This window comes from Mustela nivalis (genome assembly GCF_964662115.1).
Source record: "Mustela nivalis genome assembly, chromosome: 1".
Lineage (NCBI taxonomy): Eukaryota > Metazoa > Chordata > Mammalia > Carnivora > Mustelidae > Mustela > Mustela nivalis.
Genome location: NC_139020.1, coordinates 92,281,810 through 92,570,167, shown reverse-complemented (window position 1 = coordinate 92,570,167; position 288,358 = coordinate 92,281,810). Strand labels below are relative to the sequence as shown.

General features: G+C 41.3%; 4 protein-coding genes and 1 long non-coding RNA gene across 12 annotated transcripts; 1 reads left to right on the top strand and 4 right to left on the bottom strand.

Moving 5' to 3' along the window:
• Positions 1-40,431: 40,431 nt before the first annotated feature.
• LOC309845434 lies at positions 40,432-42,125 on the bottom strand. The gene is made up of 2 exons (XR_014301292.1): positions 41,953-42,125; positions 40,432-40,588 (listed from the first exon to the last, which is right to left on the bottom strand). It is a non-coding gene; the product is annotated as an uncharacterized lncRNA (long non-coding RNA).
• Positions 42,126-77,629: 35,504 nt separating this feature from the next.
• Positions 77,630-193,728, top strand: SLC7A14 (solute carrier family 7 member 14). 2 transcript variants are annotated; one of them, XM_082742164.1, is made up of 8 exons: positions 77,634-77,941; positions 137,514-137,970; positions 158,438-158,674; positions 160,367-160,584; positions 169,150-169,296; positions 171,827-172,035; positions 174,337-175,214; positions 186,984-193,728. In XM_082742164.1, the coding sequence occupies exons 2-8, from the start codon at positions 137,667-137,669 to the stop codon at positions 187,304-187,306; spliced, it is 2,316 nt and encodes a 771-aa protein (XP_082598290.1). In that variant the 5' UTR covers positions 77,634-77,941; positions 137,514-137,666; the 3' UTR covers positions 187,307-193,728. The 2 variants fall into 2 exon arrangements, with proteins under 2 accessions (XP_082598291.1, XP_082598290.1); XM_082742165.1 differs by lacking the exon at positions 158,438-158,674 and having other exon boundaries at positions 77,630-77,941.
• LOC309870095 (uncharacterized protein) lies at positions 137,984-183,981 on the bottom strand. Of its 2 annotated transcripts, none has more exons than XM_082742194.1 (4): positions 183,845-183,981; positions 145,050-145,124; positions 144,032-144,129; positions 137,984-138,846 (listed from the first exon to the last, which is right to left on the bottom strand). In XM_082742194.1, the coding sequence occupies exons 1-4, from the start codon at positions 183,956-183,958 to the stop codon at positions 138,819-138,821; spliced, it is 315 nt and encodes a 104-aa protein (XP_082598320.1). In that variant the 5' UTR covers positions 183,959-183,981; the 3' UTR covers positions 137,984-138,818. The 2 variants fall into 2 exon arrangements, with proteins under 2 accessions (XP_082598320.1, XP_082598321.1); XM_082742195.1 differs by having other exon boundaries at positions 144,032-144,126.
• Positions 193,729-218,363: 24,635 nt separating the features above from the next.
• Positions 218,364-234,078, bottom strand: CLDN11 (claudin 11). The gene is made up of 3 exons (XM_082742464.1): positions 233,633-234,078; positions 229,077-229,241; positions 218,364-219,654 (listed from the first exon to the last, which is right to left on the bottom strand). The coding sequence occupies exons 1-3, from the start codon at positions 233,856-233,858 to the stop codon at positions 219,422-219,424; spliced, it is 624 nt and encodes a 207-aa protein (XP_082598590.1). The 5' UTR covers positions 233,859-234,078; the 3' UTR covers positions 218,364-219,421.
• Positions 234,079-250,691: 16,613 nt separating this feature from the next.
• Positions 250,692-280,502, bottom strand: SKIL (SKI like proto-oncogene). Of its 6 annotated transcripts, none has more exons than XM_082742062.1 (7): positions 280,050-280,502; positions 276,665-278,443; positions 261,255-261,348; positions 259,239-259,471; positions 256,467-256,708; positions 255,962-256,186; positions 250,692-255,109 (listed from the first exon to the last, which is right to left on the bottom strand). In XM_082742062.1, the coding sequence occupies exons 2-7, from the start codon at positions 277,764-277,766 to the stop codon at positions 254,951-254,953; spliced, it is 2,055 nt and encodes a 684-aa protein (XP_082598188.1). In that variant the 5' UTR covers positions 277,767-278,443; positions 280,050-280,502; the 3' UTR covers positions 250,692-254,950. The 6 variants fall into 6 exon arrangements, with proteins under 6 accessions (XP_082598188.1, XP_082598190.1, XP_082598187.1 ...); XM_082742064.1 differs by having other exon boundaries at positions 256,031-256,186; XM_082742061.1 differs by having other exon boundaries at positions 261,255-261,352; positions 276,669-278,443.
• Positions 280,503-288,358: the final 7,856 nt, after the last annotated feature.

Below are 288,358 nucleotides of genomic sequence, written 5' to 3'. Positions count from 1 at the left end.
ATAGGTTGATGATTATGAAAATAAATTGTAAAACTAAATGTTTAAAAATATAAAAAACATTACTTAAGTATAAAGTTTTAGGATAATGATGATGATACTCAGTATTTCCAACACCCCTACTCCTTGTCAGTAATCTGTAACTACTTCTTCCCAATCATGCCATCTCTGAATTCCTGACTTGTCTTTTATTCCCCTCCTTATCTCTCAAGCTCCCAGAATCCCAGTGAGGAATTCTGCATTGCCTGGGAAAACTATTATCCAAAAAGGCCTGGGTAGCACAAGTGATGTGGGAAACAGGCAGAAGAAAATTATTAAATTTCCTTACCTACTGACAAGCCCATAAAACAGGCCAAGTGACTCTCCTCTAGGGACTCAACTACCTTCACCTTGAGGCTTTGCTAAGGGCAAAGGACAATCCTAGCCTGACTGACCCCTAGCCCCAACCAGGATCCTGCAAGTTTACTTTAACAATTCCTTTAGGAAACTTTATCTCTAAACCTCCAAGATAGTGTTGACAATCATTCCCAAGCATGTGGCCCACTGATATACATCTAAAGGGTCTCACGAGAAGGTTTTATTACTGGTAATGAATAACCTTTCCCCCAGACAATAGCTAGCCCCTCAAGGTCCGAGAAACCTTGCTTCCAAAATTCCTTAGAGACTTACATCATCCCTAATTCCCTCCCCAGTTTACAAGTATATAATAGACCACTCCTCACATCCCCGGGGCAGCAGCTCTTCCTGCCCATGGGTCCTGGACAGGGTCCCCGTGCTTTAATAAACCATCATTTTGCACCAAAGATCTCTCAAGAATTCTTTCTTGGTCATTGGCTCCGGACCTCACCCCACCGAATCTCACCTATGTTCTAGAACTTCATCACAAGGATCTTGGAATTTTATTCATGATTCTAGAGTTGGCTTTGGAACAACTTTGATAGCCGCAGTGCAGCCCCACACAGACACAAGCAGGTCTTCCTCTTGCTCCTCGCTGCTGGGGGTTGTTTACCAGACCAGTATTCCAAACAGAAGCTCCTGTTCACTTCATCTCCCTTTCAGAGGGAGGACGAAACACACCCTAGGCCATCATAGAACTCGATAGCCTTGTTAATCAAAATTTCTTTAGCTTCATCTAACAACAGGGGTGTGTTGAATAAAACTCTGAGTCAAGTGTTGGCTCTGCCTTCTTGAAAGGAAAACAATGAAACAGGAAAGGCATCCAACCGAGATAAAAGCTAAGTTAACAAATGATAGCATTTTCAAAACAAATCTTTAAGCTCTAATGCCCTGGAATGAAATAGAAGGGGAGGGAGTGTCAGAGAAGAGCACAGGCTGAACTCAGCCCTCTGGTCAACAGAAGGCAGGGGTCTGACAATAGACCTGGCCATAAGACCTGTGTCTTTCTGACAGCTTTCCCTAGAGCCCACCCTGCCAGCATCACTCTGCATTCCTGTTTTCTCCACATTTCCTGTCTTCTTCATGAGGTGCATGCTGAGATTATGTGTCAGGCTATTGTTCTGAGTTTTCAATTATTTTCACTGTTTTGTCTAAGAAAATAATCTATTGGAGAGAAACACAGAGATGATTGAGAAGAAATAGCTTCATCATTTTAGCTTGGAGAAGGAGTGGTGAGGAATGTAGACCAAATGTGATGATAGAAAGCTGTTTGATGCTGAAGCCAAAATCAAGTTCATGCCTCGAAGTTCACACACTTGCTCCTATATCCTGGTCAAGCCTCCACTACAAATCACTGGTGAGAGGGTGCACATGGATCACCTCTGAATCGGAGTTCTGAAGAAACACAGATGGGTCCCTGGGGTACGCTGTAGAGAATTATCTCAATGCATGATTTCTTGGTACTTCCTCTGTGTCAGGCATTGTGCTAAGTTGGAAGGGGCATAAAGATAAGCAAAACACCACTGTGCTCCATGAGCACAATATCCATGAGCAGAGGAAATGGAAAAGCAGGATCATGAGACTCAATCATTGAAGAATTTCAACAGGGTTTGGCAACAGTATTGCATTAAAACTCTTTCAGTTTCAAGAATGAACCTGAGCTCACCTACAAGTGAAGGTGGATTTTATTGGGACTACTGTATGGAAATCCAAGTATTGAAAAGGGCAGTGATACAGTGGGGTTGCAGAGTCAACTGGAATGAGGGACTTGGATGCTGTTATGAACTTTTTACCATTTCAAACACGTGCATCTTCCCCCCCCCCCCTTTCTCTGTAGACTACCTCTGCTTCTCTAGTTAAGTATTCAATAACATTCAGCTATTTGCATTCTTCTTGATTCTAACTCTGAAACTACTGGGAAGCATCTCATTGATCCATCTTGACTTATGTTCCCACTTCTGACCAATCCATTGAGGCAAGAGAGCAGATTTATAGAACACAGAAGCTCTAGTAAAAACCTCACAACTACCTTCCTTACCTGTGTAAATGCCTCCAAGCTTTGCCTCTCACAGTCACTGGTTTCTCTTGGCTATCTGCTTTTTCTGTTTTTTCTCATAGTCATATTCAGATTCTCCTTATCTGTCGAGATCTTTCCACAACAATCTGTATATTTTGAACCAGCTTCTCTGTAAGACGTTGTCTCAAGGATCTCCCACCTTAGCCCCATGAACATGGGCCAGAGTCTCATGATGTATATCCACCCCAGACTCCCAGATGCCTGGCACCCTTATCTAGACAGTGAGATTTTCCATTGAATAACCACATGGAGCACCTGAAGTCAGTTTGAATATGGGTTTGGAGCCCAAGGAAGCATTAGAATTGAAGGCGTTGATTTGGGGAATTAGCTGGTTGGAAATCATAGTTGAAGTTGTAGAAATATATGTAATTGCTAAAGAAAAAAATCGTGTGTGAGAAGAGAAACGGACCAAAAAGAACCTGTAGTATCCTACACAAGGAATAGGCACAGGATAAGAAGGCTTCAGGTAAAAGAAAGACAGGAGTTGAAGAGAAGGATAAAGATTTGATTGACTTAGGTGCCCAACTTAACTCGCCAATGGTCAGCACATGGTAGACTTTCTAAGTCCATGATTTCTCCCTATTTTTCTGTTTCCATTCCTTGTTTCACTTCTTAATAGCATTATCCCTTTAGAACTGAGAAAATACATGGATCAATCTTATTTTGCTTCCAAGTACTAGGCCTGATAAATGGATTGACTAGGTAGGGGAATAGCTAAGGTGCAAAGTAAAGATTTTATTTTCTCGCGTCTGGAATTTTGTTCATCCATCCAATAATGTGTTAAAATTTTTTATAATTCCATAATTAGTAGGCTTCTAAGCAACAAAGTGGCAGACTTCCAAGTTTAGGAGACCAAGGTATGTATTTAAGGTTGTTTATTATTCTCTAGAAAGGTCTTCCACTATAAGATATCCATTTTTATTGTCCTTTTTTTTTTTTAACACATACTTTGCATTTAAGCCATAGTGGGAAATGAACAATCTTCTGAGAAAAATTTAAGTCTAAGTTTGTAATAGCATTCACTGCCTAACTGCTTTGGCCAATTTCCAAGCTTCTGAGTGTATGCCTAAGATGGCCATACCTAGCAGCTGTGAAAGGATATAACCATAAATTAACATGGTGGTTAGAGGTCATCAATGATTTAGATAAGGAGTTCCTCTCTCTTTAATGATGTAAAATCTTCCCTAAGGTTTTAACTCAAGTCCTGTGGGTCAGATTATGGTTCTTTGCTGAGCAAGGTACATGCTCCATGATGTGTTTTTAAAAAACAACTCATATCATTTTTTTTCTACAAAAGACATTTATCATCAGCTTCTGAAATTAGCGATAAAGGAAAGATTCCAGTGCCTTTTAAAGATTCCCTCCTTTTTGTACCTTGAACAATGAGCCAACTGAATGATATCAGAAGGATCTTTCCAAAGAGACAACAATTAAAATAAGTGGAAGTAGCATTTGAGTAGTGGTAGCACCTCCCTGGAATATCAATATCAGGATACAGTCAGAGTATCAGTAATACCAGGACCACATTCAGAGTATCAATATTAGCACCACTCTCAGTGGGGCACTTCAAATATTTAGTGACAGGGATCATGGTAACTTCTATCATGTCTGCACTGTGCTAAACTTTACACACCCTAATATTTCCTACCTACCTATTCCCATTCCTATGTAAAGCACAGCTCCTACATTCTTCTTTATGTTAGACATTCCCCTCCTGATGTACTGAAGGGGACCCTTTTAAATGTGGAATCAAATATGAAAATTGAAGGACAGGAGTTTGGGGACTGAGATAAATTTGAAGAAATGTGTCTGTTTGAGGACCCATGGCCAAAGAGGAACTGAGTAAGAGCTACTACTTTCAAGGATTAGGGGAAGGCAAAAATTGGGTTAAGAAGTAGTAAGAACTGTGGTAAAGGAATTTGAAAGCAAGTTGGGATCACAGGTAAGATATGGGCAGAGAAGAATACAACCAAACTCAAGACCTTCAAATAGATGGGGTTCCCAAACACCCCTTTTCCATAATGGCCTGTGAGTGTTCTGGGAGTAGGAAGCATGATTTGTTAGATTAGGATAGATAAGATCTATTTAGTTAAAAATGTGGAACAAAATCAAATGAAACATTTATAAACCACCTTCATTGATGGTTTCCAAATGCTATGTAACACATTTGATCCTAAGTGGAGTAGTCATTAGTGAAGTTTATAAATTATTTCTAGCTTTCATTTTCTGAGCATTGCACTTTACTTCACCTTTGAAGTTTGATGTGGTCATGTGATTATCTTCAGCCAATAATCTTCGAGTGGAAGCCTTACAAGTCAATGTGCAGCTCACCATATTCCCTTCCCCCTCCTGAAAGGATGGTTTCTAGACAATGCCTCTGCCAGCTTGAGTCTCTGAGGGTTTACAGTGGACTAAGTCCTTTTTCTGACCTGCTTTGGACATGTAGCGTGATGAACCAGGATTCCAGAGTAAAGGGAACAAAAGACACAATTCAAAAATGCATGTTCATTTTAGCAAGTTCTAAACTTGTGTAAAACCACTGACTTAAAGGTTGTCTTTGCTGCAGCAAAGCCTATCCTATTTTGATTGATATGTCAAAGCATATGTAAACAATTAGCAATATCCCATTTCAAGAAGGCCAACAGATGAACCTCACTATAACTGCAAATTTGGTAAGGTGAGGTTAGCTATATTGATGCTGAAAAGTGATTAAATCTCTGGTATCCAGAGCTGTTGGCTTCCAAGTGAAGACTCTCCTTCTAGATCTTGAGATATTGCAAGAAAATTCTTGCTGAGGAATTGTACTAAGGTTGAAAGCAACTAACATTTAGCAAAGATCGAGTATTGCCCAGAAAGACAAGCCTCAGTCTTGTTTGTATGATCCTATATGGTTCTGTGCAAAAGTATGGCACCACGTCCCCCCACCCCTCACCCCACACCCAGACCACCTGGGAGCCAATTCAGCAAGAAAATGTTTGATCTGGCCAGCAGAATATTGTAAAGAAAAAAATTGTAATTTTCATGCCTTTAGTTTAAACAAGCACTCTCAGGTTGGCCCCTGCCTTCTGTTCCTTTCTTTATTATATCCTTTCCTTTTCTTCTCTCTTTCTTCATTTCAGTTACATTACTTGCCTGGCCCCTGAAGGTACTTGAGTTTGGACCTCTTCAGAGCAGCATGGTGCCTAGAAGGAAAGAATATATAAGGCCATTTCAAGAAGGTGTGCTTGGTGTGACATACAGAAAAGCAGACATGCATGTTACCAACTTCACCAAGGTTATCTCTCACCATTCTTCAACATCCACCATCAGCATGGCCTGTCTCTTTGCCCTCCCCTCGGCCAAGTTGATGCCCAACCCCAGAATCAAGGTGAGCCCCAACAGATTTATACGAAGACTTTCTTGCATATGACAGGAGTAGGAAAAGGGGGCATAGTCACACATTTGGGAACAGCAAGTAACATCTTACACTCTTGCTAGCATAAGCAGGATGACTTTATCTCTTCTGATGTCGTTAAATAGGAGAATGGGTAAGGGGACATAAGTTCTAAACATTACTCATAATCAAAACAGTGAATTCGAACATCCTACTTCGTAATGAAGTTCCAGTAGCCATGAGTGTTACTAGCATCCAAATCTTGGTTCTTAATACCATTCTTCAATAAAAGGGCTCCTTGGGGAAATGATTCATTCTAGGTCTAAGGCTGACAAAATATGAGATGAGCCTGGAGCATCTTCTAGTACCAGAAAGAGAATGCTCAGAAAATGAAGAATGGGGGCAAGTCAAAGATACTTGGCAGCCAACTGAAAGAACTCCCAGTGGCCAAAGCTGTAATAATTTAAGCAACAAAATAAATAACATAGTATTAGATTATAATTAAAGTATAAAATAATTATACATGAGTCCATATTGACCATAAATAAGTGATTGAATAAATAAATGGAAATGAAAAGGCAAATCTTTCTTTCAGAAGAGTTTCATTAAATATATATACAGATATATTTTAATGGAAAATGTATATATTTAATAGAACTCTAGACCACATTCTCCTAAGAGTGGGCTGGACTTAGTGACATGCTACCAAGGGTAAAGTATGGAAGGGGGAAAATGGTAATGTGACAGTGGAGAAATCTGGCAAACATTACCTTAAATAAGTTATGAAATTTAGTTGGTGTTAAGAATGATGCCATGTGGATCTTATATACTCTGTGAAATGACAAGAAGGGCAATTTACCTCTCTAGGATTCTTTCTAGAAACCCATAACCCAGTCTAATCATGAGAAAAAGAGCCGACAGACCCAGATGGGGAGACATTCCACAGGTACCTGGCTAGTTTGCCTCAAGATTGCCAACATCATTAAAAACAAGGAAAAACTGAGAAACTGTCAGAAATCACAAGAAAATGGGGATACACAATAACTAAATGCAATGTAGTACTCTGGATTAGACACTGGAACAGAAAGAGGTGGTAGATGGAAAAGACTGGTGAAATTTGGATAATGTCTGTAGTTTAGTTAATAGTTATATACCAATGATGGCTTCTTACTGGTGACAAATGTGCCCTGATAATGTAAGTTGTTAACAATAGGAGAGATTGGGTGATGAATATACAGGAACTCCCTATTGCTTACACTTGCAACTGTTGTTGTTTTTTTTTTTTTTTTAACTTTTCTATAAATCTAAAATTATTCCAAAATAAAAATTCCATTTAAAAAAATTCTGCTTTATATAGTGATCAAAAAAACCCCTTATTTGTACCTAGTTCTAGTTCCTAGTCTAAGAGAGAGATGACTAACCATATGACTAACCATGATATAACTATCATATAGTCATATGATAGTGGGAACTGCTGTCTAGTCACCAAAATTCCTTCCCTTCCTTGGCACAGGGCTAGACCACATTTGTCAGCTTCCTTTGCTGGTAAGTGTGGTCATGTTACTGAGCCTGACAAATGAAATATGAGTGAAATATGAGCTACTTCAGGTGTAGCTCGCACATGTTTCCTGCTTATACTTCTTCATGTTCTATCCCCATTTTGGCTGATGAGGGCTGAAACAATGACATCAACCTTGGAAGCCACTTCTGGAAGACTGAAGACACCAGAGCTGTCATCACCCCAGGTTCAAAATTAATGACGTAAGGCAGAGTTATCTCTGACCTAGAATCCCTACCTTGAGTCTTGCACAGCTAAGAAATAAGCTTCTATTGTGTCAAACCATTCAGTGTTTGGCTGATTGTAACACTGTCTGCCTTTCTAATCCATTAGGATAATGTAGAAAGAGCCTCATGGTAGTGGGAATGGAACAGCATGGTCACAGAGAAGAAGTGTCTTTAGTAGGCAGGGTTGGGAGTGGCAGGCAGAGAGAAAATGGAAGAGGTAGTATTTGACTTGGACTTTTGGGGACAAATTAAGAATTCCAGGCAGAGAAAATACACAAAGACAGCCACAAGGGCAGTTTTTCAATTATTTTTGCACCACATGAGGTCTGGCTGACTTCATGAGGTCATAACACCTCGTCCCTTCTAGGAGGCCTGAGGTCACCTGCAGCCATCCCAGGGTTTACTGCAGACATTTTTGCTCCATTTGATAGGCAGTTCCTCACCCTCTAGTTCCTCTGTTGAGTAACAGAGTAGTATTTGAGTTACTGTCCTGAGTTATCATATACATTGATTCAACAAACATTTATTGAACACCTATTATATGACAGATTCTGTTACAGACACAACAGTTTATGTGATGGATGAGAATCCTAGTCAGGGAGTGGGAAGTGAGGGGCCAATACGAAGAAATAAGGTATGAATAAACAAGAAAAATGATTTTGGACAAAGAAGGTGGTATAAGACATTTTTTTTTTTTAAATGAAAGGAGATATGCCAGGACAACAGGTATAAACCAGGCTATACTAGGCAAACCAAGAAATATGGCCACCTTGGCTACGGAGATAATAAAACCAGATGGTGGTAGGTAAAGCCTGTCTAAGGAGGTGACACCTGAGATTAGACCAGAAGGGTGAGAAAGAGCTACCAAAGTGTTAATCTTTTTTTTTTTAATGTTTTTATTTTTTTTTATAAACATATAATGCATTATTAGCCCCAGGAGTACAGGTCTGTGAATCACCAGGTTCACAGCACTCACCATAGCACATATCCTCCCCAGTGTCCACAATCCTGTCACCTTCTCCCTACCCTCCTCCCCCCAGCCACTCTCAGTTTGTTTTGTGACATGAAGAGTCTCTTATGGTTTGTCTTCCTTCCAATCTCATCTTATTTCACTTATTATTTTCCTACCCCCAACCCCCCCACATTGCATCTCCACTTCTTCATATCAGGGAGATCATATGGTAGTTGTCTTTCTCTGATTGATTTATTCCATTGAGCATAATACCCTCTAGTTCCATCCACATCATCACAAATGGCAAGATTTCATTTATTTTGATGGCTGCATAATATTCCATTGTATATATATATACCACATCTTCTTTATTCATTCATCTGTAAGATATCCAGATGGCCAACAGACACATGAAAATGTGCTCCACATCACTCGCCATCAGGGAAATACAAATCAAAACCACAATGAGATACCACCTCACACCAGTCAGAATGGCTAAAATTAACAAGTCGGGAAATGACAGATGCTGGTGAGGATGCGGAGAAAGGGGAGCCCTCCTATACTGTTGGTGGGTATGCAAGCTGGTGCAACCACTCTGGAAAACAGCATGGAGGTTCCTCAAAAAGTTGAAAATACAGCTACCTTACGACCCAGCAATTGCACTACTGGGTATTTACCCTAAAGATACAAATGTAGTGATCTGAAGGGGCACATGCACCCAAATGTTTATAGCAGCACTGTACACAATAGCCAAACTATGGAAAGAACTAAAGTGTTAATCTTAAGGAAGTGTGTTCCAGATAGGGGAACAGAAAATGCAAAGGGTGAAGCAGTAATGAATTTGGCATATGTAAGGAGTGGTTTTTAAAAAATACTAGCGATTTTTTAAAAAGATTTATTTATTTATTTTTGTGAGACAGAGAGAGAGAGAGAGTGTGTGTGTGTGTGTGTGTGTGTGTCCACATGGACATGAGCTTGGGTGGGGAGAGGACAGAAGAAGAGGGAGAGGGGAAAAAGGCTCCCTACTGAGCACAAAGCCCAACAAGTTAAAAATAGGGGGCTCCATCTTAACAACCCTGACTGAGATCATGACTTGAGCCAAAACCAAGAGTCACATGCCTAACCAACTGAGCCACCCAGATGCCTTTGTTGATGACTTTTTTTTAATTGGAGTGAATAATAAAGAGAGTGGCACAGAGATCAAGTCAGAAAGATACTAGGAGTCACATCATATATGGCCTTATAGGTCAAGATAAGGAATTTAGATTCTATTTTAAGGGCAAAAAGAAGTTACAGAGATTTTGAAAATGATAAAAATATATGGTCCCATTTATTCTATAAAATGATCATGCTAACTTCTAAATGGGGACTGGACTTTAGAGGGGAAGGGTAGAAAAGTAGGAGTTTGGAGACTCTTGCTGGAGCCCAGGAGAGAAGATGGGGACTAGGTTGGAAGCAGAGGTGATGGTGAGGACTGCACAGATTCAGGACATATTTCGGAGGTGGAGCTATAAGAACTTGCCAATGGAGCTAATATAGGGAAGTGGAGAAAAGGCAGGAATCAAAGTTCTAGGCTTTTAACCTCCATAACTGAGTCAAGTACCATTACCTGAGATGGGAGTTTTGAAGAAAAACAAGGAGGGAACATTGTCCTTTAGCTCAAGGAACAAACCGTAGACCTCCAATCCTCTGAGACCTCCTAGGTTTGACCTCAATTTTTCCAATATGACACCATGACTTAGTATGTAAAGGCATTACCACAAAAGGATTTAAGAATTCCTCAATTTGGCATAGCTTAGAGGAATTTTAGGTAAGGAATCTTATAACTGGAAGAAATACAAGGGTGACTGTGAGTTTACGAGTTTAGGAAATGGTGGCAGAAGACATACCAAAAACAGTGAAACTATCCCATTCCCTTCATGAGATGAGTAGTTCTGGAACACAAAGGGAAGAGAGGTCCCCCCGCCCCAGGCCCAGGTGTAGGTGGTCCGGCTTGCGCTCTCTTCCAGCCATTTCCCTCCTCAAAAGGCCTAGGAAATGGCTCACATAGAGCCCGTTATCTTCCCTTCTTTACCACATTCTAGGTATTCAAGATCCGGTGGTTTCTTCCCCACATGTTCCCTCTGCTGTGGCTCTGTCTTCCAAAGGGTGGATTATGTTAGCTTTTAAGCCCACCTAGGCCCTGGTGAGGCTGCCACAAATAATGTGGACAGAGTTTGAGTGGGCAAGTGAGGGTGCTTCCATGCAGGAGGCTCCCTGTGAGACGGAATAGAGTCAAAGGCTGGGGAAGGAAGGTGGGTGGTCTGTCAGCAGGGATTAGGAGCCAAGGCTAGCTGCCCCATGCCATCGTGTTCTAGGAACTCTGAGGAGTCCAAGGATTCTAAAGTTGAGCTTGGACCCTGCCCCAGGTCTTAATAAGGATGTATTTGTGAAAGTATGAGGATAATTCTATCATAAGAGACTCTTAAGTCTCTTATCGCAATGTAAAACTGCCAGGTATTAAGACATAAGGTGTGTGGGACTCCATAGGTGTTTTACCCTCAACCCTGAATGCACCTGAGTGGGAAACACATGGGTCTGTCGCCGTGATGGTCTTCCATCCACAAGAGGCGGTGCTAATGGCTTGCTGCTCTCTCCCCTCTGCTCTGCCGTATGTATTTCTTAATAAAGGGCTGGACCCTCAATTTAATCAGCAGAAGATGGGCTAAGCACAGCAGTCTCGGGATAGAAATCATTATCACTCTACCCCCGCAACATGTCCTGGGGCAAGAAATGTTCTGTAAGTGGGAATGAAGGATTTCCTGGCTTTCTGTGTGGCAAGTTTGCATGTCAAAATGTGTGTGGTTGGCTTTAAACATGAGGAGAAAGACACAAAATGGCAGAGTTGGAGTCTGTATGAGGAAATCGACCAAGACCAACGCTGAATTTTACAAACCAACAGGCAAATCTTTGCTCTGCTGCAACTGAAGTGTGGGTATGTGCACATTGAAAGGGGTGGGGAATGGGTGTGTCCACCAATCCACCCAGAAGTCAGACCTGAGCTCTAAGTGAGGCTGCTCAGCCTCACACGGTCAGACTAAGGCATCAGGTCTTACCCTTCTATGTGGGTACCACTCTGAGATCCAGGGAGAAACATCTAGGGTCATTGCTTGGCCTCACCTTCACCTGCCTATTTGAAACCTAGAATGTGCCCGAGCTCTTTGTGGCTGACACCTTTTTATAGATTAACATTTTCTATATTATTACAAATAATAAATATAGTTTTAAATAAATATATAAATGGAAAATATATGTAAGCATATCCTCATCCATTTATATATATATTCTACAAAGGAAGCCAGGAGAAGATTCAAGACCTACCTAACCCCCACAGAGCCCAGCCTAGAGCTCACTGCCACCAGGGAGAGCAGACACCTGTGCAGCAGTGCACGTGCATTCTCTAAGGTGGTCGAAAAGCCCCCAGTACATCCTTTTTCCACTTTTCCCATTCCCCTGCTACCCACTGAACCCAGAGCAAAGGTGACATGGAGACCTTCGGAAACTATCTTTTCTAACACAGTAGTTCCCACCCAGGTCTGACCACCCACCTTCCCCAACTATCACCTCAACCACCAGAGGTTCTGACTTACTTGGTCCCTAACCTTGGTCTAGGTTAGGGAATAATCTAGGCATGGGGAGTTTTAGAAGTCCCGCATGATTCCAATGTACAGCCAGTGTCAAGAATCTCTACTCTAACAGCAACAACACACCCCCCACCTCGCCTCCCCCACTCCCTCTCTGCAACACACACATCCCAGAAGAGGTCTTTAGTTTTAGGCCAACTTACCCCAAACTGCCCCTCCCCCTCAGACCTCACTCAGGGGAAAGATATCCTTGGGCATTGTTTTAGCAGCATTGGGTGAGTCTGTGCCTCTATTGTAGACAAAAATGGTGAACTTGGATACAGTTCGCCATAATATGTTCTTTCTTCCCTTGCTTGCTATTAATACCATTTTGGCACTGATAAAAATCAATATAAAAATAGCTTACTATGAGAACTGGAACTGAAATACCTAAACCATTTTGCTATTTGAAAAGACACAATGCCTGACAAAAATCTGAATCAAGAACAAAAGTTATTTAGGAAAAATTTTAAATTGTAAAATTATAATACTTATTCTTAATAATTAATTGTCTCTTCATTTACTTAGAAGTCTTCTGCATATGAATCTGAAGGTACTCAGCTCTTTTTTTCCAGGAAGGATATAAGGAAGCTGAAGTGTGGACTGAGCTCTCTAGAATCCCCATCCTGATCACTTGCCTCAGGCCACAGAAGGCAAAGTTCCATGCAGCCTTCTAGAACCTCTCAGAGGACCTCCTTTCTGATGCTGACAGTCTTATGTCTCAGACTGGCTGCTGGGCTCCTGTCCCATGCCCTTCCTCATCAGACCACAATTTTTCTATTTGGGGAAGATGTTGAGAACGAACCCAGAAGAGAATTTGAAAAAGAAAATGAATTGGAATGTCACTGACAATAGTCTCTGTCTTTATATATGGAACAAAGAAAGTTAATCTGAAGGTTTCAGACAGAGGGTGCATAGTACATGAAAAGCAAGAGATCAGGAGTCATTGTGATCATAATATAAGACCATCCAAAGAGCTATTTTTCAATTTACAATGGCATTTGCTCTTTGATTAACTCAAGGCTGAGAAACAAGTCAATTTCCACTTCACTGGTGATAAGTCAATATTTTTACCCCAAAGAATGACTGCTTTCATCTTTTACTTTCACCTAAATGAAATTCTTAATTGATTAGTATTTAACAATGTAAAACATTCGGACAGAGGTGTTAGAAGAACATCTCTCATTTAGCTCAGAACAATATGTTCTCAAGAATGTGCTGCCTCGATCTGGAAGTCTTTCCACTGGCACGGACTCTTTGCTTGCTGCAGTCAGAGCCTGGCCTTAGCCTACCGTGGATGACCAAAGAGGATTCTCTCAGAAACTTTCTGAAGAGAAGTGAAAAAGCAGTGCCAAACACTGTAAACACATCCTCAGAACAACTCGGGAAGCTGGAACTATATCCATTTCACAGATTAGTATAGCCAGCCAATGAACAAAGACAAGAGGAAAACAAAGGACCATGAACATTTAGTACATCACTGTCATAGGAAAAGAGATGGACTAGTTTTTTGGTAGAGCTTTAAGACATCTGTTTTAGTTTGAATTATACTTCTACATAGGGTGGCTTGGCACCATCTATCAAAATGCAACTGTACATATTCCAGGACACGACAATCCCAGGATGTGGGATTGATCCTACAGTCGCATGCACGCCTGCAGAATGTGCCCGTGCTTCATACTCATTGCAGCTGAGTTGGAATCACAAAAACTTGAAAGCGAACTAAATGTCCATTGACAAGACTGCTTAAATCAATTCATGACACATCTATCAATAGAATGCTATACAGTCACTAAAATTGAGGGCACTCTTCCTGAAGCAGAAGGATCTTCAAAGTATAATTAAGTGAAAAAAAGGAGATACAGAACATTTAATGTTGGTATGAAAAGCATTTAGTTATAGCCACATTTATTCTATATTTAGAGGCAATCTCTGGGAGGATATACAAAAACCTGGTAGTAGGGGCTGCCTCTGTGAGAAGACTTAAGTGGCTTCAATGAAGGGTAGGGAAGACTTAATTTTCATTTTGTACCTTTTGAATTTTGTGCCATATGCATGAAGTAGTTATGAAAACAATTGTTTTTAATTATCTTAAGGGAGTCTGTAACCCTCATTTGAAGTTCAAGGAAGTAAAGACATGAGCCCAAGGTCACAGAAGATCAAAAGCAATGAAGCCAGGTGTGACCCTGGATACGTGTCATTCTAAATCCACTGGTTTTCCTGCCATCAGTGTGCTCTTTGTCCTGTTCTCACTCTTCATATAATGAGATCTTGGGGCTGACCCAAAGCCCTCACCATCTGAACAAGCCTAAGTCCCACCTTCAGCATGACTGTCTTTAACCTCATGGGAAAGAGACCTGCCTATAATAAAGAGCTAAAAGGAAAGTAAGATTAGCTTTCCTGGTCCAGTATATTACAGACAATTTTATTCAGCAAAGGTTCTTTATAATGTTTTGTAACAAACCAAGCTCCTGAATAATTTATGTGAGAAAATATCATAAATCTGTGTTGCAACTTTAAGTTAGAACCCTGACTTTATTTATTTATTTCAAGAACATTTATTGAGGGCCTATTTTGTACCAGAGACTGTACAGGCTCTCAGATTACAAAAATGAGTAACACATGCCTCAGCCCTCAGAGAGTATGGACAGAGCCTGCTGGGAGTCAGTCAGGCACACAGGAATCTGCCATATGAAGCAGAATGTGATGCCAACTAGAAGTCAGATACGGAAGGGTGTGGAACAGGGAGGTAGTAGGAGGCACTTGCTGAGTTGTTCCTTCAGAGTCCTGGTTACACAGATCACAGGACTCAAGGGGAACCATGAATGAGCAGTGAGCCCAAGGGTATGGGGACATTCAGTCCCCATCTCAAGGGACAGCCACTACTTCCCTCCCTGCCTCAGCAGGAATGAGGGCCCAGTGTTGCCAGATCTTCCTATTTTATGGGAAATCTCTTGACTTTTATGTAGTGGTTTATATTTTTAAAAAAACCACCAAGCTTCTCAAACAAAATGTGTCTGTGGGCAAATTCTGCCCACAGAGCACCAATTTGAGAACCTTGTTCTTGTGTTTTCATGTGCTTCCTGCAGTTCCCCCATGGATAAATAGGTAGTTCAGTCTCTGGCTCAAAAACAAAGGCCCTTAACTTTCTTTTCTCAGAGGGAACTTCAGTGCAGTAGCCTGTCCTCTTAGCTTCCTGAACATTTACCAGTGACCTGCCCCTTTCACCATCGTAACTTTATTAGACTGCCTTGAGGACAACTTTTTAAATTCTGAATCTCCAGGGAAAATTTTTACAAAGGGTTTCTGCGGCCCACCCTGAGCACAGTATCTTTAAGAGCAGCACAGAGAGTAACTACACCCATATTACCAGTACTACTCTCCTGTGACTGCTCCCACCACACCCTCACTATTAACTTTGATGTAGGGCTTTGCTCACAGATGATCGCCTCAGTATTGGAGACATATGGGAGAAGGGACCAAGCTCTAGAGTTCTGGGAAATTTTCCAAAGTTGCTTGAATATGGCAGCAGTCTGGGCTTGAAGCCAGGAAACTTGGATTTGAGTCCTAGTTCTGTCACGTATTCACTGTGTGGTCATGGGCAAGTCATTTCCAGTTAAATATCTATTTGCTCATCTCAGCGATGCACAATCTGATGAGAATATTCCTAATGGACCTTTGGTCCTTATTGTGAGATTCTTTCATCTTGATCTGAATGGCCATATAGAAGGTCAGTCTCCATGAGAATGCTATGGGTCGACACATGGCAGACTTAAATGACTACTGGACTACTGCAGAGCAGGGGGCATCCTCCAAATGCATCCGCTTCTTTATTAGGTCATCAGAGGATTTTGCCAGAGTAAGTTCTTGTCCTCAAATGCTTGAATCAGTGTGAGGCCATGCAGCATGAGGCCCAGAAACACGAATGTTTGGGTTTTTCCTTTTCTCCCCATCTGAGCCAAGTTAGCAATTCCAGGTGATAGATGCTCTGATGCAGTAGGCCAAGAGGCCGTGGGAGTACAGAGGGCAGGCTCTAACCCAGGGTTTAGAGGAGTCCTGGAAATCTTTCAGGACAAAATTATTTTTAAGTAGAGGACTAAAATGTGAATAGGAGTTAGTGTTAACCTTAAAAATAAAAGTCAGTTAGTGTGCCAGCCAAAGTGGTTTTGTTATTTGGGGCATGCAAGCTATTGACAAAACCATAGACAAGTCTAATAAACAAAGGAGATAAATGCTATTTTCATGCCTTATCATCACAACGATAGTAAGCCATGAGCTCCTATGACCAGTTCCTTGGTGCATTCATTTATTCACCGGTCTCTGCATCCCATCCATCCAGTCACGCCCCCATTGATCTATTTATTTATTCATCTGTCTCCCATCCAAGAAATAATGCTATGGTTTCGACCTTGGCAGCTGATTAGAATTACATGAAGAAACTGTAAATATCCCAGTGCTTCAGCTGCATCTCAGACCAGCTAAATCAGAATCTCTAGGGTAGGACAGTATTTTTTAGGCAGTATTTTTTAACACCCCCCCCCAAACTGCAGTGCATAGAGAAGTTCAGGAACCACTGAAACTATGTGTTAATTTACTTACCATCAGCTTAACCAAGGTCCTGCAGACAATTGCTCTACTTTCCCCTTATTGCTCTGCATTCTGCTTTGTCTATCCCACGCTATGATTTCTGGGGGGCTGGATATTCAATCTAGACCACCTGTAGTCTATAGGACATTATTGTGCAAATTAGAACAGATACCCTTCTCTCAGAATACATTGCTTCATTCTATTTAAAATTCAAAAATATTATATACTGATTATACTAGAATAAAATCTGTCCATCTGTCATTTAAAGAGATGTTGTAATAAGTATACAAATCAATGACATTTATAATATGAATATGCGGAAGCCTTGTACAGTGTGTAATTTATACAACCATGTAGGATGATCATCTTTTGGTCAGGTGAGATGTCTGATTCTGATTCCCTAAGTTTCTGATCAGAGCCAACTCCTTTCTAGTCAAGATGATCCATAAATAAGGAGAATGTATTTCCAAAGCCTAAATATGTATCCTTGGCACTGATAAAGGCTTTTTTTTCCTGATTAGTAGATTTATTTAAATGAAGAGTCTTGTTAAAGGCATAGAAATTAAATAACAACTACTTACTTATTCAATGAACCAACTTTATTAAAAATAATTATGTTGCAAGAAATTGGAACTGTTCTAGAAAATCTGAGAAGGATAGCTTCCAAACACTGACTCCCAGTCTGAAATTCTGCAGGTCTATTCTCCAGCCCCCCGTGATGTGATATTTGCACCCACTCTGTTCTCTTTGTCTAAAGGCTCCTGGCAGTTTAGAGACCACACTTGTAACCAAGAAGATTCTGACTGGGAAAGGAGAGACGCACAGAGCACCATCCTTGCGTGCTGCTCCTCCTCCATGGCATCTCATGCTTAGAGATGGATGCTTGAGAAGGAACAACTAATCCCAGCAAGCTCTCTCTTTACTAACCCACTGTAGGCACACTGCCGTGTAGGAACCTGGGCTCCCTGATGGCCAAGAAAAAGAGAGACAAAAACTGACAAGAGTGATGATGGTCTCAGACACCCACAGGGAACATTTGTCCCACAAATGTTCTGGAGGAAGGAGATGCACCTTCAGATGAGGAGTAGCTGGGCTGGGCTGGAAAACACCATTTGTGAATGTGAGCATCTTCTACCCACCCTTCGGGGACAGAACAAGGTCAGTAGATAATATAGAAAAAAATAGTAGTGGTGCTAATTTTTCAAAGAACTATCATTTAAGTGGAGAGTGGGGAAATGAGGCTATGACTAAGTTCCCATCCTTCAAAGAATTCTTTGCCCAAATAATCTAGAGTTACAGTGAAAAAAGTCGTGTTCTAGAAGAGAGGATTCCAGCCATGGCCCTGATATTAATCAGCTATTTGATCTTAGAGGAGCCACCTCATCACTTGGTACCTGCGAGTCCACATTTGTGGATTCAGAAGAGGAACTAACTGACTTCCAAGATCCCTTCCAGATCCAGAGGCAGCAAAGCATGGAGCAGAGATTCTGGAGCTGGAACACTTGGATGCACATTGTGGCTCTACCTCCTGCTAGCTGTGTGACCTTGAGCATATTACTCATCCTTTCTGTGTCAGAATAGAATAGGATAAAAATGGTACTTATTTCAGAGTCTAGCTGTGAGGGCTAAATGTGATCACATATGCAAAAGTTACTTAGAGATAGCCAGCACAGACAACATGCTTAATAAGAACTCACATGAGATCAGGGATCTATGTCTGTTTTGATCACTGATGCGATGTGAGTACTGATAACATCATCTGGCACATAGTAGACACTCAGTAAATATTTGTCAAAAGAATGAGTGAATAACTACATACCTATTAGAAAGCCCCTAATCCAGAACACTAACAACATCAAATGAGGGTGAATATGTGGAGAACAGGAACTCTCATTCACTGCTGGTATGAACGCAAAATGGTATAGCCATGTTTAAGACAGTTTGGTGTTTGGTGAAAGACACTTTGGCATTTCTCCAGAAGAGCTGAAAGCTTATGTCCACACACAAACCTGCACATTGATGTTTATAGTCACTTTAGTCATAATTGCCAAAACTTGGAAGCATCCAAGATGTCCTTCATTGGGTGAATGGATAAATAGACTGTGGTACATCCAAACAACTGGGATATTATTTTGTATTAGGAAAAAAATGGACTATCAAGCCAGGAAAAGACACGGTGTGGTCTTAAATGCATATTGTCAAATGATAAAAAGCCAATCTGAAAGAACCTATGTACTGTATGATTCTAACTATACAACATTCTGAAAAAGGCCAAACTATGGGGATAGTTAAAAAAAAAAAAAAAATAGTGGTTGCCAGGGAGGATGGCAGAGAGCAAGGAGAAATTCTAGAGCAGTGAAACCATTCCGTGTGATACTCTAAGGTGGGTACATATCATTATACATTTGTTTAAAGCCATAGAATGAATATATGTCAAGAGTGAACCCTAGCATAAACTATGGACTTTGGGTGATAATGCTGAGTCAGTGTAGAGTCACTGAGTGTAACAAACAGAACACTTTGATGGAGGATCTTGATGGGGGGAGGCTATGCATGTGTATATGAGGCTATGCAAGGGGTATATGACAACTCTTTGTCTTCCCTGCCCAGTTTTGCTATGAATTTAAAACTGCTCTAAGAATTAAGTTCATTTTAAAAAAATGAAAAAAAGAACATAATGTATCATATAACTGTCAGAAGGAAAAATTATATACTTTTTATATACAATATACACACACACACACACATACATTCTGGTATGTATTCCTGAACTTCTAATGAAATTCTTCTAATGAAGAATTACCTGAACATGGGGAAAATGAGCTGTAGCAGTTGATACAGTATTGCCAAGAGTAGCTAATTTGGGGCAAGTTATAATTTAAAAAAAAAAAAAACACTGAAAATGGTAAACAATATTCACTGCAATTAATTAAGGAAAGCATGTTTTTCTGTTTCTTTCCTACCACCCTTAATTTAAGTTATAGGAAAAAAAAATAACATTTAGCTAAGCAGGAGTTCCTCTACAACACTCATTTTCTGCCTACGGTAATATGTAAACAAACAAAAAACAGTGCTTTTCTTTTGTGAGTGCTTATTGCTTGGTGATTATGAAAAACTCAAGGTTTCCCAGAGGCAGCATCTTTAAACAATTTGCAGTGTAATAAGATTAAACTCTTCCTTTTCAAAGTATGATTTGGGGGAGGGAAGGATGCTAAGAAATGAAGCATCTAGAAGGTGTTCTGGGAGGGAGTCAGGAGTGTGGCGAATGTGATGCTATGTGACCTTCCAAGGCTAGGATGTAGAAAGTTGTGCAGCTTCCACCAGGCTTGCTCTCTCTCTCTCTTGAAATACTCAGTTTGGGACCCTGAGCTACCCCGTAGGGAATCCAAGGCTGTCATACTGTGGGGAAGCATCATACCATGTGGTGTGATGCTACTGAAAAGCCTTGAGACCACCCGATGAAAAAGACACTGGCCAGACCACAGCTGCTCCAGCACCCTACCTCCCATTCAGTTCCACTGGGAGGTGACTGACCATTCCTGCATGAGAGATCCTGAGCCAGAACCACTTAGCTGAGTTGTCCCCCAGTTCTTGACCCACAGAAACTATGAGAAATAATAAATGTTTGCATTTTAAACCACTGTTTGGGGATTTTTTTTTTCTGTAGCAATATTGCAACTGAACAAACTCCTTGGCAAACAACCACCAAGTCTGATTTATTCTGATACACGTCTCTCAAGCCTTAAATGGCTACTTGCTTCTTGAGAATATTGGAATTATTCTGGCAAGGATTCAAACATGTCCCTCAATCCACCTGGGAACTTTCCTCCTGGAAGTATACCAAAGCCCCAAACTCCAGTTCCTGCACTTAAGACCGAAGCATCATGGGTGACTCCAGCGTTGGTCACCAACCTTGCCAACCCTTGTCAGATCACAAGGAAACTCTCATTTTTCAACGGGGACCCTGTTTTCTCTCTTTGCTTCCAATAAATGTTAGGCACCTCAAAAATCCTTTCTTATTGGCTCTTTCTGGAGAGGTTTCACATGTCCTTCCTTTTCCCATCATTTCCCATCATTTTCTTCACGTCTCAACATCCAGTGTCTTCTTTGGTCATTAACGTTTGACTGATTATGAAAGTAAACATCCATAAATCCCACATTCACAATGACAAGCATAATGAAGAAGTTGATTCCAGGAGGTCCATTCATCATGATAAGGTAGGAACTCTATCATAATGGCAATTCAGGGTGTATATTTACACATTTTTAAAAAATAACTATACTTCTGGTAATCCTTTCTAATAAAGTATCCAAGGAGCTGGTCACACAAATCTCCTCCCTTGATAAATTCAAGTCTTGGCTGCTCTTCTGGGAGAGAGACATCAAAGAGAGAACAAGTGCACATCAGACGTAACATGTCTCAGGTGCCTGAAAAGGAGTTTTTCAAAGTTGACGGCAGAGAGTAAGGAAGTATAACTCCAAGGTGACCACAGGGGACAACTTAGGCCTGACTTCTTGGGTGCAGCTCACATGCAGTAGAGCAAGCCCAGAATCTGGAGACAGAAACCAGCATTTATATGTCACCTCTGTGGCTTACTAGATACATGACCAAAGAAAGTAAGATCTCTAAGGTCTGATTTCTTCATCTGTAAAATAAGATATTAATAAATCTACTTTGAAAAGTATGTACATTATATGTTAATTAAAAATAAAATAAATAAAAAGTTTGTAAAAAGAGTTGAAAAAGGCTTGCCAACAATAACTTGTAAATAAATCTTTGTTACTATTTACAGGAACCAAAGGGTGGAAACAATCTAAAAGTTTGTCAACCATTGAATGGACAAACAAAATGTAGTATTTATGCACAATGGAATATTATGCAGCCATAAAAAGGAATGAATTATTGATGTCTGTTATAACATGGGTGAACAATGAAATCATGTTAAACAAAAGACATTTACACAAAAGGCCATTTACTGTATGATTCCATTTATACAAACTGACCAGGATAGGTGAATCCAGGGACAAAAAGCAGATCCGTGATTGCCAGAGCCTGGGAGTAGGGAAGAATAGGGAGTGACTTCTTAATGAGTACTGGGTTTCTCTTCAGAATGATGAAAATGGTTGCACAATATTGACTGTTAGGATGTAAATGTTCCAGAACTAGATAGTGGTAATGGTTGCACAATATTGAATGTTGTAAGTGCCACTGATTTATACACTATAAAATGGTGAATTTTATGTTATGTGTATTTTAACAACAACAACAACAACAAACAAACACAACAACAAAACAAAGTTTGTAAAGCCCACGTGCCCCCCACCCATGGCGTGACATTGAGAGTAAACTAGCAGCAGCCTGGAACAGGTCCCAATCACTCCAACACAAACTGAGATTCCCATAAAAAGTCAGTACAAGAGAAAGGACGATAGATACCAGAGCTTCTGAATCACTGGCTTTGGGTGGGATTGGGGCACATGTATTTTACAAAACCTCCCTTGTGATTCTTCATGTATGCTCCTTATTAGGAACTTCTTTACTAGATCAGGAAGCTTCCCACCTAAAGGCTTTGGCCCAAAACTTTGCTTCACACTGAGTCCTGTTTATCAGCTGAGTTCACCCACAGTGAAGTTCTCTACACCAAAGACATGTAACCCACAAGACATTCTACTCAGGGACACTTTCAGAAAGACAGATAAACTCCCTTGGTGACCCAATTAAATGGAGCTTCCTATTTTGAGTGGACTGAATTGCAATCAGAACTCAATCCTTGGCTTTTATCACTGTGAGAAACCACCATTTAAAGAAAAAAAAAAACCTTCTAATTATTTTGCAAAATTGCTGTTGAGTGCTTTGTATAGTGAATTGAAGGGTTTCTCCCCGAAATGGTATGTCCAAGTCTTATCCCTGGTACCTGTGAATGTGACCTTACTTGGAAATAGGGTCTTTGCAGATGTAATTAAGTTAAGGGTTTTGAGATGAGATCATCCTGGATGATGAGTGGTATTCTTACAAGAGAAAGGAGAGGGAGTCTGTTTGAGGCACTAGGAGAAGGCCATGGGAAAACAAAAGCAGAGATTGGAGTGGTGCATCTACAATCCAAGGAACGCCAAGGATTGCCAGCAACCACCAGTTGCTAGAAGAGAGGATTCTCTTTCAGACACCCCAGAAGGCGCCAACTCTGTCAACACCCTGATTTTGGACTTCTAGCCTCCAGAACTGTGAGAAAATAAATTTCTGTTGTTTTAAGCCACAAATTTAGATAAATTTGTTACAGCAGTCCCAGAAAACTAATACACTTCACATCTTATATCACACTTTATGTCAGGGATTAGACAACAAATTTCCTTCTCGAATTCAGTCCAAGGAAGCAGCGTATCTCTCCAGATGAATGTGTATGCTTGCCTTCACCCAGCAAGGAATTGGAGAGTCGCATTCTGCCGTGTTTTGCATTTCTTTCTCCGGAGAGCTCAGATGGAGGTTAGAGCTCGAGCTGCATGGTTACCCAGCCTGACTCTTGTTGTAAACAGGTCCTTGCTTTCTTCTCTCCTTATATTTGTTTTCTCTTTCATCTTCAATCTCATTGTTAATTTGCTTACTCTATATAGGTGTAGTTTTATTATAAATCTCCTAAAATCCCTTTAAAAAAGAAATGACCGTAAGCTTTTAAGTAATAGCAATGTGGATAAGGGTGGGCTCCAGAACCAAACTTCCTAGGTTCAAATCCCAGCTTTGTAACTTAGGAGCCATGTGACTCTGTGGGTACTCCATGCCTCAGCATGGAGAGGGAATAACATTAGTATGTGCCCTAGAGGGCTGCTGTAAGGATTAAATGAGTTAATACATACCTGAGAAGTACTTAGGACAACACTTGACAAAAAGGATTCATTCAGTAAATGTTACCTATCACTATTATTTGCCTATATTATTGCCTCAGTTAAAACACTCTACTGATGCTTCATTTCAGTCAGAATGAAGTTCGAGCTACAGATCACAGCAGCACACAAGACGTCCCATGACCAGCTTCCTAGGGCTGCAGCTTATCTCTGGCCGAATGTGTACTGCCTGACCCTCCAGCAACACCGACCATGTACATCCACACACTTGGCTGTCTGCTTTGCTAAGGATGCCTTGCCTAATACCTACTCATCCTTCCAGACTCAGCCTGTGTTACCCTCTCTGGGAGCCCATCCCTGGCTTCCCCACCTGTGGTAGGTAGGTGGTCCTCACCCCAGGCCCCTCAGCAGGCCTGCCTCCATCTCCAGCCCACCACTTCCACAGCCTTCTAGAGTGACTTGCGCTCTGTCTCTCTCGTCTGGGATGTATCTGAGTCTCCCGATTTCAGTTATCTCTTTGGGGGGACAATGAAAGCTCTGAAGCCCTGTGGAAGATTGAACTGTCAGGCTTTGGTGAGGGAGGGACTTGTGTGAGGTGACTGGCCAGGATGTCCCCAGAAGGGCTGGTAGCACCTGGCAAGCCAAAGTTCCATGTTCCACAAATCATGGAACTGCTAATGCTTGGGGCAAAAGTTAGCTGTTCCATCAAGGCTTTTGAGCCCCAGGGCTGTGGTTACTCAGTAAGCTAAATGCCATTCTGCATTTAGCACCACTAACCCCTGCTTTTGAGGAAGTTAAAGAATAACTTTGAGAGATACAGAGTTTCCAGATGGCTTTGTTTAATCAAGTTTGGAACTGTGATACTAAGTCCTCTGAGAGGTTTTCCCTTGTGCCTTTCATTTTTTCTAGCTTATTGAGGTATAATTGACAAAATTATAAGATCTTTAAAGTGTATTTTGTGGAGATTTAATGTACATATACATTGTGAAAAGTTTCCCACCTTTTGGCTAATTAACATATCAGCACTTCATTTATTTACTTACTTACTTATTTATTTACTTATTGTGAGAGCATTTAAGTTCTACTCTCAGCAAATTTCAGTTATATAATACAGCATTATCAATTATAGTCGCCATGTTTTATATTGGATCCTTGGAACTTATTCATCTTATAGTTGAAAGTTTAACCAACCTCTCCCTAACTTCTTACTCCCCAACCCCGGCAACCATTTTTCTACTCCCTCTTTCTATGAGTTTGATTTTTTTTTTTTTAGACTCCACATATAGATGATGCCATACAGTATTTGCCTTTTTTTGTCTGACCTTACTCAGTTAGCATAATACCCTCAAGATCCATCTGTATTGTTGCACATGGCAGGTTTTCCTTCTTTTTCATGGCTGAGTAATATTCCTCAGGTTCTTTTTGAAGACCTCAGATCTGTGGCTTGATGTGATGTGTATGTGTGTGTGTGAGAGAGACAGAGAGACAGAGAGGGAAAATTGGCCAAACATTGTCCTGTGGTATCACGGAAACATACCCATTTGAGAATCAAACTTGGGGGGAAGACCTGTGTGTGTGACCTATCTTTAGCCAGCCGGACATCCCTTCCTTACACAGCCCAGCTCTCTGGCTTCTTCCCACAAAGCCCAAGGCCTTCTCTCTTGGGTTTCCTTATTCTTACCAAGAGCAGGATACATGAGCTTGAGACCCCCAGACCTGGTGTGTACCCTGCTGGGGAGAGAGGCAGAGGAACCAGCCTAGTTTTCCAGACAACAAGTGACTTCCTGCCCCTAGGGCTCTCCCAAGGTTCACTATTTAAAAAAAAAAAAAAAAAAGACTGATTGATTTATTTGAGAGAGTGTGCAGGCACAAGAGCACAAGTGGGGGGAGAGGCAGAGGGAGAAAATCTCAAGAAGACTCTGCTGAGCAGGAAACCCAAAGTGGTACTCGATGCCACAACTCATGAGATCATGACCTGAGCCAAAACCAAGAATCAGATGCTCAACTGACTGAGCCACCCATGCGCCCTTCTCCATTCAAGGAAGGAAGCTGCACCTTTTAACACCCTCCTCTGTTCAAGGAAGCTCTTGGTGACCACTATGCCCAATATTCAGATGCAGAAAATAAAGTGTTGTTGAGTAAGCTGAAAGGGAACGTGGGGTAATATCTCACTATAGGGATGAGCCTATAGCCATCAGCCAGGGTAGAAGCAAAAGGGATCCTGCAGTCAGGCAGACTGTATTAGGTCTGGGGTGGGAAGAGGAAAGAAAATGGGAACCTGCTATTTGCAGGCTTGATTTTAAAGGCTATGGGTGGGTAGCTTGTGCCTGGCTCTTCTCCCCACACTGAAGGCTGACACAGGGCTCAATTTCTTGGACACAGAAATCCTGAAACATCAGCCTGTACCCTATCTCTACTTCCAACCTTCAGCCTTTCAATCCCAGCCTGGAAGAGTGGAAAGCTTGGTACTCCTTTGAGTCCTCTAGCATAGTCTCATCGTTCAACATGTAGGAAAATGGGCTCAGAGGTGCTTATGCTAAGATTAGGTTTATCTTGAACCTGAGTTGCAAGTGAATGCATCTCTGGCTTTAAAGCCAGCGTTAGATCATTTACAGAGAGGTCACAGGTAAGTCAAGTGCAACCCAGAGGGCAAGGCATGAAGTCAAATTCAGTTCAAGTGCAGGACAAAAGTTGCTAAGAGGAGCAACTATCTGCCTGAATTGTGGGTCTAGAGCTAATGTGAGACATTACCAGCCCTGAATAGATGCGGTCAGTCAGTCAATGGACAATTATTAACACCTAGTAAGTGTCCTGCACCCTTCTAGGTACTGAGGACAGAGAAGGAGCCTCTATTCCCTGAAAATGCTGGTGGGTCAGCCCAAGTCAAAGGTGCACTGTGGTGAGGTGAGGAGCTTGGGCTCCCAATGAGTTTGACTCTTCTCTGCCTCTTCCATCTGTGACCATGCAGTCTCCGTACCTCAGTTTCCTTACCTGCAACGCGGAGGAAATAAGGGTAACAGCCTCAGAGAGCCCCTGTGAAGGTGAAATCAGTTAAGGAAGGCACTAAGCAGGGTGAGAATTGAGTTATCATCCTCCTGAATGCTAATTTTGTTTAAACCCTGGCACTAGGCAATGCTTGCAGTGCAGAACATTTTAAAGAGGCCACCCATGGGGTCTGACAGCTTGTATTCCTTCAGTGATGACAAATTGTTGCCTGGCTTCAAACAGGTCACTCATTGTTCTCAGCCTCCATTCCATTCCCCAGTCCAGGGATGGCAGAGGAGGGATGACACCAGCTTGCTCCAGAGACCGGCTGGTGATACGAGGTCGTCTCCAGCAGAGTCATGGCAGGTGGCTCTGTGTTTACCATGGAAAGAGACGGCAAGGCAGCCTGATCACAGAAGGGCACTCAAGGCTTCATCTGGGTAGGAGCTTGAGGCTCCCAGAGGTTGTGTGCGTTCTCATGAGCAGCCTGAAGGGTAACATCTGGGATGTTATGACATGATTTATTGAAAGCCATACTCAAGTTAAATCAAGAGTGAAAAGATTAATAACTGAACTCACAGTTTTTAAAATATGTATTTGGCTTATTTCAATGAAGTTAAGATAGGAGCAAGCAAGGAGATGCTTGAATGTCCTGCAAGTAAAATTCAGGAAGTCTTTCACTATTTACTCTGGTTTGCCATCTCCAGGGCACAGTTTGAAATAATATGAGCATCCAGCAACCAAAAACAAACAAAACCAAACCCTTGGCTCTGTTTAGAACACCTATACTGTCCCAATACTGTAGAGACACGTGAGGTGTGGATATGGAGCACTTGAAATGTGGCTAGTCCATATGCTGTATGAGTATACCCTGAACTTCCCAGAGGTAGCATGGAGAAAAAGTGTAAATATATCATTAATAATTTTTTATTGATTACATATTGAAATACTAATATTTTGGATATATTTGACTAAATAAAATATATTATCAAATTAGTTCTATTTGTTTCTTTTTGCTTTATTTAATATGATTATTAGAAAATCTACTGCTACTTCTGTGGCTTTCCTGATATTTCTGTTAGGTGGTGATGTTTAGATAAAGGATGGTGGCCAGGGATTCTGCTTTTCCCAGCACTACTGGTTGATCCATAATTGATTCTTCTTGTTCAAATAGTAAGAAGACTTTGGGATGGAGAAAACACTGGATAAGGGGAATACAGATTCAAATTATCATTTTACATCAGTCATCAATTTGCTATATGGCCTTGGTAATGACAGAAATAGCAACAAACTCTTCTACAATAGTTTTTATAGTTCAGGCAATGTTCTAAGTATTTGACCCATGTCAATGTCTTACAAAATTCCACAAGATGGGAACTATTATTTGCTCTGATTTATACATAAGGACACTAAGGTGTGATGAGGTTAAGAAACAAATCCATATCTACAATAACAATAGCCAAGATATGGAAGCAACCCGAGTGTCCATCAATAAATAGATGGGTAAAGAATTGTAACACAGGGTGCCTGGGTGGCTCAGTGGGTTAAGCTGCTGCCTTCGGCTCAGGTCATGATCTCAGGGTCCTGGGATCGAGTCCTGCATCAGGCTCTCTGCTCAGCAGGGAGCCTGCTTCCCTCTCTCTCTCTCTCTGCCTGCCTCTCTGTCTACTGTGATCTCTCTGTCAAATAAATAAATAAAATCTTTAAAAAAATAAAAAGAATATGTAATACACACACACGTACACACGCACACACACACACTGGACTATTACTCAGCCATAAAAAAGAATGAGATCTTGCCATTCCTGACAATGTGGGTGGACCTAGAGGGTACTATTCTAAATGAAATAAGCCAGACAGAGAAAGCGAAATATTATATGATTTCCTTTTTATGTGAATCTAAAAAACAAAATAAATAAACAAACAATAACAACAATAAAGATAGAAACAGATTCATAAATACAGAGAACAAACTGGTGGTTGCCAAAGGGAAGGGGGGCTGAAGGAATGAGCAGAATGGGTGAAGGGGTGAAGATTAGGAGTTACAAACTTCCAGTTAGAAATTAAATAAATTACAGGGTTGAAAAACAAAACATAGGAAATACAGGCAATAATATTATACTACACTTATCATGATGAATATATTATAATGTATATAATTATTCAATCATTATGTTGTACACCTGAAACTAATTTAATATTACATGTCAACTACAATAAAGAATTTTTTAGAGAGAGAGAGAAAGTGCGCACACACAAGTGCAAGCCTGAGCAGGGATGAGGCAGGGGAAGAGGGAGAGAGATAGAGACCCTTAAGCAGGCTCCATGCCCAGCAAAGAGCCTGACATGGGGCTCAACTTCACTATCCTGAAACCATAACCTGAGTTGAAATCAAGAGTTGGTCACTTAGGGGCGCCTGGGTGGCTCAGGGGGTTAAAGCCTCTGCCTTTGGCTCAGGTCATGGTCTCAGGGTCCTGGGATCGAGCCCTGTATCAGGCTCTCTGCTCAGCAGGGAGCCTGCTTCCCCCTCTCTCTCTGCCTACTTGTGATCTCTGTCAAATAAATAAATAAAATCTTAAAAAAAAAAAAAAAGAGTTGGTTACTTAACCGACTGAGCCACACAGGCTCCCCAAGAAAAATATATTTAGTAAAAAAGAAACAAGTCCAGAAGTCACAGATCAGAAGTGTGGAGATGGGATTCAAACCTAGGCAGGCTGTTTCCAGGGTCTATACTATGAGCCACATCATTGCCTCTCAACTGATGCAGACTAGCTTGGGTTCAATTTTGGTATCTACAAAGTAGAGTTAATAACTGTTTTGTCTACCTTCTGGGACTGTGATGAGGACCAGAAAAAGACATGGCTGACCGCAGACTGCTGGTACTCATGTCAGATGGCAGAAGCTTTGGAAATGTGATGACCCTGAAAGAGCACCCCATCTGTAAAGCTATTAAAACCCAGAGCCCATTTCTTTATACAGTGTCTTCCTAAATGCCCCCAAGTGGAATTGATGTTTTCCACTTCTTGTGACCCATAGCACTCTGTCCTTACTCATCGCAATCCTTACACATCTTGTCTTTCATAGCAGGCGTGCGTCTCTTTTCCTTCCTACACGTCAGGCATCTTAAAGGCAGGCTGTTTTGAAGATCAGTGCTTCTCAGCTGAAGGTGATTTTGCCTTCAGGGACATTTGGCAACACCTGGAAACATCTTTGCTTGTCACAACTTGGCAGGGGGTGCTACTGACTTCTAGTGGATAAAGGTCAAGGTTGATGTTAAATATCCAACATTGCACAGAACAGCCCCCATGACAAAGAATTACTAGTCAAAATGTCAATAGTGCTGAGATCATTATATGACCCATTGTGCCTCAGACATGCTGGAAACAATAAGCGCTTAATAAATGATGAAATATTGATTGAATAAATGAATAACAAATACTATAATCACCTACCTGCCTTGGATCTAATTTTCTTTTAGTTACACTCAATGAACACATATTAAATACTCACAAGACATGCCAAGCCCATACTATAGCTGGAAAACAAGGGGATGCAAACATCTAAAACACAGAGACTTCTGCTCTCAGGGTCTGGCCATCTCCTACGCAAGTCAGAGTCCCAACAAGGAGCCTGTCAATAACGAGGCAAAATGATGAGTGCAGTCATCTTCGCTGGCTCTAGGCAGAAGCTCCACTCAGGAGTTTTGTAAAAGGACAGATGGCCTGGCCAATCTGGATGGAACTATTAATTTTTTTCTCAAATTTTTTTATTTTGGAAAATTTCAAATGCCAAAAAGGTAGGATAACAGTACAAGAAAGACTTAATTATACACACTTTGATAGATAGAAATACATGATAGAATAGATAGATGACAGATACATGATAGAGAAATACACACAGACACACACACACACACACACAAACCATTTCTGAACCATTGGGAAATAAGATGCAGGCATTATGACCTCAGCTAACAGTAACAAGGTGCACTGGATGGACCTAGTAATTTAATAGGTCTGGAGTAGGGCTCTAGCCTTGGACATACAGCCTGAGTTTTTCCAGAGTTCTGAGAGAAGCCATGAACTAGACCAGGCCACTCCTGGGAAAGAGGAAAGGTTTCTGGAGGAGGCAAACCGAGTTTTGAAAGGAAGAGTCATCCAGGTAAATAAGACAGAGAGGGAAGTTCTAAGCAAAGGTAACAATGTGAACACAACTTCAGAGGCTAGAAATACCATGGCATGTTTTAATACTCCTAGAACACAAATGCACGAGGTAAGGCTAAAAAGGAGGGATAGACCAGTCACTAAGGATCATACACCACTTCAGGTTGCCCTGAGGAGCCACTGAGCATTTGGGGCAGAGGAGGGATATGATTAGATCTGGCTGCCAGGTGAAAAAGTTGAGAGAGACCATAGTGGAGAAGGGGACAGTAGTTGAGCCATTGCATCAGTCCAAGAGAGAGACATGGGAGTCTGAGCAAGGGCAGTGGTAGATCTTCAGAGGGAGGAGGGAAGGATTCAGTGGGGATTTGTTTAGGAGGTAATCAGAACCACTTGGTTCCTGATTCTCTCCTCCCCAGTCAGGGCTAGAGTGTTCCCATCTGCAAGCTTACTTCCCTAAGTCTCTAGAGCTCATGTTGATCCAAGACATGGTGATACGAGGAGCTTCTGCTCAAAATCAAATTACTCTTAGTAGGAACCTAGTTCTGATAGATGTACTCTGTAATGTTCCCATGAAAGGCCTCAGTCTTAGAATCTGTGTTGTGGCCTTGTTCCTGACCTCATGCCTATGTCTGGGTCTCAACAACCTGGCCAGGCACCACAGGCCTTCTAAGAGGGGGCCCTCACAGTCCTCTTCTGTTTATCAGAGTTCACAAAGACTTTTGCCTAGATCTCTGAATTCCACCTGTTCCCCAACTAACCACTGCACTTTCTATGCACTGCTGGGCCCCTCACACATGTTGGCTGTGCTACTGTTGTTATGCCTTTCAGATAGCTTGCTGTACCAACCATGATGGGACTTTCCACTGCCCCATCAACTCACCACCCTGTCTAGCGTCTAGGTCTGCTTTCAAGACCCTTTCCTTCTCAGTTACCACAGGCCCGGTGTATTTGCCCATTTTTATTTCCCATTTCCTCATCTGCACATGACCAAGAGGCTTGCTTGAGTGATCCTAGGGCATCTTGGGAGTCAAATGTCTTGTCAGTATCTTGTCTGACTCTCAAATCTGCTTGATGATAACAATGTCAGAGCACATGCAGAAAACCCAGGACTTGGCTGTGGCTTTATTCAGACTTAGCCTAGCAGCCACATAATTCCAATATTCAGTGAGGGCAAAGCCTTCAGACAAGGTTGTTTTTAGTCAGTATACCAACAAAATATGCATTGCTTGGTTGATTGCATTGTTGAATAATCTTTATATCCTAATATCTCATTAATATTATCCTACCCCCCCCCCCAGTATTCTGGTGATACTACACTCAGTTCAACTTAAGTGTATTTATCCCTTTCCAAAAAAAAAAAAAGTTTATTCATCCCTTTCATTTCCCTCAATCTGGTAAATCAAGGCAAAATGCCTCCATGTCCCCTCTGATTTCAAAGAGAGTCTACCAAAGCAGCTACCTTTAAAGAGGCCAAAAGAGAAGAGACTTGAGGACAGATGACATCAGTCCTGGCCCTTGCACTTGTCTCTTCAAGTTCTTTCCTGCTGGTTGTGTACAGAATGAATTTTGGCTCCCAGGTGGTGGCCTAGACCCAGGGACACTGTGTCTGTGGGCAGATCACAAGAGGCACCACAGTGTCTCTTGCCAAAGTCCTCCCAGACGGGAGGTGCTGAATGCCAGGAGCTCCCAAGGTGGAAAGGACCTGTAGGTCACCGAGGCCAACCCTCCTAGTTTACTAAAAAAAAAAAAAAAAAAAAATGAAGCCCAGGAACGTCAAGTGTCTTCCCTGAGGTCACACATCTAATTAGTATGTGTTTGTCTGCTGTCTCTACTTGTCTGACCCAGAAATTCCATGTCACGGACTGTCTGCCACAGCTGTGCTCACACACGGGCATGGTGGTATGTAAGCAAGGTTATTCACTGCAGCGTGAGACACAGAAAGGATGGGGAGCTGCCCCCATGTCCACCATGGAGGACTAACTGCCCCGTGGAATGCTAAGCACCGGAAGGAAGGAAGTAGTTGTCTATGTGCTCACGTGAGAAGGCACCTGAAATATGTCAGAGGAAGACACAAGACCCTGAACTCTGCGTTGCGTATGTTGTGTTACTACTCACATGAAAATGGTGGAAAAGTGCATGAATCTAAACGTGTGTGTGCTTGCCTGTCTGGGAGATCACACCATGGCCTTGTTTGCCTATAAAGAGGGGAACTGCATGGCTAAGGATGGGAGACGCTGTAAAATTTTTAAAAATTTGAACCATATTATTATATATTCAAAAACTTAAATGAACATATGGGCCAACTATCAGCCTGGAGGCCAGTAACTTGTCCAAGGTGATAGACCTGCTAAACGGCAGAGCTGCTGCTGCTGGGACCCAGGCCTCCTTATTTTTGACCTGCACACACACATTTTTTCCCAAAACACTTCTTAACGTCTAGAAAGAGAAAAGTGTTCAATTCAGAAGAGGAAGGGGGAAAAGTTTAATGAGGGGAGGGGTTCTGATGGGATGCGGCGCAGGGAGAAGACAGAGAGGCAGGCAGGAAGGAGAGCGGAGGTGGGGGACAGCGTGGCAGGAGTCCCGCGAGCGCTGATGGCAGACTGGCAAAAAGCACCCCGCCCCCCCGTAGGCTGGGGATGCCTGGGCTTCAAGAGCTGCTGTAGCCAAGGCTCATTTGCTCAGTGGCAACAGCAAGAGTGTTGGAAAGGGGGGTGCTGCCACGACCTCCGTAAAAGGTTCACCAAACACACCAGACCACAACCGGGCCAAAAAACCATCTCCACACACCACCCAGCCTCCTTGAGCATCAACCCACCTCAACCCCATCCCCATAGCATAAACCGTTCCAGGGCGACGGCGCATCGCCATGCTGGGAGGTCGCCGGCACCGCAGCCTCACCCAACATGGCTGTGCGCCAGTCTCTCCAGCCTCTGGACAGAACGTCCCCCTCCACGTGGCACTCGTTTCTCCTCCAGAGGCCTGGCAGAAGTAGCTGAAGGTGCTGACGGGGACCAGCCTCAGGCTGCAACCAACCTGGCCCAGGGCAGGGGTTACAGCTGACTCCGCTCTTCACTCCTGTATTTTCTAAACGTGCCCCTCCCAGTGAAGAGAATGGCTTTTCACAGAACCGTTTGAAATACTCTCTGTCCTCAGCTCTGCCTTTCCCAGGGACAGGGGAGAAGAGGTGTGGGTGAGTCAGGCCCTGTGCTGTTTTCACTGTCTCCTGATGGGGAATAAAACTGTGGTTCAGGAAAATCTAAGGTCTTCACTCCACTCCAAGAACTTTGGGGTCATGGCTCCTTTGTTCAGTCTTCCTTTTTTTCAAATGTAAAGCACAAAACCAACTTTCTGATACTGCTTAGATAAGCTAATGCAAACACAACGAGAAACTTAGAGAAGACCCCTGCAGTTCCTAACTGGTGCTCAGACTGAGGGGTTGCAGGGGAACCCTGGTGGTGGGCTGTGTGGCTGCCTTGAAATCTCACTGCACTGGGCTTCTACAGGCCTGGGTGCCCCATCTCCAGCCAAAACTGTGTCACAGGTGCCCTTGGCAGCAAGGTCCCTCACCCTGGAGGGGAAACAAGTCCTAGAGGTTTCAAATGGCTCATCTTAGTCAATATATTGTTAGGTAGGTGGGGGAAAGGCATCGAAAATGGTGCCCATCTGACATAGGAAATCCCTGTGTGCAGAGAGATGCCACAGTGAAACTTGAATGAGCAAGTCCTCAGGAGCAAAAAACCTTTTACTACATCAGCTAAGCACAGAAGGGAGTGCGGTTTTGCAGACCCTGCCACTCCAGATTGGTGTGCAAGCGGCTGGGAGGGGGCAGAGGTGTGGTCTCAGTACAGGTGTGGGCCTCTAGAAGGTGGACCAGTTATGTCTGAGACGGGGAGCTCACATAGCCAACCCCAACAGTGTCTGGGGAGGATGCATTCCCTCAGGGTAGGGAGTAGAGAAGGGGACCCAGCCCAGGCCTGCGGGCAGGGAGCGCATAGCCAGGTCTCATCTCTGTACCTGTTCTATCTTCTTCTGATTGCAATTCTTTTTCCTAATAGAGATAGATCGTCACTGGACTTTTTGTGGTGAAAATTTTATTCCTGAATAAATGTGGAAAGGATCAGGAAGCACTGGCTGGTAATTTGATGCAGAGTAATTGTGAAATAGACAAAATGACATTTAGCAATGTGCAGTCATGGCACAGGATTTTCTTAACTGTAAAACCAACCCCACCCCCCACAACATCTCCACATTCTGCTTTTTACATCCTAGGACAAAGACCATTCTTGCTTCATCGTTTTTTGAGCCTTGATTGAGTCCTAAATTGTCATTACCTGGTGTGCTACTGGTCTGAGGAGAGGGGACTCACACTGTTGGGTTCTTCATGCTGCAGTTCAAGCTCAAAGGCCAGACTAGTTCTAGGAAAACTCTCTATGGGTGGGCTTCTCTGTCTCCATCAACCACCCATGTGCTTTAGGCTCACCACTTCCCCTAGGAAAATCTTTGAAATTCTCTCCAGTTCAGACCCACTGTCCCAATGTATATCTGGCTCTGGTCATCACAGCACCCCAAAGGGTACTTATTTTCCATAGATTCTGGTGTCCAGATTATAATCAAGAATTTCCACACTTCACTCCATGAAGCCAAAGGCTTTTTTATGAAAACATAAAGAAACTAGATTCTCTAAACTAAGACTGATGACAGACTGACCCCTCTCTATGCCAGCTTGCTGATAGTCATCTTTTCTGAAGCCAAGCCAAGACTTAAGCTCTTTAGGAAGAGGAGGCCCAAATCTAATTTAGCAGGGAGATAAGATGCCAGCTCGTCAACACTGCATCTCCAAGTCCTTTATTTCCCTCTGCAGACATCTGCTGCTTTTGGCTTCCACTTCATAATGGTATCCATCAATAACAGCAGTGAAGTTACTCCTGGGACTCCAGCACTGGACAGACCCGTGTATATTCATTTCGTTTCCATTCACCAGGAATGGGTTTGATTCTAATTAGTGTACTCCATGGAGTGCTATTGGGTTTCAGAATCTTTATAGATCTGCAGTAAAAATATTTCCTTTTCATACCAAGATACTTGATAAATCAGTGTTTAGTTAGCGTGTACATTCAACCTCATAAATAAATAAATACAATTTGCACACAGATGGCTCACCAAGTTCCAAACATCTTCTCAGAGTGGGAACCTGGGGCTGGTGGATGGATGATAAGTCGTCCTCTGGGCTCTTCCCTTCCTGCCGTTGGCTTGAGTTGTTACAGTTTAGTAAAGCACATCTGACCTTAGACTCATGTTCTCCCAGAGCAGCAGGAAAGCATTGCCAGCTTTTAGTTAAGAAGCTTTTCCCTGGCCTTTGGGCCATGTGCACAGTTAATCAACAGGCCATGCAAATTAGATGGTAATTAATTTCTGGTAGCAAGACTGTGTCCATTGAAACTGCTGCTTTAGCTGCATATGTGGTGTGGTGACCTCTTCAGTCTCCAGGGAAGCCCTGGGTCTTTCTCCAAAGTCTGGGTATTGGACTTGTATAAAGAAGGTGGAGTTCAAAGCCTTTGGGAACCCCAAACTTTTTATTCAGTCCCACAGGTGGCCTTGCGCCAGAGCAGAGGAGCAGTCTGGAACCGTATACTTTGGAGCACCTTCTACCCTATCTAATGAGTCCGCTTGATCCCACCCACAGTCAACCTACATGCAGCTGCAAGATCAGTCTTCCTGAAGAACAGCTCAAATCATGTCACTTGCCTGCCAAAACCCCATGACAGCTTCCTGCTTGAACTTCAAAATGGTGTCTAAACTCCTTTATGGGGGCGCCTGGGTGGCTCAGTGTGTTGAAGCCTCTGCCTTTGGCTCAGGTCATGATCCCAGGGTCCTAATATGGAGCCCCACATCCGGCTCTCTGCTCAGCAGGGAGCCTGCTCCCCAACCCCCCAACTGTCCGCCTGCCTCTGCCTACTTGTGATCTCTGTCAAATAAAGAAATGCCTTTGTGATTAACTTACTCGAAATTCTGTGTGGTATGTGAAATTTCCCCTTTTCTGATGGTTGTAAAGCCAAAATTCACCACTCAGATGGTGGCTGGGAGGTTTTTTTCATTCCTGGCAGACCACTCTCCCTGCATGTGTCCCACTACAGGCTGCTTTTTAAGGCAGGACGGGGCACCTTTATGCCGCTTCCCGACGGCACCCGGGAGAAGAATGAGGCACAAAAGGTCAGCTTCAAGAGAATGGGAACAGGGGTCCACAGTGGAGAAGACTGCAGCCCTGAACTCCTCAGTCCTATATTTATGAAGATACAACAATCAACAAAGGAGTCGAAGAAGATTATAGATAAGCAAGATATGTGTGATGGAGCAGTATAGGATTTGTGGTTGAGTAAACACATTCAAAGGAATCATCTAGTTAACCACAGGTGGTCTCTGGAGAAGGGGCGACAACAGAAAAAAGAAGCAGGTGATGTTCTACCCGGAGCGGGGCCGGCGTTCCCAGCTGCTCGGCTTCGAGGATGCATATCATCCTCTCCCCAGAGGCCTGTTGCTGGTACATGTTCAAGCATGTTTGGTCAGTACATTGTTCTGAGGGCCGATTACACCTTTAAGCCAGGATTGCTTCTTGTCTGTCAATTACCACTGGCTGCTAGGACAGTCGTAATAGTCAATTATGAAAATTTCATCTGGCGTGGGTGTGAGAAAGGAAACTGACTGATGGTACCTGTTCCTAGCATTTGCCATTCACAGTTACAGCCAAGAGAAACATTTGTGAGTGGGTGTGTGTTATACATGATCATAGACAGTACACAGCTCTACACGTCTTCACCGCTAACAGTCCACTAACCAGGAAACCTAAAAAAAGACATTAATTGCCCTCTAAGTGCAAAAAAGGTCTATGGACTGCAGGCTAGAAGCTAGAATCAGAAGGTCGCAGTACAGGCTGGGAATGCCTACTGGGAGGGGGCTGCGGGCAGGAGAGTTTAAAGGGCCTGAGGTTAAGAAGGAGCAGAGAATCAAAGCCAGCCCCCTATCAGGAAGCTGAAGTCAGGAAAGAAACCAGGGACAAGGGAGGAGGTAAGTGCAAGCTGAGCAATTAAAGGAACAGAGGCAGACAGAGGGAACTCTGAAACTGAAGAAAGCCCAGACAGAAACCTCTTCTAGCCTCCTGCTGCAGAGGCCAGGCTTGCCTGGGTGAGTGCAGCCCCAGGCCAGGCTCTGCTGTGCCGTTCAGCCTGCTCCCCACAGCTGGTCTGGCCAGGGAGGGCCACCAGCCCCTCATCAGCATCAGCAGCAACCTGTCTCCCTCCACCATGCCCAGTTCTCTGTGTTCAGAACCTCCCCACCTAACTCACATGCACCCGCTTTCTCTGTGCAGGAAGAAACCTGTATTCCTCCTAGTCTCATTTCTGTAAAGATTTTAGTCTCTGCCACTGAGTTGACCTTAACCAGAGGCTCTCAACTCCGGCAACACATCAGCATTACCCAGTGAGTTTTTATAAAATACCGATGACTTCACCCCTAAAGATTCTGATTTTATGTGGTCTTGGATGAAACCTTGTGTGGATACTTCTCAGAAAGAAGCAGCCCAGGCGACTCTGATGTGCAGCCAGGGCTAAGGATGACTGACTTCCTCAGCCAGCAGAATCTCAGCCATAGAAGACACTCCCTGCACACTTAGAACGAGCAGAATTCATGCCACCCCCTCTCCCTGGCTGTTAGAAGGACATCAAGCTCATCCCTGCCACAGGGCCTTTGCCCTCACTGTTCCCTCTGCTTGGAATGCCCTTCCACCACAATTCCATGGCCTGCTCCCTCACTTCATTCAGGACTCCTGAAATGTCACCTCCTCAGAGTGGCCCTCCCTGATGTTCTTGGCCAAAAGAACAGCTCTATGACTCTCCATCCACCTACCTTGCTTATTCACAGCTTTTCTTTCTGCTGATAATATATTAAATGTCTATTTATTTATATATTTACTTAGAGAGGAAGAGACAGAGGAATAGAGGGGGAGGAGCAGAGGGAGAGGGAGAAGGAGAATCCCAAGCAGGTTCCCAGCACAAAGTCCGGTACAGGGTGGGTGGGAGGGGGGTCAGTCCCATGACCTTGAGATCATGACCTGAGCCAAAATCAAATCTGAACACTTAATTGACTGAGCCACCCAGGGACACCAATATACTAAATTTTTATTTACAAGACCAACAACTCTCTATTAGTCACGGAGAGCATTTGAATGAAAGCTGGGAGAGAAGCACAGAGGGTAGAAAACCAAGCAACTTAATTGGCGGTTGAGACAATGGTCCCTGAGGGGCACCAGGGAGGGCTCAGGACTGACTCATTTAGCATTTAAAGACGTTGCTCTTTGTTCATTCAAAGGGGGAAAAAATCTATTTTTTGTTTGGTTTGGCTTGCTTCTTTCTGGTTTAAGATTCAGCGCATCACCCAGGTTGGTGGATTTCACTAAAACATTTTTCCCAAATGACCTACGGTTCCATTTTCTAATAGGCTGCCACCCTCCCCCTACCCAGTAGTCGGAGAAGGATACTCTGTCATTTTCAACCACCAACTGAAGCTTTCCTATTCACTTTCATTACAGTGTTGCTTATTACAGGTAAAAATAAAGGAAGTGATCACTGCACTGGTGGAAAATCAGCTGCAGCTCAAAGACAATGTAACACTATATATAACTATAGGAGGGTTGGGAATCCAGGGCTCCCTTGAACAAGTGCAGGTCAGCAATTTCAAGTTAATTGCTTATTGCAGGGTGGGGCTTGAAGATTCTGCAAAACAAATTCAATTTACCTTGGAAATAATTAGTGAGATGCAAAGCCTTGGAGATGGAAAATTTCTTTGAAATTAATGATTGCTGTTCAAACCTGGCCCATGTCTTTCAAGCAGCAAGGACAGTCTGCAGCTAGAGGTTTCATCTCTTTGAGTGCTGCTGGAAGCTTCTGTTGAATCTTGATCTAAAATCAGTTTGAGTCTAGCATTAGAGACAGTAGCCCATGCTGTAAAAGGAGCTGCATAGTCAAAGCGTCAGAGGAGCTCCAAATGCACAGGAAAGAGAACAATAGGAAGCAATAGCTGAACCCAGCAATCAAGTCAGAGTTAGAGGCCTTAGCCTGGTCTAGTAACCCAGGTAACTGTCAGTTCTTTGTGCCAAAGAGGAAAGATGACTGTCTCCATCACCCACCACACCCAGCAGACCCTCAGTCGTGGAACACATGAAAATCTAACAGAGTGACACATCCTATTTCTAAGGTGCAATTCACAGCATCTTACTTGGACCATCCAGGCACAGAGACAGAAGTAGTGAAGTGAATTAAAATCATCAGCAACAACTGGCAACAACTTGAACAATAAGGGGAGTGGTGGGAGTCTGCACACACCCAAAGAACTGGGGCTCGCATCCCACGAAGGAGAGGACATGAGATGAGGGCAGGTCATCCCCTTGCATGGAGGTCTCCTCTAGATCTGATGTCATCACCCATTACAGATGGGAATGGTGAGCTCAGGTTCTGCCAACTCTGCTCTTGGCCCTGCATCACACAGGCCTCCAGTAAGCTAGGGGAGGGCGTCCGCATGAAAACACAGCTGAAGGAACAGGTGAAAACAGCCACAAAACACCAAACAACCAGACAAATGGTGATTTTTATTGGTTTGTGGTCTTTCTGCTGCTGTAGGAACAGCCAAAGTAGTCAACATTTGGAGAGCTCTTGGAGCCACTCTTGTTACTGCTTTTGTGGCTGCAGCTGTAGGTAAAGATGACTCACTGGGCTGCAGGCGAAGCTATAATTCACAGGATTGGTTGTTGGGAGGGGAGACAGGAAAAAATGGATCTATCAGCAGAGTTTCTTCTTTAGAAAGTTGAAGCTCATATCCGTACATTCCACCCACACCCTCCAGTATGAGCATTAAGAAGGGGCACCTCCAAGTGCCTGGCTGGTTCAGTAGGAAGAGCACGTGACTTGATTTCAGGGTCTTGAGATTACTTAAAAAAAAAAAAAATCAATAAATAAACTTAAAAAATGAAAAAAAAGAGGCACCTCTTCCTCCAGAGCACACAGTGTGGTGAAGAGACTACAGGCTGCATTTTAGGAAGCAGCCACTGAACCAACATGTACTCACTCTGTGATTATCTGTGTCAGGCATAGTCCAGCAGAAATGGTGCATTCAATTAGGATAGTTAAGGAAAGTTTACTAACGAGACATTTCCTAAGGTGCGGGCAGGGTGTAGGGAAGGAAGCACCAAAGACAGCACAGAACTCCCCAGCTGAAGGGATGAGAGTCTTAGTGTCACCGGACCCTGATAAGAAAGAGTTGGTGGAGAAGGTCCCGTGCAAGGTGCTGTTGATGAGGGAGCAGGAGGCTGTCTGAGGGCAAAGCAAAAGCTGGCACCTTGCACCCTCTCTCCACCCGCTCTCCTCTGTAATATGTGACATTCCTTAGGCACCCCAGGCTGCCCTAAAAGAAAAACAAATATTTAACTTGCAGAGATCACAATCCTGCAAGGCAGGAGTCTCTCTTGGTTTACAAATGTCCTAGAGATTTACAACAAAGAAGTTACCTTACCAATAGCCCAATTTCCAGAGGCACCTATAACTCAGTTCCTCAAACCCTAACATCAGTTTCTATAAACAAAACTGAAGGAGGCTGAGGTAGAAAGAAATGTAAATAAAGTTAAATTTCTTCTAAACCCAAATCTCACTAACAAGGACGCTTGATAGCAGGAATGTGACATTCCACCAGGAAACTCCCAATTGTCTGCACGCTAATGCCTCATTAAAGGGAAAAACAGCCTTGGCTTGATAGTAACCAGGCCTTCAATATCCTGACAGTCTTCTTTACCGTGATAGCCCTTCTGAACACCCACTTTGTCCTCACCTACCCAACTCCTGTGTATATAATCAGCCACTCCTCACATCCCCGAGGCAGCAGCTCTTTCTGCCCATGGGTCCTGTGCCCGTGCTTTAATAAACCACCATTTTGCACCAAAGATGTCTCAAGAATTCTTTCTTGGTCATCGGCTCCGGACCCCACCCCACCGAACCTCACCTAGGTTCTAGAATTTCTACACTGTGACCTTGGAAAAGAAGTCAGTGGAAAGCACTCTCACAGGGAGGAAGTCAAGAGAATAAATACCCCAAACTCACTCTGCTCTGTCCCTCCAAACTTCTAGGATTCACTGGGTGACTCGCCTGGAAAGCCAGAGAAGGGAGTTCTTTGATGTGGCCTGTGCCGCTCAGCCTGTTGGGCAGAAAAGCCAGTAAAGGGTGGAGAGGACCTGGGAGTACACACAGGAGGTATCCACGCTCCAAGGCAGAGCTGCTGCAATCATTTATTTGCCATTCAAACATGTTCAGAGCTGTCTCCTAGGCACTGCCCAGGGTTCTGGGGACACTCTGATTTGTCCATTCTGGGTCCCTAACCTGAAGCAGCTTTTGTTCCAGTAAGGGAGCTAGCTTGCTTAGCTTCGTTCCTTCCTTCCTTCCTTCCTTCCTTCCTTCCTTCCTTTTACCTTTGAATCAGGATAGATCTAACGATCTTGGGAAATCAGAATTCTTTTCTCTTTATTTTAGCTATGTGGCTTAAGCTTCCGGTTAGGTGACTAGAGGGGGGCTCATGTTATCTTGAAGGCTCCTGACAGCTTGCATTTTATGAGTTTGTCTGCTTTATAAGATATTAAACAGAAAAATATTAAAATTTACAAATGCAGCAACAGACCCAGAGGGGAAATGTGATGATATCATTTTTGATATGTTTTAAAAAACATGAAGAGCATAGCTGACCACAAAAGAGGGAAAAAGCAATGTGAGTTTTTTTTCTCCCTTTGATGTAAGCAGCGTAGTATGTTTGTTTTCTGTGGACAGTGCTGATTCACCAGGATTTAAGGATTACTAATGAGTATTTTCCCTTCTCATTAACAAGTGGAATATATTAAGAAACTACTCAGCTTCTCTGTGTGGCTTTTAATTGAAACCTACCCTCTCTGTATAGACGAGTAGAATTTGTTTTTCATTGCATATGGGGGCTGCTTGACCTTTTCAGCTTTATAGGGCCTGAAATGTGCTCAGCACATTTCCACTTTTCACATTGAACAACCCATGCAATCGGTTTAAATAGAATAACCAAATTGTCTGACATTTCTTAAAATCCAGAACGCTTTGCCTTAGAATTTTCCTCTCTCGCTTCCCCCACTCCATTCCTCCTGCCCCACCTTCTGATCACCTTTTATGATGCAGCAGATGACATATTGATGAACCCACTTCTACTCTCTTTTTCAAAATATGCAGTAAACCATAGGCTGGAAGGAATTATTAGCCCAAATGTGACAGGCAAAGTCTTATTATCTTCTCATATTCAAACACTGGTAAAAACTAATAACAACCTAACACCAGTAAGTAAATAGACAAAGCACATAACTAGACAATACGTTCAGAAATCACATATATTGAAATGAGGAATAGAGCAAATATTTTTAATGATAATGCTTGACATCATAAAGCAATAGCTAATTGAGTTAACCGTGTGTCTATTTGGCTTTCTAATTCTATTTCTGGAGTTCCATGTTAAGGTAAAAATCTATCAGAAAAACTATATGCTATAAGATGTTTACACATCATATAAACCTGTTACATACTGTTACAGGTTTATACACTGTAGCAAAAAAATGCAATCATTCTAAATGCCCCACATTAACAGAAACATTAAGTGAATTGTAGTATGTCCATTTGCCTGAATAGTCTGTGTCCATTAAAATGTTAATGATATAGCAACCAAAAACAGAAAGAAAACTACGTGTATACTAAGTAATAATCTAAAAATATATCTGGAGGTTGGGGGGAACCTGGGAAGAAATATATTAAAATGCTAAGAGTGATCACATGCATGATATTTTTTCTTTTTTTTAAGTTCCAAAAAAAATTTAAAAGAGTAAAATTCAAACGTGTATAAAATGCATAATTTACAAGGAAAATGAAATCCTACCCATGTCATATCAAGAGCAATTCTCCACCAGCTTGAGTTCAAAGAGTGGGAAAAACAGTGCCACCTCTTGTAAGTCCCAGAGAGTGGTCTCATCTCTAATCACTGAGTAATTCTGGTCAAGCCCCTTATTGTTCCAATTTTGCTTTCAGAAACTAAAAGAGATGCACTGAATTATCTCTGAAGCTCCTTCTGACCCCCAAATCTATGAATCTTGACATGCTAGAAGGAAGAGTGTGTGCTTGAATTCACTGAAATCACAAACAGACCTTGAGATGCTTCCTCTCATAAATCAGGTACAAAATGTCAGGCAGACAAGGGATAGATTCAGAAAACAATGTGTGTTTGTCTCATCAGGCATTTCTCAGAAAAGATTAAACAGCGTCTTTCCCACTGAATTCATCACAACCTCTGGTTCTTGTTTTTAAAACCTGTCTTTATGGAAGAGCAAGCTTTATCAATCACTCAGTGCATGTCAGTCAATTGTTATAGAGCCAAGTAGAGATGGCACATTTTATGTAGGATTTGGGTTTCCATATGCTAATAAAAAACCTATGTCTGCAATTTATAGGTCTTTCCTGCCTTTTTTTTTTTTTTAAATGGTCATTCACGATAGAGCATTCTCAGAGCTTCTGTGGAGTCAGTGTCTCAAACTGAGGGGGCACTTGGGTCACAGAACCTACCAATTCTTCAGGCCAGGGGCAAGTGCGGCATTAGTAGGGGATTTCCTAGTGTGCTTCAGGACCTAGAAATACTCTCCACTTTTTCTCCCAGTGATACGGGTTTTGAACATTGGATTGGTCCTTTCTCATGGGCCAAAGTAGGTCAGTCAATGACCTCTTGGACTCAATGAAGGTTGATGGGCACCCCTTGATCAAAAAATTGATCAGTGGTTGGTGAAATGAAACTTGAAACACCTTCCTTTCTTTTCCTGGATGTTAGTAGGTGAGTCAGTTCCCCCATTTGTAAAATGGGAGGCTTGGGCTTTATGTTTTCAAAGCCAGCTTCTGGCTCCTTATGTTATAGCTTTGCTATAAAGGCTCCTAGAAGATGTTAAGTGAGAGTTTTGGGGTTCTGGCTCTCAGGAAAAACCCATGATAGTTACTTACATTCGTGAAAACAAATGCCGATATACTCTGGCAGCTGCGCAGACTTTCCAGTATACAGCTGCTCAAGGTAACAACCCACGTGGTCACTGAGCATGAAAAACCTTACCCGCATGCACTCTGTCTTTTCCTCACAAGAGGATTTCTAGGGTCCAGGAGGTACCAGAACTAGAAGAAATGGCAGAAAGGAAACTAAAAGATCTGAAAGGGAAATATTTCCCTGGAGAATTTCCTTGACCGCGGAGGGGTCTGGTAGTAATGAATACGGTATGAATCTCCAGAGAGCTTGGGGTTCCACCAGCTATGGATTTACTTCCCCACATGATTGAACATGGAGGAAGGTTACAGGTTCAGTGTTGAGCCCTCCCCCTTTCTTTTTAAAAGATAACCAATTTCTTTGTCTGAGAAAGAGAGAGAGAGGGGGAGAGGAGCAGACAGAGGGAGAAGCAGACTCCCTGCTGAGCAGGGAGCCTGATGCAAGACTCAATCCCAGCATGACCTGAGATGAAGGCAGATGCTTAACCATCTGAGCTACTCAGGTGTGCCCTGGGCCCCCTTCTCTTTCCCAACTCCACAACCTCCCTCAGAGTCTTACCTAGACTTCTGGCTTTAAATATAATCAGGCTGCTGACAACTCCCAAACTGATCTCAGACTCACGCCCAGCTGATGACCATACGTGGACACTTCATAAGGCATTTCCCACTTACATATCCAAAGAGAACCCCTGATTTCTGCTTTCCATGTCTATATTTGGGGCTCCCCCAAACCCTGGAGTCATTATTGGAATCTTCCTTCTTCATCCTTCGTAATCATTTCCACTAAGTTTCCAGACATTGTCACCCCTTGTGAGGGTGACGCCAATAACTTCCTAATTCCTCTCTTTACTTCCACTTCCACTTCTACTCTGTACTCCAAACTAGTTTCCACCTAGCAGCCAAAAGTTCTTCTCAAAACATGGTGTAAATTATGCCATCCACCTATTTAAGACTTAAATCTGTCTTCCCATTGTTCTTAGAAAGCAATCTGGGCTCATGCCATGAGGTCCTGGGGGCTTCAGGAGGCCCACTACAGTCTCACTGGCCAAACTAGCATGCCAAGTGTGACCATGCCTTAGAGCTTTTGCCTCTCTGTTCCCTCTTTGCCCTGCTCCTTGTGTGGCTGACTCTTCTCCTTCAAGTTTCAGTGTCAGTGTGACTTCTACAGAGACATCTTCTCTGATTCCCATCCAAAGGATGCCCCACCTTCATTTCTGTCTGTGACAGTGGCATGTTTGTTCTTTCTGGGCACTCTCTAAAACCTGTAATTATTTTATCATGTCTTTGATTACTGTTCTATACCTGGTCTAGACTGTCAACATTAGAGGAGTAGATGTTGTCTTCTTTCCCGTGTTATCTCACATCCAGCATATAACTGGTATTCAATAAACACCCACTGATGAAGTTAATTAATTAAAGAAGGCCATTGGGTATTCATACTTTATGGCTAGTTGCTAGGATATCATTCTGGTTAACCTAATCTGATTGAGGCATACTACGTTGCTCTCTCCACCTCTGTGCAAGTAGAAGTCTTGCTGCACAAAGGGAAAAAAGAATTTGCAGCCTCATTTCCTGATACCAACTCTTAAAAGAATGGGAAGATCTATTCCTTTTTCAGTAGGGCATCTGATCATTTTCCTTTTCTATAGTCTCTCCTCTAGAAAGTTTTTTTTTTCATAGGGTAAAGAGAATATTAATTCTAATTTATGTGAGCTGCTCTCCATTTTATAGTCAATTGCCTTGTAGCTCAATAACGTTTATATTTATCATTAATATGTGTCAGATTGATGTTCTTTTAAGTTGTATTTAATTACAGCTCCAGATAATACAGTTTCCCCCTTTTTTTTAAATTAGAGGAAACAATAGATCAACTGGATAGACCATTATGCAACCATATAAAATTATTATTATGTAAACATAGAAACAAACAGCAGTATTTATGATTCATTTTAAATGGCAAAGGCAGAATACATAATTGCTCTGATTTTTAACTAAAACAAACAGAGTATGTATACAAATGAACAAGTGCTAGTAGGAAACAGGAAAAAACACTTTGGTTTTCTAGTGTGCTGGATTTATGTACATTCTTTTAAAAATTATTATTATTCATTGATGCAATATTAATTGCACATTAGTCATAGGGACCATGGGCTATAAATACAGTTGTTGGTAGATACATGAAGTTCTTGTGCTGTCTAGAAACACCTGGGGCTAGCCTGAGAAAGTCCCACTGTTTCTATTCCTGCTTATTTGGACTGCCTAAAAACTGTGCCCTTCTTTTTAATGTCTATGGCTTTAGTGCTTGACTCAAAGATTCCTATGAGGAAATGACAGCAAGATGAGTCTCTTTAAAGTTCTATTTCCCATGTGTGCTTCATGAGGAAAGGATGTTGGTCAGAGTGGTGGAAGAAGGGAAGACGATGTATTTAAAATAAATGCAACAAGATAAGTTACAAGGAATGACGTGGATCTGCATGTCCTATATGTAACAAGTCCCAAGATTTATTGCTAAGTTAATTTTCTTTAAAAAGCAGAAACATGTCTGGGTGCCTGGGAGATTCCATCAGTTAAGGGTCAGACTCTTGGTTTTTATTCAGTTCATAATCTCAGGGTTGTGAGATTAAGCCCACATTGGGCTCCAGCTCAAGATTCTCTCTCTCCCTCTGCCTTTCCCCCTGCTGGACCCCCCCCCCTCTTTAAAAAAATAAATAAATCTTAAAAAAAAAAAAAAAAAAGGTAGGAACATGTCATGCTCATTTCGGCAGCACATGTGCTAAAGTTGGAATGACCCAGAGAAGATTAGCATGGCCCCTGAGCAAGAATGACATGCAAAATCATGAAGTGTTCCATATTTTTACTATAAATAAACATCTGACTATAAAAATACAGTAGAAATCTGTGTGCATTAGACCATCATTTGATAAAAACAAAATAAAACAAAAAAGAAAATCAGAGGAGGATATATATTTATACCTGTATAGTTATACCTTAATCTGTATAAAGGGAGATTTTTCTTAAAGCAGGTCTGTGCATAAATATATATGCCATATGTCTATAATATAGATGTGTATATTCTATACACACATGTGCACACATGCTTTTAAGCAAAGATTTATCTGGAAAGACAACACACTGATAATAATGGCTGCCTCTAGGGAAGAGAACTGAGAGACTGAAGTGTGAGGGAGGTTTACTTTTCACCATATGATCTTTCACACTGTTTAAATACTTACTTTGGGCATCAACTAGCAATTCAAACAAATGATTAAGTCTCTGTTAATGAAGATAGAAAGCCATTTGCTGACAAACCAAAACAACTGCCTATGAAGCAAATCATGTTACATATGTTCACGGATGGATTTCTTTAAATACATGAAGGATAAAAAGTAAAACAAATACAACTAGTTTTATTAAGTGCTGCGTAAATGGTGTGCTGAGCATTGTGCATGGCACAAAGGCGCAGATATGTCAGAGAAATAGAAGAGGTCACTATCTGTATGAGTTCACTAGGGTCTCCCATAACAAAAATATCACCAGCTATGTGGCTTAAACAACAGAAATTTATGCCCCCATGTTCTGGAAGTCTGGAAGACCAGTGTTAGCAGGTTCAGTTTCCTCTGAGGCCTCTTTCCTTGCCCTGTAGAAAGCCGCCTTTTTGTCATGTCCTCACATGACCTTTTTTCCATATTGTTCATCTCTGGCGTCTCTTTGTGTGTCCTAATCTCTTCTAATAAGAACACAGACTGCATGAGAGCCCAGCCTAACAGCCTCATTTTAACTTTACTACCTCTTTGAAAGGGCGTCCCTCCAAATACAGTCCCATTTTAAAGGTTTAAACATATGCATTTTGAGGGACCCAATTTGGTCCAAAACACTATCCTTGAAGAGTTTTCACTTGAGTCAGTGAGCTTAGCCAGATACGCTTGAGGAAAAGAAAAGAAACAATGTTAAAGGCAGCACACAGTTAAATGTTAAAGTTAATACAGAAGAGAATGGGAGAAACTTTGTAGAGATTCCTAAACACAATCTCCTAGCAAAGGAGAGGAAGAGGAAGAGGGAGAAGAAGAAGGGGGGAGAGGGGAGGGGCGAGGAGGGGGTGGGGGTGGGGAGAAGAAGGAGAAGAGCAGGAAGAGGAGGAGAGAGAGGGAGAAGGAGAGGAAGTGGACGAGGAAGAGGAAGGAGAAGGAGAAGAGAAAAGAAAACCAGGAATCCATGAAGAAGAAAACAATAGAAAGAGTCTGGAAGTTTTCCTTCTGCTTCAAGTTTTTGAAACAGCTTCAGGAGAATAGGTGTTATTTCTTCTTTGAAGGTTTGGTAGAATCACGAGAGACTATGGACTCTGAAAAACAATCTGAGGGGTTTGAAGTGGTGGGGGCTGGGAGGTTGGGGTACCAGGTGGTGGGTATTATAGAGGGCACAGATTGCATGGAGCACTGGGTGTGGTGAAAAAATAATGAATACTGTTATGCTGAAAATAAATAAATTGAAAAAATTTAATAAATAAATAAATAATAAGAAGAAAACAATAGTTAGTCCTTGCCACAGGTTACTGTGCCAGGTAGTATGTCTGTCTGCACCGAGTTTGGGAAAATGATTATTTCACTAAATTATAATGTGAGACACATGTTTCCATACGATACCAAGGCAACTCATGAATTCAATCAATTTAGTGGAAAAATATTATCCCTAATGCTATTCGAAGTTGTCCTAGGCAAGAACAAATTCGATTGTTAGGAGATTTTGTTACCAGTTTATGACAAGAACGGGTGAGTGGGACTCATACACATAAATACAGGAGTTTCTCCATCCAAGAGAAGACATTATAAATCATCCTGCTTCATCACTTCAAGCAGCAAATAGTGAAGTGGGTGCCCCTACGAGGAGCCCAGGCCTTTTCAGGGCTTGGCAATGATCAAAAAAGAAAACCACCATGTCTGGTGAGGGAGCACATAATTCAGCCAACTGAAGGTTCCAGTTGGTTAGAGGCTCTACCCATTATCCTAACACCCTGACGCATCTTCCTTACTTGCTTCTTCTTACCCAATTTCTCCTTCTCCTCTTTTTTCCCCTTTTTGTCTCATTCTCTATATTTTTTCAATAGGTAGATAGAGCATATAATCCAGAATCACACCAAAGGGACATACTCCCTAACCTCCCTGCTGCACATAATACGATGATAACAGTTATGTACGACCCACTACGTACAGGAGCTCCTAATAATATTCTGTTCAACCCACCCTTTCAGAACTGGGAGGGCTTGATTAGGCAATACAGATGAAAGCGTGTAGCAGCAGTGAAACCTTTTCAAAAGCTGGTCCTACTACCATGGAGAAGCCGAATGAAGAGCTGTAAGAAAAGCTGGGCTTTTGGAGCTGGTCAAGCAGCCCTGTAGTCATCTGGGATCTGAGAGCACCAGAGCTAAGAAGATGTCCTTGTTCCCTCCAGTGTGAAATGAGGAGCCTTGCAATGAGGGAAAGCCCCACGGGAGAAAATATAGATATTGTGGGAACAAAAGGAATTTTAGTATCTTCTTGCATTTTGAAAATCATTTATAAATCATTATTGACTATGCAGTTTCCTTCAAAATGCCTATCTTACGGGTATCCCAAGGGAATATGTTGTAAAACAGAACAAATGGTATTTCTGGTTCTCTGAATTCTAAGAAAAGGAAGAGACCCAATAACTCAAGCGCTCATCAAGTCTATATGATTAATCACTTGGGGAAGACGATGTAGTGGTTCAAAGACAGTTTAAAAACACAACAAATGATGAAGCTTGGGGGCTGCAGGTTGACCCCACAGATCTCCTTTTCCCCCAGAATGGAAGCCATGGTCACAGCATAACAGTGAACTCAGCCTGCAGTGCTCTCTGCGCCAGGCCGCCATGTCTGCTTCCTGATTGCCTGGTTTCTGTGACAAATGCCAGAAGGGATAACTCTTCGGGACAATTCTTTAAGTCATTGACCTGGGCAACACAGAATCCTGGGGGAATCCAAACTAAGAAAGTTGTTAACTGTCATCTCCTCAGTTTAAACTTCTGGAGGAAAAATGCCACAGATGTTTGAAGGGGGAAAAAGCATCAGACCACTTTTTTGGATTAGCTGAGCTCCACACACTGGTTTGTTTATCTGTTTGTTTCTCCCCACTAGCCTGACTTAACCAGTCAATCTAAATAACAAAATTTCATTTTGCTTCAAGGCCCAGCCTGGTTTTCAGTAGAACACCTATGTGTTTTGAATCAGAGGTCCTTGGACCTTCCCCTTTCCTACAGAAGAGTGTCCACATCCAATCTGGGATGAAGGACTTTCCAGTTATCTCAGGGGTGGGGAGGAAGCTGGGAACAGAAAGCTGGTACATCACATCAGTCTGTGCCTGTCTGACCACCAGATCCTTCCAGTTCCTGCTAAGCCGAGCCAGAGAGCATCTGGAAGGGCAGCATGGGACTCCTCACTGTCGTCGCTTGTCCTTTCCTCCCCCGCATTAGTGCTTCCAAGAAGGAGGGGGTCAACATGAAACTGGGGGATCAGACCTGCTCTGCTTATAAATTATATTCATGCCTAGGCGGGCTCCTCTGGGGATGGCTGTGCCTTCCTGAAACTTTCCCAAGCTTCCTTTGGACATTTGTAAAAGGAGGTGAAGGAGGGATGAGTAAGGTGTCACATTTACACAGATGTGGAGCTTAAGCCTCGGTGTCCTTCCTGCTGGGAGGTGGTATGCTATGAGAGAAAAAGCATGGGCTTTGAGGTCAGACAGGTCTGGGTTCCAACCCTCTTTCGGTTGCGGTATTAAACAGTTCTGGCTAAGTTATGGAGAAATAACCAACAAGTCCAGAATGTTGGTGGCTTGCAATAATAAAGGTTTATCTCTCACTCAGTTCACATTCCATTTGTAGGTCAGATGCTGTTCTGTTTCAAGTTCTTCGTCTCAAGACCCAGCCTCTCTCTGGGAAACTGAACTTATAGTGGAAGAAGAGGATACAATGGATACAATGAAATCATGTGCTGGCTTCTCAAGTTTCTGCTCTCATCCCTTCCATTCATATTTTACCAACCAAACTAGTCATACTGCCGAGTCTTAAACCAGCAGAGCAGGGAGAGCTAACTCATCCCCAACAAAGGATAGCAAATATATGGAACACTACTACACCTTGCCACAGTCACCTACTAACTGTGTGTCCTTTGGCAAATTACGGTGAGGTGAGAACAATGAGGTGAACCTGAAGTTGATGACAGGAATATTAAATAAAACACTGATTTTAAAAAATGAGTAAAATATAGTGGGAACTAGATAAGTTAGTTCCCTCTCACAATTCATATACCAAACTTATCGAAGAAATTCTCATCCTTTCAGAATTAGCTTTTCTGATACTCTTCTATGCAGCTGCACCAATGTTAATTACTTCTCTTGGGAAATGGCCCTACATGCCATTTTAACCTAAAGGCTTAACTCTAATGGTGGGAATTTCAGACACCAAAAGGTGTTGGTATGCTTGACAACTTGCTTCCCTGCATCGCTGACCCTCTAAGCTTTCCAGTTTGGACCACTTGTCAGAATGCAAAGGAACTATAATGCATCATGCCTTGTAAGAAAATGATAGTTGGGAAAGCCTCAGCTCAGTCCCCCAGGACTCTCAGAGGCTACGAAGGCTTCAGTAACACCATGCAAAGAAGTACAGACATCGTAGCACAAGGAGGAGGTACAGGGAAGCCACTAGGCCAGGTGAAGTGATATCCCCTTGGGAGAGGAGGGTGAAGATATGGACCACTGGCCAGGCCAAAAACACACAACTAGCTCTCTCCGAGGGATCCTCAGTACCAAGGGTGGGGCAGGGAGAGAATCAGACAAAATTTGACATCACCCTCAAAGAAGTCTTGAATAGTTATCTATAAACACACCCCATTAGCAAAGGCAACCAGCATCAATTCGAATGGGATCAAAACAGAGCTTGGCCAGGGACATCTTCTTGACACATATATATGGCCAGATATATAATATGACCCCTACCTATACCATCTCTCCTTCAGGCCCCCTACTACCTCAGAGGATGGAGCCCTACAACAGGAGGCAGCAGGATGTGTGCATCTCACCTCCTCTGCTTTCCACATCCAGAGGTCATGCTCAGGCCTGTGCTGCAGGGAGGGGATAAGGTGAGTTTTTATAGACTTTGAAATTGAACGGACTCTTCATTAGCAAAAGTGACAAGAGAATTATGGAATCGGCTGAAGATGCTGCTAAGAAACAGAAAATGGAGGACTTATCAGAGCATAGTTTAAAATGGTAATTGGAAAAAAATAAAGCTGTTATACTCCACTGAGTTAAATCTCCTCAATAAATTGTGAAACCTATTTCTGAATCATTACTTGATTGTATTTCCCTGATTAAAGACTAACTTTCTAATTCCAGAGGTAGAGTTAAAAGTGGGTTCTTCTTTTTTTTAATAGTAGGCATTAATTCAGGGAACATAGACTGGTAACCACAGGTAAAAGCCAACCAAGCTTTAATTCTGCCTTTCGATCTGCCTTGTCCCAAAGGGATCCCAAAAGGAAGTAGGTCTCCCAACCAGAAAAGAGTGAAGTGTTTTTTTTTTTTTTTTCTCATTCCAAGCAGGATTTCACACTTATGGTAAAGAGGGAATGGAATGGTTCCAACTGCCTGGTAGGTTCCTAAGAAAACTAGGTCTCCTTCCTCCAGTCAGGAGAAAGGATGGCATGGGAGTAGATCTCAGAAGGTGTACTGTGGAAGCATGGACTATGAGTCCCATTACCTGAGACTATCCTGGAGAGACTGGATAAGCCCTGAATCTTAACAAGAGTGGTAATGCCATTTCTTCACTAATTAAGCTGGTATATTCATACAGCAGATACATACTGAGCACCACAATAAGTCAGGCATTCATCTGCTTCACTGTCGGGACACGTAAGTGAACACACAAAAATATCCTTACCCCTGTAGGGCTCAGACTGCAGTTTGGGGGAGAGAGATAATAAACGATCATCATATAATATACTTTTTTAAGCTAGTAAGGAAGTGGGATGAGCAGTTATCTGCATTCTTGCATTCAACCAACCAACTGACTCAGAATTGAAAGATTACCTTTTCCTCTGCCATTCTTTTCCAGCAGGCCATATACCACATGAGCAACTTCATATAGTAGTGTCAAAAGTTATCCATCATTGCCTTGACCTTTGATGTCAAGAAGACTTACAGTGAGCAGCAGGTGCCCCTCCTTGAAAAGACTATCTGTGATAAAAATGATGTACCCTAGACCAAGCAAAACAATCAGAAAACATCGTCACTTTCATGCTGTGCTCAGAGTACGTGCACTCTTTTTTATATCTGCAGGTTGTAATAACATTTAAATTAGAAAAGAGTCTTTCAAAAAAACCTCCAGATCCCGGCCATTTCTCACCAAATCTGTCACTCTCACACTGATGTAAGTGGCCATCATTTTTTATTTTAGTATATAATCAAAGTTACAAACCAAAACAATAGTGAAAGAACTTATTATTTAGAAAATGATATTGGGAAAAAATATCAGTATGTCAAAAAATTTGAGGGAATCCCCATCTCTTACTATATATATATATATATATAGTAAGAGATGGGGATTATATATATATATATACCCTTCTTGTGATTAAATTTCTAAATGTGAAGGTAGATACAAATGAGTAAGGACAGATTTCAAATCCCGAGTTTGGAAATAGAACAAAGGTATGTGCCACCATCCCTTCAATAGAACATTGTACTGGAAGTCATAGCAATGTGAGGTGGGGGAGAAGGCAGTATGATCTTAGAAAAGAAAAATAAAACTGTCTTATTTGCTTGTGCTATGTAGCATAGACAATTCACAGACTGTAAATATAAATTTTTAGAGTTACTCATTTAATTTGGCAAAGTTACTGGATACCAAGTCAATATTAAAAAATCAATAGTATTTCTATATATAAACAAAAAATTAGAAAATAATATCTTCATAATAGTATTAAAAATATCAATTCCCTGGGAATAAACTTAACAAAAGATGCATAGAACCTCTACCAGAAAACTCTAAAGAATTGCTGAGATAAATAAAAGAAACCTGAGTAAGTGAAAACTTCCAGTTGAAATCCTAAGTAGGTTTTTCTATGGAAATGGACAAGATGATTCCAAAATTAATAAAGAAATGCAAAGGGTTATGAATGGGCAAAAATCTTAAGTAATAAGGAAAAATGGAAGTACATGAATAAATTCAAGACATATGAAGATATAACTTTAATAGAGAGCAGAGTTGATTGGCAATAGACAAATAGATCAATGAAATGAATAGTGTAGAAACAGAGCAACAACCACAAGGATCTGTGAAGTGTTTACACAGGTGGTACTGCAAAGTAGTAGGAAAAGGCCATCTTTCAATGCTGACTCCATTGGTTATTTGAATGACATTAATTGATCTCTACTTCGCCTTACACAACAATTAATGCCACGTGAATTGAGAATCTATCTGTAGAAGATAAAACATTTCGACTTAACGAAGGTAATATAGACTCATGTCTTCATATTAGAGATAGAGAAAGATTAAACAGCTACAAAAACATTAATAACAAAGGAAAAGATTGATAAATTGAAGTAAAGTCAAAAACTTCTGTTCATCAAAAGATGCTATTAAAAGACTGAAAAAGGAAGTATAAAGTAGAAAAAGGTATTTGTAATTCATGAAATGAAAATTTATAAAGATTTCCCATAAATCAATAAGAAATAAGAAAACACAATAGGAAAATGAACAAAATACCTGAAGAGACAATATATAAGAAAAGTTATCCAAATGGTCAATGAAATGAAAAGGAGTTCAATCTCATTAGAAATCAGATAAGTACAAATTAAAATTAAAATGAGATATTGCTATACATTTCCGAGAACAGTTAAAATAAAAAAGACTGATAATACCTAGTGCTAACAAAAATGTAGAGTAACTGGAACTCTCATACACTGCTGGTGAGAATGTAAATTGATAAAACCACTTAAAAAAACTCTGGCATCATTTCCCAAAGTTGCATATATAATACTCTACGACCCAGCTGTTCACTCCAAGGTACATATCCATCAGGAATGCATGCACATGTGAACCAAAAGTTATGTACAAGAATATTTATGCAATATTATTTGTAATAGTCCCAAACTGAAATCAACCCCTGCCTACAAATATATCAACTGTGAGATATTGGACTGCTATCCAGAAATTAAAACAAATAGCATACTGCTATGCTCAGAAATGAATCCTACAAATGTAATTCTGAGTGAAAGAAGCCAGATACCAAAGAATATACTCTATTTCTTTAAAGTTTTCAAAGATGTTAGAAGTAAAGGTAACTATAGTGATGATCTAAAAAGTATATCTACAAATGTTTTGATGTTGCTCGCTTTAGGAAGTGGAATCTAATTATTTTTCTTGAAGTGTGAGCTGCACTTAGAGTCCAGCCTCCAACAAATAGGTTAAAGTAAAAATGACAGTGTGTGACTTCAGACAGTAGGTCAGAAAAAGGCACTATAGATCGTCTTCCCATTCTCTCTTCTTCCCTCTACCACCTCCACTCTGGCAAAGGAGGCTAACACATTCTAAAGAGCTTGAAAGGCTCACATGGTGAGAGAATAAGGCCTCTTACAATAGCCAAGAGAACTAAGGACTCCAGTCAAGTCATATGAATGACTCTTCTTGGAAGAAGATCCTCCAGTTTTAATAAAGCCTTTAGATGACTTGTAGCCCTTGACCACATCTTGACTTCAATCTCATGAGAGTCTGAGTTCAACTCTAGAGACCTGACATTCAAAACCTGTGGGATAATAAATGTTTATTATTTTAACTCACTAAGTTTGGGGTAATCTGTTATGCAGAAATAGATGACTAAGACAGAAAGAAAGGGTAGTAAAGAGAAGAGAGCAAAAGGGAGACGTGTATTCTTAATGTTCTATTTCTTGTCTTGAAAGTGAACAGGGAAGAGTGTTCATTTAGTAGTAAACCATTAAGCTGTATACTTAGGTTGTGCGAAATTTGCATCTGTCATATTCCAGATAGAGCCCAACCTGAAAATTTTGCTAAATTCAACTACCTCTTCCAAAAGATTTTTGCTCTTTATGGAGAAGCTATAAACAAAATTTACAGTTATATAACTATTTAAGAAAAAATGTTTTATAATGTCCATGACTTACAAGATCTAAAATATGCAAAGAATTTTGTAATGCAAAGAAAGGTAAGCAAACACTAAAGTGGTCAAATAATAAAACCAATTCACAAGAAACACAATTACTTAATAACCACGTAAAGAAATGTTCAACTTCACCAGTAAGCAGAGAAATTCAAATAACACAATAGAAACATACCTCTTTGTATGCATCATGTTGGCAAAAAAAAACAAACAGATAATTTCAAGTGCTGATGAGGATGTATGAAAACAATCTCTCTTACACTGCTGGTGGAAAGGCAAATTAGAATAGCCATTCCATAAAGCAATCAAGCCTACAAAGCCTACTTGACAGCTCTGTAATTCTACTCCTGGATGTATAACCACAGAAACAAATGCACAGAGAAGCATATAAATTAATATTAATTGGAGTGTGGTTTGAAACAGTAAGGAATAAGATTCAACACCAAGGGATTTCATAAGTAAAATGCAATTGGATATACAAGAAGAAAACCTAGGCAGGTGTCTGATAGAATGAACTAGGTCTGCATATTGAAATGATAACAAAGCTCAAAACATAGTTCTGAATTTTAAATTAAAGAACAAAATGATATTTCTGACAAAATGCCATTTCTGTACACTTAAAACACCAATACTATGTATTTTATTTATACATCTATGTGTGCATAGGCATATGCATAGTAAAATGGGCCTTCATAAAATAAGCAAGAATGGGTCCTTTGAGTGAAGGAGGAAAGACAGATGGAGTTTAGAGGGATATGGGAGTTAATATTGAAATAAAGTATAAATAAAGGAAGGGTTTTCTATGAACCAATGTTGAGAGTGAGGCATGAATTTAGGAGACAGTGAGGCATGAACTTGGGAGTATATATGATGAACTAATTCTGTACTCCAGAGTAAAGAGAAGAAAAGGAAATTCATGAACAGTGGATCATCCACTCGACTACCCTGGAGAGGAAATTTAGCTTCAAAGCTCTCAAAGCCTCATTCTTCACTGCCCTAGCCTGTGCCATACACTTTACCATACAGCTTCTTCCTCAGCGAGAATAAGGGGGAAATGAATGTGCTCTGGGCCTACCTGTAGTGAGACTGCATTGGCTCCTATTGAAAGATAATATCTTCTTCTTCTCTGCCCATACACCCACCTCCAAGAGAAAAAAAATCCTTACTGTAAATAGTAATATTTAAGTTTAATAACCACCATTTATGAGGCTCCTACTATCTGTCTTGAACTCTGCTTGCACTTTACATGTAAAGCCTCACCACAATTTTGTAAGTTAAGTTTCTTACCCCATTTTATAGATTAGCAAGCCAATGTTTACAGAAATAATTTCCCCAAGTCATATATCTGACACATTAATAAACTGAGCTTCTGGGCCTCTCTGGCTTTCTACCACACTGTGCTGCCTCCACACTGGTTTTTGAAAAAGAAATAGACACAAACTCTTTGGGACAGAAAAATCTAGACATCATATGACTAAGGTATAGAAAAAAGTCCCATGTTTAAACATGTTTTAAGTGGGTCCCTGGAAAGGGTGCATTTGTAAATACAGTCTCAGCCACAACCCTGACAATAACTCTGGGGAAAGTGGTCCATGAACAGCTGCTGAACTATGTGTCCAGACACCCACAGCCCGGCTGCCTACACATACCCATGGCATTTGCTGCATCAGGACATGGGGGCAGAGAGCACCTACACTCACTGTGCTTCCCCCACACTAGTGTACTGAGCCTTTCTTGGAGTCAATGAATCACATAAGGAATTAAACAATGCACGACCTGTGCTGTCCTCAGTGATGACTGCTCATAAACACTTCATTCTCTTAGTCCAAAAGGAGTCCGCCTACCCTTTGCTCAGCTTTTCCTCTAGATAAAAGTCTTCATTTCTATCTCCCTCCCCCAATTTTAGAAGCCAGTGCCATTTTTACAATCTGTTTTACCCACACAGAAATATCTGTTCCAGCACCAAGGGCGGCGACCCCTGGCATCTTGCTTCTGTGAATGGTAGACCCTGCCACTCTAAGAACCCCAGGAAGTTTAAGGCAAAGGTCCTCAGCAGGTGAAAGGGACTTATAAATACTGTCTGATCATTACTGTCTAGCTGATCAACCCCTACTTTATTTCCAGGCCAGCTCATGAAATGAAAGCCATAAACACTAATGATTGTTTTAGGCAATCCCTGATTATCTTAGGGCTTTTCAATAGCACCCACCAGAGTGTACTATAATTTTCAGTGTACTTCTCTACCTCCTCAGCTAGAGAGTAAGCTCCTGGAAGCCCGAGATTTTATCCATTTATTCCTAAAAACTAGCATGTCACAGAGTACATACAGGCTTTATAAATGATTGCTTAAATAAATGAGATAAAGACCCTGATGATGTGTCTAAATAAAAACCTAAAGGATATACAATGTTTTAAAACTAAAACCAAGGGCTAAATTTTACTATTACTTTCTCAGTCCTTCCTTGGCTTCCTCCCCAGCCCCAAGCCTTCCCTGCCCCATTTACTCAGGCCACCATCTTAAATCAAAAGAAGAATCATTAAACAATTTATTTATCCATTCAAAAATATGGTCTAGGAATCAATTGGGTGTGGCTGGAAGGATGGTGGAAGGGAAATTCAATGGAGCTAAAGGGTGATGATTTCACTTAAGGTAATATCAACTCCCAAAATCAAAAGAGAAATTATAAAAAGAAAAAGAAGGATACAAGAGTGCTCAGCGAAAAATGAGAGGAGATTGTCCAAAGCCAAAGCAACTACAGGCAGGTACTGTTTGGAGTACAGATTAAAAGTTGGAAGCAAGAGCAAGCATCAGGGAGTGCCATTATCTCTGAACATGGAGACACGAAGGAAAGTATAAGTCATATTCCATTGAGATACTATCTATTTAGATGTTTAAGAAAAGATGTTTTAAGAAAAACTGAATGCAAATATCTCTTAATGTAATTTTTCCAGAAAAAAAAAATTCCACAAATAACCCCTGGCATAAACACAGACAACTTCTAATCAAAGCGTTTAGTCATTTCTGCCATCACTGAGTAGTTCCAGACATACTTTCACAGCAGTTCAAATTTAATATGACTTAAGATATTTTAAGAACTGTTCACTTAGTTTTACACTTAGTTCACAGAAGTACTCACAGAAGTATCTCCAAAATGATGCAATTTTCCATGAAAAATTGGTGCTGAAGTATAAATCATGAATTCTGATGCAGATTTTGCAGACTGAAGCAATATGGAAAAGAAATTCTACTCATTTTTTTCTATAAATTCACAGTCTATTGTGCATGCTCTGATTTTTCAACTACTCATCTGTGAAATGAATACAAAGCATGATAATTTAATTTGATTATAAATTTATTCCATTGGAAGAGAACAATTCTTTTTGCACAGACATATGGAAGCTTTGACAGATCATCCATCTGAGTAGCCATGACTTACCAAAGTGATGTCTACAAAAATTATTATACACTGATTATTGGAGATGATCATTTGAGTAATGTATTCTACACCAACAACAAATATTTCAAATAAGAGTGGCTTTAAAAATTTATAAGTGAATTTTTCTCATACATAAAAGAAAACTCCTTTGTAGGAAGTCTAGGACCCAGCATTCTTCTATCTTTCTGCTCTTCTGCCCCTGTACATGGTCTCCATTCTCAAATCCCCTCCTGATCCAAAATAGCTGCCTGGGCTCTAATGATTACAACCTGCTTCAAGGTAGGGTGTGAGATAAAACAGAGAAAGTCAAGAAAGTCACACATCACTTGTCAGTTCAGCTTTTAAGATTTCCCAAAAGCCTCAGAGACAGAGTAGACCAAAAAACATAGACATTAGCTGGCAATTTTCCAATCAGAACAGAAAGGCACTATTATTACTAAGGAAAGAGATAATGGATATCAAGTAGGTGAGCAGCCCCTATTATTCAGATAAGAAAAATAAAGCTTGAACTGGCTAGCTGGCTTGCCCAATCTCATACAGTTAGTGAAGAAAGATCCTAGACTAGTGTCTGGGCATTCATTCTTCTCTTTCTACTGCTTCCCTAATGGAACCCTGATTTTACTCAGATATCCAATCCTCACACACACAGTGCCCTTGTATTGACAGAAGCTGTGCACACATCTAGCCCCAAAGGTAGGCTCAATTCACTTAAGACCATCCCACCTTTCTTGCAATAACTGGCTCCAGACAGGTTATCAATTAGATCAATTAGATAGGAAAAAAATGTTTTCTCATGGCTTCTGAAAAAGTTATTCCTTGATCTTCTAGAAGGAAGTCCCTGAAAGCAATACTTTATCGGTCTACCTTTATGCTCCCTCATTGGTCGATAGGAGGTTTAATTCTAGGGCAATACCTCAATATTGGCATGAAGCTACCATGCAGGGGGAGAGAAGAACCAAGAAAACAGCAGAAAAATAAAGATGGAGTAAATGAATTTAGTTGGCATAGATAGTACCTACCTCTGGGTTATTGGTAAATTTCCTTATTCTTTATATGATTTCACTTTGGTAGTTCTTTTTGTTGTCAGGTTATCAGACAGTCAGACACACCTGGTTTAACACTGGTCCCTACTTGTTTGCCTGAACCATCTTGAAAGACTGTTTTTCTTTCTATAATGAGAGCCATAGTATTAACATGTTAGTGCTTAAGAGCACTTTGAAATTAACATACAAAAGGTCATGTGAGTAATAATAAGTGCTTTCTTCAATTTAGACTAACCCCAAGGATATATCTGTATTTAGCTATTCACCGCAGTAAGTATAATTAAAGCTTCCCTTTTTTCTGCTTTCACATAAATCCACATTTTCTTTCTCTAACAAAGCCTCATGTTATAGTATGGGTCACAACATATCTTCTTTACCTCAACAATCATGTCAGTTTTGTGGCTTGACATAGATTGAGCATCACCTGACTTCCCATTGCTTCCCATTGCTTAATACATTCTTCATTGTGTCTGATCTCTAGCTCCTCTAGCATGTCAGCTGTCTCCTTAAATTGTTATTTGCTGATGCATATATAAGGCAGCAATCTAATCAGCTGAAATTGATGTTGCTACATCTACTCCTGAGGGAGTTTCCCTCACAAATACTACTGTAGCTTGAGTGAACATGCCATGACCAAAGTCCACCAACAGGTTAACCTCTATCAACACTGGCTTTTCAGAATTGTACACAAGCTGTCTTTACTGACAGCTGTTTACACATCCAACAATGTTTGTTGATCCCAGTGATTATCATAATTGGACATTTTAAATTTTTTGTTGTGCTAAGTATTTTTATGATTAATTGTTAAATAAGGAACAGTCCATTAAAGGATGTAAGCAGATTGTCAACAAATGCACAAATACTGATTAGAGGATTATTAATGAATTTTAGCCAGTTGATGGACATTTGCTGTAATAGCATATAAAATAGTTAACAGTGTTTATAACTGAAGTTATTCACTTATATCCAGGTTGAAAAAGATAAGTTATTCACTTATATTGAGATTACATTTTATGTAATATATATTAATAATGGAAGGTTATTAGCAAATTAGCTCAAAACTGGCCTATTTATATATCAATTTTCAAGTTAGTTTGTTATAGTATACTCAATAGTATACTTATTGAGTAAAGTACTCAATAATATACTTCAATCTCAGAATAATGAATTACACACTTGCAGTTTACTCCCTGAGATCGGTACTTAATCAAGTTTTAAAAAAAATTTTATATTTTATTTATTTTTTTAAAGAATGTTCTATACCCAGCATGGGGGGTTGAACTCATGACCCTGAGATCAAGAGTTACATGCTCTACCAGCTGAGCCAGCCAAGTGCCCCAGTCCTTCCTCAAGTTTTAAACAGTGATTCTTTTTACAATGTCTTACTTAAGGTTAAAAATAATGACTTTGGGGCAGTAACTGTTAATAAATTTGCTATAGACCACTCCCAGTTTTCCAAATGTAATCTAATTTGGTTCTTTAATAAGTACAGGTGCCTGAGTGGTGCAGTTGGTTAAGTGTCGGACTCTTGGCTTCAGCTCAGGTCACGATCTCTAGGTCATGAGATCAAGCCCTGCACGTAGGCCTGTTTTTCTCTCCCTCTTGGTCAAGCTTTCTTGTTCTCTCTCTCTAAAATAAATAAACCTTTAAAAAAAAAGTACATATTACATATTAGAAGAGAAATATAAAATGGTAAGAGCTAAAGGCATCTCAGCAATCATCTAGTACACCTCCCTTATTTTCTAGATAACAAAGTTGAAGGCGGGGAGGTCAAGTGATTTCCCCAAAGTTATGAAGATGCTTAGTGTTTAGAACCTACACCTTCTAATTCTTAGTCTGTGATCTTTGTACTAGCCCACAGTATTTGGTTATTATTACTATTGATAAATGTTTAATCATTCTTAAACATGAACTTCCATTCATTTGCACAATAGCTACAGCTTTTATTAGAGTACAAAGTCTACTTAGAATTCCCAATTAGATTGCTATTTCTCTATTATTTCCAGTCTAGAAACAAAGTTCTCAGTATCAACCTATAAATATGTTTAGTGATAAGAAAGAATTTATGCCATAAATACAGATTTCAAAGAGTTTAAAATAGAACAAATGCATTTACCCCTAAGGCTGTTCTAAATGTTACTCTGCCTATGTTTGATAATTCAGAGCTACTAACAATATCTTGAGAGTCACAATTACAAATATTAACCAACACTGAACTATTAATTCACATGTATACTGATCAGCATGAAATTTTCAGTATGTAAAGATGAAAATTGATTTTCTAAATTTCAAAAGGTGAGAAGTAGATCTATAAATTGACATATTGATAATTAATGGATGGCTATCTGTATTTTATACCCAAATCCCTCTGGTAAGGGGTTTGGTAAGAAATCAACTTGGAAACATTAAGCCAAGAATGCTAAGACACTTTAAGAAGTGTGGAGATCACATTTTTAAATGTCTTAATGTCATCTCCTAATCATTTTTTAGGATGAAGTATATAAGGAATTTTATCCAAAATACTTATGGGCTTCTGAGGTTTAACAAAAAAGCTTCAAAGGCAAGGTCCTCCCATTATTACCTACTTGTAAATTTACCAGTTACAGACAGCCTGAGGAATTACCACTTAGTAAGCAGCTACTATGTGCAAGACACCATTTGGCACTATATAGTCACCAACTTACATAACGTCTCTCAAATATAATGAGGCCTGTGTCATTATCTCCTTTGTCATATGAGAAACCTAAGGATCGAAGAGCTTAATGATTGTTCCTGGTTATACCACAATACTGTGTCTATCTGTTCCAAAATTCATGTTTTTTACCTCTGGATATTCCAAGGGGAATAACTGGTACAGTACTTTACACTGCAGAGCATAATTTCTCCCCACATGACACTGTCCTAGGATACTGAACGTGTTTCTAAAAATAACTCATTTGATCATAGAGGCATCCATCTGGTCTTTCTCCAGCTATTCCAAAGTCATTGTTTCCGTGCTCAGCACCATATATCTAAAAGCCACTGCTGCTGCTTTTTTCGGCAACTGGAGGTTTAGGATAGAACATTTTCCAAAGCAAATATGCTGCTGAGTGATTGCTCTGAAATCTCTATTCCTCATTAAATGACGACAGCCGTAAAAAAATTAACAACTTTCATTTGCATTGTAAACTAGAAAATGCTACTAAATTTGTAATCTTTTCTTTGATCACAACAACCTTGTAAGGTAAATAGGGTAAATATTATTCTCATTTAACCAATGAGAGAGACCGAATTTCAGATATAAGATATGGGACTTGCCCAAGGTCACAGAGGTGGGATGTGGCATCAATGAATTCCAAATCCTATTCTCTCTCTGTTATCTTCAACCCCTTCCTATAGATGGCCCATGTCAGCTTGAAATGCTTTGTAGAATGAAGATAAATAGATAATATCTCAAAGGTAAGAAAGATTGTGTAGGGGGAGAGTATACAATAATATAATCCTACCCTAATGGGTTTTGTTTGAAGTTTCATCTCCTATATCTGACTCTCATTCCTTGATAACAACCCAGTTCACTCAGCCCACATATGATTCAGAGTAAGTGAACCCCATGTCTGACTGCAGGGACAGAATATCGATTGGCATAATCCAAATATCTGGTTAGAGCTTTTGATCAGGAAGAGGTATATGATCTATTCCAGGCCAATGAAACTGGAGAGTATATTTTCTAGAGTCTCATGGGATAGAAAGACATGCTCTCCCCTTCTTGATGGCATATGGAGCAGATGTAAAGCTTTTTTGATGCCATGTTAAGCTCTTTTTGATGACTGTGGTAAGCCACTGAGTCAAACAAATGCTGAACTCTACCCTACGTATTATCTATCTATCTACCTATACCTCTATCTATCCAGTCATCCATTCTTGTCCTAAGACCCTAAGGCAGACATAAGGTTATATGAGTCAATAAATTCCCTTTATTTTTAAGTCAATTTGAGTTGGACTTTCCTTTACTTACAACCAAATACATCCTCACTCATTCATCCCCACTCATTCAAATACATTTATACATTCTTGGTTAAAAATGAATTGCCCCAAGCTCAGTGACAACTCCAACTAGGCCATGTCAATACCACTGCTCTTAAACCTAAATACCTTGGGGCCTGGACCATTGCCTTCTATCACTTTTCAGATTGAAAAGTGGGTGCTGTTTGCCAGTCTTCTCCCTCCGAGCAGCCTTTTTTTCTGCTAATTTCTTATGGCACTAAAATAAAAGATATTTTCACTAAGGCAAAGTTAATTAGCATACCTAACATCTTCATTAAGAGTTTTTGAGTCCCGCAAGGTGACAGGTAGAGTTAAAGGGAGCTGGGAATTGGGTGTGATATTTTGACAACTAATAACAAGAAGACTGATGTCTGGTAGCTGTGGTCATTGAGTAATTAATTACATTTAATAACATCTAAGCGTTAATGAGATGGTATGTGGGGGTAAAATTTGATAAAATGTACAGTACTGAACAAATGCAGAGTGGTTCTTTTAAGAAGAAATTTAATCACAACTATCACTGTCAATACGGCCGGCCCCAGGGGTATAAAAACCACGCAAAGCATTTGTCACCTTTATTTACAGACAACTTTAATGGGGTCAGTTAAGAATTTCTAGGCATAAGACCATGATTGTTATGAGACATTTTTTAGGGATCAGATCACTTGAGATTGCATTTACCCAAGTATGTTCTACTGAATAGTAATCTCAAGAAAAAAAAAGGCTTCTATAGGCAATAAAGTGTGGAAAATTCTCCAGTGTTCTCACCTACCTATAATCTTTACTTTCTCCTGATAACTGTCTTTTCCCCACTCCAAGCCCATGTGGTTTATATGGTTCTAATCTTTTCTCCTAGAACTATAGTGGGCACTGGGCATAAATCAGCCAATTAGCACATTCTCCTTCCCTGAATTTACTGATTAGTAAAGGAATGGGCAAATGACATCAGTCAGTCCAATGAGAATCAGCCCTGGGACTTGTGCTGGAACTATTAAAAATAGTTACTCTCAGGGCACCTGAGCAACTGCCTTCAGCTCAAGTCATGATCTGGAGTCCCTGGATGGAGTTCAGCATCGGGATCCCTGTTCTGCAGGGGGTCTGCTTCTTCCTCTGACCTTCCCCTCTCATGCTCGCTCGCTCTCATTCTCTCTCTCTCTCTTAAATAAATAAATAAAATCTTTTTTAAAAAAAATAGATACTTTCCTTCCACTGGAGTTGTTAGCCTTTTTACAAAAAAAAATAAAGAAAGAAAGAAAGAAAGAAAGAAAGAAAGAAAGAAAGAAAGAAAGAAAGAAAGAAAGAAAGAAAGAAAGAAAGAAAGAAAAGAATAAGTGAGCCTGGGGCCAGTGGTGGTCATTTGCCACCTTAGAGGAGAGCTTGGCTGAGGCAGAAGCTAACTCAGAAACAAGCAGACAAACACTTTGTGATGGTCTTTCAGCACCTGAACCTGGCTGTATCTTTAGTCCCAAAATTTTCAGTTACTTGAGCCTTCCATTTAGAAAACCATTTACAAGAAAGATTGCAGAGGCCAAATCACAGCCACCTTCTCCTTACTGCTCACTATTTCAGATCACAGCAAGGTGAACTAAATTGCTGGATACCAACTGACCCTCACTTCTACCTACTCTTCATTCACATATGTCATTCTAGGGTCTATATTAAAAAAAAAATCTCGGGGCGCCTGGGTGGCTCAGTTGGTTGGACGACTGCCTTCGGCTCAGGTCATGATCCTGGAGTCCCGGGATCGAGTCCCACATTGGGCTCCCAGCTCTATGGGGAGTCTGCTTCTCCCTCTGACCTTCTCCTTGCTCATGTTCTCTCTCACTGTCTCTCTCTCAAATAAATAAATTTTAAAAAATAAAAATAAAAATAAAATAAAATTAAAAAAAATCTCAGTTCTACTAAGCAATTCAATTTTAGGAATTCTGGTTTTCCTCGTTTTCTTTTATCACAAAGGCCCATGTTAGTCCCAAATGACATCTGTCTTTCTCAAATCCCATCAAGTCAGCACCCAATATGTGTTAGCCTTTATAACTTTTTTTAAAGATTTTTATTTAATTATCTGAGAGAGAGAGAGAGAGCATGAGCATGAGCAGGGGATGGGGGGACGCAGAGGGAGAAGGGGACTCCATGCTGAGCAGGAAACAGGGTGTCTGACTCAGGGGCACAATCCTAGGACCCTGGGATCATGACCTGAGCCAAAGATAGACGCTTAAACAACTGAGCCACCCAGGTATCCCTTTCATTTTTAAAAATCTTCTAGTTTTCTCAACCAGGCTGAAATTACCCCAAAAGATGCATTTTTACTTGTATCTTCCCATTTTGCCCAAATAAACATCTCTTCCAATAACTGCGTTAAACCAGCCCAAGTCTTATCAGAGAAGGCTTCAGGTCATAGCAGTCATTTCCAAATCTCATATCACTGAAGATTATTTTACTCCCAACATAAACACAATACATAAAATTTAGGGTTTCTTTATCTTGTAATTCACTTACCCAATACAGGGAAAGGATATGATTCTCACAATCCTAGTGCTATTCCCTTAACTAGATACATACCTGTCTCAAATCCCAGAGGTCATGTGCCTTTCTTGACCTCTCTTTCATGTTGACCATTTTTCTCTTGTTTTATGAGAATTTCACACCAGCCAAAACACTGGCATGTGTGACATTGGCCCAAGTTTAATACAGAGCAAAGAATTTGGGATATTAAGCTGCTTACAGAATTCAGAAGAGATGGGCACTTGCTGGTTAAACCAGCCAATATCAGCAACTGTTCTGGACAAAACAATTACAATCTTTAAGCTTTTATAAGATGGGATTAATTTTGTCTCAGTTCCCACAATAGCTTAAAGAACCTCTTCTGATGATACATTAATTGGTACAAATGTTTTCAAGACTAAACATAGTGAAAAGGACAGCAGCTGGTTCAGCCTGGGTAGGGGGCTTGGGATACTGGCGAGTGGGAGGAAAGGTATCAATACTGTTACTGCACTGCCATCATCATCATCTTCATCACCATGTCTTCATAGCAGAAGGTGGAGATTTGAAGGAATAAGAAGAAAAGACCAAGACTAAAAACAAACATCCTGGATGAAAGAAACCTTTGCAATTACTTATCAGGACAAGGTAGGGGTAAAGGAAGCAAACCTTATTTCTCACCATTTCAATAGAGATTCAAGCCTCTATTGAACATGGATATATAAACATAGATCAAAACAAGGAACAATTCAGTATATCTCCTATACAATAATACAAGGCTTGGCTAGATCATTAAAAGGGAGGCCTGTAGGGTCAGAACCTAGAAAGCAGTGAATTTGAGTCTGGTTCAAGACTTGGTCCCAAAAAGAGATGAATAGAGCACAGAAAATTTTTAGAGCTGTAAAAATACTCTGTATGCTATTACAGTTATGGATATATGTCATCATACATTTATCCAAATCCACAGAATGTATACCAGGAGTGAATCCCATGGTAAACTATGGACTTTAGGTGATAATGATATGTAGTGTAGCTTCATCCTTGATTAAAAAAAGAAAAAGTACCACTCTGGTGAGTGAGGAAGGCTATGCATATGTAGGGGCAGAGGTTATAAGGGGAATCTCTGTATTTCCTTCTCAATTTTGTTGTAAATGTAAAATTGTTCTAAAAGAATTCAGTCAAAAAATAAAAATAAAAAAGACTTGGTCCAAGGGCTAAGTCATATTTCAGGATCTGAAAGTTCATCAGTAGTTCCCCCAAGCCACATGGAGAAGGTGTCCCAAACGGATCTGAACACAGAATGAAGGGCCAGTGCCTAGGGGGTTCACCCAATCTGAAGACAGAGGGCTGCAGTCCTCCAAGCACTTGAACATACTGACTCTTGCTTGAATCAACTTATAGGCACCCCTATACCTGATATGATGGACATAGAAAGCCTTAATGCAAGGATAACTGAATACTATAACATTTTGTTGAAGGAGAAGGAGTGGGGCAGCCAGGCTATAAATTCTCCCTCCCTGGGGATTCTGAAAACAGGTATCTGTGGTCATTGACTTAGGCCTTCCTCCACTAGGACCTGGAGGAGATGAAGACTGGAGCTACATTGCCTTTTCTAAATTATCTCATAGCTTTCATCTACTGTGCTTGAATGCTTTACAGAGTCTTTGGTCTTCTTAAGAGCTTTAAAGAATGAGTAAATGGAATAAAATATTCTCATTTTCTAAAAGTCATTGAATTAAACAGGAGAAAGCTCTTACATAGCAGGTGAATACATATCTTTAAAAGGCTGACAATAAAATAATCACTGTTTTACACGATGGATGTTTACTCAGAGCATAGTAGTCTGCCTGCCCATTTCATGAAAGGAATGTGCTGTGGACATTCTTGACCCACTACCGATAAAATGCATCCTTTGCATGGTGGCAATAGCAAGGGTTGCAGAGACTGGAGCAAGCTTACAAACCCATTAGTGCGAGCTTCATTCTTCTTCCTGTATTTCTCTCTGGTGTTTATTGATTGTTTTGTATTCAAATCTGCTGCTGAGGCTGCTGTCTCTGTTAATAATGTGACTTTCTTACATGCAAAGTTGGCTAAAAAGAGCGCCCCTTGATCCATAATCATTTTTACATTGCCTGTTGTAATGGGTCATTGGTTGATGGCAATAGCAATAAAATCGCAGCAGTTTATTGCTGTCTGGGGCTCAGGAACTCTGATGATGGGCCCAGGGACTCCTTCATTCAGCACGAACTTTTCCCCTTCTCATTGCTGCACTAGGTGTGACTGGTCACCTGGACTATTCCCTAGCTTTCCACAGGAGAACTCCATGACTCCAGGTTCATTGACTTGAGTCTATGGGAGAACTCTCAGAAGAAGAAGAAATCTGCTCCCATGCCCTCATTTTTCTGAAGAACAGATGAAGACTCAGAACAGGAAACTGCCATAGTTAAACCTACTCAAATAATTGGAGGTTGAGTCTCTTCAGTCTCTTTCACATTCATCTTCTTTTTACTAATAACATTAACAATAGCCATTTGTGTTGAGCAACTGTATGCAGTGGGCAGTTTATGTATATTATTTTCATTCTTCATCATAACTCTGAAGTTGGGTATTATGACCCCTTTTTACATATTGGAATACTGAACCTCAGAGAACTTCAATGATTTGCCACATGCCAAATGCCACCTCTGTAACAATGGCTCTGACTCCCATGTCCCTGCTCCTTCCCATGATGACCTCAGCAGCACATGGGACAGTTCTAGACCACATCATTGTCAGGCTCCAGAGAAAGACCCCTCAAGCGGTGCCTGGGTGGTTCAGTCTTTAAGCATCTGCCTTTGGCTCGGGTCATGATTCCAGGGTCTTGGGATGGAGCCCTGCATTGGGATCCTTGCTCTGTGGGAAGCCTGCTTCTCCCTCTCCCACTCCCCCTGCTTCTGGTCCCTCTCTCACTGTGTCTCTCTCTGTCAAATAAATAAGTAAATAAAATCTTTAAAAAGAAAGAAAGAGAAAGACTTCCCAATATCCATGCTAGCCCTAACTATTACATCCCCCACCCCAGCCCACTTAGTGCTCTCCCCTCAGAAGGAGTTTGGCCTCTGGGGAGGACTGTATAATCCCACATAGTAACTACAATGACATCAGGATGTTTCAGCTGTATGTCTGCAAATGCCTACTGCAACAGTGCCAAGTCTCAGGAATTCGAATGTCACTGTGACCAAGTAATCTATTCTCCAGGACCAATCTTGCCTTGTTCTGTAAGAGTGACTTTCTTAGACTTCCTGGGAGACATTCTAGGTTTACAGCCTGGCATTGATTCTAATTTACTCTCTGTGTTGACCTTGATAAGTTATATAAACCCTCTGGGCCTCTGTTTCCTTGAGTGTAAAACAGGCTAATAACAGCTTGATGGGAATTTTTTGAGGACAAAATCCGTAAATGTCCTAATAAAGGGTCTAAAATTTTCCAAGCCCTATAGAAATGATCATTTCGTTTCCTTTCCTTTCTCTTTTTCTCTGGCCGTTCCCCCTCTTACACCATAACTTCTTTCCCTGACTGACCTCTTTCTTTTGATGCCCCTGCTATCACTGAAGTTTTCTGGCATCCTACATTCTCTACAATTAAACTTTCTTTTCTTTCTATGTGATACAGAAGGACCCGGGAGAGAAATGGACTAATGGTAGCCCTGTTAGCTTGGGGAGATCATGAGAAGAAGAGATCTCATCACAATCAAAAGATTGACATGAGAGAATCATGGATTGTTAGTGATAGGAAAACTATATTATTTGGTAGAGACTGTGAATGTTCACTGTTTCTGATTCTACTCTCATTCTAGGCAGATGGAAGTATTATTCCTCTCCAGCCACTCCTTGTAATTGCAGGTGAGTTCTAGCCAATGGGTTGTGGGCAATGAGGATGTGCATCACTTCCGAGCCAGGGCATTCAGTTGCTGGTACAAGGTCCTCCAGCTTTGGTCCTGTGAACTCTGAAGTATCACGTCGGTTGGAATGGGGCAACATAAAATGGCATAGAGTGACAACTGGAACAGAGCCCATGGTGACCCACAGTGGAAACAGAATGTCAACAATAAGTAAACTAATTTTAGGCTACTTCCAGTTTGGGCATGTTTGCTACCACAGCATCACCTACAGAATACAGCAATTCAAATTGGCTTTCCTGTCACTGCCCGTTGAAAAATGTGTTGTTTTTTTGTTTTTTTGTTTTTTTTGTCCTGAGTATCAAGTCAGGGACTTTACAAGTCTTTCAGGAAAAAGCACTAGGCTAAGAGGCAGGAAGCCCATAAAGTGAGTTTTAGTCCTGCCTTATCTACCAACTATAGGACCTTAGGTTACTCATAAACTCCAAGTCCTCACTTTCTTGTCTGTAAGCTAAGAGTTAGCATATCCCCAAACATGAGACACATAACACCACTGGTACTTTAGGTCCTTGCTACTCAAAGAGTGGTAGAAGAACCAACAACACTAGCATTCCTAGTTGTATTATTAGTTGTATTCTACAACTAGTTGTATTCCTAGTTGAAATTGTATTAGAAATGCAAGTCCTGGGACATCTGGGTGGCTCAATTAGTTAAGCCTCTGTCTTTGGCTCAGGTCATGATCCCAGGATCCTGGGATCAAGTCCTGCATGGGGCTCCCAGCTTAGCGGGGAGTCTGCTTCTTCCATGCTTGCTGCTCCCCTTGCTTGTGCGCGCTCTCTCTCTCTCTCTTTCTTACAAATAAATAAGTCTTTTTAAAAATAAAAGAAAGAAAAGAAAAGAAATGGAAGTCCTTGGGTGGACCCAAGGATAATAAGTCCAATTCTACATTTTTAACAAAATCCCCACATAATTCCTATGCACATCAAAGTTAGGTGAAATATAGGGGCACCTGGGTGGCTCCGTCAGTTAAGCCTCTGACTCTTATTTTGGCTCAGTACATGATCTCTGGTGGAGAGATCACACACCTCCCTCTCACCCCTGGGGACTCTGAGCCCAAGGGGACTCTGTACCCGGAGTGTAGAGTCTGCTTAAGATTTTCTCCCCTCTCCCTCTGCACCTCCCCATTTTGAGTGCCTGTGTGCTTCGGCTCTCTAAATAAATACATACATAAATAAATAAAGTTAGGAGAAATGCTGATTTAGATGGTACTAGGACTCAACACTAAATGGCGTATAATCACAGAGCGAGAAGTTATTCATGTTCCATTTGTTTTTCAATCTTTCTGATTCCTTCATGGAGAAAGTCTCAGTTTGATGTCAATATGTCTTTAATACTTCTCTACAGTTGCTAATTTCCTTCTTTAATAAGGAGAAAAAAAAGCCTCAGGTTTCTAGCCAGGCAACAGTATTTAGCTTGACTATAATAGCATTGTTTTATTTTCATTGTGTTTATTTAAGTGGTTATCTTGTATTTATGGCAACTGATACCAGCTTTCTATTTAAAGTAGTAATAGAAACCTCTTCAAAATAAATTAATTTAAGTAGAAAAGTGAATGCATTTAAGGAAAACATAACAAATGGAAAGAAGTGTTTGCTCTAATGTTTCCCCCATGTCAGGGAACTCCATTGTTTTGACTCTCCTAACTCCTCTCCACAGCTTCATCATTAGAGGACTTTATTCACTCCACATGGTTGGGAGTGGAAAAAGTGATGTATGTCATTGTAAATTTGGGAAGAATGAAATGAACATGCTTAGGACAGAATCCCCCTTCTTCCTCTTAGAATTTAGATACCCAGAGTATAATTACTCATAGATAATTGACTTACAAACTCCCAGTCCAATTGGTAGAACCCTAGCAGCAGGTTATTTATCCAATATACCTTTATCGTGTGCCTATGACATACTGGGCTCTTCTCTTCTCCTCCGACTACCCAGAAATACCTCTCCCTTTGGATGGGTTTGGACCAGCCTCTGACCAGGCTGTTGTGGTGCTTTTGATTTTTCAGCTTCTAAATATGCTCAGAGGAAAATGCCAGTAGCATTGATGGACTTGGAACCCTTCCAGAAGAAAGAATCAGGTACTCATTATCATAAGTCATGAGACAAAAACCAGGGAATTGTTCTTAAGGCATCTAGCCAATTCCTTCAGAGCCTAACCGTAATCCACCCAAACAGGTCTATCATGAAGGATTTTCATGATTACCCTGCTAATGACACAGAATTTTGGCAAAAAGCCCTTATATAAAAGGGTATTACCCCTTTCTTGCAGAGTAATCACTTTCATGTCTGGAAGTGCATTTTCCTTTGTCAGTTCCCCACCATTCAATACAGCGGTGCCCCTTTACTCCTGTTTATAACACTCCATTTTGTTTTTATCATGGTGCTTATCTCTACTTCTTTGTTTTCTTGCTTAGAGTCTGACTCTCTCCCTTAGATTGTAAGCTAAAGGAGAGCAGGAGTCATCTCTGTATCGTTTGTGGCCATATCTCAAGTGTCTAGAACATGTTGAATAAATGATTCAACCCTCCCATATTCCAACTGGAATAAATAAGCAAGGATGTATACTTTAAAGGTCTAGTTAGCAGTCACTCTGTAGTGTCATTGCTGAACCCTAGAACTGAGATATGTATCAAGTTCTCCTACTATGTGTGACTCTACACATTTTTATCTACTGCCTTTCTATTCGTTGGCTCATTTATGCTCTGCCAACAGCTGAAAAGTATCTCCACTGGCTTATGAAGGCAACAGTCAAGAGGCAAAAGATAAGAGCTTATAAGTAAAGGAGTAGGACCCAAGGGAAATTTTATCAAGAAATCATTGTTAAGGTATAACCTTTCTATTGCAACCAATCCAACATCTGTTCCCCCAACCTCCTTTTTCTGCCCTTAGCTGGGTAAAGTTGATTTGAGTATTCAAAACTGGTTCAAAAAAAAAATTATTCAGAGTGCCAGAGAAATTTCTGGTGAAACTATTCAAAATTCTCTAAAATGTATACTCATCAGAGTAACTGCTTATAAAAGCACCATTTTTTAGGCAAATTATTTCATACTTACTCTTCCATTTCTCATGTTTTGTCGTGACAACACAGAAGTGGGTAGGAGTCAGAGGCTGCATTTTACCTAGCCTGGACAATATTTTTAAATGATATGTTTAGAAGCATGAGTAGGCACCTTCCAGTCTTTTGCTCTCTCTAAATTTAAAGAAGCCTAGATTGATACTTTCTAAGGAATATTAAAAGGAAATAAACCAGATAACTGGACTAAAGTCTGTTTAAAGGTAGGGGAGCTTCCTCAGAGGTTTCTGGTTTGTGTGAGGATTTCATTGGATTTATTGGCAGTGGATTGGAGATTCATATCACCATTTAGGTGTTGATGAATAACTGGAAATAGCTCCTGGATGCTGAATATTTTTTATTTTGAAATCAAACCCATTTTGAATTTCTGACGCAAATCAATTTTACCTAGCAAAGACAGAAAAATCTCAACTCTACTGTCCTGAAATATAAGCACTAACTTATCTCAGATATTAAGTACTCAAAACCCCTGTGACTGTGGCTGGTGGTGTTTTAAAAATGAAAGGCCGGGGGGGGGGGGGGATGAGATTTAATCCAGCAATCCATCACAGAAGAGTGAAAAGGAAAAAGCACAATGCTCAAAACACCACAGCCCCTGAGTTGCATACACACACACACAGATTTACAGAAATACATTCACATCTTAATAGGTGCCCATCTTATGACAAATCCTATCTTCCCATCATGCCTATAATGCATCTAGACAAATTCAGGGTTTTTTCAGTCCATATTCAGTCCATATTATTAACAGCTTGCATTTGTTTACCTTTTTTACCTTTTACAGTGTGTCTTCTTACACATTATCCCATTTTAGTATTACAACTATCTCACAGAGAAGGCAGATAAACATTCTAATCCCATTTTTTTGAAAGATTTTATTTCTTTATTTGAGAGAGAGAAAGAATGAACAGGGAGGGACAGTGGGAGAGAAAGAGAAGCAGACTGTCTGCTGAGTAGGGAGCCTTATGCAGGGCTCCACCCCAGGACCTGAAGATGGTGACCTGAGCAGATGTTTAACCAACTGGGTCACCAAGGAACCTCTCTATTCTCATTTTAAAGGTGACACTCTGAAAGCTTGAGTGATTTGCCAAAGACCATACAATAAGTAACAGGCAGAACATGCACCAAGACTCTAAGATTCTGATTATTTAACTCTATGACTTTCCTTTAATATTTCAGAGCTTCTGGGGTATCCCAGGAGGTCTGACATACCCTGCAAGACTCTCATAATCTTTAGGGATGTCTCAAGACTTCAGATCTGGATCCAAGATAGTAATGAGCTTGAGCTAGGTGTACTTACCAAGACTGTCCTGGCATCATTCAGTCAGTTTTCTGGGGAGAACCAGAGCCTCTAAACTAAAATCCACAAACTAAAGGTAGATTTGAACTGCTCTATCCTAGGGAGAGGGTATCAGTCAGCCAGTATTCTTCTGAAACACAAGTCCAGTGAATTTATTTCCAAGGGTAGAGAGTTACATTTCATCAGTATCCATGTATTTTTGAGGGCTTGGACCAAAGATGCAAGAATTCATGTGGGTAGTTCCCATCTATATCAGTCTACTCAGTGCATGTTAAATAATTCTTTCTCTGATGAGACCAAACATGCCTGGATTAGTACAATGTAGTCCTCATCCTTTTGAGTCGTAACATAGTTCTGGGATACTTACTATAATGGAACCAATGAAAAATATAAGTCTGTGTCTCTCCTGCCCCATTTCAGACTGGTTATCTCTCTAGCTAACCTCACAGATGCCCATCCCAATTTCATAGAAAATACTTGCATTCTGCTGGCACAAATCACAGTGTTAATTGTTTTCTAAAATTTATTTTAATAGAGGCAAGGGAAGAACTCTCATTTATTGAGTTACAAGTATGTGTCCAGGACTGTGCTAGGCAATTTCAAGAAAATCTCGTTTAGAATTCTCATAACAGCCCTGTGAGGTGATCATTTCACAGATGAGAGAAGAAAGCATAGGAGTTAAGTAACCCAAGCTCACACAGACTAGAATTCCTGGTGGGTCTTCAAATCTCAAACCCACAGTCTTTCCATTCATAAGATGCTGAGAACCCAAAGATGAATTTGACCTACTCGAGTTTTGGAGAAGGAGGAGGGTCTTATCTTTTTTTTAGGAAGAGAGATGAAATCAATCTCTCCCATCCCTTCTCTCCAGTAATGCTGGGGAAGTGGAATAAATTTAAGAGCAGCAAGGCTCAGCAAAGGAGGAGGGAAGCTTTCAGAGGGTAGGAAGCAGGTCTGGAGAACCTGCGTAGTTCAGCGCCAAGTCCAGCAAAGGTGGAGCTGCTGGAGGATGCCTTCTCAACACACTGACACTGCAGACTTCTGCCTGGCCCTGCTTTCTCAGGGCAGGGAACAGGCAAGGGGCCCCCTAAGCCTTAGGACAGCCTGAGATACCGGAAACGGCACCCGGAGGCTCAGTAGACCACAGAGGAGTTGAGAGTGACATAAAGCTGGGTGTGTGTGTGTGTGTGTGTGTGTGTGTGTGTGTGTGTGTACGCGCGCTCCCGCGCGCGTGTGCGTGTGTGCGCGCTGGGAGGCGGGGGCGTCTGGAGAGAGGCCTCAGCTCAATAATGTAATGGGCCGCCCACGTGACTCCAGGAAGGCGGAGACAGGCGAGCTGGAGAGAAGACTGACAGGCTGCTTGGAGGGAGGTGAGGAGGGGGTCGAACTGAATAATTGAGGAGCTGTTCAGCAGCAGCGGCTACCTCCTGCCTTCCTTTGCCACCGCCACTCCGCATCACAGTGGGAGAGACAGACTCTGGCGCTGTAAGTGCAGACGACTAGCCACCAGTCCCCGCAGCCTGTTAATCGCCTCCAGCCCTCTGGTGAGTTAACGTAACCCTTCGCCGCAGTCTGTTCCCCTCCACAAACCCTGCACGCAAATTAGACCCCCACTAATAGGATGGTCGCTTCTTGTTGAATGAACGAGGGAGCAGGAGCCAGAGGGAGGGGGGAAACAGGAACATGGCGCGGAGGCTGAGGGCGCCCTCCGGGAAGGGGTCCTTTGGAAGAAGGAAGGAGCTGGGTTGGGGTCTCTCTGTATCTGGCCAGGAATGGGGTCTGGACAGTGTCCGGGGTCTGGGGACGCCAGGTTCCGATTCAGGGGAGGCGGGGTTGGGGCAAATGCAGCCCTGGCGCGGCCGGCGTGACACAGAGGAGGGAGCTTCGAGCAGTGTCCGGGTCGCCTGGGTCTCCACAGATGCCGGGCCTGTCCTTTTCTCCCTGCCTTGTCATACACCCAGCTCCCGCAGCTAGGTTATGGGCCTCGGACTGAGCCCACGGAAAGGAAGGGACGTTTTTCCGGCCGTAGCCCGAGGGGAGGGCGGGGACAACGTATGTCCTTTTACCTGGGAGCAAAACTCTTCAAAAGGACTCCAGCTGAGCCTGATACCCAGCCTAGGCTGGTGCGCTACACAAGGGGTATCTGTCCCCAGAGAGTGGTGATACTTGGCGGGGCAGCGAGAAGGACGTGATGGGAGAAATGTCCAGGGAAGATCTCTGGCCAGAGAGAGCAGCCCCGGGGAGAGGATTCTCGCCCGCACTTATTCACCCCGTCTGAGCTTCCTTTCTTCCCTCATCCCAAATACACCCGTTTCTTACAAATCCAGAGGACTAGAGTAAGGCAGTGTGGCCTCGCGTGATGGAGCCCCAAACCTTCTTCCCTCTCGAGAGTCACCCCCCCCACACACACGTGTATTTTAGATTGTGATAGAAAAGTAAGATAGAAGTCGCCAAATGACTAAAAGCAAAGGGAAAACAGAGGAAAGACAGAAGGAAAACTAGAACAGCAGGGCTCTCTCCTCTGCTCCTGGCACTCCTCACCGTGCTGTCTGTGCGAGACTCCATTCAGAGTCCTGCCTGAACTGAGAGTCTTGAACTGGATGCAAATTCAGAGGAAAAACTTGGGAGGGGGAGCAGATGGAATCTTCGGAGTGATGGGGCCAGCCCCTGGAAGGAGTTGGCCAAGGACCACAGAGTGTAAACCCGCCTATCCCCCTGGGTAAGGGGTCCTGAAGAACATCCTAGGCAGCAAAGCAGCACCAGGCTGGAGCGTGGGCCTGAGAGCGAGTCGACAGCAGGGGTGGGCGCTGTCCGCGGTGCTGAAAGTTCGGCGAGGCCGGGAGCTAATAGCGCGGGAGAACTGGCGGCTCACCGCTTCCCAGCACTTCCCGCAGGCAGAAACTGCGTTAGAACCATGTAAGGAGGATCAGATGGAATAAGCAAACTGGAGAGACAGGTATAGGTGCTCTGCGCTCCGCGGTTCTGAGCCTTCCCCCGGACTCCTCTTGGAAGGAGGTACTCCGGACTTGGGTCGAGGAGCAGGGAGTGGATGTCACTCCAGAATCCATATTTGCTAACTTCAGGTCGGAAAAGGATGGGTGGCTCCGCTTTCTATGTCTTCTGTCTGTGCGGTGAATCTTCCTACTGGCAAAGTGTTGGAAAAGCAGTTAGGTTGTTATTCTGATGAACACTTTTGTGGCTTTCAGGAACCAGAGAACTGTGAGGCTTCACTTTATTAATGGCGAGCCTGGGCTATCTATTCCTGGCTATGGTTTTTTCCTCTCTTTAGTACCCTTCCTTCCCTCCCCTCCCCAGATTGTTTACATCCTCTAGATATAGATCTCTAAGCAGCCCTGCATGGCTGTTTCTTTGGTTAGTCTTTTATGTTATGGGTAAATGGGAAAGAATTGAACCAATTTGGGGAGGCCAAGTTAAGAAAATATTTACTGAACATCTACTATCTGCTGGGTAATATTACTTCATTCAATCTTCGTAATAGCTGCTAACTGTAAATATCACAAGGATAAGAAAAATGAAGTTAGATGTCTTGAATCTAGAGCTTGGATTCAAATTCAGGTCTGCTTAACTCCAAACTCCAAGCAATTTTCATGCCCTCATTTTGGCATTTGGCTTTGGATTGCTGTTATTGGAGAATTAGCAAAAGAATGCCAAAAGAGGAAGGTCTACTTTCTTTTGCACACATGCTACTCTCTTCCAACCCATTCCTCTTTAATCTGTTCACCCACCCACTGTCACTCACTCCCACCATACCAACTGCTTTTGTGCATGCTGATTGAGATACCACTCTTCACACAACTTGATATTTAGGATTACAGAAACAAGTTAGAGGACTAAAACAATAGGCTTTCCTGATAGAGCAGCAAAGCTTCATGGGATCTGGAAGACTAGAACCCACAAGTGGTTTCATATTTAGAATTATGCTCTTGAGTTTTAGGGCTGGAATAACCGTAAAGATCATTCAGCATCATGCAGATCATTGTTTTCCAAGAAGGGGAATTGGGGGACCAAAAGATGATGATTAGTCTAAGTCTCATGATTGAGAAGTTAGAATTGGAATCCCAATAACTCGATTCCAAGGTCAGTGTCCTTTTCACTACCCTCGTGGTGACTCGAATATTCTTCCCTGCTTCTTTCTTTGGTTATTTTTAACAAGAACATTAGCATCAGTAAAGTACATTCAATAAAAGCCACAGATACAAATACCTAAAATACAAACACTTGTGTTACCTACATTTTCTTCCTATTCTTCCCTCTGATCTCACTGTTTCATTGCTGTCTGACCCAACGTACCTGACCCACCTTCTTCAGCAACAGTTCTCCTTATGGTAGTAATTTGAAAATGGGGATGTGGCTATGACATTTCTCTACTTGCCTTCGTGTTGCCTGTACTTCCTCTTCTATGGTCTGTTCCCCCAAAATAATTTTTCAAATAAATTATCCTAAGCATTTTCCTATGTTCTCACAGGTACTTGGAAGAGGCCTTAAAAAGATCCAGGCCGAATTAAATGATCATTAGGAGTGCTAATATCAATGAACTGTGAGGCACTATCCTAGGTCCTTTCATAAATAATTTCATTGAATCTTCTGTCAAGTAGATAATTTCATTAGAGGTGGTCCTACAGTTCTAGTCCACTCTAACATGCAGCAAATCTGATGTTCTATGTATTTCTTCTTGCTTCTCTTTCAGTCCCTAATAAAATCTTAACTTTATTAATTGGATTCTTGTAACCCTAATATTTGTACTGGCAAGAAGAAAATTTTTATATTGAATTGAATTGTTCTGTCCTGTTCCAATGTGTAAAGTTTAGAAACTCAAATTCAGCTCAAATGGTAATGTTCTGTTCTTTTATCTCAATATTTACCACATCATATTTTCCCTTTATTTGTTATCTTTTACTTAAAGGTCTCTATATACCTTCTTAATTTTAATATTTGAAGCAAATATTAAAGATTTGCTTCAAACCCCATCTAGAACCAACTAACGCACAATTCATAACTAAATACATAACTTCTATTATGCCCTCACAGACTGCTCCTGTAAGGATGTTGTTGCTGGGATGCTCTGGGCCCTGTAAACCATAATCTTAAACTGTCTAGAACCATTCTGCCCAATATGGTATCATTAGTCACATGTACCTATTTAAATTTTAATTAATCAACATTAGCATTCAATTAACTTTAAATCTTCAATTTTTTAATCACACTAGCCATATTTCAAGTGCCCAATAGCCATATGTCGCTAATGGCTACTTAATGGAACAATGTAGATATAGAACATTTCCAGCATTGCAAAAAATTCTATTGGACAATGCTGCTTTGGAAATTGCTGAAAACATCCTCATGGGAAATGAGAACTTGAAGAACCGTGAAGAAGAAATAGGGATCGTGCTTTAAAACTTCTTCCAACAAAGGAGGAAAAGGTACTTGTAGCCTAGGACACCCCCAAAAGCCCAAATAGACTCAAGACAATAAGTCTAGCAAGAACAGTACATGTCTCACTAAAGGAGCTGGCAACCATGGGATTTGCTTCATATAGATTCCATTTTACCATGAAGTGAGACCAGGAATGGGTCTTGCTAGTTTCCTGGGTTCTAGCTTAGAAATAACCTGGAAATTCTTATTCAAAATTCAGGTTTTATACACACACACACACACACACACACACACACACACACACACACACATATACACATATGCATATTAAATATACATGTAACAACATTTATATATGTGTGTGTTTATGTGTTTATGTCTTAGTAAGTATGGTATGATAAATATAGAAAGAATACAGGACTTAGAGATAGTAGTAAGTGAGCCATTTCCTACTTGGTGACATTATATGGCCCTCTGGAGCTCCACTCCTTCATTTGTAAAATGGTGATGAGAATTGCTACACCAATCTCAAAGGGTTATTTTAAGACTCAAAATATAGGTAAATGAAAGTCCTTTTCAGAGAGCATGATTGATATGTAATGGTTGATAATTCTTATAGATATTGTATAGTATATAAACAAATAGGGTAGTTTAAACTGAATGCATTTCTGAACACTTTTAATCCCAGATAAATATATTTTGTTTTTTTCCCATGTAAGTGAAGTTTATTTTCAGTGAGTTAGATGACTATCCAGTTATGAGTGGTAGGAAAACTATGATGTGCAGATTTCTAAATATGTTAAAATATGGTGGTATATCAAGGAATAAAATAAATTACACTTCACATTGAATTTGAAAAAACATATTTTGCTTTTGTTGTAATTTTTTTCCCTGAAAAGTAGAATGCTGAAGAAAAAGTCTTCTTGGTTAATTCCTATGAACTGAAATACTGTTTATTGCTCATGGTTTACTTTATTTTGCCCTGAATATTTTCCTTTTTCCAGAAAAAAAAAAACCAAAAACCTAGAAAGTCTCAATGGTTCTGAAACAGCTTTTACCCTTTAACTAACAGTTTTTTAAAATCTATTTATTTATTTGAGAGCAAGAGGGCATGAGCTAGTGCATGAGCAGGAGGAGGGACAGAGGGAGAGGGAGAAGTGGACTCCCTGCTGAGTGGGAAACCTGATGCAGGTTCAATCCCAAAACCCTGAGATCGTGACCTGAGCCAAAATCAAGAGTCAACCTGAGCCACCAGGAGCCCTTCTTTAACTAAAAGCTCTAAGTCAATTGCCAGCCATTAACCAATCATGACAATAGTGGTTCAGATAACAGAAAAAGTATTATTGACATTCTTCAGCATGGATGGGTGAAGGAGATGATTTAATGAGCTTCTACCCATTTCATGAATTGATGAAAACAAAAATAATTCTATTTCATGCATTGATTAACCCAAAATAAAAATAAAGACTATCAGTTTGACTGAATTCTTAAAGGTACATTAGGAATTCTGACCTTACATAAAGGGTCTCTACACCATCCCTTCTCTAAAGTGAAATCTGTTGGGGGTCATAAGTGGAAGCTTAGCTTACTGACAGGGGAAATTGGGAGGCCAGAAGATCCAGGGCACGATGCAGTTATTCTCTACCCCCTCTGAACCTTAATCCACATCTTTTATAGAACAAAGGGCATTGTGGTGAGGTCAAGGGGTAGTTACCTAAAGTGGCACACCTGTGTGCCAGTCATCTCTATTGGTTATCTGAAGTGGAGACCTCTGTGTGCCACTTCAGGGAAGGTCAGAGCAAGCCTTCCTGTATTCTGATCAAGACACACATTAGCTTCTAAGGGGCCTGGAACACGGAGCCCTAAGGAAGTTCACTGTATGGGCACGAACGAAATAAAAGGCCAAAGATGGAGACAATGCTGTCAGCACTCCTACAACTTAGCTAACATTTACTGCCAAACCTGGCATCTATTGCCTATTCCTAACCCCTGATCTACAGTGTTTATAACTCAAGTAGGAGTGCTTTCTTATACCCCTGACTAGGTCAGGAAATTGCAGACAAAAACACAATCATGCCTTCTTTAATAGATTGTCATTTTGATACTTAAATATTTTTCTCTTATAACACAAAATTAACACAATGCTCAGGCATTATAGAAAATAAGCCTGCAAAGGAAGCTATTCCATTAGCTGAGTCTTAACTGTATTATGTTTGCTATTAATCCTGAAAATTCAATGAAGTAATAATTTTGTTTATGGGGGGGAGGGGAAGAAGCACCTGAGAAATCAAGCTGAGTATAGCTAAGGGCTATAGATTCTATCTCTAGTTCCAGGAGCTCCGGCAAGTTACTTCCTTTTCTGGAACCTAGTTTACCTTTATTCAGACTTTGTTAAGGCACGAGTGGTAATTTATAAGATTCTATGCCAAAGAAATACCTGAAATCAGCCCCAAGTAACAGTCAAGTGTGCCATTCTCAGGCCTTTGTTGCATATGAAATTATATTACTAAAGGGAAAATTAGTTAGATTGTCAACTCTGGTCTCTAGTAGCTCATGCTGGCTTTAAAAATAGACACCTTTTGTTGGGAATCATGGTTTATTCATTTCATTGGAATTGTTTGTCTCTCGGAAGGACTTGGATTTTGGAAGGAGGAAAATACTCTACCTTGGAGCTGAAAAGAGTTTACTTTTCACTGTCTTTAGCTTGGGAGATTTCAATAATTTTATATCTCAGAAAAGGAAGAGAATTAACAATGTAGCTTTGAAATTTGTGCTGCTAACAAGCAATCATTTGCTTGATAAAATAACTGAGGCTTGTCCTATATTGGTAATCATGGGTATTTGGAACTCCTATAGCATGGCACATGAATGCTCAATAAACATGTTGAATTAAGGCCATGGTTCAGGTCAGTTCATGTCATACACTCATCTAGCCAAGAAATGAGTATACGCTGTGGCATTTTCCTTTAGCAAATAAAACAGGAGATAAGCACAGAACATCAAATCTTACCCTGAAAACCACACTTGTAACCCTTTTGGGAGTGTAGGTTGTGGTGGGCCAAGACAGACTGCTCCTGAGAATTGGGTCTTGCTGCTTTCCTCCAGGAAACAAGGGACACATTAGCCGATGGTCTCACATTTCACTGCGATGAGGCAACTCCATAAAGTCAAAGCTTAAATAGAGTTGTATGTTATTTTCCACTTTTACTTTAAAAAGATATTTATTATTTCCTTGACAAAGTATTTGACTGGTAATTACTATTGTTCCTAAATTCAGAAGGATCTTAGCTTAGAATTAAAGCACATGCATTAATTAGAGAGCTTTGACATCACAGTCTAGAAGATCACAGAATATTATCCTTTTCTGGGAATAATTGGGCCTTCCTGTAAGAGTTTTAACGGGTTGTTACTGACAAAAATGAAAGAAAAATCGATCATTCTATTCTAGCAAATCAATAACCAAATGCCTAGAATTAACTGACTCTCACTTGCTGAAGGCAAAATATTCCAACCCGATAAACTGTCCTACAAATGAGCAAGCTAGCTTCCATGGCCTGTTCGTGTATTAAATTGTTATTTTTCTTTGTTTCTTAAATAATTAGCAAATTTAAAAAAACAATTGCATTCAGGTGTTTGAACATTCTGATGACAAAATAGCCTTCATAATTATAAAGACTTAATGGTTCATTTGAGACTATATTTGCACAATATATTATCACATCAATGGTTTGTAATAATCACATAACCCAACTCTCTCATTTGACAGAGAAGAGCCTGAGAACAGTCACCCAAGTTAACAGCAAAGGCAGAAGTAAGATTTGAGCCTCCTCTCTCTCCATCCACTGCTCTTTGCAACTTTCAACCTCAGGCATATTTTCATTAGTCATAAAAACCTATTTGATCAATGAGGTTAGCCACCAAAATTTACCAGGGCGATTAGGAGTAGGAAAGTATATGTATTTGGATTTCATGGTGTCTCCATTTGCCCCTTCAGGTGAAAGAACTTCTGAGTCAAGGATAGTCAAGAAGTAGAAATTTCATGGACAATGAGCCAGAAGAAAAGCATCAATACCCCAGATCCTTGTGAGAATCTGGGCTAGGATTTAAGGGGCACATTAGCCCTTAAACCATTATCTCCATCATTTTCATCTCTAAAAGATTTGAATTAAATAATTTCAGATCCTATGAGCCCTAACATTCTATGGTTCTATGAAATGAGGCCAGGATTTGAATTATCCATATTCTGCCTCATTCAGCCTGCATAAAAAAAACAAATCAAGATTTTTATTTTTATACCATTACTTATTGGAGGCTCACATTTCATGCTAATAATTTACTCAGTAACAACAACAATAATAACAGCTCTAATGACCATAGCTAACAATTATTGACTTATACTTACTATGACCCTATAATGTTAGTAATACTAATATCCCCATTTTACAGTTAAGAAACCTGGGTCCCAAAGTAGTTAAATATCTGCCCAAATTGATAAAACTTTGTGCTTTGTGCACACTGCCTCTTTGAAAAGCACTGGTCTCTCAAATAACTGATGGGCATCACTTATAAGCCACTTAACACACAGGTCCCTTTTCTGGGGGAATTACTGTTTTACCTATATTTTCTGGCTAGAACAGCAATCAAGAGAGTAAATAGAACTTCAGGTCTCTGGAGCTGATGAAGCTGTAGAGTGAGCTGCATTGTCTTTCTGCAAGACAGCTCTTGCCCTTTTGCAATCATGCCATTGATCAATTTTTTCAGAGGTTTCATATTGAATATCAGTGCTTCGCCAGCCGCTATGTGTATTGAAGACCATTCTGCTGTGTTTTTCCCAGAACATGTGGACTGCTTGCATTGCCACAAACACAGGGATGCTGGTGCAGGATTCAGCACCTTCTAAGGCCACAGAAGTCACCCTACCACATCTTCATTATTCAATGGCATCTTCTGGCTTTTGTCTCTAACTCTTTTTTTTAAAGATTTTATTTTTTTATTTGACACAAAGAGAGAGTTCACAGGTAGGCAGAGAGGCAGGCAGAGAGAGAAGGGGAAGGAGGCTCCCCACTGAGCAGAGAGCCTGATGCAGGGCTCAATCCCAGGACCCTGAGATCATGACCTGAGCCGAAGGCAGAGGAGGCTTAACCCGCTGAGCCACCCGGGCGCCCCTTGTCTCTAACTTTTTGACTCAAAGTAACAATCTAGACAGTTTTTAAGGTTGAGGAAGAGAGAGTTTCCAGAGTGTCACTTCCTGGTGGTGGGATTCAGTCCCCCAAAAAAAGACTAAAGCTTTCAAAATCGTGTGTGAAACTCATTTTCTTCTGAGTAAGCCTACCTTACCAAATTACTCATAAACACAGTACACCACAGTTCCCATCTATTTCACTGTAGATTTCAACAGGTACTAAATCTGTTCATGGACATCCTGCGCTTAAAATATCATATCTAATAAGTCAAGAATGCTCTGACAACAGCCTAGTATGTACATATATTTTATTCCAGAAATACAGGATTATATAATAATTTTTAAATATACAAATATTTGTTTATGTATTTTATATGCATTGTTTTATTCTTTATAAATTTAAAAATTTTTTTGAAGTATTCATTTAAATTTGAGCTAGTTAACATACAGTGTAATATTAGTCTCAGATGTTCAATATAGTGATTCAACACTTCCATAAAATACCCAATGTTCATCACAACAAGTGCACTCCTTAATCCCCATCACCCATTTCACCCATCTCCTCCCCACCTCCCCTCTGGTAACCATCAGTTGGTTCCCTATAGGTAAGAGTGTATTTCTTGGTTTGCCTCTCTCTTTCCCTCTCTCTCTCTTCCCTTTGCTCATTTGTTTAGTTTTTTTAATTTCACATATGAGTAAAATCATATGGTATTTATCTTTCTTTGACTGACTTATTTCACTTGGCATGATATTCTCTAGCTCCACCCATGTTGTTGCAAATGGTAAGATTTCGTTCCTTTTTATGGCTGAGTAATATTCCATTGTATTTATATATACCATCTCTTCTTTACCCATTCATCAGTTGATGGACGCTTGAGCTCTTTCCATAATTTGGCTACTGTAGATAATTCTGCTCTAAACTTTAGGGTGTGGTATCCCTTTGAATTAGTATTTTTGTATTCTTTGAGTAAATATCTAGTACTGTGATTGCTAGATTATAGGGAAATTGTCTTTTTACCTTTTTGAGGAAACTCTGTACTGTTTTCTGGAAAGGCTGCACTGGTTTGCATTCCCACCAACAGTGCAAGTAGGGGGCCCCCTTTCTCCACATCCTTGCCAACACCTGTTATTTCTTGTGTCGTTGATTTTAGCCATTCTGACAGGTGTGCAATTATGTAATAATAATTTATATAATACAGTAATATATATTATGTACTTAATATATATTATTTTACATATTTTATATATTCTTTTATTCTTTAGCTCTAGTTCTGACTTGCTAAACTAGCTACATATCCCACTAATACCAAAACCAACTATAGAATGCATAAGTTTACTTCTACCTCTGTTTTTTCTAGATACTTTATAGAGAGTGGGATGGTTTAGGAGTCAGCTGAGACCTGGTTTCCAGTCTCCACTTTGAAATGGCCGTGAAACTTGAGCCAGCACCATTCACCTTCTTCTTTTTTTTTTTTAAATAATATTTTATTTACTTATTTGTCAGAGAGAAAGAGAGAGAGCACACAAGGAGGCAGAGAGGCAGGCAGAGGCAGGCAGAGGCTGAGGCTCCCTGCCCGAGCAAGGAGCCCACGCAGTACTCAATCCCAGAACCCTGGGATCATGACCCAAGCCAAAGGCAGCGGCTTAACCCACTGAGCCACCCAGATGTCCCATTCTTTAAGACTCAGTTCTGTACCTATAAAATTGAAGTAAAAGAGTATGTTCCTCATATCACAAGAAGGGCCAATAAAATAGCATTTGTTAAAACTCCTTACAAACTATAAAGTATATATAAAAGAAAGAAATGGGGTTTCCATCCTTTCAGTCTTTCTCAGTCAAAAATAACTCTCAAACAGAATAGAACTCTCAAGTTGCTGATACCCAGTCTTAAAGTTCACAGTTAAACCAAAATCTTATGGGTTCAGAAGACCTTGGATTGAAACATGCATGTTGAGAAAGTGATATTTATAATGTGGGAGTCCTTCTTCTTCTAAATCAATGGTTCTCAACCTGGAGCAGTGCCACCTCATTAAGGGGTATTTTCTATTGTCCCAATCACAGGGGATCGAAGGATGCTAAATATCTTGCACTAGGCAGGACAATCTTGCAAAATAAAAATAATATGACTCCAAAATTCCAACAGCTCTTCTTGCAATGAGAAAGAGTGCTAAAAGTAATGTGCTGTTCTTTGTCCCTAAATCCCTAATTGATATGGAGAGAATTTACTTTTGATAACCTCCCCCAGGTAAAATCCAGCCAGTCACACTCATGTGTAGTCTGCAGCAGCTCAGAAGCAGCACTGAGCTTTCTATAATTTTAAGAAGGAAAATATGAGGTCAGAGATCAATAGTTTTCAAACTCACCCTCAGAACCTTCTACAAGAATCCCCCTCTAACATCAGCAGAGGCAAGGTGTCCCAAGAGGTTAACATGCCATATTGCAGGGCTCAGACTAAAGGCTGGCATACAAGGACCCAAGATGGGTGAGTCATGGTTCTGAAAATCTTTGCAGTTCATTGGTGAAACACTGTGACTTACTTTGTGACGGGGTTGGGTCTAGCTGAGCACTGGACACAATCCCTCCCCTCAGCAACAATCTGACAGTCGACAGATATAATCTCCACTAAACATGTGTGCAACATGTCAATATATGTTATGACATGGTATGAGGAAGTCTCAAGGACAGACCAGGGAACGATTTATGTCCATAGAAGAAGTACAATGGAATTGTACTTTGAATAATATGAAGTATTTCCTCATGTGGGTAAATAAGAGGGAAAGCCATTGTAGAAATGGGAACATCATAAGCAAATGCTAGAAATGTGCATGTAAATGACATTATGTGCTGACTGATGTCTTAGTTAAAGACCTAGCTGGGAATAGTGGAAGGTCATACCGGAAAGACTGACGAAACTTGAATGCAGCTGGGAGGATGTATTAATTCAACCTGAAATTTATCCTTCGAATAGAGTTTTTTATGAGTATTTTAAAAATACCACTGAATTCAGGGGTGGTTCTGGCCAACACCAGAATCATCAAAGTCTAACTTCATGCCTAGAAAGAACCTCAGAAATCTTCCTAGCCTTCCCCTTTCTCTGTATTTTACAGTTGAAGTAAAAAAAACCCAGAGATATCAAGTGACTTGCCCAAGTTCAGCAGCAAATTAGTAACAGGACAAAAACTAGAGTCTTGTCTGTCCTCTTAGTCCATAGCATTTTGTCCTGCTCTGTGCTGCCTTCGGGAATTTTATTCATCATCTGAACATAATCCAATGTAACACATAATGTGATTATTAAGTATTTATGAAGCTCCAAGTTTTCCATTGCTCGCTATTAAGATATAGTTCCCTCATTACAGCCAGATGATATATCAGATCCTGAGCTGCTTCTACATGAGCGCATTTTCTCAGAAACACAGACAAACGTCATACCAAACACACGGGCATGACATTCTTCCCCCGCCTCACACGCCCTCCCCTGCCTCCTCATTTCAAACTGCCAGAGATTACAGAGGCACAGCCTGAACAAGAAGCCATCTTAATCTCCGGTGGTTCTGTAAATAATATGCTATTCATGCTTGCATATAAATAATCACAGCCTCTCTGTTTTCTACATGAGGGATCCTTCAGAAAAATGAAGTTGCTTGCACACATAGCACATCAGAGAGGATTTCAGATCCGAGAGCATCAGACCTCTTTGTAACAGGTTTAAATTTTTTACCCATCTGCACACTCCTAATAATTTATCCAGGCTTGTTGTCTTAAATTTATTTCATAGTGTACTTAGTCTTAAATTTTATTTCATAGTCTACTTAATATGTGCATATTTAAGTTCTGAGATTGGTTATTCCCTACTTCTTTTTCTCTGGCCACCTTTCCTCCACCTCTTATTCAATATACATCCAATAGAAATCATCTAAATTAACCCATTCATTTTACACAGTGGAAACTGAGAACCAAAGAAGTGAAGCCACTTCTTCAAGGTTGCACAGTCAAAAGCAACATTGTGGCTAACCTCCCTGACTCCCAGGCTCATGCTATTCCCTCCACACAACTGATCCTTTCTGAGGGTTTATTTCTAATGCTTTCTAACACAGCATTTTCCCACTCTCCACCACCCCGTCCCCCAATTCATTGTAAAATTCCCTAAGGATGGATGGAAATGACTAATTACACTGCCCAGGAGTTCATTCCAAAACCTTATTTAGAATATCCACAACTTACCACCTCCCATACTATACTGGCCCATCTATCATATTAAGAAGCTGGTTATGGAAGAGCTTGGCACAGTTTCTAGTCTAGAGGATATATATACAATCATGGCCATTGCTCAAGTACAGATTATCACAGAGAACAGTGTGCCCCAGAGGAAAGAAGACAGGGTCCACGACTCCCATCATTTGATAATAGACCGAAGTTCATCCAAAATTCATTGTAAGTAACAGGTTATTAGATTCATAATCCCAGAAACCAGACAATTGGGTGGAGTTAAGAAAAATTGGTAGCACTCAAGAAAATGAAAAAAGACAAATCCCACACCATTTCTTCTTCAGGAGTGAAGTGTTTTGCCTGAATTGATCAGCATGGTGTGCTTAGTTTAGTGTACATAAAGTTTACAATGATACGGTTTTTGTTTTTAGAAAATCAATGGAATTCACACTTTCTGTTTAAATTCCTTCTGGTGAGTCATTTTAAGACAAAAAAAAAAAACAAACCAAACAGGTGGTGTTTGAGTAAAGAGCAGAGAAATCCAAGAACTGGCTTCTCAGGGAGACTGTCTCACAGTCTGACCAGGCACATTAGGTAAAGAACCCCAATTTTGTCAGTTCTATCAAAAGCTCTCTAGCTCTGCAGAATCAAGCTATGCCCCCCAAACTCCAAGAGGCTGATTTGCAAATAAACGCAATGTGGTCAGGTGCGATGGCAGGAAGCTGTAGAGCGTTTCCCAGGTCATTCCCTTCCTGGTATTAGGACAGGAAGAAAACTAAATGTGTGATCACAGATAAGCTGTATGCACCAAATAAGGATCAACAGCATTAGACAGACAGTCTCATGAAACGTCCTACCCAGGATGCAACAGACAAAATTCTTTCAGATTCCACCCAAGAACACCTTTCAGAACACTGGAACAGTTGTGTCCTTCAAGTGGACCCTCACAAGAGGGCCTTGTTTCCACATTTCCTAGTGCTAGAGAAACTTCAGTGAATACTTTCAGTAGGAGACAGAGACCATCTAGTCTCTGTGCAGTCCTCATCCTCTGTTAGGATATGCCTTCAGACATGTGAGGGCTTGTTAATTCATAGCCTATCTCCTATTAGTTACATGCTAGTCTCCTTTAGGGAGTTCTGGTAGATGTCCCAGTTTAACCACCAATCATGAATAAACCGCCCTAGGATTTTTCTGTAAGATTAGGTTAGGTTATTTCTGTAAGGGGCACATCTCTTGTACTTTGTGCTGGTTCTGTTTATTCTGCTTCAGAGGGTACCATGATCTGACCTTGCTCTGAGAGCATAAGGGTCTGGTTTATCCTTGTCAGTAATCTCCGTGTATGGACTCTGACATTTGAAACTCTATCCGTTAGTCACTCTCAATACAGAAAACATTCATAGGTGGCTATGACTCATCCACAAAATGCCAAGGAATCAACTTTTAAAGGGTTTAAAAAAAAAAAATCAGACAATTACCGCTGAAAGAGGCCAAATAACCATTTTAACTATTTTTATTGTCCCTTTGACCTGACTGGTTTTCCTGGTGCCACGCAGGCACAAACTACACAGACAGTTTGGGATTCATTTTAAATTCATTTCTAGTCACACAGACTTTTGACACACTTTCTATTCCAGCATCAGAATACAGAGAAAAAAAAATCTGAATGAGTATAAACTATTGTGCCAGAAATAAATTCTTAATATAGACAACTAAAATATGCCTCTATAGAACTTCGCTGTCAAAATAGAAACAAAACTTCTCTGTTTCAATACTATCTTAGTGACTAGTCTGTGTTCTTCCTTTCTGCCCCCGAGTTATACTTATAAATAAATACTATAGTGCCATCGCACAGTACGTTAAGAAGCTGGTGAGAACTTGTCCTCTTTACATATGTGATTCCAATACGGCCAATTATTGAGTATTCTTCTTTAAGTCAAGAATAACAAGATAGCTACATCATAATACTTCTAAATAGAATAGCTCACATTTACTCATTTAATCTTATGAAGTAGGTGGGATTATCCCAATTCTACATATAATGACTATCACATTTAAATGACTTTCCCAAGGCTTTACAGCTAAAGAGCTTTAGGGTTGAGATTCAAATGCTACGTCTCCTGACACCAAAATCCTCCCCACTCACTCTGCCCAACCACAATTTGAAAATTCTCTCTGAAAGAGACCAACCTCAATGTGTCTCATATGAGCAGATGGTTAATAAGAATGATCTTGCAGGTCTACCTTCATGGTCCTTCAGAGGATTTAACTTGGGGGTCCAAAGATTTAGTATGGGACTTTGGGCAACTCATATCTTTTTTTGGCCTCAGTCATTCTAAGAAATGACTATTTTCTAGAGAAAAATAGTGGCTCTTTATCTAGTTAATTTTTCATGCATTCAACAAATATGCTTAACACTGAAGCTACAATGGGAAAAAACACAGACCAGGAGCTGTTAGTAAAAATAAGAACCACTGTTTAGAATATTGTTACTAAAATAAAAAACAATACCAAGTTCCCAGTGCTCATGATATGGGAATCCTAGGATTGCATCCAAGATTGACTGTTTAAAAAGGGGGGGGGGGGTTGTTTGTTTATTTAAAATTTAATTTATTTATTTGACAGCAAGAAAGAGAACAAGGGGAGTAGCAGAGGGGGAGGGAGAAGCAAGTTCCCCACTGAGTAGGGAGCCTGATGTGCTGCTCAATCCCAGGACCCTGCCGCCTGGACTTGAGTGAAGGCAGACGCTTAACCAACTGAGCCACACAGGCACCCAAGAATTAGTTGTTTTGCTTTAGTTTTCACAGTCAGTGAGGTGATTTGAATTCTTCTCATGTAATTGTCAAATAAATATTTGGGGCCAAACTAACCAATTAATGCAAGTTATTACTTATAAAAACAGAAGCCTGGATCCTGAAGATTCTTGTGGATGGTCTCTGGAAGACAGACTTGCCCTAAAAGTATCAGTAATATAAATTGCATCTAAAGACTTAGTAAATTCGTATTCTAGAAATTCAGAGTTTACTTTCACTGCCCAAGGAACTCATTCATTCCTTTCAGCAACAGCTAAGAGTATTTGATTGTCCCAAAGCAAGAACATAGTATAGGAAGACTAAAAAACTGTAATGGGAGACTGACAGCAGAGAGATATTTATTAAGCAAAACAAAACAGGGGATTTGAAAGAAAGAAAACTAATTTGAAAGGCAATTTTCAGATTAAGTTTAATATTGTTGATGGACTAGAGTATATTAAGGAAATGTTGAATGAGAGAGGAAAAAAGAAAATGAAGTCAATGAAAAAAAGGAGAGGGAAAGAAATTACATTCATTCTAAGGCACTTTTCCTTAAAATTAAGTTCTTTTGGGGCGCCTGGGTGGCTCAGTGGATTAAGCCTCTGCCTTTGGCTCAGGTCATGATCCCAGGGTCCTGGGATCGAGCCCCACATTGGGCTCTCTGCTCGGCAGGGAGCCTGCTTCCCCTTCTCTCTCTGCCTGCCTCTCTGCCTACTTGTGATCTTTCTCTCTGTGTCAAATAAATAAATAAAATCTTTAAAAAAAATTACGTTATTTCTGAGTACTTCCTCTTTAAAAGTCATGTGGGAGATAATTTGCTGGGCAGTGAGAAGGGAAGAGACATTTCATTCCACCTAATCAAAACCTTTGCCAATATCCCAGACTTGAAAGTAAAAGGTACACCTCACACATAAACAGATAATTGGCTCTTTGTCAGTTCTGCATTATTCAATTTGTCACCAATTTTGTGAAAGGCATCATCACAAAACCATTATCTAATGACCCCAAATGTACCAAACCGAGAGGCCTAATTTATACACAGGGAACTATTTGGACTTTCAAGGTGATTTTCCCCTTAAAACATGGAACATTAAGTCTTTCCTAGCATAAGAAGAAAAAAAAGTGGTGGGGGGAGCAAAAAAAAAAAAAAAATCAAGGAAAAACGACTGTCAGAAAATGAGGTAAATTTGCCAGCCTATTGTTACAGCTGAGCTTACGTGCAGGGCCAGGTTCTACCAAGAAGTAGGATAATATCCACTGTAAATGTGGATATTACTACATCACATCTCTCAGGGTGGTCCATTTTAACTCCACTTTTAATATTAAAGCAAAGGTTTCAGTGCTAACTGTTTTGGATTTTCTTTTTTTGAATAAACTATATAGTGATCCTCACCAACATTTGTTTGGGGCTCAGCTTTTTGGGGTTTTTTAGAGAAGCGTTTCATTACAAATTCTGTGGCTCCAAGATGAGTAAAACTCATCTCTCCTGGATCTCGAACACAACACAAAAGACATTAGGCTCTAAGCCACAATCAGTGGGAGGTTACCGTGCAGAGGCATTGTGACCAAAAGAGTGACGGAAGTTTCCAACAACAGTGAGAAGGATAGATCGGGTAAACACAGAGAAAGGGTGGAAACAGAAAAGCAAGTCAGGAGATAAAACTGCAAAAAAATGTGCAAGAGAGGGGCACCTGGGTGTCTCAGTGGGTGAAAGCCTCTGCCTTCAGCTCAGGTCATGATCTCAGGGTTCTGGGATGGATCCCCGAGTCAGGCTCTCTGCTTAGCGGGAAGCCTGCTTCCCTTCCTCTCTCTCTACCTGCCTCTCTGCATACTTGTGATCTCTGTCTGTCAAATAAATAAATAAAATCTTTTAAAAAAAAATGTGCAAGAGGAAAAAAAAAATTTCATAGCTACAGAATCAGAGGCCATTGTTGCTGTTTCTAGGCTGGTATTGAACCCTGTAACCCAAATCTTGTTTGAGATGAGCATAGCACCAAGGGGACTAGGGAGAGAGCACTCCTCTCTTCTTGGCTTCTCACCTGACATTAGTGGTCCCACTTTCTCTCCGCAGGCAGAGCCACTCTCTGCTGGTGGTGAGAGGGTTGGTAGGGGTGGCAGCAGTGCAGAGAAAGGGGAAACCAGATAAGATTTGCATGCCTGGAACCAAAACAAAGCCAAGTGGAGAAGTGGAGCTGGGGAGTGATTCGCAGCCTCTCCAGCTGTGGGTGCCTCAGCTCACACAGGTCCTTTTGCTTTGGGGGGCCCAGAGATGTCTCATCTATAAGACAGAAAGTCTGCCATAGATAATTGCCATGGTTCTTAACAGCTAGAAAATTTTTAACTTCAGCAGCACATTATTAATTTAAAGATGCATTTCATGGATCATTTTCAATTCAATTCAATTCCAGGGTAGATCATTGCACAGAAGTCCAAAGCCCCTAAGGGCTTGATTTCCTCACTTTATTTTTCTGCCTTCCATTTCTTGTTTTTTTCCATTACTTCTCTAAGGCAGTACTTTTCCCCTCTTCCATTTTTTTTTTTCCTTCCTTCTCTGGTGACAGCAGGGAAGGGGCTGTTTGAGTAAGACAAGAAGCTGAGGTCATTTGTTTATCCACAGGACAAGGAGGACCCAGTGCTGAGGCAGCCCACCATTCTGCTGCTAAACCTCAGTCCTCCCCAGCAAGAAGAGAAAGTCTTACTCAGCCTCCCTTCTGACTGATTTTTTTTTTTTTTTTTAATCATTGCTTTCTCTGCCAAACTGCAGGCTCGCAGATGTTCTAAGCAACTCTCTCTCACTGCTGGCAGGCCAAGCCAGGTGATCGCTGTCACCCCGTTCTTGTAGGAAAAGTATTTCAGAGGGAGGTGATTTGCACAAGTCTTGGTGTGGTTTTAGCTTGGTGATAACCATGTAAGATGCCATGCACGCAAGCACACCCAGGGCCAGTATCCCTTCTGCAGCTGCCTCTGTTTAAACTTGGCCTGCTCAAATCCAGCAAGTCCATAGAGCCCGTGGAGGTCACACTTCCTAAGAAAGAACTGGACCTTGAATTAATCATCTTCTAGTCTCCCAAGCTACATGTGCATTTCAGAATCATCACCTCCTTGCCTTGCTCATTCCAGTGGAGGCTGAGCTCAGGTAGGTTCTCCCCTACCTTATCACCCTTCTTCATCCCCACCCCCAGCCCAGAGCTTCTGCTTGAGTGACTCATTTCCTGCACTAGCCTGGTTTTCTCTGGAGACAACTGAATATGCCCTTGAAAGATGGGGAAGAACACAGAATTTCTTTCTGCTAGTCCTCAGAACCAGGGGAGGCTGGCGATTTCCTCCTAATGACACAAGAACTAGATTATTGATTACCAGAGTCCTTTAAAAAAAAAATTGATTCCCAAGAGAGGCAATAATCCTCCAAGGTGGGCGTGATCATCTCCATTTTTTAGATGAAGAAACCAAGACTCGGACAGACTATAAAACCATAATAGTCAGAGTGGGGACTCTAACACATGTCCACCTGACTTCAGAGGCTAGACCCCTATTACTTCTGTGAAATGGTAAACCACTAAAACTTAATAAAATAAAACCAAGGCAGACCTCTCAAGTCATGGAACCACTGCCTCTCACCAGCAGCGTGACCCTGGGCACATCTTTTGGGTTTCACTTTCTTTGTCCGTGAACTGAGAATGCTGGATCCAATTATTTCTTCCAGCTCCTGCACCTGGGAGTGTGCTTTCTAGTCCCTGTGTCTCTTCCACAGCAGCCAGCAGCTAAAATCTTACCTCAGCATAATAGATGTCTAACAACAGGAAGTGCCACTTCAAAGGCTCTGGAAGTGACTCAGATAATAATTCTGTTCTCCAGAGAGAACCTATCATTTATATGACTTCGGTTACCCATGGGTCAGGGCTGGCTGAGGTCACATTCACAGCTGTTTATTCTGTGGCAGGAATGCCTCATGGCATTCTCTGCTGACTTTGGAGAGAGGATCTGGGCTCAATAGTTGTTATCCCCAGTTTAAAGATTCAAAAGTAGTGATTCAAAAGTGAAACAGAGGAAAAAAATATATTACACACTGACTCATACTTTTTTTAAAAAGATTTATTTATTTATTTTTAAAGAGCAAGAGCGTGCACGTGCGACCATGGGGAGGAGGAGAAGGGCAGAGGGAGGGAGAGAATCCCAAGCACGCTCTCCACTGAGTGGGGGGTCTGATGGACCCCGTGATCTGTACCCCAAGATCATGACCTGAGTTGAAACCAAGACTCTGACACTCAACCAACTCAGCCACCCAGACATCCCCATTCCTACTTCTTATGTGAAAACCTATTACAAGAACGTGGTACAGGTAGATAGAATTATTTAGCAGCAAAGATTCTTCACTTTAAAAAAGGAATCACCAGAATTCCTCAATAGTGTATATTTAGTCTGAATATTAGAGACTGAATTTGATGGAGAAATAGATAATAGATCCAATGCTGACTGAATACAGATCATAATCAAAGGGGGGAAATGTGTTGTTTAAAGGGAGAAAATGATATCCTATTTGCAACAGTTTGCTTTACACACAACTGTTAGGAACCAGTGTTTGTTAAACTGAGGTGAATGTATCTTTTGTGTGGCAGGAGGCCCACTGGTTTAAATCTACACAGGGGATCTGGGTGTACACTGGTAAGGGAAAAGAAAAGGAGGTAAAAGACCAGATGTGAGTGAACCCCATTTCTGCCTAGAAAAGCATCATGGTGGCAAATGTTCTACTGACTTAAAAAAAAAAATTGGAATGATGTTATTAAAAGGGATGATGACATTGGTGCAATTCTTACATTAAACAGCTAAAAATGAAACTTTTCCTAAGCCATCTAGAATAACAGTAAGACTCCTTTGGTCAGCGTATTAACCATTAAAGAAATTCTGACAAGTGAAAATAATATTTCTATAGCATAGCCTGTAATAATGCCAGAATAAGTAATATTTCCCAGGAGGAATCAGGAAATCTTATTACTGCCTCTGTGGTTTACAATGTCCTGACCCACAAACAATAACACAGTATCAACAACACCCATGGATCGACTTTTAATACCGATTTTGCACACGGCATTTCTTATTTAATCCATGTCTCAGTCCTGTGGGGGTAAACAGAGCAGACAGACTATCTTCATGTCGGAGACAGAAAACACGAGATCCAGGAAGGTAGAATTATTTGCCTGAAGAAACACAATTTTGCTATAATAGATTCATCTAAAATCCTGGCCTTCTGACTCCTTGTCCAGTGATCTCTTTACAACACCCCAATAAGATCTGAGGCTTAGAACACTCCCAGCTTTATCAACTTAATTGGAAAACAGCTTATATATTTTTTGTGAAGATACACACACAGCAATTACCCAGACTGGTGAATCTGTAGATCAGAGAACAAATATTTGTTGCAGGAAGGTTGCTAGGTTTTACATTGCCTTGAAAAAGCCTAAAACATGGGTGATATGCTCAGCAAGCTAACAGTTGTGAGGTCTAGACTGTGAAGGGACTTGAAGCCATAAGATGTATTATCAGAAGAAATATTAGTAAAAATTAAGGCTCAGAAAATAAAGAGACAGAAGAGTCAGAGGAAAGAAATGGAAGCATGTTCTTACAGGTAAGGATGAGAGGAGGAAGAGTTATAATACCCAGGAAAGGGTACTGATGCGTAAGGACTTGGATTTGAAGGCCCATGTAGGAAAGACATGGAAGAAGGGAGTTGGAACTGAGACCCCTACATGAAGCTAGGACCGTCAAAGGACTTCATTCTCAGTGAAAAGGGGGGGCTAGAGAAACACTCCCTGCATCACTGATCGTCAAGGAAAGCGTGTCCCTGCCCCAAGTTCTGAGTAAAGGACATACAATGTCCTGCACGAGAAATAAAAATCTTAAGCCTTTCCATGTAAGGGCTTAGAGTCCAGGTTCATACTACTCACATGATATGAGACTCTCAAGGCTGAGAATTTAACATAAAAATCGAGCATGGGTATTTGTGAAGCACCCAGCAGAGGGAAAACGCAGAACAACCCTGGAGGGATGTACTTCCACGACCCAGGCTAGACGGGATACCCCAGAGAAAACAAACCCTGCTGAAGTTAGCTCACACACAAAAAGTCAAGAAACATACAAAATTCAGAATGAGTAAAAACAAAGAACTGAAGGTTCGCATTCCAAGAGTCTTATATAAAAGAAAATCTGAAGGAGACTATGAAATAAATGAGTTTGAAATTATTAAAGAGCTAAAAGAAAGGGGGCAGGGAACCACAAAGTAAAAATAAGATGTCATGAGAAAAGTAAACTGTTTTGAAAAGGAACCAATTGAATATTTAGAAATAAAAAATACGGTCTTGAAATTTAAAGCTTAAGCAGATTATAACTAATTAGAAAGAGGCTTGGTGAGCTGAAAGATTTTAAGGCAATTGCACAAGATGCATTAGAGAAAGATTAAAAAGCTAAGTATATGAAAATACCATTAAGAGACAAGAAGAATAAAATGAGAAGGCCAAGCATTTATCAAATAGGCATTTCAGAAAAAGGGATCAGAGAAAATTTATAGGCAGCTATGTTTGAAAACATAATGTCTGAGAATTTTCCAGAATTTTCCAGAATGCTTAATGAAAGCACAATTAAAGAGTATTCTTAGGGAAGAAGGAGATTGAACCCAAAGGAATAATGAGCAAAGAAAGAAATTGGGAAACTTGCCACAAATCTAAGAAAGCAGCTACCTGTTAAAAATAAATAAACGAATGAATGAAAAATAAAGGATGATTATCAAGGCAGTGAAGTCTTGAAAACAAGGTGGGAATAAAATAGTAGGCAATAATAATATTGAAGGACAGGGGAAATTAGTACGAGTGAAAGGAGTTAAAGCACTTGTTTTTTTGTTTTTTGTTTTTTTAAGATTTTATTTATTTATTTGACAGACAGAGATCACCAGTAGACAGAGAGGCAGGCAGAGAGAGAGGAGGAAGCAGGCTCCCTGTGGAGCAGAGAGCCTGATGTGGGGCTTGATCCCAGGACCCTGAGATCATGACCTGAGCTGAAGGCACCTGAGCCACCCAGGTGCCCCTAAAGCACTTGTTTTATGCAGAAAGTAGGCAAAGACACTGACCAGCTTCAGATTTTTAGTCAGTACTTACTCAAATGTTTAGTCAATATTTACTCAACATACTTACGAATATTTAAGTTAATATTTGTAACTTACAAAAGTAATATATTCTGTAGCAATAAAATAAGTAGAAGGGAGAATTTATTCAGTCTATAGAAACATCAAGGGAAGGGGGCAGAGGATGCAGTGAAGAAAAGGCACAATAAATACACAACACAGTACAATGGATATAATTCTAACTATTCCAGCAATCCAATAAATATAAATAGATTAAATGAACAATTTTAAGGTTCTAAGTTATTTTTAGTATTTTAGTTATGAGATATACTTGAAAAACATAAAAGCACAATAAGTGGTAGAAGGGGTAGGAGAATATAATCAACATTTTTCAAATTCTGATTAAAAGAAGCTATTGTGGGGCGCCTGGGTGGCTCCGTCAGTTAAGCCTCTGCCTTCAGCTCAGGTCATGATCTCAGGGTCTTTGGATCAAGCCCCATATTGAGCTCCCAGCTCAGTGGGGAGCCTGCTTCTCCTTCTCCCTCTGTCGGCCACTCCCCCTGCTTGTGCTCTTTCTTTCTCCAATCAGATAAATAAATAAAATCTTAAAAAAAAAAAAAGAGGCTATTGTAGCTCCATTAATATCAGACAAAATAATTATAGGATAAAAACGTGATTACTATAAATAAAAAATGGTAATAACATAATAATAAAAGGAAGAACTTACCAGGAATATATATTAATTCTGAACCTCTATATCCCTAACAACATAGCCTCAAAATATGTAATGCAAAAATTGTCAAATGAATAAAGTTCCCAAATGTAAAAAAGTAAATTTTAAAACTTCTAGATCAATAGATAAGATAAAATCCTTATGACATCAGAAGAAAAAAGGATTTCTTAAACAAATCACAAACACACATACAAAACAGTAAATCATAAGGTAAAATGGTTAATGACTACATTAAAATCAAAGACTTCTATATAAGACGCTATTTAAAAAAAAAGAGAGATAAGCCATAGACTCATTATAGCTGTGTATTATGAACCACACATAAACTAATAGAATGCAGTGTAAATGTTAAAGTAGAAAATAAGACTAGCTCCCACAGCTCCTCTAATATGTAAGAATTAAAAAAAAAAAAAAAAATGGAGGCAGCTGGCCAGCACTGTTTTTACAGGTCAACACTGGAGTTAAATGTGTGTGTGTGTATGTGTGTGTGTGTGATGGTGGTTATATATCTGACTGAGGCAATTTCAATGTATAGGCTAAAATAAAATAAGTCCAACAGATTGGCTGAATATCATTGTTTTTGAAAATTAAAAACAATGTTCAATAATGCTCAGGATTTTCCTGAAAAAACCGTATTGCTATTTTTGAGGGAAAAAAATATTGTTATTGAGAAGACTTACAAATGCTAAGTGTCCCCCCCCCTTTTTTTTTTGCTGAGCCACTTTTTGATCACACTATTTTCTTCCATGAACCAAAATCTTGCTCCATTATGTGCAGATTATGTGTGGCTCTGTAGAGAGACAGTGCTTGCTTTGTCTGTCACAGAAGAGACTCATCTCCCAGTTAAATTATTTCTTTTGGCTTTAGAACATAGGTGTCATTTTAACCAAAAACACTTTTGCAGGACTCGAGCTGTTTTGAATAAAGAAAATCCAATCCCCAATCCCATAATTCCTTTTTTTTTTTTTTTTGTAAAATTTCTCTCAATGGCTTAAAGAAGTATGTAACTAAAGCATTACCTCAACTAAATTCTCTTTTAAAGCAAGCTTCACATTAGCTATCAGAAGTGGTAGGAAACTGTACAGGAGGTCTACAAGTCGTAAATAATTTTATCATCTTTCGTTTTAGTTTCTGAAAGAGAAACTGCATCAGAAAGAAAACTCTCTTTAATTTTTAGGATTCTGTCACCAAAATAAGTGCTTTAGTTGTAAGTCTCCTTGACACCATGATAAAAATATACTTTAAAAAAAAAGAAAAAGAAAGAAAAACCACAGACCTGGGGAAGATATATTCAATGTCTATAACTAAGAAAAGATTAGTAGAAATCATATGCATCTTTAAATTCCTTCAGATATACAAGAAACAATGTAGAAGAAAATGAACAATGATGTGAATAGGCAGTTCACAGAAAAGGAAAATCAGATGGTCAAAAGTTCGTGAAAAGACCCACTTGACTAAAGGAAGAATTAGAGAAATACAAATGAGACCATGGAAGCCATTTCAAACCTATCATGTAAGCAACAGTTTGAAAGTCCAGTAACAAGAGGTGTTGGTGAAGTTACACATTGCTGGTGAAAGTATAATTTCTGCCCCCACTTTTTTTTAAGACTTTTTTTTTTTTTTTGTCAGAGAAAAAGAGAGAGAGAATAAGCAGGGAAAGCAGGAGGCAGAGGGAGAAGAAAGCTCCCTGCTGAGCAAGGATCCTGATGTGGGACTAGGTCCCAGGACCGTGGGGTCATGACCTGAGCTGAAGGCAGACACTTAATCAACTGAGCCACCCAGGTGTCCCATTGCCCCCATTTTAAAGAACAACTTGGCAAAATCTAGTCAAGTTAAAGGTCCCCCCAGCTTAAAGCCCAGCAGCAACCCCAACCACACATGTCAGGAGACATGTACCACGAAGATATTCACTCCAGCTCTGTGGCTATTCATGGTGAAAAGAGAAGCAACCAAATTCGCAGCACTAAGAGAATGAATCAATAAACTGGTATATTCACAAGTGAGATACTGTACCTGAATTAAGATAGATTATTTAGACCAAGAGACAGGTAAATCTCAAAAATTAAAATTTGAGTGAAAAAGCTAGTATATACTGCCTAGTATAAATATTCTGGACATTTACAAAACAATAATCTATATGGATACAACTTGTGATTTTTTTTTTAAAAAAAAAGTGTTAAATAGCCATGGGAATGGTGCATAGGGTCTCTAGGATAGTGGCTCCCTCTGTGGAGGGAAGAGATGAAATGGCTGGGCCTTAGTTATTTACTTTTTGACTTTTCTTTCTTTTCAGAAAGAGTGATCTAAACCAAGAATGTTAAATAGGCCTGGCTATGACATTGCTCTCTATACTTTCATATATGTGTTAAATACTCGCAATGTTAATAATTTTATTTTCATGTATTTGGGTTTCAAGATTTCTTTTCTCAAGGAGAGGCACCGTGCTTGGTCCCATATCAGAGTAGGATGGTGTTGGTGAGCTTGGGGGGGATTATAGAAAAGTCTTCCTGACAATTCATGAGAGGGTGGAGTTTTGGAGGGCACAGTCCCATGGAGAGAGATGGGGATGGTAAGATCCTCAGGCACCCCAGGCAGGGCTCTTGCACACTTCAACCAGCCCTATTCTAGTCGTGCTTGTTTCTTCAAAGACTTAGGATCCTGGCAGCATCAGCCACAGGTGCTTCATACTGAAGTTCTTCCTCCTGGTTACTGCTGATCCGGATGGATGACTTAGCCAGGCCGAACTGACCAGTCCTTCTCACCTCTGAAATGCCAGGGGACCAAAAGGGTGCAGTGGACCAATTGGTTGTTAATTACACATTGTGTGAGACTGGAATTCTGAGGACAGAATCAACCCCCAGTGAGGCCTCCCAAATTCAGCAAAGAGAGAGCTAAAGAGGAAGGGAGAGGGTGATGGAGAGAGAGAGATGTATGATGCCAGTTTAATCTATTTGCTTTTCTAACTCAGGTATTAGAATTTGTAATTTTTTTCAAAATCTGTGGCATTTAGTTAGAACATGGAGTAATCAGTGTTAATGAGTGGATTAATCCCTTTCTTGAATAATGCAAACTAGTGAGTATTCAGGGATTTAAAAAAAAAAAAAAATTTGCCAGAGAAAATGAGAGGAACAAAAAATGACTCTGAATGCTGCACGTCTTACATAAAAATAATTTAAAAGCTGTTAACAACAGTAGGCACATTAAAGTGATAGAGAATAGGTTTTTTCCCTACTTTCTAAATTTTCCATAGTGATAGTTAATTATTACCTTTATAGTAACAATTTTTTTTTAAGAAAAAGGGGTAACATTGCATTTCTGACACCAATTACTTCTACTGATTAAAAGAAACATCTTTTCGGGGCACCTGGGTGGCTCAGTGGGTTAAAGCCTCTGCCTGTGGTTCAGATCATGATCCCAGGATGCTGGGCCCCACATGGGGCTCTCTGCTCAGCAGGGAGCCTGCTTTCTCCTCTCTCTGCCTGCCTTTCTGCCTACTCCTGCCATGATCTCCGTCTGTCAAATAAATAAATGAATAAATCTAAAAAAAATTTTTTTTAAAGAAACATCTTTTCTGCTATCCAGAAGACAATTTTATTTTTCCTTTTTTTATTAATTATTTTTATGAATATATAATGTATTATTTGCCCCAGGGTTACAATTTTATAATCTCTTTAGGAGTTGGTTTTAATTTGGCAACAATCTACCTGTCCAAAAGAGACTAGAATCACATTCTGTATTCTCCCGCTGGACAAATTTAAAATTCAAAACAATCCTTTGAAACTACTAACCTGCTGTTTAAATAGGTCCTTTATCAGGATTAATACTTGCAATTGGTAAGAACGTATTAATTAGTAGTTTTGAGAGGTACAACTTCAGAAAGCCCTGCCTGTCGTTTGTGGGTTGTGTTAACAGACTTGCATGCCGTTGAACTCCTATATAAGTTGCATGCCGTTGAACTCCTAAAACAGTCACTTGTCCCGGCAGCTACTCATGTGAAAATCAACAACTCACATCCTTCAGCTCAGCAGGGCCACACACAGGGAAAACTATTTATAACAAGAAGGAATTGTCACCCCTCTGTTTGAGGTGTAAGGAGAAGCTGAAACCAGCCATTCTCATACTATAACCTTATACTTACAGCCAATGAAAAAGCCCCGTCATGGAAACCCAACTTTGTAATTCTCCATTCAGAATGACACTGTAGGAAAAACATCATGTTTAACTCTGTTATTTGACATTTTTCATATGCAGTGGGTGTGTTTCCTATTTGAATTTCAGCCATGCAGCCTTATTACTGAGCTACTCACATCTACCATAGTGATCTGAAAATAAAACTGGCTAGTTGCCCAGATATCTCCGTGTACAAAACACAGTAAATTAGAAGTAGCCTGGGGATTTAGAACTTAAGAATTGTAAATCTGAAAAAGAATTTAAGTAGTTAACCCCTCCCACCAGGCTTTTTCCTAAATTGAGAATATCAAGGCTCAGAGAACTCTTGCCTGAATCTGGTTGTCACGGTTTCCCATTGACACTGACCACGGGACAGGGGACACTGAAGTGCCCTGGGGGAGCTTCTATATTCTCAATATGCCCTTCCTACCCACAGTGTGTTTCAAACCCAGTTTCTCCTTGACAGTCAGGATCAATCAGCCCAACCAAGATAGTAACCCCCTTCTTTCCCTTTTGATTCAGAGGCATGAGTCTTGCCTGAGATTTTACAAGACTATTCAGTGGGAAAGAAGGACTAGAATTCAGGGCTCTTGCCTCTCAATCATTGGTAATAAACAGTATTTCTTGATACCCTGCATTTTCTAAGCAAGTTCCATGGAGCATCTCATTTAATGCTTACGGTAATACTTTTGGGGAAGATGCTATTATTACCTCTATTTTACAAAAGGAAGATATCAAACTCAGATGTGATGAGTTCAGGTTACAAGCGCACACAGCTGGTCATGGACAGAGCTGGGATGTGAATGAAGGTAGTTGGACCCAGATTTCTGCTCTTATCCACCAGGTCATATACTCTTTCGGTCCACGTCTCCCAGTCCAATGGCATTTCCACAACACAAGCTAGAAGAGCAACTGAGTAAGAGAAGCCTGAGGACAGTCCCCTTCATCTCCTGTTCCAGCACTCAACTGACTCCGAATCCGTGCTCATTACGCATTTGATAAATGGGATTGAACTCTAGGTAACAATTGGGCAACTCCAGACTCCTGTTCTTAAAATCAATATGGAATGACAGAACTCAGGGAGAGTTACAAATGAAGGCTGAATGCAAACTTCCTAACCTGAAGCCACAAGACTTTAAATAATAAACAGGTTCGTTTGTGAGTTTGTTTGAGTTTGTTTCTTTAGCACTTCTAAGAGCTGGGACTGGTGCTAAGCACTTCAGGTAACTTGTTCCATATTAATTGTTCACAACAATTCTGCAAGACAGGTGCTTTTATCTCCTCAATTTACACACAAGAAAACTCAGGTTTGGAGGACTGGAGTAATGTGCCCAAGACCACACAGCTAAGACAGGCTTTTTTTTTTTTTTTTTAAGATTATTTATTTATTTATTTACCAGTGATAGAGGGAGAGAGAGCGAGCAAGCACAGGCAGACAGAGAGGCAGGCAGAGGCAGAGGGAGAAGCAGGCTCCCCGCCGAGCAAGGAGCCAGATGTGGGACTCGATCCCAGGACGCTGGGATCATGACCTGAGCCGAAGGCAGCCACTTAACCAACTGAGCCACCCAGGCGTCCCTAAGACAGGCTTTTAACACAGGAATGTCTTATTCCAATATGGGCATTTTACTATCATAAATACAAGATCTGTGTAAATCTAGCCATGTTGACTTTTTTCCCAAAAATCTCTTTATCAGTTGGTGAATATAAAGATTCTTGTTGGGCACTCCCAACGCCACTCTAGTTGTTCAGAGTGGTCTTTGGGGCCCAGTGGCTAGAAAGAAGAAGCCACAAGGACAGTGACAAGCTCCCTCTCCAGACATGATTGGGCCCTTTCCTCTGAGGTACCAATAGTAAAGATGTAGGCAATGCCCAGGCAGCAAACATTAAAGGTACTTATAATATGGCCCTGCCCTCCTTAGCCTGGGCCCAGCTCAGCCTACTGCCTCTGTTGATAGAGTGCCTACATCTCTCCACCCTGTTCCTTGTGGACTCAGGCTCAGCTGAGAACTGCCCGCCGCCGCTGCGTGACTTCTGTGAAAGAGGGCTCCATGCTCCACAGAATAAGCTTACCAGTGAACCCCCATAATACAACACATTAGAAAGTCTGGTGTGGCCTACACTGAGGAAAGGGGGAAAAAAAAGATTCATCCCTGAAAAAGCAAGGATTTAGTACAGAAATATACTTAACAGTATTGTGCTCCATAATCTACCTGGAAGCCACAGGAAAGAATAGACAGTGAGAATTCACAGGAAGCCCAACACATCTCCCCAGCTGATTAGGACAAAGAGACAGGTGAAGAAACATGATTCCTTGGGGTACCAGAAAGGCCTCATGAACACTGTTGTTTTGTTTTGTTTTAATTTATTTATTTTCAGCATAACAGTATTCATTATTTTTCACCACACCCAGTGCTCCATGCAATCCGTGCCCTCTATAATACCCCACCACCTGGTACCCCAACCTCCCACCCCCCCACCACTTCAAACCCCTCAGGTTGTTTTTCAGAGTCCATCGTCTCTCATGATTCACCTCCCCTTCCAATTTCCCCCAACTCCCTTCTCCTCTCTAACAGCCTTTGTCCTCCATGCTATTTGTTATGCTCCACAAATAAGTGAAACCATATGATAATTGACTCTCTCTGCTTGACTTATTTCACTCAGCATAATCTCCTCCAGTCCCATTCATGTTGCTACAAAAGTGGGGTATTCATCCTTTCTGATGGAGGCACAATACTCCATAGTGTATATGGACCACATTTTCCTTATCCATTCGTCCGTTGAAGGACATCTTGGTTCTTTCCATAGTTTGGCGACCATGGCCATTGCTGCTATAAACATTGGGGTACACATAGCCCTTCTTTTCATGACATCTGTATCTTTGGGGTAAATACGCAGGAGTGCAATTGCAGGGTCATAGTTCTATTTTTAATTTTAATTCTATTTTTAATTTCTTGAGGAATCTCCACACTGCTCTCCAAAGAGGCTGTTTTTAAGTGAGACTTCCATTTATTCGTGTATTCCTCTGGGCTCTTATAAGACCTTCTTGTTTTTCTCCTCAGTGGCTCAGTGGTTTTAATTTTACGTTTGTGACAGGAGTTGGGGAGAGCCTGATAAGTTATATTTCAGGAAGAATAATGTACTTCTTAAAATTATTTACCTCAAATATCTATGAACTGGCTTCCTTCGGTGTGTCTGTGTCTGTCTATGGTGGGGCAAAATCAAAACCTAGTTCCTCTGCATTTTCTGGGAAGTGCCCAAGTAGGCCCTGTGTCCAGATTCTGCCATTACAAACACAATGTAGAAAACAGGCTTAGACAGTGACTCACCATTTAGTGTGCTGTTACAGAAAAAGAGAATTAATTCCTTCCTTGAAGACTAACCCAATATAGCAAACTTGTGTGTCACCATCTAGAGCACATGGTGCCTACATGGTTTATTAAAATGTATATTACAGCAATAGCTATGATAATTCAAACCCACTATTACAAGGAGCCCTACATGCATTATCCCATTTAGTTCTCCCATCATCCTTGCAAAGTAGGCCTGATTAATAACATTTACAGAAGAAGACCTGAAATCCAGAGAGGCTAAGGTACTTTGCCATAGGTCACACAAAGGAGAAATTGAAGCTGGGGCTGATGGAATGCAAATCCATGGCTTTCCCAACTTGTCATATTGCCTCTCAACAGCTAGACCCAGTCATCATCCAGGCTGTAGGACATCCTGAGCACCATGGAAAATTAGCTAGCCATACCAGAAGAAAGAAAAAGAAAAGAAAAAAGCTATGATCACAACTATTTGTGAATATGGTATCTTAGATAAATGCTATTAGCTCAAGTCTGAAGGTACAAAAACCATAGCTTGTCTTTGCTAAAAGGTAACATAATTCAATGCTTCATTTTACAAACAAAGGGAACTACTGAGGAAAACTGAGACCCAGGGAGGTGAACTGCCTTTTATTTTAACCAACATTTTAGTGCACCTGCTCTGGACAGAACTTTGTGCCACTTTACACAGGATAGGCACACATTTAGAAAGCAAGATAAAACAAATTCTCCAATTATTAAAATAATAGGTAAAAGAGATGTAAGATGTCATCTTTTAGGAATCTATTCTAAGCAAAAAAAAATTACATTCATCAAAGATTTTTATGTAAGCAAATTTATTTTAGCATTATTTATAACAATGATGATAAAAATGGATAGAAACCTAAATGTCTAACAACACCCAACAGTAGATTTATGATTAAATTATGACACAACTAAATAGTGGAACAGTGAATGATGATTCAAATCACATTTTATAAGAATGTTTGAATAATCTGAGCAAATGTCCAGGATATAATAATATGTAAAAACACAAGACCATGATATTGTGTGTACGGTTTGAGCATAATTTTGGACCATTTTGCACCAAAATGTTAACAGTGGCTAATTCTAGACAGTGGGATATGGGTGATTATTTGCTTCTTTATACTCCGTGCATTTTCCCACTGTCTACAATGAATATTATGAAAGCCTAACTTTCATAATTAGCTAAACAAACAATATATTTTTCAAAGTGCTTGGCAGCCTTTTCAGACGTTACTTTCCATCTAGAAAATCTGAGTGTCACAGAATATAAGACAGGAAAGGCACATTGTGACAAATAACTTGCTAAGGGTGTGAATTTCATTCCTTTTGCATTAAAGGAACTGTCGAAGTTTTCTGAACAAAGAGGTGATAACCAGGATTGGCCTTTGGGAGCAGTGTCTGTGCTGGAGCAGAGGTTGGGGTGGGAGGAACTGAAAGCAGAAACTGATCTAACTTCCTGTTAGAAGTGGTCAGAGTAGGCTCCTAAAGGCTGACATGAGTGAGGGCTGTTTCAAGAAAAGACGGGGTCATACCAGGGACTCTGCATGGACCTAATGGAGTTGAAGGAAAAGCCACCCTCCCCACCAGTGAGGAGAAGGAAATGCTGAATATCAGTTAAGGTGCATTTTCAACATGACACCTTGGATTTCAGACTGAACAAATGAAACATAGACACAGAGGAGAATATGTTGAATTAATAACCCTTACAAAAATCATTTCTCCTCAGCTTAAGGAGCCATGAGCTACCATCTGACTCAGTTAATTTTGTTCTGGTCATTTTGAATTGCATTACTGACGTCAAGCCTGGGCAATGCAGGATGTAATAGAATCAATATTCTAATCACTCCTAGCCATGCCCAGCAGAGTCCCAGATGGAGAAGAGCTGACAAACTCTGCAACGGATTTGTTTATACTTTTCTTGGTCTTGCTTTTTTTTTTCTTTTTCAGCTTTGAAATTCACAGTTTTCCCCAATGACTGACTATCAAAGCCACACCAAGGAGGGGTTAAAAAAACGAGGGAGAAAAAAAAGTTACTGAAAGCATGTACACCAGAATATTCACAGTGCCATCTGTAGGCAGTAGGATTCATGATGGTGGATGTTGCTTCATTTTACTTAACCATATTTTTTAAAGATTTTTCCAATTAATGTGTATTAATTTTGGAAAGAAAAAATTAATTTTAAAGTGTCAAGTCATGCAAGGAAAAAAATGATTAACAGTGGCTGAGGCATCAGAGCTGACACAGGAGGATTTGTGTCTAAGGTTGACTCCAGGGCCAATGTTTGGAAACTGGCCACTTAAACATAGCAGTTGCCACTTCAGACAAACTTAGTCTTCCAAATGTTTCTTTGTAGGGACCTCCGTGCTATAGTTCCTTCTAGATCCCCAGGGCCTCCTCATCTCTCCATTGTCTCTGCTTATCTTCCAACAGACGTTTCCACTGTCCTTGAATATCTGACATGAGACTTTTGGGTTTTAAACTGTCTCTTTACTTTATAAAATGAAAAGGCTTTGCCCTGTTAGAGAATTTCCAGTATTTAAAAGACTTTCTGTGGGCACCTGAGATCAAGCCCCCACATCGGGTTCTTTGCTCGGCGGGGAGCCTGCTTCCTCCTCTCTCTCTCTCTCTCTGCCTACCTCTCTGCCTAATTGCAATCTCTGTCTGTCAAATAAATAAATAATCTTTTTAAAAAAATAAATAAAAGACTTTCTGTTGTTGATGATGATAATGATGGCAGCAGGGGAAGGTGGGGGAAGAATGTTGATGTTTTGAACCAGGAGCTTTCTTCCCTATTCTGTGAAATTACACATAAAGACCCCTATCTATCTTCTCAAATAAAGGCAGGCACATGATATAAATAAATGGTCATAAATCCTTATAAGCTGCAAGGCTAAGCAATGTCTCAGGAGACCTGGAGCAGTAAGAACTTATGGTAGAACTGCGGATTTATTCTTTTAGTCAAAATTCCCTGACCCCAACAGTATGTCAGGCAGTGCACTTGGCATTGAGGTGGAACCAGGGTTGCCCAGATGAATAAGGCAGGGCACTTACAGTAGTAGCAGAAAGAGAATTCAGCTCTTGCATTTCAAAATGATAAATGCTGGAATGGAAGTCTCCCAAAGGTGTTTTGAGAGCTCAAGGCAGGGAAGCACCAGCTGGAGTGAAGACCCACAGGTCTTCCCAGGGAGCTGATGAAGCTGATCCCAAAAGATGAATGTGATTTCCAAAAAGCTGTCAATGTGCCCAACGGAGGGGCATTGTCTACTGGCAAGCCCAGTTCCAGAGGCCAGGTGGCATGCGGCATGAGGATTTGAAGGGTCATGGAACTGATGGTCCAGGTTGAAAATTTTGAGCTTCACCTCACAGGGCATAAGGAGTCACTGAAACTTTCAAGGAGGGAATAACCTAGACAGACTCCTATTTTAGCCATGTAGGAGATGGACTGAAAAGGCAGAGAAAGAAAGATACTGAAGAGTGCAGAAGGTAACTTTAGAGAAGCAACTCTCAAATGTGGCATTAACTTTTTTTTTAAAGATTTTATTTATTTATTTGGCAGAGATCACAAGGAGGCAAAGAAGCAGGCAGAAAGATGGAGGGGAAGCAGGCTCCCCACTGAGCAGAGAGCCCGATGCGGCTCAATCCCAGGACCCTGAGATCATGACCTGAGCCAAAGGCAGAGGCTTAACCCACTGAGCCACCCAGGTTGTTCTAGATATACACAAGACCTTTTAAATGTCAAATTGGTTGGGGCACACTGACATTTTGTTAGACTGTAGATATATTGCAATGGGCCACACTATGTGGAACTATGCCTAGTTCCACACTAGGAAGAATTGCCTTCCCTCTCTCATGACTTTCAAATGCCCACAAAACAATCATACAGGTGAAAGCCTATTAATAATTGTCTGAATCCAGAACATAATTCCATTATACTTGTAAATGTTGTATGCAAATTTTATATATGCTATAGATGTACAGATCAATAGAATAGAATTGAGAGTTCAGAAATAAACCCTCACACTTATAGGCAATTGATTTATCAAGGACAGCAAGGCAATTCAATGGGATAAAAATAGTCTTTTCAACAAATGGTACTGGAGCAACTAGATGTCCACATGCAAAAGAATGAAGCCGGACTCATCTCAGATCACATACAATAATTAATGCAGGATGTATCAAAGGCCTATAGTTTTAAACTATAAAACTCTTAGAAGAAAACATAAGCATAAATCTTTGTGACCTTGAATTAGGAAATAGTTTCTTAGATATGACACCAAAAGTATAAACAATAAAAGGAAAAAAGAGGTAAATTAGACTACATTAAAATCAAAAACTTTTGCAATGAAAATGATGCCATTAACAAGGTGAAAAGATAGCCCATTGAATGGGGAAAATATTTGCAAATCATATAACTGGTAAGGGTCTAGTATCCAGCATATATAAAGAACTCCTATGATTCAATAATAAAAAGACAAATGACACAATTTTAAAAATGAGCAAAGGAGATGCCTCGTTAGCGCAGTAGGTAGTGCGTCAGTCTCATAAAAATGAGCAAAGGATTTGAATAGACATTTCTTTAAAGGAGATATACAAATGGCCAACAAGCATGTGAAAAGATGCTCATTATTTATCAGGGAAATGAAAATCTAAACCACAATGAGATATCACTTGGCACTAAGACAGTTACGGTAAAAAGATGGACAATAATAAGTGTTGATGAAGATGGAGAGAAACTGAATCCTTCAAATATTGTTGATGGGAATGTAAAATACGACTGCTGCCTTGGAACACAGTCTGTAGTTCCTCAAAATGTTAAACATAGATTGCCATGTGTCCCAGAAATCCCACTCCTACTATATAGCCAGAAGACTTGAAACCATATGTCCAGACAAAAATCTGTGCCCAAACTCTCATTACAATTTATTCATAATAGCCAAAAGATATAGATGACCCACATGGCCTCAACTAATGAATGGATAAAGAAAATGTGGTATATCAATGCCATGGAATTTTATACAGCCATAAAAAGAATTGAATTTCTGATATATGATACCATATGGATGAATTTTTTAAACATTGTAAGTGAGAGAAGCCAGACAAAAAAGGCCACATAATATTGTATGTATATAAAATGTTCAAAATAAGCAGATCCATTGAGACAGAAAGTAGATTAGTGTTTTCCGGGAGTCGGGTGTAGGGGCAATAGGCAGTAACTGCTAATCGATATGGATTTCCTTTGGGAGAGGGGTGGTAAAAATGTTCTGAAATTAGGTCATTGTGATGATCTACAACTCTGTGAATATGCTAAAAATTGGTGAATTATACTCTTTAAAGGACGAATTTTGTGGCTTGGGTATTATACCTCAAATTCAAAAATTTATATGTGTTGAATTTTTCAGAAAAACAACTAACATACAAATCAAGGAAAGACGGTATTAGGTGTAGCCTGGAATTTTACATGAGTTGTTCACCATTTCACAAAATCACTTCATGCCTAAGCGCTCATCCATGGCGTCTGAATCACACTTGATCGTGTGTGGCTGTTGAGATCACAGGGACTCGAATGCTCGGAGGCAAGTTTGAGGACTTCCTTATAAGGAGCTTGAGCATCTATAATTTGAAGAGCATGTTTCTTATAAATTAATTGTCCTCCAGTTCTTCTTCATGTTATGACTGCACTGTATTGATTTTTCTTAACGAATACCTGTGGATTGGTTACATTTTCTATGAATCTCATGTGAGGAGAGGCGTAGGTGTGTGTGGTGCGATGTGTGCTGTGGTAAAAGGTGGCAGGGGGGCTAGAAAAATTGAGATCCATTGACCTATTTTCAGATCACCCTCACTAAACACACTGGTCGCAAATACCATTTAATTGTAGCCCCAGGTCTTCCTCTTTTCCCCTCTGCATGTAAAATCGCCAAGAAGCAAAACCACAGCAAGCCCAGCTTTGGCATTTTCCTAGACTGAAGCTTTCACCTATTGGGCCTCTGCCCCTGAAATTATAAGGATTTCCTTGTAAAGAGCTTAAATTGCTTTCCGGTTTTCACTCTCATTCAGAGTCCCCCCCGCCTCTGTGGGTATGGGAGGAAGCTGAATTTTGCTGATTGGTCTACATATTTGTATTCCCCCCCCACACACACACACCACTCACATTTTTAAAATGTAACATGAAAGTAACCAGGGTAACGACTGTTTATTCTCAAAGGATGTGCTCTTCATGTCACTGTTCAAACTAAGTGCCTCTCTCTAGGACGCCAGATGGGGATAACTATTAGCATTTTCAATTCTGAAACCATAATAAAGGTCACCCTAGGGACACTTAAACAGATGTCTTTCACGTGGGCTGAGTATAGAAGCTGTAGAGGAGGGGCGTGGGCAGGCAGAGAGGGGCTGGCCCAGTATTCAGAAGGCCAGTGCCCAGGTCTACCTCAAGCTGTGTCAACACTGAATGAGTCACTTTCTCTCTACAAACTTTGGTCTTTTCATTTGAGAGATGGGGACATGCCTGCACTTCCTGCCTTACAGACATAGGACAATTGTAATGTGAAAATTTTTACAAAGTGTTTTATAAGGTATGTCTACTTATTTATTCTTACCTGTGTCCTGAGTGCCACCGACTTGACAGCAGGCCCTGAGTACCCAAGAGAGACACAGCTGTGCCTTCATGGAACTCAGAGACTAAAAGGGACACAGACTCTAATGAGTAAGGACACAATTCATGTATTACATGGAGTGGGGGCTCCAAAGTAGAAGTGCAGAGTGCTACGGAAGTTTACAGTTGGGGTAGAATTCAAACCCACTCATAGAACAGAAGCGACATGCAGACTAAGATCTGGGGATCAGTAGGAACAACCTAATCAGCGGTTCCAATAGTCTGGTCTATGGTTTTGTTTAAAATACTGATTCTTCCCAGAGATATAGACTCAACAGCTCCATAGAAAAGGCTGAGGAGCTGTGTTTGTGCTTTTGTTTCTTTAAGGTTCCTACATGATTCTCACAGCCAGGAAGGGGAACAATTGAGCTAAGCAAAGAAGGGGAAGAACAAAATAGGCAATGGGAACAGCTATTGCAAAGACCCAGAGATAGGATGGAGCCTTGCTGCTAGATGCAGACCAACTGTATAGGCACAAGAACCTTCTGGAAGCTTCTTAGAAATGCAGAATCACAAGGCACCTGGGTGGCTCAGTCCATTAAGTGTCCAACTCTTGGTTTCAGCCCGGGTCATGATCTCATGGATCATTGGATGGAGCCCTCTGTCAGGCTGCCCCCACAAGGAGGAATATGCTTAGGGATTCTCTCTCTCTTCCCTTCTTCCCCCCTCCCCAAATAAGTAAATAAATCCTTTTTAAAAAGAAAAAAAGAAATACAGAATTACAGGCCCCATCTCAGACTTACAGAAGCAGAAACTGCATTTTATCAAGATGCTTACATGATATTTATAAACATTAAAGTACCCAGAAGCACTAAGTAGAAGAAGGCAAGAACTCTGGCTTACATGTCATGGTGCTCTTAGCACCCAGCACATATTAGGCACTATGTAAATGCAGCTTGAATCAAGTTTTACAGATGCAGATTTTTGTTTTATGGTTTCTACCTATTTCAGAGACTGTTAAGACTGATGGGAAATGGGCACAGGCATGTTATCCTGGGGATCGTGTAAACTGATGCAATCTTTTGAGAGGACAGTTTGGCAAAGGCCTCATAACATCAAAGATACATACCCATTAACTTGGTAACTCCCCTTTTAGGAACTTAGAGTAAGGGATTATACAAAAGTGTCTGCAAAATATATGTCCACTGAGGCATTGTTTATTAGAGCAACACAATGAGAAGAGTTTCAAATTCCATTTAAAAAAATTAAACTAATTATTGAACATACATAAAATGAGCAACTCCTACAGTTCTTTAAAGGGGTATTTATCTACATTACTGCCATAGAATGATACCTCTGATACACTAAGTGAAAAAAAGAAAGATCATAAAATAATGTCTCAATTTTGTAAAAGTGTGTGTGTGTGTGTGTGTGTGTGTGTGTGTGTGTGTGTATAAAAAAGAATACTTGTGTCTAGAAAACATTCTAGAAAGTCATATACCAAAATCGAGTTCTTATCTCTAGTGGAAGGTAATGAGTGGTTTTGACTTTGTTTTTTAGACCTCCAAATTGTTTGAAATTATTTACAATAGTTATAGATTGTTCTGTTTCTAAAGGATGGAAAATACTTTCATGTTCATAAAAGAAAAAACCCTCCCACACACTTCAAAAGTAGAAGCTACCTGTTTGGCTCATTGAGTCACTGCAGTAGACACTGAGAAGGGGGAAGGGAAGGAAAGGAGCCTCCTGACAACCTGAGGCTGCTGGTTGCTCTATATGTTGGTCTCAGCTCTGGCTGTGCACTGCTATCACCTGGGGAGCTCTCCAACTTCATCAATGCCAGGTTCCCACCTCAGACCAATTAAATATGAATATAAATAATTTTTAAAAAAACAAATAAATATTAAATAAAAACTTGGAAGTGAGACTGGACGTTGTTATTTTTAGAAACTCCCAGGTGACTCAAATGCTTATAAATGATTTTAAAGAGTTGAGAACCCTTGGTAGTCTAGCTTGAAAGACCAAGGAGTCGTGGGCCTCATTCACTTGCATGTGATATTAATCATGGTGCTATGGCTCTCACTAGCAATACTAGTTCAAGTCCAGCCTTTAAGGTGAAAAAGAAAAATGACTGGACTCATGAAAAACTGATCCAAATCGCCTTCTAGAGCTGGCTGTCCATCTTTATGAGGGTCCTTCCATCTGATTGCTTTCTAGGTGGATGCACAAGGGAACAGCACAGTTTGACAGTGGGATTGCTCCAGGAAGTGGCTTGTACGTCTGATTGGGAATAGAAAACTGTTTAAAACTACAGTGCTAGATGTCATGTCTTGAGAAATTATAAAATGTCTTCTTTTCTGTTGTGCTACCATATGAACTCATTCCCTCTTAAATGAGTCAGTGGAAGTGAGAAAACTAACTTACGTTAATGTTCTGAGTTTCTAAATACCATCAGGTTGGCTATACTGGCATTACTCCATCATCATTTGAGATTCTCCAAGTCTGGGATCTGTCACAGGGCAAGTAGAAGAATCAAGGAGGCCCAAATACAGATGTCCTTTCTCTCCATTTTTATAATGTCCTAAAAGAGTCCTGCCTCTGTCTCTTCTCAAGCTGCTTTCCAATGGACTCTGACTTTCCAGGTCATTGGAAATACTGGTGTGCTCCTTCTCCCACCCCCGGAAACATTAGATTCTGCCTCCTTCTGTCTGGGACCTGCATGAGTCTTTGTCTCCAGATAAGACAGTGATCACATCTTGTGATCAGATGGGCTGCTATCTGACAAGTGACAGCATTTCTTCTCTTTTGAAGCCAAAAAAGATTGCCTGGGTGCTTTAAGCCTGGGTGCAGTATTTGAATTGGGTTTTTTGTTGTTGTTGAACAAAGTTCTGTTTTCTCTGTTCATGCCCAGTGGTTAAATTGAGGTTTCCTATTCAGATAATTCCCAAGTCACTAATGGAAGGTAGAAAAAGGCCAATCAATGAAATGTTAATCATTGAGAGATTACTGGGTACAAGACACTTGTCTGGCTCACCATGAGTTAACAGAAGGTTGGTTTATTCAAAACCATGCTTAAAAAAAAAGTGACAGTCTTCTAAACCATTAATTTAAGGTTGTATTTTTTTCTTTAATAATAGTATTTGCCAACATGAACCTAACTGGAAGAAGTTTGTTTTGGGAGTAGGGGAGCAAATAGCAAAGCTTGAAGTAGATAAAACTTTAATACTTTTAATCAAAGGTTGTTTGATTCTGCAGCATATATTTCATTACCAATGATGGGAGAATTGGGGTGGGTTGGAGAAAAGAATAACAGAAGATAAAGACAACAAAAGAATAGCTTGGGATCAGCATTCAAGAATGTTAACAATGAGTACACCGCTTACTGCTTATTACCAAGTTAAGCTATTACAGTTTGGCCAATTAGACTCTACGGGACCACACCCCCTCCCCCACGCATGTTGCATGATGTTCTGCTGCCATGTGCTACTCTTCTACTGTTACTGCATTCATAATAGAGGAAGGGAAAAAGGCTTTGATAAGGGTGAAGGAAGAAAGATATGCTTTCCGATCCTCTTTGGAAAGAGATGCAGAGCCAGAGGGCGGGGTGTGCATCTCTGGTGACCAAAGTATGTGGTGTTAGAGGCTGGCATCTTGGCTTTTTGACATTCTAGCTTCAAAGCGTTAGATAAATCCCCTAAATTTTCTAACACTCGGTGTCCTCTTCTATAAAGGATACCATTACCTTTCCGATGTTATTTTGGAAGTTATGAAGTGCAGGTTATATAGCTTCTAGCCACATGTGGCTATTTAAAGTTAAATTGATTATAAATACTATTGATATAATTGTATAATTGATATAAATGCAACTTAAATTCATTCCTTCAGTGGCACTAGCTACATTTCAATGCCTGATAGACCCATGTCGTTAGTGGCTACCAGCAAAAGCACGCATAGCAGACAGCACAAAGAACATTTCTATCATCACAGATCTCTACCGAACAGGGCTACTCCAGCTGGTTCACTGTTCTGGAGCTCCACTGCCTCCACTGAAAGCTCAGCTCTGCCATTTAGTAGCTGCATTCATTGCCCTGTGCCTCAGTTTCTCCCATTTAATGTGGAGGTGGTTAAAAATATTAGTGAGAGTAGTGTTATTGTAAAAGTAATACAGGGATGCCTGGATGACTTAGTTAAGCTCTTGACTTTGGCTCTTGACTTTGACTCTTGACTCTGGCTCAGGTCATGATCTCAGTGCCTGTGGGATTGAGCCTCGCATTGGGCTCTGTTCTGGGTGAGGAGCCTCGTTAAGATTCCCTCTCCCTCTGCCCCTACCCCACTTGTACTCGCTCACTCTCACACTCTCTCTTAAATAAATAAATCTTTTGTAAAAGCAATGTGTGTGTGTGTGCGTGTGTGTGTGTGTGTATCATATAAGTGATGGTATTATTTAGGTGAGAATTACCCAAGATAAGGCATGGGCAGTATCTGGCACATAGGTGGAAATGGGCAAATATTTCTACCTCAGGTGTGCAAACAGAAGACACAGAGGGAAGACACTCTTATTTAAGTACTATGATTTGTATTTTAGGTATATCACTACTTAACATATCATTTTTAAGCATTGCAATAAGAAACCCTCTTTTTGTCTAGAAACAGAATAAGACTCAGAATCCAAAACAATAATGGAAGCTGTTTCAAACCTTTAACATGCCCAAGGGTAGTTCACCCTTTTCTACTTGGAGATTCCTCACAAACTGAATGGAATGGGTGTTCCGGTCTGACCTAAACCATAGGCAAGAAGGACTTACATGTTCAGCCCTTGCCTATGGGAGGTAGAACTAATTAAGCATTCTGGATACCAGGCTCTGAGTGCAGAGGCTCATTTGTTGGGATACTCTTCAGCTGCCAAAATATAAAATGCAATTTGGCATATCTTTTTCCCCCACCTCGCTTGGTTCTAGAGAGATTGTGCTTCTTACAGATAAAGGACCGTGTACTCATGGACCCCATTGATGCAGAACATGGAGCAATGGGCTCTTCCTGTGCTGATTCTAAACAGCAGGCATCATGGCCTTCCATAGAGAAGGCATAAAGGAATAGGTCAGATCTGGGTGAGTGTCTTCTGAGGGAAGGGAAGAGGTCAAAGACACTAGGGCTGCAGGTGTACTAGCCTCGCTTGGCAAGCGGACTGTACATTTTCAACCTAAGCTTCAATCTCATGGAGGGCAAAAGCCTCAGACAGGTTAGCTTCAAGCATGGGTCAGGTGCAGAGATGGCCAGATGGTCCAGGTGGACATGAAAGTTTGTAAACCACTGGATGCTCTACCTCAAGGATTATTTGTATTCTTGTTCATATTGTCAAGCAATATCTCTTTACACTTAGGGACCACTCTTTCAGCATGTCTCTTTACACTTAGGGACCACTCTTTCAGCAAAGACATTCCAGGCATCAAGACACAATAGTTTCTTGATATTGACTCACACCAATATATGGTCACACCGGAACCTCATTGTGTAGACTCCGTATTGAGAACTAAAAGCCTACAAGCTGTAAAGGTCTTCTGGGGGATGTGTTCTTCCTTTTAAAATCTTATTACACTGGGGTGCCTGGGTGGCTCAGTGGGTTAAGCCTCTGCCTTCAGCTCAGGTCATGATCTCAGGGTCCTGGGTTCGAGCCCTGCATCAGGCTCTCTGCTCAGCAGGGAGCCTTCTAACCCCTCTCTCTCTCTGCCTGCCTCTCTGCCTACTTGTGATCTTTCTCTCTGTCAAATAAATAAATAAAATCTTTAAAAAACAAACAAATAAATAAATAAAATCTCATTACACTGAATAAGAAAAAACCCACAAGAGTTTATTCTCAAAAATATGATAGGAGGTCACCGTCCAGTTTGCATGTCACACACACACACACACACACACACACACCCCATAACTCTCACTGCTATAAGATGAAATCCAAATCTCTTAGGGATAAAATGAGAGTGTTTTGAGAAGAGGAACTTAAACAACTGTGTTGAATGCCTCTGACACCTCAGGTGAGAGGGAGGAAGGCTATAATATGTTCACTGGATTTAGCAAGGTGGACGACATTGATGACCTCTTTTGGTGGCAAGAAAGATGCGGAAGGCAGAATGAAGAGTCTCAATGACTGATAAGATCCAAAGAAGTGGAGATAGCCCCTAGGACAGGAGTTTAAGTGTGGCAGTAGCTAAAGAAGGTGTGGTGTTTGGGTGAAGAAGAGTGTTTTTACTTGTTTTATAAGATGAATATAGTAGAAATAATTAGAATTTTTACAACCGTTCTTGAAATTATCAGAATTAGTTGCCTTTGGGGGATGATCAATATGGAAAGAAAGAAAACGAAGCTATGAGAAAGCAAAGTGATAGGACTAAGGTATTTGCTTTAGGGACTGATAACTATCTTTCCAGCAGGGAGGCTGTTCTGAGCTTCATATAGCAACTGGGAAAATCCCACCTCCAGGATTCTGGTAATCCAAACTTGCTGTGTGAAGCTGATTCTGTAACCAAGCCCAAACTTTCCCTGGGCCTAAAAATTCTATCTCCAAAGTGAAAATAATGGTAGTGATAACAGCTAATCTCATTTTATGGGAGAACAGATCCTAAAACAGTTTTCCGTAATAAAGATGCATAGACACGACATGTAACTACAGAAATCAAGGATATCTCTCCATGGCCAAAAATAAAATCAGCTCATCATTCTGGGAACGTCTGTGTTCTGTTTTGGTTTTTAATTAAATATTTCTTTTTTTATTTTAAAGGGATACATGCTGCCTACAGGAAAAAAAAATGAAATAGAAATCATTCCTACCACCACACTTCGGTCCATATTTTTAACATTTTGGCGCATTGTCCTCAGAAGGAGAGAATGAAATTGGATCACACTCAATACTCAATGCTTTAGTAACTTTAGTTGATTTTTGTGTCATTAAATATTATTTTAGAATCACACTTTAATGTTTGCTTAGTATTTTATTCTTTGAATAGCTCATAATTGAAATCCATCCTTAGTTTTGGGCACTTAGATTGTCTCCAGTTTTTACTACTATAAATAATATTGCAGTAGATGCTCTTGAAAAAAAATTTGCCTCTGAATATTTCCACATGATATATTTACTTTCCAAAAACATTTATGACAGTTTATACTCCCATCATCAGTGTATGGCGATATCCCCACCATCAGGAATGAGTGGGTTTTTTTTTAAACCTTTGCCATGTTAATAAGTGAAAATGTCTCCCTTTTTTGGCATTTCTTTGAATACTTGTGATAATGGACATATTGTCTCATACTGTTGAGCATTTGTATTTGTGTTAACAGTTGCTTTTTACTGTGCTCTATGAGGAATACATTCAAACGCAAGATTTTGCAGTCTGGAAAAATTTGAACTCAACAGTTTGGTAGCAAGCACTTTTCAGTTGAATAGCTTGTAGGTTGGAAATTCATTTCAAAGTCTCCAACTGAAACCTGGCATTTTTCTGTGAATTAGTGGTGTTGGCATGGAAAGATGCATTCCCCAGCTTTCAGAATCCCTAAGGAAATGACTGATAACAGTCAGGAAAAGAATCTACCCCGAAGAAGAATTTTCTGGGCTGTGGATCCAGAAAATACCGAGGGCCTCCAGACTAACCAACCCTGCACAGACACCATTCTCAAAAGAGGCTCAGAAGTTAGACATGAATAGTACACCCACAGGGCAAAGCACATCTCTATTTTTCAAAAACATGTTAAATTCCCAGACTATCAAAAGTCTCAACTATTTTCCCCCCATCTGCGGGGGGAAAAAAAAGCAATAAACCAAACTAAAATATATACTTCTTTGGTGCATACTCTATCATTGAAGAGGTTTTTGCTGCTCTGGTTGGGAAAAAGACGAAGGTCTACCAGTTGCTGCATGGAACATCTGTATCAAAAAGTACAACTCTAACCTTAAGTGGATTTTAATATTTTAATATTGTGTATTTCTCATTCAGTCTTCTCTTGACTTAATGAATATAAAAGAATCAAAAAAATAAAGAGACAATTTATTTATAATTAGACATATTTACTTATATAGATAATTTAGTTTCCCAAAGGGATTTGTGAAAGCATTCAACAAAAAGAGAATTTTCTCATTCGTAAAATCTGATACTTGGACCAGTTGATTTCTCAAGTTCTGTGTTCTGTGATTTTATGCACAAAGAGTAATTAACAAAGAATATCATCTTACATTGCACTAATATCTCAAGATCGCAAGGATTATTACATACTGCTATTATAGGGTGCCTGGGTGGCTCAGTCATTAGACCTCTGCCTTCAGCTTGGTTCATGATCCCAGGGTCCTGGGACTGAGCGCCACATCAGGCTCCCTGCTCAACGGGAAGCCTGCTTCTCCCTCTCCCACTCCCCCTGCTTGTGCTCCCTCTCCTGCTGTCCTCTGTCACATAAAATAAAATAAAATCTTTTTTTAAAAACTGTTATTATAAAATATACCTTCTATAAAGAAATACTTCATGCCCAACTGTCTTTTAACCACTGTGGAGGAATTGTTACTTTACAGTACTTATTGATTACCTCGTATGTGTCAGTTTCTGCTGTGGTCACTAGGGATTCAGCAAAATACAAGATGGACAAAATCCCTACCTTCAAGGAGTTTACAGTCTAGAGGGAGAATACAGATAATGAAGACAGAAACAAATAAATATCAAATAGGGATAAATTACTCAAAAATAGGTAGATAAATGGACAGATGGATGGACAGATAGAACACGAGGGAAAGAGTACAAAAGACAGGGCTACTTCTAGCTTAGGTAGCTCAGGAGGGCCTCTTCTTGCAGGGCAACACCCCAGCTGAGATGGAATCAGGAGAAGGACAGAGCCACGCAAAGACCTGGAGCAGGACATCCCAGGTCAAGAAAGAAGTGCAACCGCGGAAATAACAATCTGCTGTGTTTGAAGAACAGAAAGGAGGACAGCATGGCTGCACCAAAGAGAAGGCTGGCAGAGATGAATTCAGGGGTGAAGTAGACACCAGACTGTGTGGGAGTTTGGAGTTCATTTTCTTTCAAAAATCGGAGGGTTTTAAGGAGTCCTCAAGTGTATAACAATCTGTGCAAGGCAATTGAAAAATACATGTGAACTTGGGGGCTCCGTAGGAAATCAGAGAAGAGGAGGCCCAAATGGTTAACACACATTTAATGGCAGATGGAGGACAAGTTGGGTTTCAAAAGAACAGGAAAATGTGGAGGGCTGCGGGGGAAAGGTGAAAAAAACAGCAGAAAGAAAGGCTAAGAAATGAAGTCATTGTAATCAGTGGGGAGACATACTGTATCACACTCGCTGGTCACTTCCTTGGCAGGTAGGAGCTCCTGGAGGAACAGGGCCATCTTCTTCCTCCTTCTGTCCCTGCATCTTGCCCACATGCTGCCAGACATTTACTGACATGCTCCAAGCCCATTGAAGCAGATGGTGTGTATTGAGAACAGTACACATGAAGAGGAGAGTGGGGCCGGGTATGTGGAGTCAGGCTTTGTTCAGAGCTGGAAGTTCATGGAGCATGGAAAATGACCTACATCGATTAAAATTAAGAGTCTGTGCACTTGTCTGTTTATGGCTGTATTACATAAAAATGGCCATTATCAAAACTTGAACGGTCCACTTGAAATGATCTGATTTAAAATGCAGACTCTTTAGAAGAGTAGAAATTTCCTTTGGGGACAGCGGATGGAAGCTCAGAGAAACAGGTGACTGGTCTCTGGATACTGAATCCACAGTACAAAAGAGTCCTGGGTATCTGTTAAGACACGGTGAATGAAGAAAACTAAACAGTTTCAAATATGAGCTCCACCCCCAAAGGCACAAAGTTGGTTATGCAGTTGTGGATTTGTATTTAGCCTCTCTGGGGAGAGCAGCTGCAGGGATGCACCTACTGAAGGATTTTCCTGAGCAACCCTGGGGAAGCTAGCTGGTTTTCTTGTGAATAACAGCATTTGGAAGATTCCTGTAAGAGCCATGCTTCTCCAAACTGGGGGGAGGAAATGCCCAGTGAGGCCAAGCCACCAGGTAGAGTTCTGCTTATTTTCCTTGGGGATCATCCCAAGCCTGGCATGGGAGTGATATCATACAAAGAAAATACAGGTAGCTCCAACCACCTTCTTTTTTTTTTTTTAATTTAACTTAATTTTATTTAAATTCAATTAATTAACATATGGTGTATTATTAGCTTCTTAAATGCGGAGCAGTAGGGAAGTCCCAGGGTGGAGGAAGGGAGACCCACATCACCACATTACCTGGTGCGTGGTCTTGGGTATGTCCCTTCAGTGCTCAGTCACCAGAACTGCCCATCAAAAAGTAGCTGAAAGTAACTGAGTAAATTACTCTACCGAGGGTATTCTTTTTTTTTTTAATTAAATTTATTTATTTTCAGCATAACAGTATTCATTATTTTTTCACCACACCCAGTGCTCCATGCAGTCCATGCCCTCTATAATGCCCACCACCTGGTACCCCAACCTCCCACCCCCCCCCCACCACTTCAAACCCCTCAGATTGTTTTTCACCTCCCCCTTCCAATTTCCCCCAACTCCCTTCTCCTCTCTAACTCCCCATGTCCTCCATGCTATTTGTTATACTCCACAAATAAGTGAAACCATAGGATAATTGACTCTCTCTGCTTGACTTATTTCACTCAGCATAATCTCTTCCAGTCCTGTCCATGTTGCTACAAAAGTTGGGTATTCATCCTTTCTGATGGAGGCATAATACTCCATAGTGTATATGGACCACATCTTCCTTATCCATTCGTCCGTTGAAGGGCATCTTGGTTCTTTCCATAGTTTGGCAACCGTGGCCATTGCTGCTATAAACATTGGGGTACAGATGGCCCTTCTTTTCACTACATCTGTATCTTTGGAGTAAATACCCAGGAGTGCAATTGCAGGGTCATAGGGAAGTTCTATTTTTAATTTCTTGAGGAATCTCCACACTGTTCTCCAAAGAGGCTGCACCAACCTGCATTCCCACTAACAGTGTAAGAGGGTTCCCCTTTCTCCACATCCCCTCCAACATATGTTGTTTCCTGTCTTGTAAATTTTGGCCATTCTAACTGGTGTAAGGTGATATCTCAATGTGGTTTTAATTTGAATCTCCCTGAGGGCTAGTGATGATGAACATTTTTTCATGTGTCTGGTAGCCATTTGTATGTCTTCATTGGAGAAGTCTCTGTTCATATCTTCTGTCCATTTTTTTTATATGATTGCCTGTTTTGTGTGTGTTGAGTTTGAGGAGTTCATTATAGATCCTGGATATCAACCTTGAAAAACAAAAATAAAACTGGGGCATCACGTTACCTGATTTCAAGCTTTATTACAAAGCTGTGGTCACCAAGACAGCATGGTACTGGCATAAAAATGCACAAATAGACCAGTGGAACAGAGTAGAGAGGCCAGATATGGACCCTCAACTCTATGGGCAAATAATCTTCGACAAAGCAGGAAAAAATATACAGTGGAAAAAAGACAGTCTCTTCAATAAATGGTGCTGGGAAAACTGGGCAGCAATATGTAGAAGAATGAAACTCGACCATTCTCTTACACCGTACACAAAGATAAACTCAAAATGGATAAAAGACCTCAACATGAGACAGGAATCCACCAGACTCCTAGAGGAGAACATAGGCAGTAATCTCTTCAATATCAGCCACAGCAACTTCTTTCAAGATATGTCTCCAAAGGCAAAGGAAACAAAAGCGAAAATAAACTTTCGGGACTTCATCAAAATCAAAAGCTTCTGCACAGCAAAAGAAACAGTCAAAAAAACAAAGAGGCAACCCATGGAATGGAAGAAGATATTTGCAAATGACAGTACAGACAAAAGGTTGATATCCAGGATCTCCCGAGGGTATTCTTAAAGGAACAGTAGGCAAACGTAGTTTGGGTTAAGTTTTAGTTGGTAATATATGTATATATACACATATGGAACTCTGGAGAGAGAGTACAGAGAAAGCCTGAGCCAAGTATTTTCAGAAAAAGAAAAAAGAGGTGAAAGTATGCCACAGTATGGGCCTATGAAGAGATATGTGTAAAGAGTTTGAAAAAAGGCGTGTGGGCTAAAGAATGACCCCTCCAGAGATGTCCACACCTAATCTCTAAAACCTGTGACTAGGTTCCTTTACATGATAAAGGGGATCCTGTGGAGGTGATCAAATTAAGGATCTTGAGGTGGGGATATTACCCCTATTAAATGAATGGGCTGATGTAATCACATGGATCCTTATTAGAGGGGTCAGGAGGAGAGAAGATGCTGTGCAGCTGCCTTTGAAAATAGAGGCTCAAGCCCCATTCCTGATATTCTGTGCCTTGTAGTAGTTTCTTTTATGGCCACGACAGCTACCATTGAGCTAAGTGCATAGTAGAAACTCATTAAATACTTTTGGCAATGATTAATTTAATGCAATTTCTTAAATCTTTTCTAATGGCATGGAGAAATTAGCTGATTTTCTTGTGTGATTTGTCCCTTCTGAAAGAAGTGTTCACCCAACAGAATTTGAATAGTGCAGAGTTTTGCATTTTCCTGGGCTCTGGTTTTGTTCATATTGCCATATGTACAATAAGTAACACAGGATCCTGCCCAGAGACCAGAGCCCCTGGACCTGAGATCGGTAGGAGGGAAGAGTGGAAGGTGACATGAGGCTGTGAGATCCTCTCTGACTGGGGTATTGGAGGAAAGATGTGGTATCTTAGTGCTTCTCCTCAGTTTTCCCACTAAGTAGATGCCAGTCATTCCCCTTAGAGTGTTTTCACAACAGTTTCTGCCAAATATGTACATAGATAATATTCTCTTTTGACAAACAAAGAAGAAGAATGGGAAATTTTAAAATCAGAAATGTCCTAGACCAGGTAAAAATAAATTATCTTCATAAGGTTAAATAAATAATTATATATATATATATGTATATATATACATATATATGTATCTAGCATTCAAGGTTAGAATGACTTCCCATTGTTTTGTTGTGCTTGGTGTCTCTCAAAAGCTGATGAATTTTGGATTTGTACTGGTCATTAAAGGAAATCGATATTCATACCTTTACAGAATTAATTGTGGAAGTACAGAAATGAGCAAATCAGAGTCCCTAAGTTTATATACCAGACAGATGGACTTCTACGCATTCCAGAAAAACTAGCCTCAAAAAAAATTTTCAATGCAGTTGCTTTGCCTAGTACATAGTAGTACATAGTGAGAGAAGTTATATTACTGTCACAGCTTTTCATATCTTCCTTTATAAGAAAAGTATACGACCTCACACTTTGCCATCTGACTTAACCTGTCTTCAATGACAGCACTCTACATCCCACCACATTAACTCTGAGCTTGGTCATGTGCCTCACCTTAACCCATAGGAAATCCATGGAGTTCCCTCTCCAGCCAAAAGCAGAATAAGCATCATACATTTCCACCAGACCCTCTTCTTGGCCTGTGCCACAAATCAGCAGCCTGTGTCAGCTAGGGATTGCTCCTTTAGCCTGAATCTCATGTCTGAGAAGACATGCAGAGACTCGCCGTCCACTGTGAGGAAAAACCTTGAAGTCAATCCACAGCCTGGAGTAGAGTCATAGCAAGAGATAAATGTCGTTTTTGTAACGTATTGAAATTTGATGTCATTTGCTATGGCAGCAAAAGCTGATTAATGCACTCAATCACATTTTAGAAACAGAAAAAGAAACAACAGTATTTGAAAAGGAAGCTGAATGGAAACAGCATTTTTGCTTAGCTACTCAACTGTCATAGATCCAGACCCCTCTTTAGAAACATTCTAAGCAAAAAAAGCCAGCTGGCCTCGGGCTCCACATACAGTATAAATGGGGTAGCATGTTGTTAAGTTATACAGTAGGTGACCACAAGATACTTGAAGTGGGTTCGATCAATCCAGCATTTCACAAAGACTAACTGGGAAGATTAGTAATCTAAAGTCAGGAACCCTACTTTTGAGGTCGACAGTATCTCTGAGTTGATTTGTCAGGGACCAGCATTGTGTAACTTAAGACACACACAGCGCTAGACTGATCAAAAACATCTTCCTTACTGCTTTGCCATGGTCCCAAAATGTCAGCAATGATACACTGCAGCCTGCCCAAGAAGTATAAATCAAAATGTGACTGATTTAGAAGCTGTACCATGTGAGACACTGCTGATCACTGAAGAAATTGAAGATGTTTAGTCTGGAGAGGCTAAAAGTCCCAAGAGATATGTGAGTTGTCTTCGAAACCCTGAAGAAGTTTCCTGTAAGCAGATTAACCCTAATCTGTATAGATACAGAGAGCAAAACTGGGGACGACAGGAGAAAGCTACCCGGACACAGATGTCAATTCCATTTACTAGGATGTTCTGTTAGGGCAGACCCTGGGATCAGACACCCAGCATACCATTACAGTGACTGACAGGCAAGTGTATCCACAGTCAGGGTGCAAACAGAGAGCCATATCTGGTAAGCTTGGAAGGAACAGAAGAGCAACAGAAAAGAGGACCTCAGCAGAAGTTCCACCATCAGAGACTCTGGCTGCAGTAAGGGATGGGGATAAAGGTCAGAAGTGGAGCATGTTTTCAGGGACAGAGTGATGCCTGCAGGTCAACACATCATGTCCTAGCCACCTCATGGTGTGTGTGTATCTTTCAGAGAAAAGTCAAGGGCATAAAAGAATGAGAAGAGATGTAACACCCAAAGGCCCAAGCAAATCTGCTAGGAAGCCCATTTTGATAGTGAAACATAGGAAAGGAGAAAACCATTCTTTACAAGCATGAGAAAGGGAAGCACAAATCCTTGGTGGGAAGGTCTGCAACCAGAGGAAACCCAAGGGAGTTTCGGTAGAGAAAAGCTCTGGGTGAGGTCTGGGCCGCAGGCCAAAAGTCCTCCAAAAACTCCCTAGGGAGGTGAAAGCAGTGGGAGGGGGTGTCAGCAGTAGGGGACAGAAAGACCTGGTCAGGGAGCAGGGTGATGCCAGCTAGGGCTCTCAGGCCCTCACACTGTGCGAGGCACTGTGCTAAAATCTTCACACTCGTGAACTCCTCTGCTCCTTGCCACAGCCGATGAGCTAGTACCATTATTATCCCATTTTACAGATGGCAAAACTGAAGCACAGAAAGGCTCCATGCAAAACCACTTAGCTAGTAAGGGCAGAGCTAGCACTCGAACCCAGAGAACCCAGAGAACTCAACTCGTGAATTATGTTCTTAACTAGGAGCCAGAAGCTCAGCCCAGAGGAGAAGTAGGAGGCTATTGGGGAGGAGGGTTAGCTCCAGATCCCAGGATACAGGAGTGGGGCAGGCCTCAGAGGGCTCCTCCAGATCCTCCAGGTGGGGCTCATCAAACCAGGCACCTTTTAGTCGAACAGTAATCTCGTTTTGCCAAGGGACACTGATTAAAAGAATTTTGCAGCAATCCTGACCCCCAACGTCAGGGTGGGGTGAAGGGGCTGCTTCCATCAGCCCATGTTCCCTGCTGCTCCAGATGTTCCAGCAAAGGCTGGATAGCTATTCTCAGGGGATGTCACGGAGGGATTTTTGTAATCCCTTGGTGTATTTACAAAATCAAGCCAGAACGACGTTTGGCTGTTGACTGTTTTGTTAGCCTTCATTTCCTTCCTCTCCTCACTTCCAAAGTTAGGCTCCAACCTAATTCGATAATCCTACCTATTCAGTGAACTTCTTTTTTTTTTTTTTTTTGAAGATTTTATTAATTTATTTGACATAGAGAGAGACAGATCACAAGCAGGCAGAGAGGCAGGCAGAGAAAGGGGGAAAGCAGGCTCCCCGCTGAGCAGAGAGCCCAATGTGGGGCCCAATCCCAGGACCCTGAGATCGTGACCTGAGCCAAAGGCAGAGGCTTAACCCACTGAGCCACTCAGGTGCCCCATTCAGTGAACTTCTAAGCCATGATTATTTTCATCCCAACACAAACTTGCTTTTACCATCATTAGACTTGGGACTCCGCTGAACCCTCAAGCACACCAGCAAACACCACAATGATGACTCTCCCCTCCCAGAGGCCCTGTAAGCCTTTCATAGTTATCGCTGTGAAGTATTTTGAGAAACCTGAATAAAAGTGCTAGAGAAAGCACAACACACATTTGTTGCTCATCTTGGAAAGACAACAGCGGAGAGCTTCCAAAACTATCTTTGATTAACATAATCTAAGAGTAATGAATATGGAAATTGTCAATAGTCACTTAGAAGCATGTTTTCTCGTACATTTTGTTCTCTCCAGTAAATTTCCAACCGAGAAAGAAAATGCCCCAAGTCCCTGTTTGCATCAATAAAGCGAACACTCAGAGGAATTACACAGAGGAAAGAGAGCCCAGGAAGGAACGCTCACTACCCCCAACCTGTGTTCCCGTTGCTTCTCTGTGTTTTCACCATGCTTATGATTACCTATCAAATAAAAGCGGTCACCTCCCTAACAAGCCTGGTTCATTTCTCAGTGTCCATGCGACAGTTTCTGAGGAAGGCTGTTCAGACAAGTATCCCAGAGGGTGTCTCCAGACCAACAGCATCCGTAGTCACTACTTGCAGGAGACAGCTGCCAAGAGGCCCAGCTACCTGCCCGAAGAGAGAAACAGGAGGTACCTGTCTGACTTGTGGCCCCATGTGGGAAATGACAATGTATTAGGGTTCTCTGGAGAAACAGAACTAGGACATCTACAGATACATATGAAAATCTGGATTTATTACAGGAACTGGTTCCCATGTTACAGAGGCCGAGAAGTCCTGTAGTCTGCTGTCGCCAAGCTAGAGACCCAGAAAAGCCAGAGGTGTAATTAAATCTGAGTCTGAAGGCCCAAGAATCAGGGTGGAGGGGCCAATCATATAAACCCCACCCCAAAAGCTCAAGGACCAGGAGCACCAATGCACAAGAATCGAAACTGAGTGTCAGCTCCTGCAAAGACAGTGAGCTCACCCTTCCTCTCCCTATCTGTTCTAGTCTGGCCCTCAGGGGATCGAGAGATGCCCACCTACATGAGGAAGGAGGACCTTCTTTCCTTGGTTTACAGAGTCAAAGGCTGATCTCCTCCAGAAACCCTCTCACAGATACATCCAGAAATGTTTCACCAGCTATCTGGGCATCCCGTAGCACATAAAATCAGTCATCACAGGAAATACCTGGTTTTCCACACCCATCACTTTAGTCTTCCCTGGTGGCATGTGGACCCAACTGGGCCTTGCTAGAACCAACCAGGGGAGCCTTACAGAATGCCCATCTCCAGACCACACCTCAGGCCGGCTGAATGAATTTCTGGGGTGGGAGCCAGGCAGCAGTGTTTCTGGAAGAACCCTGGGCAATTCTAGACTTCAGGGAACCACTGCAAAGGGATCAGGAGATCAGAAAACTCTGTAACGATCCTTCAGAAAGCCAACATTAAGGCTTCTGCCCTGCCCTGACATGGGCCCACTCTCCTCATTTCTAACACAGGTGACCGGTGAGGCTGTACCTGGCCTCCAGATGGTTGTCCCCCTCCCCCCATGTCCCTTGTCCTTGTGCACAGGCTGCTGTGTAACTGCTCTGGTGATAGTTCTCCATTGGCTGGTCTGTCTCCTCAGAGGCCAGGCCATTCCTCATGCACTTTTTTACTCCATCTTGGAACTAACTTATCATTAGCACATGATTCTTCAGTTAACCTCACAGACACTAAGAGGAGACTTTTATTTCTTTTTTTAATTTTTATTTATTGTGTTACGTAAGTCACCATGAAACGCATCATTAGTTTTTGATGTAGTGTTCCAAAATCCATTGCTTATGTACCACACCCAGTGCTCCATGCAATATGTGCCCTCCACAATACCCACCACCAGCCTCATCCAACCCCCCAACTTCCCCCACGAAAATCCTCAGTTTGTTTCTCAGAATCCACAGTCTCTTAAGGTTCGTCTCCCCCTCCAACTTCTCCTCTCCATCTCCCAATGTCCTCCGTGTTACTCCTTATGCTCCACAAATAAGTGAAACCATATGATACTTGACTCTGTCTGCTTGACTTATTTCACTCAGCATAATCTCCTCCAGTCCCATGCATGTTGATACAAAAGTTGGGTATTCATCCTTTCTGATGGAGGCATAATACTCCACTGTGTATATGGACCATATCTTCCTTATCCATTCGTCTGTTGAAAGGCATCTTGGCTCTTTCCGCAGTTTGGCTATTGTGGACATTGCTGCTATGAACATTGGGTACATATGGCCCTTCTTTTCACTACCCGAGGCTTTTAAACCGTAAATCATATCATGTCACTCACTTGAATAAAACCTCCAGCACTTCTCGCTGTGCTCAGAGTGACGCAAGCCCTGTCTTAGCTCCGAAGCCCTCTGCAGGCTGACGCTATAACTCAGGTGAGAGGGCCAGGAGGAAGGACATGAGCTCTCAAGCAGGTGTCCCAGGGCCAAGGGCTGGCACTACGGGCTCCTCGACTCCGGAGTTGTTACTGGACCTCTCCCAGCCTCCTCCCTAAAGGCAGATTTGTCATGAGGATTAAATTAGCTGGCACACGTAAAGCTCTGACAAGATACTGGAGTCCTCCTCCTCACCACTTCCCAGCTTCATTCAGTCCCGGGAACGGGTCACATCGCTCTCGCACTGGGACCACGGCGCAGGACCGCTCTCTCCTGACAGCTGGCACGACTGACTCCCCGTCACTCAGGGGCCTATGCCAATCCATGGCCTCATAGACCCTCTCTCACCCCTTCAGCACCCCGTTCTGTATCCTTCACGACTGCGGTTAGCTTGTGAGGGCCGCTATAACCAAGCACCCCAAACTGCGCATCTGAAAACCAGATATGTATTGTCTCCCTGTTCCGGAGACTGGAAGTCTGTGATGACGGTGCAGCGGGGTGACAAAAGGTGCGCTCGGCGGCGCTCTCCCAGCCTCTGGGGGTTTGCTGGCAGCCCTTGGTGCTCCTTGGCCTTTAGATGCATCAGCCTGGCCTCTGCTTTCATCTTCACACCTCATTCTGTGTCCAAATGTCCTCTTTTCACAAGGACACCTGTCAGAGTAAGTGCCCACCCTATTCCAGAAGACCTCATCTTAACTAATTACATCTGTAACAACTATTTCCAAATGAGGGCACATTCGAGACCCTGGTTAAGACTTCAAGATACGAATTTGGGGGGTACACAATTCAACATCTGATATGCCCGTCAGGTCTCCCTAGAATGATCAGATTTGATTTATCATCCTGCATATTGTGTTATATTCTTTCCTCTCTGAACAACACTGTTTACGTTGTCTGATTTTTCTGCGGTAGACATTCTATGGCTTTATAATAAGAAAAACAATAAAACATAAGCTTCTTAAAATATTTTATTTATTTATTTGACAGAGAGGGGGAAAGAGCACAAGCAGGGGGAGTAGCAGGAGCAGGGAGAGGGAGAAGCAGACTCCCTGCTGAGCTGAGACACCCCCGCCACAACATGAGGCTTGATCCCAGGACCCTGGGATCATGACCTGAGCCAAAAGCAGATGCTTAACTGACTAAGTCACCCAGGCACCCCTAAAAAATAACCTTTTCAGGAAAAAGCAAAAACATACCTAGTCCTTGCCTTGTGATTTAGGTGTTCATCACCTCGCATTCTAGATTGAAAGCTCCATGTGAGCAAGAACCATGTCTTTGTACCCCAAGTCTAAGACCACGCCTGGCTCATAACAGTTACTTGGTATATGCTGGCTGAGTTGAAATTAAATAGATATATACATTATTTCTCAAAGGGCTCAAGCAAAGCAATTGTTCTTACAGACTCTCTGGTATATATGTGATACATTTTCTGACAAATCTCGAAATCTTAGAAAGGAAGGAAGGAAGGAAGGAAGGAAGGAAGGAAGGAAGGAAGGAAGGAAGGAAAGATGGAAGCGAGGGAGGGAGAAGAAAAGGAAAGGAAAGGAAAGAAGAGAGAAAAGAGACTGTGGACACTCTAGACTGCTAACTCTGCCATATACAATGGCACTATCCACATGTACTGATATTTAAGGTGTTGTTAAGAATTAAAACACAGCATGAAACAACACTATCAAAATTAGGAAGAAATCAAACCAGTAGGTCCGTTGCCCAACCCCTGTAAACCAAACTGCCTCATGTTGTCTGATTATTCTAATTAGGTTGTGTTTGTAAAGCCTTTAAAAGCAGACAAATGTTACATTAAGCATTAAGTAGTATTAATTAATAATATTGGTAGATTACATGGGCTGGTACTTCTTGTAAATGTGAATGTCCTAGGCTGGTCAGCACCATAGTTGGAATTAATGTTCAGCTGTACCTGAGCAGGTCTTTATAGAACTGTATAAAACTTCTGGCTTCCAAAGAAAGTAGCTTCATATCATCTCGGCATTCTCTAACTTGTCAAAACTTGGGAAATCATCTAATATAATAGTTCTCAGCTCTATGAAGACCAGCACCTCTTTTCTGTAATAAAGGCTTTGTTAGACCACCCCCTTTTAATACCCTGAAGCAGAATGCATGAATAATCTACCTGTATAGAACATACTTGAGTATGGAAAGACTCAGGCGGGCACCCAGGGAGCTGTCAGATGCTTTCGCTGTATACAGAGTCACTGTCCGTGTGCTGCTTCCAAAGGGCAGGCAGGCAGTCACAGGTGTGCTGCATGGGAGATCCATGCGTGGTGTTGAGAGGGGGCCTTGAGTTCCTGAAGCAGTGAAGAATTCCTTTTTGATTCCAAACCAAAGAATTTACAATCATCCTTCCATTTACTCTATAGTTGGATTCCTGGAAAAGTCAATGTATATTAAAACCATCCCTGAAAACCCCATGTGTTTATACATAAAACTATTAGCATTTGGGTTCAAATTATCATGAGCAGAATTTTCACCTACAAGAATGTCTGCGAGATCATGGAAAACTGGATGACACCTTCCCACCCAGTTAGCATCTCTGGGGCTCACCCACCAAAGCCAAGAACACGTCCTCTTCTTCAATCTTTGAGAGCAAAAAAGGCTCAAGACACTTTTTATTTTATTTGAGAGCAAAGTTCCAAAACAACACTATGGGGTGGGATTGTCCCCCTTAGAAGTCACAAATCTAATTTTACATCTTTGTATTTAAAAAATGAGGAGGTTTCTTCCCCCAAAGAATATGTCCAAAAATCACAGACCAGGTCTACCAAGGAGAAGCAGCAAGGTAAGTCTTGGCAGAGCCAGGCCAGGTGAGCATTTTCCATGTGCCAGGCCTTGTCTTAGGCTCTTTTTAGATACTAATCTAATCTTCACATCAACACTAGGTGGAAGGTTTTCTTAACCCCATTATACAGTTGAAACTGAAGCACAGGGAAGGAGGGTGACTTCCCCAAGGTCCCTCAGCAGTAAGTGGCAGAGGCCTGACTCAGACCATCTTCTTCAGAATGACTCAGGGACAGAGTGCACATGACAGACTGTTATTTAGGACCTGAGGTAACACACAGGAGAATACAACCCTCCCGCACTGTGAGTACACAAGACAGACCTATTTAAACGGTTCAGTATATCGACCTCCAACCATGTCTCCAAGTGATCGTTTGTCCCTGCTTAGTCTCATCTTCTTCTTTCCTGTGTTTTTCCTGCAGACATTCATGCCCAGGAGAAGGCTGCTTTGGGTCCCTCTGGACCTTTCCTAAAAAGGAGATCCCTACTCACTAGATGAGTTCCAGAAGCACCCACTAAGGTTCCCACAGACCCTCTTTCGTCAGTTGACCTTCACCGAAACCCTATCACGCAGGATGAGTGGCTTCCTTGCCTCCCTGGACCCCCGGCGGGTGCAGTGGGGAGCCGCCTGGTATGCCATGCACTCCAGGATCTTGCGCACCAAACCAGTGGAGTCCATGCTGGAGGGAACTGGGGCCACCACAGCCCATGGCACCAAGCTAGCTCAGGTGCTCACCACCATGGACCTCATCTCACTTGGCGTTGGCAGCTGCGTGGGCACGGGGATGTACGTGGTGTCTGGTCTGGTGGCTAAGGAAATGGCAGGACCCGGTGTCATTGTGTCCTTCATCATTGCAGCCGTTGCATCCATATTATCAGGTAAGTGTCTCAGTACAGTGGAAGGCCTGTGGAAAGTGCACTGGCCAGTCTGTTACTTCTCATCCCACTCCTCTAGAATATTCAGTGCTGAGAAGTATGAAGTGTCAGCAAAGGGGTCATCAGGCTCCTTGCTTGCCTTCACTGCCAGAGAGCTCAAGATTCAACTGTAGTAGCTTCTTTTTTCTTCGGTTTTTTGTTACAGATAATTATTCTGGTGTCTGACCACCTCCTAACTTCTCATTCCCTGTAATGTCTTAATGGCTCCGTTTTTATCATAACTCTCTCTTTCAATGAAAGATAGGTCAATCCCTTTGTGGGGAGGTGGATATAGCTGGATTATAAATAATACATAAAGGCTAGGCAGAGTAGCAAAATGACAAGTCCTAAATCTGATATGATTGGGATTTGATGAGCCAAAAACTGACCCCCAAGCAGGAGGAAACCAAGCTAGGAAATATAAAGCCATCGTGAGAATCACAAAGCACCATCTGCCACAATCACTTCAACAGATTGTTTTCTACAGGGGTAGTTCAGCCATAGCTGCCTCTCTCCTTGGGAAAGAATCATAAAACTCATTTTTTACATAAGGCACCAGGACTTATATATTGATAATTTGTGAAAAGGCTCCTCTATTTTCCTTTTCCTCTTCCCTCCTTTTCTCTTGATCTGTGATCTACAGTATCTTCCCAGGAGTAGGTCAATAGATAATAATTTGAAAAAGAAGGACAAAGAACACATCCTGCTTCTTGAGAGTTGTAAATGCAAAAGCATTTCGCTGGGGTTTTGGTGGCAGATCGTGTAGGTCAGCTCCTGTCGTGGCAGGGAACATCATGGCCTCGTCCGTTGCCTCAGCAGCAAGAAAATATATCAGGATTCCTGTATACAAAAGCACACCATTACAAGGGAAGTTCTACATGAATATTGTCTGTCTAGACTAGCCTTCATCCACAGGGGATGCACAGCCCAGGAACACACAATCAGAAAGTTTATATCATTTTAACTTAATGAGGGAAGTAATTCCAAACTGATTTTATTTATCTCTTGTCAAGGCTTACTTCCCTATTGGTTGTACAAGTATCCGTTTTCCTGAAGTCATCTCTAAGATGCATGAATAGCCTAATAATTGAGGTTCCTTCAGAACCTATGTTTCTTATAGATGAAAATAAATTATTCACATGGATGAATTCTGTGGATACTTCAAATGCTATTAACCCAATGGCAATTGTTTTCAAGCTTATTGGCAAAGAAACTATTTGGAGGAAAGTGCCAGATTCTTACTCACTATAAATTTATAGATCTAGAAGTATTAGCATATAGAACAAATTAACGATAGTAGGACAAAAAGCAGACATATAACCAGGGGTCCCACCGAAGGCATAGGCCAGACAGCTGAGTCCTGGCCAGTTAATGCAGATTGCTCACTCTCCTCTAGGTCCCTTCTGTTATGACCCTATCTCCCATTCCACAATGAGTCCTACAAATAAGCCACCCACATTTTATCCTTTGTAGTGTTACATTATATTTAGAAACAAGAACAAGGCTCAGTTGCATTCTGGAAGGCTGGCCCCTGCCAAGATGCTTGTGGCACTACATAGCTCAGAATTTTCTGCTGCTCATACGGAGGACAAAAGACTGACCCAGCCAGTGCTGTGCTGGGACCAGCTTGTGCCAGCTGCCAAGAGCCATAACTGTGCACACCTCTCCCCAATTTTCCATTGTTACCCTGAAATTGACTATAGTAGGAGTATTTCCACCACAAAAATTGGCAGATGCTCCCAACAGAGTCTGGTGTGTTGCCTGGTTTCAGAGAATCCATGGTTGAGAATTTGCCAGCACACCACTGGCCCAGCTCTACTGAAGGTCTTGGAACTGCCCAGTAGCTGCTGCCTTCACCACCGCACCAGACACCAAAACAAAACCCTACCTCTTTCCAAATCAAGGACCCCCCCTGCCTTTCAACATGTGGCTGTATCCATACATTTCTCTACACTAACTGAGGCCAGCCAGAATTCTCCAATAGCTCCCAGGCAGAACCCGGGCCAAAATAATTTGTGACAAATTTGTGCATATTTATAACACGTGCCTCCAACCAGGCCTCTCATTCCTTAATCCCTTGTCACTAAACTGAGGGAAGTCCCCCTCTGCTATCTTCTTTCCACTCCTGTATCATCATCGCTATATTTCATCTCCCCTGACCAAACTTCCCATCACTTCTCCATATCACAATATTCAAACTCCCCTCTACCTTCAGACTTTTAAATACATGCTCCTTTCTCCTTCTGGCCTTACCAAAACCTGGCCCAACCATGAGGACACCATTGAAAATACTGAGAAAGTGCACTAGAACAGTAGACATGAAGCCAAAAAGCAGGATGTTGAAATTGAGATTTCAGAAGTGGTATAGTAGTCAGCAAAGTTAAGCTTAGACTTGGGGGGCGCCTGGGTGGCTCAGTGGGTTAAAGCCTGTGCCTTCCGCTCAGGTCATGATCTCAGGGTCCTGGGATCGAGCCCTGCATCAGGCTCTCTGCTCAGTGGGGAGCCAGCTTCTCCCTCTCTCTCTGCCTGCCTCTCTGCCTACTTGTGATCTCTGTCGGTCAAATAAATAAAATCTTTAAAAAAAAGAAAAAGAGATTATACTTGGATACGGGCTGGGCCACTGGCTGGCTGTGAGACCTTGAGCAAGTTCCATAATTTCTCTAAGCCTCAGTTTCTCCACCTTGAAAATGGTCATAATGATATCTCCTTCACAGAGTTGCTGTAAAGATTAGAGATGCCTGGGAGTGCTGTGGCAATGCCTGGCACATAGTGCTACATAAGCAGTTGTTATTATTGTGTGCCAAATCCTGTATTTGGAGCTTGTTGTACACTATCACATTTAATACTCATAACATCTCTGCACCACACCTGGGTGGTGGGTTAAGCATCAAACTCTTGATTTTGGCTCAGGTCATGATCTCAGGTTCACGGAATCAAGCCCTGAATCACATTGGTCTTCACACTCAGTAAGGAGTCTGCTTGAGTCTTTCTCCCTCTCCCTCTGCCCCTCCCACAGGTCCGCTCTCTCTCTCTCTAAAATAAATAAATCTTTAAATTAAAAAAATTCATAATATCTCTTCAAGGTGGGTTTTATTATCTTCAGTTTCACATATAAGAAAACTTAAATTTAAATACCAGAACCTAGATTCAAATTTGTTATACCAACAACATCTTTCGATGTTGGCTATGAATTTAAATCACTTGGGGAATTTTTTTTTTCCTAAAGAATCGTTTGAGGGAGAGAAGTCAGCTTTACTGATATAATTACATACAATAAAATGTATCCTTTTAAATATACAACTTTATGAGCTTGACCGACACAATTACATAACTGCCACCACAATCAAGATATAGACGAGTTCCATCATCCCCAAATAATTCCTTCTTGTTATCTCTTTGCAATTCTCCTCTCTTCCACCCCCACCCCTGGCAACCACTAACCTGTTTTCTGTCCCTATACTTTTGCCTTTTCCAGAATGTTATACACATAGAATCATTCAGTATATACTCTTCTAATTTGATTTCTTTCACTTAGTATGATGCATCTAACGTTCACTCATATTGTATGTATCATTGGGTCATTTCATTGTATTTTTTAGTAGGATCCCTTTGCATGGATATACTACAGTACATTTATCCATTTACTAGTTGAATGTTGAACTGAGTTGGTTCCAGTCGGAGATCATTATAAATAAAACCATTACAAGTATTTATGTACAGGTTTTTGTGTGAACACAAGTTGTCAGTTCTCTTGAGCAAATACCTAGGAGTGGAATTATCAGATTGTGTGGTAAGTGTAGGTTTAACTTCATAATAAACTGCTAAACTCCTTTCCAAAGTGACTGTATTATTTTTCATTCCCACCAGCTCTACCTGAGAATTCTAGTTGTTCTGCTCCTTGCTAACACTCAGAATTGTCAGGTGTTGCTTTTTCTTGCTGCTTTGTTTGTTTGCATTTTAAAAGGTGTATAAAGGTGTATAATGATATTTCAATATGGTTTTCATTTGCATTTCCCTAGTTGCTAATATTTTGAATAACTTTTTATGTGTTTATTTGCCATCCATCTTCTTTGGTGAAGTGTTCACATCTTTTGCCCATTTTTTAACTGGGTTCTTCATTTTCTTATTATTAACTTTTAAGATTTCCTTATATATTCTGGATACAATTCCTTTATTACATATGTGATTTTGTAAATATTTTCTCCTGCTTTGTGACTCATCTTTTAGTTTTCTATTAATTCCTGTATAGTTCCTTTTTAAAATGCTGATGCCCAGGCCCTCCCCCAGATTCTAGCCCTGGGGTGAAACCCGGGGAATGGTCTCTTTTTAAGAGCCTCAGAGGATTTCAATGTGCAGCCAGGGTTAAGAACTACTCTGTCATTGGCACCAAAACTTAACTCCTGCTTCAGCTATGACCTACAAAAAGAGAAAGCATATGTTAGAATATAAATTATTTGGCTAGCAGATTCTTAAGAGATTTTCTTGGTCCTATGGCATCATCTCCTGCGTCCTGCAAACTAGCTTATACCATGAAACAAATCTAAGACAGAGAGCCACTTCCTCTATAATTTGACAAGAGCCAAAGTTACAGGAACCTCCCAAGCTCCTCCTACTAATCAACATCATTACTGCCCACAGCCCTATTGCAGGTGGAGGGAAACTTATCAGAGGAAGCAGCTTGTGGTGCAACATTTACCCTCGGTCCATAAGGTCTTATCTACTCTTTAATAGTTCAGCAGGTCACAACCAGACCCCATGCTCATACCAAACCTTAAAAACTCTTTGAATACACCAGATTAAATAAACGAGATAGGGAAAATTGTTTTTCTTCCTGGTTCCCACCTACAACCATATTGAGAGACCGAGGGACGAAAGCGGGATGGCTTCCAGAGGTTCTCTAATTCTGTTGACTCAGGATGAAACACAGAGCAAAGCCACCATGCCGGTGACATCTGGCCACTCAAAGCCCTACGAGCCTCCTACGACTTGAGTAAGGTTGCCTGCTTTGATTCTTTTTCCGAAGCTTATTTCCAGTTCTCTTTTAAGATTATCAAATTTGAACCTTAAATAGAATGTAGTTCTGAATGACTCCTAAGCTCATGCACATCCTACAATAACCCTTTAGTCCTGTATCTCAGATTGTTTTAGGAGGGATGAAGTGACAGTGTGCTTACAGGGCATCAGTCCCCAGTCTGATCCACAAAACCAGTGAGTTTCATCATTACTCATAAGAAATAGTTGACAAAAATCTAAGACGATGTGGTTCAGTAAAACTGTATTGTGTGCCCACCACCTACCAGTTCTGAGGCAGTCCCAAAAACAAAGAAGAAATTTTTTCTACTCTAAAGGACCCATTGCTTATGGATAAAGATGAACACCCAATCTGATGGGTAAGTATGACAACTGTAGTAGCATTAATAGTAATAACAACAGCAACAACTAACATTTACTGAGCACTTACTATGTACTGAGAGTCCTAAGTGTTCAACAAATTATGTTACTTAACCCTCATATCAACTCTATGTGATAAGTGGTGTCATTGTCCTCACATTACACATGAGGAAATGGAGGCTCGTAAAAAGTTTGGTAACTTGCTTAAGGCACCTGATTAAGAGGTGACAGAGCAAGGAATGGAGTGAAAGCAGACTGATTCCAGAGCCCACAAAATCACTTTGCTCATCTGCCACTGTATTAGCAGATTAGGGTCAGATCAATCACATACAACAGAAAAGCAAAAATGAGAAACAATATCACTTCTTTCCTGTGTAGAAAGAATCTGGAAGGAGGCTGCTATTGTGGCTCTGCAGTCATGGGGACTCAGACCCTTCCATCTTTGTGTTCTACCATAAAGGATGCTCGGCTTCCCTCCTTAAGGTGACTTCAAGATCCCAGAAGGCTGCTGGAGCTCCAGTCAGTGTATCCAAGTTCCAGAAGACAGGAAGGAGAACAAGTTGAGGCAGGTCTTTTCCCATATTTCTGTGTCCTTTTTAAGAAACTTTTTCATAAGTCCTTCTCTGTAACTTACATTGGCTGAAACTGGAACACTTGGCCACAGCAGGGGAGGGTAGGAAGGGTAGTCTTCTGACTGCATATATTGTCAACTCCAGTATTAGAGGAGCTCTGCTGAGGGGAAAGAAAGGAACTGTCTGTCACTCCCACATCTAGAGTGGATGCCCAACTTTTAAGCCCTCCAGCCTGCTGAGATCAAGTTGTCCTAAAATGTTTAAGTAGAATTGTCCCTGATTCCCTGTAATGTAGAATTGGAAAATCTAGAGTCCTCTTCAATATCTCAATAGGGAGTTGTGAAACTTACCTTTTCCTAGTTGTGCCAACTCTGAGTCTCTGCTCCCATGGAGTCTCTGTCTCTATCTCTCTACAATTTCATCCCTGCCATTCTCCGCAGACTATTGTCCCCTAACTAAAATGGCCCATCAGGATCATTCATTAAACAAAGTGGGTTCTTGGAGGAGAGACTTGGGGGCCAAGCAGGAAGGCCTGCCCCTCAGGACAGACCAAGAGATCATTCTGTCAGTGGAGAAGTTCAGCGACACAGCCAGAACCATGCTGTAGTAACACCGTGGGGAGAGAGTAGAGGTGGAGACACTGGTTATGCACATATTGTACAGAACAGGCGAGAGATCACGAGCAAGAGTGGAAGAAGCTTAGGATGGAGAGGGTGTGGGCATGGGTGGACGAGGGAGGGTGTGGCAGAGGGATAAATGCTCTCTCTAGCTGAGAAGACAGAACCAATGAAAGTATTTTTGAAATAATGTCATTAGAATAACAGACTTACAACACAGCTCTGGTGACAGAAAGTGAAAGTAGAAGCAGGAAAGGGGACACCACCGAACGCCACAATAAACAAATCTACGTGTCCAAAACACCACAGGGGAGCTCCCACATAACAGCTCCTTCCCATCCTCACCAACACAGTGGAGGGAAGAGTGATTTTATTTCTTTCCTCAACTGAGGAGGCAGAGAGTCAGCGGTTAAAGTAACTTCCTGAGGGGCAGGCTGATAGTGGCAGGGCCAAGAACTCTCACCTCAGAATGCAGGATTCCAAAGCTCATGCTCTTCCGTTTCAGCAAGCTGCCTCTGGGATCCTTGAACCCAAGCATCTAAAAGGCAATTCAGGCCATCAGGCTGAGTAGCATTTTTCTTGGCATTCTTAGTTTATGGTTTGGCACTAGAATTTCTAATCTGTGCTTCCTGCCTTCTTCATTTGCTATTTGGCATCTTCTAATCCATCATTAGGTGAGACCATGGGAACCGAATCTCTGGGGAGGTGGTGAGGGGAGCAGTGCTCCATCAGGCAGATGCCCTTCCCACAGGCAGAGCTCCCCAGCTTCCTCCCTGGCTGGGTCTTCACAAAGCCTAAGCAGAATCTGCCCATTGCAGTATTCATCTCACATTGGATTCTCATGACCAAAGAAGATTTCTAAAGATTCTAAGTCTATTTAGATAATCTGCTAAGTTCCCTTATTTTGTTTTTTACAGAACAGACCATCCTCCCCTCCTCAAATTGACTAGAGAGATGAACACAGGACAGTTGGCCCTTTTGCATGGCTAGTCATTCTCAGGGATCAAAGATCACACATTCATTCCACAAGCTTGCGTCTCATTGTTCACCCAAACATATCGGAGCACTGCTCTGAACCACACTGGCTGTGGGAGAGGCAGGAACACTGAAAGGGTAGAGAGGAAGTGCAAAGACAAACAGATGCGTGCCAGCGTTCAAGCCTCTAGAAAAATAGCTCTCCAAAATACTGTCCAAACTCATAGCTCTATGTCGTAATATTGATAATGATAGCAACTACCCTCAACATTTATAAAGTCTCTAAGGTATAATTTAATAAGCACTTGGTAAATGTAAGTCATTATTACTGGTATTGTTTTTATTATTATTAATCCAATACTGTGCTCCAGGCACCATGCACTTAATGCTTTCAGTCTCCCTACTGGGTGACTATTAGTGTCCACATTTTATTAATCATAACAGCTAAACCCCTGGGACTTCTGACATGTCTGGCACTAGCTGCACACAGCGGCGTAACCCTTCCACCAAATCCTGAAAGCTGACATTGTATATTTATTTTGCAGATGACAAAACTGAGTAACCTTCAGAGAGGTAAGGTGACTTGCCCAGTTCCTTAAGGTAGTCAGTGGCCAAGGTTGAATCTAACTTTGATTCTGCTGGCTCCAGAGGCTGTAACCCCCAAGCTGCCTCATGCAGACCTGTGCCCCCAAATTTAAGAGCTCACCAAAGGGAATTAGGCATATCAAGAAACCCTTCCCTCTCACTGGGGTTTCAAAAGATCTTGTAGCCCACCTTATTCTATTGATGAGTTGAGCGGTTTTCTAGATCATAACTTTTATAACCCAGGTCATGAAAGTGCATTCTAAGCTCAGTGTTTTCCTGCCACCTGTCAGCAGTGAGAAGGGTGTTGTTAAGTTCCTGTAAGCCTTCTACACAGAGCTGGATTGACAGCCCTGTAGGAAGGATGTCAATTACCAGTTCAGAGAAGGTGAGCTCACTTTAATGAAACTTTACAAGTCTCTTAAATTGATGATTCTGAAATGAGCTTTTCTCCAACAAGCCAAGGGAAACCTGGGCTCCTTTCACATCTTCTACGGCACTTGGGAGAGTGGACAGCGCATGTCAAGAGCAGCTAGTGTGTTGTGAGAGAGACTGACCCCCTGCTTAGGGCTCAGCATCAGGGCAGATGTGCTGCAGAACGCAGGAAAGAACCCTGCGACATCCGTACAAAGAAACCATACAGGCACACGTGAAATCATCTCGAGCACTAATGGGGACCACAGGGCCTGAGACAGAAGTCAGGACACCCGAGCCCCCATTCCAGCTCTGTTCTTTGGCAGCTCAGGACATTTAGGCAAGTCCCTCACCTCTTGAATTCACTTTCCTTCTCCACAAAATGAACAGTTCAGATTCAATTGCCTATAGGAGAGTAAAAAAAGAACCCAGGGAGGAGAAAGATTTGTATAGAAACATCCAGTGTCTAAACAAACACACACACACACACACACACACACACACACACACACACACTTTCCAATCCCAGGTAGCACCAAGGTGCCAGTTGGGGGTCAACCTCCAGAATGGATCCAGCGCACTTCAAGCCTTGCTCTGCCATTTGCTACTTGTGTGACTTGGGAAATGTACTTAACCTAGACCCTCCCAAACGAGTTTGCCAAAAGTTACAGCTGTGCCGTGATACTGATCCCTCACTCGGCCCTCGGCACAGCTGGAAGGTGGCAGAGGCCTTAGGCTTCACCGTTGCCCGTGACTGGCCTCATCCCTGTGCATACTGACCTCTTCATCAGAGCCATCCAAAGGTGACCATTCTCTGGGTGTGTGCTGTGAGGTGGGAAAGATCGGGAAGTCCCAATAGCCTGTCTAGATCTTGGATTTGTCAACTGTAACTGGAAATAATAACAGCTTTGCATCAGAAGCATCTCGTGAAGAGTGCATATGAAATGTGCTTAGGATAGCCAGTGTGCGTGACAAATGCTCAGTACCTTTTGCTCATGTTCTTATCACCACTCCCACACTATTTGCCGGCTCTCCAACCTAACAAGGCTCCATGTGTTCTTAATGCAAATGAGCATCCGTGTTTCAGATTCTGACGCCTCTCCGTGCATGCCTAGCAAAAGACCCAGCAGGCCTGCCTCCTATCCACACTTTTGCCAGATGAACTTTGTACAAAGAGCATTTTTTGGATCCTAAGGTATTTTCCCAAGAGGAATTCTCATCTCTACCAGGATCGCACAGTTCAAGACGATTGTGCTTCAAAACATGCAAGGAGGCTATGACTCAGAAAACAAGTAAATGAATACATATAGCTACAAATTGTGGTTAAGGGCTGTAAGGAAGTTAAACAGGCCCCCACGACAAAGTACACCTTCTGAGGAAGAGATATTTAAGCAGCCTCAACTCTGTGCACTGAAAAAGGTGCTTGAAATGAGTGAGGCATGACCACCATGAGATAAAAGAGGAGTGACACCAAGCATCGGCCCTCGCCCTAGGGGGGTCTGGTATGAAGCCGATTCAGTGCGCGGCAGCTCAGGAGATTTGCACATGCGCAGCGTCCGCTCTGAACACCAGTGCCCATCTTCACTTTGCCCTCCCTGCATATTAGCCCTGTCTGGGAAGAAGCTGAGATGGCACCCCTCTTTTATGGGGGGTGGCTCATATCTCTAGGAATGTCCTCCACAGGGAACATATCCAGGCCCATGAGAGATCTGCAGGGAAGGCAGCCCATCCCAGGGGAACCCGGACCCCCCTGCTCATCAGATGGGTTGAGGAGTCACACGAGGGCTGGGGCATGCTGTCTTGGCACTCTGCTTTAACCCCAACCACAAAATCCTCAGGGCAGGAAGGAATGGCTTTTGTCCCTTCACAGAAAATTCTTACGTCTGTCCTTGCTGACACCCTTTTCATCAGCTTCAGAAATGGAAGTACTGCCTACTCCTGGAGTGTGGTGAGCTGAAAAATATCTGGGTGCTTGAGAATCGCCAGCTGGCACTTTAGTCCTGTTCTGTCCTCTCTGCACAAAGCCTTTCTAGCCCAGTTGTCAGAATCCTCAAACAAGGGGCTGGAGGCCTCCTGCAGAAAGGCTGAGCAAGTCAATGGGAAATTTCTCTCCACCCTCACAGTCTCTAACTGGACCTGGAAAAGAGAACATATGCTTCCAGATTAAATATTTAGAACCTAAGAAGGAACTTTCCCGGGTTCTGATTTAGAAGTGAATTGGGCACACAGAGGGCTTGGTCTAGACTTCAGATGATTTCTGATATCCCTGCCAAGGCTGAGCCTCTAAAACAGTCTGCCAACAATTCTTGTTTCAACCCCTTTGATCCCACCCACAAGGCAGAGAGTTCTGCATGAACAGTCAGGAGGCTACTGCTAAGAAAGTCTGTGCGGTTCCCTTTCCTCTTCTGTAATGATCGCCACGGCTCCCACTGGAGGAGGGTCCACTGCATGACAGAACAGTGCATGTGTTCCTTTACAGACCGTAACAAAGCCCTAGCAGGGATCACCGTTGCCGCTTTCCAGATGGGGAAAGTAACACTCAGTGAATTGGATGCCTTACTCAAGGCCACAGTTAGTACTAATTATAGTTGTCATTTAGTAAACACTTGCTCTGTGCCAAGCACCGGGCAAAGGGATCTGCATGCAGTATCTCATTTAGTTGTCACAAGCACTCTCCAGACCTCTCTCCAGAGACTGGGCGGTTTCTATGACACTCACTGCTTCTCCTAAAGCAGAGACGGGCTGCTGATGGTGGCCTCAGCATTTGCGAACAGCTGACCAGAGCATGAGATGAGAAACCATGTACAATGGGCCAAGCACAGGTAGATGCAAAAAAAAAAAAAAAAAAAAAAAAAAAAAGGTGCTTTTCTCTTTTGTAACATCTTTTTCCCTCCAAGACTGCCTCTGACGTTGACCTAAGGTCACCGACATAAAAATGTTAGGAGCAGAGAAAAGGGCAACCCCAGCCCACCTGCCGCCACAGCAATGAAGAGAGACCAATCCAGGTCAAATGGGTTCCAGGAACAGCTAACCCTGTGGGTCATTTAGTTGAAAGCAACAGCATGAGCATTATTTTCATCATCATTTGATAAAGCAACAAAATAAACTAGTGTACACTAATGATATTAAAGATAGCATGACCAAATGATACAATATTCTAATTCATCATGCTGTAGAAATTGTACCTCCAATGAGCTCTAAAATATTTTCACGGAAGGAGATCTAGAGAAGAAAATCAACAGATAGTCCGGTCACATTTAATCAGTAAATTACTAAACTTCCTTGACCTGCCTCAGGGGTTATTTCTCTGACTATGAGAACAGCTTCCTTCCTTCCCATGTACGTGTTGATACATCAATGCTCTGGTTTGGGGCCCCTGCAAACCCTCTGTTCCCTACCCAACTTAATTGAAGCCCTGTCAGGTTCTGTAAAGAACAGTGTCACACACACACCATGATTGTTGATGCTGCCCTTCCCCTAAATACAGGCTCTTCCTGTCCACCTAGGGCCTGCTTTGACAGAAAAATTACAAGTGTCTTCTTAGACGTAAAGAAAGAGGCGTTGCCAGACAAATTGCTTTTCTTCCAGACACATTTGTTAAAATTGCCTGGGCTTCCCTGGCAGGTGACAGAGTGAGCAAGGTTAGTAAAGTAAGGTAGATGAGACAGAAGCAGAGAAGGGAGAGGGAGAGAGAGCCTGATGGATTCCTCCCGGGGAAAGAAATAGACAATTTTCTCCGCTAATCAAGAGTGTTGGGAAGAGGAACCGGGTGCAAGATGGCAAGCTCCCACATGCCAGGGGGCTGAAGAGAGGTTTCTGAGAACCCAGCAACCTGCTTCTCAAGGGGAACAGCAGTGACGGGGGATACTTCACTGCTTACCATCTGGAATTCGGTGTCACAAACAAAACAAATGTTTCCAAGAGAATTCACACTCTATTTCTCTCTCAGGTCCTGTGATTTCTCCTTACAGCCCACTCCCAATCCGCATTTAAGCAGTGCTACCAACCACCGCAGTATAGAAAACGTGTCTTAGCCCTGCTGTGAATTTATAAACAGAACAAAGATGTTTTAAGAAAACTAACAAAATGAGAAGGAAATGAGTAACAACCATCATGTTAAATGCTGTTTGGTGAAGACAGGTTTGGGCCTAATTGGTGAGGTGCACTGGTTCAGTCCAATGGCTGATTCCATCCTGTGTCTGGGAGATGGCAGCTAACTGGTATTCAGAAGTAACTGACTTCATGACTGAGAACACTGATAGATAATGTGTTCAAAGTAACTGCTCAGACCTGCTATCTGTGACCTTTGGCCAGTCACCCAAGACAGCCCGATTGACCCTCTGAGCAACACTACCAATGTTACAGATCCCAGACGTCTAAATAAAGATGCAGTGTTGGCAAATTGTCTTCTTGGAGACCCCTCTCCACCCCTTTACTCATCTCCAGATACCCTCTTTCCCAAGGGAAAGTCCTTCTGGCTATCCCAAGACCTTACTTCAGAACTCAACTTTGCAGCTCTTTAAAGCAACACCTGCGTTTTCCCCCAACCCGTGCAGTGAATATCTCCTCTGTTATTTTATTATAATTGTTGGTTTTCTTGTCTGTCTTGTCCCCTAGAGCATAAGGCCCACAACAAAGGAACTGTGTTCTTCCTCCTCACCTCTAAATGTCAGAAAGCTAACATGGATGCGTAGAGATCGAACCTTATAAGTGTTCTGACTGGATGAATGAGTTGGAAAGTCCTAGGACTGCATATCAGTAGGCTTTGATTCTAGCCATTAATCTCTGTCATTATTCAAAGGGACAGCTTCAGGTCTGGGGCTCAGGCACATCAACCATCAAGAGAATAACCCCAATAAACAGTTGACACCCATCCCCCCTACCCCCGCACATGCTCAGTGCAGCCCTGTGAGTCCACGGAAGAAGGTCAGAGCTTCAGGAAAATATGGGATGAGGGCGATCCTGAGCGGACCAGCCTCAGGCCTCCCACCCCCTCCTCAAAGAGAGCCACTGGTTTTACTTATTTTCATATGAGACTATCAAAAAGCACTATGTGCGCAAAGAGGGTTTTACAACCAAGACAAAGCTTTAAAACTACAGAAGTAGACGAACTGGGTGGATTTTTTCAGCTAGATTCCCCCAATTTATTAAAAAAGTCTCACTCCCTCAATCACTTGAACCCAGTTCACCTCTGCAGACTCATCCTCCTCAATCTCTAGAGCAGCCCGCATGTGCCATTCCAGCTACCCCCTTCCATCTGCCTGAGACCACCCATCTGGTTTTGCTTGGAAAAGCCCAACTGACCCTTCGATATGTGATCAGAAGCTTACCCCTTCATCCCGACTTCCCCAGCAATGAAGCACTGTGTTATCTAAAAACTGCTCACACCCCGGGCTCCCAGAGCACCTCATAAATACTATATGGTATTAAATACTGGCTATGTGGAATCATCTGTTTATCAAACTCTATCCTGATTGGAATATAGATGCTTTAAGGTCAGGAGATCTCTGTCTCTGGTATTCATTTCAGGGCCTAACATCGTAGGTACTTAACCACGTGTGTCACTTCGGGGTGTCTGGATGGCTCTGTTGGTTAAGCATCTGACTCTAGTTTTGGCTCAGGTCATGATCTCAGGGTCATATGATTGAGCCCTGCATCAGGCTCTGCACTCAGTGTGATGTCTACTTGAGATTCTCTCTCCCTCTCCCTTTGCCCCTTACCATACTTGCTTTCTCTCTCTAAAATAGGATAGGGGCACCTGGGTGGCTCAGTGGGTTAAAGCCTCTGCCTTTGGCTCAGGTCATGATCTCAGGGTCCTGGGATTGAGCCCCACATCAGGCTCTGCTCAGCAGGGAGCCTGCTTCCCTTTCTCTGCCTGCCTTTCTGCCTACTTGTGACACCTCTCTCTCTCTCTCTCTCTCTCTCTCTGTCAAATAAATAAATAAATAATCTTTTAAAAAATAAAATAAGATAGAATAATGTAAAATCTTTTTAAAAAACAACAATGGGTGTCACTTAAAAGAAACTAGGAAGTCAGAAGTTATTGTAGGAAATTGGTATGTTAGTTGATAGATAAGTTAGGGAATTAGTCAATAAGTTAAACTACCTGTTAGTGGGAAAGCGTCTATTTAAGTAGAGTAATTGGAATTCAAGTGTGAATAACCTCTAGATGTAATCTCTCCAGGTGAAAGTACACTTTAAAGGCACACTTTTAAAAAGTACTGGTGTAGCTAATGGCTTTCTTTAGTGGAATGTGAAGGGAAATAGAGTTCTTGAATGGAGAAATCCTTGTCTTTCACCTACTCCCAGGGGGATCTTTCTCTTTTACACCTTCCTGGGATGGAGGAGATGGTTCTAAGAGAGTAAAGGAGAGGCAGAGCAGGCTATGAGTGGTGGGAGGCACAAATAGTAATTATTTTGACTACTGGAGGCATCATACTGAGCGCAGTTTGGAAAGGTCAACATCATAGGTGGGCTCTCTGGGAGTACTTAGTATAAGGCGCATTGATTATACCTGTACGGGACAGAAGCACAGACTCTCTGAGTTGGAAAGACATTCACACTGAAAAGGACCAAATTTCTCATAACTCCAAATTATACATCACTTATGGCACTCAAGAGGAGATCAATAGAGAATATTTCAAATACGGAATGCCCTTGCTATCTTATCTCAAGCCTCTTTTCAATGCGTAATTCCTAAGTTTGACTTCTCTTTAGGCTGGCAGTTTGTCAATTTAACCAAAAACAGTCCTGGGTATAGAAATAAAACAAAACAATAGGGAAGTGACAAAATATATATTATAAACATAATATACTTAAAGAGCGCATCATTTGAAAAGGGTATTTGAGTTGCAGGCCATGAGAAATCACTCTGTTCCCTCTTGTTCTGCTCAAATGAATCCTCTGTATTTGTCAGGGATCAGAACTTGCCATCTCTGAACAGCTCCATTGGGAAACTTCCACCCAATGGTCTGCAGCAGGCGGTCACTCATGATGGCCATCTGTACCCCAACATTGCAGTTCATGTTGATTTTCTCCAGGTATGCAATTACACTTTTGGAATCAATATGTCTCTCCCTCTCCAATCACTTGATGGTTAGCCAAGAGATACAGAATCACTTTGATAATAGCATAAGGCAAATATGACTCAGAAGATAACCCCAGGGGAAGAAATTTTTTAATGCATTACTAAATTGAATAGGGAATAGTTATAAATTTTTCTCTCATTTAGAATAATGATTCCCCACCCTAGTATACCAAATTGACTTCAGATAATAAATACTTTGAAATTCTTCCTTTGCTACCTTAAAATGCAAACCAGAGATAATGCTATCTTCCTACACAATTTTTAATAGACATTAATATTAAATTTTATTTTTTTAAGTTTTTATTTAAATTCCAGTTTGTTAACATACAGTATAGGGGCACCTGGTTGGCTCAGTCAGATAAGCATCCGCCTTCAGCTCAGGTCATGATCCCAGGGTCCTGGGATCAAGCCTCACATGGGGTTCTCAGCTCAGCAGGGAGTCTGATTCTCCTTCTCTTCTCTGCCTGCCACTCCTCCTGCTTGTGCTCTGTGCATGTGTGTGCGTCAGATAAATAAATAAAATCTTCATTAAAAAAACAAAGAGTGTAATATTAGTTTCAGGTATACAACACAATCAGGTATACAATAAGACTTCCATAAAACACCCAGTGCTCATCATAACAGGTGCACTTCTTAATCCCCATCACCTATTTAACCCATCCCTCCACTCAACTCCCCTCTGTAACCCTCAGTTTGTTCTCTACAGGTAAGAGTCTGTTTCTTGGTTTGCCTCTCTCTCTCTCTCTTTCTCTCTCTCTCTCATTTTCTCTTTGCTCATTTGTTTTGTTTCTTGAATTCCACATATGACTGAAATCATATGGTCTTTGTTTTTCTCTAAAGACAGACACTGGGACTGTTTCCATAATGTGGCTATTGTAGATAATGCTGCTATAAACATTGGGGGGCATGTATCCCTTTGAATTAGTATTCTTGTATTCTTTGGGTAAATGCCTAGCAGTGTTGGATCACAGGGTAGTTCTATTTCTAACTTTTTGAGGAAACCTCCACTGTCTTCCAGAACTACAAACTTAATTTTTTAAAAAATCAATATGCCATGAGTATGGAAGTTAGATGAAAGAAAAGTCACTTCTAGTAAAAATAACATTTCATTGTACTTAACCTGAGGCATAAGCACATTAAGAGACATAATGCACTTATCAGAAGTCTGCTGTAATTACACAACTGCTGTTGTGTAAATGTGTAAATTTACGCAACACACAAGTGTGCTGTTTGATGTCCAGAGACCATGAGTCATGTTACTCTTGATGATATGGTTTTCCAAAATAATGGCCAACAATTGGGAAATTCCAAACAAATCACAAATGTCCCTCAATTTACCCAATTGTTGTAGCCCTGGAAAATTCAATGTATATAATATCATTTTTATAAAAATGTGTTAATATATAAAATGGAGATAGATTCAGGCTCAGAAATTATGCACAGGTTTTTGTACTTTATAAACCTATTTTATAAACAGGTCCATTGGAACCCTCAGGAGTTATGGAAGACACAGGACAATGCCTCATTCTGTGGGAATGTCTAACATTCTGTTAGAATGTCTAACCACACAGGCTCCTCCCTACTCAATGCCTCAGGTGTCCACAATCATCATGAGAATGATGGGCACCCCCACAGATTTCCAAAATGTCCCTAGGCAGCAATATCACTTTTGCTGACAACTACTGGTTTGCTGTTTTTTAATCCAGGGCTGCCCCCACTGACTCAAATGTCTGAAAGTTGATTCTAACTGTGAAACCAAAGAATGATAGCACTAGAAGGGACCCTAAAGTTTATCTATCTGGCCCCCTCCCTTTACCCATGTTAGGTAAGTAACTTGCCCTTAGATACTCAGTTATTATACAATCTAGGATAAAAACCATGGTTTCCCTTTGGTTTTTCTTTTTTATTGAAAATAGAAAGATACCTTTGAATATGTCTCTCTGACACACCAGATATTTTTAAAAAGTTGAGTGACTGACAATATTTTCTGGTTTTTTTCAGGATATTTGGGGTTGAAATCATTCTTCACCACTGAGCTTCAGTGTCAGGCTGGATACTCTCTAGTGCCCACTAAAATCCTGGATTCTTGCATGCAAATAAATCAGAAAGATGCAAAAATAAAATCCTTTACAAAATGTCCAAAAGACTGGCCTCTAGGAGCAGAATTGTCTTAGCCGGTTAGTGTCCAATTGGTTTTCCCACTATTCTTCCCAAACTCCAGCTATCAGAATCTAAGCAGGACCTTGGGAACTAAATAACTGACTTCATATGCTCCTGCCCTGTGCAGGGCCTCTGGCTCTGCCATAGGACAGCAATGCATGGGTTCCTTCACATGACCTAAGGAAGACTTGGCTATTTGCCAACTATCCTTGGTGAGTGGGTTCTGATGGTGAATTGGGTATTTTTACATCTAATTTGGCAGATCAAATTAAGGAAAGAAACACTGATTGCCCAAACTTCATAATAATGGCTCTCCACATTAAATTTAATGCCAATTTCGAAAGCACTGGCTGAGAAACTTCAATTTACAAGACTTGTGCACTATCAGGAGTAAAGAGGGTGAAGAGAAGAAACTCATAGGATATCAGACTTATTGGGTAAAGCTGTGGATCCTACACCAAAGAGTAGAATTCGGATTGCCTCCTAATCCTTTCCTCACGCCACACTAAAAGGGCAACCTAATGTATATCTGCAAACCCAACTCTCTTCAGGAGATGAAAACAGAAAAGTTCCTTCAAGCATTCAAGAAAACACTATCAGGTCCTCATACTCAGCACTTATACACTCTTTCCTCACAGAAAAATTCTCCAGCCCTTCCTTCAGAGAATAACTCCTCTTAATTTTAGACTCATTCTAACAATTTAAAGAACAGGTGTTGAAAACAGCAATTTAGAAAAGGAGGTGGTCTGCCTGCTCAAGGTAATCCCTGTGACAGCAACAAAAAGAAACAACTGACAGGCCTCCAGGAAGGAGGTGGAGAACTGTTTTACAAAGGGGCAAGAGGATCGACATAGGAATTCAAAATGAGGGGCCTAGAATGGCCTAGGTTATTCAGTGCAGAGACTGGTGGCTTTGCTAGCCCTGAGAATGTCTCCATATATAGAAAAATATAGTAAACGATGTAAGGGGAAAATATGCCTAAGATATTTAGCATATTACATTTAAATCTATAAAATCTATAAAATTCAATGAAACAAGTAGAATCCTTGAGTGTCAGAGTTGGAATACCCTTAAGAGGACATTTTTATCTAATTCCTTTATTTTACAAAAAAGGAAACAGAATATAAAGGAATGAGCAGGGTCAAGGCAGAGTTGAGACAAGAGCACAGCCGCGCTGGTCCAGTGCTCCTTCCACATAGACATCCTGAGAGCTGACAGCTCTAAGGGGTAGGAAAAGAGATGTTGCATCAACTTTAATCATTCATTTGTGTCCTGGCTTCTGACATCTCTGCTTTAGCTTCCTTGCACTGATTTTACTCCCTGATTTGTGATGAGAGAACCTCAGTATTGGCCCTGAAAATTGGGACCAAAGGTCAAGTTTACCTTGAAATCCTTCCTACATCCCATTCCTGGTGTGTTTTCTTCAAGCCGTCCTATGTTTGTCATCTGGCTTGGCACCCCACCCGCTGGCCTCACACCCAGACTTCCCAGGATGATGTAGGAAATGCTCCCAACTCCCAGAAGCTTGGCATAATCCCAGTCTCTTCCTAATTTGATCTATAACTCCATCAAAGAAAGAGGGAATATGGTAGTGTTTTTCAATAGTAAGAGGAGAGCTTGAGAAAACATAGATTACTGATCCTCATCCCTAAAATTATGATTGAATAGATGATTCTAGTGGAAGTGGGTCTTGACCCACTTTGGAAAACACATGGCTTCTACTTACCTCTCCAGGCTCCTCTGCCCTCAGTCCCCTCCTGCACACTCCCCTCCACCCAAGTTCTTCAGAATGCCCACCCACCATGTCTTCGCTTCATGTTCCACCTTCTTTGCTCAGTTAATTTTTCCCTATACCTCAAAACCAGCTGATGCACATGTCTCTCCTCTCTGCTTTCTGTATTCCCATATGCCTCTGTATTATTAAGTTTATACAGCCTATCATGGACACTGACTTTTTGGTATATCTCCCCTTGAGGTCAAGTTCACATCTCCCTTGCGTTTTTTATTCCCAGCATTTAGCACCCTGCCAAGCACACAGTGCGCCCCTATAAATGTTCATTAAATTATCTTTTGCACTTGCTAAATTTCCTTGTTAAAAACTAGTCTCTTACTTAGATTTGCATTTTTTGTCAACTCCACCCCCCACATACAGTACAAAATTGTCACAGACAGCTTGAACCCAGGGTCCTGGGATTCTCCTCATTCTCAAATGAGGAGCACCTTCCTTCCGTCATATGTAAAAATGAAAGAGAAGAATGTTAACATAATGTAACCATGAAGTGCAGAGGTCATAATGACCTAGGCCTTCATTCAGGATCTCTGACACCTACGGAACATCACAGAGACATATACAACAAATAGGAATTTTTCTAAATAAAGAGCAGTTACCAATAGTTCATTAGAATTATTTCTGATTGCCTTCCCAGACATTCAGGTTAAAAGTTTTTCGGACCTGACATTGAAAGAAGTTAGAATTGGCCTTGAATTTTATGCCTATACATATGTAAATTTCACGTGTTTGTTCTAAGATCGCAGAGGCTCCCAGTATTTGTACCCAAGATGGTTAAACCTCTTGGTGAAGAGGTTAGCTCCTCTCCTGAAGTCCACCACCCACGTGTGCTTGTCCCATGCAGGCGTCTGCTATGCAGAGTTCGGAGTCCGCGTCCCCAAGACCACTGGGTCAGCCTATACCTACAGCTACGTCACTGTCGGGGAATTTGTGGCGTTTTTCATTGGCTGGAACCTGATCCTGGAGTACCTGATTGGCACTGCGGCTGGCGCCAGCGCTCTGAGCAGCATGTTCGACTCCTTAGCAAACCACACCATCAGCCGCTGGATGGTGGACAGCGTGGGAACTCTCAATGGCCTGGGTGAGACTGCCATGTCCTCTTACCCCAACCAGCAGACTCACCCCAACAAATAAATGGGTTCCCCTTTCAGGATTCCATTTGGCAAAATGTACCAAGAGCCTTAAATATGTCTTTTTTTTTTTTTTTCCAAAGTAGTTCTCCTGTGAATCTATCCTAAGGAAATCATCCTAATTTCCATAAAAGCTTTATATGAAAAGATACTTATCGCAGCCTTATTTGTAATTTTAAAAATTTAGAAACAGCATTAAAGATTCTACAGTGGAGGAAATGATTAAGTAAATTGTGGAAGCATATTGTGTAGCAATTAAAAGGATGATTAGGAAGACTGTTGTAATAACATGGAATCCATTTTTGATATGATGTCAAGTGACAAAGGATACATATTATATATACATCATGCTTATAACTATATAAAAATAAAACCAATGCAGAAAAAATAATTGTAATGAACTTCTCCAGTGGTTTCACCACATTTTTTAAGATTTTCATAAATAAGCATGTGTTAAATTTTAAGTGACAAAATATACTTTTAAAAAGGACAAAATGGATTCAAGTCTAGCAGAAGTTAAGGAGGGGCAGTGTGACTGGGTAAATACTAAATCATCAGAACTTCACAAAACAAAGACCAGGCGTTCCATCCATCACTTGCTCCCACTTTCCATCCTGATGTCTAACTTTACCCTCTCTGATATTCATGGGAAGCCAAACAATAGTTGAGGAAGATTGGGGGTCTTGCCCCCAGAACTTCCAAGTACAGTTTCGGTGGCTGTGAGCCACTCGTGTGACTTTGATGTCCCTATCTCAGACGAACTGATAAAAATGTTGAGCATCCAGATACCATGAGAAGATAAAAAGTATGAAGACCACACGTCTGCACAGTATGCTGATTTAATGGAGTTTTAGCTCTGGAAGGGCCTCCAAAATCAGGCAGTGCACACCCTTCACTTAACAGATGAGGTCCGGGGAACTGAAGCATTTGCCCAAGACCACCCAGCTGGTCGTGAGCAAAAGTGCAACTGAGATTCAGGAGCCTCACAGCTGCGGCAATGCCTTTTTCCCTCTATAGAGGGCAGGAGTCCACTGGCCAACAGACCAGACCAACCAGGTGGGGGTGTGTCCACGGCTTCTTTTCTCTGCAACCACATACACATAAATGCAAAGAACACCCTTCTTCCAACAGTTTTCAAAGATACACATTTTAAAACTTTCTAAAAGTGAAAAGATTCCTGGAATGGAGTGGAAAATTTATGGACTATAAAGTGAACAACAGTGAAGATAAACCACTTTTCAAATAACATGTTAAACCCATATATACAGCATGAATGTCTCAGGACAGTTCTGACTTCAGGTGTTCTATGCCATGGTTCCATAGACAGTGTTGTCATTGTCATGTCATATAGCCCAATTTTGGGTCCGGGATATCAGGTCGTCTTACCTACATACCAAAACCTTCCCATTTGCAAATAGACACTTGTGGGCCACAATGTAGACACATATGCCCACACATATATACTTGCACACAAACACACACGTGGACACACATGCATGTCTGCACATACTTGCTTCTCCTTCCTCCATGATAAAGTGATCACCCTTGCCAGAGCTGAGAGCAAGTGCCCTGACGGGGTGCTGTGAGTTTGCATGGCCCTTTTTTCCCTCTGGACAATGTTAACTCATGTCTTTGCCCCCTAGGGAAAGGTGAAGAATCGTACCCTGACCTTCTGGCTCTAGTGATTGCAATCATTGTCACCATCATTGTTGCACTGGGGGTAAAGAATTCCGTGGGCTTCAACAACGTCCTCAATGTGCTGAACCTGGCAGTGTGGGTGTTCATCATGATTGCAGGCCTCTTCTTCATCAATGGGAAGTACTGGGCTGAGGGCCAGTTCTTGCCCCATGGCTGGTCAGGGGTGAGTGCATCTCTAAAGCTTCATAAGGCTACTGCACATTCTACCTTCAGCCCTGTGGCTGAAACATATTTTCAAAAAATGCTGCTCTGTCCCATAATCTTCATGTCATCCTTTTCATCATTTTTTATCTGAATTTAATGGGAATGCTCTGAAGCGGTTCCCATATCATTTTTTTACTTGTTTCACAAACATTTATCGAGACCCTATTTTATGCAAATAACCATAATAGATTTGATGTTTTGGCCATCTGAAATATGCCTAATCCTATGTGAAGTGCTCTGTATGTAGTATTTAAGTGTCCTAATAACTTTGGAAGGAAGATATTTGTATTGTGGTCTTACTGATGAAAAACTCATGCTCAGAGAGGGCAGGGGGCTCGCTATTAAGCACACAATGTAAGTGGCAGAGTCAAAACCCAAAGCCAGGACTGTCTGACTCCAAAGCCTGTATATGAACAGCTTGGTCCTAGAGAATCCCCCTAGAGTATTTTCAGAGAGACAGATACCCCGAAATAGGCAAGGCAGTAAAGGAGCCAGAAGAGCGGGTAGGTAGGTAAGGGATGAGTGTTGCCTGGGTATAGAACTAGGGGAAAAATAGTTTTTAAATTTAATCCCTAAGTTTGACCCAATGTGGAGAGCCCCATTAAGGTCTAGGTACAGTTGAGTGGGCACAGTGCGGGCTGGTCATAAATCCCACTCTAGTGGCATGGCTCATGGCAGAGAAGTCTACCTAGTGTGGTCAGAGAGTTGGCCAGAGAGTGGGCTGGACCAAAAGGACATTTTCAGATCTCAACCCCCTGATCTGGGTGGTGAGGTTTACACTAAAGAAAAATGGGAAGGTCAGGGGGCAAAATCTTAATACTGACAAGGAGTTCTAAATTGCGCCTGGATCCTTTTTCTGGTATGACAAAAAATGCTTACTTTATTATATTCACTGGTAAAATTCAACCACCTATTCCTTTCTTGAAAATAGTAGAACATAAGTCAGAGAATTTTGAGCTGGAAGAGATCTAAAGAATCACCTGCTGCTACCCCTCATCTAGCAGGAGAAGAAACTGAGCCAAAGGGAGGCACGTCTGACTAGCCCTGGCAGAGAACAAGTCTGGGACTCCACCAGACTTGCTTTTGTAAAAAGCTCTGGCTTAGACTGGTTTCCCTCCAAGATGTCCAGGGACCAGAAATCTCTCCTGGAGAGTGCTCAAAATAACTCCTATTTATTCTGAACCGTGCCACACTGTTCAATGCAGAGAAATAAGCAGGAGAGCAATTCAAGCCAAGATTTCTAGTCTTCTGCTTATCTGTAAGAATTACAGAATTACACAGTACCACAAATTTCATCCCTCCTCCTTGAAATGCATAAATCCTGAAACTGGTCAAAGCCAGAAGAGACAAAGATGCTGTTGACCCCATTCTTGATCCCCGAGTCAACAATTTCTTCCAATACATATCGTTCCTTTCCTATCAAATAAAAGAAACAACAAATTACAAGAGTGGCAAAGAAAAAGTGTTTTTCCGGAACTCAACTGCATTTTTATCCTAGCACACAAAAACGTTCTCACCATTTTTTTTTTTCATAATCTAAGAAATTTTGAGGTCATGGACTTATTGTTAAGACTTTGGCCAACAGCTAACTTCTGTGCTTTCGGATTTTCTCATTCATCACCTGGGAAAACTAATTGTACCAAAAGTTTGCCAAAACGAATAACATCCTGAATGGTTTCTTGGTGCGCCTTGTGAGGTTAATAATGGTGATGCTTGGGACGCCTGGGTGGCTCAGTTGGTTAAGCAGCTGCCTTCGGCTCAGGTCATGATCCCAGCGTCCTGGGATCGAGTCCCATATCGGGCTCCTTGCTCCGCAGGGAGCCTGCTTCTCCGTCTGACTCTGCCTTCCACTCTGTCTGCCTGTGCTCGCTCTCGCTCACTCTCTCTGACAAATAAATAAAATCTAAAATAAATAAATAAATAAATAAATAATAATAGTTATGCTTATTATCACTATTTACAGTTTAGAGTTTATCAGTTATCTATTAGGTGCCCAGCATTGTGTTCTAACAAAACTTTAAAGCAGGTACTGCTGTGCCCAACTTAACAGATAGAGAATCCACAGCTCAGAGAGGCAGAACGCATTTAGCCAGGGTCACTTAGCCAGTCAGCACCAGGGCTGAAATTCCTAGTTGGGTCTATGGGACTCCAAATTGCTTCCTATTACATGGTCGTTCCTTGCTTCTGACTCTTCTTTAAAAATGTAATAAGATAACTAATACAACATGTTATGTTCTCCCTTCCTTTAAACTTTCACAAAGCCATAGAGTTAGAAGAAGCATTAGGACATGATGAGCCTCTTTTCTTACTTTCACATGGGAGTGTAAACCAGCCCAGACCAAAGTACATTGTTTACTAAGACATCGTAGCAAAACAATTTGAAAACATTTTTTAATTACTCAGTTCATGTCTAATTTTCAAAAATCTAAGAGCTCACCCAAATGGCACACATTATAGTCTAGGCCCCATGTAAAGACTGGAAGCAGTTAATCTCTTCTTTCCAAATACCCTTTGTTCATGCTGAAGAAGATGAACCAGTCTTTGAACTGTCCCTCTGTCTTTGTTCTGGGGTCTTTTTCTCTCTGGGGGGTCTCCTCTTCACACTCAAGGGCCCCATATCCCTCTTTGGGATAGTCGAGAATCCACCCCATCAAGGAAGGAACTAATCAAGGCAGACTTAGGGGCTCCCATTTATACACCCAGGTTTTCACTAGTTTTTGTAGCAAGAAAAGAGCATCAGAAGTCAGACATTAAAGAAAGGAAAGGAAGGATGCCATTCTTAACTTGCCATTATTTTTGTGACACATGCTTTCATATACACTTTTCAGGTAATCTTCACTACAGCCCTGATTTCTACTTTTACATCAAAATACCTTAAGTTGAGGAAAGTTAAGGTTATAGATCTAGATCATAATAGAGCTGAAATTCAATCCCAGTCCTGGCTGAGTCAAAGTCCTTATTTACTCCACTACTCTCCCGACCTGGGTTTGGACACATGAAACCAATTGTCTCTTTTTTGCACCTTCGACCTCACTAACCTCATTCCAACCCAACCTTACTGTCTTAAGTAGGTTTGTCACTGGCCACTAAAAAAGTTTGCTGGGATTTTGCCTTTTTCACTGCAAATTCATTATCCCTGTAGGAAATTCAAATATGTGTTCTAGTGGCTGTGACTTAAAGCATCAGCTGAGCACAAAGGATGGCCCAGTTTGAGGATGGTGCTGACTCATCCTCTTTCCTATCCGCCTGGCCTTGGGTTCCTCCGCGGTACATTTCCTCCCTAGCAAACTGGCCTGGACCTGTTCTTTCTCAACTTTGTTTTCTGGTAACCCTTCCAGTCCAGTGAGGCCACTTTGGTTTTGGTTTGGTTTTGTTTTATTTTTAAGTAAGCTCTATGCCCAACATGGGACTTGAATTCATGACCCCAAGTTCGATTTTCATGTTCTACTGACTGAGCCACCCAGGAAACCTTAGCAAGGACACTTTGAATATGGATCCTAATTTTTAAAGTGTGACACCCTCTCATGAACATGTCATCTACCACGTTAACAAACACACTTGCTACTCTCTTACCTAACAATTGTCAACAACAAGGTGAGTTGCCTACTTGGCAGCTGAATGGTCTTCTCCTTAGGGAAAAACCTGTCCTCTACCCCTGCCAAGGGGCCTAGTTCAGAGTTCTAATCCACTTCAGGTAGGAGAGGGTAGAGAAGATCATTGTGTTGGAGATGGTTTTATAAGGATACCATTACATGACTTGAAACACAATTCTCATGTACTTTGAAAGGGCTAATAATGAACAGTCTATCCTCTGGCCATGGACCCCTCATAAGCTTACTCTTTCCCTGCTCCAACCACATCCTTCCAAAGAAAATAGCTTAAGGAATGGTTTACTCACTTACAGGTTCTGGGTCAAATGCTTCTTTGGTCTTAAAGAGCTTAAGAACAACAAACATTTTTCTCTAGATCAAGAAACTGCTGGCCCTCTGCTGAACCCCTGCTTCCCTCTACAGTTCCTCAGCCCCTGAACATTGCTGGATGTGTATTCCCTGTATGTTATTTGTTCTCGATGATATCTTATGGTTTTTCTTGAACCGAATGAGACACTCTACCCGCACAAATAGCTCCCAGGAAAATGGTCCATAACAAGTATTTGTGGGGAATGCTGACTGCCTCCAAACAAAGGGAAAGTTGTTTTTCATGTTCTCCACATTTTAATTCACTTGCTGGAACCTATTAGCACATTCCGCTGTCACTGTGGACAGGGTGCTAATAGATCTGGAGCATGAGGGTGGTAGAAAACGCTATTAAAGTCAGAGTTTTGTCTTGTTACCTTGGGAGTGAATTATATAAAGGTACCTAATTAGCTCCTAGGCATCTGGCAGAATGGCCAACGCAGAGTATGGAGAGCTGCCTCACGAATATCAGTTCCACATAGGAGGCCAGCTTTTAGGGACTCCACACCCTGAATAGCATGCCAATAACGACATTGCTTGACAGCTAAATAAGCAGCAGCCAGCCCTCCAGCAACTGAGGCACATGCTGCTTTCCCCACTAAAGCTCTCTAAGGGGATGTGCTGATTTGCCTCACCCAGCTGAGAAGCTACACCAGCTTGACTTTGGAAAACCATTTCTGCTTATGTCATCAAATCAAAAAGTTAATTTTAAAAGTTGGGATAAAGCGCCAGTGAACCTAGAGACACACATAGACACACACTTCACCCACCAATTTCATTCAGAGATGCTCACTCCTAAGTGCACACACATTCTTCCATACTTGGAAGGAAATCCTAATCACAGATCCCAGTGGCCAGATCTGCGATCTGGATAGAGCGAAGTGGAAAGTAGTTTTAGTAGTGGTCTTTAGGGTAGAGACACACCCATACACAGTTTCATTTCCTGGCTCTTTTGTATTCATCAATCAGGGATCATTTGTTTACAAGCAAGAAAAACTCATTCAAACTAACTTAAGTAAAATAGGTGAATTTATTTGCTAATTTTATGCTCTTTTCTTCAATAATCTGTTTATTTGATCTATGTCTTGTTAAATCAGAATCTGTTTGATCTTGCAGATTTGCCCCCCCACACACACCAGATCCATTATTCACCCTTCATACTCTGTTTTATGCTCCAGAAGGAGAATAAATGGGGCCTTCACTGAAATCGTTTCATTCAAACCATCCGAGTTAAATTCTGATTCCTACCTAATGCAGTGGAACCTCTAAACATCCTACCTTTGATCTGCCAATCGTCCTTCAGTCATAATGGCTTTCCAGTTCTACATAGCAAACTCAGGCTGACAGACGTTCTCTCTGCAAACTTTCCGCCTCCATTCCCAACTTGACCAGAGTTAGTCAATATTCAGGTAACCCATAATTACCAGTAATTGCCATCTATTCTTTAAATTGTTTGGAAAATAGTAACATTTGTATCTTACAAAGAATATAAACACCTAGTAATCTTGTTTAGTTTATTACCACAGTCAAGGTCACACTTGAGGTCTTGCAGTGTCCTCTAGACTCCAAGCCCCAGGGGGTTAAGCTCACGGCTGTATCCATATCACAAAATGCCTGTCAAAATGGAGTAGTTAATAAAATATATGTCCAGTTCTAAAAAAAGAAACAAGGAAGAGGAAGAATTTGTTTATGCCTTTGGGTTCATCTGTTCTAGATGAACTTACTGCTCTAGTAAGTTTTCTTACTCTAGGAATAAAAAATGCTATTAGCAAGAGCTAATATTAAGCACCTACTGTGGTCTATGACTGAAGTTCACTATATTATCTCATTTAATCCTCATAACCACACTATGAACTAAATACTATTTTCATCTCCATTTAAGAAAATGAGGCTCCAAGATTAGGAGCTTGTTCTAGGTCACCAAGCCTGTGTGTGACAGAACCACCCTCAGTTTGATAGTCCACAAAATCTGCTCTCTTAACCAAATCCAATGCCCGCCCCCAACACCCCCACCCTCTGTATGGCTTTGCGATTCCTTCTAGAGCCCACAGTATACTTCTCCTCCAACTGTTTCATCGTCAGTACGTCAAAACTGTAAGGTGCCTTCCATGTCTTTCACTGAGTTTTCTTTTCATGTTACACATCTCTAGGTCCCCAGTGATTTCTCATACAGCATGGCTTACAGACCTCGTTCTAGTGTAGACGTGCCCCAAAGTTCTTATTTAACACACTTCCACCCTCCCCCTTCCTCAGCAGTGAGGGCTGGCAATATCTATTAACTTTCCATCCAGAACCGACCACACCAAAGAGGCATCACACTGTCTCCCTGGGACCCCCTAACTGGGAGCAATACATCATCCAACTGATGGGCGTAACAGATCCATATGATTTACAGGAGTCGTGTGTGCACGCATGTGCATAAATGTGTAAGGGAAGAAGGATGTTAAAGGAAGAGAAAGCAGAGCCTGTTTTCTGGAAGCTGTCTTGAAGCAATGCTTTCCTTGATGGGGGCAGTTTAAGGAGTCTGCAATCCCAGCATCTGTTCATCCTTAAAAACCAAAAACATTTCCTAGACAACTGAAAACAAGCACGTTTCCAAACCTGTGAACCTCCATGCACAATGAAGTGAGATCTGTTTTCTGTCCTTGACTGGAGATCCAACACTTTCCATTCCCTGAAATGAAAGACTTTACTGAAGTAAAATGAGAGTTATCTCCCCTCCCAGAAAGTAGCCCCTATACCCTGACAACAACTGCTTGTTTGAGAAGTTCTTTCTACCTGACTTATTAGAATAGACCAGGAGCTCTTTGATTGTTCTGTGCCATGTGCTCCTTGGCAGTCTGGTGAAGACTCTGAGCTCCTCTAAGAATCGTGTTTATAAATGAAGAACCTAATTGCACAGGAATTCAAAAGAAATCAAATACATTTAAATATATTAAAATATAGTTATAAAAATATTTTTAAATTGTGATATAATAACAATGTGCTTCTTTGGTGTTTTAAATATTAATATCTATGTCTAATAACTATCATAATTTGGAAGTAGCAACAAGCACAAATGATACTTCAACATCTCTACAACAATCTATTATGGAAAAAAGATCTGATCGCTATTGGTGACACAGTCACAGGTACTGTCTGTAACCTACATTGGTTATTAAAAGAAATGCTGATGTTCAGTCAGAGGTTAGTAAAGATAAAAAGGTAATCTCTTCCCAGCAAAATTCATAGACCCCCTGAGTTGAATGGACCCCAGGATAAGAGCCCCCAGTTAGGAAACTGAAACTTTAGAAACCTGGAAGGTTTTGTGACCAAAACTTGCTTCTGAGGTTTGAGAAGATCTTCAGTTTGTAATGTACCGGTAGGTTCCAGTACTTAGTATTTTGTCTTTTACTTATTAAGAAACCAGTAGGATAGTTTAAGAGTGAGAATTTGGACACAGTTTCTCCGCTTGGCACATGTATTGAATTTCAGCATTTATAAGCCATATGTGGAGAAAAGAAGGGAAATGGTCTATTCTGTAATGAATCTCATTTCTGAACCCCTGGCTAGAGCTTGCATACTGCCAAGGCCCCTCACCCTCTACACACAAGCCTGGAAAAAGCTCTCTCACCTTCCCCTAAAAGGACATTCCCCAAGCATTCAAAGAGGCCTACTTTTTCCTTTCAGCTGACATTGCAAATGGTTAGGTGGGGGAAATATTAGTTGATTCCTTGGAAGAAAGTAACACTCTCATTAAGGGAAGATTTTCACTGACATCTTGACTATCAAGTCCCAACCACCCTTGGAGCCAGGCAGGCTCCTGTCTGACAGACATCCAGCAGATGTCACTGGATACTACCTCCACAGCCTACAGGGCCTCTTACCACACATCCTCTCCTGCCTTGTAGCCCAACTAAGTCACCAAGCCTCCAAAAGAGCAAAAAATCCAACTGTCTCTACCTATGTTCCCATGAAAGACAATAGGATATCTGAAGATCTGAACATCTTTTATAGCATTTCAGATCTAGAAGTTACCACAGAAATGATCTATCGGGGCACTAATGGTAATTTGGGCAGGACAACTTCTTGTGCATTAGCATTTGAGCCCCATCCACTAAATGCTGGAAGTGCATGCCCCATGTCTCTGTGACCCTCACAAGTAGCTCCTTACATTTCCAAACATCCCCTAAGGGAGGTCACACAGCCCCTGGTTGTGGGTCAGAACCACTGAATGAAAATGAAGCACAGAGAGCTTTCATGAGTTCCCCCAAGACATAGGGATAGCCAACTTATTGGTTTGCTTATAACCCCACTTATTTTCCAAAATGATCTGAATGTGTTGAACAACCCAGTTTTCATTTAGCCAGAATTCTCCTTATCTCCATTTTACACATGAAGGAATTGCCCAGGGTCGCACAGCTAGAAAGTACAGGAGATCAGAACTCAAGCTTTGAGCACAAGTTCCACTATGTTACTCCCGCTGCTGCTCAGGAATGTCACCAGACACGGGCAGTTGCTGGTACCGTGTGTTAGGCCCTTGTGCTGCCCTGACACTCTGAGTCTGAGAAATGCCATTATCCCACCAGGTACTGCAAGGAGCAGCCACGTGTTTCTATGCTTTCATCGGCTTTGACATCATCGCCACCACTGGAGAGGAAGCCAAGAATCCAAACACGTCCATCCCTTATGCTATCACCGCCTCCCTGGTCATCTGCCTGACAGCATATGTTTCTGTAAGTACTACATCCTTTCAGGACCATCCTGATGGCCTTTTCATATCTGACTTTAAAATGGAGCTCTGGGACTGGGTTACCTTCTGTCAGGAAGTGGTCCTTCCTTGTGCAATCTTGGTAACTGTATGCATGTGTCCACACATGCTCTATCCCCATCCACACGTGACAAGAAGAAAATCAGGACTGCAAACTGGACATGTGAGCAGCCCTGAGCCCTCACTTCACCCTTGGTCTCTGAGTCTCCATCCCCATTCCTCCCCACACACACAGGCTCTGGGTGTCTGCTGCTGCCCAGGGATGGTGTACAGGGAGTGGGCTGCTGTCCAAGGAGCTCAGATCATAGGCTGGCAGTAACGGGTGGGTGTGCAAGCAGAGGCATTGTGGACCTCTGTGCACCCTCCTCAATGCTCTTCTGTCTTCTGGGAACTTCCCGGCAGCGGGAGGCAAGGCTCTCCCAGAGTGGGGAGAGAGAACACATCATCCTCTAGAGACACTCTTCCCCTTAAATCTCAGAGGAAATTTCTTTTTGCTGTTGCTTCCTCTTTTTACACTGGCCCAAGAAAACCTTTTTAAGGTTTTCTGACTAAAAGTAATCTTCAGAAGGAAGCCTTCAGCCTTGTCTTCTCAGGGTCACTTCCCTGAGACGATCTTCACACTCCTCATGTGTCATTTGTCAGCTCCCATCCCAGAATTTCTATCACAGAAATAGTTCACTCACAACCAACATACCCCCCACCCAACCCCTGGCAATGGAAAGAACCAGTTGAGAAGCCAATAGGTATGTCATTACACCAATGCCCCAGGCCCTGAGGGTCCCACTCACTTCGGTTACCAGAAATAGGAAAGAGCCAGCAGCTGGGGACATGTCCTATCAACACTGCTACACCAGCTGCATAGCATAGGAAAAGTACCTTTCTCCCAGCAACTAAAGCAAAACAATAACATCTTTAGCAACTAAGGAAGCCAGACCAGTGGCTGGCTTGATCATGATGGCAAGCTGCAAAATCATATTGTCCTGGACACCAAAGGAAAACACAAGAGTAGCCTTCAATGTGGTTTATAAGGAATTCACCTGCTCCTCACAATTGTTTTATGGGTAGGTCAATTATCACCTCGCCCTATGCACACACACGCAAGTGGCTTCATTTTATCCATACCCTAGTTATCCCTGCAGACAGCATGTTTAGGGAGTGATGTGGGAAGAGCAGCAGAGACACTCAGCTCTGCCTTTCCCCTCTTATTCCTCCCTCATATCCGTCTGCCTCCTCCTGGGGTCAACTCCTGTGGCACACACAATAAAGTTAATAATCACAATTCCTTTCATAGAACAGCACTTTATAGACTACAGAGTACTTCTATGCATCTATCAACTTTTTGCCCATCCTGATGTAATGTGAACAGCAGGCACAATGCAAATTGCTGTAGGGATCCGTCCCTCTCTCCTCTGGCCCACCCCGAAGAGGATGTTGCAAGTGGTGAAGTTGCTGGGAAACATTCTCTTTTACAACACATGGCCCTTACCCATGACTCAGGGGCTGTTCGGTGTTGTGCTGGTCAGCAGGTTGTCATCCCACCATCAGAAGAGCCAAACCGTGGGGCTGTGGTATTCCATCCTCCTGTCCTCCCTAGCAGCCCACAGCTTCGCCGGAGGATTTTGGCTCCTGAGAAATATGCAAAGAAGTGGTCTAGAAATGCACTGCCCTCTCCCTTTCAGGCTCTGAACTCCCTTCCTGATGCCAGTATTGGCCTCTGCAGGCCAGGGAAGGCCTGGCCTTATGACCGGTGGCTTCATGGCCCAGGGCCATGAGGAAGGGATGTTATGGCAGATTTATCACATACAAAGGAAGATAGGTCCTGGGAGCCAAGTGACTCCTGGCTAAGCAAAACCACAATAGCCTTACAAAACCAGAGTAGAACTGGGTTCCATCCCAGTGCCATAATTTGTTTGTTGGTCTGCTTGGCTCCTGGCACTGAGCTGCAGAGAAGAAATGGAAATATGAGCCCTTATCTGGGTCACATCTTTTAACTGGCTATGGATTTCCAATCACTTATCTTTGGAGTTTCTATCTCTGGTGTTCAGGGTGAAAGGGAGTATATAGTTAAGACTGTATAGGACCCTGAAAGTATAAAACAAATGAGAGTCTGGGCTATGTGGGCAGTGTGCCCATGGTCACTGCTAGGCCCTGGCTCCAGTGCCTTTGGCTGCCATTCCTTCCATCTGGTAATATCTGCCCTTCATTGGACTGTCAATGTAGTTCTGCTGTTGTAGGGCTTACATACCTGCATACTTACTCCTCAGTTATGAAAGGGCCCGAGAGATACTGAAGATCATCTCTCCAAGACCACTAAATTCTAATGGGAGGAGAAAATACTGAGACCAAGAGCTCTGGAACCCAAGTGACTGGTCTAAATTAAGGGCATATGCCAGGAAGTGGCAAATCCAACATCCAGATCTCTATTCTCCTGTGGAACATCCATCCATGCTGACCATCCTCTCTACCTCCAGCCATGCTTTTTCTTGTTTTAACAGGTGAGCATGATCTTAACTCTGATGGTGCCATACAGTGCCATCGACACGGAATCCCCGCTCATGGAGATGTTTGTGGCCCATGGGTTCTACGCTGCAAAATTCGTAGTGGCCATTGGGTCAGTTGCAGGACTGACAGTCAGCTTGCTGGGCTCCCTATTCCCAATGCCAAGGGTCATTTATGCCATGGCTGGTGATGGGCTCCTTTTCAGGTAAGGGCTATGCTCCATGAAATGTATTCTATTTTGCCATACCTGTCCAGGGATAATGTCACTCACAGTCAGCCTGACTATAATTTTTTTAAAGATTTTATTTATTTATTTATTTATTTGGCAGAGAGAGAAATCACAAGAGCGCAGAGAGGCAGGCAGAGAGAGGGGGAGAAGCAGGCGCCCCACTGAGTAGAGAGCCCGACTCGGGACTCAAACCCAGGGCCCTGAGATCATGACCTGAGCCGAAGGCAGAGGCTTAACCCACTGAGCCACCCAGGTGCCCCAGACTGACTATAATTTTGATGTGAATGTAAGTCGCATAGACTATGGAATTTGTCACATATCCTAACAAAGAGTTTGAGTGAAAGGAATATAAGCCCTGAAAGGGTCCCTCAGTTTGACTCTGGGTCCCTCAATCTAGCACAAACTAGTATGTTCCCTTAACTGCCCAATCCCTCTTGTTCAGCATTGTGTGTTACTTTGTGAAGATTCTGGGTGTCCAACTGTCACACTGGGGCGGCTTCCAGAGGGAAGGAACATCTCAGGCTTGCCCTCAAATTGAGGCCTGGTATTTCCCATCTCTCCACAGCCCCTCTGGAGCCACAAACATTCCAATCTACCATCACAGGGAGGATAAGACCATTCCGAACAGAGCCTAATATCAGTAGCAACAATGGCTACCATTTATTGAATATTTGTGTATCCTAGGTGCTTTGTATACAGTATTTCAGTTAGTTATCATAATAACTCTGTTTTGCAAATGAATATAGAAGATGAGTATACACAGGTGAAAATAACTTGCCCCAACACCCAGTTACTGAGTGGGGATTTAAACTCATGACAGTCTGACTCCAAAGACCAGATTTTTAACTACACTAACATTGGCCATGAAATGGCCAATCTGTCCATGGACACAAAGGGAATGTGCCCCACCTCTTGGTTCCCAGTGCTCACCATATGAGGACATGCAGTGAAGGCATTCTTCAACTGCACGAAGCAAGGAATAAAGCATAGAGATCAAGGAGCTCTCAGGGGTATGGAGGGATCTCCTCAGGGACTTTCTGCCATCAGCTGTCATCTTCTGCTTCATTTCTTCTGCATACCCTCAAAGTCATCACAAGGTCCGAGCTGCCATGTTTGGGAGCTGGACTGATCCAGAAGAGGCCAATTATCATGGAGATGTAACAACTTCACGCATCCAAAAGGGTTTTCTGCTCTCAAAGAAAGTTAAGTGGAAAAATCCCAAGCTCAGCCAACAGTCATGTGTAAAACACAAAAATAAGAGAAGGGAACCTGGATGGCTTAGTCAGTTAAGTGACCAGCTCTCAATTTTGGTTCAGGTCATGATCTCAGGGTTGTGGGATCAAGCCCCATGCCATGCTGGTCATGAAGTCTGCCAAGATTCTCTCTCTCCCTCTCCCTTTGCCCCTACCCTCATTCACACTCACTCTCTCTTTCTCTCAGAAGGAAGGAAGGAAGGAAGGAAGGAAGGAAGGAAGGAAGGAAGGAAGGAAGGAAGGAAGGAAGGAGAAAAAGAAAAGAAGGGAGAAATGGAAGAGAGGAGAGGAGGGAGGCTTAGGAGGAGAGTGAGGAGGAGAGCAGGAACCAACTTAAGACCCACAGGAACTACTAAAATAGTACCTGCCATTCATTCACCTTTGTTGGTCTTCTCCAGTTGGTAACTGGCTGGATTTAGCTGCATCTATGAGCACATGTTCTGAATTGTGCTGTTTTGCCAGCTAAACCCCTGCACTTTCATTATAGAGCAGTGCTTCTCAAGATTTGGCATAAATCAGAATCCTCGGGAGGTTTTCTAAAGTATAATTTGCTAGGCTCCACGCCCAGAGATTCTGATGTAGTAGGTCTCTGGTGAAACCTGAAAATATACATTTCTAATAAGCTCCAAGGTGATACTGATGTTGCTGATCCATGGACTCACCACACTGGGTAACACAGGGAACCCCAAGCAGGTATGTGAATTCTCCATCCATCACTTCTTCCTAGGAAAGCTTGCACTTCAATTCAGGTTTCTGACATACTTCCTAAACTCAATCAACCCTTCACATCACATAATGAAGTAGGAACTTTAATAAAGAAGTTTGCCTCAAAACCAAGGCATTCAAGTAAATTCTTTTTAAATTATACTTCGAAAACCAAATCCTACGGTAGGAATAGGAGCTGAATTGAAACCAGTGAATCCAGAAGTAAATTGGAGGAGAAGGACCAGGAGGAGTTAAACCACGTTAGAGTCTGTCACCCTCTGTAACTCACTGCTAATCCTCTGCTTGCCCCTCTCTCCAGGTTCCTGGCTCACGTGAGCTCCTACACAGAGACGCCAATGGTGGCCTGCATTGTGTCAGGGTTCCTGGCAGCTCTCCTCTCACTATTAGTCAGCCTGAGAGACCTAATAGAGATGATGTCCATCGGCACACTCCTTGCCTACACCTTGGTTTCTGTCTGCGTCTTGCTCCTTCGATACCAACCGGAGAGTGACATTGACGGTTTTGTCAAGTTCTTGTCCCAGGAGCACACAAAGAAGAAGGAAGGCATCCTGGCTGACTGTGACAAGGAAGTTTGTTCTCCTGTGAGTGAAGGGGAAGAGTTTTCTGGCCCAGCCACCAACACATGTGGGGCCAAGAACCTACCATCTCTGGGAGACAACGAGATGCTCATAGGCAAATCTGATAAGTCAACCTACAATGTGAACCATCCCAACTATGGCACTGTGGACATGACCACAGGCATAGAAGCTGACGAATCTGAAAACATTTATCTCATCAAACTAAAGAAGCTGATTGGGCCCCGTTACTACACCATGAGGATCCGGCTGGGCCTTCCAGGCAAGATGGATCGGCCCACAGCAGCTACAGGGCACACGGTGACCATCTGCGTGCTGCTGCTCTTCATCCTCATGTTCATCTTCTGCTCCTTCATCATCTTTGGTTCCGACTACATCTCAGAGCAGAGCTGGTGGGCCATCCTTCTGGTTGTTCTGATGGTGCTGCTGATCAGCGCCCTGGTGTTCGTGATCCTGCAGCAGCCAGAGAACCCCAAAAAGCTGCCCTATATGGCCCCCTGCCTCCCCTTCGTGCCTGCCTTTGCCATGCTGGTGAACATTTATCTCATGCTAAAGCTCTCTACCATCACATGGATCCGGTTTGCAGTCTGGTGCTTTGTGGGTAAGCAACTTCCTTTGGAGCCTTGAGCATTCCCTCTCAAGGCCTTGAACAGGCTTATCCCAAAATTACCTCCTAGCTGGACTAGGTTTCTCCATTGCAAGAGAAATCTGGCTGGTTCTACGGACACTTGCTTTCTGCATTAGAGTCAGTAAAGCCAGTTATGCCCTTTCTGCCTGTTAGGGTCTTGGTCTTTGGTTCTGAAGAATGATGCTGATCAATCCATCACTTTCCATCACCTCACTGAATACCATTACCGGACATTTTTTTTATGGATAATTAATTCCATAAAAAGTCCACTTAAAACGAATCCACATAATAAAGAGATAAAAATAACACAGTAAAAGTGAGAGTAGAAATGTTCAACTGGAATTCTACCTTGGAAACTAAAAATTATAAAACTAAAGTTTAAAAAAGCATTTTTCTTACATTGGACAAAATTAAATTAAAACACCAATCATGCCCTAATTTCTTTAACAAGCAGAGTATGAATTAAGTGTGGATTTTTTGGCATAATATTTCTGACTAAATTATACCATTTCACATCCCCACTTCAATTCATATTGACTTTTATAAAATATCAAAGACTTTTTCATTTTTTTCCCAAGATTCTTTTTTCATCCTTCAGATATTCTAGTCATTCTCTTGGGAAGTACCTATCATGCCATCAGTCTTACTGATTTTCTCTTCTCCTGTTGGTAACTGATGTAACTCTGCCAGCTCCTCGACCGTCCACAACTTTGGGTGTAAATCAGAAATGCTCTCTCCAAATTCACATTTATTGCCTTCGAAAAGTCCTGCAGCTTTCCCAAGATTTTTAATCTCCCTTTTGTGGCTGATTTATATTATCACATGTTTCTCACACCTAACAAACACTGATGTTCATGAGATGGCTGGCGATTGGTGCTCATAATAAGTTGAGAGGGAGGTTTAAATGAAGTCTAACTTGGAAGTTCCTTAGTCACCCTCTTGAAGTTCCCTACACAGATTGTAGCCCTGAAGCCCCGTCCTCTCCTTGAAGTCAGGAATATGGGTGTTGAGCACTGCGTCCTCTGTGCCTAGAACACAGCATGTGCTTAATAAATACTCCTCTCTGACTACTGTTTCGATGAGAAAAAAAAAAAAAACAGAATAGCTGGAAAGAAGCATGAGGAGGCGGAATTTAAACTGTAAGCCTGGAAGATAAGATTTACATAGAGGGAAGTAGGGAAGAAACAGTGCTCGGAGGACAGGGCTTTGGTCTTCCAGCAGATTCCTCACTGCTGAAGACCAGCCTGTGTCTTCTTGTAAGCATCCTGGCCCAACTTTTCACGACTCTAGGTCTCATCCATTGTTAGGCTTTCAGAGGAGTTCTTGAGAGAACCTCACTAACTCGTCAGGGTTTTAACTACTTACATGATTATTCACAGTTTCTCTTCTCCATTTAAACCTATTTCTATTGGAACATGTAGCTAACCAATGGAAAGATTTGACTAAGAAGGGAGAAATGTTTCACTCATGTATTTGTCAAATGACTGAAGGCATAGACATGAAGACACAGGCATTCATTCCTAGAGTGTTAAAGCTGGAAAGGACCTTCACTATCTAGTACAGTGTTACCCACAGGGTGGTGACCAGTCTATTGATAATATTTGGGCTGATTTTAGAGAGTCTAGGAATGAATTTTTTTGAGTTTTTAAAAATATTACATAGTTATTATACATTTTCACACATACTAGAAAAAATATATTTGCTCACACCAATCTGGTAATTATTTTTAAATTTAAAATGAGTCAAATTAAAGAAAAAAAACATCAGTACTAGTACAGGTGCCATGATTCATAGTAATAATTAACACTTAATATAGCCCTTAGCACATACCAGCCATTATGCAAGGACTTTCCTCACATTAATGTATGTAACCCTCAAAATGACCTTCATTTTACAGACGAGGAAGCTGAAACATTTGACTGAGGTCACATAGCTAGAATTTGGTAAAGCCAAAATTAGCAGTTAGGTGGTGTGGGTCCAGGGATCGTGAGCACAGCCACTACACTAAGGACGTGGTACTGAAATAATGGAAGTTGGAGAAACACCAACATCATCTATCCCTCCCCACTTCTCCATCTCTTGGTTTTACAGATGACAAAACTAAACTTCCAGAAAGTTAAATAACATTCTCAAGGTCAACAGGAATAATGGGAAGCTCTTGACAGGGCTATTACTAAAACCCAGTGTCTCCACGCTCAGTTCTGCACCTGGTACCGCCCCACCACAGTGCCCCTGAGCATCCTCCTTATTGGAGCAGAAAGTTTGATAAGTAGTTCCTGCAGATTAACGTCTAATGTCAGGGCTGACTCCGCAGGTGCACAACCTCTGCACACAGGGCCCCACATTTGGTCTAATGCTCTGCTGCTGCTGCTGCTTCCTTGAATTCTTACCAAAATTTTTTCTTCTTAACAACTTTTTCCCAAGAGGCTCTATGATCTCATTTTGCACTGGGGCCCACAAATTACATTACCAATTCTGCATTGTATCTGTGTTTTCTGGAGCACCAGAGGCATTTTGCAAAAGTGGTAAGGTGGTGGGGATCCTTGCCTTTGGAATCAAACCACCCAGGTTCAAATCACAGCTCTGCCACCTCTGTGTCTTGTGACCTTGGGTAGTTCACTTAGCTCCTCTGCGTTTCAGTTTACTCATCTGTAAAAAATGCAAATAATTCACTAGTCTTGATCTGGTTGCTCTTTGAGGCTTAGATAAGAAAAGGGATGCCTGGGTGGCTCAGTTGGTTAAGCATCCGACACTTGATTTCAGCTAGTCTCAGGGTTGTGATCTCAGGGTTGTGAGGTCAAGCCCTGGACCGGGCCCCATGCTGGGTGTGGAATCTGCTTGGGAGTCTCTGTCTCCCACTCCCTCTGCCCCTCCCTGCCTCTCCCCTCCAAAAATAATAATAATAATAATAATTAATTAATTAAAATTTTAAAAGAATATATTGGGTAAAGTGATACGGATTATTTCTCTCCTGCCCTTCTTTTTAAAATCTAAAAGGATTCATTGTCCTCCAGACTAGCTATCACATGCCAAAATACAGCATGAACCTGTTCTGACTCAGGTTGCCCTCCCAGTTATCAGGCAGAAGAAAACTCCCAGAGAGCCTTTTGCAATCTTGCTGATAGCATAAACTTCAAACCTGTTCCAGAAACGGATACTCCCTGACATGGGAGGAAATCACCCTGCAGCCTGGGGCTGCCCAGAGGGCACAGGAGCTCACAGCTCAACAAGTACCCAGCTGCTAGCCACCAATTTCCTTAGCATCATGGTCTTTGAAGACTGGTACATGAGTAAGCTTTGCCTAAAACAAAAATTCTCAATCTCAACTACACAGCAGAATTGCCTGACTGCTGAAATATTCTGTGCCCAGGATCCCCCCCTCAGAGATTGTCTCAAGTACTGGGCATTTTTTAAGGCTCCCAGGTAATCATGAGCAGTCAGGTTTAAAATGATCTAGAACAGTGCTTCTCAGAGTTGGGTCCCCGACCAACAGCATCAGTATTACCTGGGAACTAGTTAGAAATGAGATTTTGAACTCTATCGCAGACCTACCAAGTCAGAATCTTGAGAGCAATTTAGGTTTTAACAAACCCTACAGAGTATTCTGATGTATGCTCAAATGTGAGAACCATTGACCTAGAGAGAAAAATAAGAAGATAATTAGTAAGCAGGGTAGATAATTTAATTACAAAAACTCCCTGTTTTCCAAAAACAAATTTTTGCCCATATAAAATATATCTATCCCACAACCCCATATTGGCTTATAAAATTTTCAGTGCTCTCATAGAACAAAGATTCCACCTCTAAAATTCTGAGTCTCCAAAATGTCAGATTTTTCTTCCTAATTTCTCTATTCATAGTATAACTTTCCTGGGGAGAACAGAGAGATATTTTTAAATGGAACTTCTTATGAAACAGCAGCTACTTTTTTAAAAAGATTTACATGGTTGAGCTGAGTCATAACTTGATAATCTTCTTGGGCACTTTTTTTTTTTTTAACCAGGCTTCTCTAAATGAATCTTAATTACAACATTTTTCTAACAATGTTTTGCTAAGCTTTTGACCTTCAGATGAGCACGACTCATAGAGTAAAATAAGGCACAAGTCCCAACAAGATTACTCAGCACTTGTTTCTTTTCCTTCAGACAAGAGGAATAACACAAATAGCAAATGTTTGATAATCCCAACAAAATGAGCACAGAGAAGCCTGAGTTTTCCTTTCCTCTGCTGATGTGTTTTTGTAAAAGAACACCTCAAGGGGTTGGGCAGAGTCTCAGGGAGTCTGAAGCTAGCAGTGACCAATGATGACACTACTCCGTGGCACTGTCCAGCCCTACGGTTCCCTGTGGGACTTTGTTAAAAAGTAGCCATCTGGTAGACCAGCTCATGGGCCCCCTCACCTCAAGGGCTGCCAAGTTCTTGCCTGCATTTTTTCGGCCCCTCTGGGAAAGCAAATTCCTGTCTATAGATGTAGAGAACAGACAGTGATTTGGCAATGAACCTCATAAATCCTGTACTAAGACATAATTTCCAAAGAGAGGACATACCTATGGTCTTTACCTTTGCTATCATTTGAAAATCCTTTTGGAAATGGACTCAAAGCAGCCGTTGTCAAGAAAGGAAGAGGAGGGAGGAAGGGGGCTGTGAACTGGGGGCAGAGGGCATCAAGACAAATCAACTCCTGAGGATATGTCCCATAAATAAGCTTGAAACTCTCCCTGTAGGCAGAGGAGAAAACAATTGGCAACTTCACCAAATAAATGATGCTCAAAGGGGGGAAAAAAAATCATGAAGGCCGGGATGAGGACAGTAACATAGCCAGTGCAACTGGGAGTGTGGAGGGGATCCCGCTACAGTCCAGGCTACCTGCTGGACGGGGCTGCGCATGGAGGAGGGGGCCTGGGGATCTCATGGCTCTATGCCCAGCAGCAGTTGCAGGGATGGCTCTCCTTTGAGACAAAGGAATGAAGGGAGAGGGGGCCTTGGCAGAGACAAAAGTCCTGGGGCAGGTGTGTGCAGCGTGCCTGGGACACAGAGCCATGACACAGTGAGCCCTGGGCACCTTTCCCTCAACATCATATTTGTAAGATTCATCCATGCTGTAGGTTGTGGTTAAGTTGTTGGTTCTCCTTGCCCGGCAAGCCTTCCCCCGTGAGAATAACACACTGTTCTCGTGCTCATGAACATTTAGCTGGCTTCCAGTCTGGGGCTCTTACAAATGGAGCTTCTGTGAACATTCTTGTACATGGTGTTTGGTGGACACGTGGGGTTTCTGTGGAGTTAGATGCGGAATTGCTGGCTTGGATTACTGGGTTTTTAAAAATATTCCTTTACAAGCTTGTATTCTGTCTCCTGGCCATTCTAGCCCCTCAAATTAAAAAAAAAAAAAAAAAAGGGGGTCCCCAGTTCCATTTTGCGGATGGGAGACTGAGGCATAAAGTCATGTGACTTTATATTTGATCTGTGGCAGAGCCAGGGAGAGAGTCTCCAGCGCCCCCCAAACCCCCATTCAATCCGAACCTGCTCCTCCTGGCCACACCAAACTAAACAAACCTTATTGTTATTCTAATCAACAGGGTTTGTGGCGGTATTTTAAAAACTAACCAGCAAAGTGGGAGTTGGTAGGGATTGCAGCGGGTGGGGAGGCACCTTCTCATCACCATCCCATCTTCCTTTCCGCACTGGCAAATGTCTGTTTTGGAAAGCTGATCCCGGGGTAGTAAAAATAAAAAACGCTCTGCGCATAACAAAGTGCCTCAGCTATCTGCAGCGGGCAGGGCTTCCTGCTGGAAAGTGAGCCCCAGGAAGAGGCCGCTCCACCCAGCCTGAGGTCGAGGTCGGGTGGCCCTCCTCCTCTGGCCGCCGAGCCTGTGACTGTGTACAGAGGACAGGAAGCTCCCAGGGGACTCTGGAGATCAGGCAGCTGCTCCTTAGCCAGGGTTCAGGCCAGTGGGGTCAGAAATCTGCTGTTACTGTCCATCTCCAGGTCCCCCCGGGCTCTGTGCAGAGCTGAGCTTTTAAAAGTTCAAGGTGTTTCCCCTTGACCATCTTGATCCCCAGAGATACCTCCCCCCTCCTCCCAACCGCCTCACTTGTAGGTTTGGGGTCATTTACTTAATTTGCCCAGGTGGATCCACACAAGCAGAGTAAATGGGTGTGTTGCCCACCCCCCCCCCACTCCCCTCATGCTCAGGGATCCCAGCATCTGAAAGCAAACTTGGCATTTCTAACCCTGCCTGGGTGGGTTGGGAAGAGCCATCAGTTTAGACTCAGGAGATAGAAGTTCCAGCACCATTTCAGTCACTGATTTATTAAACAGGTCTTAACCTCTCTGGGATGATCAATGAGAAAGGACTTTTCTACAAAGGGTTTTACGATCACAGAGTGTTCTACCACATAAAGAAAGCCCATTAAATTGCCAAAGGCTTGATTCTTCATCTTGTCTAGCCTGAGTCTCTCTTGGGCACGTTCTCTATCGGAGAATATCTGTCTGAAAGAAAAGCCAAGGCCTCCTTTCAGGTATTCCCCTTCACTGCAAACAGCCTTTCACTAGACTCATTGCCATTACCTCGGAGAAGGCCTGGCATTCGGCCCGTGTGCCTGGAGAACAACCATGTCTGTTTTTCAGATACTGAAACCCTTCTGTGCCTACTACTAACTAGTGGGTGCCCTGCGTCTCTGTTCTCCCTAACTCAACAACTCAAAAAAATAACTCCAGCCCAGCCAGAGGGTCTGCAAGACCCCCTGCAACACAAAAGCTAATTCCCTTCTGATTTTTAACACCACACATGCCTTTTGCGTATTAGAGCTAAAAGATGTATAACTACAAAGCAATGGAGCGGGGTTTTTAAGGAACAGCAGGATTAAATATGCAAATATCAATTAGCCTCCTCATTCTTGAGGCATGGTTCCAAATGACTTCTGCTTATGCAGAAAGCAAATCCTCTCTGAAAAGTAAAACTTTGCCGTGTGTAAGGGTTTATGAAAGAACATGATGCCCGTCCCAGTGACAAATAACAGTGCCTGAAAACTATACGAGGCAGTAATAGTGTCATTGGAGTGAATCTATAGTCTCATAAAGTGAAGAATTAGAATTTTTCCCCACGTGCTTAATAATTCAGGGAAATTTCAATAATTCTGGATATCAGAAGATACTAAGGAATTATTATCAGTGTTTAGATGTGATAATGATACTAAGTTTTTAAGTCTATTTTAAAGATACGTACTTAATTATTTACAGATGAAGCATAGGATGGAAAGGATTTGTTTCCAAATGATCTAAAAACAAGGACTCAGGCGGGTGGGTGTCAGGAGGAAGCAAGTGATGAGTATTTGGGCTTCTTTATACTACTCTCTCCACTTTGGTACACGTTTGGAATTCTTCAAACTAAAAAGCCAAGCAAAATTGTTTTCAATCAGTCTATTCCCCCCGGCCAACCCTGGTAGGTGAGATACACCCTGGATGGGGACCCGGGGAGCCCCTAAGAACTCACAGTCCCAACACCATCCGTGTTGCTGTGGAAAATCTTTTTTTGTCCTATACCCCCGTTTCCTGTTTCTGAGACCTATGTAATCCTAACCTCCCCACTCCCTGCCCCCCCACACACACTCACACACTCTCACACTCACACTCACATGCACATTCCCAAACAGGCTGGGAGGAATCTAAACAAGATACCACGTATAATGTTTTGAACTCCTTGGGAGAAAGATACAACATAAATCACGCATCATGAGGACCTCAGCACCCAGAAGTGTTGTGTGAAGTTTGGTTTAGATGATTCAGAATTCCCAGAATCCCCACAGATTTTTCAGAAACTACCTCATGCTTAGTTTTCTAAGCCAATTGAAGAAAGAAAAAAAAAAGAAGCAGAAACAAAACACCCTGCTGCTACACAGGAGGCTTTTAGCAGCTCTGTTTACTCCTCCGACACAAAGCCTTTGTTTATGTGTGACAGATGGTCGTCCATGATTGTCTCCTCGCTCTCTCCACCTCCCTTCCACCCTCCCTCCCTCCCTCACTTCATTTGATCCCCTCTGCTGCTTTGTGCCCCTCCATTTTTCCTTTCCTCCAATCCTTGGTGCCTTACACCATTTTCCTTGAACTTACTCAAGGGCCAACAAGAAGCGTCAGGCAGAATGCCAGTCCTTTGCCCGGGCTGACCGTTGGCTGTGTGGCTTCCACCAGGCTGCATGCACACAGTCACTTCTTGGTTCAGACCACTCATGTTTTAAATATATATATATATATTTTTTATATATTATATATTATATATAAATTATATATATTTTTTAAATATATATATATATATTTTTTTAATTTATTTATTTGAGATTGAGAGAAAGAGAGCATGGTGGAGAGAGACAGAGGGAGAGAGAGTCTCGGTCAGGCTCCCCACTGAGCACAGAGCCTGACCCCGGGCTCACTCCATCCCCCCCAGCCCCCTCCACCCTGAGATCATCACCTGAGCAAAAAGCAAAGAGCCAGATGCTCAGCCAACTGGGCCCCCCGGGCGCCCCGAAATATATTTTTAAGGACAAAATAACACCTTTGAAATTATAGGAGGCTCAGAGCAAACATTAAAAGGCCCATAAATACTTACACGACAGATTTCCATGGGTTGCTTTTTCAAAGTCATCATAGTCAGTGCATTCAGGAGCACACGTGTTCCTCTGGATACCATCATTCCCCAAGAACAAAGAACGAATGCAGCCATAACCCCTTACTCAGGGCATACTGTGATAAGCACAGTCTGTAAGCCGGCCTGCAGAGCGAAAGTGTGACGGACCGGGCTTACAAGACTCTTCTCTCTCTCCATGCGATTGTGGTTTTGGCCCTCAGCCTGCTTCTTTTTTTTTTTGTAAAATGAAGGTACTCAAACAGATCTAGAGACTCTTTCCAGCTCTAAATATCTAGGATTCTATGAGGCTCTTAGAGAATTTCCATAAATCAGTCTACTTGACACCACCACACCTGGTGGGGGCAAGGGAAGATCTGTCAGAATAGATGTCAGACCATCTGGAATGATGACCTGTGTGATGGCAGAGCAGAGAGCTTAGAGGCAAAGGCAAAAGAAAAGAAAGGGTATTAAGTTCAATAGGGAAATAACTCACTTATAAATAGGGTCTGAGAAGGGGGTCAGATGGAAAGAATTGATATAATAGAGACAAAGCAGGAATCGGAGGCAGGATTTGACCCCTGCCTCAAAGCCTATGGGGAAAGATAGCAAAAATGGGCAAAAAGAGCTGTGTGCCTGTTGATCCCACCTGGTCTCCTGAAATTTATTCTCAGGTCTCAAACATGCTTCCAATAGAGGCATTCTCCAACCAGGAACATACTGTCCCTTTTAGAAGGGACCTTAACATGATGCCTTGTCCTACACAAGGGTAATAACTATCCCCCATGGCTACTCCCCCCCACCCACACACACACAAGAAAGAGTAAAGATCCGTGTTCAGAAAAATGAAGTCGCTATTTGAGAGTAGCTACATCTGCAAATGATTAACTCTAGGATTTATTACCAATTAGGACTATAAATCTCTGCTTACTTTGGCTCCTAGAAAGTTGATTTCACTAGGGGATGGGGCAGGGGGTAAGGAGAAAGTCATTTGAAACAAAGAGGGAGAAATCCAAGTTGAAAAAGACCCATTTCAAATTCAAAAGGAGCAGGATTTCTCAGGCACCAAAGAGGGAAACAGAACAGAAGGTGACCTTGTGGTTCTGAGCAAACAGCTGTGCAGATGCCTGCAGGGTTAGCAAAGTCAAAGGGATGAGTGCCACTCAGAAGAGGGATTCTGGGGTTTGGAAGGGAGTTGTGTAACTGAGTGGCATCCAGTGGCCAAGCCCTAATATGGCCAGTGTAGACAACAGAGTACAGGTCTCGGGAGCTTTATGCTCCTGGTCTGAAGGAGTCCCAGTATTGGCTGCCCATTTGACTCACCTGTGAAGCTTTAAAACATACCCATGCTAAGCGAAATAAGTCAATCAGAGAAAGACAATTATGTCTCTCTGATATGAGGAATTTGAGGGGGGGTCATGGGGGTTAGGGAGGGAAAAAATGAAACAAGATGGGATCAGGAGGGAAACAAACTATAAGAGACTCCTAATCCCAGGAAACAAACTGAGGGCTGCTGGGGGGTCAGGGGGTAGGGATAGGGTGGCTGGGTGATGGACATTGGGGAGGGTCTGTGCTATGGTGAGTGCTGTGAACTGTGTAAGACTGATGATTCACAGACCTGTATCCCTGGAGCAAATAACACATTATATGTTAATTTAAAAAATAAAAGATATAATGAAGAGGGGAAAAAATAACTATAGCTATGCTTCGATCACACTGCAGACCCATTAAATTAGAATCTCTAGGGGTGGGGCTTAGGTGTAAGGACCGTTCAAAAACTCCCCAGGTGGCCCTCCAGCTGAAGTCAGAGTTGAAAGCCACTGCTTACCCATTTCATCCTCATGGAGCCTCATGTCATAGGTGCAGTGACTATCATGAAGAGAAAATGAGGCACAAAGAAGCTAAGTAACTGCTCTGGGGTTACATGGCTAATAGTGATGGAGGCAGGATTTGAACCCAGGGCTCACACTCTTAATCATCATGCCCTATGACCCCCCAAGGCTATGATTCTCAGCTATTTTAAACTCTGAGCCTCCCTGAGCTTTTCAAGATAGAAAATGGGGGTTGTTGAACAATGTTTTAATTTTATTTATTTATTTATTTAGAGAGAAACAAAGAGAGCATGAGCAGGGGGGCAGAGGGAGAAGCAGAGAATACCAAGCAGACTCCGAGCTGAGTGAACCCTGAGATCACCATCCAAGTGGAAACCAAGAGCTGGATGCTTAAGGGACTGCCCCACCCAAGGGCCCCTCAAACTATTTTTATACTTAATCACAGAAAAATTATAATAGAAATGAAACATTAGCCCTAATTAATGTTCCATATTGCCTAGGAAAACAAGTTTCTTCCCTTGGCTTGGAATGACATCAGCTAAGGAGGTTGCAGTGGAAATTTCATGCCCATCAGAAGTTCTCACTCATTCATTCATTCAACAAAGATTAAGTGCCAGTTTTCCGCAGAGTCTTAAAATAGAAGCACCTCCCTGGGCAGATAATCACACCGTAGGCGTTCCAAGGGCCCTAAGAGTGGCAGGCAGCAGACCCTTTGAGAGCGAACCGCTCTGAACGGCAGTAATACAATACTCCTTTGGTGAGTGAAAAATGGCGAAGTAAACCGTGGGGCAGTAGAGGTGCACTGCTGGGTGGGGAGATGAAAGATGGCGCCCCTAACGGGGGCGTGGGGTAATAAAACGCTGCAAGAAGGTTGGGGAGACACTGTAGGCGATTCACAAATATTTCTGTCGGGGCGGAAAATGCAAATTCCTAGTTGGCACCTGCATGAGTGTAGTGATACAGGGAGGTGGGCCAGAGGTGACTAGAGGGTCCACATTCTGTCTAAACAGGCAGCTGGCGCTCACCTCCCATCACACCTGCCATATAGGAATGTGGGAGTAGGGTCGTGAGACCCTCTGACGTTTTTTAGGGGAAGCTGTAAATACGGGTCGCTTCATGCCAGACAGCCCAGTTTTTAAAAGACACTTAGCTGGAGTCTCTTCCAGACACGATGTAGACCAAAGAAAACACATCCACCGCGGACTCCGCTTTCACCACTGAGCACACCCCCCGCTGGTCCCGTGGATCCCCGGAGCAACTGCTTATCGGCCTGTACCTCTCCCTCCCTGCAGGTATGCTCATTTACTTCGGGTATGGCATCTGGAACAGCACCCTGGAAATCAGCGCGCGCGAAGAAGCCCTGCACCAGAGCACGTACCAGCGCTACGACGTGGACGACCCCTTCTCGGTGGAGGAGGGCTTCTCCTACGCCACGGAAGGCGAGAGCCAGGAGAACTGGGGCGGGCCGGCCGAAGACAAAGGCTTCTATTACCAGCAGATGTCAGATGCCAAGGCCAACACCCGGACAAGTAGCAAAGCGAAGAGCAAAAGCAAACACAAACAGAACTCAGAGGCCCTGATTGCAAATGATGAGTTAGATTACTCTCCAGAGTAGGAGTAAACACACAAGAAATGTGTAGAAACGGTGGTGATTCCTTTTCAGTAACTTAAACCGTGGGCTAGAGGATGAAAACATTTTTGGCTCTCATTTCAAAAATTCAGCCTTCCCCAGAGTCAGTCCCCAGTCATAGCCTGTCATTTGCTAGTTTTGCTCTTCCGGATAGTTCTGTCGAAGAGTTTAACCTGGGTTTCATCACTGATCCCCTTGTTTAAAAAAAAAAAAAGAAGAAGAAGAAGAAGCTAAACCAGAGGCTGCAAGAAATTCTGTCTTAGGTGTGACCATCAGAGCTGATGGCGGCAAGTGTTTCCTAGGCCTTTGCTTTGCTGGTTGAATCTTTTTGCTTCTTATGGAGACCCCAGAAGCAGGGGGCTCACTTTGGGGGCCACCCTGAGGCTGCAGCTCCCCCTGGAGATGTGCCAAAGCAGGCAGGTGTGGGTGTGGGCAGGTGGACGTGGGCACTTTCTCAGCAAGAAACGTTTGGTCTGAAATCTCACAAAAACGAATTCGTGGAGAAGACACAGGCTTCTTTTTATTCACCAAGGTTCTCCCAATCTCCAAACTCTCACTTTAGGATCCAGCAAAGGTTAGGGACTCTGAGACCATTTCCCCCAGAGGTCTGAGAGCTACCCTAAGTCAGCCGTGCAGATCCAACAATGTGGTAAGAAGCACCATCAAAGCACTACTTGAATGCCCAGGAAAAAAAAAAATTAAAAAATCAGCTAACTATCCCTTGCAGTGAAGGCCAGAAGGGCACTGGCAGAAGTTAACTCTCTATCATACCTTTTCTTTTACCAGCCTCTTGGCTCCTGCTGATATCATGAAAGGGGGCAAAGTCGGAGCATGATTTCATGGCATTATTATGCCTTGAAGAAGTAGGCCGTTTGTTTTCTAATCGGATAAAAATCTTTACAAGGAGAAGTGACCCAGCCACTGAGATCACATTGCAAATTCTATTTCAGATTTCCAAAATTATAAATTGCGTAGTTTGTTGAGATTTGCCACCGCGTGAGCCGCGGGGGCTTCTCTGAAAACAGAACTGTTGAAGCTCGGCTTGTGAGGTAATGGCATTCCAAGAGATCACATTTCACTTCTGAACCTTACTCTCAGATACGAGTAGCTTGCTTTTAGATACGTATTTTGTCTGTTCTTCCCAGAGCAGGTTCACCGAAGCCCAGAAAAATGCCTACCTGGTAAGGTCTGCATCAGGCCCTAAGAGGGGCTCTTAAAGGAATTTTCTTCTAAATAACCTAGGTGAGAGAATGTGTGGCAGGAAAAGAAACACACGGCTTATCAGTTCTACTCCTGGGTCCCCGGGATTCCCGCGGTGGCCCGCTGTCTTGCACGCGTCAACGCGAAGGCACGGTGGCAATCAAGCTACAGTCTTTATGGGGGTTTTCTGAAAGGGGCGCAAAATAGCAGATTTCTTGCCCTCCCTCTCCCGGATCTAGTACTATGCCAAAAGTTTTCTAGACTACATCAACTAATGTGAAGTCTATTCTCTGTTGAAAGGTTGAGGTTCGTGCCATCTTGGCATACCTTAGGATTACAGACAGGAGGCAGAAGTCCATTTTTTCACTCAGTGAACAGTGACTGAGACTGTATCAAGTGCGAAGCAATGGGAATAGAACAAAGTGTAATATTCTGCCCTTGGAGGCTCCCGGGGCAGGGAATGAGCAGCACTGGCATCTGACAAATGCAGATAAAACCACCAAGCCTGACAAGCCTTCCTGGCTGATGCCCTGGGCTTTAATATAGAATAAAATAGAAGGTCAATTGAACCTAGTTGTTTTTTTTTTTTTTAAAAAAAACGTGCTTTTAAGTAAATTGCATATTGCACCTATGGCCAACGAATGCCAGTAAATTCAAGTAACGCCTATTTTCTAGAACTTCTTTTCCATTCTTCTGTATGAATTGTTTAGAATTCTGGTTTCCTGGGGTCATTTTGTCAATGTAACGCGTAGCAACACCATGTTTTTTTCTTCCCTAAACTTACCCCTAAAGATACAGTGCCTGGTCTGTGAAACACACCCTTGGGGATGAACTATGGATGAATTATCAGTAGTTTTTGGTGAATACAAAGTTTTGAACTAGTTTTGAGACTCAACAAGTCTGCCTAAACTAAATACAATGTGTGAAGCCTGAAATATCCAGATAGATGGCCGGGTGGGGGGGCTATATTCATTAAAAATGTTCAAAAAGAAATATGGGTGTAAAACAACAAAATCTTAATGTAGCTGAAAGAGCTCCCTTTCAGTAGTGAGTGTTAAGTATTAAGGTCACGATAGTTTGCTGGCAGATGTATGGAATTTCTGTAGCATGAGGAGAGAGAATACAGAGTGAACACCGTTGGTATTGATTTTGCAAAGACTCTATGAACTCTTCTGGTTCTGGAAACATTTCTCCCAGGTTGTATCTCCTTTCTATAATCTTGGTCTCTTTATTTCTCTAAAGTTAGACAACTCCCTAGCAATCTTAGTTTAAAAAAAAAAAATTAGTATAATAGAGAAAGTTTTTTTAAGTAAATTGACATGTTTTTGTTCATGTTTCCCAGCCTCTATGAAATGGTCCCAGGTTTCACAATGCAGTTTCAAATACTGTCAATTACTAGGATGATTATATTAGTGTTTCCTAGCAATTTTCTCAAGACCGCGTTAGTGGAATCACGTTAAAAGATCACCTTATAATTACTGTAGAAACTTAGCCTTCTTGAATGGGTCCAAGGAAGACCTACATTTTATTGAATTCTTCTCTCCTGCAGGAGCTTTTCCAGGAAGGTTTCATTGTGTGAATTAGTAGTATGAAACCAATTATGAACTTTTTTGTAATTGTATTCAATTTATTGGTACCCTGCTTCCTTTCAGAAGGATTTCAAGGTGGCTATTAAAAAACATATAATGCAAAAATAAGCGAGGAGCTTGGGTAAATAAAAACAGAAATAGAAAGGATAAGACGAGGCTAGAGTGTGTTCAGTGCACAAATGCAAAATCTTGATATGCATTGCTAAATTTTCCAATGAGGTAGCAACTTGAAAAACACTGAAATTGTTGGGAAGGACAAGACAAAATACTCCTGCATGATAAGAACAAATCTTTCCCCGTGAGGGCAGAGAACAGCATAGATCTTTGAAACCCACATACAAGCTCCAGGCTTAGATTTTGCCAGCTCCCCGTGCCTGGCATAGAGTGGATGTTCAGTAAAGTATCTGATGATCAGATGGATGGCTGAATGGACAAATGAAAGGAAAAGGAAATATCACCTATTCAAGAATGTTTTGTGGAGTCCTTATCTGTGCTATGGTCTAAGACATGGGGGAACCAGGACATATAATATATATCAATAAAAACCATAGAGAAGGTGACATGTAAGATGAGGGAGTTACAATGTTCAACAAGAGTTCAAATACAGAAAAGACCTCCTTCCGCTGGGAAAAACAATAGCGAATGTAGTCCTTGCGTGGAGCCCTGTGGAATGGGCAGAACATTTCCCTCAGGTAGAAATGGGGGAAAGGTTTGCCAAGTGGAGAATCAGCATGAGTAAGGCAGAGATGGGCTGAAAGCGGTCTCTGACTAATAATGTGTACTGTGCCTCCTGCATGGGAAAGCAAGAAGCTAGTTTGAAAGGAGCTTATGATATACGCATGGTTGAGCTATGGAACAGTAAGAAATAATGCTGAGAGGGTGGCGATGGCTTATTCACAGACAGACTTGAACAACGAACTAAGCTGGCTGGCTCTCCTTGGGTGGGGAGGCACCAGGGAAATGATGAACGTATGAATCAGGGAGGACTGGGCTTTAGGAACCCAGGGCAGTGGCTTCATCCACTTGTGTAAGGACCTAACAGATCATGCACACACTTCGAATAGATTTAATATGTTAAAGGGGAAAAAATATCCAAATTTTAGCAATGTATGATTGATTCCTCTTTTGAATCCTGTCTGATTTCATCCTTAACCTAGGAGAAGCATAGTCATTTAACATGTAGACAGACAATACCAAAGTTGTTCACAGCCATTTTAAAGTTTTCAACAGTAACTTTAAACAAACCTACCTATTTTTTTCTAGCTAACTAATCTAAAAAGTAAAATCTTAGCTCTAGATTTTACTGAGCTTGAGCACAAGGCCACTTTGAACTGGTGAAAGGAATCAGATGATAGAATTCAGTGAAGAATCCAGTTCTACGGCTTAGTCACTAATGGCTAATCAAATGTCTACATCATGATCATGATCATGGGGGGAGGGGAAGCTGTTGAGATTAACAACACATGTCTGTACATACAAACCCAGCAATTACTGGGAAACAAAACACAAGCTCCTCCAAAGAAATGTCTTTCCCCTATTCTCCTGAAAAAGACTGATAGACTTAATTTCCTTCACATCACATTGTTGGAAGTTTACAAGGGCATACCTTTTCTCTGCATTTTCAATAGAAGCTACAGGAGTATGAGAATCAGCCCACAAGACTAGTAGAAATGTGTGTCCCCTCTCCCCCGCTTTTACCAGGCACGGAGATGACCGTGGAAGCTCATGGGTGGTCAGCTACAGGTTCACCTAAGTTTGTATCTCAGAACAGAGAAGTCAGAAGTCAGGGAGCATGTCCCAATCCTGGGCTGGAACCAACTCACTGAATCCGGGCAGAGTGAATGGCCCGCTCTTGGATGTAAGCTTTCAGGCTAGCAAACAATCCAGAGATAGCCTTAATTTCTGATGCTGGTGGGGAAGAGAGGAGCGAAGGAAACACACACTAGGGGTGCATGATAGCACTCCATTTCTATGCCATATGGAACAAGACTAGTCAAAGAAGGTGTTTCTAACCAACATTTTCTCGGAGTCTCGGTTTCTTCTGCATGCTTGTATCTCCCTGACACCGAGGACCCATTTGTCTTCAAGGGTCCTTTCGAGTCCCCAAGAGAGAGAGAGGCACTCACTGCTAACCACAGATGGGCTGGCCGTGAAAGAGCCAGTGCTTGTCATTAAAGAGCAGGCAAAGCCAGGAACCACATCCCAAACTACAGGAACCCGGATGTTGTTCATTGAAGGGTGGACTTCGTATTTCCCAGTTCCGTGGTGATGGGGGGCAAAAAGGCCCCTTTCCTGTACATAACTGTTAGTGCTGTGTCCATTTTTCTCTCTAAGACTCCAGGAGGAGAAGCTATTGTAATTCCTTTTTCTCCTCAGGAGCTACCGCTTTCGAAAATGCTTTCCTCCTCTTGCTTGGCTTGACTAACACACGCATCATTCTGAAATACCTAGGCAGCTGCCTTTTGTCAAAATGATCTCTCTTAGAAAATGTCCTTTTTTTCTTTTAGGACTTAAAGCCTAAAAGGGATTAGTGGAAGTTTTGCAGCCCACCAAAAGTGAACGTAATTCTGCAGTATCAACTAAAATAGTGTTAGAAACCATTAAACAGTATTCTACATGCGTGGAATTACGAAATTTGCAGAGAACCTTCACAAAATCAGCTTTGGGCTTGAAGCCTTCCGAAAGCAGGGAGCTGTAATTCCTTACCCTCCGAGAACTTATTAGTACATTCTGGTACAATATGGAGAGAAAATGGCTTTGTGTAAGAATGAAGAAACAGGGCAGCCTAGATTTTTTTCATCAGGGACCCCCTCTATGCTTTCTTTCTATGACGCTTTCCTAACACGGACACTGGTGACTTTGGCTTTTAAAGAGAATGTGGGTCATGTAAATTTCCCTTGAAGCACAGACTTTGAAGGACTGTGTTCCTTCAGAGAGTGAGATGAGGTGAGTGCTTCTTGCACATCTCCTGGTGGGTATCGGCAATTGCCAGTTCACGGGTCTCACTCATTCATGCTCCTGGAAGCAAGAAGCTACACCAGAAATCATGGACTCCCCAAAGCAAAGACATGCTATGTTAATGCTACAATAGCGCATAAATACCTCAACTGTCTGGGCTGATAGAGGGGCTGCAGGTTTTAAGAGAGCAGATACTGTCCTCCTCCATGTAGTCACACCATCTAACGACAGGACTCAACATTCTAGCTTTCTTCACTGTGGAAAAGAAACGTCACTGTTTAATCCGTATCCAAAGTTCTAAATACAGCTTGTAAATTTTACTGACTTGTTTCCTTTTGTTGGGTCCTTGAGAAGTACAACTTGCTTTTTGCAGATGGTAATTTCTAGTGTCTTTCTCTGCTATATTTTTTGTTTTTGGTATGAAATTGCTGTATTTGTTAAAGTTTGTTTGTTCTGTGGTTTTTAATTCCCATTGGTGCACTGTACAATGGGGTGTTGTAGTGTATCATCAAGAAAGAAATAATATGCCGATATGTTATGGAGTGTGTTTTATTTTCAAATGATTCTGTGGTGTTGATGATATATTGATTTACCAAGATACTAAGGGAAAATTCTAAATTTACCAAAATGTGTATATTTTAATAAATGTGTAAAGCTTTATTGTGTGCCTTTAAATTTAAAAATGGGTTATAAAGAAAGTCAGAAACAAAAGTGTCTTACTATAAATCCATAGCAATGTAAAGCTTTTACACAGAAGACTACCAAAAGAAAAAAAAGAAAAGAAAAAGGAGCTTTCCCATATTTTGTTGACCTTAACCAGTATCTGAAGTCTGATATTTTCTTTCCATTCTAAAATGGAGAAGAATAAGTGAATCTTGCCTTAAATGTTTCAATTGTCCTTTGTAGAAAAGCCAGATAAATGAGCTCATTTCTTTTGGAACTAAGTGCATTACTGTGGAAAATTCATTTTCAGAATAAAAATATTTCAAAAATTACAGCTAATTGACTATTAAAATTTGAAGAAAGTCAGTGCTATCCTACCGTTTTAAATTCACTTCATTTCCATGAAGAGAACAGAAGTTCTTCTTTAGTGGACTCTTGGGAGAACAGCAAGGGACCTGATCTCCTTTTGACTATTTTCTTCTAACATGGTCCCGGACTCTGTCAGGGACCCCCTCTACACTGCCTCCTGAATGACCCCATTCCCAGTGCCTGCTCCTAAGCACAGCCACACCCCTGCCCTGCACCCTTAGCACCAACCACCATTCCAAATCCTTGCCCCCATTCATTTTTTTTTTCCTTTTTTAAAATATTTTATTTATTTGTTTGATAGTGAGAAAGAGAGAGAGAGGGCACACACACAAGTAGGGGGAGTAGCAGGCAGAGGGAGAAGCAGGCCTTCTGCTGAGCAGGGAGCCTGATGCGGGGCCCGATCCCAGGACCCTGGAATCATGACCTGAGCCTAAGGCAGACACTTAACGACTGAGCCACCCAGGAGCCCCGCCCCCATTCATTTTAAGGACAAATCAGAGGAACATTATCTGCCTCCAGATAGCAGTGGTGCCTCCAGTGGTTTCTTTTGACTTTTTGACCATATAGTGGTGACATCTGGAGAAAAGGTAGAGGTGTAGGGTCACATAATGTCATACCCCATGAGCTACAAAGAATCCGCCATGTTTTTATTTTCTCCAACACATTGCTCTCCTTTGCAAAGGGCTACCCGCCTGAGCAGCAAGGAGAGAAAAACAAACTTTAAACGCGTTAATTTGCAGAATCACAGTTGTCTTCCAGTTTATACTCCTTTTAGACGATCGAGTCTCTTTGGGATGAACGCTCAGTCTTCTGGATTTCCTGCCCTCGCTCCCTCTTGTTCCGCTCCAAAATGGCATCTGGGAACAGAGCCTATTGAATCTCAAAGAAGCGAGGTTGTAGGGTGGAAACTGGGTTGTGGGATGGAGGGGCTGTGGGGTGGAGTCTGGGAGAGTGATGAGAACTGGGGTACTCTGGACCCTTGCTGCTGCAGAGTGGCTATGTGGACGGCTCCCTGCATGAGGACCGCTGAAGAAAAAGTGACTCATCCAGCCATGTGGGTTTCATATGACATTCACTTCCAAAATCCACAAGTCTGGCTGGCCCTTAACCCCAGTTGTGAAGTTCCCTGCACACACATGCTCCTTTGTACGGTTCCAAGCCTCTGCTGGTCCACCAAGCCCTCAGCACTTTCATTTCAGAATCCACTGCATGCACTCTGGGACCCGGGGAACCAGGAGCACCACCTCGGGTAAAAGTATCCAGCTACTTCCCTCACTAATGATATGTGATCATTTCCGGACTCAGCTCATTGATGCTTACAGCCCATGACTGCGGCTCACAGCCTGTGATGTGCGGCAGCCTGCTCCCAAGAACAATCGTTAACTTTCATATCTTTGCCCTGTTATATGCCCTGTAATTCATTCTTACTGGTGGAAGAGTTGCCCATTTGCCTATTTACAAATAGTCTCCAAGAAGAGCCACAGGACAACCTGGAACAGGGGATTACCAGGGTCAAAAGTAATTGGATTCATATTCCAAAATACAACCTCATTACATGGGTTTTAATGTTGAAAGGTTACTTAACGACAAGTGTTATTGAAGATGGAGAAGCTGGAATACTTATGCACTCATAGCAGGAATGTAAAATGATGCAGTAGGCCCTATGGGAAACAGTGTGGCTATTCCTCAAAAAAAAAAAAAAAAAGAATTGCCCTATGATCCAACAACCCAACAACACCACTTCTGGGTATATAACCAAAAGAATTGCAAGAGGGGTCTCAAAGGCATTTGTTTTCACAGCATTACTCACAGTGGCTTAAACTTGAACGCAGCCTAAGTGTCCATCAATGAATGAATAGATAAACAAAATGTGTTCTTATATATGTTTGTATATGTGTAATGGAATATTATTCAACCTTAAAGAAGAAGGAAATCCTGGGCTTCTGGGTGGCTCAGTGGGTTAAGCGTCTGACTTCAGCTCAGGTCATGATCTCAGGGTCCTGGGATCAAGCCTCACGGCAGCTCCGTGCTCAGCAGGGCATCTGCTCATCCTTCTGTCGTACCCTTCCTCTGTCTCGCCCCCCTGCCTTCTCTCTCATGAGTAAATAAAAATCTTTATTTAAAAAAGAAAGGAAGGAAATCCTGACATATGCTACATCATGGATAAACTCTGAGGACTCTATGCTAAGTAAGCCAATGCCAAAAAGGTAAAAAAACTATATGACTCCACTTATGTGGGGTACCTAGAGTAATCAAAATCAGGGAAGCAGTAAGAAGAGCAGTAGTTGTCAGGGGCTGGGGTAGAGGGGAGAGCAGGGAGTTATTGCTTATGGGCTTACAGTTTTAGTTTTGCAAAATAGAAGAGTTCACGAGATAGGGCACCTGGGTGGCTCAGACAGTTAAGTATCCCACTCTTTTTAATTTTTTTTTTTTTTAGATTTTATTTATTTATGTGACAGAGAGAGAGATCACAAGCAGGCTGAGAGGCAGGCAGAGACAGAGAAAGAAGCAGGCTCCCTACTGAGCAGAGCCCGATGCGGGGCTCTATCCCAGGACCCTGAGATCATGACCTGAGCCGAAGGCAGAGGCTTAAGTGTCCCACTTAATAGTGTCCCACTCTTGATATCAGCTCAGGCCATGATCTCATGGTCGTGAGATCAAGCCTGGCATTAGGCTCTGCGGTAAAGGGGGGCAGTCTGCTTGAGATTCTCTCTCTCCCTCTCCTCCTGTACTCTCTCTTTCTGGCTCTCAAATAAATAAATCTTTCTTTAAAGAGTTCACATGCTGATTGAGTTTTGGCCATGCAACAATATGAATGTACTTAATCCCACTGAACCATACACTTAAAAATGGTTAAGATGATACATGTCATGTATATTTTACCCCAATTTTAAAAATTAAAAAAAAAATTCAAAGGTTATTCAGAATATCAAAGCCACTTAAGAGGATTTTCTCTTAGGCCATAACTCGAAACCATTTTAAAAATTAAATACTGGGGCGCCTGGGTGGCTCAGTGGGTTAAAGCCTCTGCCTTCAGCTCAGGTCATGATCCCAGGGTCCCGGGATCAAGCCCCACATCGGCTCTCTGCTCAGCAGGGACCTGCTTCCTCCTCTCTCCGGCTGCCTCTCTGCCTGCTTGGAATCTCTGTCTGTCAAATAAACAAATAAAATCTTAAAAAAAAAATTAAATACCCTATTGGAAATGTCAAGGGGGCACCCAGGTGCCTCAGTCAGTAAAGCATCTGCCTTCAGCTCAGGTCATGATCCTGATCTCAGGGTCCTGGGATCCAACCCCATGTCGGGCTCCCTGCCCAGCAGGAAATGTGCTTCTCTCTCTCCTCCCCATTCATGCTGTCTCTCTCTCTCTCTCTCAAATAAATTTTTTTAAAAAAGGATATGTAAGGGATCCCCATAACCTAAACATTAAGCTGACAGCTCTTCTTCATTTTATTTCCAACTGTGAGCAGTCCAGTGACTGGCAATGAGAGATCTTTCTGTGTCCAGTTCCTTTTCCTCTCTTTAGCCTACAAGCATCTCTTCTTCTACCCGAGGATAGGTGTTTTCCATTCTCACACCGGCCTCAATCAAATCAAGAAAATCTCTAAGCTATGAGGCTCAGAAAGAAAACCACACCCACCCTATTTCTATGCCCTAGAAATTTGAATTCTCCAAGCTTCTATTACATCTATGTGTAACCCTGATGCCTACCCATCAGAGCCATTTAGAGGGTTTTCAGAAAGGGATGAACCCTCTATAAGTCAATTAACTGGTTGAGATAAGTACAGTGCAGGCTTTCCTTCTGAGAAGGGAAATAGAAATGATTTGCGATTCTAATTAACTTCAAACACAGCAGCAGGAATACAATTTGGCACAGAATCCAAAGAGGAAATAGTCCATCTAAATTCAATTCTGGTGGCTGGAAGACCTTAATTGAATTTCCTTCCTAGCAGAGACACTCCTCACAGGGCAGGATGGGGCGGGGGTAGGGGTTTCCTAGTCCATGGGGTTTCCCTGTTCTGCGAAGCTCTGGACCCAAAGCAGCCCCTTGAATGTCCTGGAAACGGTTCAAGGTGTGGATACAATGTCCTCAACTTTGTCACCCAGCCTTGTCAATCTTGTACAAAAAGGTGGAGATTGGGCTGACCAACCCCATGGAAAGGGCATGGGAAGGAGATAGGCCGTGAGCCTTGAGGACCAGCAGAGGGAGGGCACGTCTGCCCTATCTGCTCCTTGACGCCCAAACGCGTCCACTGGAAACAAAGTCTGACATTCCTCAATGAGAAAGAGATCTTTAAATGCCTCCTCAGTTAACTCCCCTTGGAAGAAGGAACACAGTGTCTTAACTCAAATCAGGTTGAGATAGGAATGACTAATACCAGTTTCTTCTCAGAAACTGGATTTTCACTAGTCATGAGAAAAGACTGTAATATCTCTGGGCGCCTGACACGGGGTGAGGAGATGCCAAGAGGTGAAATGACACCAGGGTCCCAAAGACACACTTGGCCCCATTCATTTCACAGCATTGCTGACAGCTAGATCTGAACACATCAAGGCAGGAGACACCATAAGCCCACCCTGAACGGAAGCCCCCAAGATCCCTTGGAGGGGACAGACGGCAGGTGGGGGTGCAAAGAGGCTTGGACTGCCAGACAGAAACCTTATTCCAGTCTAGGATCTCCATGGCTGGCTCTGGAAACTGTTTCCTCATCTGTAAATAAGAAGTTGACCTGTGATTTCTTTTTTTTTTTTTTAAGGTTGTATGTATTTATTTGACAGAGACATAGTGAGAGAGGAAATACAAGCAGGGGGAGTGGGAGAGGGAGAGGCAGATTTCCTGCTGAGCAAGGAGCCCGATGTGGGGCTCCATCCCAGGACCCTGGGATCATGACTGAGCCAAAGGCAGACGTTTAATGACTGAGCCACCCAGATGCCCCTGACCCATGATTTCTAACTTTCCAGACCGCTGCCATGAGAGCAGTGAACACACCTCTCTTGCTTCCTGCCTCACCTTGGCACCTAGGGCAGAGCCTGGGATGCAGGGGGCATTCACAGAATATTTGTTGAAGGGGTGAATGAATAGAGGTTGAATTTTCCTTCACCCTCCAGAGGCCCTCCTACACTTTGGCCAAAGTGGAGAACAATTTCAATTGCTCTATTTAATTATTTGACAATTCACCTCCCTTGAGATCCTTTAACTCAACTTTTTAGAAATTGATCCTAAGAAAATAAATCATCAGAGATATGGTCAAAGGTTTATGGCAAAGAATATATCTATGGGGCGCCTGGGTGGCTCAGTGGGTTAAGACTCTGCCTTCAGCTCAGGTCATGATCCCGGGGTCCTGGGATCGAGCCCTGCATTGGACTCTCTGCTCAGCGGGGAGCCTGCTTCCTCCTTTCTCTCTGCCTGCCTCTCTGCCTCTTGTGATCTCTCTCTGTCTGTCAAATAAATAAATAAAATCTTAAAAAAAAAAAAAAAAGAATATATCTATAATTACAGGGGGGATAATGCCTAAAAACCGAAGTCAACCTAATGTCCCAAACAGGAGTTCGTTTAAGTAAATTAAGGGGTAACTGTAGAACTCAGTACAGCACAGCCAACTATAAGTGTGTTCACAATGTTTCATGACATGAGAATCTTCATTTGTTATTAAATTTTAGAAGTAGGATGCAAAGGTTATATGTGGTATGTTTTTAGTTTCAAAAATGTATGTATTTTATATGCATAACAAAAGATTTAGGAGAATATGTGAAGTGCTAACCATGGATACCTCTGAGAAGTCTGATTTGGGGTAATTTTGTATTTTCTTTTTCCTACCTCTTCTGTTTTTTCCCAAGTGTGCTTTAAAAAATATTTTTACTTTTATTTGCAGAAATGACTTTTATTTCCTATGAGGGCTTTTCCAAATATTTGCCATGTCCTAAATGGCAAACCAAGAAAGGACACAGACAGATTTCCCCCAAGCAATATAACACAGTAATAGAAGCTATTCTCTTAATGTCATGCCATAGGCATTTCTCTCTCTACATTGGCATGTATAAATTGAGGATGCTTCTATTTCTTCAGCAGAGGAAAGCCATACTCAAGGAGAGTTCATCAGCTTGGATACCTGGCTCACATATCCATTGTTAGGAATTAAATACTAGTGTCAATTGGTTCCAGATGTCAAGAAGATTAAAAGACATCATAATTTTGAAGGACAAATGCAGATATTTGCATATGTAGTTGTAAATATTCAGTTTGATGCTTTTCCCGAGTAAAATGTGTGCCAATATAACTGTATGTTGCCTTGTGGATACTGACTGTCATGCAGAGAATGATCGATAATTATTTGCTGAACTTGATAGAATGGAAGTTCATCCACACCTGCCAAAAATATAATTATTTTCAAAATGTCCACACTGTTCATGATTTATAAATCAAATGTATCTTTCTCTAAGGTCATTCCTCTACTTAAAATCTCCACCGCTCCCATTTGCCAATAGAATGCAGCTCCTTCCAGCTAAACCCCAGCCCTGTCTCCAGTCGCCCGTCTAACCCTCCCCCAAGCATCATATATTTTGACCCCAAAAGACTCCTGAATGTGTTCTAGGCACATTCTCTTACCCTCTTATGTCTTTCTGAATGTCCTTGACCCTCTTGCCCACTGGGCAAACTCCCATTCATTCTTCAGGCTCTTCTCAAGGGTATCCCCTCTTTGAATTTCTGGGATTAAACCCCTGCCTTACCCACTCCTCCCCCAACAGCACATTCCTCTAACATTCTTTTTTTCTTAATGTATATAGCATTTTATATGTTGAATACAGTTATTTGTTTATATACCTCTTTCCTGCTATAGATCAAAAGAATCCAAAAAATATAAAAATATATAAAAAATATTAAAAAGAAAATGTTAAAACTATTTTTCTAAAAATTTTAATCTGGGTGGCTCAGTCGGTTAAGCATCCGTCCTTAGCTCAGCTCGTGATCTCAGGGTCCTGGGACCGAGCCCCGCATCGGGGCTCTCTGCTCAGTGGGGAGTCTGCTTCTCCCTCTGCCCTTCCTTGTGCTCTTTATCACTGTCTCTGACTCAAATAAATAAAATCTTTTTTAAAAAGGTAAATTTCTTTAAAAAAATAAAATTTTAATCTAAATAAAAGAACAAGATTAAGCCTTATATTCAATGGTTATAATGTATATTAACATACAATAATAATATATTCAATGTGTGGAATATAAGGCTTAATTTTATTTGTGTTCTATTGTATTAGGTGGCTTTCTATGGATTATGTTGAGCCACATATTCATCACACCATCTCTCTGAGGGTCTAACGGTCATCTGGGTCCCGAAGGGCTTCTAAGACAGAGAACCATGATGGTGGGGCAGACCATTCCACTCTCACAACCCTCACCACTTCATTCAGGTTATGATATTTTGTATATTACAAATACCTATTTAGGGGGATTGCATTATCTGTTTTATTAAAACTGACCCCACAAAAAGAGCTGGTCATTTAAAAAGATTCCTACAAAGAAATCATAAAATGGTCAATTGTGGCCAAAACAATGAAGCCGAAAGTACAAAAGTTTGCTATCTAACAAGAATTTAAAAAACAGGGCGCCTGGGTGGCTCAGTGGGTTAAGCCGCTGCCTTCGGCTCAGGTCATGATCTCAGGGTCCTGAGATTGAGTCCCGCATCGGGCTCTCTGCTCGGCAGGGAGCCTGCTTCCCTCTCTCTCTCTCTCTCTCTGCCTGCCTCTCCGACTACTTGTGATTTCTCTCTGTCAAATAAATAAATTAAATCTTAAAAAAAAAAAAAAAGAATTTAAAAAACAAAGTACAGGGCACCTGGGTAGCTCAGTCAGTTGGGTGTCTGCCTTTGCCTCAGGTCATGATCCTGGAGTCCCAGGATCCAGCCCCCTGTGGGGCTCTCTGCTCAGCAGGGAGTCTGCTTCTCCCTCTCCCTCTCCCATTCTATGTTTTCTCCCACACACTCACTCTCTCTCTCTCAAATGAATAAATAAAATCTTTGAAACAAAACAAAATAAACATGGGCGCCTGGGTGGCTCAGTCAGTTAATCTTGTCTTGGGCTTTGGTCATGGGCTTTGGTCATGATCCCAGGGGTCCTGGGATCGAGGCCCACATCTGGCTCCCTGCTCAGTGAGGAATCTGCCTCTCCCTCTCCCTCTGCCTCCCTGCCCCACCCCATTGTGCTTTCTCTCTCTCAAATAAATAAATAAAATCTTCAAAAAGAAAAAAGAAAACAAATAAAAACAAAATAAACATTGTTACTCTGTGATCTTATAACAACTCATGAAGAACACTGCTTTTAAAGGAAATTAGTGCAATGGAGTGATTACTTTGAAAATGGGTATTTGGACACGTATGTGATTTTATTACTGAAAATAATATGTCTTACCATACATAGAGACAACTTTAAATTTTAAATCTGTTTCAGAAATCTTATAAATGAAGAACCTCTATGGGTTTTCAAACACTTTCTTAGAAATATAGAAATGTAACCTATCTCATTAGTTTACAAAAACAACTAAAATGCATCAAGGAAGATGGAAAACTGCCAACTTTTAACAGGAATATTTGCAAAATAGACGCAGGAGGTTAACATGAGTATAATTATTGAGGAAGACAGTCAATAATATATTTTTCCTATATTATTCTGTATCCTCATAGAAAGTATATTTTTCAGCCAAAGCAGCTATTAAAACCAAACAGTAAAATTAACTGACCTAAGAATCAGACTTTTGAATATTTTTATCCCAGGATTAAAAAATGAAGTAGGTTCAAATTCATTGCTTTAATAAATTATTATTACCAGTTCAAAGAAAAGAGAAAATTGACATTAACAATGTATTTTCATAAATAATATGAAATAAAATTAAAATGTTTTTTCATTTTTTCCCATTCTTTTAACATTTTTGTATACATCTAATACTGCACATAATACCTTAATATAATTATTCATCTGGGGAGATGTGTCCATAAACATATGTGCCTCTAGAAACAGGAGGTAGTTAATAAGTTTTGCAGAATGAAAATCTTCTCATAAGATTTAATACAGGATATAAAAAGGGTCCATGAATCCTATGCACAAAATCTGAAAAAATACACAAAGGGCTGGGTCTCCTAAGTAAGCCATGGTATGTTTATTCTGTAATAATCAAAGGGACAGAAATCGTCTCTAAAAATTTTGCTGTCCTAGAATTTAAGCTATACCACTGAGTAAAAGACAATAATGTGGCATTATATATCCAGCTACAAAAATGTATTAGAGAGGAATTAAATTTTGAAGAGTAGTCGCATTTTCTGGCAAACTCTCAAGATGTAATCATGATATTCACTTGACCAAACAAAGGCACATTCTAGTATTTTTCCTAAGAACACTCTAATTTGAATTTGTGAATATGATGAAATTCTCCCGTCTCCAGAAAATCCCCAGCCAGTTAGTGAAAAGAATATAGAGGGAAACTAGAGGTATTTTGGTCACTTAACCATGATAGAGCAATATAGGGCTTTAAAAAATGAGATTGAAACATGTTTCGTTTTCTTCTCTCAAATTCTGGGAACATTTTGTTTCCACTTAACAGATTAGCACAGGGATGCATTGGAGTTAATCCACTGTTGCTATGCCCAGATCTTCAACTTGCAGAACGTTCACATACCTTCAAGTTGCAGAATGTTCACCAACCTTCTTGTGCAAAACCCACCTCTCCAAAGCTGCCCCTTCTCAGGGGCTGAGATTGATTTATGGAGCTAGGAGATGAGGTGAGCAAATGAGGTGGGGACCACTGGACCACTGTATGATGAGACAAAGCAAGCAGATTACAGGAAACAGTTTGAGGACAGATGAGAAGAATCACTACTCTCCCCTTGGGGGTAAACATATGGACCGCGTTAACTCTATGTGACAGAACACGCTAAGGCGGGGATGGGTTCAAGGAGGGTTCAGACACGTTCATGGAAAAAGCTCTCTAATGAAAGTTAGGTGTGCTCAGGGGAAACTCCAGGGTTTGGAGAGGGACCCCAAGGAGGACACAAACCCCACTCCTCTCCTTCGAGAGCTCGCAGCTACTCCAGCCAGACACAGCCAGATTCTTTCATTCTTATCATGACATCAGAAATACATTCCAAATCCGAACACACAGAGGGAGTCTTTGATAGCTTTCTGGTCTTGGCATTGTGCCGCACCCCCCAGCCCCTTGGGCTAGAAGGAGAGGTACAGGACTGAAGAATCAGGACTCAAGACTTCCCTGCCATCCTAAAGCCTTTTTTTTTTTTTTCTTTTTTTAAACCAAAGTGAGGCCCTACTTCCCTTTTAGGAGTTTTGCTAGATTGAAAGTAGCTCAGAATGACCTCCTGACCTAGAGTGCTCTCTTCTTTAATTTTCAAAATTTAAGCCCAAATGGGTTAACTTCAAAAGGGCTCTGTATAAAAATCTTATTGTTTTCCTAAGGAGGTCTTATTGAGTGATTGATATTCTGAGGGCTTTCCAGCCCAGTGATTTCTTTGCTAAAAACAGAGTGTACTCACTCATTTTGGTATTTGTTTGCAAACCAAACCCATAGTCTGAACACTGTCCATGTCCCTGCTCCATCCCCACACTTCCCCATCTGCCCCATCCCCCTGCTGATCAGTAGTGGCCAGAGTGACCCAAACCTAGCAAAGGGCGCTCCCATGTGACTTTACTTTTTACATACAGATTATGATCTGTCATTCATTAGGACTTCAAAGCCTCTAAAAGTTTACTCCCTTCAGTAACTAATTCCCCTTATTTCCTGAAAATTCATGTGTGGCGTGGTGGAGAATATGAGTCTACCTCTCCTCTTTCCAGAGGTACAAATATTCAATAGCCCTAATGCCACAGAGAAGTTTGAGTTCCCTTTATTTTCCAGTTGACTACAAATAAACAATCCCTTTCTAAGAATATTTGCTTTGAAAATAGGTCCAGAATTTAACTCTATTCCAAAACTAACATTTTCAGTAAGGAGAGTATTTATGTTAAAGAATCTTGTGCTAATTTTGGGAATCCGTCCTTTCAATAAACGGCTTTCCACAGTAATTCACTCCACTTTCTTAGGAGGTAAATGACACTTGAGGGCTAGAATACTGGTTAATACTTCAGGCTTTACAGGCAGACTGCAAAGGTTAGAATCTTGGCAATGGAGCCTGAGGCAATTTATTTAACCTCTCTGTGCCTCTGTGTTCTCATCTGTAAAATGGGTATATGAGAGCCCCCAATTCGCGGAATTGTAAGACTTAAATGAACAGAACATGTATGATGCACTCTGTTACCATTTTAAGTAAAATTTATACTTCTCTTTAATGTCCGGTGAGAAAGATGCCTATTTTTTCATTTTAATTCTGCCCTATTTTGTTAAATATAATTTAACTTCATTTCATAAACCCCAAGTATTCTGTAACAGTATGAGAACAGGCCTTAGCTTTAGAACACCTGGATTCAAATCTTGATACTAATAAGCTCTATTAGCATTGGCTTTTTACTTCATTTCCCTGAGCCCTGATTTCTTCACATGGGAGAAAGGGGCTGATACCTATTGTTGAATAGACTGATTTTTTGTGCCCCGTGAATTCATATGGTGAAGTCCTAATCCCCCAATGCGATGATGTTTGGAGAGGGCAACTTTCAGAGGTAATTAAGTTTAGATGAGGTCATGACAATGGAGCCCCTGATGGAATTTGTGTTTCTATAAGAAGAAAGACTAGGAGCACCTGGGTGCCTTAATCAGTTGAGCAACTGATTCTTGGTTTCCACTCAGGTCATGACTTCGTGGGTCATGAGATTGACCGTGCATCAGGCTCCCCATTCAATAGAGAGTCTGCTTAAAAATTCTTTCCCTCTGAGCCACCCCCCGCCACCGACTCTCTTTATCTCTCTCTCTCTCTCTCTCTCTCTCTCAAAAACAAATAAGGAAGAAGGAGGAGGAGGAGGAGAAGGAAGAAGAAGGAACCATGACAGACTCTGGACTCTGGGAAACAGATTGAGGGTTACTGAAAGGAGGGGTTGGGGGGATGGGGTAACTGGGTGATGGGTATTAATGAGGGCACGTGATGTGATGAGCACTGGGTGTTATATGCAACTAATGAATCATTGAACACTACATCAAAAACTAATGATGAACTATATGTTGGTTAATTGAACATAATTTTTAAAAAATCAGTTTAAAAAAAAGAAGAAGAAGGAAAATCTAAAGCTCTCTCATTTGCTTGCTCTTTCTTCCTACCCCATGAGGACACAGCAGGAAAGTAGCCATCCACAAACTCTTGCCACCATATTTCATACAGGGTTCATGATGCCCCATGCATACAGCATTCCAGTGGGCCCATGACGTATGGAAAGTCAGCAAGATTCAGAGCAAATTCAAAGGTGAGAGTGTGTAATGTCTATGACTAAGTGCCATGGTGTGACTGATGGTGTACCCCAAATATTCATATGTTGAAATATTAATCACTTAATACCTAAGTGATGGCATTAGGAGGTGCTTACGTCCTGGGGGTGGAGCTCTAATGGGATTAATGTTTTTTTATAAAGGAGGCCCCAGGGGGCTCCCTATCCCTTCCACCATGTGAGACAGCAGCAAGAGGACTTCCTGTGAACCAGGAAGAGGGTTCTTACCAGAACTCCCCCATGCTAGCGCCTTAATGTGGGGCTTCCAACCTCCCAACTGTGAGAAATAAATCTCTTGTTTCTAAGCTGCCCAGTCGGCCGGTTTGGTTATGGTGGCCTGAAGAGACTAAGACCTGGAGTAAGCAGGTGCATGGACCATCTCCAGAGGCCATAATTACCATTGGAACCACAACTCACTCCACATAGAAAGAAGGACATAGATCTAAAAAACTGAAATGACCAAAGAAACCCATCATATCCTTGTGTTAATTCCCTGTATTCACCAATCACTTCACACTGAAAATGATGACAGAGAGGGAAGAGGGAAATGGGGCAACTTATTGTCCCTTGGCATTTCAGTCTTTCCTGACTCATCAGGAACCCAAAGGTAGAGAGTGTTGGTAAACTGTGTGCATATCAAGAAGTAAAAACTAAAGACCGTTGAGTTAGCTTTGTGCAATGTTTCCACAGTTCTAATAAGAATTAAATACTAATACGGTATATGAGCTACCGAATACAAACTGTGGAATTTTGAAGTTTCTGCATAAAAGTGAAATGTTCTTTTTATTTTATTTTGTTTATTTATTTGAGACAGAGAGAGAACTCGAGTGGGGAGGGCAGAGGGAGAGGGAGAAGCAGGCTTCCCTCTGAGCAGGGAGCCCAATATAGGGCTTCATCCCAGGACCCTAGGATTGGGACCTGAGCTCAAATCAGACACTTAAACAACTGAGCCACCCAGGTGCCCCAAAAGTAAAACGTTCTTATATTTGCCTTTTTTTTTTTAAGATTTTATTTATTTATTTGACAGACAGAGATCACAAGTAGGCAGAGAGGCAGGCAGCAAGAGAGGAGGAAGCAGGCTCCCTGCTGAACAGAGAGCCTGATGAGGGGCCCGATCCCAGAACCCTGAGATTATGACCCCAGCTGAAGGCAAAGGCTTTAACCCACTGAGCCCCCCAGGTGCCCCTTATATTTGCCTTTAAAACAGACATTGCACAATATAAAGAATAATAAGGGGTGCCTGAGTGGCTCAGTTGGTTAAGTGTGTTAAGTACCACATTGGGTTCAGCTGGGAGTCTGCTTCTGCCTCTCCCTCTGCCCTTCCCCACACTTGTGTACTCTCTATCTAACAAATAATCTTTAAAAAAAAAAAAAAGTATGCTAAAATTCATACTAGTAATTTAAAATTTTAATTTTTCTCTATCTAGAACATTAAATAACAAAAACAAGTCTAAAGAGAGACCATAGAAAAAGGAAAAAGCTTTACGTTTAGTTTTAACACTTTTTTCCTGCTTTTTCTAAAAAGAGCTCCACATTTTCATTTTACACTGGGCACTGCAAATGATGTAGCCCACCCTGAGGAAGAGTGTATTTCCCAGCATCTCCAGAGTCTAGATGTGGCCAATGACTGACTACAGTCAGACTCCTATGGCAGCTTCAGGGAACTCTCCTAGGACGCAGTGGACAAGGGCCTCTGCCCTTTTTTTTTGAACCTTTTCCCACCTGCAATGGAGATGCTGACATCTAGGACCATGAGTTTAAGGGTTGATGAAGCTGTGTGTTGGAAGGATCTTTGGGGGTGGGGGGTCTGTGGGGAAGAACAACCATACTGGGCCAAGACGATGGCTTGCCACACTTTCGCAGTTGGTGAGATGGATTTCGTGAAATGACTCATGTGGTAGCATATTGCCTGTATGAGTCACTCAAGAGATGCCTAGATTTTTGTTTCTATGGTTCGTTTTTTAACCGACGGTGAAAAGAAACACTATTCTTCCTATTTTGGAAGCACCCTCAGCCCACCTACAGTTTCCAGCATGGAGGTCAATGGCTCCACTTTACTCTGTCCGTGGTACCTGGTCACACTCTTTCTGTCCGTGTCCGTGCCAGCTGACGCAGCTGTTTCTGAGGTACTATCACAATGCAAACTGAGTACCAACACCTAGGGAGGAAGTTTTTAAGTCAGACTAGCAAAGAGTAACACCTTCCACTAAATGCTATCCCTAAGAAGACACAGTGTGCTCTTCTACAGAAGGTCTCAACGGGACATTATGCGGAGGCCTAGGGAAGGCCCTTTCTGCCAATTCCTCACTGTTCTGCTCATAATTAAATCAATAGACTTGATGTAGTTAAGGGATTGGCTGACTTTCAGCACCCATAAATAAAGGTGTGAGGCTGAGAGAAAACCTAATCAATACATCTTTACATATCAGATATTCTGCAAACACTTATCTTTAACTTGCACTAATGTGCGTCTGTTGGCATTTTATTTTCCTCTTTCAGGCAGGGTGTCAGTTTCCAGAGTAGATTAAAGATGACCATGATAAGAAGCTAACAGCATGCTTATTCGTGATGTATCAGACTGTGCCCCTAGCCAGTGAGTTATCTGAGAACTGGGACTATCTGTGCTTATTTTTTATATCTAGGGGCTAATGCATGGCTGGCACATACAGACGCTCATTAAATGCTTAAGTAATTAACTAATTAACTGAATCAATGAATGAATAAATAAGTGATATACTTTCAGCAGATGTTCTTAAAATCTATTTTAGATGATCGAAATTCTAAGAGCTCGTAAATTTTTTTAAAATAATAAACAAGATTTCAAATCTTAATGTCAATAAACTCTACAGAAGCCCAGATCTTAAAACATGTGAATTATGTAGCTAGCATCCTACCCTGAAGGCCAACTTATTCAGAATTCTGTTCTATTCTGAGCAACACTGAGGATGATATTTTCACTAATAATAGCTTTATTGAAAATATAAATAGCTCTAGGGAACAATTTTAAAGTTTGTAATAATTAACCCTCCAGGAGATTGTTCTTATAAAATGTCCCTTGTTTAGTGGTGACTGATTCCTTCCAGAAGATTCTCTAGATGAGATCACAGGGTAATAAGGTAGGGCAGGTAATGTAAAAGAAGTTTCGTGATTGAATAAACTTTTGGATATTGGTGAGTGTGATGGAAATATATTATTTTGGATTCTCTTAGCATCAATGTGTCCTTCTCTGGTAAAAGCACCTTAACTTCTATTGGTGAAACCATGCTCTTTCTCACCCAACAGGAAAAAAAACATACACAGAGCATATGACCCAGGCCTGCTCCAATTCCCCTAGCTTCAGCGATGGGCTCCAGAGCAGACACAAACCCTTGTAGCCCAATCAGATATTCCCTTCCTGGTATTTGAATCTTAAGCTGAGGGACAAACAAACTAAACATAACTAGAGTTCCTTCATCCTAGCAAAAGAGCCCTTGTGAAACTGTCCTTATGCTTGCCTTTCTCAAAGTGTGGTTTTCCTGAAAAATTATGTCTTGTTCTCCAAAATCTCTTTTCTCTGCCCCATCCTTGTTTGTTTGTTTGTTTGTCTGTTTCATCTATCCAGAGTCTGTTTCTCTTACTCATAAACAAAAACCTTCATCTAAATCTATTTAATAAAAGCCAGGTATCCGAAGGGCATGTTGTGAAGCCTTGCATGCCAGGCTAAGGCATTTGCACTTTATCCAGTGGACAAAGGGAACACATCAAAGAATGTAAAGCCAGGGAAACACATGTTGCTGAGATTTGTGTCTAGACGTGAAGCAGAAGATGGGTAGAAGGAAGACAGGGAGGAGTCATCCAGGAAGGAGATGATATAGTCTTGAGGCAATAAAGAGACAGTGAGAATGGACAGATAGAAGCCCCCCCCCCCGGTGGGGGGTGGGGTTCAACCAATGTAGCACCAATGGGAAAGGAAATGGTCCAGAATCTTCTGGTTTTGGTTCTAGGGAACACAGTAAAAGAAACAACTTTGTCTCTGAACCTGAAGAGAACTGTGGGACATGCTGAATGCTATCAAGAGCAAAACTGGTTCCAGCAAGGAAGGTAAATTTGGGAATCTGTTTTGAATCAATATCTTAAACAAACCCGGAAGTACTTATTTGTGAAGTACTTACAGGCAGCCTTTCAGAGAATGCCTACTCACCCACCCCCTGCCCCCTCTCTGCCCTCAGCAATTTCCAGACTTTGATTCTCCCTAATCCTTGGACCTGCTCCACCATATTCAGACTCAACAGCTCATGTGCCCTGAGAACTATTTCCTGCCCTTCTCTTACACTTCTATGTACATTTCCCAGGCTCCTTTGACCTCTGCTGACTTCTGGCAAGTTTTGCCAAAGAGAAGCACTATTAGAAGACCAGAAGGTAGGAGGAAGGGCAAAACCAGAGTATTTCTCCTTCTTTCACTCTGCTTTGGTGCCTTCTTTCTCTTTTTTTTTTTTTTTTTAAGATTTTATTTATTTATTTGACAGAGAGAGATCACAAGTAGATGGAGAGGCAGGCAGAGAGAGAGAGAGAGGGAAGCAGGCTCCCTGCTGAGCAGAGAGCCCGATGCGGGACTCGATCCCAGGACCCTGAGATCACGACCTGAGCCGAAGGCAGCGGCTTAACCCACTGAGCCACCCAGGCGCCCCTGCTTTGGTGCCTTCTTGTTAAAAACAAAAACAACTTTTTTTTTTTTAGTTTTTTTTTTTTTTAATTTATTTGAGAGAGAGAGAATGAGAGCACACACAAGCAGGGGAAGGGTAGAGGAAGAAGCAGACTCGCCACTGAGCAGGGAGCCTGACATGGGATGTGGGACTGGATCTGAGGGTCCCAGGATCATGACCTGAGCTGAAGGCAGACATAGAACCGACAGAGCCATCCAGGTGCTCTGCTTTGGTGGCTTCTTGAGCGGGAGTTGAGTCTCCTCCATGGCCGCAGATCCCACAGAACAGCCCCTCCTTCTGTCTCAGCCCTTACCCCTATCCACAGCAGTCCCAGCCCTAACTAGATGGCCCCAGCTTCTGGGTTCTGGTCCTATGTCCCCTTCCCATTGCTTCTCCATCCCCTGCCAGTGTCTTCCTTCTACTACCAACTCTGTGTTACCTCATCATCCCAACTGGCTTCTCAGCTGTACCATATTTACAACCAGTTCCCTGTATTAAAATCTGTTTGTAATCCTAAAGTGGTTTCCATCTTCCAGAACCATGACTTAGCAGTTAGTTTTGAGGGGGATGGGGAGGGAGGGTGCATGGAGGAGAATGGTAGTGGCTATGAGGAGGGTGTCTGTGGGTTTCATTTAGGGTTAACACTTGTGATGAAACCACAGCCGTCCACCCTACATAAATCTACCACAAGCAGCAGCCCAAACAGGAGACGGCTTTAGGCTCTGAGTCTAAGTCAAACCATTCATGGGGCGTTCTATTAGAGAGGACTTCTTTTTATTACAAATGACAGCACCCTAGCTCAGATTAGCTCTAACCAGAAACAATGGTGGTGGCTCCCAGGTCTCCTGGAACCAGACACCTGAATGTTGCTGGGCTCTCTACTCGCTATCTCCCTCTTCTGCTCTTTCTTTCCACTCCCACAGACAAGGTGCTTCACAAAGGTGAGGGACACTATGGCCACTGGATTCTCTCCTAGATGCGGAGGAAAGAGACTCTCTTTTAATTTCAGTTTGAAAAAGTCCAGGAGAGAACTGAGAACTTGATTGTCCTGACTTGGGTCAGGCATCTGTCTTCTGGACCTTTCATTGTGGTAAAGGCGTGCCATGCAGACCACACAGCTAGCAAGAGGGAAGGCACAAGGCCCAGAGGAAGAGGTGAAAACCAGCATGGACATTGTGGGAACTGTGCCTGTAACTACAGCCTCTGCCTCATCAGAATTCTTTGGGTTGCAATGGACAGAATTCAATTAAGAAAGTAAAGGTGCAGGGGAAGGGGGGTGGTGCTGGAGGTACCAGCTTGTGTAACCAAAGAGCATTTGTAAAACTGGCATCAGAAATGACGGAACTGGGTTCCCTAGGCTCAGTTCTTTTACCACTACTTGTCTCTGCATCTGGCTTCGTTTTCCCAGGTTCACTTTTCCACAAGGCTGGAAAGCACAGCTCTGAGAACTTGCAGTCTCACGTCATCCCGCTCTGGTTGTCCGAGAGGAATGTGCTCTGACCCCCCAGCTCCAGTAAAGGATGGGCTCCAGTGAGAAACCGTAACTGACTGAGCCTGAGTCCCTTCTAGGGAGGAAGGGTTGGGTGAGACAAAGGAAGACCTCAGTCTCATGGAATGGCTAGTTCAAAGAGGGAAGAATTCTGGGGCACCAGGGTGACTCAGCCAGTTAAGCATCTTGATTTCAACTCAGGTCATGATCTCAGGGTTGCAAGATCAAGTCCTTCGTCGGGACACTGCACTCAGAGGGGAGTCTGCTTGAATCTTCTCTCCCTCTGCCTCTCCCCTGACATGCATGCATGTGTTCACCCGCTCTCTCTTTCTCAAATAAATCTTTTAAAGAAAGGAACAGTTCCCCCAAACCACAGCCCTAGGCAAGTCCTAGGAAATGAGAAATGACTCCCTAGAATATGGCCTTGGGTAAATCACCAACATTTGTGGCTTCTGGTTTCTTCATCCAACTAGATATTCTTCTAGTACCTACATTCACTGAAGCTTTTTCAATGATTCTAAAACTTTGAGGTACATCAGAATCACCTGGGGAGTCAATTAAAATGCAGATTCCCAGAGGTGCCCAGCTGGCTCAGTCAGTAGAGCATGTGACTCATGATCTCAGGGTTGTAAGTTCAAGCTCCACGTTGGGTGCAGAAATTACTTAAAAATAAAATTTAAGGGATGCCTGGGTGACTCTGTCTGTTAAGTGTCTGACTCCTGGTTTCAGCTCAGGTCATAATCTCAGGGTCCTGGGATCAAGCCCCGGCTCGGGCTTCACATTCAGCACAGAGTGTGCTTGACCCCCTCCCTCCTCCTCTTTCTCTCTCTCTCAAATAAATAAAATCTTTTTTAAAAAAAATTTTTAAATAAATAAAATATTAAAATTTTAAAAATAATAATAAGTGGTAAAAATAAAATGCAGATTCTCAGGCTCCCCCCCCACGCTGTCTCTGTAGGTCTGGGATAGGACCCAGGAATCTGCATTTACTGAATGAGTCTTGTGCTGGTGAACCCTATGCCATACCTTAGAAATAATGAATGCAATGGTTTGAGATCCTTGCTTAGGCAGTCTGTGACAGAAGCAAATATGAGCTGTGTTCTGGCTCAGGAAAGACCAACATGAGAGGGAAGGATTTCGCACAGCCCAGAACTGAAGGAAAGAGCAGCCCTCCCGCCCCCACAGCGAGCTGCGGACTGGAACGGTTGAGGGAGGCCCCCCAACTGTGTGCTGAGAAGTTCTGCTCTGCACATGGAAGCCAAAGCAGCACCAAGGGAAACACCCAAAGGTCCCAGGCTGCCTTCATCCCCAACAGTCCTGGGCCTTTTCATGCCTTTAGAAGCTCTGCTTTATGTGCATTTTTTCTGACCCTTTGTCAAAACATAATAAACAAAAGCAGTGCAAGGGAACCCAGGTCAATTCTCTTTGTAGCATATGCAGAGGGTTAACCTTTAGAAAGTTTGGGGTAAAGGCAAGTGATTCATTTTTACCATGCTTTATTGTTGCTGTGTCACGTTTAATAGATTATTGGAGGAAGAAGGCTGGCAAATACAACAAGGAATAATGATTCAGCAAGCCATGCTCCCAAAACTTCCCACTCCTAACCAGGGTGTCCCAACACAAGGTCTCCTGGAAATAAAGGCTCATGTCTGCACTCCCTATAGACCAGAGTCAACTGAAGCAGAATTTAACGCAGAAAGCTCCCCTCTCATGCCTTTTCTCCCATCGTGATCTAAAATTTTTCTGTTGACTTTTTTTTTTTTTTAAGATTTTATTTATTTATTTGACAGAGAAAGATCACAAGTAGGCAGAGAGAGAGAGAGAGAGGGAAGCAGGCTCCCCGCTGAGCAGAGAGCCCAATGCGGGACTCGATCCCAGGACCCCGAGATCATGACCCGAGCCGAAGGCAGCGGCTTAACCCACTGAACCACCAAGGCGCCCCCAGTTGACTATTTATTACCAGTATTTCTTTGTATAATTCCATATCAACATAACTGAAATGTTAAATATCTCAAATAAGTTTTCTCAAACAGCATTTATTACATTGATAAACTACAACCTATTACAAGACCTGGGTCACTCAAGGCGCCCCTTTATCAAAAAAATGAACTGGTCCTAAAACACTGGCTGGAATACGTGACCCGCCATTCCTTCCTAGGATTCGATCTATAAGGGACCATCGTGTGTATGTGCCAGACTTACCTAGAAAGATGTTCGTGGCAAAATTGCTTTGAAGAATTAGAAAGAAACCGAGATAACTGAGATATTCTTGGGAAACGCTTGAGTAAATTACTGTGCATCCAAACAATGGAAGATTATGGAGATAGTAAAATTTTTGTTTCAGAAAAGCATTTAATGATATAAAGAAATGTTCTCTACATATTAAGTTTTTTTAGAGTAGATTACAAGCTATATGTATAGTATGTTAGAGATTTTTGTTTTACAATGAAACAATGGCCATATATATATATAGAATATATATATTTATATATAAAATTGCTCTAATGATAAAATGATGGGTAATTTTTTCTTTTCTTGTCTCATTTTTCTTTATAATGAGTATGTATTACTCCAGGTGCGAGGCTATGCCAAGAGCATCTCCCGAGAGCTTGTTTAAAATGCAGAATCCCAGGCCCCACCCCAGATCTGCGGGCTCAGAATCTGCATTTTAACAAAACTCCCCCACCTCCACCCCCGTGATCTGTATGCACGCTATAGTTGGAGAAGCCCAGCTCTCTATAACTCAGCACAAGAGAAAAAACTGATTTAAATCAAGAAAGGCCCTAGGCCATGACAACTGGATGCCCTTTGCTATTTGGAAGTGAATTCTGAGGTAGGGCAGAAGCAGTTCCCACCTTCCAAAATCCAGAATCCTCTAGAAATGGCTTAACATTTCCACGTTTTTCATTTCAACAATGGGGCATGGAGCAGTGACAAGTCCCCCCATCTCCGTTCCCTCCCCCGGCCACAGAGCCACAAAGCCTGAGCTCTGAGAGTCTGCGTGAGGGAGAGGAACATAGATTCCTCAAGAGCTGCTATTCAAGCCATTAAGCAGCATGTGCCAAGGCTCCCCCCACAATTCTGGGTCAGTCTCCATTAAGCCGCACATCTGGCTGTCACACACTCTTTTGTGGGCACAGCTCAATGGCAGCACTGATGCAGCCTCTCCTCAGGGCCAGCCCTACAGTGGCCTCCCTGTCCTCCCAGCATGTGATGTCAGGAGCACAAATGTCCTGCCAAACATTTAAGATGTTGCAGTTCACATTGTGTACATTGTATAGAGAAACACTGATGGGCAGATTTGAAATTTTAAAAAAAACCGCACACGCAGGGCCAAGATACAACCAAACTTTGTTCCATTGTTGTTCCAAACCACCAATTCAGCACAAATATGTAACTTGTATTCGTTAAGTACACAATCTTCTCTTTTTCTGTTGCGTTGTTGTAACTGGCATCCCTAGATACAGAGATTTCCTTGAAACATTTTTTTTCTAGTTTGGTGGCTATCATATTCTTGGAAAGCATGAACACAACCAGTTCATTTCAACCCAAAGATCCCCTGCATGTAGTCTCTTCAGAAAAGGCCAAAAAGGGAGAAAGCTGGTTGTATGTCTCAAACTCATCTCTCCTCCAGGGACCATCAAAGCAGATGGGGGGTGGTCAGCTGCACGATCAAAAGGCATGAGGAAGAGGTCCTTCCCCTCACTGTTGCTCAAGTGGGGCAGGAAGACCATCGCATCAGAACCAACAGGTGTGCAAGCAAAATGCAGATTCCTGAGTACCAGCCCAGAACGACTGAGAGGTCTCTGGAGGTTAGGAGAATAAATCTGCATTTTATCTGACCTCTAGCAGTGAATCATAAATGAGAGTAGGAGGGCTTCAGAATTAGATAGACTTAAGTCCAATTTTACTCCCCTCTCGGGGCCCTATGAACTCGACAACCTGAATTCTCTACTTCCCATGTTCTTCTCTATACAGTGCGGACAGTGGGGAAGATTAGAAGTGTGAAAGTCCAGACACAACAGGTCCTGAGAGTGTGAATTCCCTTTCCCCATTTATTCAGGTAGAGCACTTTGGGTCTGCTCTTTTATCTGTGATGGGGGGTCGCTGTCTTCCCCAGGCGACAATTATTGTCACTGTATCACCAGGTTCCAGTGGAGCTCTACCAAGAGCAGACAAAATCATCAAGACTGACTCCCTCTTGCTGATGGCTGGGGTGGAACCTGTTGTTCTATAGCTGCGCTCTCCAATCCAATAGCCACTAGCCCGTGTGGCTACTGAGCCCTGAAGTTGTGACTAGTCCAAATGGAGACATGCTGTAAGTGAGAAATACACACTGGAACCCAAAAAAGAAGGACATAAAATACCCCATTAGTAATTGAGTACATATTAAAATGACAATATTCTGGATATACTGGATTAAGCAGAATATATTAAAATTATTTTCACTTGCTCATCTTTAGCCTTTTAATGTGGCTTATAGAAAATCCTAAATGACATATGTGGCTATATTATATTTCTACTGGACAGTGCTGTTCTGGACGAAGAGCTACCCCTCCCTCCCTCCCACTCTAGCACAGATAATAAGACCCAATCTTGTAGTTATGACCTATAAAATGGGATTTCCGAAGTAGGCAACGATCAGCTAGGAGAGATTTGGAGTGTCTCTTCTCTCACTGCACAGAAAAGTGGGCTCATGTAGTGTACATACCCCCTCAGGTGAGAAAGCAAGCAGCAACCTCAGGGAATGGGGCAGCTAACCAAGTACATACATCCTTAGGAGAAGAGAAGAACCAGCTGAAACACTTGAGATTCAAGCCAACAGTGCTAAGGAGAGGGTATGTGCTGCCTTGTCAACACCCCCTGGAAGCTTTTGTTCCATTCAAGCTCACAGTCATTACACCCTGACAAGTTTTTATTAGAGCAAATCCTCTTATACAATTACATGACTTATATCCTTATAAAACCTTATCATAACTAAGCCAACATTTGGGTCAACATGAAGACTGTCTCTTCTGCATAAATAATTTAGAAATAGTTATAATCACCTAATGTACTCAAATACCTACCAAAATGACTAGCCCAAATGGATATTTCCAAAGAGGAAATGTTTGCCTATTACATTATCAGCTAATGAAATTAATATTTTCAGAAAAACACCGCCAAAGTAGATTGTAATCTGTGTTTTTTAGAGCAGATTCATAACTTAATAGAGTTTCTGGAATAGAAAGCAAACACGAATTAACTTGATGTGTCTATCTTTGTCTAAAATTTCCAAACATCTATGTGCATATGCTTGAGGAAATTACATATGATATCATCACCAAAATATCCAATATAGGGGGTTTGTTTTATACTTTCCTTTATACGTAGTCAGTTTCTTTACTAAGTGTTCAAAGTAGATGAAGGCATTTATCTGTGTAATGCTAGGGACTTGGTTTCTGATTGTTAATGTATGACCTAAAGTTGATCCACTAAAGAAACCTACAGAGCACCAAGATTTCACGTTTATGACCACATAGGACCACCGTGGTCCTGTGAATAAGACCAAACGTTTTTATTCAGGGAGCCGCAAAAATGCCTTGTTCTTGAGTCACGACCAGGTTCCCTATAAATTACTAGTAGAGATTAATGAAATCGGTGAAAATTGATAGATGGCCCCTCTGGACACGACAGAATATGGAGGTCACTTTTGCACACAGTCTGTTATTTTATTGCACGGGCTTCACTTAAAGAACAAAATGCACCATCATTGTTTGGAGAGTTTGGGGTCTTGGATACTGATACACTACATCAGTGTTTACACCCGTAAAGCCAAATTCAACAGCATGATTTATGTTAAACAACACCACTGCAAGATGGCTAACAAAATGAAAATAGAGAAGGGGAAGAAACTTTAAAAATGTGTTAAGTTGAAGCATATGCAAGTGTAGGATTAAAAACTACATCATACAAACCCAGAAATCAAAACTATTTTGTGGCATGTCAGTTAGAGTTATATTCACTTGGACTGTTATTTATCATATAATTAAAGCTTATTTGGTTCATTTCCTTCATACTGATGAACTGAGAATTTCAGGAAAACCATGGTTATAAAAATGATCAATCTTGAAAAAGTATGTACAGATAAATGTAAAATCACAAACTAAAAAATATCCCCACCCTCGCCCTCAACTTACAAAAGGGAAGTTTCCCATGGAGGGAAAGTTCCACAATCCCTTCCCTCCCCACCCCACATCCCCGGTTCTATTTTTCTCTATCGCTTATAACTAAATGACCTTGGAGCCGAAGAGGAGGGAGCGAACAGAGAAGCATCTTTATGAGGCTCCCATTGTCATCTGTAACAGTTTGAAAAGTGTCTTTTATTTCTCTCTCTACACTCAATTTAGCAATGTTTGCAAGATATTTAAAATTTAAAGAAAGAGAGGAAATATATATACATATACATATATATGTGTATATGTATATATATATATATATAGGTGAACAACAAAGGAATGCCCAAGAAAAGAGCTATTAATGGGCAAAACCATGAGAAAAGTGTGTGGGCATTTTTTGAACTTAAGATCTCTTTTAAGGCAACAAATGGGGAGGGGGTATTAAGACTAAAACATGCCAGACAGGATGCTTTTCTACAGCTTTGGCTTTGGAGCCTGGCAGTGGAGTGGGCTTCCCCTGCCTGTGGCAAGCAAAACCGGGGCCACAGGTCCGGGATCTGCAGCACCTGGGTAGGCAGGCAGCAGCCCTCTTATACGTGGGCACTCTTGGCATGAGTCGGGGAGCTGGAGCCCGAAGAGTAGTAGAAGCGGTTTTCACCAAACGACTGGGCATCTCCAGCGCAGCAGACGATGACACAGCCACCCACGAGGCACAGCACAGCCCCGATCCAGCCCGCATACAGGGAGTAGCCAAAGCTCACGATGGTGGTCTCGCGGTGGGCGCACACAGGGAACCAGATGGTGGCGACGATGGCACAGAGAGCTGGGGAGACAAAAGAGAGCTGTGACCGGGCATGCCCGTCCCACACCAAGCACAGCGGGCAGGCTCCCCTTCACTCTGCAGACACGCTCCCTTAGCTTCCAGCCAACTCCAAAAAGCTCCGTACACACAACTCTGCTCCTAGTCCAAGCCCATAGGTTTGCATCTGTTTAATATGCCGATCCAAAGCTGGGTCAAACTGCTAGGTCCTTTATTTTTTCAACAGGCGGCAGACACCAAAGAACTCCAAAGTAAAAGCCCAGAAATAAATCACTGAAGCCAAAAAATGGGTATTTGCGTTTACTTACATATCTTCACTTTATGTATCTATACTTAGAATTCTATGATGACGCTTACCTAATCGTATTATAATTATTCTTTACATGCCTATTTCCCATGCCAAGTCCTGAGTTCCTTGAAGGCAGGGGCCATGTCCTCCTTATGCTTGTAGACTCAGTGTTTACCTAACTCTGGGGCACAGAGTATGTGCTCACTACACACCGACTGAATGACTAGATGGCCTGATGTATTTGGAATTGAGAAATAAAAGGATGCCCACCTCATTTTTCCACTCTGTTTTCTCAGTTTGGTCAATTCATATTACAAAGACCTTGAAGAAGCTCCGAGAGTTCTCTTGCTGTGGTGGACTATTGCCAGACATCAGTGGAGTATCGGCTAAGAGTCTGAGTTTGTGTTACACTGTTTGCAAATACACAAATAATGCTCAGAGTAAAAGAATTCACCCGTGCAAGAATTTTACGGTGATGATGTCTGTTGTGATGAGTCACAATGGCAGAATTTTATGGTCTTCCACCAACCAGTCTAATTTTCAGACTTGGTTTAGGTTTTAAAGAGCAGGATAAGAAACAGCTTCTGCATCATTTAGTTCTTCCCCTCCTCCTAAGCAATGTAGCAAAACAAGGACAGGCAGGAGCCTATGAAAATGTTAAAAAAATATTTAAACCTCTACACCAGCATTGTCACATAAGGTAGCCACAAGCGACAGGGGCTCTTAAAAGTTTCTCATGGGGATGCCTGGGTGGCTCAGCTGGTTAAGCAGCTGCCTTCGGCTCGGGTCATGATCCCAGCGTCCTGGGATCGAGTCCCACATCGGGCTCCTTGCTCGGCAGGGAGCCTGCTTCTCCCTCTGCCTCTGCCTGCCATTCTGTCTGCCTGTGCTCGCTCTCTCCCCCTCTCTCTCTCTGATAAATAAATGAAATCTTAAAAAAAAAAAAAAGTTTCTCATGGAGCTAGTGAGATCAAAAAACTGTGTTCTGAATTTTAATTAATTAAAATTTAAATAACCCCATGTGGCTGGTGGCTAATGGGCTGAACAGCACAACTCCAGACAAAAGAACTCCATCACATCCTGTCATCTGATTTCTCACAGCCACAAGCAGGAAAGAAATTTTAGTTGAAGCTTGAAATGGGGATGACCCATTAAAGTTGGCAGATCAAGAAAATAATGGTGATGAGGTTGCCAATCATTAGCCATAGAGCCTTCGATAAATTCAAGGCAGGGCACTGCGACATTTGCTACCTGGAGGATCCTTGTCACTTTCAACTCAGCAAGCGTTTCTGATGGAAATCAAAATTTGATAGAATCACTCACCCTGAGTGATTTTCTGACTGACCTCTACGCCCACAGAGAAGAAGTATAATTTTTCTTTAAACAGAAGCACTCAAATCTAACAGCCTCATATATTAGTTCTAAACTGAAGAGAAGATTGAAGTCTTACCCACTTTGAAAGACCTCTTCAGCCATCTTAGTGCATTTGTGTAGCTTGTAGCTTGAGGCTCTTGTTGACAATAAACTAAGCCCACCCCACAAGCTGGGCATAAATACACATAGACAGATGTGATTCCTATTATTAAAAAGCATAGATCCCTAGTAGAAGTTAGAGGAAAGAAAGCTAATTTGGGGGGTTTTAGTTGCTCAATATGGCTTTCTAAGAGCCAAAATTCACTCCATTAATCATGAACTATTCACTACTTCAGAAGTTCTTATAAATTACCTAAGAAGCAAAAATCTATCCATATGTTAATGGCTTCATTTTTTCTTAAAGAGTAAGAACAATCATGCCATGTTCTGTAATAGGTTTGTATGAGATACACTGTGGCAATATATTGTCCTTCCGTGAACCAGTGTTCTCAAAAAGACCAGTATCAACTGAATCTTCCTTTCCAGCCTAGAGCCTCAAACGCCTGAGATACAGGGAAAAAGTCTTTTTCTCTTTTCCTCCAGCCACATATTCCAAATGCTTCCCTCACTGAGAACGCCTTGGCATACCCTCAGCAAGACACAGAGAAAGAAGAGAAAAAAAGTCTTTTTCTGAGTCAGGACAAGAAATAGAAACTCCTTTAGAGTGTTTCAGCCGGAGAGAACTGTGCTAGCTTCTTCATATCAATACACAATCCAGCTACATAATCCTGGACCCCCAAAGGGGGGGCTCATTCTGCTTGAGCAAAACAGCAACCTAGCAAAGGTTTCCAAATACCCAAGCTTGATTAGAAGGAAAAGGTGGGGAGGGAATAGCTGAATTCCATAGGAAAAAAATATATATCTGATTTCCCAAACAACTGATTTGGTTCAATTCAACTGATCTTTCCCATAAACAATTAGCCTGGTTTCAAAACAGCTTCTGGTTCAAATTAAGTTTTATATTTTTCAGTTACTTCATATTATACATACAACACACACACACACACACACACACACACACATGCACAAGGATTCCCCACACTTCATGTAAACCTAACTCAAATGTAGATATGCTGCAGATTTTATAAAATAAAGATATATATTTTTTATATATGATTTGTATATATAAAATAAGAAATTGCCTAGTTCTTCCCCTCTTCCTAAGCAAAATAATGAGAGTATCTTCACATGGGGAAAGAATCAGGCTCAATATTCCAAAAATAATCATCAGCCTTGATTTCAATTGTTTTAGGGATTTTGTTAGATTTTATTCTAATGTAATTCACTAGAAGAAGGAAACATCAGGAAAATGTCTGAATGCTTAAATAACGAACCTAAAGGACTGAATGGGGGAACAGGTGGATAGACAGATGACAGTCTCATTTCAAGTCTACTTTCCACTTCAAACACATCAAAACTGACTTTCTAAATCATAAAACTGCAATGTGACTTTAACACACTTAAAGTTACACGCTCATGATTTACCTCATTAAAGACTTCCTTCTTTTATAATCCATGCAAAACAAGGCAAACGAGCACCAGCAGGGTCACATTATTTCCTAGTAGATAAATGAACTCTGGGTGGATTCCTGTGGCTCTCAAAGTTGAACCACATCAAAACCACTAAAAGATGACAGGCCGCCACACAACATGAAGGGAAATGAGAGGTTCGCTGGAAACAGTGACCTTCAAGTGAACTCAGAATGAAGAATGTTTAGAAACTAAAAAAGAAGAGTTTACTCAATTTCAGCATGGTTTGAAGGGAAAGGGGGATGTTTTCATCAGTGAAGTTAAAATGCAAGTTAAGTCATTACTTAACTAAAAGATGTGAAATATTAATAAAACTGGCAATAATGTTTGGCTTTTTTAATGATATAGAAGGATGGCTAGATTTATTTCTATTTGCAGACACACACACACACACACACACACACACACAGAGTTTATAGTTCTTCTCCCAATTATTTGGAGAAAATAAAGAAAATGCTTTCCTAAAAAAGTCAGTTATCCATAAGGCAAAGAAAATTGAAGAAAGAGAATCTTTGTTGCTTTTCTTTTCATGTCAGCACGATGTATTTTTAAAGTAAGTCTCTAACAGTAACTCAGATTTTTCAATCTATTTCTCTTCTTCTACCTTCCAAAGATGCAATAGTTAACCGCACATGGGAGTCGGGGGGAGCAGGAATCTGTCATTTGGGAGGGAGCAGAAAGTGAAAATTGAGAATAAGGAGGAGGAGAAAGAGGAGGAGGAGAAAAGAATATTAAAGAAAAGAAAAGAAAAGAGATGAGACAAAAAGAAAGGAAAAGAAAAGGAGGAGGTGGAGGAGAGCAGAGAAGAAGAAGGTTTCACCGTGTAGCTACAGATTTTTCCAGACTTGGTGCTCTCACAAGTAGAACTCGCTGCTCTTCATGGAATAAAACTGTTTGCCTCTTTTGGTAAGTTTCAAATAATGTAATACAATGTGTTCATTAGTTCATAGAATACAGCCTTACTAAATTAACAATGATCCTCATGTAGCCAAACACAGAAAATAGTTGGAGAGGGAACTGTAGAGCAATGAAAGGTACTTGCAGCTTTTTATTTCTTTAGGGATTAGATGACACATAGTAACATAGTTAAATAAACGTGATGAAGTTAAATAAAATTAGTAAATGTGTGTTTGACTTTCAAGGCAATTTAGAGAGAGAGGGAAAGACTGACAAAGAGGTCCAAAAAGGCAGAAGAGCCCAGATTCTGTTATTTCTTCCTTTCTCCAATGAACACCTCTGATTTCAGGCTTTGTCACTTTCCAAGCTAAGAACTCACAGTACCTTTGAAAGCATTATTTCTAGCACAAAGAAATATTTCCATTAAAATCACATAAATTACTCTGAATGATATAAGTAATACTGGAAGAAAATCTTCCTTGATATTATATCTGAGATTTGCTTCAAAAAAACTCTGGGGACTGGAAGAAAAAAAACACATAAATGAAACAGATTAGCCATGAGTTCATTATTGAGAATGAGTTTGGGTTATACTATTTTTTCTACTTTTGGGTACATATGAAATTTTCCACAATAAAAACTGTTTTTTACATCTCTCTCCCAAGGCACCTGGGTGGCTCAGTCATGATCCCAGGGTCCTGGGGTGGACCCCCATATCAACTCCCTGCTCATTGGGAAGCCTGCTTCTCCCTCTCCCACTCCCCCTGCTGTGTTCCTTCTCTCACTGTCTCTGTCAAATAAATAAAATCTTTTAAATAAATAATCAATCTCCCTCTATTTAAACATTTGACAATGCACTTATTGCTGCCTTCTACAACTGATGCTATTATATGATCTAAATAGCAACTAACTTTAGCTTTGTTCCAACTAACTCAAGGCAACAAGTAAAGATTTCTAACGAGCTATTGGAGTCACATTTATTTGTTGTTTCCTGATAATCTGAATCTAGAAAAATTTTAGTTTTTCTTTTTTCTTTTTTAATTTGTGATTCTCTAAATTTTGACTTAAGAAAACATAGCTGCCAAAGGACATACTCCTCTTACACAACAACTTTTATGAAGATCTAATATTTAAAACAATCATGAAGTCAATGGAATATTCGACGACATTATTTTCCTGGCCTGCTGTCGACATTTTTTCCTTTTATTCCTATTTCACACATCATTATCTTTTTTTTTTCCCATAACTTTTTTTAAAAGCTGGTCCCCTGGTTATTTGTTTTGTTTTGTTTTGTTTTGTTTTGTTTTAATCACAGAACTTAGGGATGGGAGAGACTTCATAAAGCAGTTAATTCTTCCAAGTGTACCGACAGGGCCATTTTAAGGCACAACCATACTAAAGATGCCACAACCTTTCCACTACCTATATGAAATTTGATTTACATTATGAGCTTGTTTGTGTAAAGCTAATGAGTTTAGAGAAAGGCTCTTTCCATCTCTTCTCTTAAGACTCCAGGCTTGAGGGCATCACTATTTACTCCACACTGAAGGGTGGCCTTTCCTAGGACATCTGATTCTGTGTGCATGACAAGATCAATCTCTCCCACACTTGCACACACCCTTTATTTTATTGCAATTCCATTACTGACCTGTAAGTTCCAAGTTAAAAACAGCTTTTTTTTTTTTTAACAAAATACGATTCCTACGGCCATAATTTGAAAGAGGAGGAGAGAAATGAGAGGAACCCACGGAAGGAGGAATATATACTTCCTCTCCTTCCATTCCTTACCCCGTCTCCCCAAGAAACACCCCAATCAAGTACTTTCTAAGTCGCAGTGAAGTGAGAATGAGATCAGACCAGAACTGAGCCTGACCGTTTTTAGGTGGGTAGTTTAACATGACTTCCTATGATGGGATGGGCAAAAAAACTCCCAACTATTTATTGATCTGGTTTTTACAAAGCAAACAATGGAAATGTCTCCACTAGACCAGGAGAGGACCTAGCATTTCCAGGAACAGTTCCCTGACTCTCCTGACCAGTGTCATGTATGGAGATTACCCCGCAGGAATCAGACATGATCAAAAGAATACTCAATGGCCCTCTGGGTTAGCTCTCTATTTCCTCTACGGTTAGAGGACTGATAACAGTAGCGATGATAATAGCAACCATTTGCTGAGGACTTACTATGTGCCAGACACCAGGCTAAATAATTTGCATACCTCCTTACACTATTCTTACCAACCTCAGATATAAGCATTACCTCTTTTCATATAAAGGCTCAGAGACATTAAGTAACTGTCCCAGTTCACACAGCTGCAAAGTAGGAGATCTGAGATTCCGTACAGTTGGTCCCACTCCCACTGATAAGATAAAGCAGCTCAGGGCATAGGCACCTCCTGTCTTGGTAGGGGCTCTTAAAAAGACACCGATGAGATTAGCCTGGATCCATCCTAGCTCTGAGGAGTCCGCTACATCAGGCTCCCATTCCTTCCCCCAAAGCAGGACCAAATCCTCACACCATTAAACTTAAAACTATTGAGAAGATAAAGTTATTATACAACAGACACGATTTTTTAAGCTTGTGGAAAAATAAAACTTTTTAGGGTCAGGAAGAACTGACTTTAATTAATAGTGCATACAGTTTCCATACCCAGATTAGCTTCGGTATTGTTTTCAGTGCCCAGGCCCCAAACCCCCAGTGCTGCCCAGTCCATTTTGGTCAGGGACCACACCTCAACTGGGGCATCACTGGTGACTCCTAGGATCCAACAGGGGCCCAGCACTGGCTTCCCAGGGCAGGCATTAGAAGCCAATCCCAAGCAACACAAAGGGAGCTTTCATTCACTCTAGCTCCTCCCACCCACCGCCAATAGGGAACTGAGGCACTAGGCTCCAGAGAAGACCCAGAGAGGCCAGCGGGTGCCATGACTGGTTCCAGTCAAAACAACATCCAACCTGAAGGCAAGCCGTGACCCACTGAGAAATAAATCCGACAGGAGCCATCAAAGAGGCAGCAGGTAACACTGGAAATTCAAAGCGACAAGAGGGTAGTGTGCTCACTCCACCCTAATAGCGAGTGGCCAGAAGGTTGCAGTTGCCCTGAGAAAGTCCGAGCCCTCAAAGGCCCTCCATGTGTTCACTCCAGGCAGTAATGGGGGACTGAGGAACTCACACCACTGCCGGTCCACCTCATGTTCCTCTCTACGATTCTGTGCACGTATACCAACCAACCCACTCGGAAAAGATAAAAAAAAAAAAAAAACTTTAATTCAGCTAGGAAGTTTCAAACAACTGGTTGTTATTGTTCGTTCGATAAGCCTCATTACTCATTCGGACGACTCAGTTGTTTTTAGGGTTTTTTTGAATACCAACTCATCCATACATACTTGATTTTAGATCTTTATTTTCCACAGGGTTTGGGTTTTTTTTTTTTTTTTCCATATATTCTCTTAGTGGATATTCTATGACTCTCATATGGAAGGCCAGAATTTCTAAAAATGAACAGCTAACCCAACAGATTCACCCACTGGTCTGGCATCCTCAGAGACAGAGAGAGCCTAATGTGAGGCAGGTAACAATGGCAACTGCCTAGAATGAGAAGGGTTTCCTCCTGGATTCCGCACACCAATTTACCTGTAGAGCTTCGCTCTAACTGTTGGAAAGGGAATTTGAATGTAAAGATCTGACCTCCAAAAACACTGTGACAGAGAACCCTGTGAGTTAGGAGAATCACCTGACACTGATTCTGTATTCCCTGTGGCACTCCCACACAGATTCTTTGTGCCTGGAACCAAAATGTCCATGCCCAGATTCTTCTCCAGAAATGACAGTGGTCCTCTGGTCTTTTCACCCCTGTTGCCCAGTCCCACACACACCCACACAAGCCCCTCCTCTGAATTCTCTGTGGCTTCACAAGTCCCTGAAAACCTCCATCCCTTTGCAGTCTTGTGAAATAGCACCCCTCCCTCTCACGTCCCCTTACCTCACCAAAGTCACTGTGGCCAACCACTACTTAGTGGCACTGACCCATGTCACGCTGACCCTTCCCCTTCAACATCTAGTCTGATACCAGTTGGGGGATGGGAATTCCTGGACTCACGAGAAGCTGACGCTATGTCTAACCCACAGACAGACCAGCTGCTGTTCAGGAATGTATCAGTGCACTTTGCAACAAGAGCTGGTGTTCTTAAAATTCATGTCTTCTATTAGGACTTAAGATGTGCTGGCAGAATTAGCATTCAAGAAAAAAGAAGAATGAAATGAAACCACTGAAAAGAGCAGAGCTAGAAGGATCCTCCCTAGGTTGTTAAACCCTCTGTGTGCAGGTGCAACCAGGAAAACTGAGAGAGCTCATGCCATTTCCTCGGCCTGGGGCCGTCCCCCCATCCTCCCTTCAATCCATGATCTTGACTACCTTCTCTTCGACCCTCAACACTCATCACTGGGGATCTCCAGTCTGGCTCAGGTTCCTTCCTATGTGTGTGCACACCCTCTGCGCCATTTTTAGATGAGCCCATGCCACACTCTATCGAGATGTCCAGGGACACTCAAAACAGAGAATGCCTTTCTCCCCCTGTGTCTTCAATGCCAACCATGATGCCTGGCCCTCAGATGCTCCATGAGTCCTTACTGAATAAAAGATTAAGGGACACCTGCCTGGCTCAGTCAGTAGAGCATGTGACACTTGATCTTGAACTTGTGAGTTTGGACCCCTCACTGGGTGTAGCAATTACTTAAAAATAAAATCTTAAAACAAAATAAAATAATTGAATCATCAGTAGTGATCTACCACCCTCTGCATCTTTCTTTTCTCTTGCCCTTCTCTTTCTCTACTCTTTCTTTACATATTAAATGAAGTTCTCAACTGTAGCTACAAATAAGAATCACCTGGAAACTTTCAAAAAACCCACTTTGCTTGGCCTGATGCCCAGAAATTCTGAATGCTGGGATCTGGGCGGAGGTGTTCCCAAGAAAGGGATTCCACTGTGAAGCCTGAGTGGACAGCCACTGTGTCACTCTCTTCTGTCCCCTGGTCTCTCTCTTAAGTATACCCTCAAAACCCTTTTTTCCTTTTGCTTTTTAATTTTTTTCATGTCCAGTGACTCCTGCAGACATTACTTATCCCTCTGCCTCAACAACCCATGAAACATAAAGAGATACACATTACGGGGGGTTTTCCCGGGTGGATACACCCGGCTGCCTTTCCCATGCCTCTTGAACTCAATGAAGCAGCAGCAAGATCTGAGATTCATCGCGTTCATTCCAAGTTGGGGAGCTACATAGAAAACTCTCTTACCCAGCAGAATGAGCAGCACACCAGCCAGCTGAGCCCGCCTGTACTTGGCCACACCGGGCTCATGGCCCATACGAATGCAGGGGAGAACCGTCAGCAGCAGGAGAATGGCGGGCAGCCCCAGGACCGAGGCTGCAATCATCAGGGCTCGGCAGGCCTGGACATAGCCTGGACACAAGAAAATGACAGGAGCATTAGCCAAGGGTCCCCTTGGAGCCTCCACCATGGCTCAAGGGAATTCAACACCATCTGCCTTCCTCTGGCTGCATTCCGGGACTTAGCATATAAATGCTGTCGAAGATCACTTCACATCTTCAGCATTTTTTTTTTTAAGATTTTATTTATTTATTTGACAGAGAGATCACAAGTAGGCAGAGAGGCAGGCAAAGAGAGAGGGGGAAGCAGGCTCTCCACTGAGCAGGGAGCCTGATGTGGGACTCGATCCCAGGACCTTGAGACCATGACCTGAGCCGAAGGCAGAGGCTTAATGCACTGAGCCACCCAGGCGCCCCACATGTTCAACTTTTAAAGTGACCAACAAGGGAGGCAGGAGGCTGGAGAGACTGAGTGGAGACGTCTGGCTCCCAAGATCTAAGGGGCCAAGAGTCCAACTACACCATTACATCACCTTACCATTACATCACCTTACAAAAGAGTCAGATTAAAACTCAAGCCCTCCCAGATGCCTTCTGTGATGATCTGTGCTGATTCCAGCCTGCTGCTGATATGTTCTGCCTGGGTGACTGTGGGCAAGTTACCAAGGGCTCTTCTCACTGATCATGAAGAAATGGTTGTAGTGCCTATATCTCTCTAAAAGAATTCAACTAAGTTAAATTAGTTAACTCATGCGGTGTTTAGAACAATGCCTGGCACATCTGAAATATTCCAAAAAGATTAGCTATTATTATTGGTGTTATTTCTCTGTGGCAGTGCCATCATTTATCTTCGGGTGTATGAGGTGATTTTGTCCCTAACCATGTGCTTTTAATTCCCATTGTATATAGTATGTGGTCCTAATTGGACTAAACTAAGACTCTGGATTCCTCTCTTGGTTTTTCCCCCAGTGCTGCTGTGCTCATGAATCCTGACACCTGCTGATGGTCAGCACCATCTCCTGCCTCAGCCAGTCTCCTGGGCATGTTTCCACAACCATCGGCCATCACTTTAAAGGCGTCTCTCCAGGGACACCTGGGTGGCTCAGTCAGTTAAGCATCTGCCTTTGGCTCAAGTCACGATCCCAGAGTCCAAGGATTGAGTCCACATCATGCTCCTTGCTGAGCGGGGAGCCTGCTTCTCCCTCTGTCTGTTGTTCCCCCTGCGCAGGCGTGCGCGCTCTCTCTCTTTCTCTCTCTCCCTGACAAATTAATAAATAAAATCTTTACAAAAGGAAGGAAGGGAGGGAGGGAAGGAAGTAAGAAAAAAAGGCATCTCTCCAGCCCCCCAAATTCCTAGAGGACAGACACCTGCCTTGGTCTTCGTGGAGCTAACACAGTCCCACAGCAGATGATATAAACATACAACTATGAAAAAAAAAAATACAAGTATGAACGAAGGAATAAGAAGTTGAATAATAAGAGTGGAGCAAAACCAAATGAACTTTATGCTGTCACACAAAATGCCAGGTAACAACTTCATTAAGAAACAGATTACAATATGTGCAATATTTATGTGAAATAAATCTGACAATATACTGGCAGAATATGGCAGACTTAAATGTGTTGTTTCTCATTAAAACACTCTCCTTCCTCCCAAAAAAAAAAAAAAAAAAAAAAAGGAGGGGGTTGTATTTGTTGCTCTCCCTTTTTCCACTCAGAGGGAATTAGGGCTAGTGGCCTGGGGGAGGTAGAGTTTGAGACCAAGCCAAAAATGAGCCCCGATTTCTGCCTCACACACACAAGACTCTAGTACCAAATCTGGCCAGCCTGCCCTGTGCACTAAGCCCCAACAGCAACACTGTCTTTTAGCAAGATCTAGTTTGCCAGAATTCAGGGTTACTCTTCTAGCCACTGCCCATCTCAGCTTCTTTAAAATGAAAGTTAAACAATCAATCAACTGTCTATTGACTTGAAGACCCCCCTAGGGAAGAGCCAGAGGATTCTGCGGCAGAACCTATGACGGAAGTCCAGTGCCCCTGCAGCTTGTAGGAAAGCCAAGGTGAACACAGGAGAGACAGTCAACTAGTAACTGAGGTTCTGAAATTCATGGTGCAGGCTGTCTATGTGCTCAAGGCCAAGGCCACGTCTGAAAAATCAAAAGATGGAGACCGAGATCTGTTCCTATAACCACCCAAGTACAAGGTAGGGGGATAGCAGGAAGGATTAGACCGTCCCTAAAATGTACTCCATCTGTAGAATGGTCTGTTCTCTGAAAATAAACCCCTTGACTCTGAATGCTCAGGAAACTTAACTTTGGGGGAAAGAAAAAAAGAGTAATTTTACGCTATAGTCAGAGTCCTACAGATACCATGCCCAGCTTTTAATTAAAAAATTACAGAAGCAATTTATGAAGCTTCTACTGTCAAGGGAGGTTTACATTTCTCATATCATTTAATCCCCCAAAACTACTCTGAAAGAGAGGTGGTTGGTTTCATTTTGATTTTTAAAGAAGACAACTGGGGTTCCCAGAGATTACTAGTAAATTGTTCTAAATCATCCAGATGATGAGCATTGGCTCCCAGAGTCTAACCCCGGTCTACCAAGGCTGCCATTGAGTGAAGGTGAGTGCAGATCTGGGTTCCCGGGACCTCTGTCATTCTGAAAGTTCAAAATGGAGTAGAATCGGTGCCTATATGGCTCAGTCAATAGAGTAAGTGACAACTGATCTCAGTGTCCTGAGTTTATAACCCATGTTGGGTATAGAGGTTAATTTAAACAGACAAAAAAAAATTTTTTTTTTATTTCTAAGAAATGGAAAAGAAGATAGTGCTTGGCAGGACTGACATGCACTGTGTGCACCAGCTGTATTCCAGCATCAATGCCTGGTACAGAAGATGCAAAGAGAGCAGGATGACATCTCTATCCTGAAGGAATTTATAATGTGGTACAAAAACTTGACTCACAATGAACAAAAAGTCGAAATATGCCCTGATGATGATAAGACTCAAATACCAGGACAGCAAGAAGGAAGGGGAGATTGATTCGAGCTACAAGGACTAGGAAATAGGAGAAACTTGTGGGGAGGCTTAAAGTGGGGAACAAAGTCTCCAGGGAGCTAAAGGCTCCCCCAGCAGATGGCACAAAGCCAAAGCCTCCCAGACTGGCATTGGAGCTCAGTTACTCCACTCATTAAGGAAACTAAAATAGGCCTTTAACCAACTGAGCCTTCCAGGAGCCCCAATTTTTTTTTTTTTTCAGGATAGGCCTTTAAATGGGTACCATCAGGATGTGGGGGTGGCTCAGGTGATTGTCTGTCTTCAGCTGGGGTCATGATCTCAGGGCCTGGGATGGGGTCCCCCCAACTAAGACCCCTGCTCCTTGGGGAGTGTGCTTCCCCCTCTGCCCCTCCCTGTCCCTCCACACCTCCCCTAGCTCGGGCTCTCTCCCTCTCTTGTCTCTCTTTCTCAAAATAAATAAATAAAATCTTTAAAAATAAGTAAGTAAATAAATAAATAAATATGCACCATCCTCAAAGGCTAGCAGGAGAGAAGGCAAATCGTGTATAGGCTACATCCGCTGGCAGGGCAGAGATAAAGAGCAAAACCCCGAAGGGGAGCCTGCTACCTAGCCAATCACCCAACTGGCTCAGGGTTACATCTGAATTGAAACCATTGCCCAGAATTGTTCAAGGAGAAGCAAGTGCAGATGGGGGGCTGGGGGGAGCGCCAGCTGGCGGTGGAGAGATGGGAGCGAGCGACCCACGGCGGATCCCCCGCGCCCTCCGGGAGGCAACATCCCTTCCCTATCAGACTATCAGAACCGAGAGGTGCAGACCCGGGGAGGAGAGCGGACCTACATTTCCACTGCGGGGGGCAAGGGGTGGGGAAAGCAAGACAGGCCCCCAGGTCCACTGACTGGCATGCACTGGACTGACATGCACCAGGGAACCCACCTGCTGGGAACTGGGAGGGCCGGGACTCCTCACCAGTACCACGAAGACCTGAGAAAATCGGCTTGCTACTGTTCAGATGGCTAGAATGCTAGCTTTTCCCTTCTCCTCGTCCTCGTTCTGGGTGGGATCTAACTCAAAAGGAGGGAGGGGGGCTTACAGTTCTTCTGACCCACTGACAGTGGGAGCATGGGGTAGGTGGGGTGACAGTTATTAACATGGACAGAGCTCCAAGTATGTGTCCATGTCTCAGTTCAGTAACTTCTCAGGGTGGCTCATCCAGGGGCCCTACTATCATCCCAAATTCCAGACTAGAGAAACTGAGGCTGGGAGAAGTTAAATTCAGGGCTGCCTAATCCCTTTAAAACATGGTGGGACTGAAGGTGTCAAAAATGTGTCCATCAAGGCCTTAAAACGTTTTTGGGATACGTTCCTGGGAAACGTCAAATGCACCCATCCCCAGTCTGTCCCGAGGATCAGGGTTAGGAGCAGCCACTCAGAGGTGGGGTCCTTACCCGGCAGGATGAGGATGTCCACCAGGGGCTTGCAGTGGTACAGCCCCGTGGCCATGACGCAGTCGGCCCACAGCCCCTTGGAGCCCAGTTCGTCCAGCTTGCGGCAGGTGGGGATGGTGTAGCCGCAGGTCACCACCCAGTCATTAGTGGACGTGGTGACGATGATGCCGATCCAACCCACGAAGCTCGTGACGAAGCCCACTACCTGCAGGCACGTGGCCACCATCGTGGCCGCCACCCTGGCGTCCCCGGGCCTAGCCCCTCACTAGCTGTGCCCGCGCCCGGGACCGGAGGGCGCCTGCCCGGGTCCTCTCTCCCCTGCGCTCGCGAGCGGCTGACCGGCGACGGCCGGCTGCGGGACGCTGGAGGCGGCGGCAGGCCGGGAAAGGCTGAGAGCCGCGCTCCGACGGCACTACGCGCTCGGCGGGGACAGTGGCGCGGCTGGGCACTGCGCCCCCGCCCCCCTCTTTAAACCCCGTGGACCCGGCCGGCGAGCGCCAATCGGCGACGGCCCGGGCGAGCCGGCCAATCGCGGGGCGGGGCCCGAGGTGGGATGTACGGGGAGCAGGGTTAGGGAGGGGGGCGCTGAGGCCTCGGCGCTCAGCCCCGCGTCGCGCGTCCCGGGGTTGGGAAGTCAAAGAATTCGTTCCGGGTCCAAGAAATGGAGAGAGCATCAGGCGTGGGCTCTGTTTTGCTGCAAATTATTTCTCTTCTTGCCGCCCGTCTCACATTTCTGGCTCTGGGTCTCGTCTTCGCTCCGTCCCTCCTCTCCTCCCCATTCGTCTGCCCGCCCAGCTGAGAGCAGGGACTGGCATCCTGGAAAGGGGGCCTGGTCCAGTTCCCCCGCCGCCCAGGAGAGTAACAACGGATGAGCTGAGAATTGTCCTGAGAAACAGAGGCGAAGCGCCCAGCATTCCAGGGTTACTAGAGGAAAGAAAATGATCCTTTACTGTGGGTGACAAGCGTCACAGGTGGCCATGGCCATAATACCGGTGTCGATAACAGTAACAACTTATCCAGCTGTACTGCTATGTACTATGTGCGTGCGTTTATATTCCTGTATCACCTCATTCTCATGACTACCCTCTGTGATAGGAACAAATGTTTACCCGTAATAGGGGTAAAGAAACAGCATGAGAGGTTAAATTGCCCAAGGTCACTCAGCTAGGAAGAGGGAGAGGTCTTGGGCCCATCTCACTTTCCCTGGTTAACCATTCCTTGGCACCTCTCCTGATTATCACTAAAAGGCTCAAGTTGCCCATTTGACACATTCAAAGCTAGGCTGACTGTAAGTTAATATTCGCGCTCCACCGAGAGCTCTGCCTAGCCTAGTGTGAACATGCTAGGAGTATACTTATCATCACTGTCACCTTTAAGCCTCCTTCTCTCTATGAATCAAATAAGACCCATTATATGTCCGTTTTTGTTTTTTTTCATGCAGAGAAGTCCTTCTCAGCTGTGTTTACATTAAATGGTTTCAATCCCCTTTGATACATTTGGCATATCTTATTATATCCCTCTATTAACAATCATGAGATCTAAAGATGAGGAGGGTTTCAGCAGACACAAAAACTTCCTATTCAATCTTCTAAATCTAAATCTAAGATATGGATCATAAATCACAGCTACTAAGCTTTCCCATATCTATGCTGGGTGTCAGGGCCAATCACTGTCTTCTAGGGAAAACTAGCCTGGAAGAAAGCCCAAAGAAATCCAACGCAGGAGCAGAAAAGGCTGACAAATAGATGACAGAGTTTCAAGCAGGAGAGCTTGAAGAACACCCAGAGAACCCAGTGGTAACAATACAGACTGGGTGCCTGGCTTCAGATCCTGGCTCAACCACTTTCTAGCTGTGACACCAAGTTGCTTCATCTCTCCCGGCCTCAGTTTTCTTATTTGTAAAATAGGGATGAAAATAGTGGCTACCCCATGGGTTTCTTGATTATTAGGTGAGTTAATATACATACAGAACTTAAAACAGTATCTGGTACAGAGTACATGCTCAGTAAACCTGCATAATGATTCAGAGCTCTTGCTTCTGCACTCTTATGTTCTCCCTGCATTCATACAATTTGATTTGTGGAAACTACTGTACAGGAATATGTCTGTTTTTTGAGGAAGCCGTTGTGTTTGGGAGCATTTTGTTACCTGGATGTTTTCAGATATTTCCTCACAACATTTTAAAAAGAGAGAGAGCGCTTTTGTATTAAGAACAATAGAAAACATAAAACCCATGCAACATCAATTCATTGAGAAAGCAACTGTGAAATCTGCACTCTTGTAACTCCATTAGCATTTAACGTTCTAACAGTAAAGATTCGACCAATCAGAATTTAACAATGTTCAGGTCACCCACAGGTCACACACTCAGAGGTATTTGTAAAGCCAAATTTCAGAACTCAAGACACTAAATGGTAGAAAGAGCTGTCAGGTTGTTAAGATCTTGGAATGGAACCTCCTGAATTTATATTCCATTTTTATCTCTGTGTTGTCCCTTAACCTATGTAATTCTCGGGTACTCCATCTATAAAGTGAGAATAGCAGATGACTCATAGGGTTATTGTGAAGGTCAAGTGAGAGGACTTATACAAAGTTTTGTATATGTATATATACATACATATACATATACACATATATATTATAAATGTTAACCACTGTTAATATAGTCATAAGTAAAATGGATCAATGGAAAATATGAATTGCTTTTGATAAAGACTAAAGCTAAAATAATTGAGCCATAATTATCATTAACAGAAAAGAAATCCTAAGATGAATTCTAAACAATCAGATGTACAAAAGGCCACTGAAGGAAGACCAGCAAAGTGTAACCTCTTTGAATAAATTAGCCACAAATAAAGAGAGAATCTGTCCCTTGGAAAGGAAGTAGGGCAGCATGGACATGCAGGAGATGGTATAGTGGCGAGACTCCAAATTGCTCTGTACAGTGAAGTCCCTGAAGCTATTTTTGCTGAGGAACTTTTCCAAAAATCATCCACATTCCTTGGCTGTGGTGACTTTTCTCCCTGAGACTTCCTTTTGATTAAAAAACGACTTTCCACATAGCATAACTTAATAAACTGATCTTCCTAGTCTACCACAAACCCAGGTACCATTTTAGTTACAAAAGGCAGTTTCTCAGAGTCCAGTCACCCCAGATAATTGTCAACAGTGGGTCCCCAGTACTGTCAGACAAGGTCTATCCAATAAATTTTCTCTCAGAAAACTTTGTCTTGCCAGCTCCTCACATTTCGACTGTATAGCACAGAACTAGTGACATAAAGCTGAAATCCCATTCCAGGTCTTCCAACCCTAAGTCCAATATTCTTTCCATTATTGAAAGTGTACGAAGGATCTTTCCTTCCTTAATCTTATTCAAAAATAGGGTGCTTAGTCGGCTAAGTGTCTGCCTTCAGCTCAGGTCATGATCCCAGGATCGAACCCAATGTTGGGCTCCCTGCTCACTGGGGATTCTGCTTCTCCCTCTCCCTCTGTCATTCCCCCTGCACATGCTCTCTCTCTCTCTCTCTCTCAAATAAATAAAATATTTTTTTTTAAATCTTATTCAAAAATATGTAAAGGAGAGCGTGAGAATGACGGTCACTGACCTAAACCCCTAACCCCCTAAACCCCTAAACAAGTGTACTGAACAAAGAAGACGGCCTGGTTAACTGTTCTTCTATCATTTCCACCTGAACATAGTCAGTCACATGCCTGTAATTCAGTTAGAGCATGAACGCACATGCCTTTGGCAAGCGGGTCTGCCGACAAGCAGCAAAAGCCGACCTAGAAAGCAAAATTTGGGCCAAAGGAGTGAGCTTGCAGCGACTACTAGTGGTTGTCTTTTATCATTGCATGGTTGGTAAAAAATATTTTCTGTGTAAAGTAGCCTATAAGTTGCAGAGAACCAAGATTAACAGCAACTTCCCACATGCCAATGCGCAGTCATTAGCCCCAAATGCAGTATACACTTCTCTGTAAAAAGCTTTCCTCATAGGGATGCCTGGATGGCTTAGCTGGTAGAACCTGCAACTCTTGATCTCAGGGCTGTAAGTTCAAGTCCCATGTTGAACGTAGAGATTACTTAAAATCTTAAAAAAAAAAAAAAAAAGTTTTCCTCACATATTAAGAAATATGCTTCTCTTTAGAAAACCAAACGTGAAAACATAGGACATATACGATACCACTTGGATGAAATTATTCATTTAAAAAGTAAATACTTCTAGTAGGACCCCCTTTAAAAGGATAATTCCTCTAGTTGTAACACAAAATTTCAAAGACACACACATTTTTAGAAATATTGTAGCACAAATTCATAGTGTAAACAAATGTCTCCAAAATTGTAAGCAAATGTCTCCAAAAAGTCCATTCATAGACTTTAAATGAAATGCCTGTGAGTTTGGGGGTTTTGTCTATTTTGTTGATCACTGAAATCTGAGTGTGGCCCAGTGTCTGGCAGACACAGAGGCACTCTGTCCATATCTCTTGAATGGAGCTGATTGAAATGTTCTCCCAAAAAAGGAGAGACTTCATTTGCAAGCCTCCAAGTTTCACTAGGATGCTGTCTTAGTCTGTCCCAGCTGCCATAACGGAATACCATAGACTGGGTGGTTTAGAGACAACAGAAACATTTCTCACAGTTCGGGAGGCTAGAAGTACAAGATCAAGGCACCAGTCAGCAGATTCTGTGTCTGGTGAGAATCCTCTTCTTGGTTCATAAACGGCAGTCTTTTGGCTGTGTCCTTAGATGATAGAAGGGTCAAGGGAATTCTCTGGGGTCACTTTCGTTAGGGCACTAATCCCATTTAGACTGCCTACACTCGCGTCACCTAATCACCCTTGAAAGATTAGGTTTAACCGGTGATTGCAGGAGGACACAAACATTTAGTCCATAGCAGCTGGGAATCTGAAGAAGAAGAAATCAGGAGGTAGGGATCGGAACTGGTGTGAGAGCAGGCAAGAGGCAGACTGAAGGCCCTTTGTGGTCTCAGTACCCACCTGCTGTGCTTGGTAAAGAAGAGCTTTCTCCAGTAAGGAACGTGTGCTGCTCAGGTCTCAAGCAGGACAATCTCTGATTACCTAGAGATCCTGGCTCAGTCAAGGTATCTTCACTGAGAGCAGAGCACTTTCACAAAGTACTTCCATCTAGAATTTCGACTTCAGCTACTGGGGGTAGGGGGGTTGCCTTTTCAGGGTCCCATTTCTTGGCCTGTGTGATGCAATTAAAATCCATTCCTGCAGAGGCCATTTTATTCCAGATTTCCCCTCCTTCCACTTAAAGATGAAGCAAAATAATGAAAGGCTGCATCTGGATTGTTAGGTTTGAGCCCTTTCCAGAATGTTTTCTGTCCTCTGCCTTCAAACAGCTATTCATCTACTTCTGTATCAGAAGTTTCAGAATACACTGGACGCTATAAACTCATATGTCCTAAAGACCAGTCACAGTCCATATTTTTAGTTCAAACTGGAGATCGCATTTTTCTGAAAGTAGAATTATCATGAAGTATGTAAGTACTAAAAGGAAAATGAGACAATTGACTCGAAGTCCACACTATTAAATTCTCTTCGAAATTAAATTCTCTTCCATTTACCCACCTAAGACATCAAAATATAGAGCAATTTGTCAAACTGTAAATCTTGCACTGAAGAATGTATGAGTTACAGAATAATCAAAATTATCATGTATCCTCTTGTTATTCATTCAATACATGATATAAGATTATAAATTACGTTATCAACACTATACTGTTCCATAAAGAATTACTAGAAGAGAAACCTCTGTCTCAATTGTACCAATTATTTTCTTTCAATTTTTCATTGGTTTGTTACATAAAGTTTCTACTTTATGAATTATCCTGAATGAGAACATTCCTGGACACTAAGATCTAAGGGAGACATTAGAGCAGGTGGTTAAGAGCACTGGGTTGGAATCCTAGCTCCATCATTTACTAGTTACTTAACTAGTTGAGCAAGTTATTTAACCTTTCTGTTAAGTTATTCTGTTTAGTAACCAATATTCTATTTCTTACTAGTAAAATGGTATTTAAAATAGTAATTATTTTACAATAACCATGCTAATTACTATATGTAAAATCCTTGGAGCAGTGCCTAACACATATAACCACTCAATTAATATTAGTTTTTATAAGTAGTTAATCAGCTTGTTTTAAACCTGTTTGAAACAGCATAATCTTCATATAACAAAGCAGTGAAATTCAAAACATTTCATAATCTGGTAGCAGATGAACAAGAATTTGAAAGGAAAGCAAATGGCATCTGTTCTCTAACTAAAGGAGAGAAGGCCTTTTTAACAGCCAAGATATTTCTAGCACTTTGCTCTTTTTGTCATTAAAATTTAACAACTAGATACAATTCCTTTTTAATTCTACCGTTGGTAATATTTTTGCAGAAATTAGCTTGGCCACTGGAGGGCTCTCATGGTCTCTCATTAATGCTATATAAAAGTGATACGATAAAAACAACACAAAGAATGAACGCTACAAAATACTAATAAAACATGATATAGGGACACCTGGGTGGCTTCATTGAGCGTCTGCCTTTGGCCCAGGTCATGATGATACCAGAGTCCTGAGATTGAGTCCCACATGGGGCTCCTTGCTCAGCGGGGAGCCTGCTTCTCCTTCTGCCTGCTGCTTCCCCTGCTCATGCTCTGTCTCATTCTTTATTTCTGACAAATAAATAAATAAAATCTTTAGAAAAAAAATTTTTAAATATGATACATCCTTTCACAAAAGTAATTCAGCAATATATAGCCAAAGGCTTTAAATACGTATATTCTTTGTTCCAGCTTCTAAAGGTCTACTAAGAAAATCGTTAAGAGTGTATTCAATTCGGGTTTTTTTTAAAGATTTTATTTATTCATTTGAGAGAGAGAGAGAAAGAACATGAGCAGGCGGGGAGGATGAGAGGGCAGACGGAGAGGGACAGACAAGCACAATCCTAACAGAGCAGGGAGCTTCTTTAGGGACTGCATCCTGGAGACCCTGGGATCATGAACTGAGCCTAAGGCAGAGGCTTAACCTACTGAGCCATGCAGGCACCCCCAGTTTTTCAATTTACATTTCAATTAAGTGTTCAGTTCAGAAGCAAATATGTTGGGGTGCCTGGCTGATGCGGTCAGTAGCATGTGACTCTTGATTTGGGGGTCATGAGTGCATGTCCTATATTGAATGTAGAGCTTACCTTTTTAAAAAAAAAAGTAAACATATTATAAAATATGAATTTCAAAATGCAAATCACTAAATTGCATTTAGAAATATCTGGACAGTTGGAGATTGGTTTTTAAATACATACAGATATATTTGGAAAATCAATGCTGAAATAACAAGCAGTTCCTTCAGGTAGTAAGATTGAGGGTTCCTTCCCTTGCGCTTGTTCTTTAGGCATTTTCCAGTTTTCTGTAACACGCATGAGTTGATTTTAAAATAAGGAAATAAATTTAATTTTTTAATTTAAAGTGCTTTCAATATTTTTAAATATCCATTACCATAAGGATCTATAAACAGTACTCGTGTCCCTATATACTATGTGACCATCCTGATGATTATGTCACTACCTCACTGACAGTCCTTTTCACTTTTGGAACACATTCCAAACCCTTTAAGATGCAAGAGCACACACACCCTTTGTGAACAACCCTCTCAGCAACTTCTCCCTTCCTTTTTACAGCCCCCCACTCCAAGTAACAGCCATACCTGTTATAATGAACTTTCTAGCAGTTCCTCATAGAAGAATGCCACACTTTCTCATTCCCTGTGCTTTATACCTGCCCTTCACCCTATAGGAAAGGACCTTCTTCACGCAACTATTTTCCAGTCACCCAAACTAGTTAGCTCAAGAGCTTCCTATGACAGGAATTTATGTGCCTTTTCCTATGAAGTTCTGAGGTGTTCCCATAGCACCTTTTGTATGGTTATATCAAAACATAAATTACTAGCATTATACTGTTAAGATTCAAATTAAACTGTGTGACTTGTTCTTTCATAAAGTATAACATTGTAATCCTTACTATCCGAAAGTAGATCCTTCCACCTAGAAGGTTTCCCAACACAGCCACCGCTCTTCCTCCCCAAATTCCCATCTCTCAAAGTTCTGTTCAGTTATCATTTGAAACAGGAACATTCCTTGCCTGTCATGTTAGGCTAAGTGCACTCTTCATGTTCTCCTAGCCCTCTGTATAGAACTTAGACATGCTGCTTTGAAATGATCCATTCAGGTGTCTGGGAGTTCCTCCAAGGTAGAAGTTGTGCTTGACTCATGCTGATAGGTCCAGTATCTGTGTCAGGCCAGGGCAAACAGTAATCATTGCTATCTAAGCCAAACACCTCCCCTTAAAACTTTCCAAATCAAAGTTCTAGCTATAATGTATGCAACTCTGTGGTTTCAACCAAGATTATTTTGGTTATATGTATATTTTATTATAGATATATTATTATATTATTGGTTATATGTGTATTTTATATATATATATATATATATATATATATATATATATATATATATATATATATTACCTATCCTGTGGTAAGCAACCTCTAAGATAACTCCCGGTGGTCCCTACCTCCCGGTATTCACTCTTGTGTAGTGCCCTCCTACACTGTTCCACAGTGGGTCTGTATGAACAATAGCATAGGACAGAAGTCATATATCACTGCAAGATCAGGTTATAAAGTGTCTATGGCTAAATAGGACAGTGGTAAGTCAAACAATGAACCTGGGTGCTCTAAGCTCTCATTCTCCCACAGAAACATTAAAAAAAAAAAAAAAGCAACTGGCAGCATCAACTTTGTCAGTACTCTGGAAAATAGTAAAAGCTTTAAGCAACCAAGCAAGCACCCAATTAAAAAAAAAAAAAATCTTCTAAAATGATAAGAATGTTTGGGGATGTTTTGTTTGCCCTTTTTATCCCCTCTCTAGTGTAGAAGTAGTCTTGATCTTAAAGCACCAGCCCAGTTTCCAGATCCCTCCCTTGAACAAGAGGGAGCAGAGAAAACCTTATTTGAAAATCATCATGTACATCTGGGGCGCCTGGTGGCTCAGTTGGTTAAAGTCTGCCTTCGACTCAGGTCATGATCCCAGGGTCCTGGGATCAAGTCCTGCATTGGGCTCCCTGCTCAGCAGTCTATTTCTCTCTCTCCCTCTGCCCCTCTGCCCACTTGTGCACTCTCTCTTTCTCAAAGAAATAAATAAAAATCTTTTAAAAATGAAAATCATTGTGTACTCTGTTCTGACTTGTCTGGGAATACTTGAACTACTGATGAAGTTTCTCATCTTCAATATGCCTGATTTGGAACTTAAGTGGAAAAAGCAGTGGGGATTGCTTATAAACAATGCAAAGGTGGACTACAAATTCACAGATGCCTGGCACAAGAGATAACAAGGTAGAAATGAACACAGACTAAGTACTGAAGGAGAAGCTAGGATGAGATTCTTTGGGAAATTAGAACATTCAAAAGCAGCTCTGTGTGTGAAAGCCACACATGTGCCAGGCAAGTTACATGCCCAGAAAAGATCCAAGAAGGCCTTAAACTTTCATTTTGGGCTGACTCCTAGGATGAGAGCAAGTATAGCTTAGTGTTGAAGGAGTGCTCCAACACAGAGTCAAACTGCAAAGACTGGGAGAAATGCTTGTACTTCTTTGTTTGCTTTTGTTTCTCTTTTTATATTTTTTGTGAGTTTTGTTGTTTTGTCTGTTTAGCTCCTGACATTCAAGGAAATCTTTCAAAACATTAGCTGAACATGAACTAAAGGAACAGCTACTTCAGTGACCACACAGAATAAGGAATAGTCTGCAAAATAGTGTGGAAAAGTCAACCAAGAAATTTATATTTGGCAAAACTGTCCTTCCAAAATAAGGGAGAAATTAAGACATTCCCAAATAAACAAAAACAGGAAATTCATTGATACTAGACCTATCCTACAAGAAATACTGGAAAGAATCCTTCCGATTGAAACAAAAGGACACTCAATGGCAACATGATACTTTAAGAAATAAAGATCTCCAATAAAGGTGAATTCTTGGACAAATATAAAAGTCGATATTATTGTAATTTTGGTTTGTGGTTACACCCTTAGTTCCACATGATTTAAAAAAACAACTGCATTAAAAATAATAAATCTATGTTATTAAGCACACAATATATAAAGATGTAATTTGTAACATCAATAATAATAAAGTGGGGGAATTTAGTGGCATAGGAACAGAAGTTTATATGCAATTGAAGTTCAGTTGGAATCAATTCAAATTAGATTGTTGTAAGTTTAGGATGTTAAACATACACCTCATGGAAACCACAAAGAAAGTGTTTACCGAACATTTTCACAAACGAAAAGGAAAAGGGATTCCAAATATGTCATTACAAAAAACTCAACTAAAAACAAATTAAGGCAGTAATGGAGGTAATGAGGGACAAAAAAAGTAGCAAAATGATGATAGTAAGGCCTTTCTTTATCAGTAATTACTTTGAATATAAATGGATTAAACTCTAATTAAAAAACTGAGATTGGCAGAATGGATTTTTTTTTTTTAAGATCCAAGTATATGCTGTGTACAACACACTTTAAAACTAAAAACACAAACAGGTTGAAAGTGAAAGGATGGGAAAAGATACAGAAATACCTCAGAGATATGTGGGCTCAATTCCAGATCACCCTGATGAAACAAATATCACAATAAACTGAGTCAAATGAATTTTTTGGTTTCCCAATGCATCTAAGACTTATGTTTACACTATACTATAGTCAATTAGGTGAGCAACTCCATTTTGTCTGGAAAAAACAATGTAAATACTTTAATTAAAAACACTTCAGAGTTACCTGGGTGGCTCAGTCAGTTAAGCATCTGTCTTTGGCTCAGGTCATGATCCCAGAGTCCTAGGATTGAGCCCCTCATTGAGCAACCAGCTCATCATGGAATCTACTTCTCCCTCTCCCTCTGCTCCTCCCCCTGCTAGCGCTCTCTCTCTCTCTCTCTCTCAAATAAATAATTTTTTTTTTAAAAAACCACTTCATTGCTAAAAAATGCTAATCATAATCTGAGCTTTCAGTCAGTCATAATTACTGATCATGTCACTACAACAAATATAATAATAATGAAAAAGTTTGAAATATTGCAAGAATTACCAAAATGTCACTCAGAGATGTAAAGTGATCAAATGTTAGAAAAATGGCACCAGCAGACTTGCTTGATGTAGGGTTGCCACAAACCTCCAATTTCTAAAAATCGCAATATCTGTGAAATGCAATAAAGGTGCAATAAAACAAGGTATGCCTGTAGTCTGTGAAAATAGTAATCAAAAGACAGCTGGGATAAATGTGCTAATATCAGATGAAACAGACCTTAAATCAAAAACTGTTACAAGAAACAGAGGATATTATATATTGATAAAAGGTGCAGTTCATCAAGATGATATAAGAATTGTAAACATATACGCACCAAACAACAGTGTCCAAAATATATGAACCAAACATTGACAGAATTGAAGGGAGAAACGGTTCTACAATAAGAGTTGGAGGCTTTAATACCCTGCTTTCAATCATGGATAGAACAACCAAACAGAAAATCAATAAGGAAATAGGGGAGTTAAACAACACAATGAACGAATTAGACCTTACAGATATATACAAAACATTCCACTCAATAACATCAGAGTACACATTCTTCTCATGTACATATGGAATTCCCCATGATAGAACATATGTTGAGCCACAAAATGAGTCTTAATAAATTTAAAAAGATGGAGCTCGTGCAAATTTTCTTTTCTAATCACAATAGAATGAAACCACAAATCAATAACAGAAGGAAAATACACAAATTGGAAAATAAACAACTCAACCTTAAACAACCAAGGAGGAATGCCTGGATGGCTTATTTGGTTAAGTGACCAACTTTTGATTTTGGCTCAGGTCTGATCTCAGGGTTGTGAGATCAAGCCCCATGATGGACTCTACACTGAGCATACAGTCTGCTTCAGATTCTGTCTTTCCCTCTCCCTCCCCTCCCCCTGCTCATGTTCTCTCTCTCTCTAAAAAAACAAACGTACAAACAAGGAGTCAAGAAGAAATCACAAGGGAAATTAGAAAATACCTTGAAACAAATGGAAAAAAAGAAAAAAACACACAATACTACATACCAGAACCTATGGGATGCTAATGAAATTTCTATTCTAAGATAGAAATTTATAGCTGTAAAAACATCCATTAAACAGAAAGAAAGATCTAAAATCAATGACCAAGCTATAAATCCTGAGGAACCAAAAAAAGAAGTGCAAACTAAATTCAAAGCTAATAGAAGGAAATAACAAAGATTAGAGTGGAAATAAATAGAGAAGAGAAAAATCAATAAAATCAAAGGTTGGTTCTTTGAAAAGATCAACAAATAAAAAACCTTTAGCTAGATTGACTAAGGAGAAAGACAACTCAAATTCCTAAAATCAGAAATGAAAATAGGAACATCTCTACTTATTTTACAAAAATATAAAGGATTTTAAAAGAACACTATGAACAATTACATCCCATCAAAATAGATAACTGGGGTGCTTGGGTGGCTCAGTCATTAAGCATCTGCCTTCAGCTCAAGTCATGATCCCGTGGTCCTGGGATCAAGCCCCATGTGGGGCTCCCTGCTCAGCAGGAAGACTGCTTTTCCCTCTCCCTCTTCCTGCTGTTCCCCCACTGCTTGTGCACTCCTCTCTCTCTCTCTCTTTCTCTGTCAAATAAATAAATCTTAAAAATCCAAAAGGAAAAAATAGTTTTAAAAAAATAACCTAGATGAAAAGGACCGATTCCTAGAAACAAAATCTACCCAAAAAACAACTCATTTAGAAACAGTAAATTTGAATAAACTTATAACTAGTACGGAGATTAAATCACTAATCAAAAACCTCCCAACAAAGAAAAATCCAGGGCTTCACTGGTGAGTTCTACCAAACACTGAAAGAAGAGTTAACGCCAGTCTTTCTCAAACTCTTCCAAAAATTTGAAGCCCAGAGAACATTTCCTAACTCATTCTATGAAACCAGGATTATCCTAACACCAGGACCAAAGACATTACAGAAAAAGAAAGAAAGAAAGAAAGAAAGAAAGAAAGAAAGAAAGAAAGAAAGAAAGAAAGAAAGAAAGAAAGAAAGAAAGAAAGAAAGAAGGAAAGGAAGGAAGGAAGGAAGGAAGGAAGGAAGGAAGAAAGGAAGGAAGGAAAAGAAAAAAAAAAGAAAGAGAGAAAGAAAAGGAGAAAGAAAGAAAAGGAGAAAGAAGGAAAGAAACTCCAACTAATATCATTTACGAGTATTGATGCAAAAACCCACAATCTTAGCAAACTTAAAAAAATACAAATGCATCAAATTAACATAGTGTACACCTTAAATTTACACATTGTATGTCAAGTATATGTCACTTACATAAATATATTCACCACAAGCAATGGGATTTATTCTTGGAATACAAAAGATAGTTCAACATACAAAAACCAAGCACTATAATACATCACAGTAATGGGGGGGAGCACATGATCATCTCTAGCACTGCAGAAAAACCACTTGACAAAATCCAACACCTTGTCATTATAAAAACACTTAATATCTTAGATATAGAAGGAATTTCTTCAAGTAAGCCATATCTGAAAAACCCACAACTAAAAAAAAGGGGGGGGGGAATCCATAGCTGATATCATACACAATGGTGAAAGACTGAAACCTTTCCCTCTCAAATCAGGAACTAAACAAGGATTCCTGCTTTCACTACGTCTATTCAGCATAGTATTGGAGGTTCTAGTTAGAGCAGTGAGGCAAGAAAAAGAAGCAAAGCCATCCAAATTAAAAAGGAAGAAGTAATTTTTAGATGATGTGATCTTATGTGCAGAAAACCCTAAAAATTCCACACAGTATAGAATTGTTAGGGCTAATAAATAAATTCAGCCAAGTTCCAGGACACAAAACCCACAAAAATTAACTGCATTTTCTACACACTAGCAATGAACAATCTGAATGGAAATTAAGAAAAATCCCATTTATAATCATCAAAAGGAACCAAATATATAAGAATAAATCTGAGGGGAAATTCTTGTACATGGAAAACTACAAAATATTGTTGAATATATATATATTTATATATATATAAATGCATATATATATTAATGCATATATATATATAAATGCAAAGCTATTCTGTGGTCATGATGGACTGGAAGACCTAATATCATTAAGATGACAATACCATCCAAAGTGACCCAGACTCGGGTGAAATCCCCATAAAAATTCCAATGGTGTTTTTTGTAAAAATAGAAAAACCCGGGCACCTGAGTGGCTCAGTGGGTTAAGCTGCTGCCTTCGGCTCAGGTCATGATCTCAGAGTCCTGGGATCAAGTCCCGCATCAGGCTCTCTGCTCAGCGGAGAGCCTGCTTCCCTCTCTCTCTCTCTTCCTACCTCTCCATCTACTTGTAATTTCTCTCTGTCAAATAAATAAATAAAATCTTAAAAAAAAAAAAAAAAGAAAAACCCATCCTAAAATTCATATAGAATATCAAGGGACCCCAAATAGTCAAAACAATCCTGAAAAAGAATAAATATGGGAGACTCACACTTCTTCATTTCAAAAGTTGCTACAAAACTACAGTAATCAAAAAAGGGTGGTACAGGCATAAGGAGAGATACATAGACCAATAGAATAAAACAGTCCAGAAAGAAACGTTCTCATATAAGGGCAGTGATTTTAGACAAAGATGTCAAAACCATTCAACAGGAAGAACAGTTTTCAACAGATGATGCTGGGAACTGGATATTCATGCACAAAAAAAAAAAAAAAAAAAAAAAAAAAAAAAAAAAAGGAAGGAAGGAAGGAAGGATGAACGAACGAACTTAGAAATTGGACCTCTTGGGCGCCTGGGTGGCTCAGTTGGTTGGACGACTGCCTTCAGCTCAGGTCGTGATCCTGGAGTCCCGGGATAGAGTCCCACATCGGGTTCCCAGCTCCATGGGGAGTCTGCTTCTCCCTCTGACCTCCTCGCTCATGTTCTCTCTCACTGTCTCTCTCAAATAAATAAATAAAATCTTTAAAAAAAAAAAGAAAGAAAGAAAGAAATTGGACCTCTTACATCATGTACAAGAAAAAAAAAAAGAACTTAGAAATTGGACCTCTTACCTTAAATCATTTACAAAAGTAACTCAATGTGGATCAAAGGCCTAAATGTATAAGCCTTTTTAAAAATATAAAATTCTAAGACGAAAATATAAGAGGAAAGCTTTCTGACATTGGATTTGGCAATGATTTCTTGGGTAGGATACTGAAAGCATTAACAGATAAAGAAAAAAATGGGTAAATTGGACTTCATCAACATTTAAATGCTTTGTGCATCAAAGGACATTAAAAGTGAAAAGACCACCTACAGAATGGAAGGAAATATTTGTAAATCATTTATTTGATAAAAGATTAATATCCAGAATATATGAAGAGTTCCTCTAGCTCAACAAAAACAAATTATCCAATTCAAAATGAACAAAGGACCTAAGCAGACATTTCTCCAAAGATATACAAATGGCCAATAAACACATGAGAAAATGCTTAATGTCTCAGCCATTAGGGAAATGCAAATCAAACCACAGTGAAATAACACTTCACAATCATTTGGATGGCTATTATTGATAAAATGGAAAATAACAAGTGTTGGTAAGAAGATGAAAAAATTAGAACCCTTGTGCATTACTGGTGGGAATGCAAAATAATGCAGCTGCTGGGAAAATGCTTGGTGGTTCCTCAAAAAGTTAAATGTAGAATTACCCAATGATCCAGCAATTCCACTTGTGGGTGTATACTCAAGAAAAGGCTCAAAAGCAGGGACTTAATCAGATACTTGTAAGCCAATGTTCATAGCAGCATTACTCACAAGTTAAATGTGGGAACGACCCACACGTCCATCATCAGATGAATGCATAAACATGATATGCACAGATATATAACACTTATATTTACAATAAAATATTCAGCCATAAAAGGGAATGAAATTCCAATACATACAACACAGATGTATCTTGAAAATATCTAAGTGAATGAATAAAATGGAAGTCAGACACAAAAGGACAAGTATTTTATGATTCCACTTATACCAGATACCTACAATAGGTAAATTCATAGAGATAGAACATACAATAGAGGGTATCAAGAGCTGGGAGTGGTGGGTAAAAGAAGTTGTTTAACAGGTACAGAATTTCTGTCTGGGTTAACGAAAACCTTTTGAATATAGTGGTGATGGTTGAACACTGTGAATGTAGCTAATTCCATTAAATTACTCTTAAAAAATAATTTGCCTTATTTTATGTATATTTTGCCATTTAAAAAAACTGGGAGGATAGAATAATCAGATTCTAGGATGGCCCTCAATAATCCCTTCCTCCTGGTCCTCCATACCCTTGGTAATACCCTCCAACTGCATATGGGCTGGACTTGTGACTCATTTAAGAGTCTCATTAATAGAAGAAACTGGCATCATTCTCTTTTGGATCATTCATTTGGGGGAAGCCATCTACCATATTGTGGGGAGCTCCATGGACAAGTCCATAGAGGAGGGAAGTGAGCACCTGTCAACAGCCATGTCAATGAACTTAAAAGCAGATCCTCCAGCTGTCAAGCTTCCAAATGACTTCAGCCCTAAATAACATAGTAACTGCACACACACTTGTAAGAGCTCCTGAGCCATCACTCTCAGCTAACCTGCTTTTGGGTTTCTGACTGTCAGTTACTATTTGAGATATGTTATTTCAAGCAGCTATATTTGGAGTAATTTGTTACACTGTAATAAATAATAATACCAGAGGTGGGAGTAAAGGAGTAAGGGAAAGAAGTGAAAGCAAAAGACTATATATCATGAAAGAAAATAATCACAAAATGCTGGTATGTTCTATACTTGAAATATTGCATAAAATTTCATAATTTGTAATTTAAAAAAGATTTCTCAAGTTAATCACTTAGTGTGTAATGACTAATAGATTTGAAGGAACAAAAGGAGAAAATGTCAATCTTAAGGGACAAGAAAGTTGAGCTCACACAGGATACTAAAAGGGCTTCAATCAGTTTTATTGGCATTAAAAGTTTTATTCTGAATTTAATCCACAATCTATACAAGTTATTTACAAGCCATGAAAATGGAAAACAGCACAAAATACAATTGAGGTATAAGCTGAGAGCACAGTATGTCATGTTTCAATAAATATAATTTAAAATTTGTAAACTAAGTAACCAGATAGATGAGTCTTGTTTTATAGTAAAACCATATAAAATATTTATTCCACGTGAGGTAGAGGACAGTTTTGTGTGTCATGTGATGCAACCAACCACAGCAATTTAAACCATAAAACTGTACATCATTGGCAAAATTTTAAATTGAATTGTGGTCAATGTAGTCAACAACTTGTTTCAACAGTTGCAGAACAATTTTACTTACTGCCTTCACAGGTTAGAAATTCAGAAATAATTTAAGACTACTGTGTTGGCTTAAAATTATCAGGATAAGCAAATACTTCTAACAGGATGGTTAAAAGCAAGTATATTTTATTTCTCCCAAACTATAATTCCCCCAAAGTTGTCCTAGATTAAGCAGTTCTTTTAGCAGGACTTTTTTTACTAGAACTACTTTAAGTATGCTGTGCTTTATTTTCAAGTGAGGTATCTATATTGAAGAAAAAAATCTTATAAATTTCTTTTACATTCAACTAACTTAATATACTATTTTGTTTTCTGGGCTTAATTTTTAAATTTCAGTTTTTACATTTGATCACTTCCTAATTCAAAACCAGTAGCACTATATAAGACATTTAATTCTATTACTAAAGAAACAAGCCTCAGACTGCATTAGTTTTAGAAGCCATCTAAAATGGAAAGATCTTCCAAAAACAAAACGAAATGAAACAAACAAACAAAAAACTGTCCTTTTAAACAAGATGTAATATAGAATACCCATATAAATTTCTTCCAGTAATGGAAATGCTTCAGTATCTTATAATAGAAAATAATTTAAGCTGTTTATTCAATCCCACAATGTATAATACAGCAGTAATGTGTCCCTTATTGCTGACAGCTTCAGTAAAAATTAACAAGTAGTTCTAAGCACAGAAACATATGTACAGTATGAGCACAACTTTTCATTACACTGATTTTTAATGTCCTGTCGTGCAGATTAAATGTGTAAGAGCAAATGAAAATGCAGATTTTCCTCAAGGCAATCAAATCAAATCAAATCAAAATAAGTCACTGAGAAGAAAAATTTTAGAAGCTGATCAAAAACCTTCAGCACCAGCTTGACAATTAATTTTAGGGAAAAACCTTGAACATATTTCATATTATTGGGGTTTCCTTATCATTCTACTTTCCTTCAAACAGAAGCCAGAGATGTGCAAATAAATTGGTTGTTTTGTCATGACTTCTAAAACCTATGGATGACTTGCAAATATCATCGTACTCGTCTATTTCACCTACTTTAGTAACTGGTTTTTAATTCAGTATGTACAAATGATTTTATATCTCAACTGGTAATATATTAAATACGTTATAAAATTAGTTCAAGAAGCATAAAACATCCTGACTCTCATGGACACAGAAATTCAAGCAAAAGAATATGCTTTACAAAACCAAAGCTCAAGCCAAACTTATGTTGTTGGTCAAATCCTTTCATAGTGTTACAAGCTGCATTTGTAATATCAGGCTGGTTTAGAGCTTCTTCAATGACAGTAGGTTTTACATTTACTACCTTTATAGATTTGGTGCCTTTTACTCACAACAATTAAAGTACAGAAACTATCATCACCCATCACCCAGTAAGTTAATATTCTATCTTTTCTTCCTTCTTAAGATGCCCTAGCACTTCTGATAAGCCGTTCCTTTAGTGCAGCTTTTTAAAGTAAATATTTTTATATTTTTCGTAAAAAGAATATTACAAAGTCTGAGGGAAAATCTGCTTACCTAATAAATTGGCACACAAAAACTAACACCAAAACAAACTTTAAGCTAGCAACCAACACACAAAATGAGCATGCAAAGAATAGAAGAATAAGTTTATATGGATATTTCAGCAGAGGCCACTTTTAAAGTATTACAAAATCTCTCTATTTTCAACCTATGTGGTGCAGTTTAACTTAAAATTACTTTTAACTAGAATAGGTAAAATATTTACAACTGTCTAAAAAGCTCTATTTTCAAGGAAGAAGACAGAAACCTATGGCACATCAATGTATCTTCTAGAAAATGAAGACTACACAATTTTATGTGGCAAGTTTTCCTAATGCAAAGGACTAGAAAAAATATTTCTTTACTCAATTCTAACTTAAGAGTTTATGATAATTTAAAGATGGTTAAGCACTGCTTAGAGTTTTAAAATAAACTACCTCAAAGATTAAGCAATGTATTTTAGAAGTTTTGGGTTGAAACTTAAGTAAGCTTGTCATTTACATAAGCACAAAGTTTTTTAATATATTAGAAAGATGAAATTATAGGGGTTTGAGTTTGTCTCCCAAAAAGATTAACTGTGACACAACTAAAATGAACTTTATCATAAAATGTCTTTGTGATTCTTCTTTCTCCAGATCTAAATAAAAGATATTAGGAGGGTGTATCATTTTTAACATTTGTTCCTCCTTGAGGAAACCAAGAATCAACAAATTAAATTGGAGGGTAATATAGTAAAATTTAAATGGAAAATAGAAAATACACATTTACATCACACTCTAGTAAAGAAACTATACTTTGAGAAGTACAAAAATTCTTTTAGGATATGTAAGTACCATTAAGCGAAATATGAAAATAACTGGCTAAATGATAACCTACTGGTTTTTGAAGTTTTATACCAGTAGAGCATCTATCGTCTACACTGGGAATAGTATACAACCTTAACTCTAACTGATTTATTTTAAAAATAAACTTAGCTCTCAAGTAATTTCATACAGTACCCTACATGAGAACATAAACATTAAATTCCTGGAATAATGATGTCAATTAATGGTAGCTTCAGGAAACTTCCTTTAAAAAATGCATACTAAGAACTTTACCTAGTATCTTTTAAGCCAAGAATTAACGAATATGAAATTTGCCATTAAAGAATGACAGACTTTTCTGTGCAAAAAAAAAGTGCAGAAGAGTTGTCCCTCCCCCTAACAATGGAATTCCTTTGTCTTCTAAAAATTATCTAAAAACCTTTTAGTAGCAGAACTAAACTTCCCTATATTACCTACCATACACTACCAGCTGACTGTAAATTCCTGATTTTGATATTAAGTAGTAACTGAAAATGGTCCATTTGTGCAAATATTGATAAGACTTAACATTTAAACATACAAAAATCCAAAATAAACTTCACGGTGTTTAATATGTTACAATTTAAGGAAAAAAGAACCCATTAAGGAAAACAGATCCATTATATAAATTTCAGTAAGACCCATAACTACATATAAAAACTGTACAGGAGGATTATGGATTGTATACAAACTGAAGTACATCAATGGTATCAGTTTTTCTCAAAAACATTGATATTTTCACACCTCTATTAACAACATAAACAAAAGTTCAAAAATCATTACATTTTATTCCCTCTTCTGAAGTTGCTACATAAAGAAAATTCTAAATAAAACCACATGTAAACCAAAAAACAAATTACAACTGCTTCTTGTATTTAACAGCAGTATATAATAAAGTATGTTATTCTTCCTCATTACGCCTATGGGGTGTGCTATAACCTCATCAATGAAATTCCTCTTTTGACAAAATGTCTCTTAGGAGACATTAAAAAAAAGAGAACTGGTGGAAACTCATTCTATAATATAAACAAAAGAAAAGCAGATTTTATGTGTAATGACTATATCAATTTAGAAAGGAGACTGTGTTAATGAAAAACATGGAGATTCAATTCCTTCAGTAGCTCCATATATCTGAAATATGGAGCCACCATTATATTAAAATTGAGTCTGAAATATGGGTAACAAAACTGACCGCAACTATCCATCACACAATGCAGCTTTTAAAAAGTATACAACTGCTAAATTTGCATTTGAAATATAGGCAGATTATATAATAGTTCAAACCATATAGTACTGTTTCTAAGCTGGCTGAAAAAAAGAAGTACAAAGAAACATACATTTTCATTCATTTGGAAAATGTAAAAATTTATGTACTAATATATAATCTCTTCACTTTCTATGATCTACAAATGGATAGGATGCCTAGTTATCTTCATGCAGACAAGTTATTCAGAATTCAATAACCAAAGCAAATAAACAAACAAAACTAAACCCTGTTGGGAATACACAGATGAATCTCTTTAAAGGTTTCTATTCTTTCGCAGTCTTAGATGATTTCAAAATTTGCAACTTTAGCTCTTTTATCATCATCTCTAACTTTTGTCTTGCCTCCCGTTCCTGTCGAAGTTCATCTTGGAGTTCTTGCCTATCAGCCTCAGCATGGTCCAATCTCTGTCTCAGTTCTGCCAACTGTGAGATTTAAAAGACTGTGTCAGTTTTCATTGTTTTGTTTTTCCATTTAATTTTCACACCATGGCAAAGATCTACTTTCAAAATTACTTTTTAAAAAATGAACTACATTTGTAAATTCATGCATATACAATCCTTGAATATCTAATAATATTCATCCAATTTTGACATAACATCGAATGGGGGGGAGGGGGTCAAGAGAACTAACACCTAAAGCACTTTCATTATGCCCTACAGTTTAGTAGACCTCTCAAACAGCCTGCTCGAGTTAAGGGTTATTTGTTCATCTTCCCCAAGTTGTGAGCTACTATTCATTTTTGCTCAAGTGCTTTTAAACATTTGAACAATTCATGTCTGTTAATTTGTTGATTTGAAAGCCCATATACTACATTAAGGTAATTTAACATTTGACATTCAGAGAGCTAGAGATTAGCAATTTGGGCAACTAAAATACAGAAACCTAATGAAAGTTTAATAAAGCAATCAAATTCAAAAAATCTCTTGGGGGGCACCTGGGTGACTCTTAACCATCTGCCTTTGGCTCAGGTCGTGATCCCAGGGTCCTGGGATTGAGCCCTACATCAGGCTCCCTGCTCAGCTGGGAACCTGCTTCTCCTCCTCCTTCTGCCTGCCACTTCCCCTGCTTGTGCTGTCAAATAAATATATAAATGAAATCTTCAAAAAAAAAATCATGTTGGATGATACACCATAAACTTGTATTGAACAGAATTTTATATATTTTGAAATCTTGCCCAATGAACTGAGCTTGACAAAAAGTAATTTTAATAGGGAAGGTACAGCTTCAATCTCCACACCGAAAGGGCAACATTACACAAACTGAGTCATTCTTACCTGCGCTGCATATTCAGCCTCTTTGTCTTTTTCTAAATTTGAATCACAGGTACATTTTTGCTTCATTACCTGCTCTAATTTTTTCTCTAAGTCTTTCTGTTCAATATAAAATTCTTCCATTCTATGAGCATGTTCATTCTGCAAAGATTCAAGCTCTTTCTGTAAATTCTGCTGTTCTTCAGTGAGTTCCTTCATAGCTTTTGAACTACTCAACATTTCAACTTCCTGTAATAGACAGAATCACATTACAATTTTTATTTTATTTCCATCATGCTAAAAATTTTAATACAAAAAAAAGGGCAGAAAATATCTAAAATTCAGCTGTCACATCAGTTTTATATATAAATAATTATCTTGAAAAAACTATTTTCTCTAAAAATTTGAAAGAAAATTGCTTATGAGCATAGAACTCTAAATCTTAAACACATTTAAAACCTCTCTCTTCATTTTTCTTGAGAATATGCAAAAGTATCTTTATAATAGACTATCACTTTAATAATTTTACCATCTGAAGTTGTTGCTTCTTCTGCAAAATTGAGTTGAGTTTTTCCTGTTGTTTTACATAAGTTCTCATTACTTCTTCCATGATCTTTCCCTTATCATCCTCACAAATGATATCTTTGACAAGAAGTGGAGATGAAGCTGCAGTATCACGGTCTATTCCTGCCTTGCTTGTGTCTCTGATGAAATTGCAAGTGGCAGACTCGGGTTTCTTTTTACTTGTAGAATTATTGGAGATTGATGGATCTTTGAAAAGCAAAAATGAAGTAACAAAAAGTGAGCATCACTGTGAAAAAGTCACTAGAACCCACAAACTAAATGAAAAAAAAAATTCCTTTTACAAGTGAAATAAAAAATAATGAAATAGCTAAGAATAAATTTAAGAAAAGTAGTATAAGACCTATTCAATAAAAACTACACAACACAAAAGATCTGAACAGATCCAACAAGACACAAAAAGGTACTCAATATCATTAGTCATTGGAGAACTGCAAATCAAAACCATGAGATATCACTTTATAACCATTAGGATGGCTATAATCAAGAGAGACAATAACAAATGTTGACAAAGATTGCAGACTGGAACCCTCATCAGCTGTTGGTTGAAAGAAAAATGGTATATAGCTGGTTTGAAAATATCTGACAACCCCTCAAGATATTAAACATGACCCAGCATCGCTTCTCGGCCTTTTGGCTAAGATCAAGTGTAGTATCTGTTCTTATCAGTTTAAACATGACCCAGTAATTTCACTCCTAAATATACACCCAAGAGAAATGAAAACAGGTCGATGTTAAAACATGTGCATAAGTGTTCATAGCAGCATTATTCATTACAGCCAAAAAGTAGACACAATTTGGGGCACTTAGCTGGCTCACTTAGTAAAGCATGTGATTCTTAATCTTGGATTCATGAGTTCAAGCCCGAAGTTTGGCATAATATTTAGTAGTAGTAATAAAAAAAAGGGGGGGACACAATTCAATGTCCATGAGCTAATAAGTGGATAAACAAAATGTGGTATATTTATCTATAAAATAGCAGAATATTATTAAACCATAGAAAAAAAGTACTAAAAATATGCTACAACATGGACTGAAAAAATATCCAAGTGAAAAGCCAGACAATAAAAGGTCACATATTATATGATCTCTTTCATATGGTATGTCCACAATAGGCAAATATATAAAAACAAAAAATAAATAGAGGCTGGGGAAAGAGGAAAATAGAGTGTAACTTCTAATGAATCACAGGGATTTTGGTGGCAGTGGGGGGGGGGGGGGGATGAAAATGTCCTGAAATTAAATAGCTGTGACTGTTGAGAATTTACTGAAAGTCACTAAACTCTATACCTTAAAGGGATACATTTTATGGTATATGAAATATATCAACAATTTAAGTCACTAGAATTTGGGAAATGAAATATAACACAAATATGACATTAAGAGTACATTACTAATTATTGTTCACCATATTTAAATCCAAAGAAAGCTGAACTTCAAAATTAAAGTACAGAAATCGCCCAAAGAATCTCAGCTATCTATGAAAACAGTTAAATGACTAATGGACACTTTAGCTACTCCAAGATAGCTGAAATAACTGTCACACTTGCCTAAGCTGGAAGCAAAGCTCTGCTGCTATGTAAAGGGTAAAACAGGCAGCATTTGTGCAGACATGTCTCCTTTGCTCCACAGTACTTTAAAAGGCACTGTAACTAGGCAGATTTTTTTTTTTTTTTTTAAGATGCCCAGCCAGCAGTCTGCTTTTTATACCATCTGCCAGGCTCCCACACCTATTGAGTTTTCGATCTTTGCTTATCACATGGCTAAGTTTCCCTGAGTCCTATACCTAACTACTCTTACGTACTTATTAGCATTATTTTTTTTAAGACTTTTATTCTTGGACATCTGGGTTGCTCAGTCATTGGGCATATGCCTTTGGCTGGGGTCATGATCCCAGCAGCCTGGGATCAAGCCCCATATCAGGGTCCCTGCTTAGCGGTTAGCCTGCTTCTCCCACTCCAGCTTCCCCAGGCTTGTATTCTCTCTCTCACTATCTCTGTCATAAATAAATTAAATCTTTTCAAAAAAAATTTTTTTTAAGTTTGGTTGTTTTTGTTTTGAGTAATTTCTACATCCAGCGTGGGGCTCAAACCCAGAGACCAAGAGTCACATGCTATACTGACTGTGCCAGCCAGGCACCCCATTACATACTTCTTAGCATTATAAAATGGTTTCTCAGTTCAAAGCAAATTAGAAAGGGCCTTCTGAAGAAAACTAACAGCAAAAAAAGGGCAGGAAAGGAAAAAAACCGATCATGCAAAAACCACTTACAGTATGAAACCATGTAGACTACATATCTACAGCATTAGCATCTATAGCTATAACTGTTCTAAAAAAAAGTTTAGGAACTAAGGTTCTAAGTAGTCACTCAGTTTTGAAAGGTGCACTTTTTTTTTAAGATAAAAGCTTCAACTGTCTGGAACACTCGCTTAAATAGAAATCCTCTTTGTAAATGCTGAATGAGGGAACCTGGGTGGCTCAGTTGGTTAAGGTTAAGCAGCTGACTTCCCCACAGGTCTTGATACCCGCTCAGCCGGGAGCCTGTCCCTCCCTCTCCCACTTCCCCTGCTTGTGCTGTCTTTCTCTGTCAAATAAATAATATTGTTCTTAAAAGAAAGAAAGAGAGGAGAAAAAAAGAAAGAGAAACAAAGAAAGAGAAAATGCTGAATAAATGTGTTTAAGTATATGATTTAAAAAATTTTTTTTTCTGAATACTTACCTAAACGGCTACATAATTCTCTGTTTGTTTTTAAATCCATTTTCTCCTGTTCCTCCAATGAGACATCTGGGTAAGACGCCAGTTTTTGATGTTTCCCACTACTATGAGACTTCTCTGACTGTCTTGGTATAGATTTACTTGCCTCTGACTTTGTGACCTCTTTAGACTGGGATACAGCAGAAGTAAGGGACACATTTGGAGCAACCACTTTATCGCACATGTATAAGTAGTAGCTACAAACAAAGAAAGGCAAAATAAGATATATAACACATTTGGGTAAAAAGCAAAATACATTAAATCTATTTCTATGGTTAAAAAATTTTATACTAAAACAGACAAAATAACTCAGAAAATAAGGACTGTAAGGGTAGGCATTGTGGGGAACCCTGTGTATTGTGTAAGGCTGATGAATCACAGGCCTGTACCCCAAACAAATAACATATTATATGTTTATGATTTTTAAAAAAGAAAATTAAATCATAGAAAATAATTCTTTAAAAATTCAGTACTTTAGACAGTAAGTGCAAAATTATGAATAATTTTTATTATATTGCAAAAATTTCTAAGCACTGAAGAGACACTCACTGGCAAAGAAAATTACAGTCTCATCTCCTTCCCTCAAAACCACCTGAGACTAAAAGCATGAAGCACTTTAGGGCTGTTTAATAGCCCTGAATAGGTAAGGCTTATGCTAGAAAGAAAACAGATCAACGCTACTTGAAAAACCATTTTCTTGACTACCACCCGTGAAAGCAAGGAATCCTTGCTCTTTGTTATAGAGGCTGATTCAGTCCCATACTACAAGGCTATGCCCTGATTCACCATAGGCCCAATGAGTAGCTCCTGGGGCCTTTCTTATAGAGCACTCAATACCACCCAGCTCCTGTTCCTGGGCAGTCAGTCCTACTTGTTTCAAACCCCTACTTGTCCCAAAATACATTAGTATTTCCTAATTTGATTTAAAAAACAACAACAAAACTTCCATAGTGAGTTGCACAAAACTAAGACTGAAGGGATAACTACCAATTTTGCTCAAAGCTCACATAAATTGTTCAGCAGATTATCTGAGAGACCCATGGAATAAATTTGAGCTAGATACTGAAGCACTGTATTATTAGCTATAACCTGCATAACCTTTAGCCAGAAGATGCAACCATTTAACTAATGTACTACATAATACCTTAAACTCTAAATGCTCTCCTCTTATATCTTATTTTCTTTATCCAATAATCTATATTATTCCTCTTTACTGATTACAAGAATTCTGAGGATTAAAAACTCTGTATTCTGCTAAGAACACTGACAGGTTTAATAATGTCCAAAGACTTACTTCAAACACAATAGGAATGGTAGAAACTGTGCAAATGTAAATTAAGACTGCGATTCTTCATCACCATATTTGGGGGGAATATATATCTACAGCACTAAAAATCTAGAAATCAATGAACAGTTTATCATCTAAGGTGCATTTTTATTAAAACTATGAAACTGGATTTTGAGGGATGTGGCTACTATGAAACTTCTAAGTTTCAAAAAATTTGTAAAACACCAAAATTGCATACCAAACTCCTGAAGAGTTGGTTTACCTCTTCTAGGGAAGCAAGGAAATTAAAGGAGAACTTCCAGGGGTAGGGGGAGGGTGATTGGGTTATGGACATTGGGGAGGGTATGTGCCAAGGTGAGTGCTGTGAAGTGTATAAACCTGGCGATTCACAGACCTGTACCCCTGGGGCTAATAATACATTATATGTTAATTTAAAAAGATATATATATTAAAGGAAAACTTCCAATTTTTACTTTAGAGAGAAAAGGAAATAACAAGTTCCTAGAAAGAACATAAAAACATCAAGAAAAGGTTATCTCAAATATTCAATGTAATTTACAATTCATTTAACAAGCCTAAAACTAAAAAATGAATTCTCAGGAACTAGAACAGTACCTGACATATAGATGTTGAATAAATGAATGAACAAATGAATGAATGAACAAACAAATGAGCTAATAATACTCACTTACCTGGGGTGTAAAAATGAATGTGTCTGAGCAACATGCTCACCCTCCTGCTTTATAACAGGGTACCATGACTGTAATTCCATTCCTGATGGTGTATCTATCTGTAGAAAAATGCAGAAGGGAAAAAGTTCATTGAGGGAAGATGTGATGGTTAATTTTTTATGTCAGCTTGACAGGGCCAGTGCATGTCTCTGGAGAACCCTAATAAAAGGTATGTTATTTGAGAGTCCTCTGCTAACAAGGCAGCCTTCCCTTAAAGTACCAAATGTAGTTACTCAAAATTATATGAATTATCCTATCACAGAAACAACTTCAGTATGCATATTAACATGGACTACCAAAAACGATTTCATAAAACTTCATACTAAGGAATCTATTTTTAAAATCCATTATAAGGACATTTGGGTGGCTCAGTCAGTTAAGTGTCTGCGTTCAGCTCAGGTAATGATGCCAGGATGCTGGGATCAAGTCTGGCATCATCAGAGTCCAGTATCGTCGGGGCTCCCTGCTCAGCTCAGCAGGGAGTCTGCTTCTCCCTCTCCCTCTGTCCCCCCACCTCTGCTTGTGCACTTGCTCTCCCTCACTTGCTGTCTCTCCCCAATAAATAAAAATCTTTTTTTATAAAAATTAAATAAATAAATAAATCCATTTTAAATAGTACCTTACAAATGTATAGCATCAATAAGTGCGGATTCTTCTTGCTGTGACAATCAGCTAGAATGTCCCCCTTCCCTACTGTACTTGTTAGTGGATTAGATAACATTCTATAGCAATAAATACTTTGCCAGGGGAGAGATGTCACGAAGATGGCAATACAGGTTGTTCTTGACTTCACACTCCCTCACAAGAGAAAAAACATCTATTCAAGAACAAGATACCATAAGAGAATCCTGTAACATGGCAGTGTGGAGTTGGTGAAGCTGAAGCACTCCACCACACCTCAGAGACCGAGACAAACTGCATTACAAGGATGGATGTTAACTGAACCTGCTGTGGTAATCACTTCACAATATACGTAAATCAAACTATCATGCTGTATGCCTTACACTCATACAGTGATTACGTTGATTATTTCTCAGTAACACTGGAGGGGGAAAATGTGGACAGACAGATAAACAGGTAGATTTATAATAAAAGATGTATGGTGAAATGTTTAAAAAAAAAAAAAAGTAAGAAAGAAAAAACAAAAATTAGAAAGACAAGGGAACCCAGTCAGAGCCTCACAGAGTAACTTGAGTGGAGAAGACAGGGTACAACATCCAGAAAGACCAAGGCAAATCAAGTCAGCAGGTCAGAGAAAGCTGCCCAGAGAAAACTCTACAGATCTGAGGTGGAGGATCCACCTCAAGAATTCAGCATAAGCACCTGAGCAGCACTCGCTCATGAGGAAACTCCTTAAAGCTGAATCCTGCCTTTCTCTGGACAGCTGATATGGTCACTGATACAATGGAGGTAAAGAGCTGTGGAGACCAAAGGAGTAGCAATTTTATCCTAACATGGTAAACTCAAATGGCCATTATTCACTCCACAGTTCTCTACCAACTTGGCTGAAACACTGATGGGACTGCATTGCACATTTTACCTTCCCTCCACACAGTCTCACTTCCACTCCCTTCCTTTAGCAGGCAAAAAACAACTCCCCAACAAACACCTTACACACCAAAAAAAAAAACCCACAAAAAATAACAACAACAAAAAAAAAAACTTCACCAGGTTAAACTTGAAATTACTTTGCTTGCTAACACTTATTGGTAAAACACATTTCCTCATAAACTACACATGTGAATAAAGGAAAAGAAGAAAGTAACTGGCTACTTAATGAACATCTATCTACCTGATAAGAACTTTATAAACCCTACTTACTTTTTCTTTTTAAGATTTTATTTATTTATTTGAGAGAGAATGAGTGAGAGAGAGCATGAGACAGGAGAAGGTCAGAGGGAGAAGCAGACTCCCCAAGGAGCTGGGAGCCCGATGCGGGACTCGATCCTGGAAGTCCGGGATCATGACCTGAGCCGAAGGCAGTCGCTCAACCTACTGAGCCACCCTGGCGCCCTAAACCCTACTTACTTCTAACAAGTACTCCTTTATTAAATAGGTATCGTTAACTCCATTTTACAGATTAGTAAACCGAAGTTCAGGAACTGAAAAAGAAAAGAACAACCTGTGACTACGAACTTCTCCCTTATTTTGGTTTGTTTTATATGGCCTTTCCACTACCACCAACCACTAGCACCATTATGCACATGCACAGTATTTCAAGTCACAGTAATTACCCTGTTATTTTTGAAAAAGAATATCTTAAAGGGGGACAAGACACAGTAGAGAAGGGAGCTAAAAGGACATAAGGTTTGGGTGAGCAACAAAGACAGGAGGTTAATGGACAATCCCAATGGAGTAAGAGAGGATGGAATTGAGACTGAGATAAAGGAAAGATGAAACAAAAACGAAAGCTGGATATTCCTCTGAATGTCTCCTGGTAAGATGTGGGAGAAATGACATCCTCATCCAATAATCCATAAACACAGCACTCAGGGGACAGCCACTAAATACTAAGAGATTAGGAAAACTATCTTGCCTGATGTCCCAATATTCCAGTTCAGAACCAAGAAACTACACAAAAGGGAAAAGAAACAAATCTCCAGATGCTAAGCAGTTATGATTAAAGCAAAATCAATTCATAAACTGTCCACCATTTGACTGGGGATACCCTTCTAATGGGGGAAAACAATTAGGATGAAGAAACTCAGGAGAAGCCTGATAACCCTTGGCCCCAACAAAATGGGTTGAAAATGAAAAGGAAACCACTTCTGCAGCAAACATTATACGTAATTTAATCAATCAGGAGATGATTTAAGACCAATGAAAAGCCAAAAATAAAAATATGGTAACTTCAATTGGTGGTAAATCAACATTTTGGTTAAGAATGAACAAGGAATTTGAAAAACTAACGAGACCACAAGATTAAGGAAAATGATGGTATTTTCAAAGGATTTAAACAGTTGATTATTCAGTGAGGGCCTCTAGGCTCTATACAGTTAAAAAAACAAACTTAGGCGCCTGGGTGGCTCAGTTGGTTAATTGTCAGCCTTGGGCTCCGGTTGTGATGCCCCACTCCCACACCCCATACCCCCATTCCTGGCATCATGCCCCACCCGCATTGGGCTTCCTGCTCAGTAGGGTCTCTGCTTCTCCCACCTCTGCCCTTTCCCTAACCCCCCATAACAAGCTCTCTCTCTCAAATAAATACAATCTTAAAAAAAAAAAAAAACACTCACAATCCAGATCAATTATTCTAAATAAGTTCAGAATCTGAGGCAAAATCAAATGCTTATTCAGAAAATAAGCCAATCACTTGTTCACACAGTTTCTCAACCTATAGTCCAGTTCTACAAGTAAATTAGAAAGGGTGGATGCCAGGCGACAGCTGATAGCCTAAAGAGAGGAGAATTATAAGATCCAAACACAAAACCTGATTCAAAAAGCAAGACAATCTGAGGGCTTTATCATAGGCCAGGACAAATAATTTAATATATCTCAATTGTCCCCTACCTTCATCACAACACAGTACAGTAACTGATGTTTAAGAAGTCTTGAGTTAACATGACATAGTTAAATTATAGTCTATATTTATGAGATATAAATAGTACACTGTATACACATACACCATAACTATATACCTACCACATAGACTGAAAACTAAGACATTTTAGAATGCATTAAAAAGGTTAAAGTTTGGGGCGCCTGGGTGGCTCAGTGGGATAAAGCCTCTGCTTTCAGCTCACGTCATGATCCTAGGGTTCTAGAATCGAGTCCCACATCGGGCTCTCTGCTCAGCAGGAAGCCTGCTTCCCTTCATGTCTCTGTCAAATAAATGAATAAAATCTTTAAAAAAAAAAAAAAAAAAAGGTCGAGACGCCTGGGTGGCTCAGTTGGTTAAGCAGCTGCCTTCGGCTCAGGTCATGATCCCAGCGTCCTGGGATCGAGTCCCACATCGGGCTCCTTGCTCCGCAGGGAGCCTGCTTCTCCCTCTGACTCTGCCTTCCACTCTGTCTGCCTGTGCTCACTTTCGCTCGCGCTCTCTCTCTGACAAATAAATAAAATCTTAAAAAAAAAAAAAAAAAAAGGTTAAAGTTTTGGGGTTTTTTTTAAGATTTTATTTATTTCGCAGAGAGACAGAGCACAAGTAGGCAGAGTAGCAGTCAGAGGGAGAAAGAGAAGCAGGCTCTGGACTGAGCAGGGAGCCAGAACTGAGCAGGGGGCCTGATATGTGGCTCAATCCCAAGACCTTGGGATGGTGACCTGAGCTGAAGGCAGACACTGAACTGACTGAGCCACCCAGGAGCCCCAAAGGTTAAAGTTTCAAAAAAACACTTCTATAAAGAGTAGCTTCTTCATCCAGAAAACTCACTTAGGCAGAACATTTTTCACCACAACACTGTATAACAGGAGGTGTTTACAAGCATGGATAAGCTCACTCTAACAGATCAATGAAATAAAACATCAGCTTGAGTTAAATGATAATTTCTTTTCTAGAAGTCATTTGTTAAACTCATTATTTAGAAAATAAAGCTCCACTTTTTTTTTTTTAAAGATTTATTTATTTATTTATTTGACAGAGAGAGATCACAAGTAGGCAGAGGCAGGAAGAGAGGCAGGCAGAGAGAGAGGAGGAAGCAGGCTCCCTGCCGAGCAGAGAGCCCGATGTGGGACTCGATCCCAGGACCCTGAGATCATGACCTGACCTGAAGGCAGCGGCTTAACCCACTGAGCCACCCAGGCGCCCCTAAAGCTCCACTTTATATCACTTTTATATCCAAAATAATTCTAGATGTACTGCCCAAGATACCAACTGTTTCCAGATATTTTAAATTCAAATTACTAAAATTCACTTATATATTCAAAATTTTTTCGATTATAAGCTGGAATCCCCAATCTTCAAAATAGCAAGTTCTAAACTTCTTCACCCAAAGATCTTGACTTGAAATCTGAATCAATATTAAAAACAAACATCAAACAAACAAACTGACTCAATTTTGATCACATTTCAAAACCCTACAGCTTGATTTGTGTAAGTTTTACTTTTATTCATGAGCCAAACTCAGCATATCTTCTTACTTCTCGGTCTTTAAACTTCAGATGTAAATAACAGCTAGCATTTTAAACATCCATCCCTCTCTAATTTCTTTCCTTTATTTTCTAATCTCACCCTATCCTACTAAAAAAACCACAATCAATAAATTCTAAAGAAACCTTCCTTAAAGATCACTTAGTGTAGTCCCCTAGTCAATGTCTGAATTCCCCATTCAAAATCCCTAACAAGAGGCTATCAAGCCTCTGCTTCAACTGCAGCTTGAGGTCAAGGACCAACTTCCTTACTTTTGTATTTTCAGTACCTAGCACCATGCCTGACATATAGTAGGAACTAATAAATATTTGCTGAATGAATTCTGAATGACAGCTTAGCTCATTAATTCCCAGAGTGGCCTTTTATCAGGTTACTCCACTACCCTGAAACTGAGAAGACAGTTTCTTTCACACTCAATACCCTTCTACTCCATGAGGTACCAAAGAAGCTCAACCATTTCTGGGTCATATTTTTAGAATCAGATCTACAAATTAAATAATATAAATGATAGGGAAATGTACAACACTGACCATGATAAACTGTTGGGATTTAATTTTGTCCAACATGTGGTAAGCCATAAACACATTTATAACAACTTATCCTAACTGTGTGTTAAAGACAATTAAGAAAAACACATATTATACAACAGAACATTCACAGGCATGCCAGATTTTCTCATCTATTCTGCATTTGTGTCAACATACAAATTAGGTCTTCAAAAAAAGAACAATATAATTAAATGGCACAGCAGTAATGCTAGCACTGATCAGGAATAAAAATTAGATACCAAAAGATACAAGCATCTATTCCCTCTTATCTTACCTTTAAATGTAGGAAAACTTCATTCATTTTGTATATTTAAACATTAAAATAGAATACATTACATTACTTGGCAAAGGAGAGAAATAGATCCCTTAGCATCTAAAGTTGGAGTCTTAAACATTTTAAAATGCTTTTATTGCCCAGCTTCCCTATCATTATCATCACAAAATGAACAGATGGCATCCTCATCCAAAACACATAAGAAATTTTTCAGACAAATTATTTCATTTCAAAGGTTCTTTCTCTAAGTCATAAAACAAATAATGTCTATGAAAGCAAATTTTAAACAATCCCAAAATGTATAGAAGAATTCATTTTAAATAAGTAAAAATCAGGAAATGTTTTATGAAAATTTCTCTAAATTTCAACTGTATTATGTAGGCATGAACCTTTGATAGTCAGACTTCCTAATAAAGAACAACTGTATTCTGGTAGTACACTGCTTATTAGTCTCACAATGACAAATAATTCAGAGAACTTGATTTCATTTACCAAAAAAAATAAATAAATAAAAATAAACATTTAGTTGCCACTTTCTAGACACAAAACAATCCTACCCACTCAGCACTATTCATATACAAACCCAATTTATACTTAAATCAACCAACCAATCAATCAATCAATCAATCAAAACCCTTTACAATTCCTAGACTTATCTCTGATAATAAGCTTTGCTTTTAGGTGGCACTCCAGTTTTTCATTACAATATCAGATTAATACTATCTTTAATGAAAAACAAATATTAATGAACTAAAGAAATCAAGGCAATACCTCAACATATTGGTGAGACTTCCAAATATCACCAAAAGTCAGAATTAAATTTTTTCAAATATGTGGAAAAATTATTTTTAAATACAGAATTTAGAAAGAGCTATAAAACATGTAGATTAATTTTTACATTGTGGTGTTCAGAAGACAGTAAGCATACAAAGAACTAGCAGACTGGTAAATTTAACACGTTACCTAATGATGTGCTTATATAAGAAGTAATACATAATGCATATTAAATTATCATTACTTTGTACAAGCCCAACATAAATCATTAGCAACCTTACTAAACACATGACTGAATGCATAGCTAAGCAACAGCTCCTTAGGTATAAAGTGAATATACCCGCCAGGGTCTTCTTACTGTGTTATTATAATACTAAGACATTCAAGTGGCCAATAAACGATTTCAGAAGGACACAAAGACACCCTACCACACAGCTGCCAACAACTCTTACTGAAAGAAATTCAATCTCTCACTAAAGGATCAGCTTTCCTCAATACTTCCAACATGTTGTGAATGAGTGTTTCAACAACTGAAACAGGAATAGTGTTACAAGTAGCAAATAGCTACTTAGAGAGATCTTTAAGACTAAGCAAGGCTTAGTCTTGTGCCTTGCTTCCTTGTAATTATTCAAATTAATCAACCCAATGAAAACTGAAACAATAAGGGCACTAACTGCCCAAAAATAGATCTTCAGGAGTTATAGGAATGTCTGCTACTCCCTCACACTGAAAGATACCACATATCTCACAAAGCCAATTTTAAGTTTAAAGTGCTGAAAAATGCTCATCAGAAAAACAAAGACTCACATTTTTATAATGTGCAACTATTATCTTAAATCCTTTATGGAAACAAAACCACGTGAAGTCCATGTGAAGTAGCATGGTATCACGCCCATTACAATGTGAAGGAAAAGGAGCAAACTGATAAAAAATCCTGTTAATAAAATCCTGGTACTTTTAAAAATAATTTAAGTTTATTTATTTATTTATTTAAGTAATCTCTACACCAAATGTGGGGCCTGAGATCAAGAGTCACATGCTCCTCCAACGGAGTCAGTCAGGAACCCCTAAAAATAATATTTTTTATATTGTAATTCTACAGTGTCCAATCCATTTAATATTACAGTAATTTAGCAATCTCCATGTCATATACATATTTTCACTAAAATATCTGTATAAATATAAGGTTTTGTTTTTCTATCCCATTTCAGCATACATGCTTTCAAAAAATGATCTCAGATTATTTTGGTCTTGAATTAATGCATATTGACAATATCAAAATGTAGATTAATTTTATTATATGCAACATAGTCCATTTTTTATTTTACTCTATTTCATTTTATTTGAATGTGGATGACCCACTAAATAGATTTCATAACCCTTCTCAACCGTGGTTCTCAAGAGACAAGCCCAAATGCCCCAAGGCATCCATTGTATGCAATGAATTCACTTCACTCCAAAGCATTTAGAAGGGTACATCTTTGGAAGAACTGATGAAACCATCACTCAGGTAATTTTATGTAGGGCTTAATTCTCCCCTCATGGCAGCCCAGATGAAAAAGGCTGAATGAATGAAAAATTGCAATTTGAAAAACCTTGCTCTAAGTGAACTGTCTAAAAACAGGTCCAAAAGTATTATTTCAACAACTGGTCCTGTATTTAATAACACCTGTGTACTGTGCAGGTGCTTTTGCACAGATTTACAAAGCATTACATATGTAGAGGAATTATCACTCTATGCTGCAAGTATGAAATTTTTTCTTTGCACTTGTTTAGGATTTACTACAATGAGCCTATACTATTTTAATAATCACACCAAAAAAACTTTTTAACATGGAATAAAAGCCGTAGTGTTACCAAAATAAACTGCAGTGAGTTTCCTAAACTTTTGTGTTCCTTGTCCCCATAACCCGAAATATGCACTTTCAGTGCTATTTGAAATCTCAAAATAAACTCAATACCATAAATAAAAACAAAATGCTACTTTGCTTTAAAACTAACCCTGGTTTTCTCCTCGAAAATCACTGGTAACTTTATAGGGCTAGTAATACTTTTTTTTTTTTTTTTAAGATTTTATTTATTTATTTGACAGAGAGAGATCACAAGTAGGCAGAGAGGCAGGCAGAGAGAGGGGAAGGGAAGCAGGCCCCTGCTGAGCAGAGAGCCCGATGCGGGACTCGATCCCAGGACCCTGAGATCATGACCTGAGCCGAAGGCAGCGGCTTAACCCACTGAGCCACCCAGGTGCCCGGGCTAGTAATACTTTTCATTCAGTTATTCAAACCTTTATTAAACATCTACCACATTCTAGATTCGGAAACTAGAAGATAAATTCCTGCCCTCAGGGGCCTGCATTTAGTCTTTATGTACATATTTCTGTGACCCACTTCTGAGTCTATAAATCAAAATGAGTTTTACAGGGTGCCTGGGTAGCTCAGTCAGTTAAGCTTAAGCAGCTGCCATCAAAGGCTCAGGTCAGGATCCTGGGGTCCTGGGTCCTAACACCAAGCCCAAGCCCGGGAGTTGGGCTCTCTGCTCAGTGGGAAGCATGCTTCTCCCTCCCCTTGGCCTGCTACCTCCCCTGTTTGTACTCACTCTTTGTCCAAAAAAAAAGCAACTTTATATTCTTTCTAGTCATTCTTCTGCCTAGAATGGGGCTGTAATACTTTATTTAGTGATTGAGGCAAACCGCAGCTTAAGAAAAGGTTTAGAATTTAATTATATATTTTCTTTTTTTGCTTTCTGTTGTCTAATAAAATCCTTAAGTTTTTTACGTATGAACCTTCATTAGACTAAAATTCTGCTTGTGGACAAAATACAGGTTCCTGCCATTCCTAAAGCTATTCCCAAACTAGTTCTACCTCTTTACTTGAACAAACTGGGTTCTGGCTCCATAGTTTTCTCTCCCAGAATTCCAAAGGAACTGAAATTAACCCAATTCTTGATTCCTTCCTTGTTCTTCCAATGGCATAAATTATGACATGTGCACAACTATGAGAACACTATTGGTTGCCTCCACACTGATTCAGGTGTGCCCTTTTTCTTCTTCCTTTTTTCCCATTTCTCAGACCAAAAAGAATAAATTCCTAAGTTTTTTATCAAAGCCTTTTTAAAAATGTTAACATTTATAACTGTTTTATTATTTTTTAGTGGTAAAAACAAATATAGGCTCTGTATTTTCTAAACCATAAGGGGGCACTATTCCCAAAGCCATTCTAAAGATTTCATTTAATAGTCCTTAACATAATTCTTATAACAGACCTGTTTCACACTTTTCTTCTCGCATAACTTTGTTTTAGTAAGTAAATATCCAATAGTATAATTATTGTGTACAAATAACGAAGAGTGAGATACATCTGAACCCAATACTCAGTTATTTTATTTGTATTAGAAATATATTCCTGAGTCTGTGAAGTGTGTAAACCTGGTGATTCACAGACCTGTACCCCTGGGGATAAAAATATATGTTTATTAAAAAAAAAAAAAAAAGAAAGGACAAATACCCAACTTTTGTAGCAGCATGGACGGGACTGGAAGAGATTATTATGCTGAGTGAAATAAGTCAAGCAGAGAGAGTCAATTATCATATGGTTTCACTTATTTGTGGAGCATAACAAATAGCATGGAGGACATGGGGAGTTAGAGAGGAGAAAGGAGTTGGGGGAAATTGGAAGGGGAGGTGAACCATGAGAGACTATGGACTCTGAAAAACAATCTGAGGATTTTGAAGGGGTGGGGGGTGGGAGTTTGGGGTACTAGGTGGTGGGTATTATAAAGGGCACGAATTGCATGGAGCACTGGGTGTGGTGAAAAATAATGAATACTGTTATGCTGAAAATAAAAAATAAATTAAAAAAAAAAAAAAAAAAAAAAAGAAATATATTCCTATAATTCTAAATTAAGACAAGAAGATATATGGGGAAAGGAAAAGTCCCCAAATACGTATTAGTAAATATTTCAATGATAGTTTGAAGCACCACCCTGCATTCCTAGACTCTTAACTTCAAAGTGCTTTCACTTCCATTCTCTTACTGGATAAGTTATCTCATTCAACAGTTTATCTGCAAATTATATATGTGTTTATTTCCAGATCAAACCATCATTTAAAAAAAAAAAACCCTCCACATATTCTGAAATATAATGTTGTTTTTCAAAAATCTATTCAGTTAAAAAAAGGAATTTGCTGAGTGCATCTGACATGCCAAGCACTAAACTATGTTCTGGGAAAATAGGAAAAAGATAGTCTCTAAACTCATAAAGTCAGTTATTAATTTTAGAAAGTTAAACAAAAATATTCATACTGGCACCCTATATGAGCACACTTTATCTGATGCTAACCTTATCCCCACTTGATCAAAATTTATGCTAATCACAAAATGCACAATCTATCACTGATATATCAAACAAATTACCACCAAATCTGTCCCAACTATTACTAGAACACATTTTGTCTCAACACTACTGTTTGTGGTTGCCCATTCTCTCAAGTGTATTTCCTCACTTCATTTAGGTTTGGAATAAGAAACGCACTTCCTCAACAGAAGAAACAGTTTACAAAATGGGAAAATTTTTTTCTACTATTACTATTATTCCAATGACCTCTGCAGACAGGATTAACTGAAAGTAAAATGCAAAACTAAAAGTAGTAAAATGTTTAATGGGTTTTAAGAAACAATTTTGTTGATACCTTTAGGTCATCTATTTGCATCACAGACAATCTGTAGGGGTTTTTCCCCCCTAGGCAGAGTAAAACCATATTCTATTACTTAAAGAGTCGTCAAGTCTAAATGTTAGAAAGCTAAATTTTAATTTAAAAAAATATATATCAGGGCATGGGGCACCCGAGTGGCTCAGTCCCTTAAGCAACTGATTCCTGGTTTCCTCTCCCATCATGATGTCATGGGTTGTGGGATGGAGTCCGACTCTGGCTCCACGCTCAGCAAGGAGTCCTGCTTAGGATTTCTCTCTCCCCGTGCCCCACCCCACCCCATGCACACAGGTGAACATGCCCTCACATGTGCACACACACTCTCTACCTAAAATACATAAATCTTTAAAAAAAAAAAAACCATAAGGGCATACACCATCTTAAAGATTATCTGCCACATTCTGTAACAGTAAAGAACCACCTATGACTACAAGTGGACTTTTCTAGTGTGCTTAAAAATATTCTTAAGTATCACCCTTCAAATTTTATTTACAAATAATCAATTTGCAGGGTGTCTGGATGGCTCAGTCGGCTAAGCATCCCACTCATGATTTTGACTCAAACCATGATCTCAGGGTCATGGAATCAATCCCTGCATCAGGCTCCAGGTTTGGCATGGAGTCTGCTTGGGATCCCTTGAGATTCCCTCTGCCTCTCTCCCCACTCACACAAGCTCTCTTTCATTCTCTCTCTCAAATAAATAAAATATTTTTTTAAAAATGGGCAATTTGCTTAGCAATCTTTTTTTCCATAGACAAAAATGTATGAACAAAATCAGACTTAGATCAAATAAATAATACTCACTGAAGATTTGGAAAAGAAATATGACATTCTTGTATACATTCACACACTGTAAAATACAAGAACCATATTTCTAACAAAAAGCTCTGGTGATATACAGAAATAAATAGTTTAAGAACACCATGTTGCAAAGCCACCTAGGCAGTTCTAAAATCAAATGTGTTTCTCGTCGTGACCTGAGTAATAAAGAGTTCAAAATATACCTTTAATTTCTACAGAGCCAGTTCCTCCTTAGAACACTGACCTTATACCACTTATTTCACCCATCTAAATATAGGTACTATGCAAATTAAATGTAGTTATTAGTCATGCAAATAGTTTGGTGATCATTACTAATATAATTTCCATCCTTGGAAATAATTTAACAGTTGCCACATTTCAATCAACTCCCTATTGAGTTTCCTAATTTTGTTTTTTAATCTAAAACAATACTTTGACTACATTAACTATATAAACATATTGAATTACATTAGTATTCATACTAAACATAAAGTTCTTTATATGAGAGGTTAATTTATTTAGTATATTCTACTATTTAAAAAAAAAAAAAAAAAAAGCTTGTCTTGACTTTTCAAACACGCTTCCTCTAGGTCTATTTGGTTTGTTTGGCAACCAACTCACTGACTCAGAGAAGATAATAAAAAAAAATGTTCCCCAGTCAAGCAGATCTCCTAGCCCCCCTCCCAGTTAAATACCTGAGTCTATAATTCAAGTTAATACAGAGGTTATGAACCAATATACTAAGAGAAATTGATAAGAAAAGTTAATGTTTCTCAAAATTAAGTTTCTACTACTAAGTCTGCTTTAGGAAAAAGCACTAAAAATCACTAGACATCAAGTCTGAAGAAATGCCTCATTCTACCACCCAGTAAGTTATACAACCAGAACATGTGACCCATCTAGGACTGGTTTCTCATGAGAAACCTCACTCACAGACCTTCAAGCAAGAACTACCTCACAAAGTTTTAAGGAGTAAATTTTCAAAACATGAAGTGACAAGCACAATAAACCACTTAAGTATGTATTACACGTGAACCGAAAAAGACTTCCTTCTTAAAGATTTGATTGCTAGAAATTTTCTTAAATTCCATTAAATTGCTTAAAATTCACATAAAATTGGAAGAAATACACCAAAACACTGAAGTAAATCCTGCAAAAAGGTAATACAGACAAAAGGTGGGGGGGAAATCTCACATCTTCCCCCCAAAAAATTATTCAAATTAGTAATTTCTGAGACAATAAAGGACTACATCCAGATGAAGAATGGTTTCCTTTTTACCCAAACCCCAGCACATTCAGTTTAAGTAAATTCACCATCTTCTTTTTAACCTTTATCTTGGTTCTCAGATGTTCTTTTCTCACGAACATAGAGCAGAAATATCAGGCAAAGTAGTTTATCCCAAAAATACTTATGTCAGGGGCGCCTGGGTGGCTCAGTGGGTTAAAGCCTCTGCCTTCCGGCTCAGGTCATGATCCCAGGGTCCTGGGATTGAGCCCCACATCGGGCTCTCTGGGCTCTCTGCTCAGCAGGGAGCCTGCTTCCCTTCCTCTCTCTCTCTGCCTGCCTCTCTGCCTACTTGTGATCTCTGTCTGTCAGATAAATAAATAAAATCTTTAAAAAAAAATGCTTAAGTAAGAGCAATGAAGACTGGAGCAAGGACAGGCGGCAAATAATGTGGTCACCTATGGACAGGTAAGGGTAGAGCCCCTAATTACCTTAAGGCAAGATATCATAAATATCAAAAGGGCATTCCACATTTAGAGAATTTCCAAGCACAAGCCTCAGCGTGGGACCAATCCAGCTGTGAGCAAGTCCAGCAGTTTGAGAAGTGGCTTGAAGTCAATCCTGCTTCAAAACCAGTCAATAAATGCACATGAATAATATAAACTTATCTAGGAGCCACAGGCAAGGAACTCCAAAGCGCTGACCCTTTGGAAGCAGCAAGTAGCAAACTCTCCTAAATTAGAGTCTAAAATTACCTTCTTGAGCTTCAGAAGCAAATCGCAGTTTTAAAACTAAACTGTAACTAAATTTCCCTCAAAACCTTAAAGGTACTATAATAAAGCACTCAACACCAAATCTAGCCCAAGCTCTAATATTGCTGTGAAAAAGCTTCAGTCATTTAATACGCCTCATTCATTTCTTCTGTGAAGTAGAAAAGGCAGAGATTATTTCAAGAAATAAAACTAATAGTGGAAAATTAGATTCTTAAGATGAAACATGGCCAATCTTTTGTTGTAAGAATCAAATAAAATTATACATGTAAAGGCTCAAGAACAATGTTTGCCACGTTGTAAGTATTAAACAGTGCTAGCAGTATATTGGTTTTAATCAAGTAGAAAAATATATATAAAAATCAGATCAACAAACTGGATATTTAATAACCCATATCTTGTTTTACCCAGACATTCAAACTCTTAGAATGAAAATCTTAAATACCAAATAATGTGGTGGATAATGTTTAAGATCTCCTTGTTGACAGGTTTTTACATTAATATTTAGTTAAAATAATCTTTTTATTCTAGCTGTCAGTTTTTTTAAGTTATTTCTTTAAAGAAAAAAACCTTGCTTACTAGAACCACAAATTCTTCAGATAAATCTGCCTTAACCATTTATTTTCAATACCAAATAGCCAGATATAGAAACAATGTCAGAAATCCAAGATCTACCTTTGAAAAATGCTGTTTGAAGCCCACAACCAGAATTGTTTTGGCTAGCTATTATACCATTTGCAAATGGAAATAACACCAAAGTGTAAATTATCTTGAGTCTTAGGACAACAACAGATCTAGTCATCAAAAAGCAGGATGTGTGAAAAAGAAAGAGAACATGACTTGAGAAAGAAGCCCTAATCCTCCACTCCCTGGCTATATAATCTTAGTAAAGCCACTTGATCTCTGAGCCTCATTCTATTTATCTGTAGAATGGGAATAATCCTAATTCTTACAACAGGTTGTTCAATTCTTCCAAATGAGCACACACGGAGGAGAGCATTTTATAGCTTAAAATGTGTAATACAAACATTATGCATTACATAGATCAGTATTTTTTGTTATTGTTGCATTAGCAGCAACAGTGTCTTAATGCACAGGCTAAGTAATAGTCTAAATATAGAACTGATTTCAAAGTAAACCACTGCCATTATTCAAAATTACTATTTAAAAAAGCAAAAACAAAACTTGCCTTGGATTGAGTTCTCTTTCCATTTCTCATGCTAAATTTCTCCTTCATTTCTTCTAAAATTATCTTCAGTTTCTTTTCTTCAGGTGTCCCTAAGTATTTCTGGTTTACATGAAGATAGCAATGCCATTTGGCTGACTCAAAGCCCCAGTGGCAAGTCCTTTTGTCAGGTGATCTGTGAGAATGCATCACAAAAGTCTGGGGCGCAAACATTCCACAGCACTCCAGACACTGAATACAGGGAGCATCGGGCTGAACATAAAACTGGGGTGCAAATAGACCCTGACATTTGCCCAAGCATTCGTGTTCCACTTCAAAGGCACTGCCAGTTTCCTTTAACTGGGCCAATGAGTTTTTAGCAGGAAGTACACTACCATTTTGAGGAAAAGTGCGTGGCCGCAATAAAGCATTACATAGTCTTTGTGCATCAGTTAATGTGATCAGCCCACAGGATGGGGCATTGAATGGAAGTATTCCCAGGACCTTTAAGATATGAAGCTGGTCTGAAGTACACCGTGAACAATAGATGTACAATTCATCACACACTGTATTTATTTGCTGGAGTGAAAATTCTCGGAGAACCGAATTTAAGACTTGGGGCAAACAGAGTCTCTTTTCTCCTCCAACCTGAAAGCAAGAAATAGACTCTCCTTCCAACACAGTCTGGGTGAGTTCTGTGGAGCTATCAGAAGGGATGAGCAGTGGGCCAGGAAGAACCTGAGGAGATGGAAGAGGCAGAAATACAGTAGGTGACATGCTTTCTTGGGAATATCGAGCAGAAAATGCTGCTGGTCCACCCAGGGAGCTCTGACTACTTAAATGGAATTGCGCCAAAGTGTGTTTCAAACTGGGATTTAAATGTAAAGGTTCAGGCACAGAGGCACAGGTTCGCTTGACATGTTCCCCATCAGTTTCCATTGGCACTTCATAGTCATCCAAGTGTTCCTTCTTTACTGCTGGCATCTTGTTGATCATCATTTTCCCATTTGCGTGGATGTCTGTCATCATTTTTTTCACTGGAGGGCCGCCATCATCTCCCATCCCATTCAGTTTTTTATTTGTGCCCTGAACCAAGGAAAAATTTGTCTGTAGGTTTGCCATGGCTAAAAACTGTTGTGTTAAATAAATAAGTCTGAAATTTGCATTGTTCTTTAGTCACTCATTTGAAGAGAGAAAAGCAATGCATATCAATACTTATGGCAATTACTCTCATAGAAATTTAAATTTTCAAAGAGAAATCTCCCTAAATTACTCAATAGATTTTGCAACTTTTATTTTGTTCTGCTTCTACTCTAGTATAATTTCACTGCCAGTGCTATAAACTTTCTTCTTTTGTCTCTAATAATAAGAATATAATTGTGAGGCACACCTCTGAGGAAGCCTGTTTTTGTAATTCTTCAAATATATACATTAAAATAAACTTATCAATTCTCTCAGTTCAAGAAGTCCAGAATCAATGCAATGGTTTGGTTTGGTTTTAAGCAAAACATGTGAAAAGCTTATGTGATTACTTGTGTCATAAACCGTAGACACAAACACAGATCAAAATGTCACATCCAAATTTAGGTTTTGGCACCAAGGACACCAAAAAAGGGTGTCTTCTCTAAAAGTGATGATCTTGTTGGTCTGTGTTAACAAACTGAAGGCTTGTATAAATCCTCGCACCAGTAAGAAGAGCTTCTGACTCCACTTGAACTTCTACAGTTAAAAAATGATACCTAAAGAAAAACTGCCTGGGGAATCTTCATGGATTACTGTTCATTCTTCTTTTAATTAATCTAGAAGAGAGCGGGGTGGGGGAGAGTTACATTTGAATTTGCTCCAGAAGCTGAAGGGTTGGTTTGAAACTAGTTTCTTAATCTTATACCCAGTTCAATTTTACCAAAGGTGACACTTGAGCAATTTCTTCAAATCTAACACCAGTTAGATAGAAGAACTTCATTTAAACAGGAAAGCAATTTGGAGAATGAGTAATGGGGGCAATAATATTCCTCGAAAGAGAAAGGGCTACCTCAACTGAGAATAGGGAGAACCTTAAGTAGATCATCTCACCCAAAATTCAGTACCAGAGGCTTTCTCAGTTATGCCATTTTAATGATAATAATCCCTTACTACATCTCTTAATATAAAACAATATATACCAGTTTCATTCCCCCAAAAAATCAGATACAAGTTAACATATCTACCATATGAAACTAAGTTACAATTTTAAGTGCATTAATTCACCTAGTCGGTGTACGCTATTTTTCTGGAATGACTGTAGGCAAAAATTAACTTTCCCTTTAAAAGGTGGGTGAAGTGGCTTAATGGAAGCCAAAAGCTAGACTCCACTCCTGGGAATCTCCATCCTTAACAAGACTAATCCCGGGGAAAAAACACAAGGCAGACAGACCTCACAAAGAATGCAAATGGAGGAAGAAGGAAAAAGAAAAGATTCTTCTTCCACTTCCTTCTTTTCCGAAAGAAATTCAATAAATAGAAATTTTTGCCTCCCGAACTCCCAGCAATCTACCTTAAAATATACCCTTAGGGCTACGGACCAAGGCCACCAGCCAATGTTCTGACTTTCGCCCACCACAGGAACACCTCAGCGAACGAAGGCTGAGAAAGAGGGCAGGAGGCATGACCTACAGTGGGGGAGCCCCCAACCCTGAAATCCTCGGCCCACGCAAATCCACCCACCCATCACAAACCCGAGGGGGAGGACGGAGTGGTGGGGGATATGGGACGCTTAGGCTGTGCAAGGGGGGGTGTGGGAAGTGGAGGAAGAGGAGTCCCCCAACCCCCACCCACAGCCTCGGGACAACCCCAAGTGCCCTCCAACACTGTCCCACTGCGGGGGCCGCGGGGAGGACTGTGGAAATCCCCCGCGTACCCTCTCCCCGGGAAGTTCTCGGGTGTTACCCCAGCACCCCTACGGCTGCACCTCCCCCGCCTGCCCGGGGCCAGAAGGGAGAAGGGTCTGCGAACGGGTGGGGCGACAAGTCGGGATCCTCGCGCCGCAGGCAGCCGACAGACGCCGGGGGCATCCCCGAGGAGTGCAGACAGGCGGCTGGGAGAGGGTGGGGGAGTGACGGGCGTCCGGGTCTCCGGGGTCCCGACGGCTCCGGTCAAGTGCAGCGCCCTTCCTGTGTCCGCGCCCACCGCCTGGGGTTAGCGAAGCACGAGCCGCCCTGGGACACCCGCCCTGCGCCCCCTGTGGCCCCGACCCCACCCGGGACCCGCGCATCCGGACCCCTGACTCCGGCCTCCGTGCCGGGAGTAGCTCGACGAGCTTTGTTAACTCCCCACTACCCCGAGCACCGCCGTCGGGCTCCCCCGAGGCCGCGCGCCCCTTGCCTCCCGCCGCGCCCGCCGCGTCCTCACCGCGAGCCGGGGCCGCACCTGTGCCAGCCGCCGCCGCTCGCCCGCTCCCTTCGGCTGTGCCGGCGCCGCTCCGAACCCCACACACATCGCTACACACAGCCCTCTGACGTCACCGAGCCCTCGGCCCGCCCACGTCACTGCGGAGACACACGGCTTCCCGCAGACGCCGCCGCCGTCTCCGGCCGCCCGGGGGAGAGAGAGGGCGGCGGGGAGGGGGAGGGGTGGGGAACGGAGCCAGCGGCGGCACCGCGCGCGCGGTCCCGCCGGCGTCGCCGCCGCCACCGCCTCTCGGCTCCCAGCTCCTCGGGGACGCGCGCGCCGTCTGGCCTATTGTGGCTCCTCAGGGCTCCCCACTCGCCCCGTCGCCTCGCGCGCGCGCCCCTCCCCCAGGCGCGCTCCCGGCGCTCCTGGCCCCGCGCGCCGTCTGGGCGGCTGGCGCACGGCGCTGTCTGCGGTGCACCCGGCGCAGACAGGATGTTCCCTCCCCGCCCCACCCCCACCGCCACCCTCCCTCCTTCCTTCCTCGAGTCGCCCAGCGGGCTGTCTGGGGCCGCCACCGCCCCGCCCCCGCCCCACCCGCTGCTCTGTGGTGACGGGCCAGACCCGGGGGCGCCCTGGCCGCTCGGCTGCCGCGCGACAGGGAGAGAGGGGGCAGGGCGGCCGCGCGGTGCACTGTGCGCGACCCCAGCTGCCAGCAGGGCGGAGGTAGGGCCCGCCCGGCAGAGCGCCGCCGCCCGAGGTCAGGCACGGGCGACCCTCCCCCCGCGAGGCCGCAGCTGGGCCGCCCCGCCCCGGAGGCAGCCGGGTGGCGGCCGCCCTGCAGCGCCCCCGGTGTGGGCCCTGCTCCCCGGGGCGCGCCGGGGCTGCCCCCCGCCCCCGCGGGGCCTCCAGCCCGCGAGCCGCCCTGCCAGCTGCCTACGCTCCGCCCCACCTCGGCGGCCCCCGCCTCGTTCAGGCGGCCTCCGCCCAGACGCCTTCCCCGGGCTGACCTCCATCCGCCTTCCGGCCGGGCTAGAGGGCTGGCCAAAGTTCCGGCAAAACCGAGAGAGAACATTTCTGTCCCTACTTCTCAGCCTCCCTCCTCTCCCCTCCCCACTAGGCTTCTCCCTCGGTTTCAAAAGGGAGCTAGAAATTACAGGTTTCTACGGTGTTTACTGAGGGCTTTTTATTTGGTTTTTGTTTTAGAAGGGAACACGAAATGAGATGAGGAAAGGTACGACCTAGGAGCTTTTGGCTTTGACCATCGGGCGAACAGTGTGGTCTTCCTTGTTAGCGTTCCCAGGATAGCCAATTAGCATATTAAACTCTACCGAGTTGCTCCGTCATATTTCGAAACACCAAGAAATCCCCTTTTCTCCACCCCACCGCAAGATCAGGAACCGAAATAGTTCACCGACTTGCACTGCACAGAATTCAAAGGACTCGAGCTTCGCCCCTGGTTGGGTTTTTTTTTTTTTTTTCATTTTTTTTTTTTTCTTTTTTCCCTTTTCCCTCCTTTTCGTCCAGTGTCTCCTGGCTTTACTGCTTCGAGGTCGCTCCTACGGGGTCCGCATTTGGAGCTAACCGACTGGGAATAGTCCTGTGCTCATAGATTTTTTTTTCCCCTCTTTTCCTCCCAGAAGGCCTACCAGAGGCTCACAAACCTCTCATTCGCCCCACTCCCACGTTCCCTTCCTTACGCCCCCCAACGTCGTGCTCCCGGGTCGTGCCCCCTCGCCCACCCCCCACCTTCCCCTCCTTCTTGACTGCCTCCTTTGCTGAACATGAATAATTCCGCAGCACTTCCCATCTGTTATTGCCATAGAGACAGAAGCTCGGCAAAGATAATGATGTTCTGTGCAGAGCCAGTGGGGGGAGAACAGCATCTGTGAGTCTGGGGGATAGATTTTCTAACCGCGAGAATATTTAGAAGGCCGGCTGCAGATCCAATGTGGAAGACTGGACAGTCCTGGGACTTGGCATCTGGGCAACTCGTGGCACCTGGCTCGTGTCTCTGGAGAAGAAACAGTTTTGGGGAACCAAAATGACAATTTTTTAAAAAAGTGATTCCAAACTGCAATCAATGACAAATGTTTAGTAGTCTTTCGATCAGCCATAAAAACAAGTACTTGCTAGCATGACCAAAGGCCTAAGGACCAAAATAAACTGGACAGTAAATAGACTTTTGAGAAATCAAACGCATTATCCCCTCCACTGTTCTTTTGATTTGCTTTCCCCAAGAATCTGTTTTTTGAGGGAAGGATCTTTTGTGCCTGTTATTTTATGTACAATAGTTTGAGAAATAGTGACAGGCAAATGTAGCTAGAGCCAATCAAGCTTTGAGGGCATTTTTTTTTCATTATTCATCAAAGTACAAAAAGTACCAAATTAAAATTCACTTTACCCTTGAATTCCCAAGGTCTCAGCCTCAAAGGTACAGGTTTGAACACAAGTGAAACTAAACAGGGTACATTTACACAGTTCTGATGCAGCTGAGGAGGCTCTTCCTAAGCCACATTTTTGCAGGCTTACCTAAAGATTTTCAGGAATTATCAGCAAAATCGTATAATATGAAAAAAACACACAGAAGCAGATAATAATGGTTCTTTATCTCAGAATTAAGTAGACACAGAGAATACAATCCTTAGAAAAAATACGCACTGTAAGGTAATGAATATTATAATTCCCATATACTGATGGTCTTCATCAGTGTTGAAAAGTCACCGCAAGTATTGGTTAGTAAATAGCTAGTATATAGGTTTCAATCGGCCTCCTACCTCATCCTGCTCACTGCCAGTAGGAACTAAGCAAGACCACTGTGAGAATGTGTGCCTGTGTACATATAAGAATTCCAAATGATTGGAGGGAGGAGCCGCCTACCCGTTGTCTCATCTTCCACTAAGCAGTCCAGCTAGAAGATCCAAACTAATTGCTACTAGATGGTCTAGAGTTTCTTCTTCATTCGTTATGGCCCTCTGGTAATAAGAGAAACCAAGAATTCAAAGACTAGTTCTGACCTGTGACCTGATAAATGATTTGGTGCAAATGCCTTCCTCTTGTCTCCATGTACCCATCTATTGATAATGACCTACCAATATTAATTACGAAGAATATGAAAATGGAAAGGACAGGGTAAAGTGCAAACACTCATTGTAAATTAATTTTATTTTCATGAAGGAGGGGGAAGAAACGTCAGATAAACGTTAATAACGGAGCACAAAAACACTGGCTTGTGTTTTTGTTTACACCCCTTTGTGCTCTTTTCCAAGGAAGAAAAACCAGTTGTAGTTTGATGGTTCTAGTGCCTCTTCTCCCGTCTCCCTTGATCTTCAACAAAAAAAAAACTTGTTTGACATATTTTCTAGCAGCAAATCAGATGCTACAAGGTCCTTCAGTTTCACAAAAGAATCTCAACTATTTCCTTTTCCACCTTATTTTTTTCTGTAGCTTTTCATTTATTTCTACTTGTCCGAATTATGATGGTACTGATCCTCTTTAACTTCCTCACAGCACTCTCATCTTTTTCCTACCTATCCCCTCTCCCCTACTCTCCTGCCCCTACCCCCACCCCCCAGTGCACTTTAAGCCCCATATTAGTTTAATGCTACTGTCCCTGCTGGTGCAAAAATCCTTCCCCTCATTGACTAGGCTTTTTCTTCTTCTTCTTTTTTTTTTTAAGATTTTATTTATTTATTTGTCAGAGATAGAGGGAGAGCGAGAGGGAGAGAGAGCGCGAGTGAGTACAGGCAGACAGAGTGGCAGGCAGAGGCAGAGGGAGAAGCAGGCTCCTTGCAGAGCAAGGAGCCCGATATGGGACTCCATCCCAGGGTGCTGGGATCATGCCCTGAGCTGAAGGCAGCTGCTTAACCAACTGAGCCACCCAGGTGTCCCTCGGCTTTCTCTTCTTATCTGCCAAATCAATACTATGCCTACAAGATCCTAATCCCCATTTTCATGTCTTAAATAAGATAAGAACCAGATGTTTAAAAATTATTAACCTCCTTTTCCTGAATAGTGTCATCCAGCACTTTTTTTTTTTTTCCTGGATTTTAACTTGGGCTCTGTGAAACTGGAAGGGAAATATGAAGAAGAAATCAAAAAGGAATAGCCAGAAAGGGTAAAAGAGAAAAAGATCATGTTAGAAGAGTTTGAATTTTTAGCGTATAAATTGCAATAAACCCTAAAATCAATGTAATGGACACATGGAAAGTGTATTTCATTGTGAATTCTAGGAATTTCATGAGTGTTTAGAAAGTGTGGCAAAGTTTGACTTACTGCAAATCAGAGACCTTTTCTCTTTTTCAGGGAAAAAAAGTCATAATTAGCCCTGTGATATTGCCAAGCTAAGATTTGAAAACTGCGTAGTGCTAGGACTGTAAGTAGTTCAAAATGCTTCACATTTTCCTATGAAACACAGACAAGAAATTCCCTTTTTAACAAAAGAGAAGTTGAGGCAGAGTTTAGGTTACAAGCCTAACCACTAGGCTGATAAGTGGCAGAACAGAGGTTAGTAGGACATGCATTTGATCCACCATCACTGGCGTTTCCATTCTTCATTTCCTCACTCTTCTTGGTTCTCAGTCCCACATGCTGTAAAGGCTGTCAAATTGGCCAAAAAAATCCAAATATTGAAATTTACAGGTAGGTAGCATTGTACCAAGTTTCAGAGAATATTTATCATCACCCACAATAATACTGTTCCTTCCTATGGAGTAATGCTCTGTGATAGTCTACTCTCTATTCTGAATCTTTGAATTTCAATTAGCTACTAATACATGCAGCCTACAGTTTAGGAAACAATGCATTAAAGAATAATAGCCAGTGTTAACATTTATATAGTATTTACTATTGCTAGGCTCTGTTCTAAGCATTTTAAGTATAACTCATTTAATCCTCAAAACAACCCAATAAAAGAGTGGCTATTATTACCCCATTTTACAGATGAAGAAACTAGCACAGAGTTATGCTCAAAATCATACAGCTAGGTACATCCTTCCTCTTCAAATTATGAAAAATATTATCTACATGATTTTCAAATCTGAGTTCTATGTAAGACCAATCTGGAGGTAAGAAATAGGATTAAGGTTTATGTTATATGATTTGAAGGTCACAGAAGATTCTATCGTCTCCACTGCCTTTCTGACATAGTGTTTGAGATTCCCATAATATATTATTTTCACTAATATTCAGGTTAAAGTGCAAATGTATTACATAGAAGGGAATAAACATTATTATTATTATTAGTCTCTATTATTATATAATTATTAATCTCACAACACTGTCTCAAGTTAGGTAATATTACCCCTACTTATCAGATGAGAAAACTGATATTCTGGGTTTAGGTTATATCTTTGCTCTGTTTTGCCATCTATATCAGATTCATTGGTCACATAGCAGAATCCTATTATAATGCCACACAAGATAAGGAAACTTTGATTAGAGGAGGACATAGAAATAGAAAGTATTCATGTATAGCTCAGGAAGGGAAAGCGCAGGTAAAGAACCAAAGCAGGGAGTTCTGGGCCACCAAATGGTAGACTGAGAATTTAGTAGCTTCGCATAGGGTTGGCTGCCCAGCTATGCGTCTTTTCCTGGCTCCTATCCCACTTCCTCAACCACGTGGCTTCTTCAACTACGAATGACCTTCCCTGCAAACCTAACCAACTGGACCCAGAATAGACACCTGAGCCAAGCTAGACCAATGAGCACCTTCCCAGAGGGGTTTGGAATGAGCACTAAGAGAGTTTAGCCCCAGCCTGGCTGGTGTACTGAATGGAGAAAATATAACCTCCAAAACTTTTGGTGGTCCTGCTGCCATATCGTGAGTGGAAAAGCAGTGTAAGCCATCTGCCAGAAGAAACCCAAATGAGGCAGGTGTAAAGAGGAGAGTGGATAGAGTGCTGATAAGACTCAAGGTTTAGGCTCCAGTGTGTTCCCATGCTGAGCTATACTCCTGTCCTTGGATGCTCCTGCAACCCTGAGCTGAATCCACTCTTAAGCTTGAGCTAGTCTGAGTCCTCGCAACCTAGAGTCAGAAAGAAGTGGAAGAATGGGGTAGTGGCAGAAAAACCTGTCTGCTTCCGTTTTACACAGCTCTGGACTTAGTGTTAACTACCAAATCTCACTAGACTTAGATTCACCAAGAAAACCAAAAACCAAACAACAACAAATTATCTATTAGAACACCCCATCTGGGACTCCTGGGTAGCTCAGTGGGTTTAAGTGTCTGCCTTGGGCTCTGGTCATGATCTCAGGTGCCTTGAATGGAGCCCCGTGCCTGGCTCCTCACTCAGCGGGGAGACTGCTTTCCCCTCAGCCTCTGCTGCTTCCCCTGCTTGTGTGCTCTCTCTCTCTATGACAAATAACTAAATAAGTAAATCTTTTTAAAGAAAGAGGGGGATTAAAAAAACTTTAAAAAATGGGGAAGGAAGGGGGAAAGCGGAGAAAAGCAAAAACACTATGAAGACATAAAATGGTTCTCTGGGGCCTCCATTGGTTAAGAGTGTGACTCTTGGGACACCTGGGTGGCTCAGTCATTGGGCCTCTGCCTTCAGGTCAGGTCATGCTTCCGGGGTCCTGGGATGGAGTCCTGCATGGAGCTTCCTGCTAGGCTGGAAGACTACTTCTTCTCCCACTCCCCCTGCTTCTGTTCCCTCTCTCGTTGTCTCTGTGTCAAATAAATAAATAAAATCTTTAAAAAAAAAAAAAAAAAAAAGCATGTGACTCTTGGTTTCAGCTTAGGTCATGATCTTCCAGTCCTGGGATTGAGCCTATATTGGGCCCAGTGCAGAGTCCGCTTCAGATTCTTTATCCCTCTTCCTCCCCCTCCCCCTGTGCTTCTCCCCACTCTCTCTCTCTCTAATAAATAAAATCTTTTAAAAAATAAAGAACAAACATAAACATAAAAAATAAAATAAAATAAATGGTTCTCTGGTCAGAATAAAATTTACCTGGTGGCAGGAGCGCTGGTCTGGCTCAGTCCATAAAACATGTGATTCTTGATTTTTAGTGTTGTGACTTTGAGCCCCACATTAGATGCAGAAATAACTTAAAAAATAAAATCCTCAAAAAAAAAAAAATCTTCACCTGATTGCATTAACAAGCCTACAAAATAGAGATATCCTTCAGAAGGCATAACTGGTCAGGAAGATTAGCAAGGCTCTCTCAATTGTGGAGATGAATGAATGCATCAGCCTTGAGGTATCGAGAGAACAAATTGTGTTCCTTATTCTGAAGCAAACTTCTGATTATACTTGAGCTTTCCAAACCACTGGTATGTGGAGAAGTCCATGTCAGTGTAAATGTCCAGTTCCTTTCTGACTATAAACAAATGCCTGCTATGCTGATTGTGCGCACCAGATGTTGTGAGTTTGGTTCAAGGGAACCGGCTCACAGACCAGAGTCAATCTTATTTGTTGACAAAATCAAGCAGCTGAACCTTCGAGGCCAAGAACCAAGTTCTAATTAACCCAGATAATGCCAAAAAGGTCTATCCCTAGGAGGAGGCAGCCGAATGGCCTCCCCACACAATCCTGACGTGTCCCAGAGACTTGTCCTCAAAATATTAATTCCTAAAGTAGAATCAGGAGAAACGCCAGAGCTCCTCAGTGGATTCTGGGATGGGCCAATAAGAGCAGGAGAACCAGAGAGATTAGGAATGGAAGACTGTGAGACACATGAGTTAATTAAAAAGGATGGATAGTGGGGCACCTGGGTGGCTCAGTAGTTAAGCATCGCTTTTGGCTCAGGTCTCCGACCCAGGGTCCTGGGGTCAAGCCCTGCATCAGGCTCCCTGCTCTACGGGAAGCCTGCTTCTCCCTCTCCTGCTCCCCCAGCTTGTGTTCCCTCTCTCTCCTCTCTCTGTGTCAAATAAATACATAAGAGCTTTATTTTTTTTTTAAGATTTTATTTATTTATTTGACAGAGATCACAAGTAGAGAGGCAGGCGGGGGCGTGGGGAGCAGGCTGAGCAGAGAGCCTGATGAGGGGCTTGATTCGAGGACCCTGAGATCATGACATGAGATGAAGGCAGAGGCTTAACCCACTGAGCCACCCAGGCGCCCCTACATAAAAGTTTAAAAAAAAAAAAAGGATGTATATAGTAAGAGAAAGCAAGGGCCAGCAGCATTCTTGTTAGGGAGGTACTGGGTTTGAAACAGAGTTCAAGTTCTTCTTTAAGATACATTCAGATCTGGGGTGCCTGGCTGGCTCAGTCAGTGGAGTGGGCGAATCTTGATCTTGGGGTTGCAAGTTTAAGCTCCACATTTGGTGTGGAGATTACTTAGCAAATGAAATCCTTAAAAAAAAATTTTTTTATAGGAAAATTTTTTTAAATAGAAAATTTTTAC

Coding starts and splice junctions, on each gene's coding strand:
- SKIL (XM_082742062.1), bottom strand. CDS start 277,766: ATGGCAAACCTACAGACAAATTTTTCCTTGGTTCAGGGCACAAATAAA. Junction 256,709..259,238: donor AGAATTATGTAGCCGTTTAG/GTAAGTATTCAG, acceptor TGCTTTTCAAAG/ATCCATCAATCTCCAATAAT. Junction 255,110..255,961: donor AGGCTGAATATGCAGCGCAG/GTAAGAATGACT, acceptor TAAATCTCACAG/TTGGCAGAACTGAGACAGAG.
- SLC7A14 (XM_082742164.1), top strand. CDS start 137,667: ATGAGTGGCTTCCTTGCCTCCCTGGACCCCCGGCGGGTGCAGTGGGGA. Junction 158,675..160,366: donor GGGAACTCTCAATGGCCTGG/GTGAGACTGCCA, acceptor TTTGCCCCCTAG/GGAAAGGTGAAGAATCGTAC. Junction 175,215..186,983: donor TGCAGTCTGGTGCTTTGTGG/GTAAGCAACTTC, acceptor CCCTCCCTGCAG/GTATGCTCATTTACTTCGGG.
- CLDN11 (XM_082742464.1), bottom strand. CDS start 233,858: ATGGTGGCCACGTGCCTGCAGGTAGTGGGCTTCGTCACGAGCTTCGTG. Junction 229,242..233,632: donor GGACATCCTCATCCTGCCGG/GTAAGGACCCCA, acceptor TCTTGTGTCCAG/GCTATGTCCAGGCCTGCCGA. Junction 219,655..229,076: donor TGTGCTGCTCATTCTGCTGG/GTAAGAGAGTTT, acceptor TTGTCTCCCCAG/CTCTCTGTGCCATCGTCGCC.
- LOC309870095 (XM_082742194.1), bottom strand. CDS start 183,958: ATGGCTGCATTCGTTCTTTGTTCTTGGGGAATGATGGTATCCAGAGGA. Junction 145,125..183,844: donor AACCCATGGAAATCTGTCGT/GTAAGTATTTAT, acceptor ATTGCCTTTTAG/ATGCTTGGGTTCAAGGATCC. Junction 144,130..145,049: donor TTGGAATCCTGCATTCTGAG/GTGAGAGTTCTT, acceptor CTTTCCCCTCAG/CAGAGCTCCTCTAATACTGG.